Source organism: Lepidochelys kempii, chromosome 5 (genome assembly GCF_965140265.1).
Source record: "Lepidochelys kempii isolate rLepKem1 chromosome 5, rLepKem1.hap2, whole genome shotgun sequence".
Lineage (NCBI taxonomy): Eukaryota > Metazoa > Chordata > Testudines > Cheloniidae > Lepidochelys > Lepidochelys kempii.
Window position 1 is genome coordinate 25,957,485 of NC_133260.1, and position 288,358 is coordinate 26,245,842.

Here is a 288,358-nt window from a genome sequence, read left to right on the forward strand (position 1 = left end):
CTTGCCAGTGAGTTTGTCTGAAGTGCTTGGGGAATCTGCTCAGACTACAAAGGCTGGCACATGTGCATTTTCCTTTGACAAAATGGTGAATTAATTAATGAGCTTCCACGGTTCAAGAGAAGGTCTTGACCAGTGTTAGATGGAACATCACTGGAGTGCAAGGCTCAGGGCTGGGGAGATTTGCTGGTGTCTCTCTCTGTATGCTTCATGAGTGGCTTATAGAGCATTCATGCAACTTAGCTGGGTGTGTCTCTGCATGCTGTTGGCTGAGTGATCATAGCACCTGGAGGGGTTTGTTGCTTGTCACTAGCACAGCAGTGTAAGAGACAGCCCAGGGAGGAGAATCAAGGGGGCAAAGCATCCCATAGTTCCAGATGGTACCCTGGGGGTATGTCACACACATGCAATGGGGTAAAGTGAATTTGGTGAAAATGTTATATGTCACATAAGAAAGATGTTTGAATGGAAAAAAATTCCATTTTATCTTAGGGGACACTCTTACAGTTTCTTCTGTCACCACATGATGAACCCTTAAAAGTTCATCTAAGGAAACTCTAATGCAATGCACAGAATGACCAGAAGGGATTGGATACAATCTAGAGGATAGATCACTGAACAGGGATGTAGGAAATGTGTGTTTAATTCAGATTTCCTGTGTAACCTTAGGCAAGTCAGTTAATCTGCCCTCAATTCTCTGTCTGTAAAATGTGGCTAATACTTCCCTGTCTCACAGAGGTGTTGTGAAACATTAATGATTGTGAGATGCTTACATATTATATACTGATGGGGCCATATGAGTACCTAGCTAGATACATGAGACTGAGAAGACCCTTGGGCCCAACTAAGGTTCTGTAGTGCACACAAGAGTGGTGACTGTTTACTTCTGATACTGGTAAAAGCATGTCACCTTATAACACATGTATTTATGCTGCACAACACAGAACAAGGCAGAAATGTATCTGTACTTAAAAAGAAAGGTGAAACGCCTGAGAATAACCAGGTCCTTAATCCAAGCAAAAACATCTGGAAAAAGCTCTTGGCACATGGCTCATATAATCCAACCATTTTTAACTGATTGGCCTTTGGCCTGATATTTGCTCCATTCAACTATATATTCACTGCAATCATCCTAGTAAATGTCTTTATATTCACAAAGCTATTAGCAACAGCATGCAGTACATTGTCTGAAATCAGCTGTGTCTATCAAAAATAATTTAATGAGCATAACAAGTTTTGAAAGACAGGAGACTACTAATTGGAAACACTTTTTTCTTTTAAACTACTGTAAAAATTGTATATAGTCACACTGTGTATGGTTAACTGGTAGGTTTAGGAAGATATTCTGTATTGCAGAGGTAGCTTAATGGTCCATCCACTGAGTAGGATGTATGCAACTTCCCATTCTGTATAAATAATGGGCAATATCCAAAGGGTCTTGCAGTGGTGCAGAAGCCCCAGTCTTTGTTTGTCTTACATCACTGGTGTGAAACTTCTACCATTTATTTGAATAGTGCATTTGAATTGCTTCTATTGCTACCATTTGCTGCCTCCACAGGAGTCAACAGCTCAGTTCCCATGGTGCTGTGTACTTTCTTAAAAAGGTTGCATACATACAGTACCACATGTTTCTGTGGTTGCTAAGGTAATGAAAGTACTTGTTTTTTACAAAATGGTTGAGATTGAAAAATAGGGACATAAAACATAGAGAAAAAGCAGCAGAATAAGGACTGTTTGGTTTTTTAAATCTTTTTAAATAAGTAGGGGCATTTTGTAATTGATTTTTCATTTGATGTACTTCTTTTCTGTTCAAATATTATTGACTTCTATATAGGGTGACCAGATGTCCCGTTTTTAAAGGGACAGTCCCGTTTTTGGGGACTTTTTCTTATATAGGCGCCTATTGACCCCCCACCTCTGTCCTGTTTTTTCACAGTCGCTATCTAGTTACCCTATTTCTATACACACTGTTGCAATTAGATGGTATAGAGGCAATGTACTGCACACAACACCTTTGTTTAATACAGAGAAGTTTTATATGTTCAACTAGTGCCAGTTAAATACAAAACAAATGAGTAGCATATCAGAGCAAATGTAATATTGTATTTTTCACTATACTATTGTTATGCATCATATTGAATATTCACCCCATTCTCATTTATCCCTTTGCTACTGTTTTTATTGAACAACAACAATATGCTTCGGCCTGTACAAGAGAAAGACAGAAGTTCAGTCACTGCACCAAAGAGCTAACAATTTAAAGTCCAAATGCTTCTTCCACTCTCATGAGAGGTGGGGAGCATAAAGATTCTTATAACTGGAATGTCATTTACCGAGGGTAAAACCTATATAGAAGATGGAGAGAAGGACAAAGGGCTGGAAAGGTTGTGATATATTAACAGTTACAAGTGTTAACAATGGTGAGGAGCTATTGTCTGACAAGGAAAAAATGAGAAATTCTTTAGATAAGGTTACAAAGAATGAAAACCAAAGTAGAAACAATTATGGGCATCTCCTACTGACAACAAGGAAAAGAAGAGAATATGAATGACAGCTTACTGGACCAACTTCCAAGTGCTCTGAGCCACAAGATACTGAACTTATTGGTAATTTGAGCTATTTACATGTATATTTAGTAATAAATACAACTGAAAAAGCAATTTCTAAAAGTTACAGACATTCCCTATAAAGCAATTTATGTTCCAGAAAGCAGAGAAACCCCAACCAAAAAGAGAATTCATCTTGGATCAGCTTCTTACAGATAGGAAAGGACTTACTGAATATGTGAGAATAAAAGGGAAGCTTGGAACAAATGGTGACTACAAGCTATTGGTATTTAGCATACTCAGAAATGGCAATATAGAATGCTGCAGTGAAAGGATGTTATAATTCAGTAAAGCTAGTTTGGGGAGTAATTAAGCCTATTAGTGAGGGTCAATAGGAGAAGTATTAAAATCCATCAATGTAAAAGCAGGTTTGGGAGTTAGAAAAAAAACATTGGGACCTGTTCTAATTTTTTTCTCTGGCTACTTTGTGCCATTCAATCACGGAAAATTATTTTGGACAGGTCTATGACAAGTGAATATCTACTAGAAGACTGGAAGAAAGCAAAACTCATACTGATCTTCAGAAAAGAAAAGAAGAGTGATCCTGCCAATTATATCCCATAAAATAACGTTAACAGATGACCACAGTTGTTTCTCCTCTGGTTTTCATTCTTTGTAACCTCTCTGCCTCTCCAGCTCCTGGAGCTTTGCAGCAGGTTGGGAGTAGAGCACCAGGATCAGGGAGGATCAAATGATGGGAGGCAGTCTCCTTGCTCAAAATTCCAAGCCTACCTTTTCAGCCAGCATTCTGACCATAAAGTCCTCTCTCAGGGCCACACTACAAGTACTTCGCCTGCTTTCTGGTTCATTTTTTACCCACACAGAGACAGACAGATGCAACCAAATCTAGAAAATTATATTGACCTAATTTACATTGGCATAGAGCCACTGCAGTTATTAATTTGCTTGTGTGTGTGCACAGTTGGCTCCTTGTGTTAGCGGTGCATGTCCTCACTAGGAGCACTTGTATCGATTGTATTGTCAGTGTGCGCATAGTGAGATGGTTCTTGAAAACCAGTAACAGTCAATGTAATTCTATGCTGCTTGGAGAGGTGGTGTTACTAAACCAGCACAGAGAGGCACTTACGTTGACAGCAGCCAAATTTAAGTGAAGACACTTTCACAGCTAAGTCAACACAAGGCAGCTTACATCAACCTAGCCCTGTAGTGTAGACCAGGCCCACAATCCCCAGCTCCTGCACCTGCATTCAGACCACAGGTGCCGACTTTTCAAACTGCCAGGGGATGCTTGACACCAGCTCTGTCCCAGGCCCCGCGCCCACTCCAGCCCTTCCCCCAAGGCCCCACCCTGCCCCTCCTCTTTCCATCCCCGCCCCACCCCACCTCTTCCCATCCAGTTCCGCCCCATCCCCCGAGCACACCACATATTCACTCCTTCCCCTCCCTCCCAGCCTTCTGAACGCTGCAAAACAGCTGATTGCAGCAGGCGGGAGGATGGGGCAGGAGGCGCTGATCTGCAGGGCCCGCTGGCAGGGAGATGATAGGGAGCTGTTAGGGAAAGAGGGAGCTGATAGGGGGCTGCTGGTGGGTGCTCAGCACCCACCATTTTTTCCCCATGGATGCTCTAGCCCCAGAGCACCACGGAGTTGGCGCCTACGATTCAATCTATTCTGTGAGCAGAGGCTTCCATTGGTTCAGCTATCACTAAACAAACGACTGAATGGAAGGTGGCTAGCACACACATCCATCAGCTTTATCAAGGTCTCTGCGTGCCTATAGATCAAAGATAGCATCCAAATTTCAGCATAACAATACATTTTTAGAAGCTTAATCTCACTCATTAGCTACAGATGGCACTGATCTCCAAATGAGGGACTGTGCTTTGCTATGTTTGAACAGATGGAAGTAACATGGACACTGAAACAGTCATGTTTACCCAAACAATTACATTTCCTGGCCAGACATAAGAATCTGCTTTGGGGCAGGTTGCCTATTGAGAGGTATACAGAATATTTTGGCAGAAAAGTGCTATAACTCTTTAAATAAACCAGCAGTTCTCAAACTTTAGTAACCTGAGGACCCCCATTCTGATTTAAAATGGAGGACCCCCAAGCTCCCTGCTCAGTCCCAGGCCCTGCCCCCACTCCACCCCTTACCCCAAGGCCCCGCAACACTTCTTCCCACTCCCACTCCACCCATGCCTCTCCTCTTCCCCGCCTCTTTTTGCCCCCTTCCCCGAGTGCCCCCGTTCCCCCTTCTCCCCCTCCCTCCCAGCACCTCCTGCACACCAGGAAACAGCTTTAACATATCTCCCTTTAGTCATTTCTTTTCTAAACTAAACAGTCGTAGTCTTTTGAATCTCTCCTCATATAGAAGCTGTTTCCTATCCCTAATAATTTTTGTTGTCCATCTCTGTACTTTTTCCAATTCTAATACAACTTTTTGAGATGGAGTGACCAGAACTGCACACAGTATTCAAAGTTTGGGCACTCTATTAGTTTATATAGTGGAATAATGATATTTTCTGTCTGATTATCTACCCTTTTCCTAATGGTTCCTAACACTCTGCTTTTTTGAATGCTGCTGCATACTGAGCGGATATTTTCCGAGAGCTATCCACGATTCCACGATCTCTTTCTTGAGTGGTAACAGCTAATTTAGACCTCATGATTGTGTATGTATAGTTGGGATTATGTTTTCTCATATTCATTACTTTGCATTTATCAACACTAAATTTCATCTGCCATTTTGTTGTCCAGTCACCCAATTTTGAGAGATCCCTTTGTAACTCTTTGAAGTCAGCTTTGGACTTAATGATTTTGGGTAATTTTACATCATCTGCAAACTTTGCTACCTCACTGTTTACCCCTTTTTCTAGATCACTTATGAATATGTTGAACAGAACTGGTCTCCATAAAGATCCTGAAGGGACCCTGCTATTTACCTCTGTCCACTGTGAAAACTAATAATTTATTCTTACCCTTTGTTTCCTGTCTTTTAACTAGTTACTGATTCATGAGAGGACCTTCCCTCTTATCCCATGACTGCTTACTTTGCTTAAGAGCCTTTGACCATGTCAAAGGTTTTCTGCCTTATAACATTTTGTAATAATGGTCAGAGCTAATATTGACACTAAAAATGTTTTTCAAAGATCACTTGGACTGTGCTAAAGCCCAAGATGTTCCCTATATTAGTATAATAGTGTAATATTATGTACCATAAATGCTGGTATATATATAAGTGGCTTGGGACATGACTATTCCAAGAAGACTGCATCTCTTCCAACATGTTACTGGCACAGTTGTGATCAGCTAAGGAACTTGGGCTAACAAACACCCCACCCCCACCCCTGGTTTAAAAGGAAGGCAACAGATGGCATGGCATTTTCCATAAAGGGTCTAAGATTCTGGAAATGGCTCTCCATCTTGGTCCAACAGAACCTGTTTTATTAAGGATTAGGGCACCCGCCACAATTTCTCTGAAAGTGCATGTACTCATGTAATTACAAGTTGTCCTACCATGTGTAAGAAAGCAGAATTTAATGCTGTAAATGGAACCATAATTTTGGTGTTTCTTTACTTCTGAGTATTTAACCAGGCAACATTAATAATTTTCTTAAAGTAGTTAGTTTGGTATTAAACTATTTTTTGCACATGCAAAATACAAAATGTACATTTAGAGCTCTGTGAGTTTGTGTGTAGAATCTTCATTAACGAGTTATTATAGCATAGAATTCTAGATGAAAAAAACAGGTAGATTTACTTATTTTGAAAGTTTTTGTTTGAAATGTTTGATAATTTTTAAAATGCAGAAGATTCCAGCTGGCTTTTAAACTTTGAGGCGGAACCCTGGCCCCATCAGTTAAAATGTTTGTTTCCTTCTTATTTTCCTCTGGCTGGCTCTGAGTCTGGTGAAAGTGAAGAGAAACCACAAACAATTATATAGTTGTGTTGGCTTTGAGGGACCCTACACCATCCCTCGCACCTTTAATCCAAAATCACTCATACCCTTCATCAATCATCCTGATGTTCCTCCATCTAAGGTGAGCATTGTTGTGACAATTTTCCATTGTATCATAGTAATGGCTTAGGATCAGGCCCTATGGAATTCAAAGTGAATAAAACAATCTCTACAGAATTCGATGTGATGGCTACTGATGTTTTGAAAGGAATTTTTAGCAGTGAGCTCATTGTTTTGTAGATTTATGCCATGTTACTTCTTAAACTTTGAAGAAATATTTCATGGCCTTCTCTGACTCAGCACTATAAAATTCTATCCTATTCCCCATTACTATGTCCTTTCCATTTATTTCTTTTCTGCACTAAATGTGTTTAAATTACCATCTGTTTCTTTGAATTTTCTGTTTCCTTTGTTATTTTTGAGTGCCATCAATTAAAGCTTGCCAAGCCCATGTACATTGATAAAATACAAACAATGGGGGAAGAATGGTTATGTGGTTAAGGCACGGGACTGTGGGTCAGGAGACCTGACCTTGGGCAAGTCACTCAAGCTGAAATTTTCAAGTGTGCTTGCACAATACAAGTTTGTGATTTGTGTACGCACTTTGGAAATTGGCAACCTATTAAAGATGGCCCCTGCATATCACATTCCTGTATAATCAGCAGATGTTCAGCAGTAAGGATACATGCATATTATTTACTGATTAATTTACTAATGGTTTATCTTAACAATTGTGAAATTCCTTAATTCCAGCACACACACATCTTCATAATATTACTCCTGCTATCAACAGCAAATACATTAATTAATAAATAAACGTTGAATTTTCTGGTAATGTGCTATGAAACTAATAGTTCCATGCTTCTTATTTGACACATCTATATTAGTTGTTAATTAATATATAGATGTCAAAATATTAATATCACAATAAAATGTACTAAAGATGAGGCTGAGTTGGGGTGGCAGTTTTCAAATAGACCTGACTGAATAATAATTTTAAATACATCATTTGATTAATTACATTTTATTTTTGAAATTGATATTTCTTCACTGATTATTTTATATATATATATAAAATTCACCCTATTACCACATGTGGAAAAATATATTGTACTAAGCAAAAATGAATTATTTTCTTTTATCTTGTTAAGTTATTGTAAGGTGTACGAAAACCTTGTGTTGAAAGCCAAAAAATAGTTGGTAATAAATTGTGATTCTTGTCTCAGAAAGATTAACAGGGAAAACTCCAAAGACTAAAATTCAAAGGCAGACTCTGTACTTCCTGTCTTTTAGATCTTCTAACATGTAAATCGACCGTTACAAACAGGATTAACTATTAGAATTGTATGAGTGAACTCCAACATTCAGCCCTGTTCTTTATCCACAGCAAGAGAAGACCAGGTGTCCAGAATCCTAATGGCCTTCTTTTCAGTTTAGGTTTATATGATCCGCATACTAAGCGCAAGTCACCATTGTTTTCTAACTTTAATTTATCGGTGGCCTTAAGAACTGGCTATTTTACTGCTAATTGTACTTTAAATTGTTAGCACAAAGCCTAACAGCAATTGGGACTCTAAACACGCACTTTCATGAAGTACAGTTATTTAAAAAGACTTTAGTTACTTTAATTTTATTTTGCTTTTCAACAGTTTATTTTATCATTAGGGTCTTGGATTTATACTGAGATTTCATTTATGAAAAAAAGGAACAATTTTTTATTACACAATTATTTCACAGTGTTTTAATTATCTTAATGGTTTAAGCTCATCATTTTCTGAATAAAGCTTTAGAAGCTGAACTAGAATTGGGCTAGAGATGTGAGAAAGTAGATTCCAAAAGTAACAGTGTTTGTACCATAGGCATGAAATCATTTCTGTGCAATTAAATAAAGAATCCTCATATAAGGAAATATGCAAATAAAACCATCATGTGGTATTTTAGTATATCTCCCTATAAATAAAATGCACATTGATGTGATTGTTATATTAGGCAGCCATTCTGCCGTAAGCTCTGATCTCATCAGATATCATATGCTAAGGAACGACAAGGTTGGTCAGTACTTGGTATAGATTTGCCTACAGTGAAAACTCAGGTGCTGATGAAAGATATTTATGATTCAGTATGCAGCTCTCTTCTCTATGAGTGAATACTGAACCAGTACCCCCACCATGGTGCATTTGTAAATAGTCCACGTGTTTTTTGTAAGAGTAGGCCCAAACATTCTGGCCAAATTCCACTTTGTATAATTATATTTTACCTACCTAAAATTCCCCATATGGTTTCAGTTGGAAAAATGTGGAAAGTATTCTCACTCTCCATCCTGGAATGTTGTGTTCTGGACTGTTGATATCTGCTGAATTTCTCCCAAGGTGTATTTTAGTGGTTGGTGAAGTAATCTCAATGTATGTGGCTTACAAAGTGCTTTGGGATCTACCTAGTGGAAAGACCATATATAATAATAATAGTAGTTTGCACTTCTATCTCACTTTGGAACTCAAAGCATTTTACAAATGTGACTGAAGTGGAAAACAACTAGCATTAGTCCCGTTTTATGGGTGAGGAAACTGAAGCACAGAAAGGTAAAATGATTTATCCAAAGTCACACTGGAAGCCTGTGGCAAAGCTAGGAATGAAGTCCAAATCTTCTGCTTCCCAGACCATTCCCACAAGAGCATCCTTCTTCAAAAACATAAAGCATTGCCACTATCATCTTGTAATACAGAAATCAGCTTCAACTGCTTTGACATCAGAAGTGAATTCCTGTTATATATTTAATAGAGGAACAGATATTTAACAGTGAATTTGAAAATACAATAGTATCTTACATTTATGTTTTGTATATTTTGCTTTTCAACTCAAATGATCCCAAAGTATTTTGCAAACTACATAACCTACATGGGTCAACTCACCCACCATTGAAATGCAGTCACCTCTAAAGGGCAGCATAATAGCTGATCAACAACCTGCAGCAACACTGCACATATGTTGAGGACAGGCATTGAAGACAGTTGTTCAGATGAAACTGCATGAAAATTTAAGTGAGCAGAATGTAATTAAGTGAGTTTGACTTTGGCCAAGATACTCACAAAACACCCCTACTTTTTAGAATAGTGCTGTAAGGATCTTTAATGTTCAACTGTGGCCAGCAACTTGATTTTACATTTCATTCAAATAACTCCAGTAGCACAGTGGTCATCATAATGAATGACTGGTTCAGTACTGACTCAGAGGAGACTGCCTGAATCAGCAGTACCATTGACTGCAGCACAAAAGGTGCCTTCTTCCAAAGTCTGCCATTCAAATATTGACCACACTATGCTTATTTTGAGATACCTGTTGAGATCAAAGCCTAAGAGAGGATGTAGTTATATGATATACATCTGACATAATTTCCTTTCCTTTGGAAAGGTCTGAGAGGCTGGGGAGAGACTTTTTAAACTGTGTAGTTGAAAAATTAATGGTATTCATCTACGTTGTGGCATACTTAATTTTAATTTGTATTCTTTTCAAATGCATGAAGTAAAAGTGCTTATTCTTGTGTTCAGTTAATTTCTTCAAAACAGGAGCAGTTAAATGATACACAGTTATAAACTTTGAGAAAAATAAGCAGAGTACTGAAACTGTACAGAGCTCCTAATTTTCAAGACTCTTCGTAATCAGCCTTTAGAAATTTGACACTGTCATGTGATAGAGTTTTGGCATGGTCATAGAATGTGCACAGTAGTTCTTTTGTTGGTATCTAGGTCTGATATAAATTGTATTAGAATCACAAAGCTTCAGTTTCTTTCTCATGTGTTTAAAGTATGTAAACACTAATGTCCAGAACAGAGATACAATGATTCAGCCTGCTAGGATAATATGGCATTCGCATGGTGGTAGTGATTCATTTGAAAGATCAAACCCTCATATAGCATGTCAATAATAGTATCTTTTGTCAGTTTATTCTAGAGATGTGTGGGAATGGTGTACATTCCCAGTCTGGTTGCAAATATGCAGACTGATACAATGCTACTCACTTATTCTAGCTGTTACATAGCTCTTCTTTTCATTCTGCAAACTTGAGAGTTAACCATTGATCCAGCTCATGTTTGGTTAGCCTATTTGCTATTAATGCATGTATCTGAGTTATGCGGAATGGATTTCTGTGTCCGTATTAATCAGAGTGATCTACACTTGTATAGTACTTTCCATTAATGAGTTGAGGTAAGGAAGTATTTTCATCCTTATTTTGTAAATGGGAGACTGAGGCATAGAGTGGCGAAGGACTATATTTTCAAAAGTGTCCAAATTAGTTTTGAGAATCTCAGCACTTGAGTGGCCAACCTGAGACATCTGAGGCCTGATTTGCAGGAGTTTTGAACACCGATGATTCCTTTTGCCTTGAGTGGGAGGTATAGATGCTCCTCTCTTCTGAAAATCAAGCAATAGGTTTCCCAAGAAGCCCATAAATAATTAGTGGACACTTTAGAAAATTTAGTCCTAAGTGGCTTCTCAAAGTACACAGGAAATCTGTGAAAGATCCAGGATTAATACACTGATTTGCTGACTCCTACTCCTATGTTTTATCCACAAGACCATTCTCCATCCTCTGCACCGTTACTTTCAAACAGATTGCTACAGAGTCTAGGAAGGAATTTAAAAAAGCATTCAGCCCAATCAGGTGAGCAGAAGCAGTAGTTAGTTTCCAGTATGACTCACAGACACTTTGCTCAAAGAGAAGATGCATTTGAGGTTTCTCTTGGATGACTGCTTTGCTTAAGGAGTTATCCAATAGAACAGAAAGTCAAGAAACCTTCTTGATAGTGAGCATCTTAGATGTTATTAATCCATTTTTGTTGTTCTAGTTCTCATCAATAATTTAAGAGAAGAATCATATTTTACTCCTTTTTATTCATTGTCAGCAATAAAACCAAGCCCACCAATATAGGTTTACTAAATTTGAAAGAGGACAGACATTTTAATTTAGGCCCCATTTTGCCTTTGGATGTAGGTACATGAATCTTATTTACTTTAGAGGGGCCCATTCATGCAGCTAAAGTCAGAACTCGCCCCAAATGATCTATAATATTCAGGATTCATCCAAATCTCACTGAAGTCAATGGACAGATCATCACTGACTTCACTGGGTTTTCAATGTAGCTTTTAGGGAGGAAATCTATTCTCAGATTTACACACCCAACTCCCATTGACTTTAATAGGAGTTATGCACTCACCCAGACCAAAGAGGGTGAGGAAGGCGGAAGAAAGCCCCAAAAATGTATACATTGACCAAACATATTGATAGGTCAGGAGGGTCTTTTCTGAACTTTGTATAAAGAATTGCAACAGAAGCAAAAACAAAACGGTCCACTAAGAAAGAACTACTGGTTATATAGGCAAGGGAAATTGTTGTACAAATAAGAAATAAAACTAGGGATGCAGAGAACAATCTGAAATCTCTTATGTTAAAATGCCTTTTATTTTCATCTTGTATTTTTTTATCTGCCACTCAATGCTTATTAAGTTTTATTTTGTCTGAAGAGATAGGGATATTAAAATCACTAAACATAGTAGAGAGAGATTTCAATTCAGAGGTGGAAGCCAGAATTAGAACTGGGGTTATCCACATTTTTCTGTGTCCATACTATCAGATTTACAAATTCTTTGGCTCAGCATCTGTGGAAGATGGCCAGATTAATTTTAGGAGGCTGGGATTCTGTCAGGCACTTTTTGTTTGTATTTATGTCATTTATTTGTATATCTCTCTGACTTACAGCACAAAGTTTTAAAGTTAAAACCCATTAGAATTTTTTGTTTCAAAATGAATAATTTATCATACAAATGCATGAAGTATTCTTAAATGATGGAATTTAAAAGCTTTGCAACATTGGATTTTGTCCACCCATTTTAGTAATTTAAGGGTTTACCATATTTCACTACTTGTGAAATCTGTTAAATCTTGTTCGTGAAGCTGTTACTCATGGGAAATAACTAAAGAAGAATCTACCAAAAAAAGCCTACTTTAAAAAGTCTGTTGTGTTCTGACTGTATAGCAGCCCCATAACATAAATCCATTCTCTGTGCTCAGTTCTGTACTCCTGGCCCTAAATGGGCAGAATTTTTTTCCCTTACAATGTTATCGCCTGCTGTACTCAGGATAGGATCCTAGCTAGTACATTTCCTTATCTGGGAATCCTTGATTGGTGTCTGGTTGGTATGTTCTATGAGTGACACAATCTCTCTTGAAAGTTCCATAGAACCAGATTGTTCTGGTACCAGTAAACAACTGAGGGATGGCATGCTAATGTCAAAGTCCAACACTGTAGGCAGATAGGTGCCATCGTCCGTACATCCTTATTGTCAATGAACTGTCCCACAAACGGTTATGATATTTCAGAATGGGGAAAAGCTTCCCATAGAGGTACCGACAGAATTTTTTTTTAACTCCAAAACAATAACTAGTCATTCTTTCTCAAGTGGGATTAGCCCCTTTTAGCTTTAGTCAGTGACCTGGAGACATAACCAATTGGTCGTTGTCTGAGATCCCCCAAATTATGAGACAAAACTGCCCCTACCCCATATGCCCATAGGGCAAAGCATCACATGCCCAGATTAATCCTTTGCCCAGGTCAAAATAAACAAGGCACTCCAAGGTCTTGAGTGGTTTTTTAGACTCCTGGATAGCTCTCTCGTCTCTTTCCCCAATGCCAGTGGGTCTCACTTCTCAAGAGATGATACAAAGGATCTAAAAGGGCTGAAACATTTGGGAAAAACCTGTGATAATAATCTAACATACCTTGCAGCTCAGTTGTGTTCTGAGGGGCTGAGGCTTGTTCAGTAGCTGTGAATTTGTCTGCCACAGGGTAATAAATCCTCTCTTTGTCTTTCCATAGCAAAGGCACCACTTCTGGTCCAAAAAATATATATATATTTGCTTGTTTGAAATGAAGTTAATAGATTCTGAGAACAGAAGGGACCAGTGTGATCATTTAGTTTGACCTCCTTATAATACAGGCTAGAAAACTTCCCCCAAATAATTCCTACAGCACATCTTTTAGAAAAAGATCCAATCCTGATCTAAAAATTGTCGGTGATAGAGAATCCACCACAACCCTTAATAAATTGTTCCAATGGCTAATTACTCTAACTGTTAGAATAATTATTTCTTATTTCAAGTCTGAATTTGTTTAGCTTCAACTTCCAGCCACTGGATCATATTATATCTTTGTCTGCTAAATTGAAGCGCCCACAATTAAAGACTTGTTCTCCATGTAGATAGTTATAGACTGTATTCAAGTCATCCCTTAACCTTCTCTTTGTCAAACTAAATAGATGGAGCTCCTTGAGTCAATTACTATAAGCATGGGCAGCGTATATAAGAGGCTTGGGAAGGCTAAGCCTCCCCAGATTAAAAAAGTTTGGCCACATAGGGGGCAAATGCCGGATGCAGATCACCTCCCTTTGGAGGCCGGCCAGCCCCCCGCCTTTGCGCCCTGGTAGCACAAGCACTGGAAGCTCTCTAGAAGTGTGTGGGGGGTGGTCAAAGGCATTTGGACCATGGCCTTGCTCCCACTCTGTCCCCCACAAGGTCCCGCTCACAGTTTGCCCCTCCTCCCTGTTGCTCCTCCCCAAGGACTCGCCCCTGCTTGGCCTCTCCCACCGGGGCTCCGCCCTCTTCCTGCCCCAACTCCAACTCTTCTCCTGAGACCCTGCCCAACACTTGTTCCTCTTCACCCCCCCATAAGGGCAAGTGACAGGGAGTGGAGAGGACTGAGTGGTAGGCAGGGTCTCAGGGGGAAGAGGTGGAGTGGGGGCAGGAAGAAGTGGGGTTGCAGGAGAAGAGGCGGAGCAGGGACGGGGTTGTGGGGGGCAAGAGGCTAAGCAGGGTCGGGGCCTCAGTAAGAGGCGGAGTGCAGGTGGAGTCTTGGGGGGAGGGCAGATTGGGGTGGCAGGGCCACAGTCCAGGTGCCAGTGGCCCCCCCCACTTCTAGGAAGCTTCCAGCGCTACTGGGAATAGCCTCCCTAAAGAAAAGACTCACGCGCTGCCTATGACTATAAGGCATGTTTTCTAATCTTTTTATCATTCACGTGGCTCTTCTCTGAACCCTCTTCAATTTATCAACATCCTTTTTGAAGTGTGGGAACCAGAACTGGACACAATATTCCAGCAGTGGTCACATCAGTGTCAAATGCAGAGGTTAAATAACCTCTCTTTTCCTACTCTTGATTCTCCTTTTTCTGCATCCCAGGATTGCATTAGCCCTTTTGGCCACAGCATCACCCTGGGAGCTCATGTTCAGCTGATTGTCCACTGTGACCCCCAAATCTTTTTCAGCATCACTGCTTCCCTGGCTAGAGTCCTTCATCCTGTAAGTATGGCCTACATTCTTTGTTCCTAGATATATACATTTAACCAGATTAAAATGCATATTGGTTGCTTGCATCTAGTTTACCAGATTGCTCTGTATCAGTAACCTGCTCTCTTCATTATTTATCACTCCTCCAATTTTAGTGTCATCTGCAAACTTTATCAGTGATTATTTAGTTTTCTTCCAGGTCATTGATAAAAATGTTAAATAGCATAAGCCCAAGAACTGATCCCTGTGGGACCCCACTGGAAACATACCTGCTTGATGACAATTCCCATTTACAATGATATTTTATGACCTCTCTCTTAGACATTTTTTAATCCATATAACATGTGTCACACTAATTTTATATCATTTTGGTTTTTTAATCAAAATGTTGATCAGTACCAAATCAAACATCTTATAGAAGTGTAAACACATCAGCACAAGAGCATATGCTGCAGGATAGATTGGTTGGTGTAATTAATAATAATAGAATCATAGAAGATTAGGGTTGGAAGAGCCCTCAGGAGGTCATCTAGTCCAAACCCATGCTCAAAGCAGGACCAACACCAACTAAATCATCCCAGCCAGGGCTTTGTCAAGTCAGGCCTTCAAAACCTCTAAGGATGGAGATTCCACCACCTCCCTAGGTAGCCCATTCCAGTGCTTCACCATCCTCCTAGTGAAATAGTGTTTCCTCATATCCAACCTAGACCTCCCCCACTGCAACTTGAGACCATTGCTTCTTTAATTTTCCTGATATCTGCTGGGAGAGCAATACAGCGGTGCATAGACAATCCAGGAAGTTTTTGGAAAGCGTAGGGGACAATTTCCTGGCGCAAGTGCTAGAGGAGCCAACTAGGGGGGGTGCTTTTCTTGACCTGCTGCTCACAAACCGGGTAGAATTAGTGGGGGAAGCAAAAGTGGATGGGAATCTGGGAGGCAGTGACCATGAGTTGGTTGAGTTCAGGATCCTGACGCAGGGAACAAAGGTAAGCAGCAGGATACGGACCCTGGACTTCAGGAAAGCAGACTTCGACTCCCTCAGGGAACGGATGGCCAGGATCCCCTGGGGGACTAACTTGAAGGGGAAAGGAGTCCAGGAGAGCTGGCTGTATTTCAAGGAATCCCTGTTGAGGTTACAGGGACAAACCATCCCGATGAGTCGAAAGAATAGTAAATATGGCAGGCGACCAGCTTGGCTTAATGGTGAAATCCTAGCAGATCTTAAACATAAAAAAGAAGCTTACAAGAAGTGGAAGGTTGGACATATGACCAGGGAAGAGTATAAAAATATTGCTCGGGCATGTAGGAATGTTATCAGGAGGGCCAAATCGCACCTGGAGCTGCAGCTAGCCAGAGATGTCAAGAGTAACAAGAAGGGTTTCTTCAGGTATGTTGGCAAGAAGAAGAAAGCCAAGGAATGTGTGGGCCCCTTACTGAATGAGGGAGGCAACCTAGTGACAGAGGATGTGGAAAAAGCTAATGTACTCAATGCTTTTTTTGCCTCTGTTTTCACTAACAAGGTCAGCTCCCAGACTGCTGCGCTGGGCATCACAAAATGCGGAAGAGATGGCCAGCCCTCTGTGGAGATAGAGGCGGTTAGGGACTATTTAGAAAAGCTGGACGTGCACAAGTCCATGGGGCCGGACGAGTTGCATCCGAGAGTGCTGAAGGAATTGGCGGCTGTGATTGCAGAGCCACTGGCCATTATCTTTGAAAACTCGTGGCGAACCGGGGAAGTCCCGGATGACTGGAAAAAGGCTAATGTAGTGCCAATCTTTAAAAAAGGGAAGAAGGAAGATCCTGGGAACTACAGGCCAGTCAGCCTCACCTCAGTCCCTGGAAAAATCATGGAGCAGGTCCTCAAAGAATCAATCCTGAAGCACTTGCATGAGAGGAAAGTGATCAGGAACAGCCAGCATGGATTCACCAAGGGAAGGTCATGCCTGACTAATCTAATCGCCTTTTATGATGAGATTACTGGTTCTGTGGATGAAGGGAAAGCAGTGGATGTATTGTTTCTTGACTTTAGCAAAGCTTTTGACACGGTCTCCCATAGTATTCTTGTCAGCAAGTTAAGGAAGTATGGGCTGGATGAATGCACTATAAGGTGGGTAGAAAGCTGGCTAAATTGTCGGGCTCAACGGGTAGTGATCAATGGCTCCATGTCTAGTTGGCAGCCGGTATCAAGTGGAGTGCCCCAAGGGTCGGTCCTGGGGCCAGTTTTATTCAATATCTTCATAAATGATCTGGAGGATGGTGTGGATTGCACTCTCAGCAAATTTGCGGATGATACTAAACTGGGAGGAGTGGTAGATACGCTGGAGGGGAGGGATAGGATACAGAAGGACCTAGACCAATTGGAAGATTGGGCCAAAAGGAATCTGATGAGGTTCAATAAGGATAAGTGCAGGGTCCTGCACTTAGGACGGAAGAACCCAATGCACAGCTACAGACTAGGGACCGAATGGCTAGGCAGCAGTTCTGCAGAAAAGGACCTAGGGGTGACAGTGGACGAGAAGCTGGATATGAGTCAGCAGTGTGCCCTTGTTGCCAAGAAGGCCAATGGCATTTTGGGATGTATAAGTAGGGGCATAGCGAGCAGATCGAGGGACGTGATCGTTCCCCTCTATTCGACATTGGTGAGGCCTCATCTGGAGTACTGTGTCCAGTTTTGGGCCCCACACTTCAAGAAGGATGTGGATAAATTGGAGAGAGTCCAGCGAAGGGCAACAAAAATGATTAGGGGACTGGAACACATGAGTTATGAGGAGAGGCTGAGGGAGCTGGGATTGTTTAGCCTGCAGAAGAGAAGAATGAGGGGGGATTTGATAGCTGCTTTCAACTACCTGAAAGGGGGTTCCAAAGAGGATGGCTCTAGACTGTTCTCAATGGTAGCAGATGACAGAACGAGGAGTAATGGTCTCAAGTTGCAGTGGGGGAGGTTTAGATTGGATATTAGGAAAAACTTTTTCACTAAGAGGGTGGTGAAACACTGGAATGTGTTACCTAGGGAGGTGGTAGAATCTCCTTCCTTAGAGGTTTTTAAGGTCAGGCTTGACAAAGCCCTGGCTGGGATGATTTAACTGGAAATTGGTCCTGCTTTGAGCAGGGGGTTGGACTAGATGACCTTCTGGGGTCCCTTCCAACCCTGATATTCTATGATTCTATGATTCTATGATTCTTGTTCTGTCATCTGCCATCGCTGAGAACAGCTGAGCTCCATCCTCAGGTAGTTGAAGGCTGATATCAAATCCCTCCTCACTCTTCTCTCCTGCAGACTAAATAAGCCTCTCCTCATAAGTCATGTGTCCCAGCCCACTCATCGTTTTCATTGCCCTCCGGTGGACTCTCTCCAATTTGTCCACATCCTGGAGTATTGCATCCAGTGGGGGGCCCAAAACTGGATGCAATATTCCAGATGTGGCCTCACCCATGCCAAATAGAGGAGAATAATCACTTCCCTCGATCTGCTGGCAATGCTTCTACTAATGCAATCCAATATGCCATTAGCCTTCTTGGCAATAAGGGAACACTGCTGACTCATATCCAGCTTCTCAACCACTGTAATCTCCAGGTCCTTTTCTGCAGAACTGCAGCTTAGCCAGTGAGTCCCCAGCCTGTAGCAATGCCTGGGATTCTTCCATCCTAAGTGCAGGACTCTGCACTTGTCCTTGTTGAACCTCATCAGATTTCTTTTGGCCCAATCCTCCAATTTGTCTAGGTCACTTTGGACCCTATCCCTACCCTCCAGCATATCTACCTCTCCCCCCAGCAAGGTGTCATCTGCAAACTTTCGGAGGGGGCAATCCATCCCATCATCCAGATCAGGGGCAGGCAAACTTTTTGGCCGAAGGGCAGCATCGGGTTTCTGAAATTGTATGGAGGGCCGGTTAGGGGAGGCTGTGCCTCTCCAAACAGCCAGGCATGGCCCGGCCCCGCCCCCATCTGACACCCCCCTCGCTTCTCACACCCTGACAGCCTCCCTGGGACTCCTGCCCCAACCAACCCCCCCGTTCCCTGACAGCCCACCGGGGACCGCTGCCCCATCCACACACACCCTGCTCTCGGTCCCCTGACCCCCCTGACCCTCCGCCCCTAACTGCCCTCCGCCCGCCCCATCCAACCCCCCCCTCCTGACTGCCCCCCTCAGGACCCCTGCCCCATCCAACCACCCCTTCTCCCTGACCGCCCCCAGACCCCTTGCCCCTAACTGCCCCTCCACCCCATTCAACCCCCCCTCCTTCCTGACTGCCCCCCCAGGACCCTTGCCCCCATTCAACCCCCGTTCCCCGCCCTCTGACCATCCCGACCCCATCTATGCCCCTGACCACCCCCTGAAATCCCCTGCCCTCTATACAACCTGCCTCTCCCACCCCCTTACCACGCTGCCTGGAGCACTGGTGGCTGGCAGCACGGCTGCACCAGGACAGGCAGCCACGCCGCGCAGCACGGAGCACCAGGTCAGGCTGAGCTCTGTAGCCCTGCCGCCCAGAACGCTGCCCGCACAGTGGCGTGGATGCAGGGCTGGGAGGACAGTGGGGGGGGGGGGCCGGGACAAGCCTCCCGGGCCAGGAGCTGAGGGGCCGGGCAGGAGCTGAGGGGCCGGGCAGGACAGTCCCATGGGCTGGATGTGGCCCTCAGGACGTAGTTTGCCCACTTCTGATCCAGATCATAAATAAAGATGAACAAAACTGGCCCCAGAACCAACCGCTGGGGTACTCCGCTTGATACCGGCTGCCAACTAGATATTGAGCCGTTGATCACTACCCGTTGAGCCTGACAATCTAGCCAGTTTTCTATCCACCTTATAGTCCATTCATCCAATCCATACTTTAACTTGCTGGCAAGAATAATGTAGGAGACCATATGAAAAGCTTTGCTAAAGTCAAGATATATCACATCCACCGCTTTCCCCATATCCATAGAGCCAGTTATCTCATCATAGAAGGCAATCAGGTCAGACAGGCATGACTTGCCCTTGGTGAATCCCTGTTGACTGTTCCTGATCACCTTCCTCTCCTCCAAGTGCTTCAAAATGGTTTCCTTGAGGACCTGCTCCATGATTTTTCCAGGGACCGAGGTGAGGCTGACCAGTCTGTGGTTCCCTGCGTTCTTCTTCTTCCCTTTTTAAAAGATGGGCACTGTATTTGCCTTTTTCCAGTCGTCCGGGACCTTCCCCGATCACCACGAGTTTTCAAAGATAATGGCTCTGCAATCACATCAGCCAATTCCCTCAGCAATGTCGGATGCATTAAATCTGTACCCATGGACTTGTGCATGTCCAGCTATTCTAAATAGTCCTTAACCTGTTCTTTAACCACCGAAGGCTGCTCACCTCCTCCCCATATCATGTTTCTCAGGATAGCAGTGTGGGAGCTGACCTTGTCTGTGAAGGCAGAGGCAAAAAAGGCATTGATTACTTCAGCTTTTTCCACATCATGTGTCACTAGGTTGCCTCCCCGATTCAGTAAGGGTCCCACAATTTGCCTGACCATTTTCTTGTTGCTAACAAACCTATAGAAGCCCTTCTTGTTACCCTTCACATCCCTTGCTAGCTGCAACTCCAGTTGTGTTTTGGCCTTCCTGATTACACTCCTGCATGCTCAAACAATATATTTGTACTCCTTCCTAGTCATCTGTCCAAGTTTCCACTTCTTGTAAGCTTCCTTTTTGTGTTTAAGCTCACTGAAGATTTCACTGTTAAGCCAACCTGGTTGCCTGCTATATTTTCTATTCTTTCTGCACATCAGGATGGTTTGTTCCTGCACCCTCAATAAGGCTTCTTTAAAATACAGCCAGCTTTCCTGGACTCCTTTCCCCCTCATATTAGCCTCCCAGGGGATCCTGCCCATCAGTTCCCTAAGGAAGTCAAAATCTGCTTTTCTGAAGTCCAGGGTCCATATTTTGCTACTCTCCTTTCTTCCTTTTGTGAGGATCCTGAACTCAACCATCTCATGGTCACTGCTGCCTAGGTTGCCACCCACTTCTATGTCCCCTACCAATTGTTCCCTGTTTGTAAGCAGCAGGTCAAGAGGAGAATGGCCCCTGGTTGGTTCCTCCAGTAGTTGCACCAGGAAGTTGTCCCCAACACTCTCCAAAAACTGCCTGGATTGTCTGTGCACTGCTGTATTGCTTTCTCAGAAAATGTCAGGGTGACTGAAGTTCCCCATTAGAACCAGGGCCTGTGTTCTGAAAACTTCAGTTAATTGTCCGAAGAAAGCCTCATCTACCTGGTCCTGTGGTCTATAGCACATGCCCACCATGACAGCACCCTTGTTGCTCTCGCTTCTAAACTTAACCCAAAGACAGTAATGACAGTATTCATAGACCATTGCTGGCAGAGGGGAATGTAAATTGGTCCAAAGCAGTAGAATTGACATCAGCAAAAAGCAGCAGTGAAAAACTTACAAGATTTTCAATTAGAATGCAGGGACAGTCAAACTAATTCAATAAACAAAATGCAAAGTGATATGGAAGAGGCTCATGCTCCTGAGGGGTGTTTCATAAGAACATCAGAATGTCTGTACTGAGGAACCAATCAGGGGTCGTTCTCCTCTTGACCTGCTGCTTACAAACAGGGAAGAATTGGTAGGGGAAGTAGAAGTGGGTGGCAACTCCATGCTCTGTGTGTCCCTAGACCTCTGACTGCCAGATGCTGGGTGTGATGGTCTACGCCCCGAGGGTCCAAGCAGCATGGCCTAGCGGCCAGAGTCATTAGGACAGCCCTTAGGTGCAGGGCAGCATGGCCTAGTGGCCAGAGTCTATAGAGGCAGGATGCCCAACAAGGGGTGTGGTGGCCCCGGTAGACCTAACAGTGGAGTAGCAACTTGCCACTGACTCAGCGGGGAGGGGGGCAGTCCAACATGCTGAGGTTTCCCGGGTGGGAAGTACCACTCCGTTACCCTTCCTGGGACACTTCCTACCAGTGTCTGCATTGGGGTCAACCATGAGACGTCAGGTTCTCCGTGGTCAGCTGGGTCGGTCATCTCCGGTGGCTCCTCCAGTCACCAGGATTCAGGTGGGTCCAGCAAGGCTCTGATTCCTGGTGCAGTCATTGGCTGTGGCTGGCCCTCCACAGGAGCTTCCCAGACAGGTGCTTCCCCTACAGCCTTCCACCCAGAATGAGCTGGGCTTCCTCCCTTTATACTGCTAGAGCATTTGGAGCATGCCCAGTCCCACCAGGAAGGCAGGACTTCCGCGGTCAGTAATATGGGCTTAACCCTGTCTGGGCTAGTGCGGGGTAAGCAGACCCTGTCACACTGAGACTGGACAACAGGGAATGGATCGCTTGATGATTGCTCTGTTCTGTTCATTCCCTTTGAAACATCTGGCACTGGCTACTATCTCCCACTGTAGAACCTGTCTAGGTGGTAGGTTCTGTGCTTGTCCTGGTAAAGTAAAAAAGCCCGAAGAGAAGTTTACCAGTCCTGGTAATCCAAAGGCCAAAATCTGTTAGGCAGAGATTGATTTCAAGAACTAAAACTGAACTATGAGGAAATTTTCAAATTAGACCTTAGAAAAACACCACACAAGAAGTCACATAATATTGTTTCTATGTCCTGATTTGACTATCAATCCTACAAAACAGCTTTTTAAATGGTTGTTTCAACACTTTCAGTGCAAATATTTCAGCAAAAACAAATTCACATGTGAATTTGTAACACATTCTCTTTTCATGAATACTGTTGCAAACAAAAATTCTCTCATAGGAATGTCTAAATGAACAGCACTTAGATATTATGGTGATGGGCGTCACAGAAAATCTTTAATAGATTACCATTAAACCAAATTCATAGTTTATATTCAAATGAATGTTTGCAAATACCAGCTCGAGATCTCCTACATACAGTTTCACTAATCATCTAGTATTTTGTAATAACAAAGAATGGATGCAAACCCCATGAAATATAAAACATCTCAGCAATACACTTCTTCAGAGTTCCCTTGAGGCAAATCAGGATACCGTATATAAAATTATTAGAAGTATTCAGCCAATGAAGTTTAGTAGCCTGCAGCTCATAAACAGAAATGATAATGTCATAAGAGAAGAAGTATAAATAAAAGGAAAAATAACGAGACAAGAACATAACTTTCCTAGATATTCTCAGGTACAACATGTACTGGCAAAAGGGCGTGGATGTTCTCCAACAGACTTCACTATACTGAAATTTCAGCCAATTAATAGCAGCCACAAAATGGCTGATAACATTCCTACTCTCATGCAATGCACAGCAATTCCTCCACCACTTCACATCCAGCATTTCTTGGTTATCTGAGCAGGCATGGATGATAGTATATAGCAGTAATAACAAGCATAGCTCTCATGAATTATTCTTTGGGCCCTTCCCCTCTGGCAAAGTTTTATAGAATCTAATAGAAAATTATAAACTTTTCATAGTTGTTTTTAACTATCCTATAGAATTGCATTCAGAGCATATTCCTGCTACAGGATGGTTCAAAAAAACGATAGAACAAATACAATTCCCTACGAATTTGTATATGTTGTCAGAATAATTTCTACAAAACTGTACGGGTTTCATCCCTACTAAATGCCATATTGTTTTTCCATAAGTGTTTCTCCCAAGTACGTCCTGAGTTGCTCAGCTATTACAAGAATCTTTATTTCAGAACTTTAATTCATTGACTCCCCACCAGTCTCCTCAGACACAGTAAGACATTTGGATATTTTTACATCTCTACAATACTTCAGGTTTCCCACATAAATGGAAAATTCACTTTATAAAGCCACTGTTGTGAGCACGTTGGGGCATATCTCCCATTTGCATGCTTACTCCTCCAAGTCGGAGTTTCATTGCTTGTGTTCTCTTACGAATTTCATTGCACTGTCAGCCTTGAGATTTATTTATTTAATGGTTATGCTTATTAAGTTTAATTTCAATAGCAGGAAAATAACTGGGACAAAATGGTTGAAATAACCTACTTTGTACTATTGCACTTGATAGCAAGTGTTCAGATTAATGAGCAGGATAGGATGGATTTCCTAATTTTTGGTGGAGTTCATTCCACTCTGAGTAATACTAAATCATCCCTACCAAAGACAGCTCTTGTTCCTGGCTCATAAATATCATATTTTTATCTTTTAGAATGCACCCAAGTGCAGGAACCAGGCACAACTGTTGTTCCTCCTAGTGCCCCTATGGGCACAAACCTACCCAAAGGGGGAAAGAAGGTATCTGGGCTTTAAGAACTCATACTGCTCCTCCACAGCAGCCAACAAAGCTTTCAAGTACAGAAATAATATGCTCCCCTTGCAAGCCAGAGAATTCAATGATGTACTATGTCTCAGAGCTCCCAGGTTCATTTTTGAACCCTGTATCCAAGACTGTGTGTTTCAGGCACAACAGATTGCTAATTCTACATGTATCAGATAGATAGGATATTGTCCAATACTAATTTTGTGTCATACAAATATACTATTACAACAAAATCTGTACAATAAAAAAAATACACCTTTAAAGTTGATTTTTTAAATACATTTAACCTCTAGGTATCATAAAGTCAATGCAGCATAAGTACCTTCAACACAGATGCTAGAAAAAAAAATCTTTCTGGGTTGTTTTTCTATTGAAAAAATTACAACCTGAAAAATTTGGGTCTAAGATCCCCCAGCAAGATCTGCATATTCTGCCCTGTCACTCAGATGTAATGAAGGGCAAAACTTGGCTCATAGAGCATCTTCAAATAACTAGCTTTTCAGTGTGCACTGGTGCAATGAATAGCAATTCATTCCAGAGAATTACAATGACTGGAGGTATGACTGGCTTTACGATGTCTGGAAGTTTTCATATTTGCCTCTAAATGAGACCCATTGCACTTAGTACTAGATCCAGTACTACGACACTCTGAAAAGGAAGCCAAAGCACCTACTTCTTTCTATGTGCCCTTTGTGGAAGTCAGAGTGCTCATTTTTTAAAAAAAACTCCCTTCACTCTTCACTAATGTCAGGAACAGCCCACAGGGCTGCTGCCTGCATCTCTTACCCACCCTCCCCCAGCTTCAATCACATAACTCATTTGTTTACAATTACTATGGCAACAATGGATGCTATGGAAACTATTAATAAACTGTCACTGGGAAAAAAAATCAAGAAAGAGTAATGACATTTTACAATAAATTGCAGGAAGATAAAACGTTTTAGATTTTCAGCCTAATTAATTTAGGGCAGATTCTAATCTCCTTTCTCACATTCAATAGTACCTTACTCCTTGAGTACTCCCAGTGGGTATAGTACTACTAAGCTAGAATCAGAGTATCAGAATCTAGCTATAATTTGTTTTCAGTTTCCCATTCCTACGTAGTTCTTTTCGATTCTCTCTCTCTTTCTTTTTTGACTGAAAGAAACTTCTTTAGATGAGGCATGTTTTTAAATCCACTATTCCCTTTATTTACTATTAACTATCTAGTAATGTGGGCCTTATAGTAACTGAGCATTTCACAATCTTTAATATATTTATCCTTCCAACAATTCTGGGAGGTAGGGAAGTGCTATTATTCCCATTTTACAGATGGAGAAGTGAGGCACAGAGACACTAAGTGACTTTCTCAGGATCACAGGGAAAGTCTGCAGTGGAACTGGGAATTTAATCTGGGTCTCTAGGGGCCAGTTTAGTACCCCAGCCACTGGATCATCCTTCCTTACCATAGAAGTTTTGTTGTAATTTATTTCTACTATCGTATAATTTATTTTTTTCTCTAAAGTATAGAGACAAATAATCAAAACTTTTTAAAGGGTACAATATAGAGAAACAAGACTGCAGTGACATGGGCTATTCATAGGTGCCAGCCTCCAAGGAAGTTCTCACTGGATGTATTATCAGCAGTAGAGAACAGCTGGGGCACCACACCAAATTGTCCCTGGGTCTCATACCTAAGCATTCTAATCAAGGTTCTGAAAAGCCTGCATTTCTAACAGATTTCTGTTCCTCTTGACTTGTCTGAAGAGTCTAAAGAGGAAGATGGATCTGCAAAGATAATACCTTTGAAGAACCCAGTTATTGCTAAGTACCATTCCTTTCTCCTTCATAGATTTGCCTCTGTAGATTAAGAAGTAAAAACCCGAGAAGGAATGCTGGAGAGTGCTTTACTGACTAGATTCTGAAGGTACGCCTTCCTGGATTGAACACCTGATTCAGATACAGGCTTGAGAATGAAAGTGTGAATCAAATCCCAGGAGACAGTCGAATAAATCTAAAAGACAGAAATATTACTGAGGCAGCTAGACTTCCAAAGCTTTCTGACACTGTGATAACACAACAGTGCAAAGATTCAGACAATTTTTGAACCAAGATTGTTTCCTCTTAAGAATCCCCACATTCTATGAACAACCAGGATGATATGGTAAAGGATTTAGCTCTCCAAAGTAACTAAAGGTCCTTTTAATATCCAGTTTGACCTGGAGGACCTAAAAGGATGTGATCTACTATAGATTAAACTCTGACACCATCTTGGGCAGCAGGACGTTGGGTTACTTTGTACTTATGACAAATTCTAAAGGTCATAAACCAAGGCAATGATCACCCAAAAGAGCTGCCTATAGGAGTCCTAGCAGCCACATTGAAGCAGATTCTTATACAGGAAATTGAACTAAGAGCTGAAAGGCAGACTTCTGAGGGAAACAGGTCCCCAGCTCCATGAAACCCGGGGGGCGGGGGGCGGAATTTAGAACGAAATAACTATACAATCAGTATGGCCAGAATTGATGTTTATACTCCTTTCTATACTTATACAATTTACATCCTTAGCTAAGACACTTTGTCCTACAGTTTCTATTTCTGACAATCACTCAGTGTTATTGTGGATTCTGTTCCTGACTCTTTCACTAAATCACTCTATGATGTCAGGTTTCAGAGTAACAGCCGTGTTAGTCTGTATTCGCAAAAAGAAAAGGAGTACTTGTGGCACCTTAGAGACTAACCAATTTATTTGAGCATGAGTTTTCGTGAGCTACAGCTCACTTCATCGGATGTCAGCAAATCTTAACTCTTGTTCAGCTTGCTTTGTTCATTTGGAAAATGCAATGAATGCAAATGCATACAATAATGCATAGCTACTTCACAAGGTGGTTGTAAGGCTTAGTCCCTGATCATTGCTTGTAAAGTGTTTTAGAGCCTTGCATGACAAATCACCCTACTTTCACGAGTAATTTATTATGAGCAACAAGACTGCCGAGTTCAATGGCGTAGAAGGAATTAGAATCACTGGGGAAAATCATAAAGGCTGGCACATAGTGGTATAAATTACTGGCCTCCATACCTGAAGCTTATTTGTTAAAATGTTCCTTGAAAATGTCTTCTAATTGTTGTCAGCTCTGCGTAGATCCCAGCACAATAACCTACTCCCCACTTCTCCTGCAGTGGGAGAACAGTGATGGCACTCTGATTTCCAAGCCCTTTTTATATAAAACAAGGCAGCAAAGTTTCAAGATGCTCCCTAAAAAATCTCACCGAGCTTCCCTCAAATCCTCAAACACTCATTGCACAGACCAGGGTGGTCATGATGGACAGGAACTATTTACAGGACAGGAGAAGAAGAGCAGGGGTGTAAAAATTGTTTTACAGGCCCACACCAAATTTCTAAGCCTGGCTCTATAGCCCTCTAACTAACCTCAGGGGCATAAATAGGAAAATAAACAGTTCTATAGTATGAAAAATGTCTGAGAAACTGGATTTATTTTATTGATGTCTGAACTCACCTTTCTGTAAGGGGATGGAATAAGAAGCCACAAAGGCTGTGACTTTCGTATCTGGGTAACATGATTATGGCATTAATAAAAACTGTGAACTCTAATTTCACATAAACATATAAACTGGTCCAACTGTAATGAGGGAATTGTGTGAAAATGCAGGAAATACCATTGCTAGAACTGTCACGTTCACAATTAATTTTAAGGAACCTTGAACAAATATTTCTTTTTTTTCTCCTTTTCCTTTGGTTTGAAGTTTCCCTCTGGCTACATGTAAAGTAGGTTCTCTTATTTTGCATTTGTTTGCTGCTAAATTGTTAGTACTTGGATGTCTTTAAAGACTTTTAACAATAAGTAGGCAATGGACTGAATGCTTTAAAAAAAAAAGCCTGGAGAAACGTTTACAGGGCTAACTAATGTTGCATATTAAGTTGCAAAACTGAGGGAAGTAAAAAGAAGAGAAGCTATTTTGTACTCACCATTCAGGGTTTTGGGTATCCAAGCTAAAGTAATGGTCCAAAGAACAGGAAGATAAGGTCATAGCTGTACCACATGAAGTGGACAGAATCCAAAAAAATCTTTTTGAAGGTATCCATTCTTGTAACAGAACAGAATGTACTCTTAGTTTGAAACAGCCAGATTAAAATATGGCAGAAGACCTATGCAAAGTACATTAATAAAAAGACTATATACAGTTCTCATAGTTAAAAAAACCACCACGTTTAGATAAAAAAAAATCTCTTTCCTTATGCTGCCTAACATTATGAATAAGAACTTTGCATCAGGCTAAGAGAAACCCTCCATTTGAATTCTGTAATTCTTTGTTGTGATGAAGAGTGTCGAGTGGGATGCTGTTTGCAGCCTCACCAGATCAATATTTTCAAGATAAGGAGGTGATTCTTGTGCTCTTTCTTCTCATTCATCCTTGACAGGTGATATAAAGCCAAAATCCTGAACAAATGTGGTCATTGAACATCCCATGGCACTTTTTGATAAGAATAAAGGTGTTAATTATGACCAAATCCTTGTCAAATTCCAATCTGGGTACTTAAATTTTTCACACCTAAATGTCTCCCTGCAGTTTCAAGTGGATACAGTATTCTTCTTCATTTACTGTTCTAAATTGTTTTTTCCGAAGGCTAGTCTAGTTAAACTGCTAGGGCTCAGCTGATGCGCCAGTTCATAGCACACTAGCATTCTGTGCACCAACTGTCCATGTGGACCCTACAGCTGTGCCTTAAAATTTCCCTAGCGCGCATTGACCTACTCCTGTTTCAGAACTTTTAGTGTGGCGCTTGGTGCACACCCTGCTATTGTACTGCAGATTTACACCCTAGCTTGCTGCACGCTAAGTGTTGATCTTGCCAAGTCCATAGATATAATATTGCTGCCACATTTCACTCAAGCAGCGGCCACACTTCAGCAATAGGAAAAGTCAGAATTTTGTTAGACTTTTTAGAGGCTTCAGGATCAAAGGTGCTATCTCCTATTAATTAACTTTGTGACTGGATTTTTAGTGTGACAGTGAGAGAAAATTTTTACCAGGAACTTTCCACCAGTAATGCACTCAGTCCTTATTACTGATGTGCCTGTTTTCACTTTGTAATTTAACCTCTCTGACTGTACAAGTGTTCCTATGTCATCTTCAGTCAGGATGTCTCTGAAGAACTGTTTAATATTTTTAACATATTTTAAAACAATGTGGCTTATACTCACTGGACCATTAAGTCATCCTCTTCCTTCTTGTCATCTTTTGTAGGATGAAAACAAAAATGTGGTGCTTTCATACAAAGGCTGAAAGCTCCAACAGTCACTCTGTAGAGGGGAAAAAAATATGATTACACTGCCAGTCTGAATACCTACTACACTAGCATTTAGAACACACAGCAGTACACCAAGCCTATGTACTCCAAATAGCAATGATACTTTAACCAAATTCCAAATCCATTTATTATATGGATGAGATGTTGAGGATTAACAACACTCATGGGAGTCACAACTTTCTACAAACATGTAGTGTAAGATTTGTGAGAATTATCAATTATCCACCTCAAAGTATCTTCTCCCACAATATATCTGGTAGTTTTATATGCGTCCTCTTATAGAACATATCATGTTAATTGGTCATAAACGCTATCCTTTAAATATCAATACAAATTTATTTCAATAGTTATTTACTAATAAGAAGTTCTATCAATTATATGATCAATTCAGTATTATAGTTAGAATTAGTTGAATTATTTAGATTTTTTCATTAAATACATAATTGACAAATATTTTTCCTCTATCACTCAACCAGTTGTATAGATGGCTTAACAGTGTTTGGCAAATAATTTAGCCAACATTTTTTATTCTGTCAGTCATTGATTAATTTCATTCTGCTCCAAAAACAAGACTAGCTCCCTCTGCTGTACACATCTAAAATAAATAGCATATTATTATCATATGCTAACAGCTCAAGGGTAGATGGAAATTGTGGAGTTATGCTGGCATCAACCCAGGGGGAGAAGCCCAGTGGCACATCATCTACCAAGGGCTGTGGTTATAGTGACACGTTTCAGGAAGAGGATATCAAGGCTAGTACAGCATAAACAATGGACACTGTTCGCTGAAGAAGGAAAGTGGCCTGGGCAGCAGAGAATGCACAATTTCAGGTAGATGTTAAAGCCTCTCCCCTGCTGCAAAAATTAAGGGAAGGCAGGACCCTGCCCTCAACTTGGTGAAAGGGGTTTACGTGGCACAGGGAGTAGGTGACAATTTCCTAACTTTTTTCAGCTTGGCCCAGTGATTTGAATTCCTTCTAACCCAATTAATCAGGATGAGTTTTTTCCCTGTATTTTTATTCACAAGTCCGTATGGTTTCTTATGTGATTCCAAAATAAAAGATCTTATTTACAAAAACACTAACAAGAAATGGGACAAAATTATAGCTAGTTTTATGCAAAATGTGAATATGGATATATATCCTAATGACAGATTTCATCTTTGCAATCTTCTTCATGTACTTCAAGGGAAGCTCAATGGCAATAGACATCTAGCTGAATCCTGACATGTCTTGACTTTATCAAGGCATGAATATTAAGGCTGTGATGGTTTGGATAACCTGTCTGTGTATAATTCACAAATTTTGATGGATTTTATGAACTCTATGTATAATTCCAATCTTCAATATGTAGTAATCAACCATGGGGCAACAAGGACTCTGCCACATATCACACACCCTGTTTGGAAGAAGCTACAGAACAAACAGAAGAAGTCATTAATATGTAACAACTGTGCTCTGTCATGATAGTGGCTATGCTAAGGAGGGTGCCTGAGCTGGAAGAATCCATTTATTCAAGGTGGTCTGCAGGGAGAGGGGGTTGGAGGAGTGGAAACTCCCCAGAGGGGAATAAAGAAACCAGGTGTTAAAAGTGGCTTTCAAAAACTGAAAAGTTGAGAAACCAAGGGTCATGCTTCTCAGGCAAGGACATTTTGATTACTGCACCAACTGAAGCTGAAGAGATCTTGGCTGTAGGGGGTCACAGAAGAGATGCCATGATCCAGAGGACAAGCCTGAACTGGAAAAGTGAGGACCAGGAGAAGGGACCTGGAACCCTGAAAGGACTCTGACCAAATCCCAAAGAATGCTCAGGAGTAGTGAGGAAATTGTAGCAGGGAATGGCATATAGGTGTTCCTTTTTTTGCATGGCTCTGTATATCTCTTGTGCTGTCTAACATAAAGAGTGGTTGTTTACAAATCCTTCTACATCAGAGGTTCCCAATCTTGGTTCGCAGCTTCTTCAGGGTAAGCCCCTGGTGGGATACGAGAGGCTTTGTTTACCTGAGCGTCCACAGGTATGGCCGCTCGCAGCTCCCCTTGGCCAGGAACTGCAAACCTCAGCCACTGGGAGCAGCGAGGGGCCATACCTGTGGATGCTCAGGTAAACAAAGCATCTCTCAGCCCACCAGGGGCTTACCCTGAACAAGACGGGATCCAAGTTTGGGAACCCCTGCTCTACATAGTCTGTGTTATTTGCTTCAACTATCATATGAAACTATGAACCAGGGTAAACTATGAACCAGAGTACTGCATAAAGGTGGCGCTCTGGAGAGGTTGAGCTTAAGCTACTGAAGAGTCTTGGGACCAGGACAACTGGACTGTAGGGTCCCACTTCCAAAGTGGGGTGCCAGACAGAGAGTCTATGTCAAGGGAGTGAGCCTAGCAGCTGAAGAAAGAGATAGTGCCTAGAGCCTACGCAGATCCAGTGCTAGTTAAAAGCACATGGATAGAGTGCTGGGATCCAAACACAGCAGCCTGGTGAGTGTCCAACAAAAGGAAGCTTGACCATAGATGTGTCAATGGCACTGAAGATAGATGAAATGGGTAGTTTCCCTAAAGCTTGCTTTCTTACATTTTGGCAAAGAGATACTTTAGATTGAGGACATTTTATAGGGGTGTTTGGCCAAATCCCGACTCCTATCCATATGTGCATTCATAACATAGTAAACAAGGTTTTTACTATTCAGAGCTGAAAGTTAACTGTGAGACGTGTCAAATAGAAATGAACAAACATCTTGCATTTATTTGCAAGTGTCAATTACCTGCACTGCCCATTATAATGCATAAAAGGTGGCCTCTCCCGTGTAAGAAAGTAGCTTTTGCCCCTATACCACTATGAATCATTCTGCAGTACAGAGAGCCAGGAAAAACTGCAGTAACGATTGTAAGAATATTAGAAGCAGGATGAAAGAATACCAGGCACTTCCCTTCCCAACCCTGTAACAATCTTGCACACATAGCAAACAAAATCGGAAGAAGGAAGAGAAAGAGACAAAATCAAACAACTTCTGGAATGACTGCCAGTCAGGACTAGTACTGTCCACCTCCTTATCTACATTGAATCCTGAAGTGCCCAGTACAGGTTTTGTATCGCACTCAGATTTTTTAGCCTGATGTTATTCCTTTTTCAGAATTTAAGTCATTAAGCGTATACTCAAAATGTGTCTAAGAGAACTCCATGAGAGCATGATAATGGGTCACATATATGCTGTGGATACATAGATGTCACATTCTCAGTTATAAGGAGTGCCATAAATCTAGACATTGCAACTCAGAGGATAACTGAGCTATATTGATCATGTCGGCTTTGATCGAGTATTCACACATCAAATATTTATTCATGTTCAAACATGCAAAAGTAATAGTTTCTCTCTTGTTTCACAGCTCAGAATAAAAGACATTCTCCCAACGGCTTATTTCCCAGTGCCTGTGTCTTTCCTTTCCCCTAGAGGAACAATATAATACATACTGTACATGAATCTTATCAAAGGAGACAAGAAAAAATAGTTTGCAGGAAGAGAAGAAGACATGAGAAATATTGAGGAGGAATAACAGGAGTAAGAGTTTGTCATAAATATAAAGGGAAGGGTAAACCCCTTTAAAATCCCTCCTGGCCAGAGGAAAAATCCTCTCACCTGTAAAGGGTTAATAAGCTAAAGGTAACCTCGCTGGCACCTGACCAAAATGACCAATGAGGAGACAAGATACTTTCAAAAGCTGGGAGGAGGGAGAAAAACAAAGGGTCTGTGTCTGTCTGTATGATGCTTTTGCCACGGACAGAACAGGAATGGAGTCTTAGAACTTTTAGTAAGTAATCTAGCTAGGTATGTGTTAGATTATGATTTCTTTAAATGGCTGAGAAAAGAGCTGTGCTGAATAGAATGACTCTCGCTGTCTGTGTGTCTTTTTTGTAACTTAAGGTTTTGCCTAGAGGGATTCTCTGTGTTTTGAATCTAATTACCCTGTAAGGTATCTACCATCCTGATTTTACAGAGGTGATTCCTTTACTTCTTTTAAAAGTCTTCTTGTAAGAAAACTGAATGCTTTTTCATTGTTCTAAGATCCAAAGGTTTGGGTCTGTGGTCACCTATGCAAATTGGTGAGGATTTTTACCAAACCTTCCTCAGGAAGTGGGGTGCAAGGGTTCGGGGGATTTTGGGGGGAAAGACGTGTCCAAACTACGTTTTCCCAGTAAACCCAGTTAAAGTTTGGTGGTGGCAGTGGAAATTCCAAGGGCAAAGGGTAAAATTAATTTGTACCTTGGGGAAGTTTTAACCTAAGCTGGTAAAAGTAAGCTTAGGAGGTTTTCATGCAGGTCCACACATCTGTACCCCAGAGTTCAGAGTGGGGAAGGAACCTTGACAGATGTAAGGAAAAGAGACCGGAAAGAATGAGATGAGGCGAAAGCTTGGAAAAGTGGAAGTGAGCCACAATAGCGGTGGAGGGTAGGAGAAGCGAAGATCTTTGGTCTTTTAGTCAGCATATTGGAAAGGTGGCAACACTAGCAATGGCCTCTCTCAAGCCCTATTGCTTACTGCGAAAACAGACCTTTTTGATCTTCTCTTCCCCAAATTCCATTTATTCCTAAATGCTATCAAATATTCCCCAGTGTTTCAAATAAACTCAGCTGAGTGCTTGAAGTGAGCAAATCCTTGATCAGATCCTTGGTTCTGAATAATCAACTTTCCATAATATGTCAAGAATCTGGCATTGCTCATCAGCACTTTCTGCCAGCAGCAACCTGAATTTCAGCCATTTGAAATAGGGAATGGTCAAGAATTTAATTGTGAGTGCCAGTGACATGCTTGGCTTAAAAGGCAATATTATACATCAAATATTTTACAACAAAAAAAGCTTTTGACAATTTTACCATGGTCCCTAAATTGCCTGATCCCCTATTTAATTTTACATACAGCTCCCAACCAACATGTCCAAAATACCCCTCCTGTTCTTAAGCCATTTGCCCCCAATTAAGATCAGAAAGGGCATTTTTGTGTAACAAGCTCCTTTCTCCATGACCACAGCCTTCCCTCCAGACAGCAAGAACCTTGAAAATAGGGCCTGTATTTATTTATTCTAATTGTTATATAACACCCATCCCCATGTAACTGGCTGTGCTACAAAAGTTAGCAACAACAATAAATAAAATAAGTCTGGACCCAGTGGCCCAGAGAGAAGCAGCTGCTCTGCCAAGAGGAGAGCCAAGGAAAAAATAACCCAGAAAAAAAGAGCTGGTTAGAAATGGGAAGACAAAATGGTCAGAGATGCACTGGCCAGAAAGATCAGCACAGTTTGTATATCTAGGTAGTCATATGCTGTCATCACTGCTGTATGTGAGCACTTTAAACTCAGCCCCAAAGACAACTGCAGGCAGACATATTCAGGAAGTGTATCATGGAAACAAGAATGTTTTGTGCCTGTGCGGAAATCAATGAGGTGCAATGAAGACATCAACAGCAAGGACAGATCCACAAACTGCATCCACTTTGGAAGAACACTGCGGCAGCAACAATCACTTACTACCCTGATCTTAGATTTTCAAGGATTTTATGTATCATTAGCATAAGCAAGACCTTGAAAATCCAAATCTTTTCACCCCGGGGGATATGTTAATGTGCAGGGTACTTGCTAGAGGACACAGAGTCAGTGTCTAATTATAGCTCCCTCACATCCCCTGTTTGAATTCAAAGATGCCTTTGGATGTACATAGCACACCCTGTAGTACAACCAGCACTTTCTAACTCAACTTAGAAAAGGATAACTCCAGCTTCACTTTGCCCTTACACAGACATTTGGGTGAGAGCGATGAGAATAGCTGCTGGTGAGCATGTCAGAAGGCAGGTCTCCGTCTTATTTTTCTTATGGTAAGTAGTTTTGATTAATGTTGACAAAGATTTGCTCCTGCAGAACAATCCAGTTGTTTACTGATGTCCTGTTTCTGTTAAGTCCCGTCCCACCACCCCGTTGACAGGCATGCTGAAAAGCACCAGTCAGTGTTCTGCTGTGGTAGCCAGGCTGTGCTCACGGAAGCACTACTGCTGCTGCTTCTTTGCATCTCCTCCCGGAACATACAGGTGTGCACCACACAATCTGGGGCACTGAATGAGCGGAGATATATTTATTTTACTTTGATCTAACTTCCTCAGCCTTCTGAGTGAGACCCTGTCAGAGAGGCTCATATGGCCACTGCCTATTGCCTCACCAACATTCCTCTTGGTACTGTACCATCAACGAGGTTTAGAAGTTCACCTTTCAGTAGGGATAACTCTAATCTACCTTAATCCAACAGCTATTATCTTTGGATAAGCCTTTTAGTTTTCTAATGATGCAACCTGTATCTCTAATTATATCACTTAAAAACACATTTTCTGGTCTAAAATAAAGAAAACAAGATACAGAATACTGCGTGCAAATGTGGTCGGCCCATCTCTAAAAAGATATATTGGAATTGGAAAAGGTTCAGAAAAGGGCAACAAAAAGTATTAGGGCTATGGAACGGCTACCATATGAGGAGAGATGAATAAAACTGGGACTTTTCAGCTTGGAAAAGAGACTACTAAGGGGGGATATGATAGCGCTCTATAAAATCATGACTGGTGTGGAGAAAGTAAATAAGGAAATGTTATTTACTCCTTCTCATAACACAAGAACTCGGGATCACCAAATGAAATTAATAGGCAGCAGATTTAAAACAAGCAAAGGAAGTATTTTTTTCACACAACACACAATCAACCTGTGGAACTCCTTGCCAGATGATGTTATGAAGGCCAAGACTATAATGGAGTTCAAAAAAGAACTAAAGTTCGTGGAGGATAGGTCCATCGATTGCTATTAGCCAGCATGGAGAGGGATGGTGTCCCTAGTCTCTGTTTGCCAGAAACTGGGAAGGGGTGAGAGGGGATGGATCATTTGATGATTACCTGTTCTGTTCATGCCCTCTGCAGCATCTGGTATTGGTCACTGTTGGAAGACAGGATACTGGTCTGACCCAGTATGGGTGTTTTTATGTTCTTATGTACCCCCTAGCTATAGAAAGGATCCAATATTTATGGACAGCCTCCAGCCTAGAGACTGTTTCTGGATAAAAACCTCAGTGCTAAACCTGCTTTTAAAAGGCTTTTTTCCTTTTATTCCCCTCTCTCAGTCCATGGTGACTCATGATTATTCAGAATGGGGAAATTCCCTCATGACTTGATGCTTGGAGCCAGGATGTTCTTTTCAATATCTTGACATGGTTCACTACTCTGTTTCTGGGCTAGACAGTGGTAGTTCCTGAAGCCCATTTCATGTAAATAACTGGCTTAGGAGATGTCCCTCCCTGCCTGACTGCTCACTGCCCTGCTGTGAGGTAGAGCTGAAATTTATGAGCATTTTTTCTATATGCACAATTATATAAAATCATAGCCATGCTCTGTATACATGTCATAATGACTATTAAGTTCAAAACATTACAAGCTTTCATAAAAGACCTTACTCAATGTATTTTATTGTAGAATAACACAGTATGCAATCAATATTTTAATTCATTCAACAGCATTTCTTTTCACAGCTGCAATTGTTTAAAACAGTTTGAGAATCACAAAACTGATTCGCTAATCTAAAACACTTCATACACCCTTTTGCATTTTTGGAAAGTACATGAAAAAACTAGTTTACTAGAGCTATTGGGCTAACCAATTTGACCCACTTTCATGTTTTCGATGAACCTAAATCCAAGTTTCATATAAGCCTCCTCTCTTCCCACTTGTGCAGGGCAGGCGTTATGGCTATGGAAGAATACACCCCTGTATTCACACCCTACACACTATTGTAATAAATCTTTCTATAAAGTATGCCTTGTAAGGTATCATCTGAAAACTCATAATTTGCTGGTCAGTATTGTCTTGATAAAATGTGTGGCAAAATGGTATGCAAAGTTATGAGATTCCCCTGTATGGTGTTATTAGTGCACATTTCAAACCCCACAGCCCTGCCCAAACAGAAGTTGTCAAATAGGTCTGTCCTAAACAAAGGAATGTTTGCTCTGCTTAATTCACAAACACTCCAACCTCTTCCCCTCCCCGCCGCCTATTGCATTCACTGCACCTGAAGAGACAAAGGAAGCAGGTATTGGATTCTGGGGGAGGGGTGTGACCTGAGAATTTGGTCAGTAATCTAATGGAGCATGTGGTGAGAAACTTTGCTTGAATCTAATATAAGTTGTTAAGTTAGGCATTAGTAAACATTTTATTTTTATCTTTCTTGTAACCATTTCTGACTTTTATGCCTCATACTTGTACTCACTTAAAATCTCTCTCTTTGTAGTTAATAAACTTGTTTTACTGTTTTATCTAATCCAGTGTATTTTAATAGAAGTGACTGAATAACTATTTGAAATAATAAACTGGCATGTTATTCCTTTCCGGAATAATGGACATAAAATATTTGTACTGTTCAGGAGAGGGCTGGGCAGTATTGGACGTGTATTTCTGGAGGAAAATCTAAGACTGGAGTGTGTGTTGGGACATACCCTGCAGTATAACCAAAGCTGGTGAGAACCAGAGTGTAGCCCAAGTGTGGCTGGTAGGCTGCAGTTACACACAAACATTCAGAGTGTGGCTTGCATGCTGGGAGGCTGTTTGTGAGCAGCCCAGATGGGAGCTACTTCAGCAAGGCATTGTAAGGCACCCAAATTTGCAGGGGTAACATAACCCTTACATTGGTCTGGAGTGTACCTTGGTATGTTACAATGGCTTAGACTCTAAGCCATTCAAAATTCTGTAGTTTCTTCTCAATTTGCTTTGAGATTTCACATTTATTGAAAACCAAAACTTAGACCACAAGAACAAAACAAAAAGTTATTTGAACCTTATTTGAGCTGGAACCACCAAGTTTTGCATAAGCTCTGAGAGTCTATATTCACTTTTCATTCACAAGGAATCCATGTGTACCACTGTAACAAGTATTGAGCCAGGAGGAGGACAGCTTCAAGATCAAAGTACCGATTTTTCAGGAAAACAATACAGAAGACGACGACAACCTCGCATTTACTATATGAGGTCACTGTACATTCCTTTCAAGATGATTTTACTCATTACCATATTTGTGTACAGAGGGAAGTTGCAAGGCAGCAGGCTGAACACTCAGGCAGAGTGATGTCAACAAGGTAACACTAGTGTAATTCAGAGAATTTGACCCCAAGTTTGGGGTATATGTAATAATTAGCAAATGGGTGAACACTCCAAAGTTCAGAGGTTTAGATTCTCTTCTGAACCCATCAGAACCTCTTTGTTCTAAAAACTGAGCTGGAGATATCATCAGAATCATCTTCTCTGAAAGATTTCCTGGCAGTAGCTGATGTAAAAATACTGCAAAAATAAATCTTTCTAATTTCACTGTTTTTATTTCTGGTGCCAGTTGAAAGAAGGAATTGTAGAAGCATGTTTGGGAGGGAAATAGTTAATGTTTTCCAACATGATGAAATATTCAGTTCAAGTTCAGGTTAATCTATTTTTATCTGAACTGGTTAATTCATCCCTAGCTGTTAGACCCTTATTTTAAAAGTACTGCAGTATTTTATACCAGCGATTCTCAATCTTTCCAGACTACTGTGTCCCTTTAAGGAGTCTGATTTGTCTTGTGTATCTCCAAGTTTCACCTCCCTTAAAAACTACTTGCTTACAAAATCAGACATAAAAATACAAAAGTGTCACAGCACACTATTACTGAACAATTGCTTACTTTCTCATTTTTACCATATAACTATAAAATAAATCAATTGGAATATAAATATTGTACTTCCATATCCCTAATAATTTTTGTTTTATACTACTCTATATATTATGCACTGAAATGTAACGGCTTCTGTATGAGGAGAGAGTAATAAGACTGGGATTTTTCAGCTTGGAAAAGAGATGACTAAGGGGGGATATGATAGAGGTCTATAAAATCGTGACTCATTGGAGAAAGTAAATAAGGAAGTGTTACTTATTCCTTCTCATAACACAAGAAGTAGGGGCCACCAAATGAAATTATTAGGCAGTAGGTTTAAAACAAACAAAAGGAAGTATTTCTTCAGACAACACAGAGTCAACCTGTGGAACTCTTTGCCAGAGGATGTTGTGAAGGCCAAGACTATAACAGGGTTCAAAAAAGAACTAGATAAGTTCATGGAGGATAGATCCATCAAAGGCTGTTAGCCAGTATGGGCAAAGATGGTGTCCCTAGCCTCTGTTTGCCAGAAGCCAGGAATGTGTGAGAGGAGATGGATCACTTGACGATTACCTGTTCTATTCATTCTCTCTGGGACGCCTGGCATTGGCCACTGTTGGAAGACAGGATACTGGGCTAGATGGACCTTTGGTCTGACCCAATATGACCATTCTTATGCTCTTATAAACAAGTCATTGTTTGTATGAAGTTTTAGTTTGTACTGACTACACTGGTGCTTTTTATGTAGCCTGTTGTAAAACTAGGCAAATAGCTAGATGAGTTGATGTACCCGCTGGAAGACCCCTGCGTACTCCTAGGGCTAAGCATACCCCTGGTTGAGAACCACTGTTCTATACTAATGGCCCAAACACGATAGTAACTGTGTTTAAAGTTGTCATGACGTAGTCACTTCTACAGAATACAGCAGGTTCTCAACCTTTTTTTTCATGGACCACTTGAAAATTGCTGAGAGTCTTGGCGGACCACTTAATGATCTTTCCAGATGTTTGTACCATTAGCTAACTATTGTAAAGTGCTTTGGATAAAAGCACTATATAAAAAAACTCCTAATAATTAACTTTTTTGTTCTACAAATAAGAGCACACAACTCATATTTTAAGATCAGTAGTCTTACCTTTCTAATGCGATGGATGTGCCCTCTCTCCCACGCCGCAGCAGCCTCTGAACTGGGGCTGGGAAGGAGGGGGGGTCTCTCCCCAGCAGCCGCAACCCTGGAGCTAGGGAAAGTTGCCTTTTTTTCTGGATGCCGCAGCCCTGCAGGTCCCAAATTCCCCCCACCCACTCTTCTCACCCCACTGCCCCCTCCCACCTACCCCCTATTCCCCCCAAGGCCACCACCTCACCTTACATGTGCATCTTCTCCAGGCACCTAGTTAGTGGAGCCATGCCTGCAGGGCTCCACTAATTAAGTGGGTGGCCCTTCATTCTCTTGTGTGCGGCCGCCCAGGTGCGCACGTTAGAGGGAACTATCCGCGGACCACCTGAGTGGAGCTCACAGACCACTGATGGTCTGCAGACCACAGTTTGGGAACCTCTGGAATACAGTATACTTTAATTGTGTTTACAGCCATTGCTGGTACTCCCTTCTTTGGGTTTAAAATTGAAACTAGAGGCTGATGATTTGTAACCAGAGGGTTTCCCATACTGATATTGATTAATTTTTTTAACTCCCACACTAAATTTAGATAGCTTCATTATCATTTTGACCACAGGTATGTTCTACAGAGATCTAGAAGCAAAGGCAATATAGATTTTTCAATATGATCTTCCATCACATATGAAATTACTGCTGCTATTCCACAGGGGGAAGTGCCACATGCTAACTTTACAGGCAAAGGTGCATTATGGTGTGTAAGGACCCTTTCAGATGTTATCAGTTTCTTGGCATCATCAAAAGCTCTGGTCCACACAGTATATTAACACCATTCCAGTTCATTGTGTAACACTTTGTTTAGAGGCTATAACACTGTTGTCATGTTAGGCAGGAACCATGAAAATAACTGCCCATCAACAGAAAGGAACATAACTATGACACATTTTGTGGCTGTGATGAGGGGATAACTTCAGCTTTGTATTATGATTTATACAAACTAGATATATCAATGGGGTGGCCCTGCTCAGACAGCCTTGCTGATCCTTTCTGAAGGTTCTCAGGGTGCTTTTCATCTCTAGCTACCATGACCAGTACATGTCCAAGCAACAAGTGAGTTAAAGGAATAGCCAATAATACCTACTCCATGGCTCACTGCCAAATACTGGGTGAAGATACTACTCCACACACTAGTCTCTTACAGTGAAATAACCCCTGATGTGTGTTAATCATGAGGGTGTTCTCCACCTACTGAGAACCTTAAAAATATACTTTGAAACTTTTTCACTCCAGCAATATGTGCAAATTTTACTTTATAGTAGAAAAATCAGAGGCATATAGTCAAAGCAGCCTTACCTGAATATGCTATTTTCTACCATGCCTGCATTGCTATCCTAATAATATGCTTCCCCTCCCTAAACTCTACTAGTGGTGCTCTGTCTTCTATATTTAGAAACCTGCTAGAGCATCAGTGTGCAGAGTGCCTGCCAATAGTGGGCTCAGTTCTTGTGAGCATGGTCAGTACAAGCTAAGCCGCAAATCTGCAGGGGCACATGACCCCACATGGGCCCCCAACATCACCTCCAGCAGTATGTATATATGTAGCTAAGCTTTGCATGTTGTGTATAGTTAGTAAACAGTTATTTGAACCCCACTATGACTATCTAGGTTTTCCATATTACATTTGTTATGTAAAGAGCAAAACATGTATGAAATGTTCACATTCAATACTTGCAACAATTGAAGACTTCTTCTAATTACTTGACTCTAACATCCCATTTGGAAATGTTTCCCTAATTTTCCTTCTCAGCAATTAATGCAAAATTCACCATTTTGCTCAACTCATACAAATGTTTCAACTGGCTTCACCTGTAAAGTAAACAAGATTAAAAAGGAAAAACTTCAAGGAAAAGCCATAGGTAACTGAGACATTGAACAACTCTTCACAAGCAAGGATGGCATGGACTCTAGCATATCAACAAAAAAAATAGTATAAGGATGCTGCATTCCCATTCGGGCTGCAATTAAAAAGTTTATTTAAATATATTCTGAACTCTGAAAGCAATCTGATATCTTTTTTCAAACATATTCTATAAAGGACAATGTGTAGTTAACTCTCTCTTTTGATGATTTTACTGACAAAAAATTGTTTAGTAATATAAAGGGTACATAATGTCCTGTTAAAGAAAAAAAGACACCACAGTACCACAAACTGCAACTTCAGTTTTTATTTTAAAATAACTTTATCACGTATTATAACTGTCAAACAGTAGAAAATATTCTTATATGAAAGGATATACAAATAAAAGCAAGAGAAACTTATGAAGTTAACAATTATAGCTGATCAATTTTCTATACTCTGAATATTGTAATACATAATAAAGTTTACAGAGAATATGGTCTGGATCATCAGCTGGGATGAACTGGCATAGCTATATTGAAGTCAACAGCTGGTCTCATGTGTACACTATACATGAATTTTCACACACATGTCTTTATGTACCGGGAGCATGTGTGTGTCAAGAGAATCAAACAAACATAAAATGTCTTGAAAATATTTTTATTTGCACAGCTGAACTGCTGAGTTTGGACAGAAGTGTGCTATAAAAAACAGGTTTCAGAGGAACAGCCGTGTTAGTCTGTATTCGCAAAAAGAAAAGGAGTACTTGTGGCACCTTAGAGACTAACCAATTTATTTGAGCATGAGCTTTCGTGAGCTACAGCTCACTTCATCAGATGTTTACCGTGGAAACTGCAGCAGACTTTATATACACACAGAAATCATGAAACAATACCTCCTCCCACCCCACTGTCCTGCTGGTAATAGCTTATCTAAAGTGATCAACAGGTGGGCCATTTCCAGCACAAATCCAGGTTTTCTCACCCTCCACCCCCCCACACAAATTCACTCTCCTGCTGGTGCTAGCCCATCCAAAGTGACAACTCTTTACATAATCAAGTCGGGCTATTTCCTGCATAGATCAAGGTTTTCTCACATCCCCCCCACCCCCATACACACACAAACTCACTCTCCTGCTGGTAATAGCTCATCTAAACTGACCATTCTCCAGGTTTAAATCCAAGTTAAACCAGAACATCTGGGGGGGGGGGGTAGGAAAAAACAAGAGGAAACAGGCTACCTTGCATAATGACTTAGCCACTCCCAGTCTCTATTTAAGCCTAAATTAATAGTATCCAATTTGCAAATGAATTCCAATTCAGCAGTTTCTCGCTGGAGTCTGGATTTGAAGTTTTTTTGTTTTAAGATAGCGACCTTCATGTCTGTGATTGCGTGACCAGAGAGATTGAAGTGTTCTCCGACTGGTTTATGAATGTTATAATTCTTGACATCTGATTTGTGTCCATTTATTCTTTTACGTAGAGACTGTCCAGTTTGACCAATGTACATGGCAGAGGGGCATTGCTGGCACATGATGGCATAGATCACATTGGTGGATGTGCAGGTGAACGAGCCTCTGATAGTGTGGCTGATGTTATTAGGCCCTGTGATGGTGTCCCCTGAATAGATATGTGGGCACAATTGGCAACGGGCTTTGTTGCAAGGATAAGTTCCTGGGTTAGTGGTTCTGTTGTGTGGTATGTGGTTGTTGGTGAGTATTTGCTTCAGGTTGCGGGGCTGTCTGTAGGCAAGGACTGGCCTGTCTCCCAAGACTTGTGAGAGTGTTGGGTCATCCTTTAGGATAGGTTGTAGATCCTTAATAATGCGTTGGAGGGGTTTTAGTTGGGGGCTGAAGGTGACGGCTAGTGGCGTTCTGTTATTTTCTTTGTTAGGCCTGTCCTGTAGTAGGTAACTTCTGGGAACTCTTCTGGCTCTATCAATCTGTTTCTTTACTTCTGCAGGTGGGTATTGTAGTTGTAAGAAAGCTTGACAGAGATCTTGTAGGTGTTTGTCTCTGTCTGAGGGGTTGGAGCAAATGCGGTTGTATCGCAGAGCTTGGCTGTAGACGATGGATCGTGTGGTGTGGTCAGGGTGAAAGCTGGAGGCATGCAGGTAGGAATAGCGGTCAGTAGGTTTACGGTATAGGGTGGTGTTTATGTGGCCATTGTTTATTAGCACTGTAGTGTCCAGGAAGTGGATCTCTTGTGTGGACTGGACCAGGCTGAGGTTGGTGGTGGGATGGAAATTGTTGAAATCATGGTGGAATTCCTCAAGGGCTTCTTTTCCATGGGTCCAGATGATGAAGATGTCATCAATATAGCGCAAGTAGAGTAGGGGCTTTAGGGGACGAGAGCTGAGGAAGCGTTGTTCTAAATCAGCCATAAAAATGTTGGCATACTGTGGGGCCATGCGGGTACCCATAGCAGTGCCGACAGACAGACATCATCTTCCTTTCCAAATGCAAACAGATGGACATCGTACCAAAAGGACTGAAGGTCAAAAATCCATTACAATCTACATACCACACAGACTATGCTGACAGCTTATGCCTCACGCTCTCAAAGAAACTGCGGAATCACCTGATCAAGATCCTCTACAGCAAACAGGGAAAGATTAAGAATGAGCTCTCAAAAATGGATACTCTCATAAAGAACCAACCTTCCACACAAACTTCCTCGTGGCTGGATTTTACTAAAACTAGACAAGCCATTTACAACGCACACTTTGCTTCTCTACAAAAGAAAAAAGACACTAAACTTTCTAAACTACTACATGCTACAAGGGGCCACAGCAATGGTTCCCTCACCCCACCTAGCAATATTGTTAACCTATCCAACTATACTCTCAGCCCAGCAGAAGCAGCTGTTCTATCTCGGGGCCTCTCCTTCTGCCCCTCCACCCCCACGAACATGATACAGTTCTGTGGTGACCTAGAATCCTATTTTCGACGTCTCCGTCTCAAGGAATATTTCCAAAATACCTCTGAACAACATACTAATCCACAGAGGTCTCCCTGCCAACACTACAGAAAGAGGGATTCTAGATGGACTCCTCCTGAAGGTCGAAACAGCAGACTGGACTTCTACATAGAGTGCTTCCGCCGACGTGCACGGGCTGAAATTGTGGAAAAGCAGCATCACTTGCCCCATAACCTCAGCCATGCGGAACGCAATGCCATCCACAGCCTCAGAAACAACTCTGACATCATAATCAAAAAGGCTGACAAAAGAGGTGCTGTTGTCATCATGAATAGGTCGGAATATGAACAAGAGGCTGCTCGGCAGCTCTCCAACACGAGTTTCTACAAGCCATTACCCTATGATCCCACTGAGAGTTACCAAAAGCAACTACAGCATTTGCTCAAGAAACTTCCTGAAAAAGCACAAGATCAAATCCGCACAGACACACCCCTGGAACCCCGACCTGGGATATTCTATCTACTACCCAAGATCCATAAACCTGGAAATCCTGGGCGCCCCATCATCTCAGGCATTGGCACCCTGACAGCAGGATTGTCTGGCTATGTAGACTCCCTCCTCAGGCCCTACGCTACCAGCACTCCCAGCTACCTTTGAGACACCACTGACTTCCTGAGGAAACTTCAATCCATCGGTGATCTTCCTGATAACACCATCCTGGCTACTATGGATGTAGAAGCCCTCTACACCAACATTCCACACAAAGATGGACTACAAGCCGTCAAGAACACTATCCCCGATAATGTCACGGCTAACCTGGTGGCTGAACTTTGTGACTTTGTCCTTACCCATAACTATTTCACATTTGGGGACAATGTATACCTTCAGATCAGCGGCACTGCTATGGGTACCCGCATGGCCCCACAGCATGCCAACATTTTTATGGCTGATTTAGAACAACGCTTCCTCAGCTCTCGTCCCCTAAAGCCCCTACTCTACTTGCGCTATATTGATGACATCTTCATCATCTGGACCCATGGAAAAGAAGCCCTTGAGGAATTCCACCATGATTTCAACAATTTCCATCCCACCACCAACCTCAGCCTGGTCCAGTCCACACAAGAGATCCACTTCCTGGACACTACAGTGCTAATAAACAATGGCCACATAAACACCACCCTATACCGTAAACCTACTGACCGCTATTCCTACCTGCATGCCTCCAGCTTTCACCCTGACCACACCACACGATCCATCGTCTACAGCCAAGCTCTGCGATACAACCGCATTTGCTCCAACCCCTCAGACAGAGACAAACACCTACAAGATCTCTGTCAAGCTTTCTTACAACTACAATACCCACCTGCAGAAGTAAAGAAACAGATTGATAGAGCCAGAAGAGTTCCCAGAAGTTACCTACTACAGGACAGGCCTAACAAAGAAAATAACAGAACGCCACTAGCCGTCACCTTCAGCCCCCAACTAAAACCCCTCCAACGCATTATTAAGGATCTACAACCTATCCTAAAGGATGACCCAACACTCTCACAAGTCTTGGGAGACAGGCCAGTCCTTGCCTACAGACAGCCCCGCAACCTGAAGCAAATATTCACCAACAACCACATACCACACAACAGAACCACTAACCCAGGAACTTATCCTTGCAACAAAGCCCGTTGCCAATTGTGCCCACATATCTATTCAGGGGACACCATCACAGGGCCTAATAACATCAGCCACACTATCAGAGGCTCGTTCACCTGCACATCCACCAATGTGATCTATGCCATCATGTGCCAGCAATGCCCCTCTGCCATGTACATTGGTCAAACTGGACAGTCTCTACGTAAAAGAATAAATGGACACAAATCAGATGTCAAGAATTATAACATTCATAAACCAGTCGGAGAACACTTCAATCTCTCTGGTCACGCAATCACAGACATGAAGGTCGCTATCTTAAAACAAAAAAACTTCAAATCCAGACTCCAGCGAGAAACTGCTGAATTGGAATTCATTTGCAAATTGGATACTATTAATTTAGGCTTAAATAGAGACTGGGAGTGGCTAAGTCATTATGCAAGGTAGCCTGTTTCCTCTTGTTTTTTCCTACCCCCCCCCCCAGATGTTCTGGTTTAACTTGGATTTAAACCTGGAGAATGGTCAGTTTAGATGAGCTATTACCAGCAGGAGAGTGAGTTTGTGTGTGTATGGGGGTGGGGGGGATGTGAGAAAACCTTGATCTATGCAGGAAATAGCCCGACTTGATTATGTAAAGAGTTGTCACTTTGGATGGGCTAGCACCAGCAGGAGAGTGAATTTGTGTGGGGGGGTGGAGGGTGAGAAAACCTGGATTTGTGCTGGAAATGGCCCACCTGTTGATCACTTTAGATAAGCTATTACCAGCAGGACAGTGGGGTGGGAGGAGGTATTGTTTCATGATTTCTGTGTGTATATAAAGTCTGCTGCAGTTTCCACGGTAAACATCTGATGAAGTGAGCTGTAGCTCACGAAAGCTCATGCTCAAATAAATTGGTTAGTCTCTAAGGTGCCACAAGTACTCCTTTTCTTTTTATAAAAAACAGAAGATTATAATAGAATTGCTCTTACTTTTTGAAGACCGCTGCGCATCCTGAGCTCTGGGCTCTCAGTGGGAAGTAATGCATGGAGATTTTGAATGTCCCTTTATTGTACTGTGTTAAAGATGCCTGTATGAAGTGAATAGCGCCGAGATCTTGGAACTGTGGGAGAGGTTATTATAATGTTCCAATACCTTACTGCGGTAAGTGAATATCTTCCCTTCTCAGAGCTCTTATCTTGAGCACTCAGATAGAAACTGAATAGAACAGTGAATTGTTCTAACACTGCTTGGAAGACCAGAGTAGCAGACCTCCTCTGGGAAAATAGTTTAGTAATTAAAAAAAAATCAAGGGGAAGCTGAAAAGGTCTTCAAATAGCAAGGCTTTATTATTGTAAGCTTTGTAGCCACACTAAAACGGAAAATTTGAAGGTTGGAACCTACTCCATACTTCTGAAAAGTGCAATGGCAGAAACTGTTACTTACATCAAGTGTCAGTTCAGCAGGAAACGGTTCAGTAAATTTCACCTGTGCCGAGGAAAAAAACCTTCTTACTTGCTTCTACTAGAAAATATTTTATATTCATTTTGGCTTCGGTCCAGTTATATGGTCTCCATCACCACAAATTTAACTCTTTCAGCTTCCAGATGATTTCTATGCTTTAATCACCAAAGCCAGACAGCCACTCTCTGGTCAATCTGCCAAGGGGACAGACAGGCCTGGTCCATCAACTCATAGTTCTTTTCTGTTGTCTGAGGCTAGATACAATTTTCCAACCTCTTTTTTTTTTTTTTTTTGTTGGTGCATGATGTATCACAGGAAAAAAGTGGTTACACTCCAATCTCTTATCAGATTATATTTAATGACCAACTAATATCAAAGGCCCTGATCCAGCTCTCATTGAAATCAATGGAATGACTATAAAGTGGGAGTCTTTATTGATGCTTCTGGACACAGATTCTATAGTTCTTTCTGGTTTTACAGCTCCCATATGAGTTAAGCATGGCCTGTACTGTCTACTGTCACTCCATGGGGTCTCCTTCATGCCCATCCTCAACTAAGCAGTCATGGAATGGACTACTGATTACAACTCCACATGCTGGGCAATAAACAACCACAAACAAAAGGCTATTTCCCTTCCACTTTTCAATGATAGCTCATAGCCACAGAGTTTTACCCTATACCCCACAACGGTGTACTGATTTAGGTTAAAGCAACGCAAGACTTTTGGTGCCCTTCACTGGAATTGAATTCCACTTAACAGTACTGTGCCACAATAAAAGTGGCCATATATTTCTATTAATACACGTAAACTAAAATAAAATTGAATGATTCATAGTTGTTTGGTGGTTTGTTCTGTAGTGCACAGCATATGTGCGAGTACAAACGTAACTCCATTTACATGTAGAATATTCACTACCGTTATTCAGGATTATGGGCCCAATTCAGCATTGCTCTGTATCTTGTGTAGTCATTATACACCAGTGCAGAGTGGGTGTAAAACACTACCAGATTAGAATATCAGCATTCTACACTTTACACTAGTGCGAATGACTACAAAGGGTTCAGGGCAGGAAAAGATCAGGCCCTGTGTGTATGAATCAGCAAAAGACTGGGGAAGTGGAAAAGAACAGACTAACATTTTACCAGAAACTGAGCCATATTCTACCTTCATTCTGTACACAGATGCAGGCCTGCTGACGGGGGGAGCAAAGGGGGCAATTACCCAGGGGCCCGGGTGATTTAAAGGGCCCAGGCTCTTTTAAATCGCCCGAGTGGGCTGCAGGACTCCTAGGCGTGTGTGGGTTGGTAACAGTGGCTCTTTTAAATCACCCAGGTGGGCCGCAGGGCTCCTAGGCATGCGCGGGGTGGTACCACCGGTGGCAAAGGCAGCCAGGCAAGCATGTGGAAGCCCTGACCATGCCGGAAGAGCATGCCCAGCAGCGCAGCTGGCAGCTCACTGGGCGCCAGCCAGCACAGGCGTAGCACCGCACACACGCACAAATTCAGTGCATGCCATTGTCACTTCACATATTTGTATCTTAAAAAAATATCTAGCAATATTCAGGAAGGCATCTTTGTCTATGATGTTTTCAGGCAGTTCAGTATATCGCTATCAATAAGATTGGTCTCTGTCCAAAGATACAAAGCCTCACATTCAGCACATCCATACAAATGACTTTTCCTCTCAAGATCACATAAAGTCCAATATTTTTCCTAGCAATGAACATTTGTGTTGTATGTTTTATTTCAACTTCCTCTTCCATAGCATATGTAATGTATGTGATCCTTCATATCCTATAAAGAATTAGTTTCATACCAGGTAGCTGAAGGCTGCTATCAAATCCCACCTCATTCTTCTCTTCTGCAGACTAAATAAGCCCAGTTCCCTCAGCCTCTCCTCATAAGTCATGTGCCCCAGCCCCCTAATAATTTTCGTTGCCCTCTGCTGGACTCACTCCAATTTCATTCTATAATGTATTTATTTAATTTAAATATGCAATTCAAAATAACAAATTCTACATCTTATATGTAGGCTCACAATTTGTTTAATACTGGTGCTGTAACTGGAAAAAAAAATTAACTACATCAAGCAACGCCACAACTTCCGTATATTGGGTTCTAATGTGTTATCAACAGGATAAAAAGTAGTGTCACAAACCTCAGTCATCCCTTTCTAGGGGGCCCATTGCCTGTTCTGCCCTGGGGCCTGGAATTCCTGTCAGCGGGCCTGCACAGGTGGCATAATGACTGAAGATAGTTTAAATAAATGTACAGATAATAGTCTAACTTCAATTTTTCTAAATATGTTATTATAAATAGTAATTTTTTCAGTTTTTCATTAAAATTTTACATATTTTACAAATTTTACAACTTTAACAGCTCATAGTGATACGAAGCCCCAAGAATCTTTTTTAAAGCTGTTTGAAGGCAACATGAACAATGCTGATGATATTAATAAATTCATGGTATACAGCTCTCATTTTATTCTCCTACCATGAGTTTTGGAATTGTTGGAGTTCTATCTGTAATAATTTATTAGGGACCTGAGCCTGCAATGTGTTGAGTGGTCTCAGTTTGCACTGGAGTTACTGGGAGCTGAGAGCATCCAACACTTCTCAGGAAGAATCCAGCCACCTTATGGGATCATGTCTTAATCACATTACACACTAGATGATGTGTTTCAAGATTATGGAATGAATTGGAAGTGCGAGTTAACAGCACAAAAAGGGTTTTTATAGTGATTTTAGAGGCTAAATGAATCATCATCAGGAAATGGAAATCAAGACACAGCTGACTCAGGCCCGTATTCAGCACTTCTGACTCACTCCTTTTGCAAGTAAAGCTCCCAGTGAAGACAATGGGAGTTCTGCCTGAGTAAAGAGTGGGTCAGGAGTGTTGAACTCCCATTGTCTTCAGTGGGAGCTCTGCCTGCATGCAGAATGAGTCAGGAGCAATACTGAATGGGGCCCATTCACAGAGCAGCTAAGTAAGACACCTAATACATCACTGTTTTGAAGTTAACGGTAGGTGGTAGGCATAACTGGAAGAAATACAGGCAGTTTGTGGAGTTATGTGAAAGATTTTGTATAAAGTGGCATTTTAAATGAATTCACTTGTTTGGCCTTATATCAGCCTTTAAAGTTTAGTTTTGCAAGGTATCTGGTTGTTTGCTCTTGAGGTCATTTGAGTTAAACAAACTAATTAAAACAATGAGTTTTTTACACTCCATTTGTAGGTTAATGGGACATCCCTGCTTTGAGGGCCAGACCTTGTGTCCCTTGCTAGTTTACTGAAAATGGGAAATTGTTTCAGTTTCAATATATTCTAGGCATGTTTGATCATCCTAGGAGATTTCCACCTACCTCCACTATTCCCATTATGCTGCTCTATGTGCTTCACACAGAAGCATAACCAATGGCAGCTTCTCCGCTGGTCTGTGTGTCAGAGGGAGTCAGTCACATCTGTTGCTGGCTGCAGCTAAGTGATACAAGAGGCAGTAGGAATAGACCGGCAAGGACTCAATGCCCATAGCTCAGCATGAGTAGAACTTTCAACTTTATATCCAGATCCTGGGGAGAATGGGTGTTGTGGGATGGTTTGTTCTGTCAGCAGGCCTAGTGATCTGGGCCTCTGATTCCAGTCTATCAGTTTGTCGCAGGGTGGTTTAGTCAGCCAGCAGTCCTACTGTCTGGGGCTCTGACTCCAGTCCTATCAGTCTGTAGCGGGGTACTTTGGGTGCTCAGCAGACCTATTGGCCTACGCCTCCAACTCCAGCCTCTCTGTTAGTTCAAGGTGTCCCTGCCCTCTGGATGAGGCCTTAGCTACAGTGGCCTCTTTGATGGTAACCCTTCCTTGGGGCCAGAGGCATAACCCCAGGGTGGGCAGAGGGACCTGAGCTCTCCCTCTCCACCAGGTTCCAGCCCATGGCCCTGAAACTGAAGCAGTGTGCACTGGCCAAAATTTGGCCAGTCCACTTGGTCACCTTCCCCACGGCCACTTCCTACTATAACTGCATCTCAGCTTAGGGTATGGTCACAGCAGACTTAGGCCATGTCTACACTGCACTTATGTCAGCAAAACTTTTGTCGTTCGGGGTGTGAAAAAACTTTCCCCTGAGCAACAAGTTTTGCCAGCAAAAGTGTATCAGTACAGCTGTACCGCAGTAATCTTGTAAGTGTAGACATGACCTGAGAGTCTACTTCCAAAGCCCACAGTCTAGGGCCAACATCTGCAGCCTTGTCAAGCCCTTGCCCGTAGTTTTCCCTTCCTCTTGGAGAGCATCTGGTTTGTGGGGGGTGGAGGGGAGAGTCACAGTCAGATCCTCTCAGTGGAAGCATCCTCTTCTCTTGCTGCAGAGAAATTCTCCTCCAGGAAATGGCCTCTTTCTGCCTCTGGGGCTGCTGAAGCCCCCTTTACGCTAGTCTTCTCCCAGGAGCATGCTCAACACTGCCTGAGCGGCAGGGCCTCTCTGGCCCAGTACTGCTCCAGCCCTTCTCTTCTCCCTGCCTTAGTCTGGAATTTGTAGACACCAGTGTAGAGGGTAAAAGAGAGGACAGAGAAGAGAGAGAGAAAGGGGGAGGCTTTAAAGACAGAGAATAGAGGATGCCAGGGAAAGAGAAAGGAAAAGGGACAGAGCCATGGAGACATAGAGCAGGAGGGGAAAAATGAAGGAATAAAAACCAGAAGGACAAAGGCACAGGTGTTGTAACTGGGGATGCTGAGGGTGCTGCTGCACGCCGTGATTTGAAGTGGTTTCCATTATATACAGGGTTTACAGTTTGGTTCAGTGGCTCGCAGCACCCCCACTTGATAAATTGTTCCAGCATCTCTGGACAAAGGATACATCCAGAAGGAGCTCAAAATAAGGTATAACTGGGAGTCAGGGATCAAGGAGCAAGAATGAGAAAAGATCATTGGAGAACAGGTTAAAAACCCTGAAATCTCCTATTGAAGTCAATGGTAAAACTCTCATCGCATTTCAGTGAGAGTGAGGTCTGTCCCCCTAAAAATGGAGCTAAGAGAAAATAATGGGGAAACAAGGAGGTGGAGACAGAGCGATAGTCAATGGGTGCTGGAGATCACTGTACCAGGCTGACAGGAGGAAGTGAAGAGTTGTGGCTCCACCGAGGAAGGGAGCATAGGAGGAAGTGTGAGAGACCTACTTGCGAGAGGGAAAGCAACAGAAGTGAGAGCGGCAGCAAGAAGGACGGAATGGTTGAACGGGTGAGAGAGCAGATAAGTGTGTACACATATGAGTGACTGGACAACTGTGTGGGAGAGAGGGTGAGTGAAATGCAGAACAGATGTAAATGAGGGAACATGAGCAAGTGGAAAAATGAAAGCAATACAGTGGGCATTTAGATAAGGGAAAAGGGTGGCTAATTTAGGAGCAGGAAGGGGTTTTCCACATTGAAAATCTGATCACCCTACACAAATAGGGGAGGAGCAGCATTCGGCACTATAACCCCACCACATATTTTGAGTATCAGACACCACTCAATGTATTAAGGATCTTTTTGAAGTTTATAAATATTTTATATGGCTTTTTTTTTCAGCTTACAGAAAGATCAGATCAAAACTTTATTATTTATTTTTAAAGCCATTCTGTAGTTACCTACAGAAACTATTAGACTTGGACTTGGGATGTGCTTTAGAAGAAAATCATCCTTGCTGCTCACCAAGCAGATTATGCAAGTTTCTGATAGATTCAACTAGTACAATTTAAGGCCTACATGAGAAATGAGAATAAAAATGTGAGACAAACATCCAGGCCTTGATCCTTTAAGTTTTTGCTCTGTGCAAACTTGTATACAACTTCAGAGCAACTGTGATAAAGGTTGTATGTCAGCACAAATGCATATGGAAACCATTTATGAATTAAATAAAAATAATTTGATATTACTACATAGTAAATTTTTGGGTGGGACAGGGTACTGTTTGGGGTTTGATTTGGGGTTTGGGGTTTGAAGCAAAATCACAGTTGCTGATATGCTTGCCCTCTAAGCAAAAGTTTAAATATACAACACTTTAAAGATCTGTAATTTTTCTAAAATACATCTTGTCTGTTCCATGAATACTCACGTCACCTCTGACACTTGACATGAGTATTGAAAGAAAGAACCTAGTGCCACCCAACTGAGCAAGCTGAAACCACATTTCACGTAATGTCATGACATGTCAGCTCTCCACTGAAGAGTTGGCCATTGTGCTGTGTAGCTCTTCTACCAGCCTAATTTTCATATAGTGTCTGAAGGCTGGCTTCTGACCATCTTTTGAGATTGAGAAAGGGTAGTGGGCAGTAAAGGCTTGACCCAATGCCCTTTTAAATCAATGAACAGACTCTCACTGTCTTCCATGGGCACTGGATCAGGCCCCAGCAGAGGACAGGCTTTCAGAGAGAAAAAAAAAAGGATGACTACTACATAGCATGAATGGCAGATGCCAAGGATACTCTGAAGCAGAATGGCATTTTGAGTTCTCTCCTGTGTTATATGAAACAAAGACCAACGAGCAGAACATAATGACTTGAAATCATCTCAGTCGTTATGGATTGATTATATACAGAGACAGTAACACAAAAGACTTTTTGCCATTCTGTTTTCTAAACTCGAAACTGCATTTGCCCCTTGCTAAAAAATTTGCATATTTTCTCAAAGCTTGTTTCTTTTTCACAATAAACAATGCATAGCACTCCTGCCAAAAAAAAGTCCAAATGCTAAACAGTTGCTATAATAGTCGTTATTATAACAGCACTTTGAGCTGTGTGTTTTAAATTATAATTATTTTTTGAAAAGATTTCTATGTGGTCTTGATTGCTATAATTATGATTCTATAACAGTAAACATGTATAAAAAATTTCACATTAACATAATGCTCCACATAAATGAGTTTCCTTAATTGAGCTTCATTTAAATGAGTGGTGTTCTTTGTATTTGTATTTTATTTGCTAATGTAAAAACTACCCAGAATTCATTTAGTTTAGATACAGTAATTTCATTATAGGTAAAATGCAGATGCATAAATGAGAGTGTGGACACAATATGGGCTTCATACAGAGATGCTGTTGGAATGAATCCATTTTAGAAATAATAATTTCCTTTAATCATGCTTCTCGTTTGTCTGTACTGCTTTCATGGGGGCAGAATGTCTAGAAAACAGAGGGGAAGAGCAAGAGAGAAGGATCCAGAGTGACCATGATCATTGTATGAGCCAGATCATGCCCCGGTGATATTTCTGTTCCTGGAAGAGAGTCATCCACCATCTCCACAGCATCTGTATCCCATGGGTGGGAGGATACTCAAGGTGGGAGAGTGAGCAGCAGGATCCAGGAAATTCACATTGTCCCCTACTAATCCTGTGTGGAATCTGCAGAGAAGTTAGCACAGCCTCAAGCAGGTATTCTCACCCCCAGTAAAGGGAGTGAGAAGCCTTGGGCCTTTGCACTGAGGCCTGCTATGAGGTAGCAAAGGAACACATGTAGTGAGCACTGCTGGCTCCACCAATAGCACTGGTCTCTCTGGAAGGGGCAGGAGTGGAACCAGGGCTCTGTTCGCTTGCCACCTTGGCCAGCACTGACCTCGAAGGGTACAGCTGGCACTGCAGTTTCCCAGGCAGAACTTTTCTTGGGGACTCTCAGTAGTTCCGTTAATTCACAAACTGGTTAAAGTTAGAATTGATTGGTGAGAAGCTTAAAAAAAGAGGGAAGGGAAAACAGAATGGGGATTAAGTGACATGACAGAGAGGAGACTGCAGGATTCTGGCTGCAGTGCAGTCCCCCCACACCTCTTTCCATTATTAGTCCTGAAGTTGCTTTGGAACCCCACTAAGAGGCAGAATGTTGCCAGAAGCTGTGATGGAGACACTGCAAGGCATCTTGGAACCAAAATCTCCAAAAGCCATTGTAGAGTCCTCCAGTAGATCCCTGATACATGGAGGCCAAACCCCTAGCTTGTTCTATGGGGCAAACTACCTCATTGTACATTGTGTATACACACACACATACATACCCTTGATGTAATGCTTGGGGGTGGGGAATGCCCCAAGTTGCATTCTCTACTTGCATAAATCCACTACATTTTCCTCCCACATATCCTAGGGCAGGGGTGGGCAAACTTTTTGGCCTGAGGGCCGCATCGGGTTTCAGAAATTGTATGGAGGGCCGGTTAGGGGTGGCTGTGCCTCCCCAAACAGCCAGGCATGGCCTGGCCCCTGACCCCCTGCTTCTCACCCCCTGACGGCCCCCTCCGGGACTCCTGCCCCATCCAACCCCCCCATGTTCCCTGACAGCCACCCCACAGGAACCCTGCCCCATCCATCCCCCCGACTCTGCTCCCTGTCCCCTGACTGCCCCCCGAAACCCCCGCCCCTGACTGCCCCCCGCCGCTCCATCCAACTCCCCCCCCCTTCCTGACTGCCCCCCCAGGGCCCCTGCCCCATCTAACCACACCTTCTCCCTGACCGCCCCCAGAACCCCTGCCCCCATTCAACCCCCCTGTTTCCTGCCCCCTGACCCCATCCACACCCCCGCCCCCTGATCACCACCCCGAACTCCCCTGCCCTCTAAACAACCTCCCCCCCCCCGCCCCCTGCCCCCTTACCGCGCTGCCTGGAGCACTGGTGGCTGGCGACGCGGCTGTACCAGGAGAGGCAGCCGCACTGCACAGCACAGAGCACCGGGTCAGGCCGGGCTGTGCAGCTGCACTGCCCCAGGAGCTCGCAGCTTTGCAGCCCCGCCGCCCAGAGCACTGCGCCAGCGGTGCAATGAGCTGTGGCTGCGGAGAAGGGGGAAGAGCAGGGGAGAGGTCAGGGGCTAGCCTCCCTAGCCAGGAGCTCAGGGGCCGGGCAGGAGGGTCCTGTGGGTCAGATATGGCCCACAGGCCATAGTGTGCCCACCTCTGTCCTAGAGGGCGGTGATCTGTCTCCTTATATTTAAAGGAAACAAGGTTGCCTGTTCAGCTATAGTCATGCATACAATATATGTGAGGGTCCAGTCAATCTATGATGTTGAATGGCGATATCGGAGGTTCACATTTCTCTACTGAGAACTATTGCAGGGCAAAGCGGAACATTGCAGTTGTAGATCTAAAGCTGTCAGAAATCTCAGCATAAAGTTACAACTTATATTCATGGCAAAAAAACTTTTAAATGTTCTCTAATTAAAATGAAATGGCTTTTAGAGAAAAGAAGTAAAAACAAAATCAGAGGATTTGTCTGCTGGCTACAGTCAGCAGAAACACAGTAATGCAGGGGAACGGCCACCACTGTAATTTGAAAACCAATACAAATTTAGATATAAATCACTGAAAATATGAGTCCTGCAGATCAGATAGCAACTGTTTTGCCTAATCTCAGAGAAGATGTGCTTCCAAAACATCACACTTCTTGTGGCTCAGTAGGATTTTATAATAATCTTTTATACTCCATCATCAATAGAATGGCCCCTTGGCATTCTCTTCCACAACTTCCCCATCATAAATCACATTGGCTTACTGACTATTTGCAACAGATGAAGTGAAAATAGATGGCTGAAGTTGCCAGTAGAGGAGGTTTCACATTGATGACCAGTTATGACAAGAAGGTCTTTTGCCATGGCTGAGCAAAGAAGAGGTTCTTTGCCTCCTCACAGCATCTGCGAAATCTTGAGCACCAGAGTTATTCTATGTACTCCATAAACTGCTGAATCCATGCTATCTCTCACCGAAGCTCATTAGAGTACCTTCTATTGGAAGGAAACTGCCTTTTATTTTGCAAAGAAAATTGTTCAGATTAGAACTAAACGAGGGCCCTGTCCCCACATTTCACACTGGCTCATAGAACAGACTATAGCATAACAGGAACATGCTGCAGTATCTTAAAGGATCCTTGCTCCCTTACATTGACTAGCAGGGCACAATCTAGCCCTGCATGATAATTTGAATGAAAGAAGAAATGCTGGATTTCAAACACATCCATACATTTGGTGAAAGGAGACGCAGTTTGATAATGTAATTTTGCACTGGTGTTGATAAACATCCATCAAAATGCTACAAATTGTAATTTGTTATTTATAACTGTGCAGCATAGAGGAAAATATTGGATTTCCCTTTATCACATACAGCTAAGTAATAAGCACAGGACTGGGTTTGAAACCACTCCTGCAGGGAATGGCAATGGCCACACATTCTTTTTCCTGATGTGACAGCATACCTGTACAAACATGTACCTGGCACAAGCCACAGACAGATGCAGGCATGTCTACTGCATGTCAGAAGTGGAGCTCTAAAATAACCTGACATATGATTGCCATTAATCTTCATCTGTCTCTTAGTTCTGCCATTTACTCACTATGTCACCTTGGGCAGGTCATGTAAACTCTCTGCACCTCAGTTTCTCCACCAGCACAGTAGGGCATAATGATACTTACCCACATTTCTAAAGTTGTCTGAGGCCTAATATCTACAAGTAGTTAAATGAAGATATACTTGCAAATCACCAGTATATACTGGCCAATGTACATAGCAGAGGGGCATTGCTGGCACATGATGGCATATATCACATTGGACAGTCTCTACGCAAAAGAATAAATGGACACAAATCTGACATCAGGAATCATAACATTCAAAAACCGGTAGGAGAACACTTCAACCTCTCTCCCACTCAGTCAAAGATTTAAGGGTGGCAATTTTGCAACGGAAAAGCTTCAAAAACAGACTCCAAGGAGAAACTGCTGAGCTTGAATTAATATGCAAACTAGATACCATTAACTTGGGTTTGAATAGAGACTGGGAGTGGCTGGGTCATTACACATATTGACTCTATTTCCTTAAGTTAAGTATCCTCACACCTTCTTGTCAACTGTCTAAATGGGCCATCTTGATTATCACTACAAAAGTTTTTTTCTCCTGCTGATAATAGCTCATTAGCCTCTCACAGTTTGTATGGTAACTTCCAACTTATCTGTATGTGTATATATATATAAATATATATCTTACTATATGTTCCATTCTATGCATCCGATGAAGTGGGCTGTAGCCCACGAAAGCTTATGCTCTAATAAATTTGTTAGTCACTAAGGTGCCACAAGTACTCCTGTTCTTTTTATTAAAAACACAGAAAGGCTAGAATGACTGACAGTGATGTCCAAAAGAAATTAGAATTAGCCAGATTCGAAGCTGAAGAGAGACAAAAAGAACATGATAGACAGATGGCCTTAAGGCGCTTGGAGATGGAGGCAGAAAAAGCCAGGGTGGAGGCAGAAGAAGCTGTCCACAAGAGAGCCCTGGAGGATAAAGAAAGAGAGAGGAAGCATGAACTGGAGTTAGAGATGGCAAGGGCTAAGCAGAATATACTAGACAATCCTAGCAATCCTTCTCCAGGTACCGCTTCCCAACCCAGAAAGTTCCCCACCTACAAGGTAGGCAATGATACAGAGGCCTTCTTAGAAAATGTTGAAAGGGCCTGCCTTGGGTACAGCATCTCTACAGACCATATATATATATATATATATATATATATATATATATATATATAGTGGAGCTGAGGCCGCAGCTCAGTGGACCCTTAGCAGAGGTGGCGGCTGAAATGCCTAAGGAACACATGAATAGTTATGAACTCTTGAAAAAAAAGCCAGAATCAGAATGGGGCTAACACCTGAGCATTCCTGTCCGCGGTTCAGAGCCCTAAAGTGGAAACCGGATGTGGCACTTTCCCGACACGCCTACCACATTGTGAAAAATTGGGATGCCTGGATATCAGGAGCAAGCGTTAAATCTCCGGAAGATCTGCCTTTCCTAATGCAAATGGAGCCGTTCTTAGAGGGTGTTCCTGAGGAAATAGAAAGATACATCCTAGATGGGAAGCCCAAAATTGTAATCAAGATGGGGGAGATTGGAACCAAATGGGTGGAGGTGGAGGAAAAGAAAAAAATTAGTAGCAGTTGGAGCGGATATCAGAAGAGGCAACCCGAGACAACACCCTACCACCGGGGGCAGCCCAAGGCCCCACCTACATCCCAAGGAAAACCCCAAACACCTTATCCTCCCACCACACCCATCTCCAGCAACCCACCTCGCCCCAGTGACCAGTCAGCTTGGCGATGTTTTAAATGTAATGAGCTGGGGCATGTGAAGGCCAACTGCTGCAAGAACCCCAACAAACTGCAGTTCATTACACCAGAGTCACACCAAAGGTCCTCAGGCCTCCCACATACCCTCAGACCGAACGGAAACTGTGAGTGTGGGCGGGAAGAAAGTTATCGCATGGAGGGACACTGGAGCACAAGTGTTGGCTATCCACCAATCCTTAGTGGATCCCAGCTTAATCAACCCAGAGGTCCAAGTGACGATTCAACCCTTCAAGTCAAACTCTTTTGACTTGCCTACAGCCAAGTTGCTTGTCCAGTACAAGGGCTGGTCAGGAATGTGGACTTTTGCAGTCTATGATGATTATCCCATTCCCATGCTGCTGGGGGAAGACTTGGCCAACCATGTGAAGCTAGCCAAGGGGGTGGGAATGGTCACTTGCAGCCAGGCTAAGCAAACCTTCACACCTAGCTCCATTCCTGCGCCTTCTACAAGGGCCCAGTCGGTGTTACCAAAGACCCAGACTGAGGTGGTGGAACCGGACACCATGCCAATGTCTACGACAGCTGTAGTGGTTCCAGTCGCAGAGACCCAGGCAGAGCCAGTCCCAGAACCAGAACTGGTGGAGCAACCAGCACCAGAACCATTGCCAGCACTGAATCCAGCGCTTGCAACCCCGTCTACAACTCTAACACCAGAGGACACCACTGAGCCTGCCCTGCCAGCAGCAGCTAAACCTACGCAAGAGGCTCAGCAGGAGCCTGAACCACAACATAGTGCAACAGCGGAGAGCAGTTCACAGTCAACGGAAACAGCCCCATCACCTGCATCGCTTCCTGAGGGACCAAGCCCAAGTCCACAATTCAATGAGGAACTGATGTCTCCAGCATCAAGGGAACAGTTCCAGACCGAACAGGAAGCAGATGAAAGCCTCCAGAGAGCTTGGACGGCAGCATGGAGCAACCCACTGCCTCTCAGCTCTTCTAATCGATCCAGGTTTGTTGTAGAAAGAGGACTTTTATACAAGGAAACTCTTTCTGGTGGACACCAGGAAGACTGGCATCCTCAAAGACAGTTGGTAGTTCCAACTAAGTACCAGGTAAAGCTCTTGAGCTTAGCCCACGATCATCCTAGTGGCCATGCTGGGGTGAACAGGACCAAGGACCATTTGGGGAGGTCATTCCACTGGGAGGGAATGGGCAAAGACTTTTCTACCTATGTCCGGTCTTGTGAGGTGTACCAAAGAGTGGGAAAACCCCAAGACCAGGTCAAAGCCCCTCTCCAGCCACTCGCCATAATTGAGGTTCCCTTTCAGTGAGTAGCTGTGGATATTCTGGGTCCTTTCCAAAAAAGGCACCCAGAGGAAAGCAGTACATACGGACTTTCATGGATTTTGCCACCCGATGGCCGGAAGCAGTAGCTCTAAGCAATACCAGGGCTAAAAGTGTGTGCCAGGCATTAACAGATATTTTTGCCAGAGTAGGTTGGCCCTCCGACATCCTTACAGATTCTGGAACTAATTTCCTGGCAGGGACCATGAAAAGCCTTTGGGAAGCTCATGGAGTGAATCACTTGGTTGCCATCCCTTACCACCATCAAACAAATGGCCTGGTGGAGAAGTTTAATGGAACTTTGGGGGCTATGATACATAAATTTGTAAATGAGCACTCCACTGATTGGGACCTAGTGTTGCAGCAGTTGCTTTTTGCCTACAGGGCTGTACCACATCCCAGTTTAGGGTTTTCACCATTTGAACTTGTGTATGGCCACGAGGTTAAGGGGCCATTACAGTTGGTGAAGCAGCAATGGGAGGGGTTTACACCTTCTCCAGGAACTAACATTCTGAATTTTGTAAACAACCTACAAAACACCCTCCGAACCTCTTTAGCCCTTGCTAGAGAAAACCTAAAAGATGCTCAGGAAGAGCAAAAGGCCTGGTATGATAAACATGCCAGAGAGCGTTCCTTCAAAGTAGGGGACCAGGTCATGGTCTTGAAGGCGCTCCAGGCCCATAAAATGGAAGCGTCGTGGGAAGGGCCATTCACGGTCCAAGAGCGCCTGGAAGCTGTTAACTATCTCATAGCATTCCCCACCTCAAACCTAAAGCCTAAGGTATACCATGTTAATTCTCTAAAGCCCTTTTATTCCAGAGAATTAAAGGTTTTCTAGTTTACAGCCCAGGGAGGAGCTGACGCTGAGTGGCCTGAATGTGTCTACTGTGAAGGGAAAAGTGACGGTGGCATGGAAGAGGTGAACCTCTCTGTGACCCTTGGACGTATGCAGCGACAGCAGATCAAGGAGCTGTGCCCTAGCTTCGCGCCGATGTTCTCAGCCACCCCAGGACGGACCGAACGGGCATACCACTCCATTGACACAAGTAATGCTCACCCAATTAGAGCTCAACCTTACTGGGTATCTCCTCAAGCCAAAACTGCTATAGAACAGGAGATCCAGGACATGCTACAGATGGGTGTAATCCACCCCTCTAACAGTGCATGGGCATCTCCAGTAGTTCTAGTTCCTAAACCAGATGGGGAGATACGCTTTTTCATGGACCACCGTAAGCTAAATGCTGTAACTTGCCCAGACAACTATCCAATGCCATGCACAGATGAACTATTGGAAAAACTGGGATGTGCCCAGTTCATCTCTACCTTAGACTCAACCAAGGGGGTACTGGCAGGTACCGCTAGATGAACCCACCAAGGAAAGGTCAGCCTTCATCACCCATGTAGGGCTGTATGAAGTTAATGTGCTCCCTTTCGGGCTGCGGAATGCATCCGCCAGCTTCCAAAAACTTGTAGATGGTCTCCTAGCAGGATTGGGAGAATCTGCAGTCACCTACCTTGATGATGTGGCCATATTTTCTGATTCATGGGCAGAACACCTGGAGCATCTGCAAAAAGTCTTCGAGCGCATAAGGGAGGTAGGACTAACTGTTAAGGCTAAAAAGTGTCAAATAGGCCTAAACAGAGTGACTTACCTTGGACACCAGGTGGGTCAAGGAACTATCAACCCCCTACAGGCCAAGGTGACTGCTATCCAAAAGTGCCCTGTCCCAAAGTTAAAGAAACAGGTCCAATCCTTCTTAGGCTTGGCCAGATATTACAGGCGATTTGTACAGTACTGCAGCCAAATTGCCGCCCCACTGACAGACCTAACCAAAAAGAAACAGCCAAATGCTGTTCAGTGGACTGAAGAGTGTCAGAAGGCCTTCAACCAGCTTAAAGTGACACTCATGTCTGACACTGTGCTAAGGGCCCCAGACTTTGACAAACTGTTCCTAGTAACCACAGATGCGTGCGAGCGTGGTGTGGGAGCAGTTTAATGCAGGAAGGACCGGATCAAGAATTCCATCCTGTCGTGTTTCTCAGTAAAAAACTGTCTGAGAGGAAAAGCCACTGGTCAATCAGCAAAAAGGAATGTTATGCCATTGTGTACGCTTTGGAAAAGCTACGCCCATATGTTTGGGCACGGCGTTTCCACCTGCAAACCGACCGTGCTGCGCTGAAGTGGCTTCATACCGTCAAGGACAATAACAAAAAACTTCTTCGATGGAGTTTAGCTCTCCAAGATTTTGATTTTGAAATACAACACATTTCAGGAGCTTCTAACGAAGTGGCTGATGCAATCTCCTGTGAAAGTTTCCCAGAATCAACTGGTTAAAATCATCCTTGAAATGTGGAAAATACTGTTAGGTTTTCTATAATCAGTAGTGTATCTAGAGGTGCATGTGTCTTATCAATTCTGTTTTCTCCTAGAGCTCCAGAAAGAAATCACAGCCAGTGTGCAGCAGGCTGTCCAGCACCGTCTGTGATTTGAGGGGCATGTCATAAATATACAGCTAAGGGTAGCATAAAATCCCTCCTTACCTGTAAAGGGTTAAGAAGCTCAGATAACTTAGTTGGCACCTGACCAGAAGGATCAATGGGGAAAGAAGATACTTTCAAATCTGTGACGGTGGGGGGGAGGCTTTGTTTTGGTGCTCTGTGTGTGTTCTCCCTGGAGACAAAGGGAGAGACCAAGCAAGTAATCCAGCTCCCACTGAAATGATACATCTAATATTACAGAAATAGTAAGTAATAGCAAGAAAATGCGTTAAAGTATCTTTTGTTTTAACTTGTGAATTGTCCCTGTGCTAAGAGGGAGGTTTATCCCTGTTTTTGTAACTTTAAAGTTTTGCCTGGAGGGGAAATCCTATGTGTTTTGAATCTTTTTGTTACCCTGTAAAGTTATCTTCCATCCTGATTTTACAGAGGGGATTCTTTTATCTTTTTTTAAATAAATTCTTCTTTTAAGAACCTGATTGATTTTTCATTGTTCTTAAGATCCAAGGATGGGTCTGTGTTCACCTGTACCAATTGGTGAGGATATTATTCTCAAAACTTCCACAGGAAAGGGGGTGTAGGGCTTGGGGGAATATTTTGGGGGAATAAGACTCCAAGTGGTCCTTTCCCTGATTCTTTGTCTAAATCACTTGGTGGTGGCAGCATACTGTTCAAGGACAAGGTGGAATTTGTGCCTTGGGAAAGTTTTTAACCTAAGCCGGTAAAAATAAGCTTAGGGGGTCTTACATGCGGGTCCCCACATCTGTACCCCAGAGTTCAGAGTGGGGAAGGAGCCCTGACATATGCATTCATCCAATTTATTGGCAGTTAAAAATGAGTTCAATTTTGATGTTTGTTTTCTTTACTCAGCATTAAATATCTAAGTACCAGATTCTTCAGGCTTTACTCAGCATTTGGACCTAAATTAACTACAAATGTTGTTCTTTAATCCAATATTCTTTGTGTCTAAAAGCAACATTGTTAAGCAGAGTAGACAGTAATTATCCATTGACTCTGCCTGGTTTTGATAGAGATCTTTTTAGATACTCCTCATTTTATTTAGAAAACAGCTGAAATCAGGCACAGTACACATGGTGAATATAGACTTACTCCCTAAATAAGAAAGCAGAAACATTGGTGTGATTTTTGGCAAATAATTCTAATCCTATCAAATTTATTCTCCACGTTTATCCTTATTATGTCTAGTTTGTATGACGGTTGTGACATTTTATATTTTTTCTTTTTACAGAAAGCTTATTAACTGAAATTCCTGTCCTCCAAAATAGTAATAATAATATTAGCATCTAGTACATAGTATACTTAAAACTTTTCATCTATAATCTCAATCGGGAGTCACAGCTCAGGAATTTGATGAAAGATATGCTAAAAGGTAAGCCTCTAGTATTTAAACAACATGATTTATCATCCGGCATCTGTCAGTGAGTCAACCAGCATTTAAAATCTTTTCATATTCTGAAAAGGTAAAAGATGCTGCTTTTCTTCCAATGGTGCAAGCTTTTAAATGCAAAAAGGGCCACTTATTTTTTAGGAAAAGCTGGATTTTTTGTGCTTTTCCCTTTATTAGTCACACTGTGCTGTTGAGACAATCTTTTCTGAACTGGGTTGACTCTAAAAGAGTTTAAATTACTGAACTACAGACAAGTCTCATCTTGCTTTTTGAGTAACAAGAAAACTACAAAGAACTGTATCTCATCATATTTTGATCTATTCTTGATAGTGTTCCAGTTACTCCTGAGAGATGTAAAGCTGTTTCCTTAAATAACTGTCATTAAGGATTTGAAAACGCCTTGAAACCCCAAACTAAAACACTTTTTAAAGTAGACTAACATCCTCATATATTTCACCATTTTTTTGGAAAAGGTAGTGGAATAATGTTATATAATTATGTTTAATTTTTACTGACTCCTGGTTTCAAATCTCTAATCACAAAGACTTCCAGCCTTCTGTGTTGTGTGTCATTCTTCAGTTCTTCCTGAGTCCTGATTTTGCATTTCTAATGAAGCTGAACTGACAAAGCGTGAAAGTGGTCGAAAGGGAAAAAACAAAGAAAGCAACCCTGTTTTTACTGTGCCAAGACTAATCAATATTCCAGAAGCTCAGCTATTTTCCCCCCTTCAGTTGTGTTTTTTATGTTTTTCCAGAGTTGGATTAATAGACTCCTCCCCTTTTCTTAAGTTGCAGTGATAGTAAGTTGGTGTATCCAGAGCACATGCATATTGTCAGTCTTCTCCTTCTCTTGCTCACTGAATTTTTCATCTCTATTGTACCTACTGGGAAATTTACCTTGTTGCTTGTCTTTTGTGCTTGGAACATTGCAGAATTTAAAAAGGTGAGTTTGTTTACTTTGTTGGTGTTTTTCGCTTTTCATTCTCTTCCTTTGTAAAATACTTTTCTAGGTCATTTGATATAATGATGCTTTGGGGGTATACTGACTTTTCTTTCTTGATCTTAATCTTACTTATAAAGCGTAGATTGGGATGATATTGTGTTAAATGATCCTGGAGGGAAAAGGGGGCTGGGTGAATCTATAAGCTTGTTACAAAATACTGCAAACTAATTTTCTGAAGAAAACTCTTTCAGAGACACACACAGCAGTCACACCTCCAAGATCAAAAATACCATACACAATACATTTAGCTCAGCCTAAGAATTTTTTCCCCACTCTGCAGCCAATTAAGAAAAGACTAATTACCTATTATAGCTTTTTCCAATTTAAAATATACATTTGTTAAAAAAAGGAGAGAGGTGAGACAGGAAAGGGGGAATGGGAGATGTGTGTGTGTGCGTGTGTGTAGACAATCTTCTTTAAAAGACATATTACAATGTGTTAAAATGGAGGGGAAATAGTATATTAGCATACTAGTTTTAAACATATATTTAACTCCAAAAGCAAGACCAAATCCCATCAAAAACATTTTTTTACCTTTTTAAATAACATGATAGCCCCTTCAATCATCCCTCTTCTAAAACTTGAACTTTCTAAATGCTTTCTGCAAAGCTAATTAGGCAATAGATGTAGCAAGGCAGAAAGATATAAATGATCTATATAATTGAAAATGGATTTCAGTGCTGAAGCCAGCTATATCCATTCATAAATTTGTGACCCTACCAGAGAAATACTGGAGTAGGTAGCAGGCATAGTTGTGTTATCCAACATTGTGGAAAAGCAGATTCCCACTTTGCAAAATAGTTTTGTGCAGATTTAATTACAGAATAAATTAATTTCAAGCAGTCAAAAAAATTAGTGTGTTTGAAATAAAAAGTAGATTATCTTGCGAACATATCCCAACTATTTTAATGAAAGCTTTTAAAAAAAACCTTAAAGCCAAATCTGTAGTGTGATAATTATCAAATCATATCAATGCTTTGCCAGGCAATGCAAAGCATTATCTTGTAGTGTGAACTTGTAACAAACATGAAGTAACAAGCTAACTGGGTTACATCTTCTGATGTTTTACAGATGTGTCAGAGTAGCTTACACACTTCAAAGATGAATGTTACTATCAAAGGCATACCTCCTGAGTAGTAAGTAAAGAGATAAACTATTCCTGCTGTGTTTTGCCATATAACAGGAGAGAAATCAATGCAGGACAAAGCATTAAAATGATCTAAAAACATCTGAAATACATAGTATTCTGAATACTATGATTTAAAAAGGTATTATTTATCAGAAGTTTCATTTAGAAGGTGGGATAGGCAGATTCTGTTCAGATAAATGTGTGCCTGCTAAATAGATGAAAATGAGGCTTGATCAATAGTTATAGATATTCAGCATCTGATTCTCCTGTGAGATTCATTTTACATTATTGTAACTCCATTGACTGCAGTGAAGTTACTCCTCATTTATACCAGTGTGAAAGAAGAATCAGGCCCATTCCCTGCAGACCGAGAAATACAGATCTGAACAAAATCTGTACTTTAAACTCAGGTTTCCACCCAACATTGCAGTTATTTACCACATACTGCAATCAATTAATTAATCTAAATAATCCAAGTCTGATTGTTATATGATGAGTATTTGCCTGCATGTGCAGATATTGATTATTCCTCTGAAGTTTAACTTATTGTGACATTTGATATATCTTGTCTTCTAGCTTCCTCCTGCACTTCCCAAGGAAGAAGGTCTTCTGTCTTTCTGGGGAGATTTTAACAGCAGTAAATTATAAAAGAAGAAATCACTTTTCAAAATATAAATGACTAAAAGTAACGGAGAAGATCCAAGATCTGGAAATAGGATGGAGCGCTTTCAGCAAGGAGTCCGGAAACGTACATTACTGGCAAAAAAGAAGGTGCAGAGCATAACTAAGGATGATGTTAAAAGTTACCTAGTGAGGAATGCCTTTGTGCTCTTCACCATCATTGCTGTCATTGTTGGTGAGTAATTTGATCAATAGGGATATTCTGTTTCTCCATTGCATTTGACAGCCTTAGAAAATGTCACTTGGCCTCAGCAATTAGCATTCTGAAAGAGATCCCAAATTCTTCTCCACTGGCTTGCAGCATTTTTGGCTATGAAAGTTGTATGTTGAAGTTTTGGAGAAAGTATAATTTTAGTTATTCTAGTATTCAAAGAGGTGAATCATTTTGGTGAAGGACATTAAGTCAGCTGCTTTATTAACTCCTCTATTTAAGAATCAACCCTGCTATAACAGAATCAAAAGGAATGAATAATCAAACAAAATCTGTTTCTGCCAAAAAGCAGTTGCAATACAATGCCACAGAATACAATACAACTTTCCACTAACCCATGCAATTAACATGTTGAAATGAGAGAGAGAAGTCCCCAATATTAATTATAGGATCATTTACTTCTCAGACAAGCCAAATATCAGAGATCAGATCCCAGAGTCTAAAACTTTTGTGCTTTCCCTTGGTGAATATAAAATAGAACACAAACCTAAATCCAGAGTCGTGCTTTCTCAATAACTCTTATTCTTACACTTGCATCTTTCAGATACAATCTGGGAGACAATGAGAGTTCTATCTGCTCACGGACTGCAGGATGGTGCCTGATTAGACATTTTTTTATACATGGTGGAAATTCAGTAGATCAAACAGCATGCCCAAAATTTTCAGCTTCCATTGACTTCAATGGGAGTGGGTCTGGCCTGCAAAATGAGCATTGCTGGATTTAGAATGTGTCAAAATTTTAAAATATTCTTTTAAACTATTTTTAGCTACATAAAAGATTGGTTTGACAGAAAGACTTTTTATCTGAAGACAATGAATTTTCACCAAAAAGTGCTCTATAGAGAAATATTTTATTGTTATTCATAATGGGTATTTTTCTTAACTGAAACTTCGCTATCTAAACAATATAATTTTGCACTGAATAAAACAATTCCTTCTATTGTGGAGCAAGTAGATTTTGGTTCTGTAATAAAAAAAAATTGTGATCAGATTAATTTCAAGCCTAAACATATTAACCCGCTCACCCAAATGCCAAATCTTAGAGTTTACAAATGAGGCCAAATCATGCTTGGGTGAGCAGTCCCATTAACACTTTGTAGAAACTGCTGTAATGATGCTTTCTTATGTGGATTTGATTGCTTCATTTCCTAAGCTGCTTTAGGAATCAGACATCATTGTTGCTTTTAAAGGTCCTCATGTCTGTAGGATTATTTGTAAGAATTCCCATTTTACGGGTGGTAATTGGTTAACAGTGTTTTGATTTCTAAGTAAGAATTTGCCACAGTTGACAAAAAAATTAACTAGTATCAGTAACATAAAACATAAAGTGTTTTTAACTGGTTGTCCACTGAGAAAGGTGCATTACAGGATCTAAAGTTAAAAAATATGATCTAATTCTAAAGCAATCTAATTCTTAGACTGTAATCTGCTCACAGCAGGGAATCTGATTAAGTCTACACGGAGGCACTAGCAATTCTCCCAGGGCTGGTCTCGCGCTGGTGCAGCTCCTCCAGCACTACCAATGGTGGGAACGCTAGTGTAGGCTCTCATGTTCACTCGCGCATCCACCGCTGCTAGCACTGGTGGAGCAGCAGTGGTGCTAGAACTGCTGAAAGTTCCCCGTGTAGAAAAGGTCACTGTGACAAATTATGACTGCACATACACTGGTGTATCTGGAGTACCTCTCACTCCAGCACCTTCAGAAGAGTTACTTTGGATACACGAGTGCAATGGAAAGCAGAATTTGCCTCTGTTTGTAAAAATGATATGTAAACTTACAGTATATGCATGAATAAAGGGGAGGCATATCTATGGTTCTCAATAAAGGAGCAACTTCACTCTTTAGTGGTTATAAATAAGTAGACCTCCTGTTACTGGCATGCTGAGGTAGAAATATATATTAATAAGGGACTGGATGGCTTAAGAGTATGGACATCTCTAAATTGTCACTCTGAATCTGGCTCAGGTTGGTAACGACTAAATTTTGTTACCATCCATCAGTTGTTTGGCAATTACCATCCATCAGTTGTTTGGCAATCTACATAAAATCAGATGGTGGGCTTGGTTTAGTTCCTAGTGGACAATAGTCCACATCACAAAACTAATCACAGTTAGCACGAATTGACAACCTTGTTAGCTGTCTCAGTAAAAGGACCAAGGTTTGAATGAACATGAACTGCGTTTTTATGCCGTGGTAGGGTTGAAACATCACCAAGGGGTAGCAGGCAGGGCACATTTGAGGAAGCTTTCATTGCTGACAGCCCAGACTCTAACAATTAGATAAATAAACCAAGGGCTTTAGTTTCCAGGGCTGTCAGTACAGCAGCTTTCACAAGGACTAAATTCACTAATAGTAAAATCAAAGGTTAAAAAAGAAAGTATGAATGTTGGTGTACAAACACTTTCCTGCAGGCCTTTTTTGTCAAGGTGAGAAAGCATGTTTAATATGGCGCTTCCCAGTTAATTTGCTAAGCAGGACTGATTCTGGTAGAGGTTAAATTGGTAGGATCATAGGTCTTAGCACACAATTTCAGGACCATAGTTTCAAATGTCCTTCTGAGTTCGTGTAATAATTGTTATGAATGCATAGATATATATTTGCTCATACAAAGTGGATACATATTTATCTGATTTGTGCACATATATTTTGTTGACTTAACTGACATTACCTAGCACTCACCTATAAGCAAGAGCATAGTGTACAGGGAAACAGCATCATGATCCTCACAAGATAAGGGGAAGTGTATCTATTACCTCTAACTTCAGGTGCTACTGCAATGAAAATTGAAGAGAATGAACAGAACTGATTAAAAAGCATGGGTGTATACATGCTATTGCAAAGCATGAAACATGAGAGAAGGCAGTGCAAAGTGCCAACTCTCTTTGAGGGGGAAGCACAGAATCAATGGCTAGGGTACAGATAAAAGGCTTCCATAGCTGCTGAAATAAAAGCAAATTAAAGTAAAAAAATTTTGGCATCAAATTCTGCATGTATGGTCTGTGGCCAGGGGATCATTATTACTATTATATTTTTATAAAATTGGAGCTGATTTCAAACAAGCTATCTTTGAGAAATATGATGTGGAAAAAAATAGGTCATTCTAAAGTTTTGAAAACTCCTGGAAGTTTTTTTTTGTCTGCAAAATGAGTTGTCTAGAAACTTTAAATGAGCTTTTCAGTGGATCTTGGCAAGATCTAGGGTACAGGACCTATTCTGAGATGGAGAAAGGCATATTTGGGAAGTTGTTCACTAGTGAATTGAATATGACAAAATGACCAGTAACACTTCTAAGGTGTGCTGCAGGTCCTGATGGCTTTTGGAAAGTTTGCAGGAGGTGTTACAGATTTTGAAATGTTCACCAAAAACTCTGGCATAATCTCAATGGCTGTTCCATTCCCCATGCTTCCCTCCTTGTATAGTCTCTCCTGATTCCTGCTGTCCACCACCCAGTTTCCAAAAGTCCACAGGAGTCCAGATTTTTTCCAGAAGAACCCCGAAACCACACAGGAACTCCCGTAGAGTTTGGTGGCTACACAAGGGAAAAGCTCAAGTCACACAGAGGCTCTGAGTAGAACTCTTGTGAAGCTGGTCACAGGGGAGCACTATTAAAACTGAGAGGTCCAGTGGTGCTAAAGGAGAGTGGGGAGTACATAAGATCAGCAATAGTTCCTGCATATTTTGTGAGGTGATCATGACCCTAATGAATTCTCTAGCTAAAATCTTTTCACAGTGCTCAGCCTAACTAATCTGGCTGTGCATTGGGACACTCCATGGGGGAAAGGGAAGGAATCCACTCCTCAGTCCAGGGAGTGAAAGCGGTGCTGCTTTGTGACTGCTAATTGAGCCTAATGGCTGGAACAGGTGAAGGACCAGAGCATGTGCACAGCAGAAGATTCTCCTGCCTCACCCCACAAAAGAGTAGAACACAGGTGATGTGTACCTCAGCATGGTGTACCCAAATTTTACCTCCCTGGTGTGGTGAAGCTGCTCCTCAAGGGGCCTCTGTATCCCAAGAAGAGGGGTATAATTTTCCCCATGTAAGATGCACATGACCCAAATATACACTTTGTAAGTGCCTGAGATAGAGCGCTTAAAATTCACATGGGACCAAGACATCAGGCTACGATAGTAAGGAACCCAACAAGGTGTGGTTTTAGGTGAGCAGGCATGAGCACATCACATAGGGCACAAAGGGTTCACCTGGAAGCAAGCAAAAGGGACAGAGACACATAAGAAGATGGCAGTGGTCTATGAAGAACTGAGTTCCACTCACGCGGAATTCAGAAGCAATAGAGCAGTCTCTGTGCAGTTCCAGTGTTCTGCTGAAGAAACTGCACAGTTCACAAGCTCCTCACTGACTCCTCTCACTGAGTAATTCCAAACTTTTCAAAAACGCTTCAAGCATATTCCCAGGCAAACACTTAAATTGGAGTTAAGATTGAAAAAAAAATCACTATGGGAAAAAAATGTCAAAGATCACTTTAATTTTCTTACAACAGAACAAAACCTGAAAGTTCAAATGTACCAAGTTTGATTTATCAGTTACTTCTTTTTACAATACTACCATACCTTTAATTTTGCAGTTATTGCACACTCTCATCTTTTGAAAAAAAACAGCATCTAAAAATTCAAATGACTACTATTTTATTTAAAGCCACATGCAGTACAGAGAAATCACATACTTGGTCAATTTGGGAATCAAAAATGTACATATTGGGGACAGATCAACCAAGGTACAAGTGCTCTTAGATACATAACTATATGTACAAACTTCCTATGCTCCAAACCCTGGAACTATCATAGGGTAGAATAGTGCTGAAAAATAACATTTTGGAGCTGTCACAAAATCTGTGTGTGGAAGTACATATTTACTGCACTCTACATACAAATTATGCTAATATCATAACGTTTTCTAAATAGAAGATGTCAGAGAGCTGCTAAAAACTCAGTCTAAGTTGTTTTAAGCTGATTTAAGGCTACTTACAGACTAGATTTGAAGGCTGTGTTGCATGGAACGTGAGAGGTTGGCATGAGCACAGTTTTAAAGATGTAAGTGTGGCTTTAACTATGATTTCAATAAGAAATTCTCTATGTGAAAAGATAGCAGGACAGGGCAAAGGCTCTATGAAAAAAAATATGTTAATAGATGTTCCGGTCACCCATTCTTTTGTCTGAAGGTCATTTTATGGGCTGCATATTTGCATGACACCCAGCATATGCCTAAAGGGGATTAAAAACACTATTTTAGCAGGAGCTATTGTAAAAACTACTGTTAATGTTGCTTGACCCTTTCTAATCTATGATTCAGTTGCTTACAAATTTCTGAAACTTTCATTTTTCAGGCTGAAATTTTCACTATCATTTCTTTAACATAACCTGGAATCTAAAAGATTATATGAATATTTAAACCGTATTTCAGGGTAATTCCAAAGACACCATGATATGGCAGATTAAATAGTGTTTTATATGTAGCTATTATGTTTACAGATGAATTGGGGGAGAAAGTATTTTGGAAAGTAAATAAAGGGCTCCTGGTTTTAAGGATTTTAGTATGAATCATGAAAAAAAGGAAAAAGAAAATTGTTAGATTTCTGGGACTATCTAGTATATCCTTGGCTACATAAGATACACTGAGAGACAGCCAGTGATAGCGAACTAATAGTAAAAAGATGTCCAAAATAATTGCATTTTGAGGAAATTTTTGAAAGACGTGATTTGGGGCAAAGGATAGTTCTAGGTGAAAAGTACACCTGGAAAGAGTTGCAGGGTTGTAAGTAGGAGAAGAGATAAAGGAAATTGGAGGTAGTTCAAACAATTAACTTTAAATCTTCATGTATAGAAGAAGTAGGTGTGTTTTCTATGCATTTTCTTGTTTGATTTTTTTACAAATCTGGAGATTGGCTATTGGGATGGGTTCTAGGTCATAAATAGAAATCAGTAGCTGGTCTTATCCTTATTCTCAGTAGATATTGGCATGGTTTCCGCATTTCTTTGCAAAATGGCAGAACTGACACAATGTTTGTTCAAGAAAGGTATAAGATCGAATAAGAGATGTGTTGTGCATCCTGGTTGATATGCCTTAGGTGAAATACTGTATACAGAGAAAGTTAGGTGTCTACTTATACCTAACTGCATCTAGTTTATTATATCCGTTCCTCAATTTCATGAGGACCAACTTTACAAACAAAAAAAACCAAAAAATGCCATATACCTCTCTGGGTATCAAATCTATCAAGATGCTACTTAATCAGATATTATTGGAAGTACAGAAAAGGCAACTCACATATGACACTGTCTAGTGCACAGATTTTGGTGTTTCTTACAATTATTTTCACCTAACCTTTTTTGCCATTAGGGTAGCCTTTAGGATGAGTGAGTTGTAGCCCTTTCTGAAAAACGTTTAACAGATCAGAAGATTTATTTGCAGATGCCATATCTGCAGGTAATGTGAATATACATTCATTGATCCTGTATGCAACAGGATTATAGAATCATGATTCATGGACCACCCTTCCTAGAGGTGTGATCCTTCAAGAGGTTGAGCACCAAAGAGAATGTTGGGAAGATACAGATGAGAGACTCTGAGGTTGAAGTGTCAACAGAAGTGCTGTAACAAATAGATACATTAAACAGACTGTACTGTCAGTAATACTGGACAGTATTCATCCAAGAATTGTTAAGAAATTTAAGAATGAAGTGGCTTAGCAAAAATATGCAACTTATTAAACATCAGCTACTATACCAGAGGGCTAGAAGGTTGCAAGCGTTGTACAGGAACCTACCTATCTTTTAATAAGTTGCTAGAGGTGATCTTGTGAATTACAGATCAGAAAGTCTTACTGTACTTCAATACCAGGAGATATGATTGTAATGATCATTAAAAATTATAAAAACACTTAATAAGCATGATATAATAAGGACAAACCAGCCTGACGTTTGTGAAGGGAAATCCTTGCTCTAACCTACTCAGGTTATTTGTGTGTGTCAAGAAATATTGGATAAAAGAGAACTTGGAAATATAACTGAACTGGATTTTCAAAAATCCTTTGACAATGTCTCTCACAAAAGTCTATGTTGCATGAAATGAAACACCTTTACTCCCTAATATTTACAGGCATAAAATACTTTTGGCACAAGCAGAGTTGGATTCAACAAACATTTGTTTAGCACTGTGACAGACACCTCAATTACACAATTAGACTACCCAAGTACTAGATTTCATACATTAATGGGTAGTCATTGCAGGAATCAGGAGTTATGGTAGGTCTCTACAGAGATCATATATTCTGGATGTTAAAGTGCTATGCATATTGCAAGAGCAAACAGGAACTAATTAAAATAATGAGCATATTATTTATAAATGGGATTGTGACGTGGTGCCTATGACTCCCTCCCAATAGAGTTAGAGGGAGTGAGTGATAGGAATTAGAGTATGATATGAAGCTTGATGTCATATGAAGTATGATATGAAGCTAAAGCAATATTGGAACTACTAGCAATTATCTTTGAGATAATTGAGGATTGGAGAAGGGCAAACATAGTACTTATCTTTAAAAAGTGGAACAAAGAGGACCTAGGGACTGGTCTGCTAACTTTGATATCTAGAAAGATACTGGCATAAATTATTAAACAATAATTTTATAAGCACCTAGATGATAATAAGGTTATAAGTAATAGCCAACATGGATTTGTCAAGCACCAATCTAAATTTCCTTCTTTGACAGAGTAATGTTAACTGACATTGAAAACTGTCCCTCTACCTCAAAACAGATTTTAAAAATAGGACAGTATTATTCTGCACTTCTAAATAACTTCCATCTGAGGATCTCAATGCATATTAATGAACTATGTTTTATAGCAGCCCTGAGAGTTCTGACAGAATTATTCAGTTCATCAAAATTGAAACATCCTGTGAAGATTATTCTATTTCAACAAAATTCCAATGGCACTCTGCCTGCCAGGCAACTTTGGAAACGTCTGGTTTCCTGCCAGCTTGCTTCTCAGTCCCAGGGATTCCAGGGTACACAGCCTTGGAGCAGCCAGCCAGAAAACCTGCTCCAGAGTTGGGGTCCCAGGATCCATGGCTCAGAGGAAGCCAGACATGTGAACTGCCCCTGAGTCAGGGACCCCAAGTCTTCTACGGTCTGCAGTTCTGAGGAAGCGAGACAGGTGGACTGCTCTGGAGACAAAGACTCCAGGACTTTCCTTTACACAGATTTTCAAAATTTTTAGTTTTCATTCCTAATCGGAACAAAATCAAATTTCAAAATATTGAAAACCCCAGTGAAACGGAATTACCTTTCTCCACACAAGTCTATTGGCTAGGTACAGTAGTTACTGCATTATTATCCCTATTTTGCAGATGAGGAAACTAAGATACAAAGAAGTCGTGTGACTCACAAGAAATCTGTAACAGTCCCAGGAATGGAAGCCACATCTGTAGATTCCCAGTCCTATGCTTTAGCCACATGACCCTCTTTCCTTGCAGTTCATGTAAAGGAGAAATCATTGGTGAGGAACCAATGTAAGAAGGATTCATGGAAGAGAGGGTTTTAAGAAGAAACTTGAAGAATGATAGAGAAAGCATTTGGTGGCTAAGAAGCAAGAGAGTATACAAGTTCTAGGTATATAGGGTACCCTAAAAGAAGTACTGAAGCCAAAAAGTAAGGAGAGTGAGGTGGATGAGAGATCTGAGAATAAACAAATGTACAGCACAACTCAGCAGGTAAGGAACGTCTGAAGGTAGCAAAGGGTTGACTATAGTGATTGTTTTTAAAACGTTTATAGTTGCAGCTTGCAAGTAATTAGCCTTATCATGGCACTTGCAATATCACCCAATACAAATAGAATTGGCCAATACATGAGTTCAGGTTCACAGGAAATTTTGCTATTTTAAAATGTCCTGAAAACCAAAATTCCAAGAATATGTTGTTTCAGAAACACCAAGACATGGTGTTTCTGAAACTAAATTTGCTCCCAAGGACCCTGACAGCCGCTGAGTGAAATTGATGTTCTTGACAGTTTCACTCAGCAGCTGCCTGGAGCTCCCAGGGTCTGTGGCTCTGGGGAAACCTCGACATGTGGGCTGCCCCAGACCAAAGACACTAGGGCTTCCAGACTCCCAGGCCAGCTGGCAGCCTGAATCACCAGTAAGCCTGAGGGTCTTAGGTGGTCCACATGGCAGGTACCTGGGGACTCAGTAGCACATTTCTGGACTCCCAGGTTCCCAGCTCCATGCAGGGCAGTCCACGGAGTGAGGCTGCCTCAGAGCCACAGATCCTGGAATGGAAAGAATCAAATTTTGATAATTTGAGATCACCCATTTGATAGTAAGGAAGATTTCAAATATACCGATGTTATTAGAAAGCATCCAGGTGATTCTGGGAGCACAGAAATGCAGGAGGTCAAACAGTATTGAGAGTAGAAGTGTTTGGGGGTTTATTGTTTGTTTGCTTTGGTTTATTTACTGTGGGAAGAGTCTCTGATCAAATCAGCAATTAAAGGTCATATCTGTGACAGCTGATGTCCTGCCAGATAGTTTCATTTTTTGGAACCTGAACCTCTAGTGATTTTTACACCCTCATCATGGAGGAATCTGCAAAAGATGAGACATGCTCTTGATCTCAAATGAGACATACTCACATGTAGAGAGAAAAGGAGTACTTGTGGCACCTTAGAGACTAACAAATTTATTTGAGCATAAGCTTTCGTGAGCTACACCTCACTTCATCAGGAAAGGGGAAAGGAACAAGTAAAGGAAGTAAGGATGTCATATAAATGAGTAATCAACCAATCCCACAGCAATAAACACTAAATGTGCACAAACTAAGTAAAAATAACAAAAATGCCTCTATAGTCTCCCCATAGGCTATAGTTGGTTGATGGAGTTGGAGATCAATGAGAACTAAAAGGCTGCTGGTGTCCCTAGCTCTTCCTTCTGGCTGGAGAGGGTCCCTGGTGGCCACAAGCCTTGGCCATCCCTGGTTTCTAGTGCAGGGGAAACTTATCAGGCTTGGGGGGCAGGCAGTCCTCACAGGCACAGTGGAGTGAGAGGATTCATTCTCTTCCCTGGGGAGCTGTGGGCTTTGAGTCAGTCTCAGGTCCTCTGGCTGAAAGAAACAAAACAGCATCTTACCCTTGGGTTGCTTCCCCTCCGACTGCTGTAACTTGTCACTTTGCAGCCAGTTCTATCCCCACAAACTGTTCCTGTTTGTTCTCAGCTCACAGGTGGGGAAGTCCTAACCACGTGCAGGCTATCTGGGGCCTGCAATTCGGTGCCTGGCTTGTTCATAGGGTGGCTGGTCTGGCCCCCAAACTGTTTGTCTCTCAAGCAGAGGGGAAGCAAGCAGTCCCTGTTTCAATTCCCTCAGTTTCTGCTCTGTGCCGCTGTCTGTAAGAATTCAGAGTAACAGCCGTGTTAGTCTGTCTTTGCAAAAAGAAAAGGAGTACTTGTGGCACCTTAGAGACTAACCAATTTATTTGAGCATGAGCTTTCGTGAGCTACATCTGATGAAGTGAGCTGTAGCTCACGAAAGCTCATGCTCAAATAAATTGGTTAGTCTCTAAGGTGCCACAAGTACTCCTTTTCTTTTTGTCTGTAAGAAGTGCTGGGAGCTGCTTCTATCAAGCCCCCAACTAGTAAGGGACTACACCCAGATAAATTAGGAGGATTATACTACCAAGAAAATATATTGGGTGATATTCTGTTCTGCATCTTTAAAAGAAAATTCACAGATCTCTTAGCATAAGAGAACGGGAATTAAAGTGGCTTTAAACTATCTTAACACCCTCCCAATTCTGGGCTGCTCCAGGGGCTGACATAACCCCCACATACTTAGCCCTGGGGGCTTGTCTGAATTACTGCAGTAGGTCCCTGGCTGCCTATAGGCATCAGTGCAGCCCAGAAACACTATGTCCTACAGTCCTACCCCTGACAATCCCCTCCTGCTCCTAGCTAGTCCCTGGCATGCCTCATACTCCAGAGCTTCCAGCAGACAGCTTGTAGAAGGAAGACAGCATCCTCCTGCACTAAGGGAATTCTCCCCTGGCTAGAACAAGGACATTTAAAACCTATTTAGGCTATTTCACCCCTTTTACCTGAAATGAAGGGGCTGAAGATGGGGTTAGAATCTCCCGCACTGAGCACACACTATGAACGGAAATCAAAGAGGCATAATAAAGCAGTAATAATGGGTGATTTCATACCCACATATAAAGTGGTCATATGTCACAGTGAAACAAGGTTTAGAGAATCAATTTCTCCACAATTTAAATGATTGCATGTTGGAACAATTAGTTCTCATGCGCACAAGAGGCAAGACTATACTCAACCGAGTCCTAAGGAAAACTAGAGTTGGTTTAAGAAGTAACTATAGTCGAGCCACTGAGCAATACTGATAACAATATGATCAAGTTAATCTGGAGGTGAGAATCTAGTCAAAAAGTTCCTAAAGTAAAGAGTATATTAAAATCCTTAGGTTCATCATGGCATTTACTTAAGTATATCATAATGGAGTCACAGAAAGTATGCCGACCCCTAAATAACAAAGGAAACAAGAAGGCAAGAAAAACAGTAATGGGGTTAAATGGCAATGTACAGGAGGTCATTTCAGATGAAAAATCAAACCTATATGAAGCCAATAGAAAGAAACATAAACTAGGGCAGATAACATGTAAGATGGAAATAAAAAGGGTAAATAAATCAAAGTCTTTATATGCAGTGTTGTTGTAGCCATCTTGATCCCAGGGACAAGGTGAGTGAGGTAATATCTTTTATTGGACCAACTTCTGTTGGTGACAGACACAAGCTTTTGAGCTTACACAGAACTCTTCTTCAGGTCTGGGAAAGGGACTCAGAGAGTCACAACTAAATACAAGATGGAATAGATTGTTTAGCATAAGTAGTTAATACATATTTCAAGGAACCATTCAAGGTGAAGTAGCCTATTAACGCTTCTCCAGTCATAAGGGAGAAAAGGGGGAGGGAGCTGTGAGGAGGGTTTAATTGGGTCATAGATTGTTGTAATAAGCCATAAATCTATTCAGACCATGATTTTTAGTATCTAGCAAATTTATGAATTTAAGCTCCAAGACTCATCTTTTGAAGGGGTTGTACAGGTTTCCTTTGACGATGAGGACTGAGAGGTCAGACTGTGATCACTTTGTGAAACATGTTCACCCACAGGTGATATAATGATTTTCTCTTTTATCATTTTTCTGTGTGAGTTCATTTGAGAGCATAGCAACCATCTCATTTCACACACCTAGTTGTTATTGGGCCATTTAGTGGACAGGATGAGCTACACCACATGTGGTGATAGGCATGTGTAGGACCCATGGATCTCAAAAGGTGTGTTGTGGGGGGTGTTGATCATCATAACAGTGGAGCTAGGTCCACACATTTTATATTTGTTGTTCTGGCAGTGTCTGGTGCCATTTTGAATTGGTATGCCCTGGTCTGTGGGGACCTAGCTTCTGATGATGAGCTCAGCAAGGTTGGGGGGTTAGTTGAAGGTCTGAAGAGGGGGTCCAGGAAAGATTTCTTTCAGGATGTGGCCCCTATTGAGTATAAGTTGTAACTGTTTGATGATACACAGTATGGGTTCCAGTGTGGGGTGGTAGATGACATCCAGAAGTGTGCAGTTGAAGGAAGTTTTATTTCTGTATCAACACAGGTTCTATCAGGGCATTAGGGTGGCCCATTCCATGATGCAATCTACTTCTCTCATGGAGCGTTGTTTAGTGAAGTTGGTTTTAAGTGTGTTAAGGTGTATATCCTGGAATTTCTCCTCGGATCATATTCTGTGGTATCTGAGTGCCTGGCTGTAGATAACAGGTTTCCTGGCATGGTTGAAGTGGTTCCTGGATCTGTGAAAGTAAGGATGGTAATCTGTGGGTTTCTTGTATATAGTTGTCTGTAGGGTTCCATTGCTGAAGCTGATTGTGGTGTATGGGAAGTTGGTGGGAGTGTTCTAGAGAGGGATTAATGGATGGGTGGTGGCCACTGAAGTTGTGGTGGAAATCTACGAGGGAGCTTAGGTCATCTGTCTGGAAGATGAAAATACCATAGATGTTTCTCAGATATATCATTGGTTATGTGGTGCATTTGTCCAGAAATTCTTCTTCAAGGAGGCACATGAAGAGGTTGGCATATTGGGGAACCATCCTAGTATCCATGGCTATTCCCATGGTTTGTTCTTGAATGTAAAATTTGTATAGGTAAGGATGAAATGGATGAGTTTGGCAATGTGTTTGGGGCAGATGTCTGAAGGTTGTCCATTATCTTGTAAATATTTGAGGCAGGCAGCAATGTCGTCATAGTGAGGCATATTGGTATATAGGGAGGTGACTTCCGTGGTGGCAAGGATGGTGTTCTGAGAGAGGTTGTTAATGTTGCAGAGTTTCTGGAGGAAACTGGTTGTGTCCTGGAGGAAGCTGGGCCTTTCTGCTGTGAGTGGTTGGTGGATGGTTTCTAGGACTCCTGATATTCTTTCATTAAGAATACGGTGGCCAGTTGTGATGGGTCTGCCTGGCTCCTCTTGTTTGTGTATCTTGGGAAGCATGTAGGAGGTCCCTCAGATGGGTTCATGGGGATGAGGTTGTAGAGCTTTCATGAACATTGCATAGAAAGTAAAGTTAAGTGGGTGCATTGACCCAAAAGATGCCTACACATATGACATTGTGTATCACATTGAATCCTACACCAAGAATGTATGTAATGGGTTGTGTCAAATGGTAAAAAGCAACAGAAACAAATACCCATGTTTCTACTGCACCACAGCTGAAATCATTAATTGCCTTGAAAAGGCTCAAATGGATGGGGAAGTGGTGTCAATAGCTGATGCAGAAGCTAAGTACAGAGAAGAATGTGCTTTGAATGGCACTGAAGACAAACAAATGCTTACAAGAAAGGCTCTTAGAGCATTTATTGAAGATGAACTGTGGGAAAGGGACATACTTTTTAGCAATCCTATCTGCAGAAATGAATCACAATGCATATCCTTAAAAGCTGCAAAAGATGTGGCTCTATCAAAAGTGGCAGAACGCATGGATGTCAACAGTAATATGAAGACTGTTTGCAGCTGCTAAATTTTTGTAGAAAAGCTTTTTGTCCTGCAGTATGTGGGAGTTTCAGGGATCAAAACCTGATGCCAAACCTGAAAAATAATACCATATGACATGTACTACTTCCTGAAGTGGTGCATTGGTGATTGCAGTGACTTCAGCACCAATGAGAATGAAAGTAAGCAAGTGGAAAACAAGGCTGCCATTTTATCAGAAAGCCTCTGTCATAAATATAAAGGGAAGAGTAACGACCTTTCTGTATACAGAACTATAAAATCCCTCCTGGCCAGAGGCAAAACCCTTTCACCTGTAAAGGGTTAAGAAGCTAAGATAACCTCGCTGGCACCTGACCAAAATGACGAATGAGGAGACAAGATACTTTCAAAGCTGGAGGGGGGGGGTTGGGGAGGGGAACAAAGGGTCTGTCTGTCTGTGTGATGCTTTTGCCAGGACCAGATCAGGAATGCTCTTCAGAACTCCTGTAAAAAGTTAGTAAGCAATCTAGCTAGAAATGCGTTAGATTTCCTTTCGTTAAATGGCTGGTAAAATAGGTTGTGCTGAATGGAATGTATATTCCTGTTTTTGTGTCTTTTTGTAACTTAAGGTTTTGCCTAGAGGGATTCTCTATGTTTTGAATCTGATTACACTGTAAGGTATTTACCATTCTGATTTTACAGAGGTGATTCTTTTACTTTTTCTTTAATTAAAATTCTTCTTTTAAGATCCTGATTGCTTTTTCGTTGTTCTTAAGATCTAAAGGTTTGGGTCGGTGTTCACCTATGCAAATTGTTGAGGATTTTTATCAAGCCTTCCCCAGGAAAGGGAGTGTAGGGCTTGGGGGGATATTTTGGGGGGAAGACGTCTCCAAGTGGGCTCTTTCCCTGTTCTTTGTTTAACACACTTGGTGGTGGCAGCATAGGGTTCAAGGACAAGGCAAAGTTTGTACCTTGAGGAAGTTTTTAACCTACGCTGGTAAGAATGAGCTTAGGGGGTCTTTCATGCAGGTCCCCACATCTGTACCCTAGAGTTCAGAGTGGGGAAGGAACCTTGACAGCCTCATATACAAGTGCTTCAATGCAAGGCAGGTTTCCAACACATACATAACTGCGCATCATATGTATAGTCTACCATAACAAGTAGCTGTTGGTTTGAGAGAGAGAGAGAGATCTATCAGTGTTACATATGCAGAGCATTGGCTTCTCCATTGACTGTAACAAAGTATTCTACCTGGAGACTGCAATTGCAAACAAAGTTCTTTGCTGTGTGGAACTGAATGAAGGGTTGTCCATTCCCCCAGACCTCATCAAGGGTAAGTTTATATTTTGTGCTGCCGATAACTTAGACTTCCTTGAAGATACAACTGATGGCAATGGTACTCTTTATGCTACTGTCATGGTCAGGAGTATATTAATGGGAACCAGTCTCAACCTCAAGTGTTGTCTGGACTATCAAAGAACAATTCCTTGAAGGAGCTTCCTGACTTAATGACTCACTTTCCTACTAAGGTACAAAAAATCTGAAGCCAAGAAGTCCAGTTTTCAGTGAAGCAGCAGTTAAATTGACTGTAACAGAGTTTTCTATATTCACTATCTTTGATCTCACTTGGTTATTGTGCAAAACTGGGATGCACTCCAGAGGTTAAAAATCATTGAGTATGGCTTCAGATGAAGAGACAGAAGATGTACCATCAAATGATCTAGACACCCAGGACATATCATACCAAACCATTTAAGGAGAAAGGTACATTCCAACCTGGTCAGCCTTTAATTCAGCACCATACGAGGTACTGGAGCAAATGACCTGTGTATGCATCCTGCCAATCATACCTGTTAGCCCCATTGATCGCTCAGTTCACTCAGCAAAATTGCCACCAAGAAGGGATGCATTTATACCTGCTTCAAGGGGGCAAATTATCAAGCAATGGAATGGCTCCAGGATGATCGAGTTCATCCAAAACTACCCTCCCCTATCAGGCATGGATGGGTCTTGAAAGATGGACCAATGATACCAGTTATGTGTGAAATACCATGTGCTTCCAAATCAATCCTGCAGCTAATCAAATCCAAATGCTCACCACGCAGCAAATGTTTAGCCAGCAGCCTACCTTGTATGGACCTGTGTGAGTGTAGCGTAGACAAGGATTAGTGTGACAATTTGTCTAGCAGTGATGTCCTAGATGGAGATGACATTGAAGATGATGTTAATGAATAAATGTTTTCAGTCCTACTTGTCAAGGCTAACTTCTCTAGGATTCCCAAAGACCTTTTTTCAATGTAAGCAGTACAACCCTGTGTTAAAGTACAATTTATAAAAGTTGATGTTTAAATATTTTCTCAAATATATCTACATAATTCTTTTAGATTTGTCATGTTTGGTACTACTGTGTTCATGTGAGAAAAGACTTTCAAATGACACCAAATTCAACCCATTTCCAAAGACTCTATTATCAAAATGTCTATGAACTGGAGGACTTGGAGCTGGGAGCCGGGGGTGCAGGATAGGGGGAGGCAGCAAGCCCTCCCTGCCATGCCCTAGACAGTGACACCATTGAAATTATTATTACGTACCTGGTAGCAGCAGGAGAGTGGGTTTGTGGGGGGGGAGGGGTGAGAAAACCTGGATTTGTGCTGGAAATGGCCCTACTTGATTGTCATACACATTGTAAGGAGAGTGATCACTTTAGATAAGCTATTAGCAGCAGGAGAGTGGGGTGGGAGGAGGTATTTTTTCATGCTTTGTGTGTATATAAAAGGATCTTCTACACTTTCCACAGTATGCATCCGATGAAGTGAGCTGTAGCTCACGAAAGCTTATGCTCAAATAAATTGGTTAGTCTCTAAGGTGCCACAAGTACTCCTTTTCTCTTTGCGAATACAGACTAACACGGCTGTTACTCTGAAACTTTTTATGAAATACATAATCCACGTACAGAATTCACTGCTACAAGATATCATTAGATCCATGAGGTTAATGGAAGTCAAAAAAAGGATTACACATTTATATGGATTGTGGAAACATCCACAGTCATATAAAATATAGAAATTCTCACGCTTCAGGGCATAAACCAATCACTAACTTTTTAGAGTGAGAAAGAGGTTTATTGCATTCCATATATGTCTCTAATTAAGAACTGGCACCATCCTCAGCAACTGCTTCTGGTCATTGTGAGAAACAAAGTACTAGACAAGTGCTCAGATCTGACCTGGCAGGTTCCGTTACTACCCATGTAAATCAGTGGCATGCAGTTGTTCATTATGTCTTATTTGAAACAGAACATTATTCCCAGAATTGATGCTGAATCAGCATTAACAGCCACCCTCAGTTTGGTGCGTTATTTTTACCTAGTAGAAGAGTAAGAACGTCTGTCTCAGTTAGGTGTCAGGTTTTGGTGTCTTCTGTTTGCACCAGGAAGGAAAATTCAGATCTTGTACCTTGTAATGGAAGCACTGTCTAGTAATTTTCTTGTGGAATACATGTTGATGTTTTCAGTTTAAAACAGCTAGGTCTGGCTTTTGATCATGTCAAAAATAAAAATAATTTATTTTTATATTTTGTTCTGAAATATTCCACAAAGAAAGTTTATTTAAGAAATATGCACTGTAAATAAATCTACAGTCCTTTATGTCCACAACTGCATGCTTCTGAAATAGAGAAACAGGTTAGGGATTCACTATTACTTTTAAAAACTGGAAACTCAATGGTTTTACAAAACTGAGTTCCTGTTAATGTTCATTTCAAAATTGTTTGTCTTTTTATCTTTGAGAATTTCTGTGCTAGTTTCAATATTTCAATTATTTCAGGGGAAGAAATCTATTGAAGCTACAAAACTTAGTGAAGGACCCAGCCACAAAGTTCAGATATCAAGGTGATGAGCTCAGGAAAAAGCCCAGCATTAGAGAGAAGATTAGATTTAAATTTCCCTAGAATTCAGAAGTGCTTCGTAGTGGGTTAGGGTCGACCTCTAATTTTCTAACTGTGACCGGATGGTTCTACTGATGTAGAAACTAAATCCTGTTTGATGGTGTGTGGCCTGCCATCCATCCCATCTATACAACACTATGAGCCAGGTGCTGAAACAGTTTTCTACCATTTCAAGACCAAGCCCATACTGAAGTATAGACAGGACTATAAGAAGTTCTTTATCTGCTCGATAAGGGGATTTTTATGTTCCTTTTAAAATTCATTTTACAAAATGACGCATAAATTTTGTCTTTCAAAATAAACTGCTGGTGCTTAGATTCCTCTCGTAGAATCTCAGAAGACTCCTTTTGTTTTGCCCACATAGAAGAATATATCCGTTATATTCACTGTTACTCAAAGGAAAAAGAATAAGAATCATTTTAATAAATAAATTATTCTCAAAAATGCATTAGTTAAAATGTATTAATTTTAATTAATTAATTGGTCTCCCTTCTAGCAGAAAGTTTAGTTGTAGCACACTAAATTACTCTCCACCTGGTGTTTATACCTTTTGGATAATTATAGATAATTGTCATGTTTCCTAGCCACTAGAGAAACAGGTATAGTTTCTAAGATATGAATGTGGAAAATGGGCACTCTAAACTTGTTACATCTTCTTGGTGCGAAAGTGTCTAGAATTGAATGCAGTATTCCAGTTTTAGTTTCACCAGAGTCATGCTTCTCCCTGTCCTATGATATCATGGCTCTGTATAAGCAGCCCCAAAGCACGTTTGCCTTTTTTTGATGCCATTTGTATTGTGAGATCACATCTAACTATTTTACCCACTTTCATCCCTATGCCACTGTCAGCCTTATTAATTTTTTCTTTCTATGAATAATTTGTGTTTTGGACCATTTTGTCCATTGTGTTTAAACATGCTGAATCTCATTTGAATATAATCACTAAAAAAAACTGCAATAAAATATTCCCAAGGCTGGGTCTAGGATTTTGTAAGCCCCACGTTCTTCATGGCAGATTTACTCTCCTTCCTCCCCTCCCAACCACGTTTTCATCTTGTATCTCCTTTCTTCAAATTTACTCTTCCTCATGTGTCCCAGGGGAAATTGGGGCACAGCATCAAATTCCCTCCATCCCCACATTCTAGTCAAATAAAGGAAGAAGTTCTAGCAGCTGGGTGTTTTCTCACAGTTGGCCAACAGAGATCACACTGTCCTCCGCACTTTTAGCACTATCTATTGCTAGGCCATTAGTGAAATGTCAACTAATGCAGAAAGACAGCAAAAGACTCCATCATTGGGACTGTCCCACAAGCTGGGAGTTTTCCAGGAATTCAGTTGCATCTGTGATGGGTACATCCTAAAACCCGTCTCTGATTATTCCTAACCTCAGTTCTTTCTGTTTACAAGAATAACTGTACAATTCAACCAAGGGTCTGGTTTTGTTGTCGTACTATAGTTACCTTTTAAAATTCCACTCACTGACTTTAACAAACAGTATTGATTTTTGTCTTGGAGAAGCCAAAAGATTCTGTTACAAAATGGTTCTCCACTACAATGCAGAAGTGGTGCACCGTTTTACCATTCAGAAAGTTGGGCTTCTGATATCATAGATTGCTTGCTCTTTACTTATATAAAAGGTAGAGGAAAAACCTGTGCAACAGGTTGCGGGACGTTTTATGTGAGGCTTTGTTTCAGTCCAATGTTCAGACGGAATCAGAAACCTGAAACTCTTACTGAAAAAGGCCAGCTCCAGCATTCAGCCTCTTCAAGCCTGATCCTGCAGGGTACTAGAAACTGCTAAGAGGTGTTAAGCACCCTGCTTCACAGCAACACTGGATCAGGCCCTGCTTCCTGATTTGATTTTAATAGATAGCCTTATCACTATACTTTATCTTTAAAGGTCCACTACATCGATAAGCTGCTTTGTCTCATTGTTTAAGACTTTTAAAAGATAGCACTACAGATGAATTGAAACAAGTTAAGAAAATTTGCCATATCTTTTTCAGACTTATTAGTCACTTTAAAAAAACATTGTAAATATGTTCTATAGCAAGGATATAAAATGTGGTATTTAAATATTTAAAATCACTACTAAGTGCATGTTAAATATCTTTTTTATTTTTCATAGATTTTAAGGTCAGATGGGATTATTATGATCATCCTGGACTGACCTTCTACACAGCAGAGTCCATAAAATTTCACCCTAGTGACTCCTGCACTGGAGGGAATTATTCTTTTAAATCCTTTCCTGCACTGCTAATAACATTATCTGACCATAATTAATCCTCAAAACAAACCTTTCCAGCAGGTACATTATGTATCATTATACCAGTTTTACAAGAGGGGAAACTGAGATCCAGAGAGGTTAAATGACTTGCCTCAGCCATACATGATGTCATTGGCAAAGCAAAGATTAGAGCTCATCTCATAGCTCCCAAGCCTCTGCTCAGCCCTAGATCATTCTCTGCATCTCAGAAGTTCTGATTCCTTCTACTATGTAATGCTGGACAACCACTGTAATATTGCATACAGTGGTTTACAGAACAGCATATTAAATAACACAGAAAAATCAGCAGAAATTCTTGGCATCTCAAAAAGAAAAGGAGTACTTGTGGCACCTTAGAGACTAACAAATTTATTTGAGCATAAGCTTTCATGAGCTACAACTCACTTCATCGGATGCATGCAGTGGATGCATCCGATGAAGTGAGCTGTAGCTCATGAAAGCTTATGCTCAAATAAATTTGTTAGTCTCTAAGGTGCCACAAGTACTCCTTTTCTTTTTGCGGATACAGACTAACACGGCTGCCACTCTGAAAGTTGGCATCTCAAGTTTCAGGAGCTGCAGTAACTGCTTTCACATTCAGATAATATTCACAGAACTATTCACTGAAGCCCCAAGTCTCCACTATGTGCAAAAAATGGCCTTAGTGGACAGAAAATATAGCCCTTATAACACTGTATAAGGTTTGAATCCTGACATGCTCAAAGACCCTTCCTTACTGATTTCTGTGGGGCAAAAGGATGCCTCCATCTGAAGATAATTACAGGATCAGAGCCTAAGTAAGAAGCCCGTCTATTCTACTTGCTTATTATTCAGTACGGTGCTTATTAAGTGTAGAAATGAAGTGTCCACATACATTACTCCAATAGATTCTTTATGCACAAGAATTGTGTTTTCCATACAAAGAAGAGGACCACAGACAACTCATGCCTCTCCATACTGGGGGGTGGGGGAGCACAATCTAAAGGGGAGAATACATGACTGCTCCATGTGTCTCCTCTGCGCAGTGACACCCCCCGCACCCTAAGCCCAACCCAGGCCGCTGTGTTCTCCCTGCTCCACATTACCTGTGAGGGAGAGGGCTCTGTCCTCCTCTCCCCGCACTTCACCCTGGCACATTTGGCCGCTCTCCCTGGCAGCCGGGCGGGGAGCAGGATAGAGCTGCTTCTGCCTGAGAGAGCCTGGCTGGGAGGCAGCAGGGATCCCCCACCCCGCCCCAGCATGCTTGTCCCTTGTCCCTAGCAGACGAGCCTGGGTAGGGTGTGGGCCACCGCTGCCTCACAGCCAGGCTCTCTCGGGCAGAAGCAGCTCCATACCGCCCCCCACGCGGCTGCCAGAGAGAGTAGCCAAATGTGCCAGGGAGGGAGGCACAGAGAGAGAACGACAGAGCCCTTTTCCTCCCCACCCCCAGCAGGCTAATCTGAGGCGGCACTTGACTCACATATACCCCCCCCAGATACATCGCCTTTGAAGAGAACAACCACAATCATACTGCAGGAGAATTTAAGGACAGCTCCATCCACAGAGCAAGGTGCCAACTCTATAACATGCTTTGTGACCAGGTAACCTCATAGATTCCTTCTCTCCCCAGGCCATATGACCTAATATTCAGTGCATTACTGTTTTTTATTTGAAATTGTATATTTTAATATTGTAAAGGGACCTGGAGCATTAACTGGGCACCTAATGACTGAATAATATTTTCTATAAATTTAATAAATAAATAAAATTATAGTGCAAGCAATAAGCCACCTTCTGATATTCTTACTCATGTGCAGAAGCAATTCCATTGACCTCAATGGGACTACTCAATGTGAGTAAGGATATGAGAATCTGGTCCGTAATAAACTCTGTATGTTCTACTGAGACACCTAATGGCAATCACTGCACACATATTTATGTTCAGATTATGTTACTAGTGCTTAACCTAGAAAAGTAAGTCATGCTTTTTGTTTCCCTCAGGCATAATCCTTGGATTTTGTCTCCGACCATACAAAATGAGCTACCGGGAAGTCAAGTACTTTTCCTTTCCAGGAGAACTACTGATGAGAATGTTGCAGATGTTGGTCTTACCACTCATCATATCCAGTTTAGTTACAGGTACAAAAGCCTAATCAACTTTTTAAAAGTTTTCTCTCCTCTTCATGAATTTGTTAAAGATAAAAACATGAAGTCATAAAAAAATGTACACTCCATAATCTAGACAGACATGGCATTGCAAAGCTATATAATAAATTATACTAACCTGCAACATGAGGTATTGCTCACAAAAAAGTAGATCCACACTCAAAAAACAGCCAAATGATCCAAAAGCTGGATTTTTCAAATGCCAAAGTCATTGTAACTACACAAAACAACATATCTACTATCAAGTTGCAGTTGGCTGTACTCTTCTTCCTTGCCCTTACATCCTGTCCAGAAACTGTCTTCCACAATGTCCTACTGCCATTAAGGGCAAGAGAATAGTATATATTCCACTGTTGTTCCAAGACTGGGTGGAGATTTAAATTACTCTGTGCTGAGTTTGGGCAGGTACCTCTGCCACTCCTCTGTCACATACTTGTCTACCTCCAGTCTGTTCAGTGGCAGGATGGAGGCCAGGAAAATATGTATCTGTTGTGCAAGAGACTTCAGCCTCCATTCCATCACTTGTGGAACTTCCTCCTCAGTTCTGGTTTCCCTTTTCCACCCAATAGGCTCTTCTAAGCCTCAAGACCCCATTATCAACTTGCTCCTGGTATTAGTCAAGCTAGTGATGAAGTTGCAGATAAGGAGAATAATAAAAATAAATAATGCATTGTCCATTTCTAGTGACTTTCTTACAAGGTTGAATGTTAATTAATTAAGGCTCACAACATATATGTGAGGTAGGAAAGTATTATTATCCCTATTTAATAGAAGAAGAAACTGGGGAATAGAGAGGTTTACGATTTCTAATGTTACACCACAACTCAGTGACACAGCTAGGAATAGAATCCAGAACATATGACTCCATTTTATGATCTAAGCACAAGGCCACACTAGCTTTACTGGTATAAGATCCATAAATAGGGTGACCATATTTCCCTTTGCTGAATACAGGACACCTGGTAAAATTACTCATATTCAAGCGAATTCAATGGCAATCAATCAGAAGTATGCAGTACAAATGTTCAAATTAACATCAAGTTGATTGAGCCCTTGTTAAAAAGAAATACTGCGTAATTGGATTCTTTTTATTTACCTTCTTATCTTTAAGGTTCACACAGGGAGAGGTAACACACACACTCTCCCATACACCTCTCTCGCACAGGGTAGGTAACTGACCAACCTGACCCTCCCTGCCCTGCACTCTCTGCCCTCCATGCCTGGCTGAGCCCCTGGGACAGATCCGCCTCTCCTGGTACCTGGCCCCACATCTTCCTGAGGCAACTCATGGGGGGGAGGAGGGGACATGCAGGGTCACATGCCTCCATCCCCAGATTTCTGCCAGGGTTCACACCAGAATGTGGCCAGATGCTTTCAGATGCTTCCAGCCACAGGGGTGAGGAGTGGGGAAGGGATGACCTGGCCCATGTCTTTGCAGAGCTCATCTCTTCCCACCCCTCCCCTGTTTCCCTGTGACTGGAAGGAGCTTGTCCCTTCCTGCCCGCACAGTGTCGAAAGGCAGCTAACACCTCCAGGCTGCTGCTGGCTACCGACATAACCGAGCTGCCTCCTGTCCCCTGGCTACAGCACGGGCAGGAAGAGGTTAAGCCCTAAGGATGAATTGTGCACCTGGACCTAGGGAACCTGACTACTGGGGCTTCAGCGAACCCAGCCAGAGAGTTGGCTCAGCAGGGACAGGTGCCTAGGGGACCGAGCAGCCCATCATTCCCTGTGGGGCAGGACCCAGGACGGGGTGGAGGGGCGGGTGAAGAGGGTGCGAAGCCCCTGCCCAGGGCACTTCTGTGGAACCTGCAGGGTCGGGGCACGAACAGGCTGGAAATTGCTTCCCCCCGTCCCCACACCACTCCAGAGCTTAGCTGAGGGGTGGCGAGGTTTCCCTGTGCCAGCGCTGTGCAGGACTTTGTCACATCCAGGGTTCGGTTCTTCCTGGCCAGTGCCCTGGGCCGAAGGGTCTTGGGCTTTCCTGGGGTGCCGGCGCAGCCAGAGGCAGTGAAGGAAGGAAGAAGCCTGCCAGCGAGGCTGCTGGTGCGCTGAGCACTCCGACCAGGGGCTGGTTCTCCGCACAGCGCTGGGAGCGGGACGTGCCCCGCCGAGAGGGATATGGAGGGGCAGCGGGGTTGGGGGGTAAAGGGACAAAACAGGGAGAGGACAGCAAGAGGGAGAACATGTAAAGGGCTGATGGGTGGGAGCCAGAGGCAACACATAACCAGCTGCTGCCTGGCGCCTGCCCACACTCACCAGCCACCACAGCTCGCAGTGCAGTGCCAGCCAGAAACAGGATGGGGGACAGGACTCTGGTGATCAAGAGCCAGTCTGCAGATTGGGCTGCACGGACGGACCAACAGGGGGAGCGTCCCACCCCACACGCAGCAGCATTACTCTGCCACCAGCCTTGCAAACCCTCCCCCATTGTCGGCCACTGGACCTCCCCTCCCCCCCCACTCACCGCTGGTGGGCAGGCAGCTGGCAAGCAGGGATCCGGCCAGCAGCAGGACCTGCTAGTTCTGATGAGGGGGAGGCAGAAAATACGGGACAATTTGCCCGTTTTTAAGAAAAAGTCGGGACACCTCCAGGAGGGCTTAAATATGGGATTGTTCCTTTTAAAACTGGATGTCTGGTCAACCTATCCATACGCTGAGTACAGCAATCTTCTGTTCTAGTGGTTCTTAAACTTTTTACCATGAAGACCCACTTTTCTGAAAGCAAATGAGCACAGACTCCACCTTCACAAGTGCTAGAGAATTATGGGTTCTTTTTGCTATGGGGCAAAGGGGGAATTGCCCCCCTTCCTGACTTTGCATAGCTCCTCGCCAGCTGGCACTGTGGTATCTCCCCCCAGGCCCATGAGAGCTGCTGTGGGACAGGCCAGACCAGAGGCCAAATCTCTGCGATGTCAGTATCACCCCATGGTCCCCATTAGCCAGACAGGAAGCAGCAGCGATGGCCTGGGCTGGAACTGAGCAGAGAGTGACCCAGACCCCGATCCCTGCCATGGAACAGCCATCAATGAGACACCCTCCCAGCCCTTCACCCCCTGGGATAAGACAGGGACGCCACCTCCAGGTTGGGAATGGCCTGCTAACTCCCTACAATGAGCCAGAGCCTCAGTGGGGAGGTAGAAGTAGGGATGCTGACACAACTTTGCACTCCTTGAATTTTTCTGAAATAATGCCCAGGAGACAATATTCATATATATCAGCTATTAATGAAAAACTAGATTGCTAAAGTATGTAGTGTTATAATAGTATTTATTTTGACAAATGTTAGTGAGATAGAGGAGTTTGTTTCTATGTACATAGCTTATACAGATGTGGAAAGTCTGACCCAAAGTGAAACTAGAGACTCAGTTGTACATCTCCCTACGGGAATTGGGATCCTGTTTCCTTTGATTCCCGTTTCTCCCAACCTGCTCTCCATCCTTCTGTTGCCCCTCAAACTCTCTCCCTTTCACCTCCTCCCACCAGCATGGGAAGGCACTGAAAGCAGAAGAGGAGAGTCAATCTCCCTGCCCTCAGTGCTGAGACCACTGCCACCCCCAGTGACTTGGATGAATCACTGCAGGAATAAAACCCCTGCTCAGTCCCTGTATCCCTTCATCCCTGCTGGGTGAGTGAGAGAGACTCTAATTGGAGCTGGAACAGCAAAGCAAGACATTTGGAAGAAAGCCCATGTAGTGATTTGCATTGTCTTATTTTCAAAAGTGTAAATAAAAAAGAAAGAAGACAGATTGAGAGAGCCTGTTCTGCACAACGTCCATGGCCTCAGTAGAGGCTTTTGTGAAACAACAGTCTTTAAATGGGTTCTCAGCCCCATGTCTTCTGAAAGAACCTTACATCACCTGATATGAGCAACTCCTAGTTTTATAGATCTTCATGGCTGATATTTTTCCTGTTACACTCCTCTGAGCCTTGTACTTTTTTTAGTCTTCTCCTTTTCATGAGAGGCATTAATATTACCACATTTAAAGGTTTTGGCTAAAACTGACAAGCTATCCATCCATCTAAGGTACTTATATGGTCGACATCACTATAGGAGCTAAGTGCCTCAATGTATTTATCCTCACAGCACTCCTGCGAGGTAGGGCTAATCCATGCTCTATGCTTTGAACATAAACTAAATATATAATATAATATAATTAATATAATATATAATAAAACCCCACAGTACCTCAACCAGGGTCGGGAGAAGAGCAGAATACTCCATGCAGGCCACAAGGGACAGATTTGATTCTCCAAGGAAGTGCTTATATATTTTTATTTTTTAATAAATTCATTGGATAATATCAGTGTTTATTTTTACGCATTTTTTATCAATTTAAACCAGTGGTTCTCAACTATTTACCATTGTAGGCCACATATGCAGCTCTCTATGGTTATGTGGGCTGCATCCACACAATATATATACTCCCCGTATGGCTCTGAGAATGTCACATAGGCTGCAGCTGTGTGCTGACTGGGCCGCAAGCAGCCCCCGGATTGAGAACCATTGATTTAAACTTTCGCAGTGATACTACTTGGTGCTCTAGTGCTACAAATAACAATATACATAGATATTTGGTGCAACATTATCTAAACTGATAGTTCTGCAAATTGTTTGCATAGAGGTTTTATAAACATATACACATGGGGATTTGGTGCACAGTTACACTCAGGTAAGTATGCAGTAAGTATTTAATTTATAAATGACAGATTATCATCTTTCTAGATATAGTATGATGTAATTTTTAATTAAATTCATATTTTGTGTATTATAAGTAACTCACTAGCTAAAAGCCTAATGCTTCTCAAACCAGACTTGGTATCATATAATCCAAGCTGTTATTGTTAGTATTTTGAATATATACCTTTGTTCTTTGTAGATTTGGGAGAGAGTCTCACAGAACATAATGCTCTGGGTTTCTGCAAACTTTTATGTATGTGTGACCAAAATATTTGGATGTGTGGACAATCCCAGGAGGTGTATATGGTGACATATTTGCCCATACACTATAAAATAGATCGGGGCTGTTTAATTTTGTTGAGGATTACTGAGGTGTAGAAGAAGTTACAAGAGTGTAAAACTGAGTCATAATTACACAATAGTTTCTGGCTGTTACACAGGTAATAGATGAATTCAGAAATTGAAGGGTTCTAATCTTCCGTCAATACATCTACATAATTCTGAAAGTTATACACATAAATTCATGGGAGAATAAACTTCAAAGGCTGAAGACAACATATTGGCTGTACATTCACATCCCGAGACTATTTTGGTCTTTTTCCAAAAGAAACAATTCAGAACCTCCTTTCTTTGGCTATTGTAATATTTAACAGAAATAAGCATATATGGATTTATTAAAAGCAATTTTATTGACCATATACTTTGCAAGGGTCATTAGTCTTGCAATACTTTTTATGAGGATTATGTACCAACATTTTTGAGACATTACATCAGGATCACCATGCAATTAAGATGCCTACATTGAAATATAAAGCTTTAAACTTTGCCCTACAAGATTTGTCTGAGTATTTCAAACAGCGAGACAATTATTTAGTGTGCAATGGTATCATAGTGAGGTATGGTTTAATGTCTAAGCCACACATTTCTGAGCAAAAATTCACCCAAATTATTCATGAGCAGTCTTTTTAAAGAACATAGTCTCTATGCAGAGTCTGAGACAAAATTTGAAATCCAAGGAGTTTTGTGAAAATTTCATTGCAAACTTTTGCAAAGCTCTAAATGTATCCCAGACTGGTGGAGCCTTTGGAACTCTTTCCCTTATATTTTTGTAGTAGTTTGGGATTTAGTTATACAGACATCATTGATTTTTAAAAGTGTTTTTTGTGACTAAATCCTTGTAACAAAAAAGGCCTTTTCCCCTGCTCACTGCCATGCCCACAGTTTCTGTCCAGATTGTTTTACTGTCCAAACTTAGATCAAATCAACAAAAACACAGTTCCTCGGCCCACTCTGGGCTACATCTCCCAAGGGTGTTTCCCTCTTTAGTTCTCAGATTCCTTCTGCCCTGTTAAGTCCTGGGGACTTCAACAGATCGGCTGCTTCTGCTTCCCAGCCTTCCCTCCCAAGGGACTCTGACAGTCCTGCTGCTCTTCAAGACTCTCTATTCCCAAAGAGCAGGCAGTGAAGGCCATGTCTGCTCTCTGCACCCCTTTCTTGACTGTCTCTCAGGCTCCCCTTCATTAGGTTTTTCTCTCTCTCTCTCTCTAAGCCCAGGTGCTCTCTTTTAAAGCTCACCTGGGGGTCAGTTGGCCAGTCACAGGTGAGGAGCAGGGCCAAAGGGCCGTTGCCACCCTTGTGACAAATCTGTGCAGCTCCCTAAACTTATTTAGGGATTATCAAATGTGATATAAAATACTAAAAAAGCACTAAGAAAAAAATAAGTTTTTTTCTAAAGGTAACAATTCTAGATTCTGCAAAAGCTCCACAGGCCTACACACTTTGGATTTGCTCCAAATCCTACGGAGACTATTATTGACATCAGTGAGCTTTAGATCAGGCTTTTACGGTATTGTAGACCTTAATCTACAATCTAAATGGCCCACCTGATGATCACTTTAGATAAGCTATTACCAGCAGGACAGTGGGGTGGGAGGAGGTATTGTTTCATATTCTCTGTGTATATATAAAGTCTGCTGCAGTTTCCACGGTATGCATCCGATGAAGTGAGCTGTAGCTCACGAAAGCTCATGCTCAAATAAATTGGTTAGTCTCTAAGGTGCCACAAGTACTCCTTTTCTTTTTGCGAATACAGACTAACACGGCTGTTACTCTGAAACTTAATCTTGAAGATTCTAGAAAATGGAATCAGGAATCAAAATAATGTCCCTATCTGCTGCAGCACTTCAAAGAGTACTGTAGAACTGACAGGCTCAGCAAACATATGGGGAAGGTTATTAACACCAGATGACACAATTATTTCATTATCACAACACTGTGTTCAGCATTGTACAAACATACTGCGATTGAACTGAACGTGTACTTCTAAGAAAACCCAGGATGTCAACACCACTGCAGTCATTTGCCCTTAATGAGCCACATACAATTTCCTATAATTACATCTAAAGGCTCTGCTAACAAGCATTTCCAAATTCTGGACTGTGATGGTCAGAACTGTGTCCTTCCCTTCCTCACCCTCCCAAGACACTTTCAGTGTATCTTGACCTCTCTTCTATTTGCCCCACAAAATCACAGCATGAGGAAAGAATTAGACAGAATGCAACATGTACAAACTTTATTTTTCCTTTCTCCAACTGTGAAAGAACATCCAACAAAAAGCAATCAAGACAAATCAGGTTATGACTCTTTGGCTGTTTGGTAGCTTCAAAGCAAGTTCACAAATTTGGGAATTGGTCCTCTGCTACCATGGGCTTCCAAGCATCTTCTTCATAGATTTCCCTGTCCTCCCATGTTGAAATATCCTATCTTGGACACAAAGGTGGCAATGAGTGGGCCCAGTAAGGTGACCAGATGTCCCGATTTTATAGAGACAGTTCTGATATTCAGGGCTTTGTCTTATATAGGCACCTATTTCCCCATCTCCCTGCCCAATTTTTTACACTTTCTATCTGGTTACCCTAGTGTCCAGATACAAGGAGACATGCAATAGTAATATGGCTGTCTAAAGAAGGAATGACACTTGTAGATTTAAACAGCATGCCTAACTCTTCACAATCTTTCATTAACACTTAGTATTATTTATTATGTGTATTATAGTAGAGCTAAGGAGCCGCAATCAAAACTGGGGCCTCATTGTGCTAGGCATTGCACAAACAAGTACTGAAGGACAGTCCTGCCCCAAAGAACTTACCATCTAAATAAATAAGACAAACACACGTGGAGTTGTAACAGAGGTACAGAGAGATGAAGTGACTACCTGACATTACACAGCAGGTCAATGGCAAAACTGAAAATAGAACCAAATCTCCTGACTCCCAGTCCCACTGCCCTCTCCACAAGATCAAAATATTTCTCCAAATGCTATAGAATTCTCTTAACCCAAAGATACTTATGTAACAATGCAGTGTAGAAGATTGGGTATGGAAGGGTTATCCAAGCATACATAATCATCTTGATTGCTGTTAGCTGTACCCAAATTCCAAAACAAATGGACTATCTGAACAAATGTGATGAGCAAACAGGTAGAATGCTCTCAAATGGTTTGGCACATAAGATCATATATGTTTATATTATTCAAGTAAAAAAAAGGGAGCATTCACATTTCATTCTGTACAGTAGACAACAATTCATACATCAGTATGTGGTGTAGTTTTGGTTTTTCAGTTTACTGGTATAATTTTTAAGGCTGCTAGTTCTGTGTTCAGGAGCTGTCTCATTCCACATTTACTCAAATTATCTAGAGTTGATGGGCTATTTTCTATGCTGGTGTAAGCGAACAAAACTCCATGGACATCAATGGAGTTATACCTATTTATGACAGAGAATTTGTCCTGGTGTATCTTAGTACCAGGTCTGCTGCATCTCTGTCCAAATTGGTTTCTTTTACTAATTCCATTTGTCTAAGGACATTATTCTAAAAAGGAGCCATCAGACAATCATGCATCATATGTATTAATTTAGTTTTGATAACATTACCTTTGGCATCAGGCAATAAATATGCCTCTAAGGCTTAACTGGATGAAACTCCACTCCAGTAGGTTCTATGGATGACACCTGTGGGCACTATCAGCAGCACCCTGATCACTGACATTGCTTAAAGAAAGCTGCAGGCCCAGTTGGAGGCAATTATACACTTTCTGTTGGGGGATTGTGAGCACCTGGATGGCAATCACCAAAATAATTGGGAGAATATAAGTGGAAGAAACAGGAAGCAAGGGGCAGCTCAGAAGAAGACTCAGAGGGTTAGCCTGGGCTGAGGAGTGAGGGTTGTAGGGAAGCCTACCCTTGCTGTAAGCCTATTGAGGGGACCTGCACGAAGACAAGAGATCCAGGCACCATGAACAAGATACTGCACTGGCTAGTGGAACAATGAAAGGAGATGCAGCAGACCAGCAAGTGGAGAGGCAAGCACTTTTGAGTTGGCAGGCAGAGCAGCAGCGAACATTGCAAGAATTAATCAAGGAGCAGGCTGAGGTACAGCAACTGCTCCTGCAGGGGCTGGTTAGGGTGACCAGATGTCCTGATTTTTTACACTTGCTGTCTGGTCACCCTAGTTCCAGTGAAGGAACTGGAGATTGAATGGTGAGCCTGTGATTATGTAAGGTGAATGGGAAATGGCCCCAACACCTTTTTATTAACCTTTGAGTGGGTAGCTACTAGCGCCAGAATGGACAAGGGTTTATGGACACTTTGGCTAGCCTCTTATCTGGCCAGCGAGGCTCAGGAAACCTATGTGGCCCTGAGCAAACACCAGGCCAAAGACTATGATACACTGAAGGCTGCTATTTTGAACAGGATTGGCCTGTCAGCTGAGAAATATGACCAAAAATTCAGGACAGCCAGATGGAACAGCAGGATACATCCCAGGGCCTTTGTGCAGAAATTGTCAGCAGGGGCCACACAGTGGTTGCAGCCGGATAAACAGGGCGCTGAGGCCCTAATTGACTCCATTATTCTGGAGCAGTTTACACAGAGCCTACTCAAGATGAGTTCAGGCACCAGCCAGAATCATTAGAGGCAGTGGTGAAATTAACAGAAGAGTATGTGGAAGTGGACTTTTCATAAAAGAGCTGGGTACCCTGATGACCAAGGGCAGGGAAAAGAAGGCGGAAGAATCTCATACAGTGAAGCACAAGAAGGGAACGTGGGGAGCAAATGATGGTGCCTCAGATGCCCACGCAGTAGTCTGCTACCAGTGTGGAGGCAAAGGACACATAAAGAGTGACTGTCCCTACATGGACTACAGGTTCTGAGAGTGGACAGGTGTCAAAAGGGGACTTGGGATAAGAATGATTTCTATCAAAGTAGGCAGAAGAACAACAAGGGGTGTTGTGGATTCAGCGGCAGCATGTTCCCTTGTATGGAGTGCCCTGGTAAGGCAGCAGTGACGACAGGAGGGGGTGATATTCGTGATCTATTGTATACATGGGGAAAAGAGCATTTATCCTGTGGCCTTAATCCCCTTGCAAGTAGCGGGGAAGTTTAGATGGCAGGATGTAGGGATAGTAAAGTCATTGTCTTACACAGTAATGCTAGGAACTGACTAGACCCCATTCCTCTTATGTAGAAAGGGTAGAAAGTGGGAGAAGGGACCCTAACTGATGGGTCAGCATGAACAGCTCACGAGTGGACACCCTCCAGGGAGTCCTCCAGGTCCAGTGTGTGATAACTCTAGATGTAAGAAAACAGACTCAGGAAGATGTATTACACTGGAGGACTTGGGGGGAGGGAGAATGTGAGAGGACAGTGAAGCTGGGATGATAAAGCAGTGACACCTAGAGGACAAAGAGGGTGGAGGCTCAGCTAACCTGCCCCTCCTCACCCCCCCCCCCCCCCAAAGAACAAGCTGAATTGAAGGAAGGTGGATTCCTGACAAGGAAGCCTTGGTGGGCCAACCCACCCTTGCAGTCCCAAACCAGGGGAAAGATAAGGCAGGGGAAGAGAGGGATCCCAAAATTATGGCCCTAGAGGGACAGTTCATGTGGGTAGATATAAGCTCAGAGCCAAGTGAACTGGAGCAAACACTTGTGGGATGTGACTGGTGCAATAACCTATGGGCTGAGGTGGAGCTGTAGGGATAACCTCCATTGTCAAAATGTATTTTTTGTGAATGGAAGGCAGGAGACCCTCACTGGTAGTCCATGAAGGGCTATCCCCAAAGGGCACTGACACCCCCAGTACAATCCTAACCCCATAAAGATGGTAGTGCATGGGCAGCAAAGAGGACCTCTTTCAGAGGCAAGAAAAGGCCTCACGTGAAATAAGGGGGGAGGTGTGTGACAGGGCCCTATTGGCAGCACCCTGACACTGACATTGCTGCAGTCTGAAGAAGGCTGCAGGCCCAGCTGGAATTATAGGCTTTCTGTTGGGGGATTGAGAGTACTTGGGTGGCAATCACTGAGCTAACAAGGTAATTGGGAGAATGTAAGTGGATGAAACAGGAAGCAAGGGGCAGCTCAGAAGGAGGCTGAGAGAGTGAGCCAGGGCTGAGGCATGAGGGCTGCAGGGAAGCCTACCCTTGCTGTAAATCTGCATTGCAGTGTGTTACTATGTAAGAGAAAAAAAAAAACAATGTGTGTTTGTGACTGTGAAACTACCTGAACTGGCCAGGAAGTGTGGTTCACCAGCTAGCGATGGAGGTGCCCTGTGACAGTCCTCTAGTAATTTTTTTCAGAGGAACAGCCGTGTTAGTCTGTATTCGCAAAAAGAAAAGGAGTACTTGTGGCACCTTAGAGACTAACCAATTTATTTGAGCATGAGCTTTCGTGAGCTACAGCTCACTTCATCAGATGTTATTCTGACAGTCATAAATATCCTTTTCTAACACATGGACATGAGTATTAGTAGACAACGTAAAGGAACAGATTCCCCCCTCCTAAGCAGTAACATCCTTGAGTGCTAAAGAAGGCAAAAAACTCCAGGATGTTCACCTTGTGATGTTTTCTAGGAATCAATCCATCAAACAAGGAAGGCAGGGAATCTTCCTTCTACCCCCAGATCTGTAGAGACCGGAGCTATGCTGCATGAGTTTCAACCCTTTTATGTAGCTCTGATGGTTTTATCTCCATCTGGCAACAAGTCTCCTTGGAGAAATCATGCTACTATTTGCTAAGGCCCGCTGCATCTGCTTAGTCTCAGTCAAAACAGTTAATGCTGCTTCAAAACAGATTTTAACTCCCTCCTTGATTTCCATATATAAATCCACAGATTGAACAGAATAGAGCTTGTTTAGCCTAACCAAAAGGGATAAATACCAGGGCGGGGAGGAATTATTTAAGCTCAGTACCAATATAGACACAAGAATAAATGGATATAAACTGGCCATCAGGAAGTTAAGACTTGAAATTAGATGAAGGTTTCTAACCATCAGAGGAGTGAAGCTCTGGAACAGCCTTCCAAGGGGAGCAGTGGAGGCCAAAGACATATCTGGCTTCAAGACTAAACTTGATAACTTTATGGAGGGGATGATATGATGGGATAGCCTAATTTTGGCAATTAATTGATCTTTGACTATTAGTGTTAAATATGCCCAATGGCCTGTGATGGGACACTAGATAGGGTGGGATCTGAGTTACTACAGAGAATTCTTTCCTGGGTGTCCCGCTGGTGAGTCTTGCCCACATGCTCAGGGTTTAACTGATCACCATATTTGGGGTCGAGAAGAAATTTTCCTCCAGGGCAGATTGGCAGAGGCCCTGGGGTTTTTCACCTTCCTCTGCAGCGTGGGGCATGGGTCACTTGCTGGAGGATTCTCTGCACCTTGAAGTCTTTAAACCACGATTTGAGGACTTCAGTAGCTCAGACATAGGTCAGGGGTTTGTTACAGGAGTGGGTGGGTGAGATTCTGTGGCCTGCATTGTGCAGGTGGTCAGACTAGATGATCATAATGGCCCCTTCTGACCTTAAAGTTTATGGGTTCCTGCTCCAAAACTCCATAAACATCCAGTCCCAGGAGCACTAGTGGAATGGCATCCACAGGGTTTCAGGGAGGGAGATCCAGGGCCATGCAGCCAATATTCCTCCTCTTACATGAAGGAAGGAGGTGTTGCACTGCAATAAAGTTCCTTCCATGCATATTTTGGAGGAGACCATTGGCTCTGTATGCTGCATGTGTAACAGTTTGGGTACTGAGAACAGAGATGGAAGCTAAATATATTGGAGCACCACTCTGTCCTTGCTTTCCGTGTTTCAGGTTAAGAGAAGCTAACATTCCTACTCCAGCTCATATAGTACATATATGAAAACTGAGAAACACCTGGGTAATATTTTGCCCTGTACAGTAGGTCATAAGAGTGATATATGTTTCACAGACTTCTCACATATTTCTTTTATAGGCTCTAAAAAAACTCCCTAAAAAAAAATCTAAGTGCAGAGTCAACTGAGAAATAAAACACCTGGTAGAGAAATCCAATTGTTTACTTATCAGAATAATATAAGAGCTATTTATTTTGTTTTGCTTCAGCTTCAGCATGTGGAGTGTTTGCCAGTTCTACTGAAAAGAATTATCTATTTGAAATTAATATGGTTTTATGATCTACATACTGGTCCCATCTAGGAAGAGGAAAAACAAAATTCCATAATTTAGAGCCTTCTGGAATGTTATAGGTTTTAGAATTTAAAATATTGGGTCAGATTCTGACCTCAGTTAAAGACCTTTGTACTGTGCTGCTCATATAAAAAGTTGGCTTTATCAACCAGCTGAGAATTCCCAGGGTGTAGGAATACCTGAATTGTGTAGAATCTCCCCCAATATGTACACTTATCAACATCAAGATTCTGGACATCTGAATCTTGATGCTAATCTATACACTTATATGATTATTTGAATAATTTGATTTCTTATATTCAGAATCAGAGAATACAAAACATAATTTTCTCTATTTCAAAGCCCTTCAAAACTCTACCTCTGCCTGCATCTCTACTCTCAATCATCAGCAATCCCAGCTGCCAAACTGCTGCCTCAGAAGTCCCAGTTACAGTCATTCCACTATTGAATCCTGCCTCACTTCTCACTGTTTTGTTGTTTCACTCTTATCTTTGTTTTTTAGCATGCCATCCCCAGTGCTCTTCCAATCTTCTTTCAGAGTGGTAGCCGTGTTAGTCTGTATCAGCAAAAAAAGCAAGCCGTACTTGTGGCACTTTAGAGACTAACAAATTTATTTGGGCATAATCTTTCATGGGCTAAAACCCACTTCATCGGATGCATGCAGTGGAAAATACAGTAGGAAGATATATACACACACACAGAGAATATGAAAAAATGAGTGTTGCCATACCAACTGTAACGAGACTAATCTATTAAGGTGGGCTATATCAGCAGGAGAAAAAAACCTGTAGTGATAATCAGGATGGCCCATTTCAAACACCAACCGTAACAAGACTAATCAATTAAGGTGGGCTATTATCAGCAGGAGAAAAAAACCTTTTGTAGTGATAATCAGGATGGCCCATTTTTTTGCCAATCTTCTTTAACCTTCCACAACGCCCATTAATACTAATCTTGTGACCCGTTATAGGTAAGAAGGGAGTGAAAGCAGAAAAAAATTCCCTTTTTTGAGTCAAATTCTGATTTTAGTTAATGCCTTTACCAGATCTACTCCAGATTTACAGTAGTGTCTTAGGGCCTGAAACTCATGGGAGGCTTTCTGCTGGGTTTTTAACCCAGCTCTAAGAGCAGGATCTGCCCCTATAACTAACCCTTCCTTTGGGTCTCCCAATGTGTTTTGTGTTGTCTGCCTACTTTATAAAGTAAGCTTAATCAGCCCCCTGACAGCACAAGTAATCAGTGACATGATAAGGTCTGAGACTATAGCAGACACACAAGCCTACAGTCTATTCAACCACACTAGATGTCAGTATCCACAAAAATTGTCCAACTTAGAGTGTATTCATTTTTTAACACATTGTAAATTAATTAAAATACAACAAAGTGTTTTAAAATGTGTCTTAAGAAAACAAAAACATAAGGTATTTAATATACTTTTAACTTCCGCCTACCCCACCGCTACAATATCAGTATATTCCCAAGTATTCCATAGCTGTAGAAACCAAATTGTCAGGCAGCTTCTGTTTTGTGTCCTTGTACATTTTAGGGGCATATACATTTCTGTATGTGCACAAGCATTTACTCATGCAGTTTGTATAACTGGACAATTGTACTATTTGATCTGATTGTCCAAATGCTTGTTTGTGCACACACAGAAATGCCTGCATTTGCACAAAATTGAAGCCAGGTAAAAATCTGGCCATACAAATCTTTTTGTTTGTAAAGGACCCACTCCCAATCTTTATTTAAATGGGACTATTTGTGGGAATAAGAACATGTGAAGAAAGGTTGCTAGGACTGAGTCCATACTCTGTAGCAATTTCTTTGCAAACTAGCACTTTTATAGCAGCTTTGACTTGACAGTAAGCAGCTGAAATCTACCAACAAGACTTCTGATGCTCAGCTGCTAGGCTGACTGCCTGCTGGGTATAAGCAACCTTTTGGACCTCATTTCCATGGAAACAGAAGTCAGACGGATAAAACTCCATGGGCAAAATTACACAAGAACACAGGGTTTGCAATACCTGTTTAGACTAATAGTTGCATCAAGTCTGGTAGTCTCCACCAATGATTTGATGTTTCAGAAACAGGCAACAACCCCAACATTCTACAATGCACCTCTTGACGTGTGCAGTACTGTGCATGGTGTGGGAGTGCTGAACTCTAATAATGATGTAATGAAAATCCCAAGATGTACCCTAATTTGTCACAAGTGTTTCACTCAGTGTGCTGCTTGACAGTGGTAGAAAATGGCAAGATAAAAGCGTTGGGGAATTTAAAAAGGAGTCCAAGAAGCACTAGTACTAAAATATTTGGAAATTAACAAACAGCTCAAGATCTCAGTCAAAGCAAGCTGTCATGAGTGGGGGGCTGTCCCATCACTCAGTGGCCATATACTTCCAAAGCTTCTGACTTAAAATACAACAGAATTACAGGCAGATTGAAAGAAGTGCTGGAAAATTATTTGCTTATGGGCACTTTCTTGAATATGTTTAGGGGGCAAAATTGACCGAGGTGGAAAAAGTATATACCATTGAAAGCCATATTACAGAAAACATTATGTCCTGGTGTTGAGTGGAGAAGAAAGGAAGGAGAAAAGGAGATGATCAGGTCAGGGACACCTGAACTTCAAAAAAAAAAAAAAAAAAAGGGAGGAGATTTGATGGGATTTGAAATGTACTCAAGGGCCATCAGCATTTGGGATTTGAATTGCAGGGCCATCACTAGTGAAAGACTTCCAAAGGGCAGGGAAAAGTAGGATAGGGCATAACTTTAGCTATGGCTAGAATTCTGTGTCAAATGTCTACTGAGGAACATCAAACCCCAGAACGACCTGCCAAGCATGGGTGCTGCGTGACTCCTCCATTTGGGGAGGCTGCATGCTCCTGAACCCTGGCCCTGCCCATGCCCGGCCTCCTCCCACCGAAGCTGAGCCCATGCTCCACCCCCAGCCCTGTTTGGCCCCTTCCCTCAAGGCCCACCCCCAGCCCGCTGCTCATGCCTCTTCACCCCCTCCCTGAGGGCCCCCCACTCGTCAGCCAGCCACTCATTGTGCGCCTCTTCGCCCCCTCCCCCAAGCTCCTGCCAGCTGGCCGGCTGCTCATCACTCACATGCAACTCTTCGCCCCCTCCTATGAGGCTCCCATGTGGGTGGAGTGGGGATGGGAAGAGGCAAAGGGAGGGCAGGATCTCGGGGGGGAAAGAGGATGGGTGGGAGCAGGGCCTTGGGGCAGAGCCCAGGCAGGACCACAGTCAGAGTTCCCTTTCACCAGTGCGTTCCAAAGGTGGCGGGCCAGCTGTTTGGGGAGGCTTAGCTACTGACCAATCTCTCTGCTATCTTTCGTCTTTAAAGTCCTATAGTGGCTTATCCTCCAACTTATATCTCCAGAGGTGAGGACAATTCTCAGTGTCAATCAAGCTGGCTTCCAGAAGGGTCAAAGTGTATGCGACCAAGTCCTAGCCCTCACTACATATATAGAAAATGGGTTTCAATAGAACTCGAAGACAGGAGCTGTTTTCTTGGATCTGACAGTGGCCTACGATACAGTATGGCACACTGGTCTTCTGGTAAAAATGTCAAGAGCTCTCCCAGCATTGGTGGTGGTCATAGTTGAACTTCTACTTCATGACAGGCATTTTCATGTATCTATGGGTGATAGAACAGGTGCATGAAGAAGACAATCCAATTCCTTACCCCAAGACTCTGTGCTTGTGCCCATCTGTTCAATATGTACACAAATGGCCTGCTACTGACTCAGTCATGCAAGTTTATTTATGTAGATGACATCTGCTGCAATATCTAGTGGCACTCTTTCACCAAATTGGAGAACATCTTGAATGCTGACCTGACCAAGATGGGAGCCTACTCTAACAGTTAGCTCCTCCAACCAAGTGTGACCAAGACAGTTTCAGGCATCTTCCACCTCCACAATACAAGCATGAATTAGACATCTTCCTCAACAGAAAATGACTGAAACACGAGGCAAAACTGGTCTACCTTGGTGTCACACTGGACTGCTCTTTGACTTTCCATTACCATCTAAAAAAGACTGTTGCCAAAGTCAGGACCGGGAATAATCTAATCAGCAAATTAGCCAGTTCAACATGGGGTGCAAGCACATAGACACTTCACATATCAGCTCTAGCACAGTGCTATTCCTCAGTGGAAAACTGTGCCCCTGTGTGGCATCATTCACCTTACACTAAATTGGTAGACGTTGAATTGAACTCAATCATACATGTTATCAAAGGCACTCATGCCCCACTCCTATCCCATGGCTACCAATTCTGAGCAACAAAGCTTCTCCACACATTCATCACAGAGCGTCTACAGCCAGACTAGTAGAAAACTTGTGCCAGTCCAGGTCTTTCACTGTACATGGACATTTTCAGTCACTGCAGAGCATGACTTACATTGTGGTGTCCATTGTGGTCTCAACTGCCAAACCGGAATCTGTCAGCAGCAACCATATGGCATGATGAGTGGTTGGCTAAAGACCTTTGGAATGTTTCCTTGTCGCTGATCCAACCATTTGGCTGCCAGGATTTGACCTGCCACATCACCTTTGGACTCTGCTGAACAGGTTCTGAACTTGCCAAGGAATATGCACAGCTAATCTCAATGTATATGGTCTGTGCAACAACCCATTTAGTCAATGGTGCACACTATTGACGAGTGTTGACTGACTAGATTTCATGGTGGTCTTAGGGCTCTTCATACTGCTGATGAAGGTGCTGTCGGGTGACTCAGCAAGCATTGCAAATGCTGGAAGAAAAAGAATGCCAGTTTTGCACCACTGTTACCCCATTTACTTCAGTAGAGTTATTCTTCAGCTATATGGTTGTGACTGAGTGCAGGAAGAGGCTCAGTATGTTTCTTATTCTGCTTGAAATCAAGCAGAGTGAAAGAAGCCCAAACAAACATGGATTTGATAGAGCTGCTTGTGGTACATGAAAAAGTCACATACATGAGCCTCTAGGAGGACCACTGGTTAAAGAAACACTTAAAGAGTCACCAAACTAAATGCTAATTATCTGGAAAAAAATGTTCCAGTGATTTTTTTGGACACTTGAATTCAGCAATGGTAAAGAGTATTTTACAGGTCTGTTCTCATTGATATATGAAACAGGGTGTGTGATTATACTGTATATATGTTTGCAATATTTTTTAATGTTGTGGTCTATCCCAGGCCATGATCCTGAAAACACTTACAGGTATGTTAACTTGAAGCACATGAGTAAATGTTTGCAGATTAAGGGCCCTATCTTATCGTAATCCCACAGACAATTGTGGTTATGTGCTCAGATTTCTCCACAGTGGGAGGTAATAGTTGGTTATCCAATATCACCACTTTTCACTGGTGGTAGTTTAAAAAAGGCTGTGATGCCATCACTTTGGGCACCAATAATTATCTTTCCCCTATTGAAACACCACAATTAATAAAGCAAAATTCAATAATTACATTATAAAAGCCATTTCACCCACCTACTCCTAGTGTACATGCAAATATTTTGATAGTATCAGGGATTCTCCAATGAAAAGAGACTCTTTTCAGAGCTAGAATAAAGTAGGTTTTGGTCAAAAGTTCACTTAATGAATGGCCATTTTATTAACAAAATGTTCTTACTCCAGTAGTCTACTTTATTTCATATTCACAACTGCAGTGAGTTTAACCCTTAAATCACTCAAAACAACTGATTTGGAGAATTCTCAGCTGACTAAATGTAGCCCATATCTGCCCTTTTGCACTGTACAAGTGACGCAAAGGGAGTGGATTTGGGGAGAGAATCAGGCCCTCAGAATCAAGATAGGATGTTTAAATATTGCTTTTTAATGTTCAATATCTTGAAATATGCAAAGAGTCTTCCTATCTGCTCTGCATAACTTCAGAAGTCTAATAATAATATTGTTCTAAAAATATCTTCTCTTTCATCTGTTTTCCTCAAAAATCACCAACTTTTGGGGGGACCTCAGACCCCCTAGAACTTCTGATCCTTTACGCTGGCCTTAACTGGGTCCTGCATACATGGCAACATGAACTGTGTAAGCCAAAACATATTTTTCAGCCCTATTTAGCAACATCAGGACCTGGAAAGAAGCTGAATAATACCATTAAAAAGCACTGAATGCTACTGTCATGCATTCTGGAGGAAATCTCATTTCTTCCCATTGCCTCCTACAAGCATGTGTAGAAAGATAAAGCAAAAATGTAGGTCTTTGATCATGTAAGGCTTTGACTGCATTAGTGACCTGAAGTTCAAGGGTCACTAAAACAAAGAATAGGGCAAAATGAAAACAAAAGCCCATTCACAGAAATGTCAAGCTTGCACTTTTGTAATGAGTTCTGCTAACAGTATAAACAACATTACTGAGTTACAAAATAACTGAAGTATAAGTGCTGTTAGAAAAGTAATGAGCTAAAACAATGTGACACCTTAGTATTACTGTGGCACATTGTCAGACGATCTTAACCACAGAAATAAGAAACAATTTTCTTCTAAATCCCATTTGATCATTATCAGTTGAAAATACAGTGGGGTTGTATTTGTAATTTACTTATGTGGGCTGACGGGCGTGGGGGGGGAGAGGAAAAAAGAAAAAATGAGTTAGGTGCAGGACATCTTGGTTATTTACTACTAAGAACAGCCACTCGGGAATCTGAACTAGTGTTTTGTTATCCGACTGTCTTTGGTAATAAACTTTAAAGTACGTAAGTCTTCTCTACAGTACATTTTTTTTCTTCAAATTTCACACCATTTCACTGAGGACTAGGGGAGCTTGAAGCTTAGAGTTTTATAACTTGACAAGTGGATTTTAACCAATGCACCAGGCAAATGAAGCAAAAGAAAAGTAACACCCTTAAAGATAGGGCGCTGGACAATGTTCCCTCTAATTTTTGACAGGCTGTGTGCACAAAAAATTTCTTCTGTGCAAATTTTTGACAGGCCATGTGCACAAAAAATTTCTTCTATGCAAATTGTTGTGCTTCTGTGCAAATTTTTGTGTGCATGGTGTTTCACCGTGTGCACAGGGTTTAGGATCTGTGTGCATGCGCACATGCGCACAGCCTAGAGGGAACAGTGGCGCTGGAATGTTTTCATCATGACAACCAGATTATCTGAGGACCTCCAACAAATCATGATGCACATAAAACTGCCGTGATCAATGATGAGCTGAAATGACACAATGTGGATATTTTTCAGAGTAACAGCCGTGTTAGTCTGTATTCGCAAAAAGAAAAGTGTGGCACCTTAGAGACTAACCAATTTATTAGAGCATAAGCTTTCGTGAGCTACAGCTCACTTCAAGAAACATGGCTAGCATCAAGTGGATCTCTCAGGCAAAAAGACTACACATTTTTCTGGCAGGAGAAAATTGCTGAAAAAACACAAGAGCATGGAGTGGGATTTGCCATCAAGAACTCACTTCTGGGGATGACTGAGCCACCTACAAATGGATCAGAGAGAATTATGGCACTCTGCTTGTTCACATCTGAGGGCTCAGTCAACCTTGTGAGTGTGTATGCCCCAACACTCTCCTCGTCTTCTGAAATCAAAGACCAGTTCTGCGACCAGTTGAACACCACTATAAGCATGATTCCAAAACATAAATATGTTTTCCTGCTAGAGGACTTCAATGCAAGGGTGGGAGCTGATCATGAAGCATGGACTGTCTTGGTCAACATGGAACTGATAAGATGAATGTAAACAGTCAGAGACTGCTAGAATGTTGTTCTTATTATGACCTCTGTGTAACAAACTCATTCTTCCAGACAAAGCCACAACACAAAGTGTGTTGGAAACATCCCAGATCTGGCCACTGGCACCAACTGGATCTTATCATCACAAGGCATAACAACCTTAACAGCATCCTCATTACCCACAGATATCAAAGTGCTGATTGTGACACAGACCACTCTCTGGTATGCAGCAAAGTTAGACTTAAACCAAAGAAAATACAGAGATCTAAAGCAAAAGGATGTCCTCATATTAATATCAGTAACATAGTGGACCAAGAAAAGTCACAGCAGTATAAGAACATACTACAACAAACCCTTGATTCCAGATTGTGCCACAAGCGCCCAGCAGAAATGGGAGCAACTAAAAAACACAATCTAATATGCAGCTCTGTCAGTCTTTGGGAAGAAGGAAAACAAGACTAATGATTGGTTTGATGCATATTCCAGTGAGATGACAACAGGCATAGAGGCCAAACACACTGCCCAAACCAACTACAAGAGAGACCCAAATGAAAAAACCTTACAACCATTGAGAGTGGCAAGAACCAAGGTAAAACAAACTGCTCAATGTTGCACAAATGACTATTGGCTGCACTTATGCAAAAGAATCCAAGTAGCAACCCGTACAGGCAACATCAGAGACAAATATGCTGGGATCAAGAAAACCTTGGGTCAACTTCAAAGAAGACAGCCCCATTGAAATCAACAACAGGGGAAACAATCAATGACCCCACCAAGCAGATGGATCACTGGGTAGAACACTACTGTGAGCTTTACTCTCGTGAAAATATCGTTACAGATGCAGACATCATCACCATCGAAAGCCTGCCTGTTATGAACCAACTCGATGATGAACAGTCAAGGAGCTTAGCCTTGCCATAGATCGTCCCCCCAATGGAAAGAACCCCAGAAAAGACTGCATACTGTCAGAGGTCATAAAATGCAGAAAACCTATCCTACTGCAACACCTTCATGAGTTGTTCTGCCTGTGCTGGAAAGAAGGTGAAGTACCACAAGAAATGGGAAACACTCTGTATAAAAACAAGGGTGACAGGAACAATTGTAACAACTATCATGGCATTTCCCTTCTTAGTATCATGGGAAAAACCTTTGCCCGAGCCATCCTGAACAGACTTCAGACCCTTGCAGACAGAATCTATCCTAAATCACAGCACAGCTTCAGAGCCGAAAGGTCTACTATCAGCATGATCTTCTTGCTGAGACAACTACAAGAGAAATGCAGAGATAAAAAAAAAGCCCCTTTACGTAGCCTTCATCCCTCTCTCAAAAGCTTTTCACCTTCTAAGGGTATGTCTACACTACGGAATAAGGTCGAATTTATAGAAGTCGGTTTTTTAGAAATCGGTTTTATATATTAGAGTGTGTGTGAACTCACAGAAAATGCTCTAAGTGCATTAAGTGCATTAACTCGGCAGAGTGCTTCCACAGTACTGAGGCAAGCGTCGACTTCCGGAGCGTTGCACTGTGGGTAGCTATCCCACAGTTCCCGCAGTCTCCGCTGCCCATTGGAATTCTGGGTTGAGATCCCAATGCCTGATGGGGCTAAAACATTGTCGCGGGTGGTTCCGGGTACATATCGTCAGGCCCACATTCCCTCCCTCCCTCCGTGAAAGCTAGGGCAGACAATCGTTTCGCACCTTTTTTCCTGAGTTACCTGTGCAGACGCCATACCACGGCAAGCATGGAGTCCGCTCAGATAACCGTCACCCTATGTCTCCTGGGTGCTGGCAGAGGCGGTACGGCTTTGCTACACAGTAGCAGCAACCCATTGCCTTCTGGCAGCAGACGGTGCAGTACGACTGATAGCCGTCCTCGTCGTGTCCGAGGTGCTCCTGGCCACGTCGGCTGGGAGCGCCTGGCCAGACATGGGCGCAGGGACTAAATTTGGAGTGACTTGACCAGGTCATTCTCTTTAGTCCTGCAGTCAGTCCTATTGAACCGTCTTATGGTGAGCAGGCAGGCGATACGGATTGGTAGCAGTCGTACTGTACCATCTTCTGCCAGGCAGGCAAGAGATGAGGATGGCTAGCAGTCGTACTGTACCATCTTCTGCCGAGCAGCCATGAGATGTGGATGGCATGCAGTCCTTCTGCACCGTCTGCTGCCAGCCAAAGATGTAAAAGATAGATGGAGTGGATCAAAACAAGAAATAGACCAGATTTGTTTTGTACTCATTTGCCTCCTCCCCTGTCTAGGGGACTCATTCCTCTAGGTTACACTGCAGTCACTCACAGAGAAGGTGCAGCGAGGTAAATCTAGCCATGTATCAATCAGAGGCCAGGCTAACCTCCTTGTTCCAATAAGAACAATAACTTAGGTGCACCATTTCTTATTGGAACCCTCCTTGAAGTCCTGCCTGAAATACTCCTTGATGTAAAGACACCCCCTTTGTTGATTTTAGCTCCCTGAAGCCAACCCTGTAAGCCATGTCGTCAGTCGCCCCTCCCTCCGTCAGAGCAACGGCAGACAATCGTTCCGCGCCTTTTTTCTGTGCGGACGCCATATCAAGGCAAGCATGGAGGCCGCTCAGCTCACTTTGGCAATTAGGAGCACATTAAACACCACACGCATTATCCAGCAGTATATGCAGCACCAGAACCTGGCAAAGCGATACCGGGCGAGGAGGCGATGTCAGCGCGGTCACGTGAGTGATCAGAACATGGACACAGATTTCTCTGAAAGCATGGGCCCTGCCAATGCATGCGTCATGGTGCTAATGGGGCAGGTTCATGCTTTGGAACGCCGATTCTGGGCTCGGGAAACAAGCACAGACTGGTGGGACCGCATAACGTTGCAGGTCTGGGACGATTCCCAGTGGCTGCGAAACTTTCGCATGCGTAAGGGCACTTTCATGGAACTTTGTGACTTGCTTTCCCCTGCCCTCTGGCACATGAATACCAAGATGAGAGCAGCCCTCACAGTTGAGAAGCGAGTGGCGATAGCCCTGTGGAAGCTTGCAACGCCAGACAGCTACCGATCAGTTGGGAATCAATTTGGAGTGGGCAAATCTACTGTTGGGGCTGCTGAGATGCAAGTAGCCCACGCAATCAAAGATCTGCTGATATCAAGGGTAGTGACCCTGGGAAATGTGCAGGTCATAGTGGATTGCTTTGCTGCAATTGGATTCCCTAACTGTGGTGGGGCCATAGACGGAACCCATATCCCTATCTTGGCACCGGAGCACCAAGCCGCCGAGTACATAAACCACAAGGGGTACTTTTCAATAGTGCTGCAAGCTCTGGTGGATCATAAGGGACATTTCACCAACATCAACGTGGGATGGCCGGGAAAGGTACATGACGCTCGCATCTTCAGGAACTCTGGTCTGTTTCAAAAGCTGCAGGAAGGGACTTTATTCCCAGACTAGAAAATAACTGTTGGGGATGTTGAAATGCCTATATGTATCCTTGGGGACCCAGCCTACCCCTTAATGCCATGGCTCATGAAGCCGTACACAGGCAGCCTGGACAGTAGTCAGGAGCTGTTCAACTACAGGCTGAGCAAGTGCAGAATGGTGGTAGAATGTGCATTTGGACGTTTAAAGGCGCGCTGGCGCAGTTTACTGACTCGCTTAGACCTCAGCGAAACCAATATTCCCACTGTTATTACTGCTTGCTGTGTGCTCCACAATATCTGTGAGAGTAAGGGGGAGACGTTTATGGCGGGGTGGGAGGTTGAGGCAAATCGCCTGGCTGCTGGTTACGCGCAGCCAGACACCAGGGCGGTTAGAAGAGAACAGGAGGGCGCGGTACGCATCAGGGAAGCTTTGAAAACCAGTTTCATGACTGGCCAGGCTACGGTGTGAAAGTTCTGTTTGTTTCTCCATGATGAAACCCCCCGCCCCTTGGTTCACTCTGCTTCCCTGTAAGCTAACCACCCGCCCCTCCTTCCTTCAGTCACCGCTTGCAGAGGCAATAAAGTCATTGTTGCTTCACATTCATGCATTCTTTATTCATTCATCACACAAATAGGGGGATGACTACCAAGGTAGCCCAGGAGGGGTGGTGGAGGAGGGAAGGAAAATGCCACACAGCACTTTAAGCACAGCACTTTAAAAATTTACAACTTTAAAATTTATTGAATGACAGCCTTCTTTTTTTTGGGCAATCCTCTGTGGTGGAGTGGCTGGTTGGCCGGAGGCCCCCCCACCGCGTTCTTGGGCGTCTGGGTGTGGAGGCTATGGAACTTGGGGAGGAGGGCGGTTGGTTACAGAGGGGCTGCAGTGGCAGTCTGTGCTCCAGCTGCCTTTGCTGCAGCTCAACCATACACTGGAGCATACTGGTTTGGTCCTCCAGCAGCCTCAGCATTGAATCCTGCCTCCTCTCATCACGCTGCCGCCACATTTGAGCTTCAGCCCTGTCTTCAGCCCGCCACTTACTCTCTTCAGCCTGCCACCTCTCCTCCCGGTCATTTTGTGCTTTCCTGCACTCTGACATTATTTGCCTCCACGCATTCGTCTGTGCTCTGTCAGTGTGGGAGGACAGCATGAGCTCGGAGAACATTTCATCGCGAGTGCGTTTTTTTTTTCTTTCTAAGCTTCACTAGCCTCTGGGAAGGAGAAGATCCTGTGATCATTGAAACACATGCAGCTGGTGTAGAAAAAAAAAGGGACAGCGGTATTTAAAAAGACACATTTTATAAAACAGTGGCTACACTCTTTCTACCTTGCTGTTAACATTATATACATAGCACATGTGCTTTCGTTACAAGGTCGCATTTTGCCTCCCCCCACCACATGACTACCCCCTCAACCTTCCCCCCTCCCTGTGGCTAACAGCGGGGAACATTTCTGTTTAGCCACAGGCAAACAGCCCAGCAGGAATGGGCTCCTCTGAGTGTCCCCTGAAGAAAAGCACTCTATTTCAACCAGGTGACCATGAATTATATCTCACTCTCCTGAGGATAACACAGAGAGATAAAGAACGGATGTTGTTTGAATGCCAGCAAACATACACTGCAATGCTTTGTTCTACAATGATTCCCGAGTACGTGTTACTGGCCTGGAGTGGTAAAGTGTCCTACCATGAAAGACGTAATAAGGCTGCCCTCCCCAGAAACCTTTTGCAAAGGCTTTGGGAGTACATCCAGGAGAACCGCGAATGCCAGGGCAAAGTAATCCTTTCACATGCTTGCTTTTAAACCATGTATAGTATTTTAAAAGGTACACTCACCAGAGGTCCCTTCTCTGCCTGCTGGGTCCAGGAGGCAGCCTTGGGTGGGTTCGGGGGGTACTGGCTCCAGGTCCAGGGTGAGAAACAGTTCCTGGCTGTCGGGAAAACCGGTTTCTCCGCTTGCTTGCTGTGAGCTATCTACAACCTCCTCATCATCATCTTCTTCTTCGTCCCCAAAACCTGCTTCCGTATTGCCTCCATCTCCATTGAAGGAGTCAAACAACACGGCTCATCATAGAAGCGGCATGTTTGGGGCTCTGACCCGGAGTGGCCATTTGCCTCTCTGGTTTTCTGGTAGGTTTGCCTCAGCTCCTTCAGTTTCACGCGGCACTGCTTCGGGTCCCTGTTATGGTCTCTGTCCTTGATGCCCTGGAAGATTTTGACAAAGGTTTTGGCATTTCGAAAACTGGAACAGAGTTCTGATAGCACGGATTCCTCTCCCCAAACAGCGATCAGATCCCGTACCTCCCGTTCGGTCCATGCTGGAGCTCTTTTGCGATTCTGGGACTCCATCATGGTCACCTCTGCTGATGAGCTCTGCATGGTCACCTGCAGCTTGCCACGCTGGCCAAACAGGAAATGAGATTCAAAAGTTCACGGTTCTTTTCCTGTCTACCTGGCCAGTGCATCTGAGTTGAGAGTGCTGTCCAGAGCGGTCACAATGGAGCACTCTGGGATAGCTCCCGGAGGTCAATACCATCGAATTGTGTCCACAGTACCCTAAATTCGAGCCGGCAAGGCCGATTTAAGCGCTTATCCACTTGTCAGGGGTGGAGTAAGGAAATCGATTTTAAGAGCCCTTTAAGTCGAAATAAAGGGCTTCATCGTGTGGACGGGTGCAGGTTTACATCGATTTAATGCTGCTAAATTCGACCTAAAGTCCTAGTGTAGACCAGGGCTAAGGCAATAGAAGTGAACTATTTGTGCTTCTAGTAAAGACTGGATGTCTCACCAAGCTCTTAAGCATGATTTAGTTCTTCCATGAAAACATGTACGGCACAATCCAATATGATGGCTCAGTTTCCAAGGCTTTCCAGATTCGTAGCGGGGTCAAGCAAGGGGGTGTACTTGCCCCAACTCTATTGGGGATCTTCTTCTCCTTGCTACTGAAACAAGCTTTTGGTGTCTCAACTGTGGGAACCTACTTGCACACAAGATCTGATGGAAAGCTGTTCAATCTGAAGACTCAGATCTAAAATCAAGACTCGGGAGGCCCTCATCCAACACCACCTCTTCACTGACGATGCAGCAGTGACAACCCACACAGAAGCCAATCTCCAAAACCTCATGGACAGTTTTTCCAAAGCCTGCCAAGACTTCAGGCTTATCATAACCCTAAAAAAGATAAACATAATGTGCCAAGGAGCTGAAGAACCACCCTCCATCAGAATCAACATTTATGAACCTGAAGTGATGAACAAATTCACATACCTATGGTCCACTATCGCAGGCAACCTCTCACTTAAAATGGAACTCAACATCCGCATCGGAAAAGCTGCCACAACAACATCTAAACTGAGCAAGAGGGTATGGCCAAACAAACAACTGACAGAGCACACAAAGATCTGTGTGTATCATGCATGTTATCAGCACACTTTTGTATGGGAGTGAGTCATGGACTGTATACTCTCATCAGGAAAACAGGCTCAACAGCTTTCATACATGTTGCCTTCATCAAATCTTTGGAATCTCCTGGAGGGACAGAGTCACCAACACTGAGGTGCTCAAGCCGGTCAGTATATCCAGCATGCAAACACTCCTCAAACAGAGATGCCTCTGCTGGTATGGGCATGTGTGCCAAATGAATGATGGGCGCATCCCAAAGGACATCCTCTATAGCGAACTGGCATCTGAAAAAAGATCCAAAGGATGTCCAAAATTGCATTTCAAAGATGTGTGCAAGTGAGACCTCAAAGAAATGGACATGGATGTGGATAACTGGCAAGATCACACTCAGGTCCGCAGCCTTTGGAAACAAAGCTTAACAAAGGTCTCTGGATTTACAAGAGGAAGCTGTCCAGCTTAGCAGAGGAGAAAAGAGCTTGCAGAAGGCAGAGCCCAAAGGGTCAAAACACCACCTTTAAATGTGACAGATGCAGCAGAAATTGTCTCTCTCGAGTGGATCTCTTCAGCCACAGCTATGGTTGCCATAAAAACAACTGAGTAAATTCTTGACCTCTCAGGGGCAGATATCCATGGTCTCTTGAGACTAAAGGATGCCTACTACTACTATTGCTACTACTAGAGTAGCTCAACTGGTGGCAACAATGTATCCTAGTGCAGACAAGGCAGCAGCAGCCACTGTCATTTTAACAATTGTGTCATCTAGAACAACTGTAAATGTGTATTTATATTCCCCTTTTTCAGTACGGACCTGTTCCAAAGCTTACTGAAGTCAACGGAAAGACTCCGTTAAGGCTGCCTCCTGAGGTGCCCAGTGCAAGTGCCAGGATGGGAGGGGCATGTTGACACAGGGCTGCAGCATGCAGCCCACAGAACAGTGCAGGGAGACTGCTGTAACTCAGGACCCCAGAGCTGTCGAAGTTATGCTAGTGGCCTCTCCAGCCTCCGGAGCAGCCCTGGATTGAGAGGACACAAAGGGTTAAGGCATAAACCCACTTTAGCCCCTCCTCCTCAAGAGCTGCAAGTTCTGTGCTGCGCCCCTTAAGATAGAAAGATTTGAAGGTGCAAATGGGAGGAGGAAACAAAGGGAACAACAAGATATAAGGAGTGGGCAGAGTACAGGAGGTAACATGGGGAGAAGCAGCATATAAGAGATGATGTACTCAGATGCTGAGCTGTGCATAGACCTAAAATGAGGATAAGGAATTTGTATAGAATTTAGAAAATCACAGAAAGTCAGTGCAGGGACTTGAGGTGGGCAGGATGACATGCTGAGAACAGTAAAAGAGGAACTTTATTCTGGCTGCTGAATGTTGAAGAGGAGAGAGCTAGCCAGGTCAAAGTTATAAATGTCTAGGAGAGAGAGAACCAGGTCGTAAACCAGGGTTTCAAAAGAGGGATGAGGAAGAGATGGATTTTTAAAGTTATAGAGAGGGAGAAGCAACAAGACTTCATGAGAGCCTAGGCCTGAGGACAGAATGAAAGAGAAGACACAAATATAACCCTAAGAATTTACATAACATAACATGAGATCAAGTTAACAAAACCCAAGGAATGGGATAGCATACGTTCATGTATTAACAAATCCTGTACTGATGAGAAACTACAATTACACCATTAAAAATCTTTATCTTATATTTGATTCCCCACTGAGTGGTAATTACTAAATCCAAGACTCAAGTCTGTTGGATTTAATAAAGACATTTTCACAAGAAAACATGGGTTAGGGATTCACTATACATAATTAAACACCACCCTTGGGAGAAAATGTAGTTGGGAGAATACGTGTACAATTCTCAGCACCACACTTTTTTCAGGTCATCTTAATATTGTTAAATTACAGAAGAAAGGTGACATCTCAGAGCTTTATCAGTTGCGTCAAGAATTAAACTCTGGAAGTAGAAATCCTATGGCCAAATTGTAATCACAGTTACACCAGCTTTACACCAACACATATTAGATCATTTCAGTGGATTTATTCCTGGTTTACAGCAGGATAAGTGACATCAGAATCTGACCCAATATAGAAGATTCAGAATTACTTTGCTTCTGGGTGAAGAGTCTACTTTTTGGACGGTAAAATTGTCCTTTGTGTAAACTCAGAACCAATGTCATGGTTGACATTAATTAGCTTAAAAGGGGAAAATGGCTCTGCATTTGATAATGAGATACAGAACCTTCCTGCTCTAGTTGTTCAAATCCTGATTAAGTCACTTGTGACTGAGCAAAAGATCCAATCTATGGCTGTTCCGTGAACTATGTAAAATGAGTTTTAGTGGTGTCAGTCCAGTTCCCAGTGGACAAGCAGCCTCGCCAAGGAAACTGTCACTACAACTGGAAGATGCAGCAAAGGAGACTTGACAACGAGACTGAACTAGCTTCTCAACCCTAAAGTGGTCCCTCAGGTCAGAGCTGAGGCGAATTAGGATACAGTATAGGAAATCTTGTATGCCTGTACCCCATATACATATCTTTTCTTTAGAAAGAGAATCTCAGTTTCCTTTCAATCAGCACCTTTCTGAGAAGCACTGAATTCATTTCATTTTTAAAGTAATTTAACATAAATGTATGCTAATATATGTATCACAAAATAAAGATCTAAAAGCAAATATACTTTTATATTATAAACATACAGTAGGTACTATTAATTTAGGAATACATTAAGCTCACAATTGTATTAGAAATGTCACATTTTGTGATTTCATCATGAGTTATCCAGTCAGATAACTTTTGCACTGTCTGTTCCTAGAATGTCATGCTTCATATGTTCAAAATGTATTGTGTATCGTAAGTGTTTAATTTGCCTTGCAAAATAAGTTTTTTCTTCACACTTTCAGGTTCAGCTGTTGAAACCCAAATTCAATGGGAATACATGCATACTTAAAGTTAAGCTCATGCATATGTCTTTGAAGGATCAGGGCCTTAATTTGCCAGAATCCAGATCAAAGTCTTAATAGATTAAATCCAATACCTTGAACTGCATTTAGAAGCCAGTGGAGCCTGTGGAACACAGGTGGAATATGCTTAACACAGCTGGGAAAACAAGTTGCCTACATCTTCTTGAACTGTAGTATCTTGCCAGAATATAAACGCGTTATTTTTGGCAATGATTTACGGAATAAATGGAAGGCAACATTTTTCATTTGGTTATTTTTCATACTTTAGATGTTTCTTACATTACTGGGATATTTATTTTTGTCTTATAACTACAAACTTTGTGGGTTTCAAATTATGTTAATGTGCTTCGCCTTGCCAATTACTACTATGAACTTACTTCTAATTAAACTGAAGTAATTTACCATGTTACATCACGCTTATTTAACATTAGTAGAGCCAAACAAATCATCAACTGGCAATCCTTTTTCTGAAGCAAATGTTCTCTGGTTGATTTTTTGCCACTGTTCTAGTGAAAGGGAAGCTTTAAACCTAAACAGAAAAATCACATTTCTAGGAGAACATACTAGTCTCGTCTTTAATGCTTTTTAGAACTGCACTACGCAGGTAGCAGCAGTGTTTTGTTACCAACAAACATTTTGAGCAGCTATTTTCTGTGTTCCTGGGTTTCTGATTCTTGGCACTGGGACAGTCAGTCCTTTGTACTCTGTTATTACAATGAAGTAACCAAAGTAAAAAAGAGTCTTGGTCTGAGATTGTCAGCTGTTACTAATCACTGCTTCATGGCTTGCTGTGAATCCCCACTTGCTTCTCCCTCCTGCTCTGCTTAGCACACATAAAGAAGATAAATTACTCCCTAGTTTGCCTTCAAAAACCATATTGTTTGGCACATTCCAATACTGTGAGCAAAGGATGGAATAATGCAAAGAGTTAAATGGGTATCTAAACAGCCCCACAGCAGGGCCCTGTTCTGGCAGATGTGGGTTTCAGGAAATGTACTTCAGCATTTGGTTATCCAAAAGTTTCCTGTTACCTTGCAGCACTTCGAAGTAAATCATTTCTGGTCTGCAAAACACTACAATATATTCCTGCAACAGTTGCACTGCAGTTTCCTGCAGTAACAGGAACATCAATTACATACAATGAGATGCAGCATTTGAGAGCACTGTATATACAGTATACCCTTCATTTAATTGAGAGGTAGAGTACTCTAGTTTCAGATTAATTACTTCATAATACCGGTCATTCCCTGGATAGGTTTATTTAACTTTCCCCTGCCTTCATTAATAGATTCTGTCCTGATGAACATATAACAAAGAACTTAAAAAAATAGTTCCTTATTTATTTTATGTACAGCATGCACAACTCATGCAGGAAAAATAGAAAGAATATTTAATTAAGAAGCTGCAATATTCAAACTGAAACCATTTCCAAGCAAATCATGCACTATTGTTCTTGTAAATTACTATATTAAATGAACAGGAGGACTTGTGGCACCTTAGAGACTAACAAATTTATTTGAGCATAAGCTTTCGTGGGCTAAAACCCACTTCATCGGATGCATGCAGTAGAAAATACAATAGGAAGATATATATATATACACAGAGAACATGAAACCATGGGTGTTCTCACACACACTATAACGAGAGTGATCAGTTAAGGTGAGCTATTACCAGCAGGAGAGAAAAAAAACCCTTTTGTAGTGATAATCAAGATGGGCCATTTCCAGCAGTTGACAAATTGGTTGTTTTCTTGCGTTGACACCAAACATGGTTTTATAAGATTTACAGTCCAAAAAGAAAGCAATAACGATGTTAAATGTTAATGGTCAATAACAACAACAACAAATACTTTTATAGCATTTAATTTTGGTGTGGTATAAAGTATCAAAAGGCAAAAAGCAGCATAAAACCACTTGAGTTTTGTTTAGTGCCTAGAGTGTACATTCAGTCACTCATGTCTTGCCAATATTTTAAGAAGAGGCTACCACACAAGTGTTCCTTCCTGTGATAAAATTCTGTGTAGCCAGGAGTGCATGTGTTTGCAGACAGGAGGGATGGAGGACTGGGAAATCTGTTCAGATGTTTAGCCATTTAAACATTTTCTCATAGCAATAACCAACGAGGGATGGATGAAACGCCACTTGGCAAACCACCCTATATTAGGCATACTTGCTACTGTAGCAGTACTTTTATTGTCTGACAAAAAATACTGAACCTATTAATAGCAGAGCAAATGTTCTTCCTACTTGTGTCATGTGAGATGGTGTGTGTGTGCGCGTGCGCACATGCGTACACTTTGCAGAAATATCCAGAGGTATCCATTGCTGGCAAAAATATCTGGCATTTAGTGCAATCTGGTGCATTTAAAAGGAGTTATTCAAAAGTACTTGTACAATCATCAGGGATTAGTCATCTCTGTGAGGGATGATTTAGCAGCCTCCAGAGAGGGGGTCACTCCATCATATGCAGGGAATCATCCCAATGATCCCTTTAGTCTGGTGGTGGAAGGGACTGAGAGAGTCACTTAGAGCACATCACTCTACTTGGCTGCTCATCTGGGCTTTTCCATACCCTGTCAATTCCCATGGTTTTCTTACGGTCTTTTCTTTCTTTGTCTCATGGAATGGGACTTCTTCTTACATGCCGTGGGATTTTCACTGGCAACACCTGCACACAGTTATTAGGTGAGCAGCTGAATTAGTCACAACCATGTTGTGTGGATTGAATTTACTTACATTACTTTAATACTATTTTTTCGTGAGGCTTTTTCTTGTGCAGTGTTTGAATAAAGCTGGCAAAACCTATTGAAATGTGTAATCTGATTATTAAAACTTCTAGCTACGTAAAGATAAGGGAAATTGAGAAATTCAAGGGTCCTGTCAACATCTCTCATCATGAAGCAGATCCACACAGCAAAAATCACACAGTGCTGCATTTTAGACACATCTTTTATGTGAAATTCAGGTTGTCATCAACTGTATTAATTTTCACACTGCTGAGTTAATGTGAAGCTACAGTATTAAGTATCTGCAAACATTAACAATGTTGTACTTCTTTGCTATTTCATTATTTCCTTCTATGTTGATTAATTAGTTTTCTTAAGTCTGGAGTGTAGTTGTGTCTAACTCTGTATTAATTTAGGGCCTGATCCTGCAAGGTGCTCAGCACCCTCCACTCCCATTGTCTTCAGTGGGAGTGAGGGGTGGTCAGTACCGCCCAGGAGACACTCAATGCCACTGAGGATCAGGCTTTCTGAGCCCAAGCATGTTGATTACAGTCAGACAAAAATTCCCACTGGTTTCAACTAACTAATGACTTTGCTTTAGAACTTTTCCAGGCAGATACTTGCTCTGATCTTGTTATTCATTCCGCATATCGTCATCATCACCCACAGTGAGAATCATTCTTATAGTGTGAAGATGTCAGCTTACTCATCCTGCAGTGCTCAGAAGGATGTGAGGGTTAGAGAGTGGTTTACATGTAAAATTTAGGCTAACATAGCTATGGTGGCACTTAGGAGTGCAAAAAATCCACACCCCTCAGTGCTAAATTAACCCCCAAGCGTAGAGGCAACTAGGTCAACACAAGAAATGTTTCTGTCAACCTATCTTCCAGTACTCAAGAGGTTGTGTTCCTACAACAACAGAAAAACCATATGACAGACTGACAATATCCTGTAATAACCTGAACAAACCTTACAGAATTAAGATAAACTTTACTGAACTCATTTAAACCTTATTGAATTAGGGTTAATACCTTTGGGGTACATTGTATTAAACATGTAGTTGTGTGCGTGTTATTGTCGGATTGTATGTATGCACCTTCTGTAAGAGACTGACTAACGCTATTTCTGGAAGGTATTAGGAATTTCAGAAGACTTTGGAACAATACGTGTGAAATGGATTTCCTAGGAAGTACCTGGGGAATGCAAATGACCCACTTTGAATCCACCCTTTTGAAGCTAAGCTCTGGGGAGGAAAATGAATTATCTTCTAATGACCTGCTCCTGACAACTTCAGATCAACCCCCCCTGAACTGTATAAAGGGAAAACTAAACCTATTATGAGGGTGCTGTGATGAACTTGTAACCACAAGGAATCCTCTGGGGTGGGGATTTGAAGGACTGCTCCTCCCAGAATCCATCTTAGAATGGGGGTTGGGGGGGGGGGGAAAGAATTCCTCTGATAAGAGCATTAGCATGTGTGTAGGTTCTTTCATTGCTTTGGTATGTTTTCTCTGTTAATATTTATTATGTGTTCTCTTTTTACCTCAGGCTAAAGTAGGCTTGCTCAGAAAGACCTGTGTGGTAACTATAATTGTGGGCGTCACACTGTTACCCATTTCTGAAGACGAAGCAAACAGGTGCCCTTCAGCAACCTGTCTGTGCTGTGAATAACATAGTGAGGGCAGGGAATTGTGCAGCCCGGAAATACCCCAGTCACAAGGGAGAGAGATGCATGTGTCCATTCTGGGAAGCTGGAAGCCTGTGAGTGGGTGCCCTTGCTAGCCCACTGAGGGGAAATATAGGAGCAGTTGCCTTGAAGTGTGACAAACCCCTTCTGTCACTGTCTACTGTGTCTACATTAAGGGGTTAAGCCAGCATAGCTATCATGCCACAGCTTTACTGATACAGTCCCTGCATGGTAGATGAGGCCTAAGACTGCTTTTTAGGGAAAGACAACTTAAAAAAAAACAAAATTAGGGCCACATTCATGAACCATCACTTGGCTTTACCACTGTTTTACCATCAAACAGTTTACCTAGAAACTACAGCCTCATAATGAAGAGTCTGTAAAAGGATAAACAGGAAAATAAATAGCAACAAAAAGATTCCGTTTTCCATGTCATGTTTTGAAAAACTGAGACTGTGGAGACAGTATTAATTTAAAATAGCCCCTAGACATCATTAATTTAAAATAGCCCCTAGACTTTCTATTTATCTACCATATTAAATATTCATGAAAAATATAAATGACTTTGCTCTATTACCAGTCATCAGTTGGATATTAGTTTGTAATTTTAAAAATTAAACACGGATCCTGTCAAGTGCTTTATAATTATACATCAAAACTATGTTATTACAACAGCTTTACTTTTTTTTTAAAGCAAAAAGTTTTAAAAGGTTTGGGGCAAAATCTTTGCTGTGTTTTGTCTCAGATGATATTTATTTATTGTAGAAGAGCAAAGAAGTAAGTCTCTTATTTTCACCAATAGGTTCTGTTAGAGAGAGGCAGAAAAACTCTGAAAGTGTGATTTAACAGGTGACATTAGGAGCTGGGGATTACCCCAAATTCCCAAATTAAAGAAGAAAAGTAATTATACCAAGGGCACAATGCTTCTTAGAATCATAGAATCATAGAATATCAGAGTTGGAAGGGACCCCAGAAGGTCATCTAGTCCAACCCCCTGCTCGAAGCAGGACCAATTCCCAGTTAAATCATCCCAGCCAGGGCTTTGTCAAGCCTGACCTTAAAAACCTCTAAGGAAGGAGATTCTACCACCTCCCTAGGTAACACATTCCAGTGTTTCACCACCCTCTTAGTGAAAAAGTTTTTCCTAATATCCAATCTAAACCTCCCCCCCCTGCAACTTGAGACCATTACTCCTCGTTCTGTCATCTGCTACCATTGAGAACAGTCTAGAGCCATCCTCTTTGGAACCCCCTTTCAGGTAGTTGAAAGCAGCTATCAAATCCCCCCTCATTCTTCTCTTCTGCAGACTAAACAATCCCAGCTCCCTCAGCCTCTCCTCATAAGTCATGTGTTCTAGACCCCTAATCATTTTTGTTGCCCTTCGCTGGACTCTCTCCAATTTATCCACATCCTTCTTGTAGTATGGGGCCCAAAACTGGACACAGTACTCCAGATGAGGCCTCACCAATGTCGAATAGAGGGGAACGATCACTTCCCTCGATCTGCTCGCTATACCCCTACTTATACATCCTAAAATGCCATTGGCCTTCTTGGCAACAAGGGCACACTGCTGACTCATATCCAGCTTATCATCCACTGTCACCCCTAGGTCCTTTTCCGCAGAACTGCTGCCTAGCCATTCGGCCCCTAGTCTGTAGCGGTGCATTGGATTCTTCCGTCCTAAGTGCAGGACCCTGCACTTATCCTTATTGAACCTCATCAGATTTCTTTTGGCCCAATCCTCTAATTTGTCTAGGTCCTTCTGTATCCTATCCCTACCCTCCAGCGTATCTACCACTCCTGCTAGTTTAGTATCATCTGCAAATTTGCTGAGAGTGCAATCTACACCATCCTCCAGATCATTTATGAAGATATTGAACAAAACCGGACCCAGGACCGACCCCTGGGGCACTCCACTTGACACCGGCAGCCAACTAGACATGGAGCCATTGATCACTACCCGTTGAGCCCGACAATCTAGCCAGCTTTCTACCCACCTTATAGTGCATTCATCCAGCCCATACTTCCTTAACTTGCTGACAAGAATACTATGGGAGACCGTGTCAAAAGCTTTGCTAAAGTCAAGAAACAATACATCCACTGCTTTCCCTTCATCCACAGAACCAGTAATCTCATCATAAAAGGCGATTAGATTAGTCAGGCATGACCTTCCCTTGGTGAATCCATGCTGGCTGTTCCTGATCACTTTCCTCTCATGCAAGTGCTTCAGGATTGATTCTTTGAGGACCTGCTCCATGATTTTTCCAGGGACTGAGGTGAGGCTGACTGGCCTGTAGTTCCCAGGATCCTCCTTCTTCCCTTTTTTAAAGATTGGCACTACATTAGCCTTTTTCCAGTCATCCGGGACTTCCCCCGTTTGCCACGAGTTTTCAAAGATAATGGCCAATGGCTCTGCAATCACAGCTGCCAATTCCTTCAGCACTCTCGGATGCAACTCGTCCGGCCCCATGGACTTGTGCACGTCCAGCTTTTCTAAATAGTCCCTAACCACCTCTATCTCCACAGAGGGCTGGCCATCTCTTCCCCATTTTGTGATGCCCAGCGCAGCAGTCTGGGAGCTGACCTTGTTAGTGAAGACAGAGGCAAAAAAAGCATTGAGTACATTAGCTTTTTCCACATCCTCTGTCACTAGGTTGCCTCCCTCATTCAGTAAGGGGCCCACACTTTCCACTGACATCATATGGCAAACCCCAAATAAGGAAGCTACTTACATAAGAACAAGAATGGTCGCCCTGGGCCAGACCAATGGTCCATCTAGCCCAGTATCCTGTATTCTGACAGTGGCCAATGCCAGAGCATCAAAGGGAATGAACAGAACAGGACAATTATCCAGCGATCCATCCCCTGTTGTCCAATCACAACATCTGGCAGTCAGAGGCCTAGGGACACCCAGAGCATGGGCTTGCATCTCTGACCATCTTGGCTAAGAGCCATTGATGAACCAATCCTCCATGAACTTATCTAATTCTTTTTTTGAATCTAGTTATAGTTTTGGTCTTCACAACATCCCCTGGCAATGACTTCCACAGGTTGACTGTGCATTGTGTGAAAAAGTACTTCCTTTTGTTTGTTTTAAACCTGATGCCTATTAATTTCATCAGATGACCCCTGGTTCTTGTATTACATGAAAGGGTAAATAACACTTCTTTGTTCACTTTCTCCACACCATTCATGATTTTCTAGACCTCTATCCTATTCCCCCTTACTCATCTCTTTTCCAAGTTTAATAGTCCCAGTCTTTTTAATCTTTCCTCATACAGAAGCTGTTCCATAACCTTAATCATTTTTGTTGCCCTTCTCTGTACCTTTTCCATTTCTAATATATATTTTTAAGATGGGGTGACCAGAATTGCATGCAGTATTCAGGTGTGGGCATATCAAGGATTTATATAGTGGCATTACAATATTTTCTGTCTTACGATCTTTTCCTTTCCTAAGGGTTCCTAACATTCTGATAGCTTTTTGACTGCTGCTGCACATTGACTGGATGTTTTCAGAGAACTATTCACAATGACTCCAGGATCTCTTTCTAAAGTGATAACTGCTAATTTAGACCCCATCATTTTGTACGTATAGTTGGGATTATGTTTTCCAATGTGCATTACTTAGTATTTATCAACACTGAATTTTATCTGCCATTTTGTTTCCCAGCCACCTAGTTTTGTGAGATCCCCAACTCTCTGTAGTCTGCTTTGGAGTTAACTATTCTGAGTAATTTAGTAACATCTGCAAACTTTGCCACCATACTATTTACCCTTTTTTTCCAGATCATTTATGAATATGTTGAACAGCACTTGTCCAAATACAGATCCCTGGGGGACACCACTATTTACCTCTCTCCGTTTTCAAATCTGACCATTTATTCCTACCCTTTGTTTCCTGTCTTTTAAGCAATTACTAATCCACAAGGGGACCTTCCCTCTTATCCCATGACTGCTTACTTTGCTTAAGAGCCTTTGGACTGCTTTGAGCCTTAAGAGGGACCTTATCAAAGGCTTTCCACAATTCCAGATACACTACATCTATAGGATCACCCTTCTCCACATGCTTGTTGACTACCTCAGAAAATTCTAATGGATTGCTGGGGCATGATTTCCCTTTATAAAAGTTGTGTTGACTCTTCCCCAACAAATCGTGTGCATCTACGTGTCTAATATGTCTGTTCTTTAGTATAGTTTTAACCAATTTGCCTGGTACTGAAGTTAGGCTTATCAGCCATAATTGACAGGATTGCCTCTGGAGTCTTTTTTTTTAAATTGGCGTCACATTAGCTATCGTCCAGTCATCTGGTACAGAAGCTGATTTTAGTGATAGGTTATATACTACACTTAGTATTGATTGGTTAAGGTATAGCTAAGAATATTACTATATAAATTAGGGGCAAACAGGAAGTAAGTTGGGATTCGAAAATAAGGAAAAAAGGAACTTGTATTTAAGCTTGCTGGAAGTTCACCCCAATAAACATCGAATTGTTTGCACCTTCGGACTTCGGGTATTGTTGCTCTCTGTTCATGCGAGAAGGACCAGGGAAGTAAGTGGGTGAAGGAATAAGCCCCCTAACATTCTGCAATTTCATATTTGAGTTCCTTAACACCTCAGTCTGGGATTGTTCCTCAGGTTTGTCACCTAAAAAGAATGGCTGAAGTGTGGCTATCTCCCTCACATCCTCTGCAGTGAAGACCACAGCAAAGAATTTGTTTAACTTCTCTTTAATAGCCTTACCTTCTTTCAGTGCTCCTTGAGCACCTCAGTCGTCCTTTGTTTGAAAGGCTTCCTGCTTCTCATGTACTTAAAAAAAATTCTGTTAGTTTTTGAGTCCTTTGCTAATTGCTCTTCAGATTCTTTTTTGGTCTGCCTACTTATACTTTTACGTTTGACTTGGCACATTTTATGCTCCTTTCTACTTTCCACAGTAGGATCTGACTTCCAGTTTTTAAACGATGATTTTTTGCATCTGACCAATTCTTTTACTCTGTTGTTTAGCAGAGGTGGTTTTATTTATTTATTTATTTGTTCATTTATTTATTTTTGGTCCTTTTACTATTCTTTTTAATTTGGGGTCTACATTTAATTTTATCCTCTATTAGGGTCTTTTTAAAAAGTTTCCATGCAGCTTGCAGGCATTTCATTCTTGTGGCTGTTCCTATTCATTTCCATTTAACTAGCTTTCCCTTTTTTGTGTAGTTCATCTTTCTGAAGTTAAATGCTACTGTGGTGGGTTTCTTTGGCATTTTACCACCCAGAAGAATGTTAATTTAATTACATTATGGTCACTATTACTGATATTCACCTCTTGGACCAGATCCCTTGCTTCACTTAGGACTAAATCAAGAATTCCCTCTCCCCCTGTGCATTCCAGGACAAGCTTCTCCAAAAAGCAATCATTAATGGTGTCTAGAAACTTTATTTCTGCATCCTGTTCTGAGGTGACATGTACCCAGTCAATATGGAGATAGTTGAAATCCACCATTATTATTGAGTTTTCTATAACAGAGTTCAAAAAAGAGCTAGATAAATTCATGGAGGATAGGTCCATCGATAGCTATTAGCTAGGATGGGCAGGGATGGTGTCCCTAGCCTCTGTTTGCCAAAAGCTGGGAATGGGTGACAGCGAATGGATCACTTCATGATTACCTGTTCTGTTCATTCCCTCTGAAGCACCTGGCACTGGCCACTGTTGAAAGACAGGATACTGGGCTAGATAGACCTTTGATCTGACCCAGTATGACTATTCTTATATATATAGCCTATATATATATAGCCTCTCTAATCTCCCTGAGCATTTCACAATCACCATCACCATCCTGGTCAGGTGGTCAGTAACATATTCTTACTGTTATGTTCTTATTAGTCAAATATGGAATTTCTATCCATAGTGATTCTATGGTACAGTTTGACTCATTTAAGATTATTACTATATTTGATACTATGCTTTCTTTCACATATAGTGCCACACCCTCACCAGAACGACCTATTCTGTCGTTCCTATGTATCTTGTACCCTAGTATTCCAAGATACTAGTACCTATATATCTTGTACCCTAGTATTCCAAGATTCCAAGTCATTGATTTCCACCAAGTTTCTGTGATGCCTATTATATCAATAACCTCACTTAGTACCAGGCACTCAAATTCACCCATTTTATTCTTTAGACTTCTAGCATAAGTATACAAATATTTTTAATTTTCACTTTTTAGTTTTCTGCTTTCATGTGATGTAACTGAATTGGACTCTTTCATTTGACTGTTTCTCTTCAGTTCCTAAGTGTACTTTATCAACTTCTATCCTCTCCTCTTTACTAGAATATAGAGAGTCCCCAGTAGTAGATCCTCCCTATGTGTTGTCTCTTTCTGAACTCCTCTGCAGCTGTCAGCTTTCCTCTAGCTCTTGGTTTAAAAACTCCTTTAAGACCTTTTTAATTTTCCATGCCAGCAATCTCGTTTCATTTTGGTTTCGGTGGAGCCCATCCTTCCTTATAGGCTCCTCCTTTCCCAAATAATAAACCTAAGACCCTCCTCCTTACATCATTGTCTCATCCACACACTGAGACCCTGCAGTTCTGCATGTCTAATTGGCCCTGTGCATGGAACTGGAGGCATTTCAGAGAATGGTATCCTGGAGGTCCTGGACCTTAATCTCTTATCTAACAGCATGAATTTGGTCTCCAGAACCTCTCTCCTACCTTTTCCCATGTCATTGTTACCATGACCACCTCCTCCCCAGCACTGCACATAAGTCTGTCAAGATGTCTCGAGAGATCTGCAACCTTTGCACCTTGCAGGCAATTCACCATGCAGATCTCCCAGTTATCACAAACCCGGCTATCTATATTTTTAATAGTCAAATCCCCCATTACTATTACCTGTTGCTTCCTAATAACTGGGTTCCCTCCCCTTGAGAAGTATCCTCACTCTGAGATGATACCATGACATCATCTGAAAAGAGGGTCCCAACTATGGGATCATTTCCCTCTATTCCAGTTTGATGTTTTCCTTGCCCGAGACTTTCATCCTCCTCAACGGCACTGTCAGAGGCTGTCAGACTGGGGTGGGACCGGTCTACTGTGTCCCAGAAAGTCTCATCTGTGTATCTCTCTGTCTCCTTAGCTCCTCCAATTCAGCCACTCTGTTCTCAAGAGCCCATACTCGGTCTCTGAGAGCTTTTTTTCCTTGGACTGAATGCAACACATATGCCACCTGCTTACAAGGCTTACAAGGCAGGTAATCATACCTGCTGTATTCAGTGCAGTCTCTGGTTAGTTCTTTACCTTATCACAACACAAAACTACAAATTAGCTTACACCCATCTCAGAACAACTTTACTGAGTCCTGTTTGCAATGATTAAGAAAAGAAAATAATAATAATCCAACTGGGTTCAAGAAAATCACCAAAGCACAGCCCTAGGCTAATTTGTATGGCTGTGATCTGGATGGGAAGGAATAAAATAGTGGCTGGTAGTCAACCATTTTTGGTAAGGTGCAGTCTGTAATTATTGTATGCCAATAATTAACTGCAACTCTTTGCACTCCCTCTCAATTACCATACTTGTTGCTACCTTTCCTAGTTCTCAAAACATTTTGTTCAATTTCCTCTCTAGCACCTTTGTTAGGGAGTGATGTACTGCTTTGCCCTTTGTTCCAAGCACTCTGGAGAACTGCGTGTTATGTCTTTATTTCAGCCACAGTATGACTGATTCACACTCATTTCAGGAGAAAAGGGGCAGAGAGTATGTGAAGTGGGGGGCAGGAATTTGGGTTTGTTTTGAATCTTAGAAACCTCTTTTCCCCTAAACATGATTCCCATTCAGCCTGTGTGTGCGTGGATACAAAAATTACCAGCACTCTGCTCACGGTTGCCTTGACAACTTCAAGGCATTCTTGTTTATGGTGACCAGTGGGCCTGCAAGTTTCCCAGGCCCATGGGGAAGGGGAGGGCATACGAAGAAGAAGAAGATGGAGCAGAGATGAATGAGATGGCAAAGTAGTTGAGAGCCAGCAGCCATGTGGGAGAGCGAGCTGCGAGCAGGATTAAAGGGGCACATACATCTCCACAGAACAATGGGAGCTTTTGCTGGCTTTCTATGGAAGAAAAGAATATGTACACAATGGCCTGTGACACATAAAAGCCTCAGAGCTAACTTTATTGCTTCTCCATTAAGGACTTTGCCAGAGACCCATTCAGCCCTAAGAAGCTTCGTCAACCCTTAAAAATAATTAAGAAAATAAAAGCTTTCATTCTTTCTTGCTTTAAAAAATCTGAATTATTTTGGATAATTTTTTTAGTGTTGACACGATGAAAGCTATTGAAAGCTTTGGGCTCAATCCTGCAAAGTGCCAGCAGCTTCTCATGAGGTGCTGAGTGCCCTTTGCTCTCAATGACTTCAGTAAGAGGTGAGGATACTCAGTACCGCCCAGGAGGTGCTGTGAGGTGGAAATTTGCCTTCTCCTCATATAGCGAAACATGATCGTTTGTTAATATTTGTCTCTCAACACTCTATCTTGAACATTTATTTTAGTACTCTTAAAGGTCAAGAACAGGGGGCAGAGCAGTCAGTCCCTCCTTGCCTCAAACTCGAAAATCCTTTGTCTGAAGAAGAAGAGCAGGAATAAGACCAGAACAATTTAAATACAAGGCAACATCACAGCATGAATGCGGAAGAGGAAGCCAAGTTGGAATGCAGCTTAGTCAGAAAAGAGTATGACTCCTGGTACCTACTCAGGGTCTCATCCAAAACCCACTGAAGCCATTGACTTCACTGAGCTCTGGATCAGCCCCTCAGGGTATGTCCATTCTAATAAAAGACACAGGCCTGACCTAGGTCAGCAGACTCAGGTTCACAGAGCTTGGACTACAGGGCTATAAAATTGCAGTGTAGACATTCACAAAAAGAAAAGGAGTACTTGTGGCACCTTTTCTTTTTGTGAATACAGACTAACACGGCTGTTACTCTGAAACCTGTCAGTGTAGACATTCAGGCTTGAGTTGGAACCTGGGCTCTGAGTACCTGCAAGGGGAGCATTTCAAAACTCAGGCTCCAGCCCAAGCCCAAACATCTACACTGCGATTTTATAGCCCAGCAGCCCAAACTCCATGAGCCAGAGTCGGCTGACCTGGTCCAGCTGCAGCTGAGCCACAGGTCTTTTATTGTAGTGTAGACGTACTGTAAGACAACAAATCCAGCTCATCACACTCCCCCCATGCCAGTCCAACAATGAAATATGATCATAGGGTCTGATTCTGCAAAAGTGCTGATCACCTCCAGAAAGGTGTTGAGCAGCCCCAATTCCCACAGACTTTGGGAGCTGAGGCCACTCAGTCCCGGGGTATCTGGCCAGTGGTACAAGGAGATGGTAAAACCTATAAAAGCATCAAGAGGCCAAACCTACAAAATCTCCGGGAGTAAATGCACTCAGCATTAGCCCCCAGTCACCTGGCAAGAGCAGGACAGTATCTCCTGACAGAGGATATAACAGAGACTATACCTGATCTTAGCTAAAATGCAGAGGAAAAAAATACACAGCATACTGTTACTTGTTTTGTAATATAGTACAAGGGGAATAAGAACATATGATCATTTAAACTCAAAATACATAAGCAAAGTTTTGAACAAATTGACTTAAAAAGTGAATATAAATTTATTCTTGATTTTGTTAATCTCACATTTTCTTTCTATCTTTGTTAATTATACATTTTTTTATCACATTGAAGAACTAAAAATAACATAATCCTAACAAATCCCATCTGGTATAAAAATTGTACATGTGCATTATGGAACCAGAAAGGGCCAACAATTACTAAGTTTGTGTTTAGACATATTAGTAAAGTAGGGTGAATATTTGAATTCTTTTGTGGAATTTTGCGGGGGGGGGGGGAGAAAGCAATGCCCATTCCTAGATAAAAGGGCTTTTATGATTTACTTCCTGTTTAAAACAACAATACTAATACTTTGAACTCACTAGTATATAACATACAAGGATCTCAAAGCACATAACAAATATGGAATTAGATTTCACAACATCACAGTGAGGTACCATAGGCAAGTATTATTACCCCATTTTACCCCATTATTACCCCAAATTATCTGAGGCACAGAGGAGTGACAGGCCATATATTCCAAAGGTTGGATTCCCATTTGACAATGCAATTTGTGCCTGTAAAATTTTGTCCTTGCATTAGAAGTATAATGCAGGCAGTTAAAGATGTCAGTATAGCAATCTTCTTCTGCAACATTTTGTGGGTGCAATTTTTACATAAAAAAGGTAGTGCAAATGAAAGGTTAGGCCTAAGTGACATGATCAAATTTACACCAGAAGTCTATGGCAGAGCCTGGAATGGAACCCAGATATCTCTTTTGATCTTAGTTACATCAGTGTACATCTAGGGTAATTCCCTTGTAACTCCAAACAGTGCATATTTACAGCAATTACAATGTATAATAAATTTTACAAAAACTAATCAGTTTAACTAGGTTATGGTTCTTGTTTTAGGTTTGCATATTATTTATGTTCAGATTCTTTATATTCATGGCAGTCCCTTTTTTATATGTTGCATGTTTTACCTATGAGATAGGTTCTCTGAGCACAAAATGGGTGCCTTTCACTGTACTTCATAAATTCAAAGACAGATATAAATGAAGAGACAATGCTCAGATACTATGGTGATTGGTATCAATGTAAGAATCTAGAAAGGCAGACAGACAGAAACAGTAGATACCCTAGGCTAGATAGTGCCCAACACTATATGAGTCCATAAGGAGGAGATGGAGAGGGTATAGAGATCCTTGCCCATCCCTTGCATCATTCCACAGGTGGTAGGTACAAATTCAATGGAAGCATAATTACTGATTTTAAATAGCTGCGTTAGCATTCCAAATGCAGACTGGGAAGGCGTTTCACCCCTTAAAGTGGTTACAGGAGGAGCAGTAACCATATCTGTTGAAAGAGTGATGGATCAACCACCCCAACTGTGCACTTCCTAGGATCCTTGGGAAATTCTTACTTAGGGAGCCACAGTTCCTCTTGGGCCTCCTACTACAGAAAGGCTCCTCCACTTGAAAACCACAATCTGACCCTGTTTGTGCAACCCAGTCAACAGATGATTAAGTAGATGCCACATTGGGCACCCTGGTATCCACATTAAATCAGAATTGCACTAAGATCAGCCAAGTGTTAGGATTAATATCTCAAACTTTTGGGATGCCTACAAAAGACTCCAAATGTTTAATTCATACAATCACAAGGATTTTCTGAATTAAACTAATGTCACTTAATCTATTTGAATCTCCCATGGCTTGGGCCAGAGGTAAACCCAGGTCATTGTACTAAACATTTAAGAACGGCACTCCATGCACACACACTTCTATAAACACATCAGGTAGCCAATATTGTCTGAAGATACTCTGTGATTTCTTCCCTGCCATTCCAGATTAAGTGCATCAGATTTCTATGAAGCATTTTTGGATTACACTTAATCTGATAACCAAAACTCAATGTATTATCTCTGTGGTACAAAGGAATTGCCACATCGGATCAGACCAATGGTCACTCTAGTTCCCTATCCTGATTCCAACAGTTGCTAAAACCAGATAATTCAGAGGAGAGTTAAGCTCTCCTAACAGATAATTATGTAATAACAAGCATGGGGGGCGGGGGATGTAACAATAGCAGCACTACCTGTGAAGAGGAACAGAGTAGTTTTACTAGGCCAGTATAACTTCGGTTGCTTTAAATGTACTTGTTATTAGAACTCCTCTCACAAAGCCTCAGGTTGCTGAGTTTACAATCTTCACGCACAGTTTTATGAGGTGAATGTCCTTGTGCTTAAATTTATTAGGAACGGCTGCCCTGGATAGTAAAGCATCAGGGAAGATGGGAATGCGAGCAATTGTCTACTACATGAGTACTACGATCATTGCTGTAATAATTGGCATAATCATTGTGGTTATCATCCACCCTGGGAAAGGTACAAAGGAAAATATGCACAGAGAAGGCAAAATTATGCAAGTGACAGCAGCAGATGCCTTTCTTGACTTAATCAGGTACGGCTATTATATTGTACATCTTCTGTAGCAATGGCAACAACAGCAATATTTAGATGTACATCACAAGGAAAATTAACACAGAAAATCTGGGACAGTGACTAGCTAAACTAGCCAAACTTCATTTGAAGCTGGTGATGCCAACAGTGTCGTTACAAAATACAGAACTAGCACAGTAAGTACTTTCAAATAAGCAGCCGAACAAAGTGGCAAGGAAAGAAACTGCTTTTAAAATTCAAAGCAATGTTGTGCTCAGAAACCTGCTTTACTGCCTCCACAAGTTCCTCTCCTTGCCCGCATACTACATCTTCTAACACCAAGTTCCTCTCCTCTCCTTTGCCCCCGTCTCCAACAAGAATCTCATTCCACCTGAATCTATTCATTTAGTCATTCATCTTCCTTTACATGGCGGCCCCTGCTTTGGGGCCATATGGTTACCTCTGCTCAATTTGCATTGAGAAGAGAGAGAAACTAGGGGAAAGTAGATAAAATGCATGGAAGAATGGAGCAGAAGCAATGTAGCCTGTTTTCTCCAAGCTAAAAGAAACTCTGCAGTGCCATTTCTGTCCAACCGATGTTCCACAGGTGTGCCAGGAAGTGGGGAAGCAGATAATGAATGTGAACCCAGTGGCTTTACCACCAAGAAATTCAGAAGAAGTTCATGCTTTGTTAACTCCAGCAGAGAGGGTCACAGAGCACAGACATGGATGGAGGCCTCCGAGAGCCAGGCTGCCAGGAAGGGGGTCTCCAGAATGGAGCAAGAAGAGGCTTTCACTCACCAAGATAATTAAATTTCAGCATTGTGGAAAAAACACTTGTAATACGTATAAAATATTACTCTAAAATACTGTATGCCACGTCAAATGTACTTTAAACATTAGAAAGAGAGCTATATGAACGGATTTTTCAGTTTGCTGGCAATTTCAAAAAATAATTAAAAAATTGTTTTGGATCAAATGAAAAATAAAATTTTTCAAAATTTTAGGCAAACTGAAAACTGAAAAAAAAATTGCTTTGGGTCAAACAAAATGAAACATTTTTGTTCATTTTTGTACATTAATGTTTTTTAATTTAAAAAAGTAAAATAAAAGGAACTTTCAAAACAAAAAGTCATTACAGATCAAAAAATTGAAACACTTTGTTTGGAAAGTGTCAAAACAAAATGTTTCAGTATTTTGGGGGGAATTTTGTTAGGTTTTTTTTTTTTTTACTGAAACAATTTGGCAAAATTGACGTGAATATGTGAAATGTTTAAGTGTCACTGAATCTGCATCATTTGCTGAAAAAAATGTTTTGGTCAAAAAATTTCATCCAGCTCTAATTAGGAAAACATATTGACTATTCCCTTTTAGTAATCACAATACCCTAGATTGTGTGACTGTCAAAATGTCAGCAGTTTTCATTTGAAAAGAAGCGGAGTTGCATTTCATATTGAGCAAAGTTAATCTGTATCCAGATCATTTTAATAAATACCTATACCAAAAAAGAGTCAGTACAGACCCTCTAATCGTGTTCATTTGGCAAACCCACCAACATTCTGTTATGTAGGATTTGAAACACAGTTCTTTACTCGCTTGCCCAAACCATCCAAAATTTTGTCCTGAAAAGGTAATAAGGTAATACTATAAATGAGGCCCTATTCACTATAACATATACACATGTATTTTTTCATCTTAGTGATCCTTCAGTAATCAGTTTATCCCCATCAGCTGAGCTACTGGTTAATATGTTGCTAGAATGTGATTAATATTTCTGACATTTTTTCTCCTTTTCACAGAAACATGTTCCCTCCAAACTTGGTGGAAGCCTGCTTTAAACAGGTAAAAATGTGCTGTTATTTCTAATTGAAACTCCAGTGTGGTATCTTTCATGTAGTAAATTAAAGACTGATATGTTATTCATGTATTTTTAAGGAACAGCCAATGATTTTGCTTGTCCTTACAGCAGTCATGGACGTGTACTATTATTTTTCAGCTAAAGAAAATGAACTAAAATGGGTGTTTGTTTTTGTTCATTTGTACAGTGGTACTTGTTGTGAGAACTGGGAAAACCCACCTGGGCCAGCAAGCTCAAAAATTAAAACTTCTCCAGATTTGCGTGATTCATGAGCCAAAGGCAAGCTTAATGAAAATCAATGGAGAATTTTCTTTTCAAAGACAATATTGGGCTCAGGGGGATGAAGAGATGGTGAATAATCAATGTACTATTGGTACAAAGGCTGGAACACATCCAGGAATATCACATGGGAAGTCTGCAAAGAACATAGGTTGGAAGTAGAGGAGCTAACTCTGCATACTTCAAAAGCAAAGCATATAGGTCAAATTAATATAAAGCATTGCTTGTACTTCTCACTTACTGCCTGATGATAAGGCAGGAATGCCACTTAATTGTTACTTATTGTGTTCCTCCACCTGTAATCTAGCCCTAACCAACATTCCTGTTAAAAGGGAAAAATAAAAGAGACTAGTGAGATTTTTAAATTCCCTTAAAAAACTTTGGAGGGCAATACATGAATACAGTGAGCTTTCTACATATACATATATATTGCCATGAATATGATTATTTCTTTCTGATACTGTAGTTTCTCATCTTTAGCTGATGCTATACACCATTCATTAGTGCAGTGGTTCTCAAACTTTTGTACTGGTGACCCCTTCACATAACAAGCCTCTGAGTGCAACCCCCCTTATAAATTAAAAACACTTTTAAATATATCGAATACCATTAGAAATGCTGGATGCAAAGCGGGGTTTGGGGTGGAGGCTGACAGCTCGTGACCCCCCCCCCCCCCCCGTTGAATAACCTCACAATCCCCTGAGGAGTCCCAACCCCCAGTCTGAGAACCCCTCATTATGTATCAGAAACTTTGCCTGGAGCCATAGCTGTATCTTGAGGCTTCTCTATGCCTTACAATATCTTTAAAATGTCTCATCTTCATGTGTTCAGCACTCAAGGGGTCTAGTCTTATTAAATAGTCTCAGTAACACTCCAAGCTACCGTGGAAAAGAGTTCTGAACAAACACCTCAATGAGGCCAGTTTAAATGACTGATAGCAGTGAACAGCAAAATAGTTCATATTAGTTGTTTTAAACCCAATATATGCAAGGAGATTTTACCTTAAGTATGAGAGTTAAATTTTTATTTAAATGCACAATTTCCACTCTATACAATGCAAGAACTGTTATGCAAATAAAAATGTTCTGTAGGTTTTGTTGACAAACATACCATGCTTCACAATTTACTCACAGTATAGAAGAGTTGCCAGAAATAGCTGAATAAATAGGAGATATTTAAGGACAATTGTTTCTGGCTGGTCCCTTTCATCATTAGACTGTGCTTACTGAGAAAGCATCTCTTTAAATCTGTCCATATCGGCGTTATTAATGTTTAAATCATACCCTTGAACTTCAAATCAAGTAAGATAGATACAATACAGTGCAACTTTTAGAAACTAGAAATTATTTTATCATCAAATCTGTAATATAAAATATCAATCCATTTCACAGCAGAAGTAATTATGGACCAGATTTACAAAGGTATTTAGACATCAAAATACAATGGCCCTATAGACTTCTTTTCAAAAACTTACCTTAAGGGTTTTTGGTGTGTTTCTCAGAAGACTTGTGAAGAAGGTATTATTTAACTTGCATAGTCCGGTTCACTAACATTCTAAATATTGGCATAAAGACTGAAAATTCTGATACATATATTTCATAATCCTTTGCTCCCAAGAGATTACAATGATGTGTGGCTGCAGAAATATGGAAACCATAATTGCCAACAACTCAATATCCAAATTGGCATCAAATCTGCATCAAAATCAAGCAGTTGTGATAATCTTTTGAAAAATAAGATTATGTGGTGAATTCTGTGGTCACACGGTTCTCAGCTCTGTTGTCTCCTTCAAAAATGAATGTATTTGCTTGAAGAGATTTGCCGAATATGCACTAGAGCCTTTTCTTTCTTTATCCTTCTAGCCCACACAGGAAATAATGTAATGAAATATACTGAGGTTTTATCCCCCTGCCTTACATAGAAGTACTGTATAATGATTCTGTTTGAATCATTGGGGTTTGAATCTATGACCTTCAGCACTGGAAACATGAGCCTTTACCTTTGAATTAAAAGAGTAGCTCTATTAAGCAGCAGTGGAGCAGACCAGTTATTTCCAAATGTTGTACTCCGTCCTCTCATGGGCTACAGCCCATGCTCACATATATATCAACTATTAATGGTATGCTACAATACTGTGATATACGACATTATATTGTCCTTACTGTGACTCATTTCCTTGAGGTGGACGCTTGTTTTCCATTTGCATGACTGAGGAAAGCAGGAGAAAGGGGAACGTAATCCGGGAACATAATCCCCATTCTGCTCTTGCTTCCGCTTTCCTTTCCACCCTTCAGCCCTTTGACCACCCCCACCTCCTACTCTGTCCCCCTCCCTGCTCTATCAGCAAAACCCCGAGGCAACAAGCTGCTGCCTCCTCTCCCTGCACTCCCCCTCTCTGCCAGCAGGTATCTCCACAAGAGCTGCACCAGCAAGAGGAGTGGTGGAGCAGACAGTCTCTCTGCACTCAGCGCCAGCACCATAGCAGCCACTGGTGGGCAGGGGGAGTCACTACAGGGCAAAAAAGCCCTCCTCAGTTCCTGTTGGGTGCATGCGTGGGATGTTCGTCAGAGCTGGGAAAACCCTGCCAACAAATTCCCAGCAAAAATGTAGCACAAGGTTGTCAGGCCCCCACCACTGGGCTCTAGCCCCACAGGCTGAGGGAGCCTATAGTGGACTTTTATGTGGTCCAGGCACTAGAGAGGGACAAAGACCCACACTGCCCTGGTGTGTCACGCTGGAAAGAAAGGTGCTGACACATAGATTTTGTCAGGAAATATAAAGTGCTCTCCCCCTCCCCAATAAATCAGTTTTACCAGCTCTGGCCCCCTGCTTTTCCTCAGGCAGTTCATCATCACTACCAACCTCCCATTCTAATCTAGGCAATACACTTCCCTAGATGTTTGGGAATTGCCTAGGTCACTGTTTTTTGTGTTACTCTCTTCTCCCACTGTGGAAGAACACATATACTACTACCTCCCTGTCTCTCTCAGCATCTCTTCCAGTGCATCAATAAAAGGTTCAGATCACTGCTAGCCCCATAGGGTTAAACCAAATTGTGTGAGTCTTTACACCAGTTGTGTACATCCATGTGATAAGTGTCAGTCTTCATTCCACTGTACATTGACAACTTGTTTTTGCGGTTTCAACTAGCAGTGGATGAATCTCAAAAGATTCAGTTCCAGTCAGTATCCAGATAGCTCGGGTGCTTATCTGAAGCTTAGATGAATTTATTCAAACTCTTCTCCATTCATAATCCCCATATTCTCTCTCACTCGTGACATTCTAATAGATCCCTGGCACTGCCTTCTGTCTCTGACCCTGATCCCTTCATTTCTTTTCCTCCCCTAAATTTGAAGAGCCTATGGTATGACCCAGAAGAATTAGCAACCTGCAGCTGGGGTTCACATTCTGAGGCTATGTCACAGGGGCGAGGGAGACCAAGATGAACTGGATGGTCATGGGGAAGGAAAGGAAGCACAAGAGCTTGTGGGATGGTCAGCATTTTAGCGGTTTTCACTTGAAAATAAGTGGAACCTGAAGCCTATTGAAGTATCACAAAGAAAAATTTGTGGCACCTAATGTTGGAAATCAAGAAAGTCTGACATAAGAGAATGGCAAGGTTCATCCTGCTAACTGTATTTTTTCTGAACCTGTTCATCCATTTATTATTATTCTTTCCTGCAAGTCCCTGCACAATGGAACAGAAGTGTTTCTCATTTTTGCTCTTATAGTGTATTTCACATTGGTAGTGGCAGGTTAGGAGGTTTGAGCTGGTACAATGGTCACCATTAAAAAATATTTCACCAAAAGTTATACCACGTATCCGAGTCACCAAATTTACATTATATTCTAATTGCATTATCTCACATACCATGGTGTTACCTCTGTTGTTAAAAACTGAATTTTAATAGTAACCATTTTATGTCACTATCTTTTTTGCAAGTTGATTACTGAAGTGTTCGACTACACTAGTACGAGTTTGCTAATTTAAATGTTATGCAGTAAATACAAATCAAATTGCTTTCAATGGTTTGTATCACCAAATACAGTGATGATTCATTTTAGTATGTAAGGCAATCAATACTGTTTGTTTTCATACTAGGATAATTTAATTAAAATTCATCTTGAAATATATTATTTATTACTGAAAGAACACCATAGTTTGCAAAAGTCCAATAATGCCATTATTTTAATCTCTATAATGCTATCAAGGGAAAAAAGGCTCTACCTTGAAACGAAGGGGCCATATCCGCCACTGGTATAAATTAGCATAGCTCCATCGGCTTGTGAGGATCTCTGGCCCATCATGTATTGGTAACTTGGACATGGTGTATTACTGCCAAAAATATAACAACCTTGTTTTCCTGATACCCCAGTCCTGCAATGCTTTTCTTACATGAATAGCCTTAACTCTCATGAGTAGTTCCATTGAAGAAATAGTCAAAAGAATAAAGACGCGCAGTATCAGTAAGTAAGACATTAAAATGTCACTTTGATCGAACTCTACCAGAGTTCAGTTTAACACTGTAATTTATAGAAATATCCTCACCCAGCCCCCAATATATAGCTTGTGCCTTTCCCTTCACATAAGGGCCCACACAGATAACCTAGTCATCCTCCCACTGAGATGCAGTAGCTGTCTACTTAAAAGTGACCATCTTCTGGTTCCCAGCTTGGACTGAAAAGGGCTGGGATTTATTAGCAGTTCAGGCACTGCATCTCAGTTAAGGAGACTGTGATTTGTTGTATAAACCCCACACTGGAACGAAAGGGGTTAAGGAGAAACTCAGGGCCCAGGTGACTCTATCCAGCCCCACCTGCAAAGCATGTGCCAGCTGGAGGTGGAGCAGAAGGGACCTGATAGGGCAGGGAGAAAAAGCTATCTTGAGAGCTCCTGAAGAAGGGCTCTGCAGAAACCTTTTCCCTGAGGGAAAGAGCCTGCCTGCTGAGCCCAGAGGGGCTGAAGGTTCAATTATTCTCTTCTTCTTTCACTACTTTGAGGCAAACTGCAAGGCTTTGGTGAGAGAGTGGGTGGTAGGAAGTGGTCTGGGGAGACAGCTTAAAGGCAGTCCTGGGTGCTGGACATTGGCCTCTTACAAGACTCTGGGCCACAGACTAATGGAGTAGGGGGCCTGGGTTCCCTTCCGAATCCCGCTTGTTAAGAAGGGCATGAAAATCCTCACTTCCAGACTCTCCCTCGGGGAAGGAAGCAGAGGATATAGACCTTTAGAATCCTGCAGCAGGGATTGGACACCCACAGGGATCAATAGATAGACTAAAGGTTCCCTCAACCCCAATCCTGAGGGTGGGGGACACCGTGACTTCCTTAGGACTCTATCAACCTGCAAATAAATAAGACTGATGGGTGACTTGACTGAAGGATCATGACTGTAGCCAAGGGGAAATATTGGAGGTGGGGCAAGCAGAGGCCTAGCCCCCTAACCACTAGGTGATGCCACCAATGAACACAGTCCATCACAGAGACTTCAAAGCAGTTGCTCCTGGAAATGTTGCTGCCGTTGGTACTCCTACATAAATGGCAGCAAGACTTGTTGAACAGCAGCCTGCGGTTGATGCTGATGACTCAGCAATTCCATCATCGATTTCAAGACCTCCTACATTTACTCCCTTTGTGAAGAAGCTGTTTCATCTTGCCCTGACACTATCTGTATGCAGGTGGAGTTCCCACCCTGCTCCTAACACAATACACTCATTGGCTTCAGGCCAAACTTACCCTCTTCTTGGGGTTTCCTTGATTGTAACCTAAAAGGCAACAATAAAATATATATAGCCTATATTTTCAGCCTATATTTTCTCCTGAGACCAACTAGAATTCTTCCCTGCACTAATACTGTGTCTTACACCCTAGTTTTCTGTGCCTCAGAATGACACCCATTATGCACTCAGACCCTTTCATATCCTGGTCTGGCATTAAAAGGATGACATAATCTGGCTGACAGGGTGAGTCAGAAGAAAAGCTCTACATCTGTGCAGGGTTCTAGCACCTGACATCAGGATGAATCAGCAGAAGAGTTCTGAATCTCTCTGTACGGTCCTTGAACTTGATACCCTATTTCATGCCCTTAAAGATAATATTATCTAATAAACGATCAAGTGTTTCCCTCTATTGAAATGGAATTTGAGAACTGGTGCAAGATGGAAGACATTAACTCAGTGTCTCCTAAGTCTAATTTAAAAAAAAATGATTGTGTAATTTACATACCCACCACTCCTGCACATTCACCGCTTGCAGACCCGTTGCATTCATAAAGCCTCCTGGGCACTTTTTTCCCCCTAAAAGCAAGAATACAAATATATAAGTCACAATTACCATTGCTAGGTGCATGGAAAAAGAGTTGGAAATGTTTGAAGTACCACATCAGATGGTACCTGGAGAGATATTACTGAGTCAAATAAATAATATTCCTTTAATTATAAATTCTAGGTAATTTCCATTTCTCAGATTGCATGATTAGTGATTAGTGGTTTCTTTACAAATTTTATTTAAAACCCTTGAATATCTGACTATTTTGACAAATGTGTCCTTGTATAAAAGGTTTCCACTAAATCTTCAGAAAGGTACTTCCACTGGGAGTTAAGGACTGAATCCACCTTCCTGACTGCAATGGTTAAGCAAATATTCTTGAGCAGTGCATCAAGAGTGTGTGTCTGATGTATGGAATCTAACCATACCTCAGACCAGTTGAACTCTTTTCTTCCCGTACACTCAGGTTCCTGTTCTTAGTCACAAGAATGCCAACTGTGCATTCATTTCACTTAAAAACTTCCAAAGTCTTGCAATAGTTTTGAACTATTAATAATATTAAAATACTGAATTCCTTGGGTCTGATCCTCATTATCAGTGGGTAGGTGTAATGGGGTAAAATTATCAATATTGCCTAAGTGACTTAGATGCCTAAATACCATTGGGTGCAATGAGATAAAAGTTCCTGAGTCACTTAGGTGCTTTTAAAAAATGTTACCCAGGGAGGTGTAAAGATGCCTTTATGTAAATGAGAATTAGGTTCCTTGTGTTTAGACAGGATAGGGCTGTGATTTGTTTTCTGGTACAGATATAAATATGCAGGATATGAAATTATCCTGGGAAAAATAGAAATGAATACATTGTGGAATATTATTTTCAAAGCAAAGATTTGGAGAATGCTGAGAACTTGAATCTCATTTGTCCACCTGATGTCAGTGGTCACACGAAACAAAATTATTTTGTAAAAAAGAGGTAAATCAATAACAAATGGTTAAAAAGAGAGAGAAAAATTCATGGCTTTGTTAGGGAAAAAATATGTAAAAGTCCTAATTTCAGTATTTAAAAAAGGAAAAGTCATGATACTTATATTATCCTTACATTTATTTTTCCAGTAGAAAAGTATGAAATATCTGTAATCAATAGTTTAAAAGCATATAAAGAGCCAAAAAAGGCCAATTCATGGAAGTCTTGCTGAGTAGTAGGCAAACTCAGTGAAAAAATCATGACTCATTATAAAAACAAAAACTAAAAGACACAGTTTTGTCACAAAAATCATATCTCTGACAAACATAGAGCTTTGATCAAGCATACAGCTTTCATCAAAGCTGTATGTTTGAAATATTAATCTGAGCACATGAATTCTTGAAAATAAGGGTGAAATGCTGGCTCCACTGAAGCCAATGTGAGGTTTTCCATTTACTTCAGGAGATCCAGAATTTCACCCTAAAACTTTATTTTACCCCTAAATATGACACAAACTAATAACTCAAAAGACATTTTAAAATTGGGAAGTAATACTGCTAGTTTCACATGAGAGTGATAAATGACAAGTGTACTCATCTGTTTTTGCAGTAAGTCACTCTGTTTTCTGTCTTTTCTTCTTTTTTTTTAAGTTCAAAACAAACTATGACAAGAGAATATTTAGAGTAGCAATTCCACCCAATGAAACATCCGTGGTGGCTTCCGTAATAAACAATGTATCAGAAGCAATGGAAACCCTAACTCGAATGAAAGAGGAGGTGATCCCTGTTCCAGGTGCCGTAAATGGAGTGAATGCACTGGGACTGGTGGTCTTCTCAATAAGCTTCGGATTGGTGATTGGGAACATGAAGGAGCAAGGGCAGCCATTAAGACACTTCTTTGATAGCCTTAATGAAGCTATCATGAGATTGGTAGCTCTAATCATGTGGTAAGTGCCTCTGTTAAGTGCTATGTTAAATTATTATGTCAAAATGTTTTGAACATTCAGCACCAGCATGTGCTGGATACTGAGTACCTGTGTTTCATAGGAGATCAGATTAGAAATTCATTGTTCAGCTTTGCTGGAAGGAGGACAGGAGAGACTGGCTGTGATTTAATTAGGCCACACGTTTATTCCTAAATGTCAGTGAGTACCTGGCAGATAAAAGTGTACAATGCAGGTAATTCCATAATCGTTTACATATATCTGCTATCAGCCCTCCCCCTTTACCCATCCTGGTCCCCAGCCAACCAACTGCTGGAATCTCACCACCTCTGCCGCTCAAATGTAGATTAAGAGGGGCTATAAAAGAGGTGGGGTTGGCTCCTTGTTGTGCCAGTCATAGGAGCCCTGAAGCCCCCCTTCTCTTCATTTAAAGAATATCTCCTTTAAATCCTTTACCAATCCATTTTATACGATCACTGTATCCCTTCCCTATTGAGTACCTGCACTAGATATCCACCCACATTTACATAATGAGTCGAGACATTGTAGCCTAACCGTCATTTCATGTTTGCCCCAACTAAGCCCCCAACCCACTGTAGGGAAGGTGAAAAAACCCACCTTGCCTTGGCCAATCTGGTGGTATGGGAAAAATGCCTTCCCAGACCCCTGAGAAAGGAGCAACTGGCGTCATCTGCACAGCGGATCATGAAAAACCTGGTATTTAACTATTTCTTGGGGGTGGGAGGATTGGTGCTGCTCTACCTGATCCAGGTAAAAAGAGGGCTTTTCCTGCATCAGCACGGACCTAAATAGTCTTCCCTCTCTTTCCAGTCACTGGGGGCAGGGGATGGGTCAGCACACTGACCTGGTCTGAAGCTACTGCAGCAAGTCACTCTCACACTCAGCAGTCTTTCCAGGGGGGCAGCCTTTCCAGCCTAAAAAGGGCCACACATCTTTTCCTTCAAGCCAGACAATGCCCCCACAGCTTAATGTACAGTGAGGTCATCATGGTCTCTTCTGGCCTTAAAAATCTATGAATCTAAGAATCTTCTGCTGCTGAAAATTGGTATAGCTCCATTGACTTCACTAGACCTACCCCAACTGACAGCTGCTGAGGATCCAGTCCTGAAGGATAATACCTGTTTAGCTATTTATAACTAAACATAATGTTTTAAAATTGAGTTCTGCACACTGATCATCTGAAAAGGATCTAAATATTTTAATGTATATTCATCTCTTGATGCATGTAAGTAATTCCTATTGTCATTACCATTAAGAGGTAAATATACTCTTTAGAGTCCATGACAGAGTTTGCTTGGCATATAAAGATTCTCTTACCGTACCTAACTCTTATCACTCCTTCCCTCTAACTCTATAGGGAGGAAGAGATAGGCACCTTGTCACAATCCCATTCATCAACAATATGCCCATTATTTTCATTAGTTCAGAACACTATTTGCGTTTGCAATGTGCATAGCATAGTAATATGTCACTACTATTCACAAATGTTCATTCTCCTGTGAATTGTTGTTAGTTTTTATATGGTATTCCACAGACAAATAAAAATTAAATCCCTGTTCAGAAGGGTTACCATAAAATCTTTACAAAGTCTAACATTTCTCAGTCAGAGGCCAAATACAACAATTCATTTATGAAATGACATCTTCCCTCATTTGCTACAGCAGATCATCTTACACACCTATACATCTCCAGTGTCATGGAAACTCCTTAAGTAATGGATGCAAAGCTATAAAGTTTATTTTTTATAAAAATTTCTAATATTTTTTTCATACATTTTGTCCTTTACAATCACATCTCTAAACATTATTAATTATTATTATTATACTGGAAATGTTTGAGAATTTAAAATATGGGGAGAGAATTATTACATTGGGAAAACTTCAAGGTGGGTTTGATGGCTGCTGAGAGTAATGTTATAATCAATGTCATAATCAAGTTACGTTATTTTACATGAGTGTAGTAAAATGACAGGTAACAACTTTGTAAATAAGACCCTGTGAAAAGTCCAGCTGCAGTTAAGATTATCTTTTATATACCTTAACTAGCAGGTTGCCATATTGAGCATTAGAGCCTGACCTCAGCTCTGGCTGAGTAGTATTTGGCACAGCAGAGGAAAGTGGTTTAAGCTACTTTTGCAAAGCCCCAGCCATGTGCACAGTCTCCATCATAAAATCAGCCTCCAGGTGGCTCTACCTATCCCATGCCCAGCTGCCTATGGACTGAAGCAGCCTGGCATGAGCCAAACCTAATAGCTTTCTGGCTGTACCTCTTTCCCCAACCACATTCAGCACTGGGAACCAGGAGGCAGGTAGCAAAGGAGCCACTACGCCAGCCCTACACAACCCAGGCATTCCCCCACAGGGGGAATCCTCAGGGAATTGTTTAAAGTGGCTTTTAAATGGCAGTCAGGACTCCACAGGAGTCCATCAGCTGTCGATGGCTGGGAGATGGACTGACTGCATTCTGTTCCTGACCTCCTCTTTGCTGTCCCTGACCCCAGCAGAGCCATGCAAGTGTTGCAGCCACTTTCACTGCTGTAGCCTCCACCAGGTTGACTTGCCACTGCCCAGGATCTTGAATTGGGTCCAGGATGGTTTATGGTCATTATATCAGTATAACTTTGTACACAAACAAACATCTATTTGTTCACACATATTGATTTGCTTACTTATTTGTAGGTATGCCCCAGTTGGTATCATGTTCTTGATTGCTGGGAAAATTGTTGAGATGGAAGATATGGGTGTGATTGGTGGACAACTTGCCATGTACACTGTAACAGTTATCATTGGTTTGCTCATTCATGCTATTATTGTTCTACCACTACTCTACTTCCTGGTTGTTCGTAAGAACCCTTGGGTATTTATTGGAGGACTTCTGCAGGCATTGATCACAGCTTTGGGAACATCTTCAAGGTACGCTATGAAATTTTAAATCCCAATTATAAATAAAATCTTACCAAAATGTTTCCGATCCTGCAGTCCATATGCAAATCTCCAACAGATGTCAATGAGAGGGCCTTAGTCTACACAAATACCATGCAGCATTAGAAAAGATGGTTTTCTGCCATGAAGAAATTTACAAATATCACTGGAGGTACTGCTGTAATTACTAGGCCCACAAAGTTAAAACAATATCTACGTCTGAGAAATCTACGCTATAATATTATTGGTATGATGAACAACATAGGCTGATATAACTGAATAAATTCATTGTCATAGACTAATTTTTTATGCTTTTGGACACTATTTCAGGCCTACTCCTCTCTAGTATAGAAGATTATTATATAAATGAGTATGTATATTGTCTTTTTTTCTTGTTTTAGTTCTGCCACCCTACCCATAACATTTAAATGTCTAGAAGAGAATAATGGAGTGGACAAGCGTATTACAAGATTTGTGCTCCCAGTGGGTGCTACAATTAACATGGATGGGACTGCTTTATATGAGGCTTTGGCTGCAATTTTCATCGCACAGGTTAACAACTTTGAACTGAACTTTGGGCAGATTATCACAATCAGGTACAGAAACCATTATCGATATACTTTGATTCAACGTGCCTTTAAATAACAATGGTGTGAACAACTGATCATTATATTTAAGAGGGTCAGCAACAGCCATCATTTTAAAAGTATTTTACTTTAGATAGCTTAAGTATCTGTGCAGCGCTTAAGAGCTGTAGGTTTATATTCTGCACAGTGCTGTCCAGTGGGTGCATACTCCAGTTGCAATTTGTGTTAGAGTAAGTTGTTACTATGAAGAATGCTAGGAGCAGAAAAGGTGTTACTGAGACATAGCAAAGTACTATAGTTGGTGTTGTCTAATTGTCTCTTTCTATTTGTGATTCAGCTGCATGTGAAGTATGCACCATAAGCAATCAACACAGTAACATGCTACAATACTAATGCTAAGGGAATACAAATGAATTGGAGAAATCTCAGATTTTGTTAATTATGAACTTTGTGCTGTAAGAAGCATTTCTAGTTTTAAAAACGGTCATCCTAGTTCAATATTCAATCAAGACAAGGGAAAATTCTGCTTTCAGACCCTCATGACTCATTTTGGTTTTGGATGTCTGCTCTCCAGTACATATATGAAACTTGCTATGGATTATATGCATACTGTCTTTTAGATTAAGTTCTCTAGTATTACATAGGGATGATAAATGATGTGTTATCATTAGATCTGTGCTTTAAATCTTGATTCCTCCATAAGATAAAGAAGATTATTTATCAAACAAGGATGAGATGAGACCAAGAAAATTCAGATCGAGATCCACATTTCTCTAAAGCCCAAAAGTGCTTAGATCCAGGGTTTCAGCCATTATTAAGATAAGGGCTAACTATGAAGTTTGGATCCAGATCCACACTTTCATAAAGTTTGCATGTGTTCAGACTGGGGATTTAGTTCAGACCCGTCTCTAAAATAAGCATTTCTACTTAAAGACCCCTTAGGTCTCTGCACCATGTGTTTCTCCAACAATGTGAAATTGTATGAAAAATCAGAAAGAAAACCATCCACTCGAACGCCTGCCTTGATTCAGATTTTTCTCTAGAGCCCTTTATACAATTGGGAAAATTGTCTTTTCCTTTTTTGTTTGTACAGTGCCTAGTACAATGGTGTGCTGCTCCATCCCTGGGGCTGCTAGTTGCTATCATAATTATAACATGTATTCATCCTAAAATCAGTAATTTTCTTCATAACTTTTAAAATGTTTACTAAATAGTAAGGAGGATTCTTTTTGGAAACTGACTTATTTCTTCACTGTCATCTCTCTACACAGCATCACAGCTACAGCTGCCAGTATTGGGGCTGCAGGAATTCCTCAAGCCGGACTGGTCACCATGGTCATTGTGTTGACATCTGTTGGTTTGCCTACAGAGGACATCACTCTTATCATTGCAGTAGACTGGTTCTTGTGAGTATTTCTTACAGAGTCCTTAAAGGGCTATAGCATATTATAAAATACATTGGACAGGGACATTCTGATAATTTCTGATTTGTGATCATGTGATTAGTTGGCTTATTCCTTTACTGAAAATAGTTGAAAAATGTGGTTATTTTGAAGAATAAAATTTTATCCTACCATGAAGGAGGCTCAAAGTCTGAAAATTCAGTGGATCAGTTTAGAGTTGATTTATCCCAACCCTTCTGGCTGTCCAGACCAGTGAAGGTTTGTGTGCTTTCCCTAAGGATGGATGAATTGAATAGTTAGTCTTCTGAATAATATGAATATTAGCCTTATCAGCCATCTGAATATGGCCAGACATTTGGCTAATGTGGCTGACTCATTTGTTTCCCCACCTCTGTGCCTGCTAGAGAAGGGGTTCTCGACATTTTCTTTCTGAGGTCTCCCCAAAATGCTATAAAAACTCCAGGGCCAGAGAAAGGGAGTTGGGGGCTGGCTCAGGGCTCCAGGCTTCAGCTGCCATGGACCCTCAGTTGAGAACCACTGTGCTAAAGGAGGAGAACACTGAGCAACCTTCCTACATCTGTAAGTACCTGTGGAATCCCCTTAGGCCCAGCTGCATTTCTCTGTGCATGGTTATAGGGATAGAACAGCATCACTGTCAGCAGCAGAAGCCAAGAACCTTTCCATGTCTGCCAGTGCAAATAAGGGTGACAGACAGGCTGATCCACTTACCAGGAGATGCCTTTGTGGGGCTAGGGTAATTGAAGAGGTAGGTGTTCCTCCACTCCATGTCAATGTCTGTCAGGGAAGGATAGCAGCCATTTTTCCCCTTTTCTCCATCCCAGCTCTTCAGAGAGTATTTGTTTGGATCAATTGATAATTACCTTTTCTGTTCATTCCCTCTGAGGCACTGGGCATTGGCCACTGTTGGAAGACAGGATACTGGGCTAGACGGACCTTTGGTCTGACCCAGTATGGCCCTTCTTATGTTATGTCCTTTTCACAGTCCTACTTCTTATCTAGATAGAGTAAAGGGGAATGCTGCTAAAAGTGAGAAGGCAGGGGAGAGATGAAATGGCTGTTGTTCTCCCATGGAAGACATCCAGAGGGGGATGAGAGTTCACCTAACTGTTCATTCCTATTACCACCCCCACTTCCTGACAGCAGCTCAAAGTAAGTGTAGAGAAGCGTTTGAGCCCATTGAGAGGGAGTACAGGGAAATTCAGATGAAATATATGCGAGGTTAAACAGTTTCCCAATACTAGGGTCATTTGCCCATCCCTACGCTTTACGCTATTCCTCACAGGATTGCCTATGGATGGTGCTATTCTAGGACTGAAAATATAGCAGCACCGTGGCTCATGTTGTGATTCAGTGAGTACCAGAAAGAAAACTGAACTTTACCCCAACAGTAGTGTTACTTATGACAACAATGTTCAGTTTTTAAGGGTATCACTAACTCTGTGAAATTCTCACCATGTGTATAGATCCCAAACATTTAAGGTCTAGACAGGTGGATGTGATGAGAAGGTGAAATCCAGCCCCAGCCTGCCTCCAGGATTGCTGTGTATTCTTCCTCCCCTCCAGCTGTTATTCCAGCCTATGGGCTGTGTTATGAGTTTAACATGTCTCAGTAGCTCCTCTGTGGACCTTCCTCCAGCCCTTTACCATTGGGGCCTTCTGTGCAACCCTTTCACAGCACGTAGGGGTTATATTTACACCCCTGAAGAGCTGGGTAAGATGCTGGGCTGTCCACTAGCCCAAGAAGAACTAACGTCACAACAGAGTATTGGCTGAACCAAACCTTAAGCAAAAATGTCAAAAATTATTTCCTGTGACCACTATGGACTATAACTCCCAGATGCTTTTCCTTCACATCTCAGCCACTCCAGATCTTTCTCCTAACACAGGAACTCATACAGGAGCATTCCTGCCATCCTACAGCTCAACTGATTTTTGCTGGCCTTTATATGGACCAGCACCCAGCTCCTCAAAAGTATTTAAGTGCCTAACTCCCTTTGAAATTACTCAAAACCTCAACTGGGATGCAGCTGATCAGTCACAGGCAGGGCTGGGCCCATCTGCCCTTAAAGGGGCTAGTCATACAGTGACAGGCTGCTTGCCTGCAGTCTCCATGTGCAATCATTGGGGAGTCTTAAGAGATACAAAGGCCCTTGCTCTGGACCTTTGCAGCACGCATGAATCTCAGCCTAGATTATTTACAATAGTTTATTTTCATTCTGGGAATGACAGCTAAGAAGGCAACATTCAGTCAATTCAGATATCAGGAGGTCATTACACCTGACTTATTGTAACATACTCACAAGCCCCCAAACATGAGCCCCCACAGGCCCACTCATAACATAGCAATCATATCATCCTGTGAAATGGCTAGTAACATTATGTTTCAGGTCACTGCATTAGGCTTAGAATTCTGGTACAATTGTTAGTTTCCGCAAAGATGGAGTAATGCTATTAACATTTCTGATAGATGAATACACATAGAAGTATTGGATCATCTCATGGTTATTTTCAAAAGCTATTTTACACCGAGACTCTGAATGTTTCACTTAAACAAGTGGGGAAAACAAGACTAACGCAACTATTTTCCACAGGGACCGTCTTCGTACCACTACAAATGTCTTGGGTGACTCCATTGGTGCAGGGATTGTTGAACATTTGTCACGGAATGAGCTGAAGAACAGGGATGCTGAGATGGGTAATTCTGTGATAGAGGAGAATGAAATGAAAAAACCATACCAACTGATCTCACAGGAAAATGAGAGCGAAAAACCATTAGACAGTGAAACCAAGATGTAGGATAGACCAGGCATGATTCCAACACTAGGAGTGTGGGAAACATACTTTCTACAACCATTTATATCTTGTTTTCAAGAAGTCCATTTATATCTTGCTTTCCCCCATATGATAGCATTGGAACAGAGCTGATCAAAAACATTCTGAATTAGCAGTGCCCAAGGTATGTGTTTGCATCCCACTTAAAAAAAAATTGGCGAGTTATCATACTGGTCCTGCTAGACATGTGCTAACTGGGGGCGGGGGAGAGGGGGAAGAGGGAGAGTGTCTATTAAATCATTAAAAAACATACCAGTGTATATGTTACTCAATCCTGTAAATGTGATCTCGTTTTTATAAGCTGGAAAGTCACAATAGATAATACAGCCTGAAAAGGGTTTTATTTTTTTAAATACCTATTGCCCATTTCTTAACATCAGTAAGCACACAAATCAACATTTTTAACTTGACAACTGCACCCAAACAAGGAAATTAACAGGATTTCTTTTTTTTCCCTTCTGGTGACATGTTATTTCTTTATCCTATTACTAGCAGGACAATAAAAAGGAGGACTTTTAAATTTAAAAAAAAGTAGAGATGTTCAGGTAAAAAAAATACCCACAATCAGCACTTTTATCAGCTGAGCTGAAATGTCATTTCTGAGGAGGTGATTTCATCTTAATCGGACACTTTAGGGTCAGTGAGGGCCAGTTCTTGACAAGTGCTTAGCACTTTCAGCTCCCAGTGACCAGCAGACACTTATGCATATGGGTATTTTCACTCACCTGAGTAGTCCCCTTAACTTCAATGCCACTACTCACATGAGCAATGTTACACATATGCAGAGAAGTGCTTGAAGGATTGTATGCTTTTTGGGGTGGGAGGTGTACTTCATCTGTGCTCAGAAGGCACATAGCACACTGTGGGTGCATTCACAATCTAAATAATATGTAATAAAAATAGCAGAGAGGGCCAGCACTTTGCAAGAGGTACTTCATACCTGGCAAGAGATGCTCCGAACCTAATTGGATGGGGCTGTAAACCTGCTGTGTTGCTGAAATTGCATTGCTGGAAGACCTGTGACCAAGAGGTCACTTTCAAAAAATGGAAATATTGTCATCAATTAGCCTGGTGTCATTCCATGAATAAGTAGTAAAACTATTAGCCAAATATTCCTTGTTTTACATAGGGGAGAGAACTCCCCATCTCACTGGGAGGTTCCCATATCTTTTTGGGTTTACCAGCAGCAACTCAAATATAAAAAATAAATTTTTAGAAAGCAAAACTAATGGGTGCTCTATTACTTACTAGGAAAAATATATATAAACTGAAGAATAGTAAATACATTTAATAAATGTTAAAAATATAATAAGAAAAGATTTTAAGAGTAATATTGTAGATCTCCTTCAAGACACAGAGAAGGAAACAAAAAAAAGGGGGGGGGGAGAAATATACTCCGAATCCTATGGCTTTTTTTTGTTCATTTCAAGATTATTCCCTGAAAAAACCCTTTTATGAAAAATATTAATTGTATATATTTTCCTTTTCCACTCCTTCTATTACTGTAGGAGTCAAACTGGAAAGATTTATGGTGCAGTTAGAGATAGGTAACTGAGGAATACAAATCCACAAGCACAAAACTAGTTGAGTGGTCTATTTTATGTTTGATTTGTTCTGAACTAAATGTTTGGATTTGGTCTGAACTAAGAGAGAGAGAGACAGAACTGAGACATTCCCATGTCATACCACAACTGCCACTTGCCAAACATTCAAAAACATCTGTAGCTTTTGTCTCCAGAAGACCATAAGAATTGATATGTAAATGTCAATGTAACTGTGGTGAAAATATGAGTGTGATGATTGAAGGCAGTCTTTTCCCATTTTTAAAGCAACAAGGCAGGCTTCTTTTTCCAAGAGTGACAAATCCTACTCATTTTTAGAAAAAAGAAAAGGCGTACTTGTGGCACCTTAGAGACTAACCAATTTATTTGAGCATGAGCTCATGCTCAAATAAATTGGTTAGTCTCTAAGGTGCCACAAGTACGCCTTTTCTTTTTGCGAATACAGACTAACACGGCTGTTACTCTGAAACCACTCATTTTTAGCAGGCCAGCCAATGGTAGCAGGAACAACTCATGAGTGAAGTGAGCAGAATTTAGCCGAGAGTATTCAGCTGTCAGTGCTTTAATCACCTCAAAGCTCTAGATGAATCTCTGTCTGAAAGTGATAAAATGTGAACTTTTTTTGCTAACAGAATGAAAACCTAGAATGCAGACAGGCATCTTCGGATATGTAATTAGAGATATTTTTATATAGATCCTGTATTCAGTGTGTGTTTATAAAAGTTAACTTTAGAATGTCTGGAGTAACAGTTTAATTTTTGTTGAGACTCTATTTGGAAATACCCTGCAAAGACATAATGTAACTGGTTGTCTTTCTATGACATAAGTTGAGAAAAATGAATTGTGTCACAAAGTTTGTGATTTTTTTTTTACTAACTTTGTTTCTTATGGAAATCAATTACTATAGAAAGATTCCATTCCCCATCTCTCATTGGCTCTGCATTTAGATGCACCCAATGTGGATTGAGAAACATTACTTTGTAGATGTATTTTCAATAAAAATAGTTTTACATTATTCTGGTATTGTGTGATTTCTTTCAAATTCTCTGTAGTGGGGAAATCTTCAAACACACTCCAAAGATTTGAACTTTCATATTGTACGGTTTCAGGAAATCCTGTACTTTTTACCCAGCAGAAGCTTATTAATGCATCAGTACTTCTCAAGAATTCAAATGCCCATTTCTTAAACTCTCACATGAATAAAACGGTTAGCCTCCACAGAATGCAAAAGGCGATTAAAGGAAGAAAAATGTGACAAAGGGAAAAAAAGATGTAAAAAAAACCAGAAAGAAATGTTAATTCAAGTTAAGTTTATTTTGGTTCAAATTCAAATTCATATAGATGTGTGAATCTGAAGATACAGTATAATGAGAGCTTTCATATGACTTGTAAATTGCATAGATCAATGCAGGGAAATCATTTAGAAAATATAATTCTAACACCGATTCCACCACAGCCTACAGATTTAATTAGGGTATCACCACAATGAAGCAAAGAAAAATAAAATCTGGGGGGGAAAAGAGTATGCTGTGATGGTTAGAACTCAGTTCTGCCTTACAATCCCATCGAATTACAACATAATTGAGAAGTAGTTTAATTACACTTTCACTGATGGGTGTATTAGTTTTTTTTCAACAATTCTACTGTCTAGTGATTTAGTTTAGTTTTCATGACCTAAAATACAAAAATAGTTACTTCCTTTGGTGGGTCAAAGTAGGGAGTTTTTCTAGATGTAACGCCACATGATTGGTCATTCGAACTATAACTAGAATTGTGTATGGAAAGTGTTTCCCTAAGTAGATTACCTCTAGTTTGCAGGTTTCAAAGACATCTTCTTAACTGGAGAATTCATCCACAGCCAAGGAGCTTCCATCATCCACTTTTTTAACTTATAACTGTTCAGAGCAGAATGGAAACTCCCTAGTCTCTCATGTATTGGTTGAAACATGACCAGATGTCAAGGGTAGATCAAATTTCGGCTACTTATTTGCAGAACTGAACAAGCAACAACCCATTAACAAGAAAAAAATGAAACTAATATTTAATACAAAAAATTACAAATGTATCCCTAACACAGTCTAAAGGACTACAAGAGGCAGAAGTAAAAGAAAAAGGGTCCATAACAAAGCTCCCATTGACTTTAATAATGCAGGATCAGGATCTTCGACACCACTGAGTGGGCTTTGGGATGCTCTCATACTTCCACCCAGATTTCAAATTTTAGATAATTCCTCCTTGATGTCTCTTTAGGAGTGATGAGTGGCTTAAAATCACTCCTCTTTCATGAAGTTTGTTCGGATGTGGTGTTCTCCCACCCCATCTTGCCTCTAGGTCCTAAAACAAATATTCCACAATGACCTCTTAAGCTGTAGGCCATAATAAAAGGTCCTCAAAATTGTTTTCCTTCAACTGACTTTTCTTTGGTAATTTAAATCCAACAGAACCCAGAAGAATATTATTGTAGGTTACCTTTCCAGTCCCACAATTGTCAGAATTTCCTTTTACAATGATGTCTGTGCTCATTTTTTTAGTATGCTATCCTGAATGTTAACATGGTGAGATGCACTTGTCATTACGATAAGCTGTAAAATGGGTTTGAAATGTTAATTAAAATTTTAACTTCTGTGTTTGCTTCTGGAGAAGACAGTCTTGATGAAAAGTAACATAGCATCTGACATTATTCGCTGTACAGTATCTAATAGAAAAGACTGCAAACCAACAATCACACTTCTCTCATGCTGTTTAACAGACTTAAGGTGAATTCTTGCATGTGAACTTGAAAAACTGCTTCAGACATTTCAAACACTGATGACTAGTTTGTAGTGGCAATAAATGCAGTGGCTCAGATCATCTCCTGTGCAGAGATCCACTGGGTACAGGTGAGGAGGTGGGGGCATTAAGGAGCTGGTTACAGCTTTCTGATTCTCCTGGTGCACATGAGCTGGCCTCACCACAGGTTAGAGCAGCACCAAGGCTGATCCAACTACACCAGCTCAAAACAGTCCCCAATGGACAGAAGTAAACTGCACCAATGCAAGCCATTTTTTATACCATTGCAGCAAGTCTACACTAGAAATTTGCACCAGTGCAGCTGTATAATTTCCTACTGTAGTGGAAAAAGACACAGTAGTCAAACTCTCCCAACTTCCACACTCTGCTGCAAACTTTTCCCTAGATCCCATTGACATTAGCATATTACTGTCTAACAATGTAGCCCTGCCTATGCCCCTAATAGATTGGTATAAGAGTTGCTGTGCCACATAGGTACTCCCTTATGTAGGGTGAATTCTCAGCGAGCTCTCTAACTTAAGTTTGAGGCTGTTTGTAGCTCTGGAACATCACAAAGAAGCTGTAGCAGAGCCAGAGATCTGACCCAATGATGCTGACCAAAGCACATGCAGTGGGGCTAGAAAACAAAGTTTCTCAAGCTATGTTAGAGCAGGATTCCTCAAAATTGGGTCGCCAGAATGTTTCAAAGGGTCGTGTGGCAGCTTCTGTGGTTCCGTCCCACGGGGCTGGCTGGGCTCAGCTCCCTGCTCCAGGCACTGCAGCCTCTGGGGTCCCAGCGCCACTCAGGTTTGGCCCGGCCGTCATGATGACAGGAGTCTGAGGAGGCCAAATTTGAGTGAGTGGCACTGAAACCTCATGAGCCAGGTCAGAACTCCACTCACACAAATTTGGTCCCGTCAGAGGGGCAGGGCCAAACCTGAGTGGCTCTGCAACCCCAGTGGTTGCAACGCCTGGAGCGGAGAGCCAAGCCCAGCCAGCCCCACAGCACAGGAGCTGCAGGAGTCGTCACTGTGGGGTGAGTGCCAGGCAGGATCCAATCCCCTCTGGGGGGCAGGAACTGACCAAAACCACTGCTGGGCCCTCACCCCCAGACTATTTACTGGGGCGCAATAGGTCATAAACATTTACAAATAGTCCTGAGCCCAAAAAAGTTCAGAACCGCTGTGGTAGAGCACACTGGATTCATCCTAAATGTAGCTTACCCCTCCAGAAGACCCCTTGAGGATTGCGTGCCTGAATTCCAACAGAGGGGGGAACCAGAGGATTTTCTACCTAAAACTATAATTGTGCCTCTTCCCTTTTTTGCTAAGAATTTTTTCTGTTAATGAAGGAACCATATGCACATAGATATTCTGGATACATTACTCATGGGAATGCCTTTGCTTTTGGAATGCTATTAGAAGAGGGACTGAGAGTCTGGGATAATCCAGTTTCTATTCCCAGCCCTGCCACTGACTCATTGTGTGACACTGGCCAAGCCACTTACTTGCTCTGTACTTACTGAAGTTTATCCATTGGTAAAATGGGTAGTGTTAATAGTAATAAATAATAATTACCTCGGGGGGGGGGGCGAGTAGAACTTAATTTGACTGTGAAATACATTCACTTTGGCTGAAAGGTATTAGAAAGTGCAAAATGTTTTGTATGAAATTTTGCAGAGCAATCATGTACATAAACTGAACCAGTGAGATTTCTCCAACTTTATGTAATAAACCATTATATTCCTGCTTACAGATTGATTAAAAGGCCTGTTATTTCTGGAGTTACTACCATCATTGGCACAGCTAAAGACAAGGGTTTAGTTTATCACTTGGCAGTCTTACCCACACAATTGCTCTACCTGTTAAACAGTGCCCCCTTCACCGGATAAAGGGCCTTGACATTCTACAGTTTTTCAATAGCGCTTTTATTTGGGAGTTGGGGTACATAATGAACACCCTATTCAGAGTTTATGTCTGTGAAGCAGCATGTGGGCAGCATAAAGGAAAATGATCATTCATGTAGAAAATCAATTATGGGCAGAGCAAAGTGCTTCTGTCTCCCGGTTTGAAGTACTGTACTCGCACAAATTCCACAGTGACATTTGTACTCCATTATGAGAAATGCCATTTTGTTCAACTAACACCATACCACATCCTTCATAAAATAGCAAGTTACACTGTGCCTGGTGCCAACCATCTATTCAGCAGCACACTTTACTTCCAGTGTGATCGAACTGCACTGTTTCCCAGTGTAGAATAAATGAGAGCTGGGTGGCTAAGCCCCTTGCAGCTCCTAATGGCATCACTCTATTGAAAGATCAGCATAAAGTGCAACTATGGATTAACAAATGGAGAGAAAGAGAAAGCAGGACACATGGTGTGTAGCATCATGTAACACCAGAAACACAGACTTGCAACAAAAAATAGGACATCAGCAAAAGCAGCAAGATTCACAGCCGTAACAGAGGAAACATTAGTCCCAATACACACAATTGGTGGACTGAGCCCTTACAAATAAATTTCCCAAATGCATCCATCAGAAGTGTGTGAAACTCCCAAAATCACTGCAGGAACATTTGCCTCTGAAAACAGGCAATATGGCTCATTCATAGATATCATAGACTTTAAGGTCAGAAGGGACCATTATGATTGTCTAGTCTGACCTCCTGTACAACGCAGGCCACAGAATCTCACCCACCAACTCCTGTAACAAACCCCTAACTTATGTCTGAGCTATTGAAGTCCTCAAATCGTGGTTTAAAGACTTCAAGGAGCAGAGAATCCTCCAGCAAGTGATCCGTGCCCAACGCTGAAGAGGAAGGCAAAAAAAACCCGGGCCTCTGCCAATATGCCCTGGAGGAAAATTCCTTCCCGACCCCAAATATGGCAATCAGCTAAACCCTGAGCATGTGGGAAAGACTCACCAGCCAGACACCAAGGAAAGAATTCCCTGTAGTAACTCAGATTCCACCCCATCTAACATCCCATCACAGGCCATTGGGCATATCTACCGCTAGTAGTCGAAGATCAATTAATTGCCAAAATTAGGTTATCCCATCATATCATCTCCTCCATAAACATATCAAGCATTGTCTTGAAGCCAGATATGTCATTTGCCCCCACTGCTTCCCTTGGAAGGCTGTTCCAGAACTTCACTCCTCTGATGGTTAGAAACCTTCGTCTAATTTCAAGTCTAAACTTCCTTTGATGGCCAGTTTAGATCCATTTGTTCTTGTGTCTATATTGGTACTGAGCTTAAATCATTCTTCTCCCTCTGTAGTATTTATCCCTCTGATATATTTATAGATCGCAATCATATCTCCTCTCAGCCTTCTTTTAGTTAGGCTAAACAAGCCAAGCTCATTGAATCTCCTTTCATAAAAGAGGTTTTCCATTCCTCGGATCATCCTAGTAGCCCTTCTCTGTACCTGTTCCAGTTTGAATTCATCCTTCTTAAACATGGGAGACCAGAACTGCACAGAGTATTCCAGATGAGGTCTCACCAGTGCCTTGTATAACGGTACTAACACCTCCTTATCTCTACTGGAAATATCTCGCCTGATGCATCCAAGACCGCATTAGCTTTTTTGACGGCCATATCACATTGGCGGCTCAGTCATCCTGCGATTGACCAATACTACGAGGTCCTTCTCCTCCTCTGTTACTTCCAAGTAATGCGTCCCCAGTTTATAACAGAAATTCTTGTTATTAATCCCCCCTAAATGCATGACCTTGCACTTTTCACTATTCAATTTCATCCTATTACTATTACTCCAGTTTACAAGGTCATCCAGATCTTCCTGTATGATATCCTGGTCCTTCTCTGTATTGGCAATGTGAAGGAGTACTTGTGGCACCTTAGAGACTAACCAATTTATTTGAGCATAAGCTTTCGTAGCTCACGAAAGCTTATGCTCAAATAAATTGGTTAGTCTCTAAGGTGCCACAAGTACTCCTTTTCTTTTTGTATTGGCAATATCTCCCAGCTTTGTGTCATCCGCAAACTTTATTAGCACATTCCCGCTTTTTGTGCCAAGGTCAATAATAAAAAGGTTAAATAAGATTGGTCCCAAAACCGATCCCTGAGGAACTCCACTAGTAACCTCCTTCCAGTCTGACAGTTCACCTTTCAGTGTGACCCGCTGTAGTCTCCCCTTTAACCAGTTCCTTATCCACCTTTCAGTTTTCATATTGACCCCCGTCTTTTCCAATTTAGCTAATAATTCTCTATGTGGAACCGTATCAAATGCCTTACTGAAATCAAGGTAAATTAGATCTACTGTGTTCCCTTTGTCTAAAAAGATCTGTTACCTTCTCAAAGAAGGGGATCAGGTTGGTTTGACACGATCTACCTTTTGTAAAGCCATGTTGTGTTTTGTCCCAATTACCATTGACCTCAATTGTCCTTAACTACATTCTCCTTCAAAATTTTTTTCCAAGACCTTGCATACTACAGATGTCAAAATAACAGGCCTGTAGTTACCTGGATCACTTTTTTTACCATTCTTAAAAATAGGAAATATGTTAGCCATACGGTACAACCCCTGAGTTTACAGATTCATTAAAAATTCTTGCTAACAGGCTTGCAATTTCATGTGCCAGTTCCTTTAATATTCTTGGATGAAGATTATCCGGGCCCCTCGATTTAGTCCCATTAAGCTGTTAGAATTTGGCTTCTACCTTGGAAGTGGTAATATCTACCTCCATATCCTCATTCCCATTTGTCATCCTACTATTATCCCTAAACTCCTCATTAGCCTCATTAAAGACTGAGGCAAAGTATTTGTTTAGATATTGAGCCATGCCTAGATTATCCTTAACCTCCACTCCATCCTCAATGTTAAGTGGTCCCGCTTCTTCTTTCTTTGTTTTCTTCTTATTTATACGGCTATAAAACCTTTTACAATTGTTTTTAATTCCCTTTGCAAGGTCCAACTCTACATGGCTTTTGGCCTTTCTCACTTTATCCCTACATGTTCTGACCTCAGTTAGGTAGCTTTCCTTGCTAACCCCTTCCATCTTCCACTCCTTATAGGCTTTCTGCTTTTTCTTAATCACCTCTCTGATGCATCCGATGAAGTGAGCTGTAGCTCATGAGAGCTTATGCTCAAATAAATTTGTTAGTCTCTAAGGTGCCACAAGTACTCCTTTTCTTTTTGCGAATACAGTCTAACACGGCTGCTACTCTGAAACCTCTCTGAGATGCTTGCTCATCCAGCTTGGTCTACAGCTCTTGACTATGAATTTTTTCCCTTTCTTGGGATGCAGGCTTCTGATAGTTTCTGCAACTTTGACTTGAAGTCATTACACAACCTCTTTTCTCCAGGCACCTTGTATTTCTAATTTCCCCACAGCTACTATTTCTTATTTCCTTTCTCTGTGTTGTCATTTGGTTTTTCAGTAGTTTCGCAAGACTCCTTTAAGAAATGGCAATAAATAACTTCCTGTTTCGCTAATATTCTCCCTGTTGTTAGCTAACTATTATTTATATGGCTACAAAAACTTATGTCCATTCCTCCATCATTTCCTTCTTCTCAATCCCTCTTTCATTTTCCTTGCCTCTCCATTACTCATATTCCCCTTTCCTTTTCCTGTTTTTTCTCTCTCCTCTTCTCTTCATTTCTCCAATTTCCCTCTCTTGCAAACTCCCTCACTATTGCCTCTCTTCTCTCATCAGAATAGCTCTAAGTCTTTGTTTCCCAAAGGGAAAAATCTCATCTCAATATAGTTTCTCCTTTAATTCTCCTAATTCCTCTGATATCCAAAACAAATGGAGTTACTCTGGATCTACATGCATGATACCAGAAACTATTTCTGATTTTAAAAAGTTTGGCTATGTTTTGTTTCTTTGTGAAATTGGAGAAAGATACAAAATACAATTCTCCCTTCTTTAAAAATATGAACTTTCAAATGTACAGAGAACCTGTAAAGCATGCAGGGAACATCTCCAGCAAAGGATGTTTGTCCTCTTACACTGGAAACACAAATCCTCTTCAGGAATGAGAAATTGTTCTGCGGAGTTATGGCTGTTTGGAGAGAGACATAGCAGTCCAAGAAGAAGATGAAGTAAGATGGAGAAAGGAAGAAGCATATTGTTGCTTGAGAGCATTCATTTTTTCTGTGCCAAATACTGGATTACATATGTAACTCTTCTTTGAACATACCATACAAGATAGAGTGTGACTTACAACTTTTTAAGACATAGAAGTTATTGTAATTAATGTCCTGCATTGAGAAGCCAACGGTTGACTTGGACATGGAGGCAAGATGATCCACTGGGTATGGCACTCGAGTGTGACATGGCAAACTCATGTTCAATTCTTTTCACCACAAATTGCCTGTGTGACCTTGGGCAAGTCACTTAGCCTCTCTGTGCCTCAGTTTCCCATCTGTAAAATGAGGATAGTAGTACTTCTTTGGCTCATAGGGATGTTGTGAGGATAAATACACTAAAGATTGTGTGGTATGCAGCTACTATGGTAATGAAGGAGATATAAATACCTACTTTGAGACTTGACTACCCTCTAAACCCTCCAGAGAGGTGGTGCCTCCAGTGCAGATGCTCAGGGGGCCTGACCTGCCATTGACTGTGCTATTGGTGCTCTGTGTATGAACAGCTAAACTAAGTTCACTTTAAAATAAATTTTAAATTAATTTGTTCCTTGCTGCTATGCATGAAAACAGAGCCAAATCCTACATTCCTTACTCAGATAAAACTTGCATTAATGTCAACTGGAGCGACAACAAAGCCAAGACCATTGGACTTGGCTCATAGAAGATAAACCAAACTGAAATAGTTTTTAAAATTGAGAATGAACTTAGTACCACTGACGAAGAGTGCCTATCATTAGCTCAGTATAAACAGGTGCTGTACAAGTTTCCCCATGCAGTTGTGCCAGTTCACCTTGCTCTTGACCTGTGGCACCCCGGCTATTCTAATCCTATTCCTCTCCCAAGCAGAGACTGCCAGCAGTGCCAAATTGTGTGGCAGATTTTGTGATGTGCACACATGGGAACTAGGATGAGACCACCCAACTTGCCTTCATTTATGAGCTAAGCCAGGATGTAAACCCAGGTCTCCAGAAGAAAAAGACTATGGCATGAACCCACTGTGCCACTTAGCCCCCACAATGAGAAAAAGCTATTCAAATGCTGCCAGTGCTTCATTTTTTGATGTACTGTGGCTCTTTAACAATCAGCTTGCTAAAAGCTGTAAATGTTTCCCAGCAATGATAGCCAAATTTGGTCAGGGTGGATTCTGCTGCCATCATGTGGCAAAGATAATTTTTACAGTAAAAGTTCCTTTTTCCAAAAAGAAAAGGAGTACTTGTGGCACCTTAGAGACTAACCAATTTATTTGAGCATAAGCTTTCGTGAGCTATAGCTCACTTCATCGAATGCATACTGTGGAAAGTATAGAAGATCTTTTTATACACACAAAGCATGAAAAAATGGGTGTTTACCACTACAAAAGATTTTCTCTCCCCCAACCCCACTCTCCTGCTGCTAATAGCTTATCTAAAATGATCACTCTCCTTACAATGTGTATGATAATCAAGGTGGGCCATTTCCAGCACAATCCAGGGTTTAACAAGAACATCTGAGGGGGGGCGGGGTTAGGAAAAAACAAGGGGAAATAGGTTACCTTGCATAATGACTTAGCCACTCCCAGTCTCTATTCAAGCCTAAGTTAATTGTATCCAATTTGCAAATGAATTCCAATTCAACAGTCTCTCGCTGGAGTCTGGTTTTGAAGTTTTTTTGTTGTAATATCGCAACTTTCATGTCTGTAATCGCGTGACCAGAGAGATTGAAGTGTTCTCCAACTGGTTTACGAATGTTATTGACATCTGATTTGTGTCCATTTATTCTTTTACGTAGAGACTGTCCAGTTTGACCAATGTACATGGCAGAGGGGCATTGCTGGCACATGATGGCATATATCACATTGGTGGATGTGCAGGTGAACGAGCCTCTGATAGTGTGGCTGATGTTATTAGGCCCTGTGATGGTGTCCCCTGAATAGATATGTGGGCACAGTTGGCAACGGGCTTTGTTGCAAGGATAGGTTCCTGGGTTAGTGGTTCTGTTGTGTGGTATGTGGTTGCTGGTGAGTATTTGCTTCAGGTTGGGGGGCTGTCTGTAGGCAAGGACTGGCCTGTCTCCCAAGATTTTGAGAGTGTTGGGTCATCCTTTAGGATAGGTTGTAGATCCTTAATAATGCGTTGGAGGGGTTTTAGTTGGGGGCTGAAGGTGACGGCTAGTGGCATTCTGTTATTTTCTTTGTTAGGCCTGTCCTGTAGTAGGTGACTTCTCGGAACTCTTCTGGCTCTATCAAACTGTTTCTTCACTTCTGCAGGTGGGTATTGTAGTTGTAAGAATGGTTGATATAGATCTTGTAGGTGTTTGTCTCTGTCTGAGGGGTTGGAGCAAATGCGGTTGTATCGCAGAGCTTGGCTGTAGACAATGGATCGTGTGGTGTGGTCAGGGTGAAAGCTGGAGGCATGTAGGTAGGAATAGCGGTCAGTAGGTTTCCGGTATAGGGTGGTGTTTATGTGACCATTGTTTATTAGCACTGTAGTGTCCAGGAAGTGGATCTCTTGTGTGGACTGGACCAGGCTGAGGTTGATGGTGGGATGGAAATTGTTGAAATCATGGTGGAATTCCTCAAGGGCTTCTTTTCCATGGGTCCAGATGATGAAGATGTCATCAATATAGCGCAAGTAGAGTAGGGGCATTAGGGGACGAGAGCTGAGGAAGCATTGTTCTAAGTTAGCCATAAAAATGTTGGCATACTGTGGGGCTATGCGGGTACCCACATCAGTGCCACTGATTTGAAGGTATACATTGTCCCCAAATGTAAAATAGTTATGGGTAAGGACAAAGTCACAAAGTTCAGCCACCAGGTTAGCCGTGACATTATCGGGGATAGTGTTCTTGACGGCTTGTAGTCCATCTTTGTGTGGAATGTTGGTGTAGAGGGCTTCTACATCCATAGTGGCCAGGATGGTGTTTTCAGGAAGATCACCGATGGATTGTAGTTTCCTCAGGAAGTCAGTGGTGTCTCAAAGGTAGCTGGGAGTGCTGGTAGTGTAGGGCCTGAGGAGGGAGTCTACATAGCCAGACAATCCTGCTGTCAGGGTGCCAATGCCTGAGATGATGGGGCGCCCAGGATTTCTAGGTTTATGGATCTTGGGTAGTAGATAGAATATCCCAGGTCAGAGTTCCAGGGGTGTGTCTGTGCGGATCTGATCTTGTGCTTTTTCAGGGAGCTTTTTGAGCAAATGCCATTTACAACACAAGCCATTTACAACACACACTTTGCTTCTCTACAAAAGAAAAAGGACACTAAACTTTCTAAACTACTACATGCCACAAGGGGCCACAGCAATAGTTCCCTCAACCCACCCAGCAATATTGTTAACCTATCCAACTATACTCTTAGCCCAGCAGAAGCAGCTGTCCTATCTCGAGGCCTCTCCTTCTGCCCCTCCACCCCCACGAACATGATACAGTTCTGTGGTGACCTAGAATCCTATTTTCGACATCTCCGACTCAAGGAATATTTCCAACATACCTCTGAACAACATACTAATCCACAGAGACCTCCCTACCAACACTACAAAAAGAAGGATTCTAGGTGGACTCCTCCTGAAGGTCGAGACAGCAGACTGGACTTCTACGTAGAGTGCTTCCGCCGATGTGCTACCTTTGAGACACCACTGACTTCCTGAGGAAACTACAATCCATCGGTGATCTTCCTGAAAACACCATCCTGGCCACTATGGATGTAGAAGCCCTCTACACCAACATTCCACACAAAGATGGACTACAAGCCGTCAAGAACCCATCCTTGCAACAAAGCCCATTGCCAACTGTGCCCACATATCTATTCAGGGGACACCATCACAGGGCCTAATAACATCAGCCACACTATCAGAGGCTCGTTCACCTGCACATCCACCAGTGTGATATATGCCATCATGTGCCAGCAATGCCCCTCTGCCATGTACATTGGTCAAACTGGACAGTCTCTACGTAAAAGAATAAATGGACACAAATCAGATGTCAAGAATTATAACATTCGTAAACCAGTCGGAGAACACTTCAATCTCTCTGGTCACGCGATTACAGACATGAAAGTTGCGATATTACAACAAAAAAACTTCAAAACCAGACTCCAGCGAGAGACTGTTGAATTGGAATTCATTTGCAAATTGGATACAATTAACTTAGGCTTGAATAGAGACTGGGAGAGGCTAAGTCATTATGCAAGGTAACCTATTTCCCCTTGTTTTTTCCTAACCCCACCCCCGTCAGACGTTCTTGTTAAACCCTGGATTTGTGCTGGAAATGGCCCACCTTGATTATCATACACATTGTAAGGAGAGTGATCACTTTAGATAAGCTATTAGCAGCAGGAGAGTGGGGTTGGGGGAGAGAAAATCTTTTGTAGTGGTAAACACCCATTTTTTCATGCTTTGTGTGTATAAAAAGATCTTCTATACTTTCCACAGTATGCATCCGATGAAGTGAGCTGTAGCTCACGAAAGCTTATGCTCAAGTAAATTGGTTAGTCAATTTGTATAGGTGGGGGTGCGGAGAGCCATTGAACCAAACTGTAAGCCCTGTATGTGATGGAAACCACTTCAAGCTAGGAGATGCAACAACACTTATGTAAGCATCATTCAAAGCCTCCATTTTACTTTATAATGATCAAACAAGATTGCTTTTGTCACTCAATTGTTACTGAACAGGCTAAATGAAAATTTTAGCACTGGAAACTTTCTGCATTTGGAATCCTGGTGTTTTAGAGACAGGGCTCGAACCTATAGAAGGGGGAAAGCACCATTTGCTTTTCCATATACTTTTAGACAGAACAAACTTTATTTATATTAAGAGAACAAGAGAAGACTGAACAAGGATGATGTCTCCATTAGCAAGCATACAGTGTGTCTTGCTTCTGGAACAGGTTGAAATCCACAAAGCAGAAGTTTGCAGCAGGCAGCACAGTCCTTACAGATGGAACGGGGCAGAACACTGAAATAAGGTGTAACAATTACACCCTGCCTCCACAAGGAGCAGGAGCAAAGAAGCAGGAGGCTTGTGCTTGACCACTGTAAAGATTTTTCAGAGAAATCCTCACATTAGGAATGAATCAATAGACTAAGATTCAGGTCTTTAGCTGTGGCCAAGGAACACTTAGTGCATCTGAAGAAGAGAAGCACAAAGGCCTTTTTCATTCCCCCAGTGCCTAAAGTAGTCTGAAAAAAATGGTGGTTTGTTTTTTTAAACACAGAAATGAAAACATCACCACATCTGTTTCGCCCTCCCCCCACCCCCCAGTCCTGCCCTCTCTGCTCAACTCTGTTCTTCCTGAAGCTATAGGAGCTCTTCACCTCCCTTCCCAGGCCTGGGGAGGGGAGGGCTGCAGTTGGGGGCTCTTCTCCCCCTTCCCAGGCTGAGTGTTGCAGGAAGGAGGAGCAGTCCCTTGCTTACAGGAGGGGAGGGAAGAGGGAGCAGTACTGATCTGCACTGTTGGGCTCTTTAGCTCTCACAGCCCTCCTCCCCTCTTCTGAGAGTAGTTCTCCTGAGGGGAGGGAAGCAGGAGAGAGCACTGCCTGCTTGGCTGCTTATAACCCCAACAGGCGGGAAAAGGGGAAGCAGCCAATCAGAGGGGCTGAAACCTGCTCCCCTCACCTACCTGGCTTCAACTGAAGATTTGCTTAGTCTTCAACTCCTTTCAACCAGCTTTAACTCTGCCAGAGGCTGGTCTGTGCCAGGCCAGTCCCCAAACACAGCTGCTCAAGCCTCCACCAGCTGCCAAGGGCCCCTGAAGGCTGCCAGGTATCCCCAGACCATACGGAAGGCCCTGGTCACCACGCCTTCTCTCCATCTGCAGCCCTCATGCTGGCAGCCAGGAGAGAAGTGACAAAGAAACTGAGGCCCACGTGAGAATTCTCCTGGGCAGGGGAGCTATTCTAGGGCTAGATCCATTGGCTATACCTTTGTGCTGGTGCAAAGTGGCCACTGCATAGTACAGGATCAAGGCCTGTGTTGCCTCCTCTTTCAGTGCTGCCAACTCTTATGGAAATAGGTGTTTGTACTTCAAACTCCCTGAGTCAAGTGACTGCAGGAGAATCTGTTTTTATTTTTTTAAATGTTAGTTTCTAGCCCTCATGGTTGCAGAGAAGAGCCTGAAAATATAACTCAAGTGTAACCTAAAGGCTCAGAAATCACAAGGCAAAGAAGCAATAGCTCAAATTTACTATTTTTAAGCAAGTCTCAGGATTCTCGGAGGCCTGACTTACGAGTTTTGAACACCTGTGGTTGGTGATACTGAACCACAATACATGGCCCATCAAAACCTGCTCAAGCAAATGGCACAATGTTTCTGAGGAAATAACACTGCATTAGGAGTTCGCCAGTTCTGCAGAGACCCCTCCAGCTGTGAAAGAGGGATGTGCTCCCAACAGTTCTTCAGACTCCAGCGAGAAACTGCTGAGGTTGAATTAATATGCAAACTAGATACCATTAATTTGGGTTTGAATAGGGACTGGGAGTGGCTGGGTCATTACACGTATTGAAAAGGAGTACTTGTGGCACCTTAAAGACTAACAAATTTATTTGACCATAAGCTTTCGTGAGCTACAGCTCAAATAAATTTGTTAGTCTCTGGGGTGCCACAAGTACTCCTTTTCTTTTTGCGGATACAGACTAACACAGCTGATACTCTGAAACTACACATATTGAATCTATTTCCTTAAGTTAAGTATCCTCACACCTTCTTGTCAACTGTCTAAATGGGCCATCTTGATTATCACTACAAAAGTTTTTTGTTTTTTTCTCCAGCTGATAATAGCTCATCTTAACTAATTAGCCTCTCACAGTTTGTATGGCAACTTCCAACTTTTCTGTATGTATATATATATAGCTTCTTACTATATGTTCCATTCTATGCATCCAATGAAGTGGGCTGTAGCCCACGAAAGCTTATGCTCTAATACATTTGTTAGTCTCTAAGGTCCCACAAGTACTCCTGCTCTTTTAACAGTTCTTCAGTGACCCCTTCTGTCAAGCCAGAGATGTACACTTAAAGTGTGGTGAGTGCTCTTTTAAAACCATCAAACTATATTAATTTTAAGAAAACTGTTAAAAATAATTGAGATGTTTGCACAAAATCTGTGTTTATGGAAATTTTTAAACTGATTTTACCACCTTTGGTTATTAACGCAGCCAAATTAAAGGAAACATTATTCCAAAGCTAGTTACTTAGAAAACTAAGTGGTGGGTCATATAAAGTGCTACACTAAGATCTCTAAATATCCTCTGACCAAAACAATCTCCTGCAAGGTGCTGAGTGCTCTGCACTACCATCAACTTCTGTGGAAGCTGAAAGCTAAATTGCAAATCAGGCCTATAAGTTTGATTTGAATCTATGTGTATTTTGGGGGAATACATGATGGCAAGAAAGATCTTGAGCAGTAAAGCTCTGGATACTATAGATAAGATATATCCCTGTCACAGGGTGCTCTATTCACCATTAGGCAGTACCACCTCCTGATTGTTCTGGGAATTAGCCAGGCCAACACCCCTTCCTGCAGTTGTACTCTCTGATATGTCTACACTACGAAATTCGGTCGAATTTATAGAAGTCGGTTTTTTAGAAATCATTTTTATATAGTCGATAGTGTGTGTCCCCACACAAAATGCTCTAAGTGCATTAAGTGCATTTACTCGGCTGAGTGCTTACATAGTACCGAGGCTACCGTCGACTTCCGGAGTGGTGCACTATGGGTAGCTATCCAACAGTTCCTGCAGTCTCTGCCGCCCATTGGAATTCTAGGTTGAGATCCCAATGCCTGATGGGGCAAAAATATTGTCGCGGGTGGTTCTGGGTACATGTCATCAGGCCCTCCCTCCCTCTGTGAAAGCAATGGCAGACAATCGTTTCACGCCTTTTTTCCTGAGTTACCTGTGCAGACGCCATACGACTGCAGGCATGGAGCCCGCTCAGCTCACTGTCACCCTACGTCTCCTGGGTGCTGGCAGACGCAGTACTGCATTGCTACACAGCAGCAGCTCATTGCCTTGTGGCAGCAGATGGTGCAATAGGCCTGATAACCATCATCATCATGTCTGAGGTGCTCCTGGCTGCCTCGGTAAGGTCGGTCAGGAGCGCCTGGGCAGACATGGGCGCAGGGACTGAAATAGGAGTGACTCGACCAGGTCGTTCTCTTTAGTCCTGCTGGCAGTCCTATTGCACTGACTTCTGGTGAGCAGCCAGGAGATGAGGATGGCTAGTAGTCCTACTGCACTGTCTTCTGCCGAGCAGACAGGAGATTAGGATGGCTAACAGTCCTTCTGCACCGTCTGCTGCCAGCCAAAGATGTAAAAGATAGATGGAGTGGATCAAAACAAGAAATAGACCAGATTTGTTTTGTATTCATTTGCTCCCCCCTCCTTCCCTCCCTCTGTGAAATCAATGGCTGACAATTGTTTCAGTGAGGTCTGTCAGGAGCACCTTGAAAAGTTTAATAGAGATTCAGTCCTGCCTGAAATACTTGGGGGAGAGATAGCTCAGTGGGTTGAGCATTGGGTTGAGCATTAGCCTGCTTTTCCCATGGCTTTGAGTTCAATCCTTGAGGGGGCCATTCTGTGTGACAGTTGTTGTTTTTTTTCTCGTTGATGTAAAGCCACCCCCTTTGTTGATTTTAATTCCCTGTAAGCCAACCCTGTCAGCCATGTCATCAGTCGCCCCTCCCTCCGTCAGAGCAATGGCAGACAATCGTTCCGCGCTTTTTTTTGTGCGGACACCATACCATGGCAAGCATGGAGCCCGCTCAGATCACTTTGGCAATCAGGAGCACATTAAACACCATGCGCATTATCCAGCAGTATATGCAGCACCAGGACCTGGCAAAGCAAAGCGGGCGAGTAGGCGACATCTGCGCGGTGACGAGAGTGATGAGGACATGGACACACACTTCTCGCAAAGCACAGGCACTGGCAATGTGGGCATCATGATGCTAACGGGGCAGGTTCATGCCGTGGAACGCCGATTCTGGGCTCGGGAAACAAGCACAGACTGGTGGGACCACATAGTGTTGCAGATCTGGGACGATTCCCAGTGGCTGCGAACCTTTCGCATGCGTAAGGGCACTTTCATGGAACTTTGTGACTTGCTTTCCCCTGCCCTCAGGCGCATGAATACCAAAATGAGAGCAGCCCTCACAGTTGAGAAGCGAGTAGCGATAGCCCTGTGGAAGCTTGCAATGCCAGACAGCTACCCGTCAGTTGGGAATCAATTTGGAGTGGGCAAATCTACTGTGGGGGCTGCTGTGATGCAAGTAGCCACCGCAATCAAACATCTGCTGATATCAAGGGCAGTGACCCTGGGAAATGTGCAGGTCACAGTGGATGGCTTTGCTGCAATGGGATTCCCTAACTGTGGTGGGGCCATAGACAGAACTCATATCCCTATCTTAGCACTGGAGCACCAAGCTGGTGAGTACATAAACTGCAAGGGGTACTTTTCGATAGTTCTGCAAGCACTGGTGGATCACAAGGGACGTTTCACCAATATCAACGTGGGATGGCTAGGAAAGGTACATGATGCTCGCATCTTCAGGAACTCTGTTCTGTTTCAAAAGCTCCAGGAAGGGACTTTCTTCCCAGACCGGAAAATAACCGTTGGGGCTGTTGAAATGCCTATAGTTATCCTTGGGGACCCAGCCTACCCCTTAATGCCATGGCTCATGAAGCCATACACAGGCAGCCTGGACAGTAGTCAGGAGCTGTTCAACTACAGGCTGAGCAAGTGCAGAATGGTGGTAGAATGTGCATTTGGATGTTTAAAAGTGCACTGGCGCAGTTTACTGACTCGGTTAGACCTCAGCGAAACCAATATTTCTATTGTTATTACTGCTTGCTGTGCGCGCCACAATATCTGTGAGAGTAAGGAGGAGTGGTGGTAGGTTGAGGCAAATCACCTGGCCACTGGTTATGCGCAGCCAGACTCCAGGGCAGTTAGAAGAGCACAGGAGGGCGTGGTGCGCATCAGAGAAGCTTTGAAAACCAGTTTCATGACTGGCCAGGCTATGGTGTGAAAGTTCTGTTTGTTTCTCCTTGATGAACCCGCTCCCCTTGGTTCACTCTACTTCCCTGTAAGCTAAGCACCCTCCCCTCCTCCCTTCGATCACTGCTTGCAGAGGCAATAAAGTCATTGTTGCTTCACTTTCATGCATTCTTTATTAATTCATCACACAAATAGGGGGATAACTGCCAAGGTAGCCCGGGAGGGTGGTGGAGGAGGGAAGGACAAGGCTACACAACACTTTAAAAGTTTAAAACTTTAAAACTTATTGAATGCCAGCCTTCTGTTGCTTGGGCAATCCTCTGGGATGGAGTTGCTGGGTGGTCAGAGGCTATGGAACTTGGGGAGGAGGGCGGTTGGTTACCCAGGGGCTGTAGCGGCAGTCTGTGCTCCTGCTGCCTTTCCTGCAGCTCAACCATATGCTGGAGCATATTAGTTTGATCCTCCAGCAGCCTCAGCATTGAATCCTGACTCCTCTCATCACACTGCTGCCACCTATCAGCTTCAGCCCTCTCTTCAGCCCGCCACCTCTCCTCCCAGTCATTTTGTGCTTTCCTGCACTCTGACATTGTCTGCCTCCATGCATTTGTCTGTGCTCTGTCAGTGTGGGAGGACAGCATGAGGTCAGAGAACATTTAATCACGAGTGCGTTTTTTTCGCCTTCTAATCTTCGCTAGCCTCTGGGAAGGAGAAAATCCTGTGACCCTTGAAACACATGCAGCTGGTGGAGAAAAAAAAAGGGAGAGTGGTATTTAAAAAGACACATCTTATAGAACAATGGGTACACACTTTCATGGTAAACCTTGCTGTTAACAATATATACATAGCACATGTGCTTTCGTTACAAGGTCGCATTTTGCCTCCCCCCACCACGTGGCTAGCCCCTCACCCCTTCCCACTCCCCGTGGCTAACAGCGGGGAACATTTCTGTTCAGCCACAGGCAAACAGCCCAGCAGGAACGAGCACCTCTGAATGTCCCCTTAAGAAAAGCACCCTATTTCAACCAGGTGACCATGAATGATATCACTCTGCTGAGGATAACACTGAGAGATAAACAATGGATGTTGTTTGAATGCCAGCAAACATACGCTGCAATGCTTTATTCTACAATGATTCCTGACTACGTGCTACTGGCCTGGCGTGGTAAAGTGTCCTACCATGGTGGACGGAATAAGGCTGCCCTCCCCAGAAACCTTCTGTGGAGATGTCCCTGGAGGATTTCCACTCCATCCCCAGACACATTAACAGACTTTTCCAGTAGCTGTACTGGCCACGAATGCCAGGGCAAATTAATCATTAAACACGCTTGCTTTTAAACCATGAATACTATTTTAAAAGGTACACTCACCAGAGGTCCCTTCTCCACCTGGCGGGTCTGGGAGGCAGCCTTGGGTGGGTTCGGGGGGTACTGGCTCCAGGTCCAGGGTTAGAAACAGTTCCTGGCTGTCGGAAAAACCGGTTTCTCCGCTTGCTTGCTATGAGCTATCTACAACCTCATCACCATCATCACCTTCCTCGTTCCCCAAACCTGCTTCAGTGTTGCCTCCCTCTCCACTGAAGGAGTCAAAGCACACGGTTGGGATAATGGTGGCTGAACCCCCTAAAACGGCATGCAGCTCATCATAGAAGCAGCATGTTTGGGGCTCTGACCTGGAGCGGCCGTTTGCCTCTCTGGTTTTCTGGTAGGCTTGCCTCAGCTCCTTAAGTTTCACGCAGCACTACTTCAGGTCCCTGTTATGGCCTCTGTCCTTCATGCCCTGGGAGATTTTGACAAATGTTTTGGCATTTCAAAAACTGGAACAGAGTTCTGATAGCACGGATTCCTCTCCCCATACAGCGATCAGATCCCGTACCTCCCGTTTGGTCCATGCTGGAGCTCTTTTGTGATTCTGGGACTCCATCATGATCACCTCTGCTGATGAGTTCTGCATGGTCACCTCTGCTGATGAGCTCTGCACTCACCTGCAGCTTGCCACTCTGGCCAAACAGGAAATGAAATTCAAAAGTTCGCAGGCCTTTTCCTGTCTACCTGGCCAGTGCATCTGAGTTGAGAGTGCTGTCCAGAGCGGTCACAATGGAGTACTCTGGGATAGCTCCCAGAGGCCAATACCGTCTAATTGCATCCACAGTACCCCAAATTCGACCCGGAAAGGCCGATTTAAGCGCTAATCCACTTGTCAGGAGTGGAGTAAAGAAATCAATTTTAAGACTCCTTTAAGTCGAAAAAAGGGCTTCGTCGTGTGGACGGGTGCAGGGTTAAATCGATTTAATGCTGCTAAATTCAATCTCAACTCCTAGTGTAGACCAGTGCTCACTCTCTCTCACTCACTCTGCAGCCATTCTCTCACTCTGGGAGCTGCAGCTTCTTCTTCATGACTCAGCCCTCTGGCCAGGTCACTAGGTGGTTTCCCCTTCCAGTCTCACTGGAGCTAATGTCCGGGCAATGCCACTCCATCAGTGGCTGGTAGGGGAACCCAGACCCACGCACTATCCTGGGTTCCAACCCAGGGACCCTACAGCATGCAGCCAAGGTCTGCTCAGTCCCCAGCCTTGCTGCTCTCTCCCTGGCCTGCTTCCTACTCGCCTCCCCACAAGCTCCCTTCCCCACCCTTGTCTCGTCAGGGTACTTCCTTTCCTCAGGGCCAGGTTCCTGGGGTCCTATTCTTTTCCTAGACTCCCTCCTTCCCTCTCTAGTACACAGAGGACGGCTGCAGACTTCTTCAATCCAGCCACTTCTGTTGCCAGCTCCCTAGCTTTAGACTAGCCTGCCAAAACCTGCTCAGCTGAGCTCCATCTTCCAAACAGGGGTTGCTTCCCCAGCCTAATCCCCTCATGTGTAGCTGTCTCACTAACTAGCCCTTTCTCAGCTTCCTTAACCCTTTCAGGGCTAGTGTGGGGTGCTCACCCCATCACAATCAAAATCAAATAAGGCCATGACACACACGAGCACCCATTCACCTTATGTGGGTCAGGATTACAAAAGGCTAATAGTCTGGTTACAAGGCAGAGATCAACATGCAGTGACTCCAGTGCCTATTATTTCACCCACAAGCATTCTTTTGGCTGGCCAAATAGAATAATGCCATGTATATATTGCAAATTGTAAAGGGTAGTAACCCAAGTGTGCTTAAGGCTAAGGAATTAATTAATTAATTCCATCACTCACAAGTTGTGGTGACAGTTATTGTCTTGGTGGGCAGAACATTTATGTAGAGAACTCCCTTTTACATTAACAGAAGTTATATATATAAATCCTTCAAGTATCAAGTTGATAATAGACCCTCTGTTCCCTTCAGTGAATTCCTAGAAGAAATTTGATTAGAAACGTAGCATTTCATAGAATCATAGAATATCAGGGTTGGAAGGGACCTCAGGAGGTCATCTAGTCCAACCCCCTGCTCAAAGCAGGACCAATCCCCAATTAAATCAACCCAGCGAGGGCTTTGTCAAGCCTGACCTTAAAAACTTCTAAGGAAGGAGATTCCACCACCTCCCTAGGTAACGCATTCCAGTGTTTCACCACCCTCCTAGTGAAAAAGGTTTTCCTAATATCCAACCTAAACCTCCCCCACTGCAACTTGAGACCATTACTCCTTGTCCTGTCCTCTTCTACCACTGAGAATAGTCTAGAACCATCCTCTCTGGAACCACCTCTCAGGTAGTTGAAAGCAGCTATCAAATCCCCCCTCATTCTTCTCTTCCGCAGACTAAACAATTCCAGTTCCCTCAGCCTCTCCTCATAAGTCATGTGTTCCAGACCCCTAATCATTTTTGTTGCCCTTCGCTGGACTCTTTCCAATTTATCCACATCCTTCTTGTAGTGTGGGGCCCAAAACTGGACACAGTACTCCAGATGAGGCCTCACCAATGTCGAATAGAGGGGGACGATCACGTCCCTCGATCTGCTCGCTATGCCCCTACTTATACATCCCAAAATGACATTGGAACAATGCCATTTCCCACACCACATCAGACCATTAGTCCCTCACCAATATCACACCTGTGGCCCATTTCCTAGTCCCTACACCAAACCTGAGTAAAGAGGTTGGTACAGGAAGGTTCTGTGTTGGACAGGGGGATTGGAATCCTTCCTCTAGGCCTCTTTGAGGACAATAGTACAGCCTCAGGGTTGTAATAGCCTCCATGATAGACTGTTGCTTCCATGAGTGGGATTGATTGATGAAACTATATAGAAACAGATCCCTAAGTGATCATGCCTGCCTTAGCCCCATGCTATCCTGACCAGCCTGCTCTAACCCATCCTAAAATGGTGCTAAGTAATATAGATGAACTCCTGTAAATCAAAACTTTGACATATAGAGGGATTTTGGACCTGCTGCATGGGCTCCACTCATCTCCTTCTTGCCCCTGCACAGTGAATGCACATTGATTCTGCCGCCTGTCAGGCCTTCTGTGCTCTTGGAGGGATGACGTGTCTGTCCTGATGGTTGAGCAGAAAATGAAACATTTTCATGCTGCACCTAGCCAATACTGTATGTGGGGGGAAGGAGGAGATTCCTTCCCAGCTCCTGCTGTGACCAGTCTCAGTGACTTGTTTATACCCTGAAGCATGGGGTTTTTTTGTTGTTAATTTAGCATTGTTACAGTGATGTCATTCTGAAATACATTTGAACTGTTTGTAATAAATGTGACAGGATGTGAAAAGTTCCGAGGGTGTTCTTTATGACATGTAAATTATGGCACCAATGTAAGTCAAGGAATAGTTGAACCTGCTGTTTTCTATGATCACAAAATAATTCTGCCCTCTAGGGTGACCAGATGTCCCAATTTTATGGGGACAGTCCTGATATTTAGGGCCTTTTCTTATATAGGCTCCTATTTCCCCCCACCCCCGTCCCAATTTTTCACACTTGCTGTCTGGTCACCCTACTGCCCTCTGATGAAGATTTTACACAATCAATTTTAGTGTTATCAACTCTTGTGATCTAGCCCAAGTCTCTCAATATTTAGTGATTTTCTGAAAGCCTCAGCTCCTGGAAAGAAAGAAAGAAAGAAAGAAAGAAAGAAAGAAAGAAAGAAAGAAAGAAAGAAAGAAAGAAAGAAAGAAAGAAAGAAAGAAAGAAAGAAAGAAAGAAAGAAAGAAAGAAAAATCTTCCTCCAGACACCCCCACCCCCCCGAACCAGTCTCATGATTTTTTGAGACTCAGACTTGCCAATATTGCATTTTACAATGGAATCATTTGCTAGGGTGCAGATTAGAAAGTCTTACTACCTGGCACAATGAGGCTCTGATCTTTTATTGATGTTCCTAAGAATACCTTTTGTAAAACAAATATAATAATTATTACTATTATCATTGATAGTAAAGTGGAACTCCATATCGACCACTGAAATATTGGATGTGTTTGGGAGAGATGTGGCACTTATTCCTTATGAGTGAATTGGATCCCTGTGCAGAAGGCCAATCAAATGATTTAAGGTCTACACTGTGGGTGCTACAGCTCTATAGCTATGCCACTGTCGTGGTATAGTACAGATAATTCCTACAGTGATAGAAAGGGGTTCTCCATCACTGAAGGAACTGCATCTCCCCGAGCAATGGGAGCTAACTCAACAGAAACATTCTTCCATCTATCTAGCTGTGTCTACACTGGGAATTAGGTCAGCACACCCCTGAGCACTAGAGCTACGTAGACCTACTGTGTAGACCATGCTCTTATCTCCCTCTTTATGTTTAAGAGGGTTCACAGGCCTTGCACCAACCCAGTAGATAGGGATTAAGTCCACCCTAACTCATGAAGTGCTAATTCTTTGTTTACATTGACATCTAGTGGACATGAGTAGAAAGCTGTTTTAAACAAATCAAATTATTTTTGTTTCAAGTTTTACCCATGTTTAAAGTACAAGTTCAGAGGAAAGTTTCCTACAGATTTCATTAAATTGTACATAGGGAATAAGGATTGATCAAGTGAGGAAATTCAGTGATGTGGTGATTCAGATCTGTGCAAAGCCTTCATAATTAAACCTAGAAATCAGGAGACATTGGGCTTGCACTGAGTTTCACATGAACCTGTGTTGAGTTATAGTTTTAGTCTGAAACCACTTGAAACTTGGTGGTTTTTCATATTTTTGCCCCAGCTCAGGCAAAACAGCATTTTGGTTTGAATCTCACTTAGAATTCAAAGGAAGCCAAAAACTTAGACTAAAACTCAGGGGAATGCAAATCCATGCAAAACAGAAACAAGGTATACATGCACATAAATGGAAACCAAAGCAGCTCTGGATACATGAAAAGTGAAATAATATCTATCCATACTGTATTGTGACAAAGTCAGACCTGACAGTTCTGGAAGAGTGGTTGAAACCGGTATATCAGCCTTAGAATGGTTAAAGGTCTTTTTCCTATAAACTGAAAGAGGTTACTTCAAGTTAATTATGGACACCTGCGTCAAATCAAGGGCAGCCTGTAACCTTTAAAAACCTCTTCAATGAGACAGAAAAGAGAGGAGGGATGGGAAGCAAGTGTAGAAGGGTCGTGTGAAGTGAGAGAAAAGGCTGCTTCTTAGGTAAAGAGCTGTTTTCTCCTGTAAAGAGAAATATTGTGTTTATTTCTCTTTGGGGAGAGGCCAGGCATAGGTTAGAGCAAATGGCTGGGGACTGGTAGCCAGCATAAGAAGAGGCAGTACTCCAGTGGGAGTTAGGAAATGTAATGTTTTGGGTTTTGTTTAAAGAAGCCCTCGGGCCACCCCTAAGGCTTACCCTGTAAAACACTGTAAATAAACCAATGTGAAATACTAAGCCTCTGGAGTGGGACTGATTTGCCCCAGGCCTCCTCAACACCCATGGGAGAAAAGCTGAGTCTTGACATGATGAAAGAGACGCATTGTCACAATATCCGTATTTGAAAACAAGTCAGGATACAGATTTTCTTGTATAACAATACTGCCTTATGCCATTTTAACACACATAAGATGTACAACCTTTTATCTTGGCATTTCCAGGCTTTCATGTGTCTAACCTTGCAACTTTAATTTTCTTAATGACATTTTAGTGTCCACCTCAAAAAAGAGACAGAGGCGTCATTGTGGATGCTGAAAACGGTTGCTGAATGTGCCAAATCAGGCTAAAAAGCGAACAGGTCAAGATACATAAGTAATAGATGGGATGATACCAGAGAAAATAGTGAAAAACTGTTAAATAGTAAATGGTATCCCATCACCTGCAATACTGTGTTTGTATCTGGTCACCCATAAAGGCCATAAGGGCATTCAAAGAGAGACAATAAAAGTGACTAGAGGCATGAAAAGAGATTGAAAAGACTGTTTAGAAAGCAGATAAAGAAGAAATGTGATAGAGGTATGCAAAATAGACAGTAAATGGTAAGGAGAAGGCAAATTGGGCACTCCTATTTACCCCCCTCACAATAGGAACACAAGGGTGCATTGGATGAAACAGAAAGGCATCAGATTTCCATAATGCATAATTAGCCCGTGGAAAACATTGCCACAGTATCATTGAGTTCAGCAGATTTAAAAACAAAGACTGGATGTTTATACGGACAATAAAAACATCCATAGGTACATTAGATAGGCTTATTTACAAAAAAGGTTTGGAAAAAGGTATAAATCCTCGGGTCTCAGAGCATAAGCCAACCTCTAACTCAGGAGTTGCCAACCTGTGGCTCCTGAGCCACATGAGGCTCTTCAGAGCTTAATAGGCGGCTCCTTACCTAGGCACAGATTCCGGGGCTGGAGCTATAGATGCTAACATTCCAATGTGCTGGGGGGTGCTCACTGCTCAACCCCCTGCTCTGCCCCAAGCCCTGTCCCCACTCCACCCCTTCCACCAAGACCCCTGCCCCTTCCCCTGAGCCTGCTGTGCCCTCACTCCTCCCCTCCCCCATAGCCTCCTGTGCACGTGAAACAGCTGATTGCGGTGGGCTGGGGGAGGGGGGAAGTAGGCACTGATTGGTGGGGGCTGTCAGCAGGTGGGAGGCTCTGGGGGCTGGGGAGCGGATGGGGGGCTGCTGACATATTACTGTGGCTCTTTGGCAATGTACATTGGTAAATTCTGGCTCCTTCTCAGGCTCAGGTTGGCCACTCCTGATCTAACTGAAGCAGGTTGGAAGAAATTTTTCTTTTGGGTGTGTTCTTCCCTGACTACCTACTTCAGGATTCTTGTATCTTCCTCTAAAGCAGCTGGTACTGGCCAGAGACAGGATGCAGAACTAAATGGATCACTGATCTGATCTGATCCAGTCTGGTAATTCCTATGTTCCTAAGTTTGCCAGCTGCATATAAAAGAGTGCTAAGGAACAGAAAATATGAATGCACACTACATTCATCTCAAATGCACCTGTGCAATTATGTATTAAGTTACATTTTAATGGCAACTTTTAAAATATTTAAGCTGTTTGTCCTAACCTATTATTATTATTTACAGTATACTCTTGACAGACCTGTTATTCCTGTTCCACTTATGAATAATTCCATGATACCCCATATAGCCATTGTTTCCTTAAGCAATACACACACACACTCTGCCTATTTGAGATATTTATAATGTTCATATCACCTTTGTATCTAAAACTCTGATCCTACTGAGCACATGAGCTACTTTATTCACATAAGTAGAATGTTTGAATTCGCTGGGACGACTCAGATGAATAAAGTTACCCACATGCATAAATCTATACTAGAAAAAGGAATATATGGAGCTGTCCAAATCATTTATTAAGTACATTTAGCATTTTATCCTCTTCTACATTTGTCCATGAATGGACTGACATTTTTACCAATATATTCGCTGTTTAGAATTGTTCAGTGAATGTTTATGTGAAAAAATTCCAGCCAATAGACTGTGCATAACTGTTCATTGCAAGGTTTGAGTTTTGTTATGGTTGGGTTTTTTTGAGAATTCAAAATTCATCATTTATAGACGTCTGCAATATCCCCTTAGTTATCTCTTTTCCAAACTGAACAGTCCCAGTTTTTTTAATCCCTCTTCATATGGAAACTGTTCCATACTCCTAATCATTTTTGTTGCCCTTGTGTGTACCTTTTCCAATTCTAATAGATCTTTCTTGAGATGGGGTGATCAGAACTGCACATAGTAGTCAAGGTGGGTGCGTACCGTGGATTTATATAGTGGCATTATGATATTTACTCTCTTATTATTTATCCCTTTCATAACAGCTTCTAACATTGTGAGGTTTTTTTGAACATGACATTAGCTTTTTTTTCTTTTCTTTTTTAATACAGTCCCAGCTCCTGGTATCTAGTGAGAATCTCAGCTTTTGTTTTAAAAAAGTAAGTTTCTAGACCTCAGGGATGCAAATAAAAAATTGAAAATGTGACCAGAGTGCACCCTAAAGATGCAGAAAGCCAATAAAAAGAACCTCACATTTATAATTTATTTTTTTTAAAAAACCCTCATGATTTTTAAGCAAATATCATGATTTTTTGAGACTGGACCCATGATTTTTAAGTCCTTGGGAGTTGGCCATATTGTCTTTTGCATGATTAATATTTGAAAATATTAAGAGATATTAAATCAAATGAAAGTATAACTGCCAATTGGGAACTGGTTCCTATACAATAGGCACCAAATGTCCCTTAAAATACAGCAAAGATGGTCACTCTACACACACTGGAGCAACTCCCTTTTCTTCGGGAAAGGAAGATAATTTCTGAGGAGTTGCACAGGTGTCAGCAAAAGCAGAGTGTGAGCACTTCTGGGCTCAAGACCAACCACCGCCAGGCCCCCGGCTGGGTTTAAGGAAAAGATATTTTAGCTAGCTGTTGCCCCCTTCTGGCAGAGTACCACCTGCATGCAGCAGACTTACTCAGTGTGAGTGGGTAGGTCACTGGTAACAAATCAAGCTGTAATCCCACTCGGGCCTATTTTTCCTCAGGGAGGCTCTGGCAGTCAGCAGTCTCTCAAGTTGTTCCTAGCCACAGTCAGGCCTCCCTCACAAGTAAGAGTTAGAAATATGGCCCCCTTCCCAGTCAGACCCAATGAAGCTGGGCTCTCCCTTTATAAGCCATCCCTCTAAGCCTGATACCAACTGCAGGTTTAGCAAAGCGGGGCTGATTGAGCCCACATCAACTCATTAACACTTTCCTTTCCAGTGTGGGGTTTGAATACCCCATCATACACCCTCCCGCTCAAGACAGTACCCAGGGTACTGTCAGCAGGTGTCAACTTCCCCCTCTTCCCCAAGAAAAGAAATCTTCATTTTGGTGTGATTTTCCCACACTGTGTTGTGCTTTGAGTATGGTTGGAGGGATAAGGTAAGATATGAGATTCCATGTATGGATAGTCTCAGCAAAGATGATTAGGGTGCCCCTGAAAAGCAGATGATGGACGAGAACAGAGTCTGGCCCAATGCTTTTGGCTGATCTTTCCCCATAAGGCAAACCCCACTCTCTGTCCTGAGATCTTCTGGGGTATTTTGAGGGTGGCAGATTCATGCCTTGGGTCCTGAGATGCCAGTCTCCCTGCTGGTCTTCCCTTTCGCTTGAGCTGGCCTCTTGGCCTCAAGCAGGCTCTCCCTACCCTTGGTGGCTGTGACACTTCCCAGGAGTATCCAGGGTTGTGAGGCACATTGCTACCTACCACCTGCCCTTACTGTGAGAAAGTCTTGTCTGCACAGGCACCAACTTCTGCTGGTGCTGGTGCCGGTGGGTGCTCAACCCCCGTCTGCCCCCAGCCCCACCCCGACTCCACCCCTGCCCTGCCCCCTCTCACCCCTGCCCCGCCCCCATTCCAATCCCTTCCCCAAAGTCCCTGCCCCAACTCTGCCCCCTCCCTGCCCCTATTCTAACCCCTTCCCCAAATCCACGCCCTGGCCCCGCCTGTTCCGCACATCCTCCCCTGAGTGCGCCGCGTTCCTACTCCTTCCCCCTCCCTCCCAGAGCTTGTCACACTGCAAAACTGCTGTTTTGCAGCAGCAAGCGCTGGGAGGTAGGCGGAGAAGTGGGGACAGGGCATGCTCAGGGGAGGAGGTGGAGGCAAAGGTGAGGTGAGATGTGGTGGGGAGGGGAGCTTGGCTGCCGGTGGGTACAGGGCACCTACCAGTTTTTCCCCATGGGTGCTCCAGCCCTGGAGCACCCATGGAGTCAGCACCTATGCTTGTCTGTGCCTGCTATGGATTAGCTCCCTGATTACACCAGCCTCTGGCAACACAAGCACTGCCTTCCAGGCCTCTGCAGGCCTTGCTCTCTCTGTACAGGTTAGGGATAGGCATGCACCAACCTCCAAGTCCTCCGAGCATCCCTCTGGAGTGCCCAGCCCCTGCTCCCCTGAACACTCACAGACCTTTCAGATTCACTACTCCTAAAGGAATCTTACACGCCAGTTTATCAGAGTCATCTCAGAAACACCACTCTACTTAACACAAGTACTTAGATATCTATCAAGTGAAAACAAGAATAAGTTTATTGTCAAAGAACAGAGATTCAAGTAATAGAAAGTAAGAATATTGGAAACAAATGGTTAAATATAACACAAAATGATGACATAGACTCACAGACCTTAAGGTTAGAAGGGACCATTATGATCATCTAGTCTGACCTCCTGCACAACGCAGGCCACAGAATCTCACCCACCAACTCCTGCAATAAACCTCTCACCCATGTCTGAGCTATTAAGTCCTCAAATCATGGTTTAAAGACTTCAAGGTGCAGAGAATCCTCCAGCAAGTGACCCATACTCCATGCTGCAGAGGAAGGTGAAAAACCCCCCAGGGCCTCTGCCAATCTGCCGTGGAGGAAAATTCCTTCCCAATCCCAAATATGGCAATCAGCTAAACCCTGAGCATGTGGGCAAGACTCACCAGCCAGATACCCAGGAAAGAATTCTTTGTAGTAACTCAGATTCCACCCCATCTAACATTCCATCACAGGCCATTGGGCCTATTTACCACTAATAGTCCAAGATCAATTAATTGCCAAAATCATGTTATCCCATCATACCATCTCCTCCATAAACTTATCGAGCTTAATCTTGAAGCCAGATAGCCTTTTGCCCCCACGGGTTCCATGTTTCTAGAGCCCGAACTTAACTCACAAGGCATTCCCCTATCGCCTACAAGATAGCTTACCCCAAGTCCTTTCCCCAGCATTTTCAACTAGATTCAGAGCATAGAAATACACATAGATATTTCTAAGACTACAGACCCATTAAAACTTTTCATGGGAACTTGTGCTCTATTCCAATATCTCACTTGTTGTTTAACTAGAGATCCAAGTGTAAGCTTTTCCCGTGCCGATGCTTTATTAAAGTAGCCAGACTTTCTAGATGTTATTGTACTCATTTTGAAGATCAATTAGTGTATCATTTTGACAGAAGACATTTTCACAATTCTGTCACTTTATCTCACATTTACTTTAAAGTATTAGCTGATTTACATCAGGAGATCTGCTTCTTCATTTTTTATTTCAGAGCCTAAAGGATATTTTGTTTATAAATTTTCCTTTCAGTCCTTTCTGTCACAGGGGTAACTAACTAACTCCCTTGCTACCAGCTCCATAAGTGCTATTGCATCAGTCTGCAAGCTTGGATTCCAATCTTATTGTCAGCACAGTGTGATGAAAGAGTCTAACTATCTGATGCAAGAACGTAGTCCTCGAGTGACTGATCAAGTTGATTCACCATGTCTTAGTGCAAACCTGTTTGTACCAGATTATGCTGCAAACTCTTTGGGATATACATTATTCTGAGCTTGGCACTAGTATTTTCAGTGACCGGTTATAATCTTACCTTCCTTCTGCTGCATGGTACAGCAAAATAACAAGCTGGGAAAGCACAAGTACTACATCCACAGGTCTGCGTCCAGTGGTTATCACAGATTACATAGTGTGGACGCATTCAGTCCCAGACACCTTTCTGAATTTCTGGCTCCTTGCTATATGGTGCTTTATTCTAACCTGCTATATGATGTCTCGAGGGAATGAGATTGCAGGAGTCTGGATGTGCAAGGGCGTGAGGGAGGGATACTTTCTCTATCTTTGCCTCTGTAGCTAAAGGGCTGTGAAATCCCCTCCTTTCTGTCATGAGACGAGCCCTGTTTGAAAATGCCTTTTTTTCAGCTCAGCACCCAGTTCTGGCCTGGCTTTATTCATTCATGATTTTATTGAATTTAATTGCTATTTTAATCATGTTTGATTAATGTCAATAGTGCCAAATTCTACTCTCAGTTACACCTGTGTGACCACATTGACTTTAATAGGATTGTACAGGTATAATGGGGAGCCCAGTTTGCACTTTAATCCATGTTTGTTTTCCAAGCAAGTATTTCTTTTATGGATAGATCTGCACTGCTCATAGGGAACTAAGTAGGTGGAACTGGAGAGGAGGTTGCAGAATGGAAACAGTTGTCAAGTGCCTGCCCAGCCCTGAACAAGCCCCTGTGTGTGCTGTGTATGAGGGAGCCATACTAAGGTGGTGACGGAGCCATGCTAAAGGAGTGAGACTTATTCTCTGCTGTACAGATCCCATATCCATGGGATTTTAGCACATTTTCTTCATGGAACCTAAGGCTGTGATGGAGTCCTAGCTCACCTCTCCCCAGGGCCAGGTTATGCATCCTTCCCTCATGCAAGGACGACAGGAAAGAAATTCCAAGAGGTGAGCCTCACACAATGCTCTATGGGTCTTTCCCCCACAGGAAGGGAAGATCCTCCTCCAGATAAACAACATTACATTAGTAGAGATTAACTGATCTTATTAATCATTTCAAACATGGATTTTGCTACCCAAATATATTGTCTTAAAAACTATTATTCCACACAAACTCTACCTGCACCACCTCCCCTGTAACATCTCCCTTAACCTCCTTCTTTATTCCTTGTTTCTGCTTCATTCAAACAGTACATTTTAGGTTTTTCCTACTGGGAAGCAAACAGTTACAATTCAATTTGAAATAACAGTTCCCAGAAGTTTAATTTACCTCCAGTAATTACTGCTCAGGGGGAAAAAAGCAATTCTTAAATCCCCCATAGTTTGCCTGGTAGTTCCTCTTTGAAGCTGACATCATATTTACTGATATATTTTAAGCCAAGCATGGACAATTAGTCAAATACCAATAACTTTGTTATCCAGAGTGCTAACAAAGGAAATAATGCAGCAATTAAACACCATATTGGGTTCATTAAACAAATATAGCTGCCATTCTACTGGTAGCAGCGTATTTATGAAAGCTGGGTTCAGTATCAAGCGGAGAAGGGTGGTAGAAGAGAGATGGGGTATACAAATATTTTCAGGACACTCTGCAGCCTGGGAAAAGCACAAAATATTGAAATACTTTTTATTTGGGCTTTTACAGTAAGGCCATCTCCAAAAATGGACTACATGGAATTCCCTTCACGTAATCAATGCTTGGTCACAATTCAAAAAGTGAGTAGTATTTACAGGGAACAAATAAACTTGATTCTGCAATGAGCTAAGCACCTCATCCAAAGGTGCCCAGTGTCCTTATCTCCTTTTGACATTCATAGTGGTTGAAGGTGCTCAGCCCCTCACAGGATTGGCCTGTTAGTCCCCACTGAAGTTAGTGGGACAACTCACCTGTTTAAAGTTAGACATGATCTTAAGTATCTTACTAAAATGGAGTATAAATGTCAACATACCCTCATAATTCCTCATATTTATGCTGGAGATCAGAAATGCCCGTTTCTGTCAGTGAGTGTTATGTAGCATTACAACAGTTATTTATTTTTCTAAGCAGATTTCTGAGGTCCTCAGTGAAGCATTTGTTGGCTTACCCAGAAAAAACTGTCTGGCTGTTTGAACAGGTTGTTTGCTCATTTCAGAGCTCTTCCCTTTTTTCCTCTTGAAGTAAGTGGCATCCATTACAGAAGATATCAAGTGAAGAATATCCTCTGTCTGAATCCACAAACAGATGTCTAACAATGACTGGATACTTCTGGGTAATCTATTTTTGCAAACAATGGAAAACCTCTTTGAGTCTGAGCCAACAGACCTCACACAAGTAAATATCTAATTGGCTTTAAAGGAAATTGTACCTAAGGACAGCAGGAGTGAGCCCTTTCCATGGCTGTTTTTAAGCCAGCTGCTTCCATTGCTGGCCTGGGAAATCCTGCCAAGAATCCAACTCCTGACACCAAGAAGTTTATTATTGTCGTACCATGTGATGTGGGGATCACATGACACAAAGTAACCTCCCTCTGCCCACCCTTCCCTGAACACTCACAGCATCCGATGCTAATTTAAAGAAAGAAAACTCTGCCACACACGGTTTGGCACAATTTTAATATCAACGGAACTGGGATAAATATTCAACTAGTATAAAAATGAATGAGTCAGAATTTAAAAAGCAATGTTTCAATAAGCAGGCCCAACAGGGCAGCAGCAGCTCTGTGCACTGTGATTCAGGAGGGACAGGCTCTGGTGAGGGGTTGGGATTTCTACTCCTAAACAGGTGGATGCTGAACATGTCATGCCTGGGATGGGGCAGTTAAAGTTAGATACATATAATAGCAATAATACTTACTGGTGTTCATCTTTGAAAAGCTTTACAAACATTGATTAAGACTGTTCTGCTCCCTTTTGCTGTGAGATGTGGATGGGAGTAAATAAAAATCAAATAGGGCAGAAAAGACCTGGAATCAGCAGGAAGGAAGAGTAGAGACAATGCAGCATGCTTCCAGACTGAAATTACTTTGGCATGTTCAGGGCCAAGGGAGCAGCTGGGAGTGAGAGGGGCCTTTGGGTAGAGGGAACAGCCACATTCCTCAGCATGCTTCCCCGGCACCCAAGGGAAACAAATGATCCTAGCACCATTAACTTCTATTCCCCAGGGACAAGGAGCCAGTTATTTGCTAGAAAATTAAATGTTAAGAAACTGTAAATGAACGTGTCTCTGGAAACAGCACGGTTCATATTATTCAGTTGTCCTGCATCCTACTGATCTCCAGCTGTGAGATCCTAGTTATCCCCTAGGATAAATCTCTACTTCATAAATATACACAGAACCAAATTCATCCCTGTGAGAAATCCATTGATTTCAATAAACCCCAGGGTATAGCACACAGTTTCCCCAGTGCACAAGGAATTCCCAGGTAGTGTAGACCTAACATAGTTACCCTGGACAACCACGTTTTGGACCCTCCAGATTAACGGGTGAGTCCTGGGAGAAAGGAGGATTGGCCAGAGTTCAGAGGGGTTGTGACTATGTCTGATTGTCAGAACATCCCTTGGGACCGTAAGCCAAGCAATGTGATGGGCCATGAAAAAGGCTAATGTGATGCTAGAATTTATCAGGCAAGGTATTTGCACTAGAGATAGGAAAGTATGGTTATCAGAGAGGCACAGACGTCTTCAAGGCATCAGCAGATTGGAGGAGAAGGGGTGACACAATAAGAGACAATAGCAAGTAATTAGAGATGTGATGAATTGCAAAGGGTATTGAATATGACATCCGGAAGCTTAAAGTCTTCGTGGAGGAAAATAAGAAACAAGGATAGATTCACAGGGAGGGGAGGGTGTGATGTGACCTGAAACCCAGGCAAGAAAGGTGACCCTCAATGGACTGCAGATGGCCAACAATGATGTAGGGGAGGCCACATGCAAGGCGACTGCAGTAATCAAGACAGGAGATGATGAGGGCCTGTGTGAGAGTTTTAGCTATTTGGACTTAAAGAAAAGGACAGCACTTTGAGACACTATGGAGGAAGAAACGGCAAGATTTGGATACAGCATGGATGTATGGGGTAAGGGAAAGAAAGGAGTCAGAGATGACTCAGGTGGGAGAATGGTGGAGTTGTTAATGACAGAAAATATGGAGAGTTGAGAGGGCCTGGGAGGAAAGATAAAGAGTTCAGGGTTGGCCACGTTACATTTAAGTTCATGGCAAAACGTAAAAGAAATAAACTGATATGGGATTGCATGGAGGCATATGGATCGGGAGTTGGCAGGTAGATTTGTGAGCCATGGGAATAAAAGCCCTGTCAGCAAACGAGGCACCCAAGGATGAAATTATGGAGTCTAAAGTTAAAAGAGCTCCTTGCAATATTCTAATCATTCAATTACAAGTATAGAATGTTAAATTCATTGGGAGGGTATAGTACTCTAAATCAGCATTTATGGCCAGTAGTAATTTCAGTGGGATTGCAGTATATATTCTGCCTGTTGAGAGGAGTTTGAAGCACCTCTCTGGTTTAAATAATGAGATAAGTGCCTTTCTGCACCCTGCAGTCAAACCAGTGAACAGGACTCTGGAAGCAGGTGGAGTTCCCAATGTGCTCCTAAAAGAATGGACACAGTATATGTCACCCAAATATACACTCTACCTGGGGTTTGGCTTTACTGGGTTGCTCAGATAATAATAATCAAATATAAACCTCCAACTTTCCTGTTCCCAGTATGCATCTGCCATAATTACTCTACATTTTTATGTCTATCTATCTAGTTATCTATGGGCCCCCATACACAAAAAATATATCTTGCCTAAAGGCCTTTACTTTGGCATTGTGCAGGGGAACAGAGTTCACCCCTTTATACCTAAATGAGTGCTATAATAGTGTAAGCAGAGTCAGAATGAGCTCTACCCTGACATCTGGTGGTGAGCTATGGAAAAGGACTTCAGGGGCTGATCTCGTTTGCATGGGCACACCCACCCTGCCTAACATGATGGACTGCCTGCCCAAATGGTCACTTTGGCTGCTGTGGAATCCCCACTCTTTTGTTATTGGGGAAGGAGTAATAAAGGGTTGTTATGCTGGTTATGTGAATCAAGGACAATAGAACTGTACTTGGCATTTTATGATGGAGGGACTCGCCCTAATCTAAGCAGCACTCGCTAGGCAAGGGACATGAGTTCCAAAACCCAGTGAATTGTGGGGGTGGTAGGTATGTGTATCTGATAGTGTAGGTCTCTTTCTGAGGGTTTGTAGTGCTACTTTGACTTCTTTACTGTGTAATAACAGAACTAATTTTGACTCTCTTAGGAGTCTTGTTACCTGCTGCTGAGCTGAAATCACTGATACCCAAGTCTAAGCATCCTACTTTGGGCTAGTGGTGCACCAGCACTCAGGCTCCCCTACTACCAGCTAAACTCACTGAGAGCTGAAGTCACTAAAGAGCTAAAGTTACCGAGAGCTGTGTTAAGTAGCGGTGGGGCATGAAGACAAGCTGGTTAGTGGCTAGCAGGACGGCTAGCGGAGAGGTGCGAAGCAGACAGCAGGACGGCTAGCGGAGAGGTGCGGAGAGTGGAGCGTAGCAGAGCAGATAGCACAGGAGTTGGTGGAGAGGAGCGGACAGTGGGACGGCTGGCAGAGAGGCGCAGCTGGCGGTAAAGATTGCAGCAGAACCCCATGGAGAGGTGTGGCACTTGGCCATTGACCTGAGTCATGGGGCATGTAAGATGCCGCCTGTACCTCCCTCCACTTCCACCCAGGCTGGGAGGTAAAGTCTGCAGATGAACTTCTGAACTCTGGGGGCTGCACTGACCAAGGTCAGAAACTGTGGGTGGGGTGACTCTTGGGTTGCTGGACTTAAGACCCTGAGGGGAAAAGGACACTGCCAAACTTACTTGGGTCTTTTGCTCATGTTTTGTGTTATGAATCCTGTTCATGGTGTTTCCCCAACATAATGCTGCATTGTTTACCTCCTTTATTAAAAGGCTTTTGCTACACTCAGACTCTGTGCTTGCAAGAGGGGAAGTATTGCCTCTTAGAGGCGCCCAGGGGGGTGGTATGTAATTGTCCCAGGTCACTGGGTGGCGGCTCGAGCCAGTTTTGCATTGTGTTAGTGAAATGGAACCCCTAGATACTGAACCCGGCCCTTGTTGCTGCCAACTCTGACAGGCAGAAGGGTTACAATAAAATGGTCTTTAAGTAGGTGACAACTACTAGATGCAATAGAGTTCAAACACACTAGAAAAGATAGATTACAAGGTCTGCAAATTACTGAACCTGAGCTGACATAAAATAGGATGAATAAATCCTGTCACCCTAAAGCATCCCCAGTTCAGCTCCAAAGGAGATTTTAATGGTTTTGTATTGTTGCTACTTGTATATATTGTCCCCCTACTCTCCAAAGCAGTGCCAAAGAAGTGGTTTATGGTGCGTGCAACTTCCAGAAGGTCTGGTTTAGCACAGCAAGGTGCAAGTTGCCTGGCAGCAGCAGGAGTGACAATGCTGAGACTGCTCTTCCTCAAAGAGACAAACTCATAGTGCTCTCCACTGGTCACTACATTGCTTCTTCCAAAAATAAGCATTTTGAGGAGATCAAAACTTAAATTCTTGTTTTCACAGTAGCAAGTTACTTGAAAATTACTTGTTCACTTTAAAAGGTTGCACCTGGGACTAAAACAGTAATGTGTAGCTGTCATATTCTCTTTGCTTCACGGATTGTATGTTCTCACTTCACCCCTCTCTTCACCCACTTTTGTTTTTCTATTTTCAAGAAAATACAAAACAGAGCAGTAGGAACCTCAGTCTGATCATGTACAAGCAACACTACAAGCAGAGCAGATTGTAAGCTCTTTGGGGAGTTAGAGTTGACTGGGGTTCCTCGGCATTTCCATAAATACTAATAGCAGTACAACATAGAAAGAGAAAAGAGAGCTACATAAATTACATATGCAAAGGGCCTGATTCTCATTTATAACAACTCTAGCAATGTAAAAGGAGAATAAGTTCCCAGGTGTACTTTAAATCAGAATAAAGGATTTATGTGTGTCATATCTCATTCTTTTTGTTGTTGTGTCATTCTGATTAAATTCCAGGAACAATAGCTGCAAAGAATAAACACTGTTTTTTCTTGATTTTGTTTACAGTGTGCTCTATGTCAACTTGTTCAGTTATGTCTGGGATTCTCTGTTTCCAGTATAAAGCCAGACCCTGATGCTGCAAGGTGCTGAGAACTCCCAGCTGAAACTAAAGTCAGCAGGAGTTGTAAGCAGTCAGCATTCACAAGATCCAGAATCCATTCCATCACTGATCTCTTTCATGGAGAAGGTCTGAATACTCCTTTATCTGTGCATCTAGAGAAAGAAATCAATGTGCTCTCCAGTGACACTGACTCCATCATCCCTTACTTTGACATAGAATAGTTGGGGATTGTGGGGTGAAGGCCTGTTTATCTGAATCTTGTGTGAGTACCTACTCCAAAAGCCCCAATAATTTAGAAAATCGCCCGTTTGGTTTATTGATCCTTCCAGTTCCAGGTAGTTAGCCAAATAACTATTACAATGATTTTGGACATACTGCTTATCACAGAACATTCAACTGCCTAAAATCCTTCCTCTCATTAACAAAATCAGTTTTATGCTGTAGTAAATCATGGTTCTCTCCAGTGCTGTCTAGACACAGGGTTATTTTAACTGTTAATATTAAAGGGTCAGAATCAGGCCAGCTTGTACTAGGAGTGCTTTAGGAACTATTGTCTTGCAGGCCAGGCCTGGGTCAGCCTCTGCTGCTCTGTAGTCAGTGAAGCTTAGAGTGTTCAGTAAGCAAAGCAAAACTCATTAAAAATAAGGGGGAGGCAAGTTGGAAGAATGTAGCTGATTCCAGTACAACAGAATTTTCATCCTGGCTTCAAGCCCAATACCAGTCAGGGTGGTGAGGTTACAGAGTGGAGGGGACAGAGATGGGATAGGGAAGGGAGAGGCTTGTTAGACAAAATGTAACAAACGGCATGAACAGAAACATTTATTTTGGTCTATATTGTGCCCTTATTTCCTTTTAAAAATACTCTTATTTGCAAACTACATCATTCTGCTGTTTGGCACGTTCTGCTTTTCCAGTAGAAGGAATCAGATATCTTGACTGAGGGGCTGACCCTACAAGGTTCTGAGTGAGAGCCAATATTCTTGTTACAGAGCTTCTCCTCCAAAACAATCAGCTTCATGGTAAATATGGCACCAAATTCTAGTCCAGTTGCACCTGTGGCAACCCCACTGTATTTCTCATCCTGTCTCAAGCCCTTAAATCTGCAATGTAATTTCACACCAACCTCCATAGGTGAAACCCCTAAGGGGGAGAAGGGAGACAAGTCCAGGTCTCATATTTTCACTCCTGGCTGCACCACTGTCATATTCAACTCCACAGTTATGCCTATCAACTGTACAGCAACAGATAGAAGGAAATGGATTTGCAGACATGAAACAATTACAAGAGATGTAAATATATGTCCTCACCAAATACCTGGATAATATTTTGTGGTTATTTTAAATATCTTCATTGTTTTAGTATTTTGCTAGCTATTTTTTAAGAATGCTGGAAATACTTAGTACTAGATCCTTGCCCCTGGTCCAGCTTCTTTTCAAAGCTATAAAACCAGCAGATCCAGCATCCTGAGGATTCTTCCTGTGTGGGAAAATTCTTGGTCCATGAGGAGCTTCTGTAACAGCAACTATGTCCTCCACTTGCCCCCAGCATAGAATGTATGACTAGGAGCAAAGTAGCACAATTAGGGCAATTCCATAAAACCCTGGAAGGGCCATCAGGGCCTGCTGACAGCCAGCACACTGTAAAGCAACCAGAGGCAGCTCTGCTTTACACCAGCAGCTAGCTGGCCCCACGATCAGGGGGAGGAGTGCGAGTGTGGCTGAAAGTCATCTTTGCCCACTTTCCTGAGCTGTGTTGAGCCCAGCTCGGAGACACACTATGAAGTAGGCTTTGGATTTTTTTTTGTTAAGTGCCACATACTAAAAGGCCTTATGTATATGATCATAAAAGAAGAAATGACTAAAAGATATTCTGTTACAATTTACCAAATTAAAAAAAAAAAAAAAAAAAAAAAAAACCTTTGTTACCAGAGCAGATGTTTTCACCTTCTGTGATAACACAGAAAATGTTTTTATTTCTTTTTTTTTGGGGGGGGTGGGGGGTGGGAATAGCTTGCTGGGTTCTGTAATACAACATTCTGAATACATACAACTTATATAAAGTTTGATCAGAGATAGATCAATGTCAGCTCTGTCTGGTTCCTTTGAGGGTTTCACTTTCACTCCTACCTAACCAGAGGTTTTTTGGTTGAGTTTTTTGTTTTATTTATTCTTTAAATTCTAGATGTCTTGAAACAGTTTCACATTCGTTATACAGTTCATGGATCATCTTGCTGAAGAAAAAGATTAAACCATTGCCAAAAGCAACAAAAGTCTCAAAATGCCCTACAAATGTTTGTTTTAAGTTCCATAAAGGTTCAAGGTATTATAACAGTGTTAAGATTCAATAAAATTGGCTGAATATTGTTATATATTTTAGAAGATTGAATATTTTTTAAATGTAGACCAGATCATCCATGACACCAGTTACAGCTACATCTGGTGTAACTGGAAGAGGAAGGGTAAGGGCAGGGGAAGAACAAAGATGGCTGTAATGCCATCTTTATGTTCTCAGTGATACTTGGGGCTAGCTGGGTGTCAGTTCAGACCCATGCCCAACTTAGAGCAGCCTTATGTGGCTACAACAGCTCTCAACAGGCCATTTTAAGTGTCAGGGATAGCTAGATTGCATCAGTGGTCAAGCCATGCATCCTTTCTCATGGCCACACTCTCAATACACCTCTTATAGCAGGGCCAGCTGGGGATTTTCCTATACTGGGGAAATCACCATACAGCTGGCTAAGGTGACTTTCTGGAGCACCACAAAGGAGGAATGGGGGCCAAAATCTGGCCTACTGTTTATATACTCTATATATCCATCTGCACAGAAAAATATGTATATTTATCTTTATGTGTAATACATAAACCTATATTATAGACAGACCAGTAGTGACTCCTATATTTGAGTCTGCCTAACACTCTCCTAGGTATCATATTAAGCATGTGTATAAAGTTAAGTACTTGCATAAGGGATTGAAAGTTCAGGGCTTATATTGGCTATCCACTTGTTTTCATTCCAGCAATGTAATTCCACTGTATAGAATGAGAAGACAGTATGACTGATTCTTTTCTCCCATATGCTGGTGTATATTACAAGTAACTGCACGGAAGTCAGTTCATGAACACTGATAGAAAAGCAGTGTAAGTGAGAGAATCATTGAAAATATATTTGTACAATAAAATCATGTTTAATTTTGAACAATATCAAATGTTAGCAAATAATTCCCTTTCAATTTGATCATCAGATAAGGAATTTGTTGATAGTTTATACAAACTTCTTAATTATAAACTCTTTGAGGCAGGGATTGAGTCTTCCTATATACATCTGTGCACCAGCTAACACATTTTGGGCACTAATGCAATATAATTAATAAAATAATCTTTCATACTTCCCCGAATACTATCATTGGTTATTTATTATTTCTTGTATGTACATGATATTTTTCCACATGTACATTTTTAAAACTACTTATAATACTGGCCCTGTAATCATAATGATGATTAACAATATAGTCTTGCAACCTAGTCCCACAATCAGTTCTGCCTTGGTGGAGATATTTGCCTGCATAAGATTCACTGCAGAATCAGGGCCTTTATACTAACTGTTTAAATCTCTTCTAGTTAAGTTTAATAACATTTCCTGACAAGGATGCATTTTGTAATATTCTGCCCTGGAGCATAAGAACTCTTCTGAAACAATTACTTTGGCCTTTTAAATAAAGTCATGCCCTTAAAATCTTCATCATATTACAAAAGCAAAATTTAGGGCATTACCAAAATGGTAAACAACTTATCACAATTTTTTAAAATTATTTTTATAATGGAGTTCAGTTGAACAGAATCTTGATTTAGCTGCGTGGTTATTTCCTTCAGAGAAAGAGCAGCAAATCCTGATTAGCTAATCCCATGCTGAAGGGGAACTGTAATATCCTTGACTGATTAACTGAATTTTCTCCTATGAATTCCTTACTCTGCTTTACAAGCAAGTATTTTCCAGTTACATTGAAACTATTTCAAATTACCAAGAAACACCACCAGAGGGCAATGAAATAAGGTTGATTTACAAAACTTTGCTACAACATGATCGAGTTTACTCCAGGAGAAAAAAATTGTGCATATTTAAAAATACTTTTTCCTCAAGTCTATCCAACATGCTCTGCATTCTAACTATGACCAAAGAGAACAAGAAATGGGCTTGACAGGGCATTTTAGAAGGTGAATATACTATATACAAAAGTAAAAAGACAAAGGACTGAGAGGAGTATTTTAAAGATGACATTCAAGGCTCTCAAGGATATGACAAAAACAGGGCATCTGCAACAATTCCTGCTGATGACCAATTGCTGATTTTGTATCCTGAAGAGATAATCAGGGGATGAAAGTAGTAAGTAACTGAGTCTGGGAGGCATAGGAGTCCCATTGAGGAGAGTTGTGACACCTGCATCCATAGGGAGAGGTGGTTATTTGCAGTGAGATTTCTTGGGAAACATTTTCCCCTCCCAAACACTTCTAGAATATCCTGTCTCTTTCTGTCACCTTTCCTTCTGCTTCTTTTAATCTGACTCTGTAATTGCCCCATCTCCTCTTATTTTTTCGATTTGCCTCTTCTTCCAGTATCTCCCTTTTCCTGTTTTTCTTACCCCTTTTGCTTTCAGATAAATTTCTTCCTGTTTATATATTTCTTTTATAGCTGTTATGGCTCTTTTACATATGCACTCCCTTCAGTGTGCTTAACTTTCCAGAGAGTCTATGAAGATATTTAGAGAGATCAATTACTGCCTACTCCCAAGGCTATGCTCCCACTAGACATAAGATATTCTTCTTCAGGACCAAATTTGCCCTCAATTATAAATCAAGAGTAACTCTATTGATCTCACAAATTCATAGGTATTAAGGTCAGAAGGGACCATTATGATCATCTAGTCTGACCTGCACAATGCAGGCCACAGAATCTCACCCACCCACTCCTGCAATAAACCTTTCACCCATGTCTGAGCTATTGAAGTCCTCAAATCATGGTTTAAAGACTTCAAGGTGCAGAGAATCCTCCAGCAAGTGACCCATACCCCATGCTGCAGAGGAAGGCAAAATAACCCCAGGGCCTCTACCAATCTGCCCTGGAGGAAAATTCCTTCCCGACCCCAAATATGGCGATCAGCTGAACCCTGAGCACGTGAGCAAGATTCACCAGCCAGATACCCAGGAAAGAATTCTCAGTGGTGTTACTCGGAGACACCAGTGTAACTGATGGCAAAATGTAATCTTTAATTTCTAACTTTTATTGATCTGCAAAAATCAAATACAGAAGCATGTGATGCCTTTGCTGCCTCTGTAAAGATACTTCTATCCAGAGATAATCTCAACCAGTGTGCACCCAAACACTATCTTGCAGAACAAATCTTGGAGCAATATGTTTAGTGCAGAGATGACTGTTCAGATGTGAGCAGGGAAATTGATGCTGTGTAAGGAAAGAACGAGATGGACTAGAATTGGGAAACTTGGGGCCTAAAAAAGTGCAGTGAATTTTTTGGGTTTTATTTTTACAAAAAATAGAAAAATATGCATTGGCCATTGCTGCTGATTTAAATCATCACTTTATTTCTCTTGTATGCAGTGACTAGTTTGATTTCCATTTTAGGCCCTAGAAAGACTGAGGGCTTGTCTACACAGTGGGGTAATGTGTTCTACTGGGGTGTCATTCTAAAGCACACTAATATGTGCATTAATTGGTCTGTGTAGACCCTGCTGGTGTGCACTAAACATTCTCTAGTGTGCTTTAATGATGTACTGTTTCAAACAGCTCTATGTTAAAGGACATCAGCAAGGTCTACATGGACCAATTACTGCACAACACGTTAGTGCACTTTAGAAATCGCTCCCCAGTAGAGCACATTACCTTACTGTGAAGATAGACCCTGAGATTGCATTATCAAGAAATGCCATTTAGAGAGGGCTGAAGAGATGGCACTCAGATTCTTCCCAGAAAAGAATGCTGGGGTTAGAGGAAGGTGTGAGTCACCATAACCAGGAAAGCAGGATGGGCTACAGAACCAGTATTTACATAGATTTGATATTCATTTTACATCATGCAGCTCAACTGGGGCCAGAAATTCACTTAAGACTAATCACTGTGACAGGTTCTAGGCTTCTTGGGTTGAAACTACAGATAGGCCCAGGCTACAGTATCAAGTTTTAGATCCACACTTCAAAATCTCCAAAATTTGGGAGTGTTTGGATCCCAGGGGATCTGATTCAGCTCTTGCTTACACCAATTTAATATAAGTGTAATTTATCATCTTCAGTAGAGTTACTCCTGATTTATACCAGTGTAAATGAGGAGAATTAGCCCCAAGGATTTAGTTGAAGTCCATGTGAGACATGAGAGTTGTATTAAGGGAATAACGTTGGAGGGGAACAATATGAGACATAGGAATATATCTTATCTGTCAGAATGGAAGACACTCTCTATTGATGGGTATGCAGGGTTCCCAATGCCTGATTAAATCAACTACATTTTATAAACATCAGGTATAACTGCTTATTTTGTGCAGATATGTAATATCTGTAGGAGTATTATAAAATGGCTTGTTGAGAAAGAGAGAGAAATAATGAATATCATTGCAGGCTTTGCACAGTGGAAGTAACACAGACTGAGGTCATCAGTGAGAATCAGAAGAGAAATATCTCAGAATCCATTAGAACTGCAGTAATGTAGGAATTAGGGCTATCAATTAATCGCAGTTAACACAAAAAATTAATCACGGTTAAAAAAACTGTGATTAATCGCACTGTTAAACAATAGAATACCAACTGAAATTTATTAAATATTTTGGGGTGTTTTTCTACATTTTCAAATATATGGATTTCACTTACAACACATAATACAAAGTGTACAGTGCTCACTTTATACTATTTTTGATTACAAATATTTGCACTGTAAAAATGATAAAATGTAAAAATGATTTTTCAATTCACCTCATACAAGTACTGTAGTGCAATCTCTTTATCATGAAAGTTGAACTTACAAATGTAGAACTATGTACCAAAAAACCCTGCATTCAAAAATAAAAGAATGTAAAACTCTAGAGCCTAAGTCCAATCAGTCCTACTTCTCGTTCAGCCAATCACTCAGAGAAACAAGATTTTTTACGTTTGCAGAAGATAATGCTGCCTGCTTCTTGTTTACATCATCATCTGAAAGTGAGAACAGGCATTTACATGGCACTGTTGTAGCCAGCGTTGCAAAATATTTACATGTCAGATGCACTGAAAATTCATATGCCCCTTCATGCTTCAACCACCATTCCAGAGAACATGTGTCTACGCTGATGACAGGTTCTGCTCGATAACAATCCAAAGCAGTGCAGACCGATGCATGTTCATTTTCATCATCTGAGTCAGATGCCACCGGCAGAAGGTTGATTTTCTTTTTTGGTGGTTTGGGTTCTGTAGTTTACGCAGCAGAGTGTTGCTCTTTTAAGGGCATCTCTACACTACCCACCAGATCGGCATGCAGCGATCGATCCAGCCGGGGGTCGATTTATCACGTCAGTCTAGACGTGATAAATCGACCCCCGAGCGCTCTCCCATCAACTCCTGTACTCCACTGCCACAAGAGGTGCAGGCGGAGTCAATGGGGGAGCAGCAGCAGTCAACTCACTGCGGTGAAGACACCACGGTAAGTTGATCTAAGTACGTCGACTTCAGTTATGTTATTCACGTAGCTGAAGTTGCATAACTTAGATCGATCCGCCCCCCACTCCTCCCAAGTGTAGACCAGGGCTAAGACTTCTGAAAGCATGCGCCCTCTCAGATTTTGGAAGGCACTTCAGCTTCTTAAATCTTGGGTCAAGTGCTGTAGCTATCTTTAGAAATTTCACATGATTATCTTCTTTGCATTTTGTCAAATTTGCAGCAAAAGTGTTTTTAAAATGAACAACATGTGCTGGGTCATCATCTGAGACTGCTATAACATGAAATATATGGCAGAATGCAGGCAAAACAGAGCAGGAGACACGCAATTCTCCCCCAAGGAGTTCAGTCACAAATTTAATTTATGAAGTATTTTTTCAATGAGAATTATCAGTATGGAAGCATGTCCTCTGGAACAATGACCGAAGCATGAAGAGGCATATGAATCTTTAGCGCATCTGGCACATAAATATCTTGCAATGCCAGCTACAACAGTGCCATGCAAACACCTGTTCTCACTTTCAGGTGACATTGTAAATAAGAAGCTGGCAGCATTATCTCCCAAAAATGTAAACAAACTTGTTTCTCTTAGCGATTGGCTGAACAAGAAGTAGGACTGAGTGGACTTGTAGACACTAAAGTTTTACACTGTTTTGTTTTCCAGTGCAGTTCTGTAACAAAAAAACCCCCTACATTTGTAAGTTGCAATTTCATGATAAAGACATTACCTCATACAAGTACTCTAGTGCAAATTCAAAAATACTATTTCTTATTTTTTACAGTGCAAATATTTGTAATAAAAATAAAGTGAGCACTGTACACTTTGTATTCTGAGTTGTAATTGAAATCAACATATTTGAAAATGTAGAAAACATCCACAAATATTTAAATAAATGGTATTCTATTATTAACAGAGCAATTAATCATGATTAATGTTTTAATCGCTTGACAGCCCTAGTGGTAATCATAGAAATGTAGGGTTGGAAGGGACCTCAAGAGGTCATCAATTCCAGCCCCTGCGCTGAAGCATGGGCAAGTAAACCTAGACCATCTCTGAGAGGTGTTTGTCCAACCTGTTCTTAAAAACCTTCAGTGATGTGGATTCCACAACCTCCCTTGGAAGCCTCCTCCAGAACTTAACTACCACAAAGTTAGAAAGTTTTTCCCTAATACAGTAGATGCTCGTTAGTAGCAACATATCAGTGTCCTTTTGCTATGTTGCTCTTAAGTGGCTGTTGCTGTTATGGGAAGTGTTATCTCACTGAAGGCAGCCTGCTTTTTCTGATTCATAAAACAGCTACAGTACATGCTAACAATCTATAATTGTAAAAATGCAATGTGTGTTTATTATTGCTAAGGTATTACATTAGTATGTACTGTATATTTTACACATGTGCTCGGTTCTGCATGTGTAGCCTACTACTATCAAGAAAGCAGTATTTATTGAGTTAACCTTATAAAAGTATCAAGTTTTATTTTTATGTTTTAAGAACAAACATCAACCATGACAACACACACAACCTTTTGCTCTTACAGTTAAATGTGAGTACAAAAAAAGTTTACAAATAATACTTTGTACACACTGTAAGTCACCCTGGATAAAGGCATCTAAGCAAATAAATAATACTATAATGACAAAGTATTATTCCACATTAAAGTGTATTATATTTATACAGTATCAATTTGTAAATTAAGAATAGATAAATTCACTGATTTCAGGTGAAATAACTGTTAATTTGCTCTGCTTCTTCTCAAATCATAATTTCAAGATGGCATACAATGTCCCAAAAGAGACCTGTGGACCCTGTCACCAAGTCCCTCTAGCTGTGAAAAGTGCCAAAAAAAGTGTGCTCAAAGTCTTCAACAGCTCAGAGTTTGTCAGAGATGGAACTTCATCAAAATCATCCTCACTCTCGATTATGTTATGTTTCATCAACACAAGTTCATTTCTCTGCCCTTGCAACAGCTGCAGCACTTAGTAATTTCTCATCAGTGAGCTCTCCGAATGTGAGCAAATCTTCATGTACAGCAGCTACTAAGTCCTCTTTTTCAATGTTGACTGGAAGTGGAACATCGTTCAGGGGGTCGTCAAACTCTTCAATATCCTTCTCTTGCACACCTTTCACTGGCACAACAAATTTGCCTTTTCTGAAACAGTTGGAAATTGTTGCCAGCTTTACATCTTGCCATGCCTCAGCAACAAGATAAATGCACTCGAGTAAATTTACAGTTTTCAGGACTGTTTGAACATCAGCACTGGAGTCCACATCAAGAGCAACAATACTGATCAAAAATTGCAAACTGGATTAATGTCCCTTGAGGTTCTTAATCACACATTTATCCATAGATCACATCAAAGATATAGTGTTAGGGGGGTAAGAATTCAAGCTGAATGTTCATGAGAACCACTCCTTGGAGTGGAGCAGTTATCCAATCAGAGGTATATCTTATGGCTCTGCAAGTGAAGCTGATGTTCCCACTTTAGCCAGTTGATGAAAATCTCACCTGTCACCCAGGCAGTCGCTAGACTGACATAACTGAGGAGAAGTTTGCTGAAATCCTTCAGAAAGCATCTAGGTCATTTTAACTTCCCAATCGTGAACAGTGGGCATTTGTCACTCCCATCCATGTTGGCACAGACAAGCACAGTTACCCTGTCCTTAGAAGCTTTCCCTCCTTCTTGCTTTTCATTTTTTTCTACATGTGCTCTGTCACAGATCCTTTCAGATAAAGTCCTGTTTCCTCAGCACTGTAGATGTCAGTGGGAAAAACCTTTCAAGAATGTGAGGAATTTTTTGCACTGCTGCTGCTAAGCTGATGGTTTGTCCCCTGACTGGTTTTGCCGTACTCTTTTTTGAAAGTGACATTGAAACATTTCTTCCATCTGGTAAACCAACCTGTCATTTGCCTTAAAATTGTTCAATGCAAGTGAAGCGACAAGCTGAAGGGTTTTTTCCTTGATTTTAGGTCCAGCAAGCAGCGTTCCCCGTGCCCTCTTCTCCTTGAGCTATATAAAGAGAGCCTGGTGGACATGAGGGGCTTTTTCTTCATGCCCACTCTTACAGCAGCTGTCTTCGTAACGTCAACTGTCTTCGTATTTAGCCAAAAGCTTATCCTTCTGCTTCCACATACTGCACACAACCACCCTGTGCAACTCCCACTTGACTGGATCTTGGTTTTGATTAGGCCCCAGAGTTTGACAGTCTCAGATAACCTGTACTTTTTCTTTCAGGAGAGACTTCTTGGCATTTTGTCTGGGTTTTTTGAGGGGGGGTTGGGGGAAGGAGGCAAAAAGATGCAAGTAAGCATACGGTGTGATGTTACAATGTCACAAATATTGCTCTAATGCAGCTCTACTGATGTTACCGAGTGGACAATTCAAGGTAGGGAAAGTTTTCCCAGGGAAATATTGCTCGTAAGCGGCAGTTGATCTTACAAGGTGTGGCTGCAAACAAGTATCTTCTGTACCTAAACTAAATCTCCCTTGCTGCAGATTAAGTCCATTACTTCTTTTCCTACCATCAATGGACAAGGAGGACAATTGATCACTGCTCTCTTTATAAACAGCCATTAACATATTTGAAGATTTATCAGATCTGTGATGGAATGTACCAACCCTGCACTGGGCCAAACAGGGACGGACCAATTACTGTGGTCCCAGGAGGCCATGCCCCCTTTCCCTTGCTGTGCATGCTGCAGATGGAAGAGCCAGATAAAAGGAGACAGCCCAGCTCAGTCGAGGCTGGTTGTGGAGGAGAAAGGACGTGTACTGCAGGGTCCTCCAAAGGTGCTGGTGATGCTCCAGGCAGCAGAACCCATGTACCCAGACTATGCTGTGGATCACTCACCAAGAGTGGAGACTGACGGGGACACCAAGCTGCTGCCAGTCGAGGAGATGCCTGGGACGCAATTTGTGGCAGGAAGTGACCCTGCGGATGCAGCAGAAGCTGATGCTTAAACACTTAATGGGGAAGTCCCTGGCTTCATAGGGCCCTGGGTTGGAACCCAGTGGAGCGGGAAGGGCTGGGTTCCTCTACCATAACCCACGGGCCACTAGCCATGGCTGCTGTTTGCTCACAGTCCCAGCCAGGAGGCTTAGGGGGCTATAGACTGCTCATTTGTTCCGCCCCACCCAGGGGCTACAGACTAATTGCTGTTCTGCTCTGCCCAAGGGGCCGATTCCCCGATTGCTACTGTCTGCACCAGCCTGGAGGCTTACGGGCCATAGACTGTTTGCCCAGCCCAGCGCAGGGGCTACAGGCTGATCATTGTCCTGCCCTGCCCAGAGGGCCAGAACTCCAATTGTTGTCGTGGGTCCTCGCCCGGAGGCTCAGGGACTACAGACTGATTGTTTACGTGGCCCCACCAGGGGTCCAGAGCGCACCTTGCTGCAATCACCTGATCTAACAGGGAATCCTGACAACTGGGTGGTGGAGCGTACCAACCCCGCACTGGGGCAACCCGGCTCAACAAACAGGGCCCCTGCCACAAGGTCTCCTCTCTTATCTTTTCCTCAAGATTAAACATGCTCGGGTTTTTTAACCTTTCCTCATAGGACAGTTTTCTAAACTTTTTATCATTTTATTGTTCACCGTTCTTGCTCTCTCCAATTTATCCACATCTTTCCTAAAGTGTGGTGCCCAGAATTGGACACAATAATCCAGCTGAGGCCTCACCAGTGCCCAGTAGAGCAGAGGAATTGCCTTCTGGGTCTTACATAAAACACTCTTGTTAATAGATCCCAGAATATTAGTCTTTTCCACAAGTGCATCACACTGATCCACTATAAACCCCAGATCCTTTTTCTGTGGTATCATATGATTTTTCCTGCCTACATGAAGTACTTTGCACTTGTCTTTATTAAATTTCATCTTGTTGATTTCAGTCCAATTCTCTAATTTGTCTTAGTCATTTGAATGTTAATCCTGTCCTCCAAACTGCTTGCAATTCCTCCCATCGTGGTGTCACCCACAAATTACATATACATGTTCTCTACTCCATTATCCAAGCCATTAACGAAAATATTGAGTAAGTCTCGATCCAAGGATAATACTTGCAAGGCCCTATTCAATAAGCCCTACCAATTAATAACAAATCATTGCTAACTACTCTTTGAGAATGATCTTTCAACCAGTTGTGCACCCATTTTATAGTAATTTAATCTAGACCCCATTTCCCTAGTTCTCTTATGAAAGTGTCATGTGGGACTGTGTCAAAAGCCCTACTAAAATCAAGATATATCACATCTGTTGCTTCCCCACCATGCGGTAGGCCAGTAACCCTGTCAAAGAAGGAAATTCGATGGGTATGTCATGATTTGTTCTTTACTATCCATGTGGGCTAATCCTTATACCCTATTGTCCTCTCGGTGTTTACAAACTGATTGTTTAATAATTTGCTCCAGTAGCTTTCCAGGTATTGAAGTTAGGCTGTCTTGTCTGTAATTCCCTGAGTCCTCTTTGTTCCCCTTTGTAAAAACAGGTGTACTATCCCCTTCTCTAGTCCGCTGCCACCTCACTCATCCTCCATGAATTTTCAAAGATAATTGCTATAATAATGAAAATATTTTGCATTTAGATAGCATCTGCATCCCATGATCTGAAAGCACTTTCCAAAAAATAGTAAATACTTTTAGCCTTATTTCATATATGAGAAAATGGAGGCATGCAAATTGTTTTAACCAGAGTCACATAGTGAATCCATCACAAGATTAGGAACAGAAACACAAATCTACTACCTACTTGCTCTGACCACTAGACAATGCTTCTTTTACAACTTATTTTATCAAGCACAATAATGTTTTCATGTGACACTTTCATTTTGCTATCAATAATGGAGGTTACATTGTACTCAAATCATATGGGGGCACAATTTGCTCTCATTTACACTGGCTTAAACAAAAGTAGAATTTAGCCTTGTGTTCAGCACAGTTCAGTGTTCTGCAAACCCTAGTGCGGTTATCATTTACAGTAATTACATGCTTGCAATTCTTCATTTATAAAGTTCTGTTTAGAGAACTTCATTTGTATGGTGTGTGCGCAATATATGCTCCATTCATATATGGGACAGCTGCATTCAGGAGCATTAATCACCTGGGAAGGACACTACACTAAACTTCAAACATCTATAGAAGCCCAAAAGCAGACACACTCTGAGATGTACGGAGTTGACTCAGCACAAGTGTGAGCCCAAAACCTCACCTCCTTACCCCAGCCATCACTGTAGGTTGTACCGGCAGGCCCTGTACCTCCGGTAAAGCAAGGATTGCAAGTGGATTGTGGCACTGCATCCTCGCTCTGGTGGATTTTCCATCATTGGAGGTCAAAGCCTGGGTACCACTAGCAAAACTTGCTGTGACTCAAGGACGAATCTGGTCTACATTCTTTGCCACCTTTCTCTTGCATCTGGTCTCAGTTCAGAAGAATAAAATGCAATGAAAGTGGACATATAGAGACACCCACTGAAGACAGAACTTGCCTAAACATTAAAACAAATAATGCCAACAGTCAAACAGAGCTGAGAGGCACCCTAAGGTAGAGAAGTTAGTGAGTGGCCTTTCACACCTTCAAAGCATTTCCTTACTTTTAGTTAGCTAGTACTAGCTGATGATGGTCTTCTTGCTGGTGGAATGGAATTGTCTCTTCAATGTTAAAACAGAAGTTCTTCAAATAAATATCCTATCCATAATAGCTATGCAAAATGCTTCATTATAATACAAGGACTGTAAGGTGAAAAATTTCTTATGCTGTTATTAAACTTTAGTGAATACTGAAGGCCCAAAATGCATCTGTTACGCTTTTAGTTTCTTTTAAAATAGAAAGCTGACAATACTGTCTAACCTCTTGGGTGCTGTGTTGGTCAGTTTAAACAGAGTTTAAACAGTCCTCTCATGGTACATACACATACACACACACTTCAAATGTTGTTGATTTAGGGTTCACCAAATCTGACAGAGACCCAGTTTTTAAAGTCTCCTTTGGAAGAACAAGTAATAATAGTTTTTAGAAACATTCCCTTCATGGAAAGCTATGGATGAATAAAGATATACATTGTAGGCAATTCATTACCAGAAATAATCTGGATATTTAGAACAGATGACGACTTCAGTCCCAATTTTGCCACCCTTAATCATGCTGAGTAGTGTGTGACTATGCTTCTCTTGAATAGACAACTTGCTGAGCAAGGTATTAAATGTAAGAAGGGTGACAGACTTGATTCCCCTTAATTACAATTATTTATAAAAATGATACATACAGGAATCAAAATTTAAACATTTTTACCAGTTTGAGCAAATTTTTTAAATACTTTTTATGCTGCTAGAACTGGTAACATCTTACATCAGAGCAAAAAGATAGAAGAAAAAATGTAACCGTGTCCATTGTAAAAATCATAATTTTACACAGCACTTTACAAGTTTATAGTTTATATTTCCTGCCCCAAGAAGCTTATGACATATGTACCTGTGATGAAAAACCTCCAGCAAATTAAGCAACTGATGTCCACAAGGGATTGAGATATTTGTATTAGTCCATTGGACACACATGCCTAACTGTAAGACCAAGTATTCCCATTGCAGTCAATATGAGAACTCAGGTGCTTTAGAGTTAGGTTTTTGTTTAAGCATCTTGTGGAACCGAGGCTTAAAATCACAATAAAAATCCAGAAACACAAAAGGAAAGACCTAAACAACACACACAAAATCTCAGGTTGTTTTTCACCCAGAATCCTACTCCTCAGAAAGAAATTGAGTCCCCTTTTCCTATGAACTACCTTGTTTCTGAATTACTTGCCATCATTAAATTCCTAATTTTGTGTTTATTCTTTCAGAGGAGCCTTTCCCATCATGTTTTCTTAGTAAATGGCCCTTTAAATGTGGGAGCGTCAACCACCTGCAACCCTAAGGGGGTCAGTTTTCCCTTGAGCTTGTGCAGGTGGTTGTCTCTCCCAGTTTTAAAGAGCCATTTACCAGGAGGGTCTACACAAGTCAGTTAGTGCACGACTCATGAGTGAGGACTAAAATTTACATCGCTCTGGTGCTTAGTCCTCACTCATGAGTTGTGCACTAACTGACCTGTGTGGACCCTGCTGGTGCACACTAAAAGTTCCCTAGTATGCATTTCCATAGTACTGTTTTAAATGGGACTACATTAATGCACACTATGAAACTTTTAGTTGTGCACAAACATGGGCCATTCAGTGCAAACACACTAGTACAGACTAAAATGTACACCCTTGTGGTGTAGATTAATGAATCATGTAGACAAGTCCTTTGACTCAGGTTGCAAATCCTTCATTTGCAGAAACAATAATTATTTGGCTCCTTTAACATTGCTTTCTCCTAGCATTCCCTTTTTCTAAATCCTGCAGGAGTAGCCCCTCCTCACAGAGGACTGATCCTTAAGAGTATTTGAGTAATAATATGCTAGATTGAAAGCGTAGGTCAGCCCTTGAGGAGCAATATAGTTTAATTAGGCACTGAAAATCTCACCAGAAATATTCTCTTCTTCACAAAATTCCTCCCAATGCAGATTATTCCTGTTGAGAGCCTGAGTCATCTGCCGGGGCTAATGGGTATATAATTCGAATTGGAGATTGCACACCTTGATCCTTAGGCCCTGAATCAAAGTGTCCCTCCGTGGATCCTGAGATAACTGGGCCTCCCTATGCCAGTCATCTATTTTAGGAAGAGCAAAAATTGGAGAAGAAACATCCATCTATCCTGTGCTCCCCTTCAACCCATATTATTTTCCATCAGATCCTTATCTTCCCCACTAGCTAGAATTTGGCCTTCAATGTGTGATAAGATGCTTATTACTTTCAATTAGCTATTAGAGTACATTGAGACCCTGAAGTTCTGCCTGTCTAACTGGCCCTGCATGTGGAACTGGAAGCATTTCAGAGAATGCTAACATGGACCTCCTGAACTTTAAACTCTTTCCTAAGCCTAAATTTGGCCTCCAAAACCTCTCTCCACTTACACTGTATCACTGGTACCTACATGTGCCACCATCACTGACTCCTCTCCAGCACTACACATAAGTCTGTCTAGCTGCCTCAGGAGAGCCACAACCTTCACACCTGGCAGGCAATTCACCATCCAGTTCTCCTGGTCATCACAAATCCAACTACCTATATTTTTTAATAATCAAATCCCCCATTTCTATTACCTGCCTTTTCCAAATAACAAGGGTCTGCTCCCTCAGAGGAATATCCTCAGTGCAAAAGGATACCATGACATCATCTAGAACAGTGGCTCTCAACCTTTCCAGACTACTGAACCCCTTTCAGGAATCTGATTTGTCTTGTACCTCCAAGTTTCTCCTCACTTAAAAATAACCTGCTTACAAAATCAGACATAAAAATGCAAGTGTCACAGCACACTATTACTGAAAAATTGCTTACTTTCTCATTTTTGCCATATAATTATAAAATCAATTGGCATAAATATTGTACTTACATTTCAGTATAATATATAGAGCAGTATAAATAAGTCATTGTCTGTATGAAATTTTAGTTTGTACTGATTTTGCTAGTGTTTTTTATGTAGCCTGTTGAAAAACTAGGCAAATATCTACATGAACTAATGTACCCCAGGGAACACCTCTGCATATCCCCAGGGTTAAGCAAACCCCTGGCTGAATTTCACTGATCTAGGAGGGTCCCAGTTGTGAAATTATTTCTCTCCACTCCAGCTTAATGTTTGCATTCTCTGAGACTTTCATCCTCCTCAACAGCACAAAGGCTATCAGACTCGGGGTGGGACCTCTCTACTATGTCCAGGAAAAATCTTATTAATGTCCCTTCTCTGTATCCCTTAGCTCCTCTAGTTCAGCCATTCTACTCTCAAGAGCACATACTCAGTCTGAGAGCCATGAGCTTCTTGCATCAAATGTACATATGCCATCTGCCAGCAAGGCAGATAATTGCACGCACTGCATTCAGTATATGAAAATGCATAGCCTCCACTCTGCTACTGGACTTCCTCTGCAAGAGTCAAAATAATGCAGGCAGAGTTTCTGTTTATTTTTTTGGGGGGTGGAGTAAAGTCAGCCTACATTTAGAGTATGTTTATTAGGTGCATCTGCCTCACTCCCTTGGTCAATTAGGAGCTGACTTTTTAAACCTTTGTCCTCCCTGAGCTAGCCCGTACCCCATCAAGGAATTCTTAAGGGTGCTAGGGATCAAAGTATGGCAGGCTAAAGCCTCATTAGTAAGTTCTCAGCCTAGGTGGCTGCTTGGTTCAGCACACCGCCCAAAAGAGACCAAAACAAACAAGTTGGCAACAAGCAAGTTGACAAACTCCTTCCAAGGGACACAGCAAAGCGGTCCACTCACTGCAGTAGCACCTTTGTGATGAGGTCTGGGAATTAGCTCTTGCTCTGTCTTGTACCCCCTTCCATCAGTTGCTCACATTATGGCCCCTCTCTCTCTATGACTCAGAGTGCTACCTCTTTGTGACTCAGCCCTCCAACCAGGTCACTATACAGGCCTCCTCTCCTAGAGGAACACAGTCCCAACAGACAAGCTGTCCCGATACCACCTCAGACAGACAGTCTTCTGTTCTACTTCTACAAGTCCTATACCACTCTCCTAGTGGCTGGTAGGGGGAACCCATGTCCTCCCTCTATACTAGGTTCCAGCCCAGGAACCCTATTACTGGTAGCCACTCCCTCCTATTATTTCCCTGGGCTTTTTCCTACTCACCTCTCTATCTATGGGTTTGCCACTAGAGCTTCCTCCACTCCTCAGTTACTTCACTCCTCTTAGCTAGTCAAATTTCCAGCTCTCAACTGCTCCTCTCTAGCCAACTCCCTTTGTTTCTAGGGAGTGACTACTGACCTCCTCCCTGCTACCCTTTCCTGACTTCATACTCCAAGCCCCCACTCCTCCCTCAGCTGCCCTTCATCTGCAACTAGGCTTCATCAAGCCCTAGCTTCCCTCCAGCTGCAGCATATAAGGTTAATTAGCCCCTTCTGGACCACATTAACCCACTCAGGACTTGCATGTATGGACACCCCATCACTGTCACATAATCTCCTCTTTTTCACTTGGAGAACTTCCTTGCAAAGCTCCTGTTCACAGCTCCTGTTTGCTGGGTATATCAGTTGTAACTCCAAGTGGTAGTGAAGGGAGGCATTATGCCTGAGTACAGCACACTATCTCCAGATGCTTTGGTCAAAGCACATTCCATGGCATGTACTGTGTATCTTCTGCTGTCCTCTTGGTGCTAGTTTGTATAGAGTAGCAGTGGGATCCTAGCCACTTTCTCAGCCTGCCTGAACACATTTCTCATAGGTCATGCAGTGTTGCCTGTACTACCGAATGTTAGCTTTTTATATAGCACATGTCCTGGTGCAGTATCTTTCCCTGATGAGGGAATCTTGTTTCTCTGACCAAGGGGAGCCTGTAGTCTGCTTCTAGGGAAGAAAACCTAGCAGGTACAAGTGACTTCCTGCTCCTTAATGCCCTTTGATCCCACACAGATGGCCACCTGACCTCTCCTGTGTAGCTCACTTGTAGACTGGACCCCTCCCACTAATCAGCATAAAACTCCCTGTTGTGCCTTCTCTCCCACACCCACTGGGTTTTTAGAAGAGAAGGCAAAAGTTAGGATGACAACACTAATCTGTGTCAGTGTCCTAGAACATTGCTCAATCTATTTCTACCATAGATTTCATCAATGGCTCCAGTCCTTGTCTCCAGCCAACAAAGAAGTGGAGGCAGAGGCTGGGGAAATCAAGACCTTGTTATAAAATAAACTATTAAAAAGAAAGTACAAAAAGAAATCAATTGCTGTTTTAGCGGAAAGAGATCTGTACTTCTGTCACGTGTGGCTGGGGATGAAGATAGTGAGATATTTTAAACAAAGTATCAAGTTACTTAGAAAAATTAAAGAAACAGAAGAGACCATTAGAGAGAGAGCTGTGAATTAAAAATAAATAAATCTCAGTTAAAATTCTGAGTGGAACACATCTCTCCTTTCCTGTAAGAGAGCACCTATGGAACTGCTGGATCAATTTATCCACACACTTGACCCTCAAGCATATTTTCATTGGTCATGGGTCTATTATGCACATAATAGCTTGCTTATATTTGCATGGGTAATTATCATAGCTGCACACACAGTTACGGCTAATATACATTTTCATGATTATAATCTGACTAATCACTGGTTTGCACAATTGTAGTAGTTGCACAGCCAGTTGTGATATCTGCATGTGCTAACAAAGACATGCTATAACAAACATTTTTGAACACAATCCCTGGGATTCATTTTTCAGAACTTGTCTACATAACAGTATGAGTTTTCCCATATTCCTAGCAGCATGCTCACACCCTGCGTAGGGTCTAAGCTTCCTTCCTTCATAGGGTTTGCCTTACTTGTTAAGTGAAATAATAGTCACAAACCTTGGTCTGACCTTCACTGTTTCTAAAGTTTCTCTTGACAGGATTGATCTAACCCTGTCCTTAATTCCTCTTCACCTTCGGGAGACTCTCAGTCCTTCTGTACTCCTGAGTTGGAGTCTGACTGGTAGGATGAGATGCAGAATAGCTAAACTATCAATCTGCTGTCCCCTAAGAGTTCTCTCCCTATGTGTCATCCTTGTAAGCCATCTGACCTTGGTATTGTTAAGGTTCTTTCCGCACTCTGAACTCTAGGGTACAGATGTGGGGACCTGCATGAAAGACCCCCAAAGCTTATTCTTACCAACTTAGGTTAAAAACTTCCCCAAGACACAAACTTTGCCTTGTCCTTGAACAGTATGCTGCCACCACCAAGCGATTTAAACAAAGAACAGGGAAAGAGACCACTTGGAGAGGTCTTCCCCCAAAATATCCCCCCCCAAGCCCTACACCCCCTTTCCTGGGGAGGGCTTGATAATAATATCCTCACCAATTGGTACAGGTGAGCACAGATCCAAACCCTTGGATCTTAAGAACAATGAAAAATCAATCAGGTTCTTAAAAGAAGAATTTTATTTAAAGAAAAGGTAAAAGAATCACCTCTGTAAAATCAGGATAGTAAATACTTTACAGGGTAATCAGATTCAAAACACAGAGAATCCCTCTAGGCAAAACCTTACGTTACAAAAAGACCCCAAAACAGGAATACACATTCCCTCCAGCACAGCGAATTTTACAAGCCATTAAAAAGAAAATCTAACACATTTTCTAGCTAGGTTACTTACTAACTTTACGGGATTTGGAAGGCTTGCATCCTTGATCTGTTCCCAGCAAAGATATCACACAGACAGACAAAACCCTTTGTCGCCCCCTGCAGATTTGAAATAATCTTGTCCCCTCACTGGCCATTTTGTGTCAGGTGCCAGCGGGGTTACCTTAGCTTCTTAACCCTTTACAGGTGAAAGGATTTTGCCTCTGGCCAGGAGGGATTTTATAGCACTGTATACAGAAAGGTGGTTACCCTTCCCTTTATATTTATGACAGGTATGCAGATGGCCTGTGCCATATTAAACATTTGAATGGCAAAAGCCTCCAGGCTGGATTCTCAGATATAATACAGCCCCTTCATACTTCTCAGGCAGCACAGATTCTGGCTGTAGCTGGCCAACTGGGTATTTCCCCTGACTGTGGTGGTGGGACATGGGGATGAGTGAGGTACAAGATAGCTGAAGCACGTTCCAAACAAGATAGCAGTGGTGACATTCATTTGGGGAACCAGGGTCTTAGGCTGACAGGAGTGGTTTCTGCTCCAATTACTGTTGAAGAGGCTTGTGGTTTGGAAGTGCTCCTTGATTCTCACTTTGCTTCTGGAACTGCAAATGGCACTTTCTACCCCCAACCCCACATCTACTGATTTGTTTGCAAGCTTTTCTTCTGAATCCAAAACATCACAGTAATCTGTACCTCTGCAATCCTCAAATTGAATTACTGCAATGAAGGCAACTCAGAAAATGCATCAGTGGTAGAACATGGCTAACTATCCACTAAGTGATGTTACCAAGGGGAAGACATTACACCAATTCTTCAGCTGATTGTAACTGTTTCGGTGATTTCATATTTGCTTCCACATGCAGACTTCAGCCTACGGAGTCTTATATGGCTTCAGTCCTGGTTGAATAAGAGATCATCTCTCTGCCACCGACCCACCGCAGCAGTTGAGATCAGCTAGATCTTAAGCTAAGTCTCCCTATTTAAACATCTAGAGATGGTATCAGTTGTTCTGAGTAGAAGACCTTAAATTCTGGAATTTGCTCCCTTAACTGGTGTGATAGAACCTAAGGTTTTGTTGAACTTTGGGACTCTGTGCTAGAACTCTCTCTTTTCTCAGGAGACTGCATGGGAGGGTGTTGGTTTCTTTTGGAAGGATTACATTTTTCTGCATTAGAAAAGGCACTGTGGATGTGATTTATAAATTTGTCCACAAGCCCCTGAGGCAAACAGATGAAATACATTTTATAAATCTTTAAACAAAATAAATTGTACCCTTGTTTTTAAATTAGGGACTAATAACATCCTATAATGTATTGAAAACCATTTAAATTATATATCCCTTATGATCTTTTAAAACAAAGCTTCAGTGTGCAGTGTACTTAATATGCCTTTTTTATTATTAAACTATTGATTTTATGTCTATGTATTACATACTCTTTAAGACTGCCAGCTTCTGTTCTAGGTAACTGCTGTTTAATTTAAAAAATTAAACTAATTAGGAAAAAGGCTCCTGTGTGTGTTTTCAGTACCAGGCAGAAAGAGAAAGAGAGACATCTGTACACATAAAGCCACCTGTTATACTGACAGTACCTGACAATCTGAAATTAGGTACCTCAATTCTCAAGCAAGGAATCCCTGGTAGTGCTGCAAAAATCCTGAAGTGAAGAACATCTTGAATCACTTTTGAGTAATGCCTACCAGCTGTCGTATGGAGCAGCATTCCCATCCTCAGCCAGAAGCAAGGAGGTAAGGATCAGAGAGGTAGTTGGGGATCCCTAAGGAACTGAACTCACACATGCACAACTTAATGACATCCTGTGCTCTATGAAGTAAGGGTATGGCTACACTGCAAATAAACACCAGTGGCTGGTCTGAGTCAGCTGACTCAGGCTTGCAGGGCTCAGGTTATTGGGTTGTTTAATTGAAGTGTGGACATTCAGGCTCAGGCTGGAGCCCAGGCTCTGGGACCCTATATGGGGGAAGGGTCCCAGAGCCTGAGCCCAGACATCTACACTACAATTAAACAGCTCCATAGCCCAAGCCCAAGCCAGTTGACACAGGCCAGCTGCAAATGTTTAATTGCTATGTAGATATACCCTTAGTCTTATTTTTGAAAAAGTGCAAGTATTTTTAGGATACATAAAATATTTGTGCATATTCTATATTATTGCTAATATGTAACATCCCTACTGACTGGATAGCTAACATCTCAATGAAATATATAAAGTCAATAATCTGCAGTCGAAGAATTCTCCTAAATCATCTTTACCACAACAGATGAAAATGTCTCCTACCTACCCATTATAGTCTGTCAGTAGACAGCCCTGCTATTGATCCATAGATTGTAATGGCTTCTGAGTCATTACGGTCTGCTGAGTTATTATTGATCTGGAAACCACACATTCTCACAGTGGGCCTTTACATAATTGACTGTGGCAAATACAATTTATCAAGTCAGAAATTATTAATTTCCTAAGTACGGGGACAGATTCTGATCTCAGTTACATTGGTGTGAGGCCCTGATCCTGCATCAGAATGCACTAGAGCAGAGTTGACTCTCCCAGTGCTGGACTGAACTCTAAATTCAGTGAGGTCTGTGGTGGCACTCTAGATTTACATAGTGAATGGGGCACTAGTTTGAGAATACGGAGACCTGGGTTCTAGTTCAGGTCTCTACCACTGACCTGCTGTGTATCCCTGTGCTGTAAGCCGCTTCAACTGTCATAATCTGTTTCTTCAGCAACTTCCTCCACTCTTTTTTCATTCCCATTGATTGCTACAATAAGAGTAAGAGAGGAGAACAACAGTGAACTCTAACAAAACATAGAACAAAATTGTGCATATCCTGTCCCTTCCCATTTCTTTCATTTTGAGTGAATAAACAAGCTTACATTTTGGCAGAATTTAAAGCACTTCTTTCCCGCCCTGCCTCTTTGTGCCTGTTTTGCAATATTCTACATTTATTTCAGAAGTGTGCCCTCAGACATCATCATTTTCTTTTTATTCTTCATAACCAACAGTTTAATATATGCTAGTGAAGTCATGATGATTTAACAACTTCTAGTTTCTGGAAATTAAGTCCTGCTAAACCTTTATATTAAAAAGTCTTTCAGTTATTTCCAAACAATACTTTACTAACTTGACATTTACTGGTCTTGGCAACTTTTAGTGTGGCTTAGGGAATGTAAAGAAGCTGAAAACAAGGAAAACTATTGAAATATGAACGATAAAAGTAGGTAGTCTTAATCCACTCTTCAGAATCTCCTTAATCACTTACTCAGATTGAGACTGATGAAACAGAACCCAAGAAATTCCTAGAAGTAATTCAAGCAGTAAATACTGTGGAAGACTTTGTAAATGATTCAGACAATCACTTTGTCAGGCCCTGACTCTGCTGTAAGCTCTGTAGTATAGCCATAGCCTGGCCAGTCTCTCACTGCCTGGGGCTGGATGTGACTTAGAGGCTGGCTGCTTAACATCTAGGGGTAGGAAATTCCATATATCATTCATCAAAAGCAAACATGCCAAACAACTGATTGGCACTGACCGACTCTAAGGCCCTACTCATATCCTGGGGCCAAGCCCTTCACACAGCCCTTTTGACTTCAGCAGAACTAAACGTCAGTTGAGGAGCTGGTCCACAGTGGTTTTGACAGTACTAGAAAGAACTGCAAAGTTCTGCTAGACAGTTCCAGCATATTTTCCCTACCCATTGTGGAAGGAAAGGGGATTTTTTTCCTGTGACCTATATTATAACTGTGTCATCGAACCATCTGTAAAGGAGGGGACTGATGTCACAGTCACCATACTCTGATAACATAGCATCATTCCAGTTGCCATTTGCAGAGACAGTACTCTTAGAAATAACAGAAAATAATGTGGCAGCTCCAATAGGGTTTGGGGGCAGGGCCGGCTCCAGCTCCGGCTCCAGCTCCCAATAGAGCTGCCGCCGAAGAAGAAGAGAGGGAATGGAGGACTTGCCGCTGAATTGCCGCCAAAGACCCGGACGTGCCTCCCCAATAATGCATGGAGTGCCGCCTCCTTCTATTGGCCGCCCCAGGCACCTAGTTCCTTCGCTGGTGCCTGGAGCCGGCCCTGTTTGGGGGTGTTCAGTTTGCTATCTCTTTGACTCTGGTATGGTAACTGTCTGATTTTTAGATACCATTAGAAACTGATTATACAGTCCTTGTGCCCTGCTTTGAACATCTGGTAGGACTTTGACACAGCATTGTCTTAGCTTACATTCACATCTTACATACTATTTTTTTTCACTAATCAGTGTGTTTCAGTAAATAATTATCAAATCCTGTGCTTATCCCCCCACATCCATGCCCCAGTTTCCCCCGAAGGTGTGATATCTCTAACTCAGTAGAGCCATACACTCTGAGAAATGAAATAATCCATTAATATGTTTTAAGCATGCCAGCTTGGTTTATTGTTGTTGTTTTTTTTCTGCATTTATTTTTGGGCGTGAGTCATTCTATATTGGGTATATAAAATGTTTACTTATCTTTTTAACCATATTGCTTTCATTTATGCTATGAATGCTTCTTTGTCTTGTTCCTTGTTGCTATAGCTGTATAATTCAGAACGAATAAATAAATGTTATCTTCTGACCTCAAGATATGAATTAAAAATAAATGGTTGAAGTAGCTGAAGTCTCTTTTGTGGTAGGAGGCCAAAATATTTTAGACTTGATTTATTTGTATGCATTTTTTCAGTATTACCAATGCTTTCCCAATCCTCTTTTTAGCACTTCTTTTGTCTCTTTCCAAATTCAGTGACAGTTCTCCGATTGCTTCAGATGTTTGGAACAATTTCTCACTTCCCATGCAGGAAGCAGCTTCCTCCTGCCTCTTTCAAAATCCTCCTTAAAACTCATTTCTCCCTTTCTGCACAGAAGTAGGTGTAGAACCAACTACCTGCTCTCGGCTTCAATGATCTAGAAAAAAATAGACTTTGCAATTTTTAAGCATCAACAGAGGGCTCTTAAGGATTGTATTGCTCTTATCGTCAGTTTCATACTGCACAATGGAAGGGATTCATGATGATGATTAGCAATTGCCAAACTTTTTCCTTACTGGGGTGTATATTGCTGGGTAACTTATGACTGTTTCAATGTGCCAAACCATTAAATGCATTGAGTTGAAGATCACTGCTGTCAGTGTGAATGACATTTTATAGTAGCCATGTCAGTCCCAGGATCTTAGAAAGACACTGTACTCTCTAATAGAGGCTTTCCATTTTCTGTTTATCATCCTTTAAACAAAATAAATGTCCTTTTTGACAAAGTAAAGATTTTACTTTTTTCTGTGGAAAACATTCCCACAAAGTGATTCTACACTGTACCTCCTTTCTCTATATGGATGACTATTGTTGATATTCAGTTTAAAAATCTAGGAATCAGTCTTTCCATGAAACTGGGCAGATTCACAGTGTTCTTTCCCTTGGGGAGTCCAAATATTTCTAAATCTCACATCAGTTCCAAGATCTCAATCCGCTTATTACTACAGATGCTTTTTTGTTGTTATTTTGAGTTGTTGTTTTCTAAGTAAAAATGCATATAAAGGTTCAGTAAGTATATTAACAACACAGTAAAGGGAATAATGCCAAATGCCAAAGAGGTGTAAATGTATAGTAGAATTATTAGGAATTAAACTATATAGTGAATATGAAGAAGAAGAAAAGCAGAAAGGACAGCAAAAAGAACATAAAGAGCTCAAGATAAAATGAGTGGTGGTGGAGGAGTAAATTCTTCACTTACTAATTCAAGACAAGAGCAGTCCCCATATATAATCAAATTGTTCTTCCTTTAATTTGTCATTTATTCAATATTTTCTTATCGAAAGCTATTACATTTAATACTTCTAGTTATCCATATTAGATATCTAAATGATGTCAGTTGCACCTATTTTGCACTTGAAACAGCCTCCTGCTTTTCTTGCAGAAAGAGCTCTCATTTCAGTCTTCAAATTCCTGCTGTGAGAATCTCCTACTCCCACATCTTACTACCTGAGTACCTCCAGAGTCCCCCTTCTTATTTCCCCCTTTGCAGCCTATGATCTAGATCCTGCAAAGATTTATACAAGTGCTTAGCGTTACACACTGTGAATAATCCTATTGAAGTGAATGAGATTACTCACAGTGCATAAGCTTTTGTGGGACCGGTCTATCTGACTGAGTACTTGCACTTCTAACTACCTGATTCATGCCCACAGTCAGGCATGCCCATAGTGAGGCCATAGATACTCAGACTTTTGTCTGTAATACAGTTGCATAAATTACATCTGCAAAAAGGGAGAGCCACCTTTCTAAAATGTTCGTCTTAATCACTCTCAGGAGCACTGATTCAGAGTGTGTATTTCAAAGTTCAAGTTGATGTTATCAGATGTCCACTAAAGAATGTGGTAATTTGAAATACTTATCTGCAGTTTAATTCTGTAGATGCTTTTCTTCTGGTATATGTCTACCTATTAACCTTGCACTGAGATAAGTTATACAGAAAGACTTAAGGAGGGACCACTAGGACTACAACAACAGTGCATGCAGAAAGGCTTTAGTTATACACCTAGCTGAGTTTATAATAACATTGAGGGCTAAACTGTGTGTGTTAAACATAGCCCGTAGTAAGAGTCACTGCAGAGTTATAACACTCCATTGGAAGGAACAAGAGGGGTTTTCTTCCAGCAGTACCCCATCCACAAAGGCAATGCAACCTCCACTATGTCCCACAAAACTAGCCCTCTCCATAGGCTAGTGCCCTAGACTTGCCTCCCGCCTACCTCTTTCGGGACACCAAGTATATCCAAAGGAGTCAGTGCAAAGAAGTCCTTATGCTCCTGAGAGCGCAAGGGCTGCAGTTCTGTCTAGCCCTTACGTGTGTACCATGCAAGGGAGGGAGGCTCCCTGAGCCCGCCTTCACTGCACAAGTGGGTAAGAGCCAATGAGAATCAAGCTCTGAGTAGAGAGCTTACAATTTTGCTCTGTGACAAGAGTGCTTTTCAGTCAATACAACTGATAGAAATGCCACAAGACTCAGACCTCCTTTAGCATTCTAAGGAGTTAACTTGATCAGCTTTTAAAAGAAAGTCAATTGTGTTTTTCAAATGGCTGCCAAAGCCCACATAATGCAAACATTCTCAAGCTAAGGTAACAAACTGTTATATTCTCTGTGTATATATAAAGTCTGCTGCAGTTTCCACGATATGCATCTGATGAAGTGAGCTGTAGCTCACGAAAGCTTATGCTCTAATAAATTGGTTAGTCTCTAAGGTGCCACAAGTCCTCCTTTTCTTTTTGCGAATACAGACTAACACAGCTGTTACTCTGAAAACTGTTAGGCTTTCCTGAAAAATCTATGCTGTTCAAACAAATACATAACAACAGATGTGGGTTTATTCTGCTATCACTCAGTCTTTGTAATCTTTAAAAAAACCCAAACAAACTAAGAAAAAAAACAACACCCATGATTCAGGAAGTGCTTGTGACTTCACTGAGGAAGTTATGTCTCTGAATGCTGAGTATTAACCTTAGCTCTAATCCTCTAGAATAGCCTCTTAGTATCAGGCAGGATGTTTAAATAGTTTCCAATTTCCCTCTTAACAGGATTATCTATCAAGATTACATTTTATCACTTTTATTATTCACTCTGGTGATGAACCTGCCTTCCTCTCCTATTATAAATTACTTGCAAATATCCGGCCTGGTCAGCAATGATCGGCAATATGTCATTTCATTGGGAGCAGATGGCAATAATGTCTGCAATCAGAAATTCCTTTGTAAAAGCTCCTGACAGTAACATGTTGTCTTAGTCAAGGGCTGATGTGGATATGGTAGGCCACTTACCATTTAAATAAATATAAAGGTTTTATATATGTCAACGTTCAATTTTACACAACTATAGGGGAGTGCATGATATGTATATGCTTGTACCACACCATACCAGTGAAAATAAAAACCATTGATGTAATATGTGTGGAAAAACATGTTATTTCTGCGGTTACTATGGCAGTTCATAGCTGCTACTTCTGCACCCTGTTATTTTTCACAGCTTATATGTCACCCTAACCATATCTCCAGAGCAATAGAAATGTCCAGGAGGCACTTAGTACATGCAAAACATTAAATGACATCCCCAACACAATGCCATGGTACTCACAGGGAAGGCATCAAGCAAACAACAAGTCAAGTGTTAGTGTTTTATAAAATAAAACAATGTGTGGAAAAATAGGCTTGCATTGCCAAAGTGCAAACAAACACAAAGGGCAGATGTCTTACTCCAAAAATATTTGCAGGCTCAAAAATTTGGGTGCAATTATTTAATGTGTAAACCAGACTGGATTTAGGCATGGATGAAAACTTCCATATTCTTGCACTGAATTTCCTTCATTAGAATGTTAAACCCCAACTAAATGAATTAAATGAATGGTAAAATAGAGGATTAATTTTTAAAAAGTACAGAGACATAATAATGTTAATAGTCCCTTCAGGCACCTGCTGAGCCATTAGGCTGAATTGTGCCTTTGGGTGCAACTACTTCTGAAGTTTGTTGCACCTGTGGAAGTGAAAACAGAATTGAGCACTGAAGACATGAGTCTCATGTACATGAAGTCCCCTTTACAACACTCTCTGGCAATGAAATGGCTTTTACCTACATGAGAATCTGGCTCACGGTGTAGTTCTAATGATAGTATATCTTTAGCACAGAACAGTGCATGTTGGACTACGCTACCCAGAATCCTTAACAGGAAGTTGGGTGCGTCTATGTTAGGATAGTAGGAAAATAAAGCATGGTAAATAATAAGCAACGTCTCTAGGGAAATTTAGTGTTTTTCCAGCCCCTTTGCTCAGTCACACAAGAGCACAAACCAGACAACCTGATGAAAAAAGCTAAAGCATTAATTACTGCAGGGTGCTTACAATCAGAAGGAAAATGAAATTGTTTGTGACTATATTGTGTCCTTACAACAATATTCTGTTAATTGCAAAATTTGAAATTGTACTTTGTACAGTGTCCCATCAGATGCAATGAGGAGTCCGGTGGCACCTTAAAGACTAACAGATATATTTGTGCATAAGCTTTAACACCATTAATTTGGGCTTGAATAGGGACTGGGAGTGGCTGGCTCACTAAAAAAGCAATTTTCCCTCTCTTGGTATTGACACCTCCTCATCAATTATTGGGAGTGGACTACAACCACCTGATTGAATTGGCCAAGTCAACACTGGTTCTCCTCTTGTAAGGTAACTCCCTTCTCTTCATGTGCCAGTATATTTATGCCTGCATCTGTAATTTTCACTCCATGTATCTGAAGAAGTGAGGTTTTTTAACCACAAAAGCTTATGCCTAAATAATCTGTTAGTCTTTAAGGTGCCTCATTATTTTTGTGGATACAGACTAACATGGCTACCCCTCTGATACTTGACACCATCATATGCAGCAATTTCATCTCAGTAGTCGTAATGAGTTTCTTGCTTGCCGGGCTGCTAGAACAATTTACATAGTGGGGGTGCTGAGAGTCTTTGAACCAAACTGTAAATCCTGTATATAATGGAAACCACTTCAAGCCAGGGGGTGTAGCAGCACCCCTAGTTCCAGCACCTATGGGTGCTTGGGCTTTTTCTGTTGGGTATCTATATAGAATTATTCTCACAAGCAGTTGTAATGTTGGGTCATTATATGTTTCTCATTTGAGCCTTGGAAATTTTGCTTTGGAAACTGATAGGACTTGAGTCATATTCATTTCAAATTCTTCTTCCTACAACTCTTTGCTTTCACTATTTATAGGTACTCTTGAAAGCATGTCTGGTCATAGAAGTCCCTTACTGTGCCTATATTTCACATTGAACAAGTACTTTTGCAATTTCATCATCATTTTCTAAACTATAGGTGCTGTTTTACACTGGTTTCTGTAATGGGTCTTCCAATGGCCACAGGTCAATCAAAACAACTGCCAGCATTTTTTTTTTAATCTGAGCATGGTTCTGCTTTATTTTATTCAGTGCTTTACAAACATATACCACTGGGTGATCATTTTGCAGGACTTCTTCCATCCCTGTGAGCTTGCATTGACTGAGATTTTAGTATCTTTGTTCATTTCCAAATATTTCCAAATCGGTGCTACTGAGACAATTTTTTTTAATTTCCCGAGGGTTTTCTCTTAATTGTCACTCTAGTACCTTTCCCAGACCTTTCCTCTCTGCACCTGAGCTTGTGTAGCTCAAAAGTTTGTCTCTTTCACCAACAGAAGCTAGTCCAATAAAAAAAAATTACCTCACCCAGCTTGTCTCTTTAGTCACCCTCACATCAGTCTGTACTGACATCACACAGTATTCTGAGTGGAGCTCTCTATTGTAGCAAATTATGAATGAATTTGCTGAGATGTATTCATATATCCTATGAAGCTCTGGAGGGCTTCCTTCTTTTCAGGTCTTTCCAGTTGTACAATTGCCTTCACCTTTCTTAAGTTTGTGTGTTACTGAGTATGTGTCCCACACAACTAAACTGGTTCACTCCTATCTTTTATTTGTACCTTTTCAATTTACAGTTCTTTTCTTTCATACTTTGCAGGACATTACACAGTCTCTCATTGTTGATTTGGGATTTGCAACTTGGCACTTATTTTCATTCTAAAAGATCCAGGTCATGATCATTTAATGCCAAGGCAATCCTGAAGGAAATGCATTTAAACATACATTCAGGGGAGTTGAGAGTACAGAGTTTTGCACTTTTTTTTATAAAGTTGATCCTCCCAAAATCATTAGCTTGCATCCAGAGGTGAAAATATTTTTGCATTTTGAAATCTGTACATGACCATTCAATTGCTTTCATGGGATAGCATTCATGTTTGATGGTCTTATTCAAATCTTTTTGATCTATATAATTCATTAACTTCTTTGCTTTTATCGTGGTGGCTGTATTTGCTTAATAATTTTACCATCTAGTCAAGTTCAGCTTTTGTTTTATTTCTCAGTGCTACTGGGAAGTTCTGTGGTACTTCTATAGTTCTGTGACAAGATATACAAACCCTGTACCAGCATGGAAGGGGCTGCTTTGGGCTAGAGGGGTTGTGACACTGTATGGAATCTGTGGGGCACTTTAGGATACTATAAACACCAATATTGTAAAATTACAATGAGTTATGCCAGATGTGCCATGTATGGTATCTGTAGAAATATTGTAATTTGTTAAATATGACCATCTTGTTTATATGTTTGTATCACCTTTGTATTATGGGTTAAGATATGCATGTGTATGTCTGTATTTCAAAACTTGTGCTATGTTTCTGGGTCAGCACTGCCTAGCCTGCTTGGTGGCCCATTAAGGACCGTCAGCTATACAATTGACCCACTGAGAAAAGGCAAGGGATACACTTTATGACTCAGCCAGGCATGCAAATGCATGCCCATGGACAGAACTCTAAGGCTTCCAAGCCATGTGCTGGGAAGCTTGTGTTTGAAACAAAGGAAGCACAAGCTGCATGGCAAAAGACTATAAAAGGCAGCTGCATCTTCTCCATTTTGTCTTCATTCCTGCTTCTTACCTCTGGAGTAACCTTTCTACAAATGAAGCTCCGAACAAAGGACTGAATGACCCATCCAAGCTGTGGATGTATTCTAGAGGGACTTGCATGCCAGCAAACTCACCAATACTGTTAGGAACCTGATATATGGACTTTGAATTCTTTGTGTGTATGTGATGGTTTTAGCCATTCAACATCTCTCTTCTTGTTCGTTCTTTTTTCTTTACAAAAAGCCTTTAGTTTTAGACACTAAAGGATTGGCTGGCAGCATGGTATTTTGGGTAAGATCCAAACCTATACTGACGTGGTAATGTGGCTGATCCTTTGGGGGTCAGAAGAACATTTTGTATATGTGAGCAGAGTTGTTTAAATAACTTCTTACTGTACTGGACCTATGTGCTGACTGGGAGCCAAAGAACTGGAATGCAATAAAGATTTCTTTTTTGCTTCTTGATAACCAGTGTGGGGGATCAGAAGCACAGTTGGTGACTGGTTGAGGAGTTTAACTTCAGTGTTACCTGCCAGTCTTGGGAGTAATCTGCTCTCTCTTTTGCAACCTCACTGACGTTGGCATTTCCAGTGAGGGCTGCCCCGGGCACCACCAAGTCACATGGGGCCTACCCCTCCGCATTTGAAAACCATGCTAGGACTGAAGTAGGAGTTCAAAGGCGAAAACTCCACTCAGCTGGGGGCAAGCTGGGAGGTGAATAGGTTGTTGGACTACTTTCTGGGAGCACAACAGCCAATAGAGCCTCTGCCCTTGTAGAAAGGAGAACATGGATCCTCTGGCCTAAGAAGGGGAAAGGCATTGAAACTTCTACTAGAGAGCCAAGGGACTCTGATGTGGACTGTGATACTTCCAAGGCCGGCTGAAGTAAGAAGCCCACTATCCTGACAGATGCTACCTACAGGTTTTCTTTCTTTCTTTCCCTGATGCTTTTATTTAACCTTGTTTGCTGACTGTGGACTGTTTTGTTTGTTTGTTTCATCTGGGACCCCGAGAAGGGAAGAAACATCCAGGAGGCTTTGGCTGGAGGGCTGAGTGCCTGTTCCTCTAGACTGACACACCCTGCAGTGCCTGTGGGGGCAGTGGCAATGAGACCTACACACTTGTGTTTGCCTGTAGCTCCTGATGGGGGTGCTGTCCCAAGGACAGATTTGTGACAGTATCCTGAAAGAGCACTGGTTGGGAATTCTTCAGCAAAACGTTTTTTGCAGGAAATTTTGACTTGAAAGGATCTACAAAAAATTCTCATTTGTCAAAATGTACCTGGCATTTTTAAAATGAAAATGTCTGTTTTTTTCTGTTCAAAATGACTTTAGATATTTAAGCTAATTATATTTTAAAAAAAAATTAAAAATGGTTGAAATCAAAACAAATCTTTGATTGCCCTGAGTCAATTTTATTTTTTTCAGATTTTTGTTCACAATTTCAGATTTAATTTATTTATTTATTTACTTACTTTTTGTCTCAGTTTCAAGTGTGTGTGTTTTGGTTTGGGTTCGGGGTTGTTTGTTTGTTTTTTGTTTTGGTGGGGTTTTTTTCAATATCTCAAGTTTTCAGAGAACAGGAAAACCATTTCCTTCCCAGTTCAAGTGTCCTAATGGGATCTTTAACAATTTGAGATATTTATATGTAGTGCAAGCTCCAGATTCCATTTTTCATATTGGCCGGTCACTAATCTTCATGTAGCTACTTGTTGTTGCGTTCCAAAATCAATCTAGAAAATCTCTTTTGTTCATTTATTTCTGACACTAGAAATGAGACTCTTACAGAACCTCCCTCTGTAAACTTAAGAGCCTCAACCAAGAATTCTGTTTTGCATAATCGTAAGAGCTTTTTCTTCATGCTATATTCACAATTTTTCTTTTGTATTTCTTTGCATTTTGTGCTGACAGTTCTCCAAAATGGTTAATTTATTGCTTGCATCACACATCATTCCTTTAGTTTGACACCTTATTGTTAAATTGTGTTTACTGCCATGTTTACTGCAAATACATCTCTACTATTTATTTATCCTTGTATTCTGTCTTCATACTTTGACATGCATTTTTAATTAGATGCACTTTTGTTCTCTTTGGTTTGCTCACACTGTTTGTGATGCATAATTTTCACTAGCTCTGCAAATAACTACTATTCTTTGCAAATTCATGTCCATTTCTTCCAATAAACTTGCTTTGACCTGGTTATCAGTAATACCACAAATTATTTCGTCTCTCATTAGTCCATCTATTATCTGTTCAAATTCTCAGAACTTTTCATTATTACACAATCCTGTAACTCAATGGTCTCACCTACAGATGGTTCCTAGCTTAGTGAGGTTTTGTATATATAACCGTATGGATGATTTCATCCTCTGCACTTTCTGTGCAATCCCACTTTTTTCAGGAAACTGACTGAGAGATTCAGGTAGCTTCATTTGCTTAATTATTGACAAAATAGTCTTCTTAGGAGCTGTAATAAGGAAGAGACAAATCCTGATAAGAGTGACTTTTTGTTTCTTAGTCACAGTCAACTCTCATGATTTGACCATGAGTTGTAATATTTGGTGTTTTTTCTTAAAGACCTGGACTCATGTGAAGACCTCAGAATCTCAGGGGCGGGGTTGTTTTTAAACAAAAAAAATGTTTCTAGCCCTCATGGTGGTTGGAGGAAAAGTTTGCAATTGTGAACTCAAGTTGTAAAAGCCAGCGGTTAAATAAAACACCCTACCTGTATTTTTAGAATCATGATTTTTAAGCCAATCTTATGATTCTTCGGGCATCCATCATGGCTGCTGAACATTTTGGGGTTGGCAAACGGCATGGGTCAAGATTACAAAAGAAATGACGTAATTCGTTAATATCTACTTTTACTACACTAATGACAGGTTTCAGAGTAACAGCCGTGTTAGTCTGTATTCGTAAAAAGAAAAGGAGTACTTGTGGCACCTTAGAGACTAACCAATTCAGATGTCAAGAATTATAACATTCATAAACCAGTCAGAGAACACTTCAATCTCTCTGGTCACGCGATTACAGACATGAAAGTTGTGATATTACAACAAAAATCTTCAAATCCAGACTCCAGCGAGAAACTGTTGAATTGGAATTCATTTGCAAATTTGATACAATTAACTTAGGCTTGAATAGAGACTGGGAGTGGCTAAGTCATTATGCAAGGTAACCTATTTCCCCTTGTTTTTTCCTACCCCCTCCCCCCCAGACGTTCTTGTTAAACCCTGGATTTGTGCTGGAAATGGCCCACCTTGATTATCATACACATTGTAAGGAGAGTGATCACTTTAGATAAGCTATTACCAGCAGGAGAGGGGGTGGGAGGAGGTATTTTTTCATGCTTTGTGTGTATATAAAAAGATCTTCTACACTTTCCACAGTATGCATCCGATGAAGTGAGCTATAGCTCACGAAAGCTTATGCTCAAATAAATTGGTTAGTCTCTAAAGTGCCACAAGTACTCCTTTTTCTTTTTACTACACTGACTATTGTTATACTTGCTTGCCAGCACTGCTGCATAGGAGACAGCAATAAAGCCGCAGCTAATGCTCCCTGAGTGCAAGAGGGAAGCATTAACACTTCTGGTACCTATTTTAATGCTCGCTCTCTCAGATACACATGCGGTCTCTATGGAAAAGCAAGCAGTGGGAGTCAGCACTAGGAGAAGCACAAGGTGCATCTTTTCTAAAGGGATAGTGTGGGCCATTAGTTAGCCCATAGCCTTAGCACTCCTCTATGTGCTATGCATACTCCCTCACCATCCCAGGGTAATGTTTCCAGTCACTGCCATTCAGGCAACTTACCTCTTTCTAACATAGTTCTGGCTCTAGGACGCTTACTTGATCCCATCATTTTATAGACAAATGACCTCTGATTGCATTCCTGAACCAATGCTGCATATGTATAATTATTCTAACTGTAATAATCAATCAATACAATTTACAAGGCTTATTCTAGCCATTATTACTCAACTGAAATGTTCAGTTATACAATTGTTGTTTCTGCAATGAATGTAGTTTATTTTCTCAGTATTAATTTTAGAATTGGAGATGTAACATCTATAATGATTATTGCTTTCTCTGATAGTGGAATTAATATTTCATTAAAATAAGGGTTATTTCTTATACAGTTTCAATTACTGTAATATAAATTAAACATTTTGAATAGTTTACTTTAGTTTATGATTATATTACAAAAATGTCTTTTACAAGTGTCTGCTTTCCTTCTCTCTTCACATATTCACTTTCTCTTTTGATTATTTTAGCAAGTAGGAAAACTAGGTGAGTTATGTCACCAGCATCCTCTAATGAACAATGAAAAGTACAATCCCTTGCATATTAACAGCATATTTTCCCTGAAGTTTTCAAAACTTTACAACTTTACATATGTGAATGAGTTTATCTGTGTGGGAGATAAATATTGTTATTCCTGATTCACAGATGAGGAAAATGACACACACACACCTGGCCAAAGCCCACTGAAATCAATTGAAAACTCCCGTTGACTTCACTGTGTTTAGGATCAGGCTCACTGGAAGGGTCAAATCCTGCTCTCTCTTTTAAGTCAATGGGACTATTTAAAATGTACTGTGAGATCAGCATTTGGTCCTAAATGACTTGTCTAATGATCACCAAACTTAATAGATCCAGTAACCACTCCAAATGCCAAGAAATTCATAAATTTGCTAGACACTCAAAGTGATGGTCTGACTAGAGACACTGGATTTATGGCTTATTACAACAATCTGTTACCCACTAACACTAGCTGTCCCCCAGCAGTCCCCACATACACACTTTCTTTCCTCCATATGGTGGAGGGGTGTTAACTGGCCACTTTACCTTGAATGGTGCCTTGATATACATTTATTACTTATGCTAAACAATCTGTTCCACCTTGTATTTAGCAGTGACACTCTGAGTTAGTTTTCCAGACCTGAAGAAGAGTTGTGTAAACTTGAAAGCTTGTCTCTCTCAACAGAAATGGTCCAGTAAAAGATATTACTCACCCACTTTGTTTCTCTAATATCCTGGGCCCAACACTGCTACAACACAGCAAACAACAATAGAAGATATCAAATTTTGCCATCTGAAATGGTAACTTCACAACATGGAAAAAAAGCTAGCAAACTTAACAGTGACATCTACTTCCTGGGCAAATGCAAGAACAAAGCTTCTCTAGAGGTCTCACCATCTATAACCATTTGATCACTACATCCAACTCCAAATATGCTGAATAACTGTACATGGACTTCAGAAAAACAGGAACCACTTACTGCACCTCACACATTCCAGAAGGGACTCCTCAAACAAGAAATCTTCACATGCTCCCACACACTGGAAGAAAAAAAAAATCAGGAAAGTTCCCTGGAAATCATGCAAGAAATCCAAAATACTTATCAAACAAGCCTGATGACAGCCATCCAACACAAAAAGAAAAAGTGGCACCAGCTACAACTGCTCCACAACCCACAGACCACCACCTCTAAGAGAAATGATGGTACCAGTACCCACCACATCGACGCTATACAATACCCAAACAACATCTATTTATCAAGACAGCCTCTAACTGGAGCTGAATTATGTATCTCACTAAGGCAGAGGCTCTCAACATTTCCAGACAACTGTACTTCTTTCAGGAGTCTGATTTGTCTTGTGTACCCCCAAGTTTCACCTCACTTAAAACCTACTTGCTTACAAAATCAGACATGAAAATACAAAAGTATTACAGCACACTATTACTGAAAATGTGCTTACTTTCTCATTTACCGCATAACTGTAAAATAAATATTATATAGAGCAGTATAAACAACACATTGTATGAAATTTTAGTTTGTACTGACTTCGCTAGGGAACTGGAACCCACATGGGGTATCATCAAACAACTATAACCGATACTTGATGAGGACCCAACTGAAATAAATATTTTTGGAACCCTCTCTTTTGGCCTTCAAACAATCCCCCAACCTCCCCAAGCTCTTCACCAGAAGCAAGTTCCCCACAGACAAGGACAAACCATCTCAAAGCGGCACCAGACCCTGCCAGAACAACAGATGCAAAATCTGCAGACCTAGCTCTACTTCTACAATGATCAACACTCCCCACAACACACATTTCATGGGTCCTACACATGCCTATCACAATATGTGATATACCTCATCCAGTGCACTAAATTTCTGCAACTATGTGGGTGGAAGTGGATTAACTATGCAGACGGGAGAAGCTCTCTCTCGTCAGCTTAGAGCATCTTCATTAGATCTGCACTGTTGCAGCTGGTCCGATGAAGCATTTAAAGTGTATGCTGTCCTGAGTTAGTTTCCCAGACCTGAAGGAGAGCTTTGTGTAAGCTCGAAAGCTTGTCTCTCACCAACAGAAGTCAGTCCAATGCAAGATATTACCTCACCCACCTTGTCCAATATCAGACAGGTACATGGCAGAGCAAGGGACAGAACTTGAGCTGGCTGAAACATTTCTGACTAAATGAAATTTGACTTTAATATGCTGTTTCATCAAAGTCCTAATGTTTTAAAGAGAGGTACTCATTTCCACAAAGTTTTCATCAGGCTGGGGATGGGAGAAAAGGAGAGAGTTTCTCACACTCTATAGCCTGATTATAGGTTAGGTGTCCTGGCCAGCTTCAAGTCCCTACTCTGCCTGATTCAAATGGAAAAACTCCCACACATGCACTTCCTGAATAGCTCAGGTTTTGAACTGAAAAAGGACACTTCAACACATTTCTGTTTTTACAAAAAATTTAAAGGGTTTTGTTTTCATTTCAGTGGGGAACAAAAACAAAGTTTGAAACCTTGAAAGTTGCCACAAAACAGAATTGTCATCCTCTACTCAGCTCTAGATAGAACCTTTCCTCAGGCCACAATAAGATAAGAGAGGGCATGTATTTTTGGCATGCCTCAGATTCATAGTTTTTGTGTTTTTTTTAAGCTAACGGGATCATTATGCTCATCTAGTCTGACTTCCTGTATAACACAGGCCATTGAATTTCAGCCACTCGTTTCTGCATCAAGTATATAACTTCTGGTTGCACTAAGCATATGACTTCCATATTAATAAATGTATAGCACCCACAGAAAACAAATAAAAGATAGGCCCCCTGCTCTAAAGAATGTATAGTCTAATTGATGGATTTAACAGGCTAGGAAGGACATTGTATTTACAGGAAGAGGAGAGGGAAGGACAGAAACAGATTATAGGTCTATGATTACAAATGTAGGCAACCATTTATGCACATATTTAATTTTACACATTGTAACTAATCCTGTTCTCAACGGGATTAGTCATACCATGCAAAGTTAAGCAAGTGTACATAAGTCTTTAAAATTAGTCGGTCTCTGACTCTTTAAACATATATATGTCAGTGTAGCCCATGAATCTGCTTGTTTTGTTTTTTAAAGCGCAAAACATTCATATTCTGTTGGTGATTCTACAGCAAGACCAAATAGACCAATGCGGGAGGGAAGGGAGTAGAAATGCAACAGCAGACCAGATCAAAGTTGAAGACAGTTGCTGTGTGATGTAAGACCTTGAAAGCAAGTTTGAGTTTAATGCACAAACCAAAAAGGAGCTAGTAAAGTGACTCAAATGTTGTTTGTGTGTGTGTGTGTGAGAGAGAGAGAGAGAACAGGTCAAAGCAATGTTCAAGAGAGATGTCTGTGATAACATTAATGCCTCCCTCTTTCAATTAACCTAGTGCATGTGATGAAATCTAAAAAACTAGAACTGGTCAGAAATTCTGACAGAACAGTTTTCTGTCGGAGAATGCAGATTTGTCAAAATTGAAAAGTTTTGTGGAAACTGTTTGATTTCAACAAAGATCTGACACAACCCTGGCGGAGCTCTGACAATCTGTCTGCTAGGCACATATCAGAGTCTGCCTGCCAGCTTACCCACTGGCCTGATGAGCTGACGGATGAAGATAGCTATTAGGTTCTTAACTTTTGTCATTTAACTTGGCATTTATATTCCTCGTTGTAGCTGCATCTCACTTTTAGTGTCTCTCCCACACATTTCACTTGTTGCTTCAGTGGATTTGTGCTTAATTTTAGGCATTGTTACTCAAAAATCAACTTGATCATGGGTCCAAAGTAGACATATTGAGTGCATCTACACTAGCCTTTTTGACTAAAACGTCCCGCCATCGCTACCCTTAGTTCAGCTATATCAGTGTTTCTCATATGCAGCCACCATGGCCACTTGCGGCCACCAGGAGATTTTCTTGCAGCCACAGTCTCCTGGGTGGGGAGAAGGGGTGTGCAGGGAAGAAGCAGTTTGTCCCTGCCCCGCTCTGGAGTCACAAATGCCAGAGAAGCAGGCAGCTGGGTAAGTTTCCCACTTTCCCAGGAGATGCGGGGTGCGAGCTTCCAGCTTCAGCCCTGGGTGGCGAGCTGCAGGCTCTAGCTGTATGGTGTCAGGCTCCGTTGCCCATCTGCAGAGCTTCAGGCTCTGACCTGCACTCACCGCCCCATTGCTCCTGGTCCCCACTGTGTCCTTCAGCTCTGGTCCCTGGTCCCAGGGCTTTGGGCCCCATGGCTCTGCTCCTGCCCCCACTGCCTCTCTACCACCTCTCCATCCAGGGCTTAATTTGTCCCACAGCTTGCCAGGGCTGAGTAAGTCTGCTGTGAAAAGTGGTATTTCTATGTTGTTTGTTAATATTACTTTTCACTGCCTCGCAGCTGGCTAGCAAGTCTGCTGCTGTGAAAAGTTATATTAACTGTAGCCATCTGATTAAGGAACTGGACTGGGACCCCTAGGGCTTTGAGTTCTATTCCTGTCTCTACCACAGGCTTCCTGTGTGGCCTTGAACAAGCCGTTTAATCTCTCTGCATCTTTGAACTGGGGATAATGATACTCCCTACCTCATCAGGATGTTATGAGGAAAAATTCATCAAAATGTGTGAGATACCAAGCTGTTTATAGGTCCTGATTTAGTTAAGGATGTAGTTCAGTCTATCCCTATTCAGGAAAGTACTTAAGCAGGTGCTTAACATTAAACATTGAAACAAATGTGCTTAAGTTTCATTGAAGTCATGAATATGGATGCTTCCCTGAATCGGGGTCATAATGATGAATAGCCAATAAATAAAGTCAGTTGGCTGGTGCACAGTAACAGCTCAATGTTGCAAGGTTGCCTAAAGTTAAGCACTTTAAGTGTTTTGTTGGATCCAGGCCAGAGTGCTCTCTATTTCACAGCCTGGTGGTTTCAATCCAGTACTCATTGATGTAAATGGAACAAATCCCATTGATTTCAGTGGGCATTGGATGGGGCCTTAAATGATGCATGGTGCCATGCAATGAATGATGAGGATAAAATGAAATATTGAACTGCCTTGTTAATTGAAAGCTGCAAATCTTCTGCTGAATGAGGCAGAGGTCCTGTGAAACTATAGCAAGATTGTATCATAAAAGACTGTGCACACAGGTTGGCAAAGTTAAGGTTGTGAAGGCCATCTTAATTTTGTCATTTCCTGACTTTGGGCAGGTCTATACTGGCAAAGTTACACGTCCGCAGTTTCAGCGCTGCTCAGAGAGCGCAGAAGGAAAATCGCTGTTTTGTGTTCACACTGACAGTTGCCTGCGCAATAGCATGTTCACACTTGCAGCACTTGCTGTGCTATTTGGAAAGATGCACTCTGGGCAGCTATCCCACAGAGCACCTCTTCCTCTTTTGCCACTAAGACTTGTGGGAAGGTGGAGGGGATCGTGGGGCATCCTGGGTCCAGTCCCAATGCCCCATGATGCATTGCTTTGCATCCCAGCAATCCCTGTGCTTCTGTCGGCATTTGACACCATCTTTCAGCGGTTTGTGTACTGTGTGCCCTGCCTCTTTCAGGATGCAGGAATGGATCCCGAACTGCTGACCTATATGCTGCTCGCTCTGACCAATACGTCATGAGTGGCAGTGGAGTTATTCCTGAAACTACAAAATCATGAAGAGTGCAATGCTGATCTCGCCACGCATAGTAGCTATGAAATGAGATTGCTTGTGGCATTCGTGGAGGTGCTGACCACCATGGAACACCACTTTTGGGCTCGGGAAACAAGCAATGAGTGGTGGGATCACATCATGATGCAGGTCTGGGATGATGAACGGGGGCTGCAGAACTTTCGCATGAGGAAAGCCACATTCATGGAACTGTGTGATAAGTTCAACCCAGCCCTGAGGCGCAAGGACATGAGAATGAGAGCTTCCCTGTCATTGGAAAAGCGCGTGGCGATTGCACGGTGGAAGCTGGCTACTCCAGACTGCTACCGATTGCTTGCTAACCAGTTCGGAGTGAGAAAGTCTACCATTGGAGCAATGGTGTCCCGTCACATACCCCCACCCCCATCCACGACAGCGCAGTGTCATGGGAAAGTTACTGTTAATGGGGCAAGAAACAAAGCAGCTCTGCCAAGGAACCTGCGGCAGTGGATTGCCCAGTATCTCTGAGACTCCCTCACTTCACGGAAATCTCCCTAACAACAGCCTGTTCCGCCACTCAGAATAGGCATGTGGTGGGAGACAAGCCAGCTTCCTGCAACCCTCCTGCCCCCAACAAATCGCTTCAGCAATTTCCCAAATCAGATCCACTTACCAGGGGCCTCCTCTCTTGTTTGCGCTTCACCAAGATCTGACTGCTGTGACTGGTTAGGTTCCTCTGGGGTAGAAAAGAGCTCCTGACTGCATGCATCTCTGTCCTCTGAGTCATCCTCTGCCTCTGGGTCCCCTCCCCCTCTTCGTCCAAGATTTCCTCCTCCTGGCTTGTCCACTCTTGAGTGGCACGTGAGCCAACGAACTATCCACGGGGTCCTTCGCAGTAGTGGTGGGGTCGCCACCGAGTATTGCGTCCAGCTCTTCGTAGAACCGGCAGCTCGTGGGCTCAGCACCAGAGCGGCAGTTTGCCTCCCATGCCTTGTGGTAGGCATTCCGCAGCTCCTTCACTTTTACCCTACACTTCAATGTGTCTCGGTCATGGGCCCTTTCTATCATGCATCATTAAATCTGTCCACAGGTATCATAATTCCTATGGCTGGAGCACAGCTGGGACTGCACATCTTCCTCTCCCCAAATGCTGATGAGGTCCAGCAACTCGGCGTTGCTCCAAGTGGGGGATCGCCTGGTGCGTGGAACAGGCATGACCATCTGGAAGGATGTGCTGAGACCACTGCATACATCACCGAGCAAACAAAAAGGGGACTTTCAAATTTGCAAAGGAATGTAAGGGGTGGGGATGACGGTTGTTTACCTGACGGCAGGGCAGTGGAGTTCAAACCAATGGCCAGAGAGGTGAGAACAGGCACTGTGTGACACCTCCCGGAGGCCAATCACAGCGCTGTAATCACCACGGTGTCTACACTGGCATCGCAGCGCTGTAGCCCCAGTGCAGAAAGCTCTACGCCTCTCGTCGGGGTGTTTGGTTTTTCTTGAAAGCGTTACAACTGTGCAGTTTCTGAGCACTAAGTGGCTTGCCAGTGTGTACACCTCGGGAGTTACACTGCAGAAAGCTGCTTTACTGCGCAGAAACTTGCCCAAGTAGACGGGGCCTTTGAGTACTTCACTTTACAGCCTTTCAGTTCATTCAGTCTAGGTTTTTTTTGTAAGGAATAACATCATACTTTGAAAAATGTGGAGGCATAAATTGTTGATGAACAGTGATGAGGCTGAAAAAAAAACCTAAATGCATAACTGGTAGGGAAAAGCATAATGCCTTTTTTTTCCCTATTTCCCCACTCCTCTCTTTCAACTATAAACTTTTCTATATGTCCAAAAACAAAGGTAAATTATGTTTTAAATTATTTAAAGAATTAATTTGAAGTGCTGGCCTTATTAGAAAAATAAGACCCTGCAGGGTGGGTTTTTAGTAGAGCTGTGCAGAGAGCAGTAGTTCCGTTTGATAGAGGATTTTCAAATTTTGAAATTTGATTTCATTCTGATTTGGAACAAAAATCAAAATTTTCTGAACAAAGTTGGAAACTTTTGTTTAAAAAAAAAAAATTTCTAAACCAGCAGTTCTCAAACTGTCAGGACCCCAAAGTGGATCGTGACACTGTTTTAATGGGGTCGCCAGGACTGGTATTAGACTTTCTGTGGCCTGGAGCTGAAGCCCAAGCCCCACCGTTCAGGGGGTCCCAGTGCAATGAAGTTTCAGAACTCCTGTTCAAAATGAAACTCTGCCTGGTGGGCTGAAGGGGAGCCAGGAGCCTGGAAGCCCTAGAAGCACTGGCTGAGACAGGAACCTTGGAACTTAGAAGCCAGCATTCCCAGGACTTCCAGGATCTCAGCTTCTTGTCAGCCACCAGACGGACTGTCAAACATTTATGAAATGGTTCTCAACACAGAAAAACGAGTAATTCATAAGTATATACTTATCTATGCAAGCCTGCAAGAATTTTTTTTTTTTTTAATTTCTGTGTTTCTAAAAGTAAGCTGTGTTTGCTGGGAGAATTACAATAAAGGTTTATCTTGTAAGCATTTTTACAAGTTTTTCAGTAACTATGGAATACTATTTATATGCATATTGCCTTTTTTACAGTGTGATTTCTGAACATAGACTTATTGGCCTTTTGATGGCACAGGAATTAACTAAATGGCTGTTACTATTAAAAGCAGGTTGTCATTTTATGAGCTTCTCTCATTCAGCATAAATGTTGAGTTTTAAAAGAAACTCCGGTATAACCACTACATCTAATTACAAAGAGTAAATTACATAAACAAATATAAAGTGTCTTCAGTATTCCCCAACAAAAAAGAGTAAAAGTCAAATAAGAAACTGCCATTTTGACAGTCTAATGATGTAGAGTAGGACTCAAGGAACACTACTGCCACTGAAATGTATGACAAACGCAGAATCTTTCCAAGTTATTATAAATTCTAAGTTAATTTGGTTAATTTATCAGTAGTTTGAATCTACCCTATAACATCTTTGAAACTTTGCCTAGAGATGAATTCAAATGTTAGATACATTTCCTGAACCTGATTGTCCTTCACTTACAATAGTTTTACAGTGGCGCATAAATTTGCTGGTTTCTGTACAGTTTCTGATCTACGCCAATGTAAGTGAGATTGGAAGTCTATTCCCATGAGGACATCCAGTGTGCCACTGGAGACAGGGGGTATGGTAGGGCCATGGCCCACAGAGCAGAGCCAGCACCCACACAGGAGCAGAATGTATCACATAAAGAGACATTGTAATGGGCATGCTCCTTGAGTAAAATTTACTGCAGTGCAGAGAGCTAGCACAAGTCCTGTGTATCACACAAGAGCTATTTTAACTCCTGTTTGAGGCTTTGTGCTGACTCTCTGCACAGGATACTCTCTCTCTCTCAGAATGTTTCAGAGTTCAGGGAGGCATTTCCCCTGCAATGATGCAGCTGCATACCACCGTATCTTTCTGCTACACCTAGCACGATCTGGCCCAGAAGTATTATGGAGTCATGGTACTTACTCTGTAGTGAAGCTTGTAACTAGCTTATAAACCCACTTTTGGCCTCCTTCTCTAATTCCTACAAACAAAACGATCTGTTCTGCCTAAAATTCCCCGTAAGTGTTGTGTTGTTAAAGAATATTTTTTTTAATTTAAAGTTTCAAATTAATTGACCAAGGCATTTGAGAGATGGTAGAGTTTAAAAAATGAGATCTTTCACTTTTGAATAAACCTGACTTATGTAGAAATCTCATCTCCATTTATTAACTTTAATTTTACTTTATTAATATGTGCTGTAGGAGAACTAATTCCTTGTGGGTAGCTTATATGGTTAATGTTTGAGTTATTCTCTACAGATCTTTGAACTTCTCAGAAGTCTGTGAATTGCAACACTCAGCTTGAAGGACTAGTAGCTTATTGACTTCTTAAAATTTGGAGATGAACAAGCCAACCTGATGTAATTCAAGAAGCCTGCAATAACAGACCCCAAACCAGCCTGTTTGATTGCATTTAAGAATACCACAAACATAACTTCAAAGAAACTTTGCAGTTTTGGGAAATTGGAAACTAAAATATACCAATGAACACAGCTTTCTTCTACAGTATAGTCTTACTTCCACTTAGCAAAAGTATCAGTACTTTTTCTTAACAACTTTAATCACAAAACTAAGGAAGTTCCTAGACAAAAAACTTGATTTTTATACATCTAATGTTATTAATATGCATTGGCTAATTAAGAAAAAGCCTTATTAGAATGTTGCAGTTATCAAAAAGGTAGAGAGTCAGAAGTTAAAAATGGAAACATATGAAAGTTTGGAAAGTCATAGTTAAAGATGCCATAAACAGCCTTAATCTTGAGCACGCTTCTGCACCTATCCTCTCTCCCACAGGCTCTCAAACTGGTGTCAGGTGATTCATGAGGTCCCACAGCCTTCCTGACATCCAGTTTGTTCTCCCAAGGTTTAAATGTATGTTTGCATGCGATATCCCTCATTTTCTGGAATCCAACACTTCCTCCAGATACTTCTAAATTATCCCTGCTGAAGCTGACATTTGATATTTCTTAAAGATATTTCTAAAGACCTTTTTTCCTTATTTTTTGAAAATTGCCCAGAACAGCAGGTTTTTAAAAATAATATTCAGAGAAAGAGGCTCCAAGGTGCCTTTACAATGGATTCATTCTCCCATCTGCAAATTAGTCAGTATCTTGCAGGCAGATTTAAAGATATCACCTAGCCCACCTTACTGATGCAAAACATACCTTGAAAAAAAACAGTTTGAACTATCATGAGACTGAATACATGTGTGTAAGCACACTTTTAATGGCATTCATAATTGTATTAGCTAGATCAGTGTTGAATTTTAGGAACAAATGGTAAAGGGTCTTAGGCTCCAAAAGTCTGAGAACCACTGCTGTGTATATTCACCTGTAACCATCCCTATCCTGCCATACCACAATACATCAGTCACATTTCCAGTACAGACCACAAACCCTCAACTGCCACTCTGTAAATACAATTAGAATATGGCTGCAGACACGGACTGTGCAAAGCCACATTCTGATTGCCAGGTTGGACTTTTTGATGTCACAGCTGTGCACCAGCTCCCAACAATGCACAGCTGGGACCTAATCATTGACTCCAACACCCCAAACCCTTATGTCCATAGAGGAGGGAGGTTTTGAAAATCAACAAGGGAAGACAGAGATAATACTGCACCATGCCAGGCTTGAGCGTTCAGGAAAAAGTGAGTGTATAAAGCAGGAAAGTGATAGTTTAAACTCCCTCCCTCAAAGTGCTAAGCAGCCCTTGCAGCAGCAGTTTGTAGCCCTTGCAAACACTTTACACCTCACTGAATTGAAGGGAAAAAATAACTAGGAACTGCTCAATAGTCCAAATTTAGCTTATGAAAGAAAATGTTTAAATTGACAGCTGGGCCACACACAGCTGCTGAAAGAGGATTTCTTTGGACAACATTAGAGGAAGGTCCAAACAGTCCAAGGAACCATAAAAAAAAGAGAGGAATGGTTTAAAAATAACAAATAATATATATATTAACAATAGAAGAGAAGAGGTATTTAAATCTTTACCTTTTCATTTTGCTTCTGCCATTGGAAGGATACTTTCTAAACATCCCCACAAAATTCTTTGCTCTAACAGCAATAATGTTGCACTCCTTTGGTGGTTGAAATTTATTGCTATAATCCTGCAAATCAAATTCTGCCCATCACATATGGACCACCAGCCAAAACACAAACCCTGAAGTTATTCCAGATAAACACTATTAAGGCATATAGTGCTTTAATACTCTACTACACCTCCCTTATTCAGGTTGTGATATGACTTGGATGCTACACCATAAAAGACTTACCATAGTCCGTCCTGAAAGCCTCCCTATTACAGTTATCCCTCTCCCATACTGCCAGAGTTATGATCAGCATTGGTGCTCAAGATGGAGCACCCTCAGTTAGAACTGGGCACAGTTTTTCAACAAACTTTTTCAGCAAAAATTGCAGATTCAGCAACATGGAAACACTTTGCTAATTTTTGTATGACACTAATTTTTTTTTTTTTTGGTCAAGATAAAACCTTAAACAATTCTGAAAAAATGTAAAGAAAATGTTTTGACATTTTAAAAACTATATGTTGTATTTTCTTGATTCAAAGTAACTTTTCATTTCTAAATTTCCTTTTTAAATTAAATGTTAAAAATGGTAAAAATCAAAACCAAATGTTTCATTTGGGGTCAATACATTTTTTTACTTCTTGATTTGTCAAAATTTTTGGTTTGAGTCAAAACAATTTTTTCTTACTTTTCAGAATTGCCAACAAACTTAAAAATCCATACTCACTCAACTCTACCCTAACTATGAAAGAGAGAAGATACCAGCAGGCTGTTCTCCATGGGTGCCCTGATCTTTGGAATCTACTCTCATTCTTAATCTGAAACAAGTGAAGTTTGCTGACCTTGAGGATGCTCCAAAACTTAGTTCTTTATGTGAGCTGATGGAAAGGAAGGGGACACGAGTAGGCTGATGTTTATGGGAAGGTGTGTTAAAGGGTAGAGCCCACCCAAGGCCAGTGCACCACTTAACAGGGCTTAAATAGGACTGCAGTTGCGCATGGGCCTTGTGCTGGCCCTTTGTATAGGAGAGAAGTTCACCCAGAAAGTATAGGAGGAGTTTTATGGTTAATATAAATCGGAAGAAAATAAATAAATATATTCACATCCTCAGGTAAATAGGACATGGTGGGCAGCTATTTGATTTACTCTGAGTCTCCTTTTGCTTGACAGCACATTTGTCCATGTGCTTTGTGTTTGTAAGGCACCTGGGAGTGCCCTAACCTTTCACTGCTTCTGTTTTCAAAACATTGCACTTGTCATCTTTTATGACATATGATTGTTATGTGGTGATCGACTTACTTTTTAAATAACAAAACTAGTTAGAAATGTTAATTTGCCAATGTCAATAATCATTAAGGATCACTATATAAATATATGTTTTATTTTTCTTAGCTATCTTGACTGCAAATTGGTATAATTGCCCATATTGTACTAAATGGATCTCCTTTACAATGAGAAATGTAAATATAATGTGCCATATCTTATTACACAAGCAAAGCATTTCAGCCAACCAACACAAAACACTGAGTATTATCCCCTCAGAAAGATGACACTTTATCACCATATTTCTCTTAATGCATAATAACTTACATCGGGGGTACGCAATTATTTTTTGTCAAGGTCCAAATTTCTCAGTCAAGGTACAGTCAAGGTCCAGATTCCAAAGAAAACAATAATAAAATAAAATGATAATAAGTAAATAAAATTTTCAGGTCTCTTAAAAAGTGTCTGGCAGTCTGGATTTGGCCCACAGTCCACCTGTTGACTACCCTGACTTACATTATGGAGATATAGAAGTCTCTCCATAGCTAGCTTCAACTGCACAGCTCAGGTTTAGTGTTCTTGAGTTAGAGCCACAAAGGGAGTTAAGCATTGCACCACCTAACTCCTAGGTACCCTGCCACCTAGGCAATCCTGAGCCTCAATTTAGGGGCCCCAGCTCCCCATAGAATGCATGGGGAGAATGAGGCACCTGAGAAAGTGATCCTCAGAACCCAGTAAGATGAGCACAGAGCCACGTAAGCCAAGCAGGAGTGAAATGAAAAGAAAACTCCCCTTGATCTGGGCCTTAGGCATCTGACTGACAGGGCAGAGGCAGGTGGCTATCTCCTCTCAAGATTCTAAATTTTAAAACCTCTCCTGGAATTAAGCACCTAAGTCAGGTCAGCCTTTTTTCATGAAAAAACAGAAAAGAAGAAAGAGAAGCCTACTGCATTATAACCAATAGGCCAGTGGTTAGGGCAATTACCTAGGGCATGGAAGACCCTGATTCAAATGTCTACACTGCCTGATTTGGAATAGGGACTGGAACCCATATGAGTGGTGTCAGCCAACCAGGCAGTCTAGTGCAGTGGGCAGAGCCGGCATCAGACCTAGTAGTCAGAGCCAGAGTCAGTAGTCAGAAGCTGGAACCAAGGGCCAAGCCAGAGGTCAGGAGCTAGATAACAAAGCTGTAGGTCAAGCCAGAGGTCAGGAACTGAAACACACCAGGTAATAGGCAAGGAGGGGTGCAAGCAGGAACAAGGTAATACAGGGACAATCACAACATTAAGCAGCCATCTTAAGAGCCAGCCTGCTGGCCTCTCCAGCCAATCAGATGGCGTGGCCAATACGGCAGCCTGCTGCAGGCCACTTGTATCAATGAGGCTGCCTGGAGACTAGTTCTGCTGCAGACCCTGATTCCTGACAAGTGGTGGTTTTGAGAATGTCAGTGGCACCTCAGAATTAAGTAACTAAGTATCATTGATATGTCTGCACTTTGAGCTGGGGATGGGATTCCCAGCTCGAGGAGGCATACTGTGGCTGCTCTGATTGAGCTAGCATGCAAAAAATAGCATAGCTCTGGCAGCACAAGAGGGGTGGCTAGCTGCCCCAAGAACTTACCGTGAGTCTTTGATGTTCACATGCTTGGGGCAGCTAGCCTGTGCTGCCAGGGCTATGTTCTATTTTTCAGTGAGTTTGGTGTAGTGAGTTTGTTGGATCTGATGTAAAAGTTCTTTGTGAAGAACTGGACCCTTTGCCGAGGAGTCTCTGTTTCCCAGTAGTTTGTCTGAATATCAGGCAGCTACTTGATTTTCTCCATTGTAGTCGTAAGGTTTATGAGTCCATTCTACATAATATTGTCCTGTTAGAAAACTCTTGTTCATTGTTAGTGATAGGTTTTATCTTGTTCCAGACTTCAGCATGTTAGTAACTTAAGGTATTTCTTCTCTTTACACTAATATTTGTCAAGGTGAAGATCTTCATATTACATGTACATCATTAAATAGAAGAACAAATAGAAACAAACCTCCTACTGAATTTTAAATGGACCCGTTAGAAGTAGTCCTTAAATATGATTATTTTCTTTTTGATAATGATTTTTTTCTTCAAACTAAAGGCTCAGTGATAATATAGTCAGACTGCTGAAACACCATCATTTGCTAATTTGTATGAAGGGGATTTTGATAATACTTCCCTATATAAATTGAAAGTTAATCCATTTCTCAACAAAATATTCAATGGCTAAGATTATGGATGATCTATTATTAATTCCTTTTGGCATACACTGTGAATAACGTTTTCCTGAAAGACTGAATAGATGCCATGAGCACTGACAATTTGTAATGCATTATATAACAGGGAACAATTTTCTATTTTAAAATTATACCCAGTTCAGAGTCTCTTATACCACCCTACTTAGAAAAATTATTAATATAAATACTCTATTACATTGGACCAGCCATCACACAAAATATTTGAAGAACACCCAATCATTAAATATTCCACTTGAACAATTATCCAGTTAAGATGGTACATCTACAGTACAGCTAAACATCAAGCCATAATCATAACCAACAAATATATTTTTATTCCAAATGTCTTCTGCATAACGGGTCCTAATCTACATAATTGAATTTTATGAAAGTTTTGCTGTAATTGTCACGGAGAGCAGGACCAGAGCCAAAGAAATGATACAGGGATTATGTTGTCACAGAGATACTGCATAGAAAGGCAAAGGTCCACCCAATAGTTCTCTGAAGTTCATAAATACTTTTAACACACTTTACTTTTGTTATGTCACAAATGCCCTATTCTACTGTGACAGAGTGCTGAGGTGTAACAGATGGGTCTGCATTCTGATCACTGTGACTTCAATGAGTTTCCCACATTGTTTCCAATGTGAGTTTCAATTCTGGGACTTTCCAAGGCGGGATAAAAAGGAAAACACCTACCATCAATATAAAGGTGGGAAGGAGATGCCAAACGGTGATCATGGACATGGCCTCAGGATGTTCATTGATCAGGGGGTTTTTAGTGAAGCCCCACTGGAGGCTCCCCAGGGGAGACTATAGAGTTAGAATGCATTCTGGGGAGCGGAAACTGCACAGTGGCAGAGGTATCCCTAGAAGTAAAGGAGAAATTTTAGATGGAAGCAGGTGGGAGTAGTGAAGAGGCTATCCCACCCAATCATAGTGGAGACAGATTGGAGTCCCTCCCCTACAGAAAGAAAGCAGGTGGCCGGGGCCCCATATAGGCAATGAAGGGGAAAATGAGGAAGAAGGACCCAAGTTAAAAGAATCAGACCACCCTAGACAGAATGATACAAGCCAAAAGGAAAATAGAACTGCTCCAGGAGAGAGGGGGGAGAAAAAAGAAAAGGTAGAACTAAGCTTGAGGTGTGGAAAAACAGCCCAAACTCAGTCCTAGGAGGTGGACAGGCCTGGGAACCTGTGTCGAAGGAAGGGGAGGAATCTAGAGGCTACTTTATGGAACTGGGAGAACCAGAGGCCTTAGGGCAGGAGGAGAACAGGAGACAAAAACAGGCCCTACCCCAAGACAAGGGGGAAGAAGATAAGGACAGTTGGCCTACTGGTTGTCCATGGCGTGAAGATCTATGCGGGGAGACCGAATTATGGGTATGTCCCCCAGTCTTAAAACATGATTTCTGAGGATGGAGGATGGAAGGACCCCAGAAAGGGGATCCTACAAGATCACCCTGGGGACAAAAGGGAATGTAACCAAGCAAGCACCTCCTACAAGGAGGGGAGGGCATGAGAGGGAAAAAACACTTTTAGGTAACTGGGGGAAGTATGTGAGAGAATGCTGAGGTCTAACAGATGGATCAGCACTCTGATCATTGTGGCCTCAATTAGTTTGAGGAAATAGGGAGGAATTAGCCAATCAGACAGGGAGGCTGGCTGAGTTAAAGAATTAATTGGTCCATCAGTGACTAGCTTGATAAAAGGCAAGAAGGACATGTTAGAGGTGGAAGGGGTAGCTGTGTCCAGGCTAAAGAAGATCCCAAGGAAGGGAGATTCCTTTTCCTTCTAGGGCCCTGACAAACAGGGGTTGAAAGCAATAGGGTCATAGGTATTAGAATTGTTGTAGTGCTCTAGACAGGTATTGTGGAGGAGACTTGAATACATTTTACAGAGTAGACACTAAAAGAATGGAGTCTGAGTGGTTGCTGCAGTGACCCAGGATGGGTGGAACTTATGCCCTGTTACACCTGCACTGAAATCAGTTTGAGTTTGGGGTAAGCAAGGAATGTAGGGTTGAAGTCTACATTTGTAGATTTATTATTTAGTCTCTAAGGTGCCACAAGTACTCCTTTCCTTTTTGTGAATACAGACTAACACGGCTGTTACTCTGAAACCTGAGATTTATTATTGTTTCTTACAGGGCAAAAGAAGAATTTTGTTTGGATATACTTTCTGAGGGTATTACATTTTCTGTTTTGGGGGGGCAATATTTTATTTTCTTGGACATGAACTGAAAATGCCCCTTTCATGTACATTTGTTCTTAGTTACCCCACTGACTTAGTTATCCCACTACTTAGATTGTAAGCTCTTTTGAGCAGAACCATCTTTTTGTTATGCATGGGTCCCATGCCTTGCATGATGTGGGTTTCTAGACAATACTGTAACACAAACAATAAATAACCATTTAAAGGACAATTCCAAACTGTTGTGTGGAGATACAACATTGCAGAAGATGATGGTACTCAATCTTCCCCTGCAGATCCTTCCCATAATGAGAGTTAATAATGGAAATGGGGGTTTTGCTTTCATTGTATAAATGAAAAATCATGCTTCCTTGGATACAAATTTCATTGGTTTTGAAAATCAAATGGCATGCTTCCTAATAGACGTTAGAACAGAAGAATTCCATTTCTAAAGAAATAACAGTACAAAAAAAAATTTTTTTCTTTTCAAAGAGTAGTTAGGAGCTTGTGCATAAGACACCTGAGTGTCAATATTATTCTTACTGCAGTTTGTAGACATTCTCTTTTTATTAACATAAAAGGACTTCCAAAGGGTTCTTGTGGTAATCTCATTATAAACTAAACACAAATAACATGAAATTACACGTAAGAGAGAAACATATAAAAAAAGGGGAAATCTGAGTTTAATTTGTCAAAACGTCCTTAATCATCTGCACCAGACATTCCCACTAAATTCATTGTAGGGAAGGGACAACCAGCAGTGAAATTCTGATCCGTACACAAATTTAATGTAGCCCCTCCATTAACCTATATACTGACTGCAGCTCTGCTGGTCCTCCATTAGTGAAAAATGTTACAATACACAATACATTTTCATACAGCTTCCTTCATCCAAAACATTATGAAAGAAAAGGAAGAGACAATCATAAGCTCTAGAAGAACAGAAGGATTTAAAGTGAGCTCTAAAGAGATGTATTTCTATATCTAGACTTACAGCAGCGTATAGAGTACAGACACTGCACGCTCAGCTACCACGTGTATAAATAGAAGCAAAGATGGTGAGGCACTACTTAGGTGACTGGAGTACAGACATTCCAGAACCTTAGAGTATGTATCCTACATGGCTCTCTACACTGTGCCTCCCACATCTACACTGAAATTTTAAGCAGTGTAGCATCCCACTACTGGAGCCCTGATCCACTGCCTCTCCTTCCCCCAGCCAGATCCCTTCACTGCCACGTGTAGCTACACACCACAGTGTGGTTGCAGCCTGCTTTTCAATGTGGCATGTAACTACACATACCCTACACAATGCAGCAAATGTAGACAAGACCTTGTCCTGGGAGGGAATGAGGCAGCACAAGGGGAAAGGCTAGTACCTCACTGATGTGAGTCACAGGAGGAATAGGGTCAGACTTGCTCAATGCTCAGATGAGAGACCTCCCAGGAACACCTATGTGCTGCATGAAATGTTAATATTTCATTTGGTATTTTTCTTTGAGTCCATATTAAAGCAGTAGGACAGCTATTGGAATATGGTGTGTCTTTCAGATGAGATGTAAAACTGAGGTCTTGGCCTCTGGTGATCATTAAGGATTCCATGGCACTTTTTTGTAAGACTAGGGTGGTATGTAGCACCTGTGGCCTGAGCAAATTCTATTTTTGGTAATTAAATTCTAAAATTCCTTCTACAGTTTCAGTTAGATATTATATTCTTCTTTACTCTTGCATTAAATCGATGTATAGCATTGCGGCATTTGGTTAAACTATCAGACTTCATCCCAGAGGTGGCTATGTAAGATGTTATTAACTTAATTCTCAACTCCATGGATTGACAGCTTTAAATGATTGGGAAGAGAATCACAGAGCAAATTGTTACTGTAATAATGCAGGTAGTGCTCCTGTAATTAAGGTTGAGTTGACTTTCCATGCAGACTGTAATATTCCAACAATTTCAAATAGCCTGAGGTTCTATGAATAATAAGCTGTTAGTACAGATGGAATTTGACCTAGTTTCCACTTTCTGTATGACTCTTTTTGAGTTCCAGATTGTTGAAGATATCTTGGTTAAGCCAGGGTGGTCTCCTACCAGACTTCTTATCTTTCCTATGCATTGAGAAACTTTGCTTTTGTGCCTTTAATAATATCTCTCTAAAATAACTGCCAACTCTCCTGAAAACACTTTTCCCTTAGACTTGCTTCCCACAGGATATTACCTACCAATTCTCTGAGTTTGCTAAAGTCTGCATTCTTATAGTCCCATTTTCTATATTCTGCTGTTTTCCTTCCTATCATTTCTTAAAATGATTAACTCCATAATTTCATGAGTATTTTCACCCAAGTTGCCTTCCACCTTCAAATTCTCAACCAGTTCCTCCCTATTTGTCAGAATAAAATCTAGAAAAGCCTCTCTCCTAGTGGTATCTCCACCTTCTCTAATAAAAATGTGTATCTAATGCATTCCAAGCAGGGCCAGATTTCCAGTTAGGCACAGAAGGCACGTACCTAGGGGCTCCTAAAAGTTAAAAGTGCATTAACAGTTTTTTACAGAAAAAATGAAGGTCAGCTGTCGGAAGAGTGGGGTGCTGAAAATGCTGTGCCTAGGGGTGCATAAGGTGTAAATCCAGCCCTGATTCCAAGAATTTTTGGATAATCTGTGCCTGCTGTATTATTTTCTCAAGATATGTCTGGGTAGTTGAATATTCCTCATAAAATTAAAAATAACATTTAACTAAATACTTTACTTGAGCCTACAAATGTAAACAAGAGTCAAAGTTAATTGTGCTGACCTCTTGACAGACAGTGAAATTTCATGAGAAGGAGCATCACTTTGCTAAGAGAGGTTAACAATATTGACAGAGATAAAATCCAGACAATTCCTGAGGCAAATTAACACAGATATAAATTTTTCAAGGTTTATTTTCTGAAAGTTTTTCCATAGCAAAATAACCTAATTTGTCAGAGGAAAATTCCTTTTATTTTAAAGTACATGATTTTATCACAGTGTTATAGAATACTCTGAAGCAGGATTAACTAGGAATCCACCCTGGCTAGCTACCTTTATTCTGGAACAATAATAAAGGCACCACAAAAAAGTAGGAAGTTAGCCAAAGTCTTTGGGTTAGATGCTCAGCTCATGCAGACCAGAGTAGCTCTGTTGAAACTAATGGATCTACACTGACTTACAGCAGCAAAGGATCGTCCTTTCAGGTTTATTATTATTTTATTTTTTGGATTACGTTACCCCCTAGAGGCCTCGTGGTTCTATTGTGCTTGGGGCTGTACAGACACTAAGCCAAAAGAGAGAAAGAGAGAGAGAGTTTTAGCCCCATAGAGCTTACAGTCTCATGTCAAGACACAACCAGAGGATGAAACAGATAAGAAGAGGAGGAAGAAAGAGGATGACAAGATAACAGTGACACAAGCAAGTATTGTACAGTAAAGATCAATCATTGCTAACAATGAGGCTAGGTGTGTTCAGTTGGCAGGATATTATAGGAGCATGACAGAGGCGAGTCTTGAGAAGGGGTTTCAAGGAGGATAAACAAATGGCCTTATGGATTTTTAGGGGGAGATTTTGCCATTCACAATGGACCACAAGTGAGAAAACATGAAGGAAACTGCCTGAGGAAGCAGCTGATTGGTGGGCAGTAAAGGTTGTGCATGTTAGCAGAGTTAAGACTGAGATCAACTTCCTGATAGGTTGGTAGCGCAGCTAAGTAAGCGCAGGGCCAAATTATGGATAGCTTGTTCCACAGGAGAAAAAGAGGGTACACAATGTTTGATTTTGCTGTAATAAGTAGACCTATAAAAATGCCATATGCTTGTTGTCCATTTTTTTCTTCTCAGTCAATGCTTGTGATGGAATTGACTTGTCATATACTTCACTAGAAAATTTTCTTCTGCACTTCTCCTGAAGGTATATTCTCTACTCTTCTGTAAATAAAATACAAAAATAGACATTCAGTTATTTACTTCAGTCAGCCACTGAAACAGCAAAAGAGTCTGTTCCCTGAATATTTGAAGGGGAAAAAAAGTAAATCTGGATTTAATTCATATAATAACTATTCTTTATGAAAGGTAAAAATAAAAAATTGAGGAATGGGAGAGACCTGAGACTCAGCTCTGGAGAACATTCCAGTGCTCATTTGAGTGATCCCCAATTTAAAAGGGTCCATGGACTTGAAGTGGATGTGATTTTGCAACATAAGATCAAAGCTAGAGTAGCTGCTCATGGAAACCAGACTGTGATTAAGAGCCAAAACCTAAACCAGCTGAAGTAAATGGGAGATTTCCTATTGATTGCAGTGGGTTTTGGATCAGGCCACGAACCATCACAATATGACCCACTGAGTGAACATATCAAATGTAGCGGATAAAGAATAAAAAAAAGTATTATTATGGTGAAGTCCACCTGAATCAGAACAATTAATCAAATGCATAATCCCATCAATTTCAAACTTCTCATCAATTTCAAATTGAGAAGGCCCTAAATCATCACAAATTTGATTTACTGTAATTTCTACAATATGAAAAAAGCTAAAGATGGAATAGGCATATGACTAGTGCCCAAAAGCCTTTTGATTACAGTTCTATCACTTTTCTAAACCTGGGTCATCAATACTTGCATTAGAAATTGGACAAATATATCTATGGATAAAATTTTCAAAGTATCTTAGTGAATTAGGAACCTAAGTCCCATTTTCAGAAATGAAAGTGTTCTATGCAAGATGGGTCATTTGAGGTATCTTTGGAAAGGTTATGATTTACTGAATATGATTATCCTATTTGTATGCCTGTATCATTTCTATATCTGAAGTTAGGAATATGGACTGTGTATCAATTACAAAAGTGTTTGCACCTGGGGAACGCGCTCCAGACAAAATGCAATCGGTCTGGTTTGTCAATGGGCCATTAGGAAGGACAATAGGACTTTGAAAGATGCTAATCTTCCACCTTCCTGAAAAACTTCCTGGGATGCTACTTTGACACTGCAGGGTCATGTGATCATGTCACCTGGTACTGGACCCCATTTTGGCCTGCTAGTATTTTTCCACAAACTGGGAAACAAAGGATTCCCGCCATATGTAAACCCTATTTAAGGAAGGGAAGTGAGTTAATCAGGGCTCTTCACTTCACTGAATCTCCACCCAGGATGACTGCTGAGAAGATCTAAGAAACAAGGACTGAGCAGTGGGAGAAGAGCTGAGCCTGGGCCGGAAAAGGTATCTGGCCTGTGAAAGAAATGCCTAAAACAACATTTAGGGTGAGAAACTACCACTTGTAAGCAGTTTCTTTAATGTATTTAGTTTGCATGTTTGTTTTATTTGCTCAGTAATCTGCTGTGATCTGTTTGCTATCCTTTATAATCACTTATGTATCCTTTGAAGTTAATAAACTTGTCTCGTCTATTCTAAAACCCAGTTGTGTAATTCATAAGCGGGGAGGGATGGGCAAAAAGCTGTGCATAAATTCTTCCACATTGAGGGAGGGGGTGATTTTCATGAGCTTACACTACACAGATTTATGTGCTGCACAAGACAAGACAATTTTGCACCCCAGAGGGGCTGTGCATTTGAGTGCTTGGCAACTCCTGAGCTGAGTCTTCCCATGCAGAGATGATTTCAGTGTCTGTGTTCTTCTGCAGCTGGGTGTGTCCCCACCTGTGTGTGTGCGTGTGTGTGCTGGAGGAGACTTGAGGGCCTGGCTCAGCAGGACAGGGTGAGTGAGCCCAGCCTGGTGGAACAGGCAGGCTCAGTGGTACCCCAGTATATCAGATGGCACCCCTGGGGGATGGAGGGGAGGGGGGCAACCCATCACAGAGACTATCTGAAATCAAAATACCCTGGAGGTATCTTGGCCATACTCATACCCCAACCAACACTGTCCGTTTTCGGGGGCAATACAAATTGCTTATAATCCCTTTAGTGGACCAGGGGCCACAATCACCTTTGAATTGTTTCAACCTTTTTCTGACAGATTTTCTACCTTCAAAAGCCCTGTGGCCTTGCATTATGTAGAAAGAGTTGGCATAACACTGGTTGGCATAATCCAAAAACTACAAGTTTCTCTGAACAAAAGAAATCTTCTACTTAATAATAAGAGAATATTTTAATTCTTCCAAAGTTAGAGGATATGGAGGCTTCCTAGAAATGCAGAGATCTGGTGGCATATTATTTCTAATATCAATAGGGTTAATGCCTACAGCTATGATCTCACGGTTTACTAGGCAACACTTGCTTTTTATGTTATAGAAATCTATGTAACTTCCCAATGAGACAATGTCAAAGCAACTTTATTTTCCTTCTGGTTCCATTCTTAAAATAGCATTTATTTGAAAAGGCCTATAAAAGTCTCCTTCACAGAGACTTGTTCACAAAATCCTACTGAAAAGCAAAATACTTGGTAGATTTTTTTTAACTTCTGAAGAAAAAATGTGCAACTAACAAGATGAGAATTAAATTTTACTGCTCAGTCAATTTATTTTGATTTATTTCTCATTTCCTGTCTTTCTTCTCTGGGTTGTCTATCTAGATTGTAAACTCTTTTGGGTTGGGATCTGGGTTTTTTTTGTCTTCATTATTTGTCTGTAAAGTGCCTTGCACATTGTTGGCATTGTATCATAATGAGAAACAAATAAGAACAATAATGTGTATACTAGCTTCAGAGGGGTAGCCGTGTTAGTCTGGATCTGTAAAAGCGGCAAAGAGTCCTGTGGCACCTTATAGACTAACAGACATATTGGAGCATGAGCTTTCATGGGTGAATACCTACTTCATTGGATGCATGTAGTGGAAATTTCCAGAGACAGGTATAAATATGCAAGCAAGAATCAGGCTAGGGATAAAGAGGTTAGTTCAATCAGGGAGGATGTGTATACTGTCTATCATATAAACTAAGACAAAATGTTTTACCATATAACATTGAGTAATTATAAGGGATAGAGGAATTAAAAGACAGAGGCAATGTTTCAGATTAGAAAGATGGAAAGTAGCTGAAGATGAAGGAATGTGGCAAGCATCATATAATAGAATCATAGAAATTGTAGGGTTGGAAGCTCGTCAAGTCAAGTCTTCTGCATTGAAGCAGGACCAAGTAAACTTAGACTATACTTTACAGGTGTTTGTCCAACCTGTTCTTACAAACCTCCAATGATGGAGATTCTACACCTCCCTTGGAAGCCTATTCCAATAAATGAATGAAGGCATGTGCAGCAGGGTGCAGCTTCCCCTTGGGGAAGCTAGCCCCCTGGTCTATCTCTTCTAGAGGGGGCCCCACCCACAGCCCCAACCCTGTTCCACCCCCACTCTGCCTCTTCCCCCAAGGCTCCATCCCTACTTGCTCCTTTCTACCCTCTCCCCACTGCAGCCCCAAAACTGGAAAAGCTCTATGCTTCCGTCTCAGCCCCCAACCTGGGGCCATGGCAGGTGGAGATTTTTCTAGGGTCCCCAAATTGGCCGGGGTCCCTGGGCATAGGCCTCATGGGCCCGTGTGGTAATCCGCCAATGCTCCCACCCTGGCAGTGCAAGGTTTGGGGAGGGTTAGCTTCCCCAAGCTTCCATTGCATGCCACCCTTGAATGAAGGAACTAAGAGGAGACTGATGTTAGAGGAGTGGAGACTATATAAAGAAGAGAAGAATGGCGATGAGTGAATCAAATAATTTTTCTGATTAGCATGAATATTTATCCTACTCAGGAAGCTCCATGTTTCCCAACAACAATCTGAAATGTTACAGCTGCCAGATATTGAAATGGCATGTACCAACAGGGAGTTAGAGGAAGACTTGCAAATCTCATAGAAATACTTAAATCCAGACAACAGTGGTTGGATCTGAAATGAGCAATGTTCTTCCTAATGGAGGAGAGTTGAACAATATGCATGTGGCCTATGTGACACAGTCATTTTGCAGAAATCCTTGCTTGTAGCCCAATCCTTTTCCCTATTTTTCAATGCAAAAAAGAATCAAGAAACCAGTGGTATGGCTCAAAATAGAAAAAAAGGATGTTTGTGTGTTTAGTACTTAACAAGGCATTGCACTCTAGTAATAAATAAATTATCATCAACATCCAGGGCATGATTTTCAAAGATTGGTATTGTATAAAATTGTATGTGCTTACTCTATTCATGCAAATACCATACGACTGTGCATTCAAATCAGGTATTTGGGCAAATAGCTAGATGCATAATAGAACATTTGATTGTGCAAACTGTCAGTTTGTATGTGCATATATGGCATTTGCAAGCACAAATTAGGCATGAACAATGTAAACTTGCCCATCTTTGAAATCAGGACTTGAATGTCAAGTAAAAGTGGGAATGGATAAACTTTCTCTGATTTTTAGAATGTCAGTATTTTTAACTGTGTCAAGGTTCCTTCCCCACTCTGAACGCTAGAGTACAGGTGTGGGGACCTGCATGAAAACCTCCTAAGCTTACTTTTACCAGCTTAGGTTAAAACTTCCAAGGTACAAACTATTTTACCTTTTGCCCTTGGATTTTCTCTGCCACCACCAAACGTCTAACCGGTTTTATTTTATTAGGAAAGAGCCTGTTTGGAAACGTCTTTCCCCACAAAATCCTCACCAAAACCTTGCACCCCCCTTCCTGGGGAAGGTTTGATAAAAATCCTCACCAATTTGCATAGGTGACCACAGACCCAAACCCTTGGATCTTAAGAACAATGAAGAAGCATTCAGTTTCTTAAAAGAAAAATTTTAATAGAAGAAAAAGTAAAAAGAATCACCTCTGTAAAATCAGGATGGTAAATACCTTACATGGTAATTAGATTCAAAACAGAGAATCCCTCTAGGCAAAACCTTAAGTTACAAAAAGACACAAAAACAGGAATATCCATTCCATTCAGCACAGCTTATTTCCTCAGCCATTTAAAGAAAACAGAATCTAACGCATATCTAGCTAGATTACTAAGTTCTAAGACTCCATTCCTGCTCTGTCCCCAGCCAAAGCATCACACAGACAGACACAGACCCTTTGTTTCTCCCCCCCTCCAGCTTTGAAAGTATCTTGTCTCCTCATTGGTCATTGTGGTCAGGTGCCAGTGAGGTTATCCTAGCTTCTTAACCCTTTACAGGTGAAAGGGTTTTTCCTCTGGCCAGGAGGGATTTTAAAGGTGTTTACCCTTCCCTTTATATTTATGACAAGCTGTGAGGATAAGTAGCAATAATACTTAATCATAGCAGTGATTAGCAACTTTGCCTGGTCAATTTGACCAGAGTTTGGTTCACGGTGCATGTATTTCTTTTTCTAAAGTTCTCAGTGTGTTGCTACAGTTTGTACTGCCTAAATGAAAACTTCATCACATGCTTCAGTGCAAGCCAAAACTCTAAATCAGCTTTCCTTCCCCATCTCATCAGCCAAAATACATAGTATCCACTATGGTAAGACCATGTGTTTTATACATGTGAGTCTATACATATGTTATATGTATGTCATATATGTGAAAATTATATGAAAAAGGACTTTTTCATATAGCTCATGAATCTTGAAACTTCCATATGTAAAGTAGAGAGCACTTTTATGGTATTTGTATGTTACATCTGTGGAACAAAAAAATGTTTTCCTGAGATTGTATGTGTTTCAGCTCACAGGAAATGGATACACTGGTACAAGCAACCTTCCCCTGAGACATTGCACTAGAGAATGGACAATATTTGCCTACTGATCCTGTTCTAGACTATGTGTGGATCAGTACAAGCAATCATACTTGTACAAGAGGAGGTGGAGCTATTACACATTAAATACAGTTATGTCCAGATACTGGTGGGTGATAGAGATTTCAATGGGAATAGTGTTGCCGACATCATTTTGGGAGGGGCTGGAAGTAGTTTGTTCTAATTTCACTGTTGTCAAATTTCCATACTAAAAAAGTATTCAAAAGACCCCCATTTTTTCTTCTTTGCTGTTTTGCCACAAAGGAGGAGTGGGTCAGAAAAACAGAGGCAGAACCAAGCCATGTCACCCCATGTCTGACTGCAATATTAGGAGAAGGAAATCTCTTCTCATTTTGATATATATTCCCAGGGTGGTAAGTCTATGGGATCAGTGGGGCATGTAATGCTTGGATCATCCTGTCTGACATTCATAATAAAAAGACAGAAAGTCCTTTGCTCCATTTAGACTAGTTTTGTAATGCTGCTGCTGCTGCCCCACACTCCTGCCTATCATAGTCCACAATGTACATTTGCTATATTTTCCTGTTTCAAATTTGAAAATCTGAAGCTAAAATTTTGACTCCAAACATTATTAATTTAAGTGATAGAACATTGGAATATTAAATACCTGGGGTTCAAAAATTGGGATATCCATCCATTCTCTGAAAGTCCAAGTACAGGGAAGATTTTAAAAGTGAAGAGGGCAAGTTTGGACTAGAGCCAGAAAAAAAAATGTGGGAGATAAGTGATCCATTTGAGAATGTGTTTAGAATGTATGTGCTCTTAGAACGTATCACTATCATGGGAACAGAGGCATTCTGTGTTTACTGAAGTCAGGAGAGATGACATGGAGAAGCCACTTGCAGTAGTCAAAGTAAGAGGAGACTGAAATCATGGATGGAGATTCTAGCAGAGGCCCCACTAGGAACATTTGTAAACATTTTTTTGCACTGATACAGCTCCAATGGTACTACTAAAGGTGGAAGCTGCCATGTAGGCAACATGCAGTTGTTTTTTCCGCCATGCCATCAAGCCCTGCTTAGAGCTGCACTGGCACAGAAAAACACACATTTTCCTAGTGAAGATGTACACCTGTAGAGTGCAGATAGTAGTTGTGACACTCTGTATCTTAGGGGAACACCCTGCACTCCCATGTTCATCCTTATACCACACAATCCTTATGATATGCAAAGTTTGAATGAAAAGTTTGTCATGTCGGGTGTCTTCAGAAGGCTCATAATGCACTGAGCATTGTTGTTAGTTATAGTAATGTTATAGGTTGTAATTTCATGTATATAATTATGAGGTTGAAAATGTGTCCTCATGGCTTAAAACAAGCCCATGCAAAACCATGCCATAAGGGCATGTATGGGACAAACCCAGCCCAGCCTCACAGGAACAAAGGATACTAGCCTACGCAGCCACAAAGGATCTGTTGGACTCTCGAGTGAGTCACCCCCCTTCCCTTGGTCAGTTTGAGACTACAATGAGGTAATGTTCACCTGACCCTGAAGTGGGGGACAAAGCCAAGAGGGAAGAAAGAACATGATAAAAGGGAGAGACGTTTGCCATGCTCCACCTCTTTTCCACCTCCATCTACAGACATCACCATCAAGAAACTGAAGCACTGATCCAAAGGGAGAGCCTGGTTGAAGGGCAACCAGCCAGCCTGTGGTGAGAAGCATCTAAGTTTGTAAGGGCACTGAAAGTGTTAAGATCAGCTCAGAATGTGTTTTGCTTTTATTTCATTTGACCAAATTTGACTTCTTGTTCTTTGACTTATAATCACTTAAAATCTATCTTTTGTAGTTAATAAATTTGTTTGTTTACCCTACCTGAAGCAGCGTGTTTGGTTTGAAGCAGGTGAGAGATTCCTCTTGGAATAACAAGCCTGGTGCGTATCAATTTCTTTGTTAAATTGATGAACTCATATAAGCTTGCAGTGTCCAGCAGGCATAACTGGACACTACAAGACAGAGATTCCAAGGGCTGTGTCTGGGACCGGAGATATTGGCTAGCGTCATTCGGTTGCACAATCCAAGCAGCGACTGGCCAAAAGTGCTCACTCATGTAGCTGGGAGCAGCTTACATGCTAGAGGCTGTGCATGAACTTCCTGGGAGTGGGGGTTCTCACAGGAGAGCAGGGTAAGGCTGGCTCGCAGAGTCAAGGATTAGAGTGACCTAGCAGATCACTGGTCCAGATAACACCAGAGGAACGTCACAGTAGTTATCAGTGTTGCCTGAGATGGCAATAGGCATATTTACAAATAGGAGAGATGTGATGGTAGGCAAGCTCAGGGTGAAGAATAAAACCAAGGTAACTGTCAGTGCTTTTAAAAGGTAAGGTATGAGCTGATGAGCAAAATAGAAAAAATGGGTTGGTATTTGAGCATAACAACAATAATATAACATCTGAAAGAGGAAATATCTTCTTCCCCTTACACTTATCTCATTTCCTGTCTATTTCTTACACCATCAACTGTACCAAGGTACTCTTAAAAATTACTAATGTTCCAGGGTACAAATCTGTACGCTGAAAAGTAAAACCGAAAAGCTCAGTATCCAATTTCTAGTGTGGGCAGTGTCTGAGCTGTGAGTTTTCTGCAGTACAACAGCTGGTAGCATGAGCCATGGAACTCAGTATGAAACCCCTGGATACCTGGATTTTGCAGACACAAACCTAGCCCAGCGAAGATCTGGTGGAAGGAAGAATTCGAGCTGTACACAGACCTGGTCATGCAGAAGAATGACAACAGCAGGAAAGTAAAACTGTATTTAGCTTATTGTGGAACAAGGCAGAGAGATCTGCACCACTCTGAATTTTACCACTGCCTCAAGCTTCACAGCAGTCCTAAGAGTCTTGGAGACCTAGGAGGGAGGCGAGCCCAGGACTATTGAACCTGTAGGTGCTCAAGACTGCAGTATCTGTGTTTGCTACCAGAGAAGCCCCAATATGTCCTGGTGCATCTCCCTCTCTGACTCCAGGGTCTTTCTGCAGCCCACTCTTTCTTTTGTCATATTTTCCCCTCGTGGTATCATTAGAGGGTAGATTTAAGGTTGTTCTGTACTTTGTGTAATGCTATACCTTAATATGTTTGGATTTCTTTTAAGTGTAACCTTAACTGTGAATTCCCAGAAAAGGAAACTTTTTAGAGGCCAAGGAATGTCATGAGGACCTTTGAACCTAGGGCAAAATACACACAACTAGAGATGGTGTGGACAACCACTGCATCAACAAAGATTTCAGGATGCCCCTGCTGAGGGGTGACTATTAGAGCCCAAATAAGCTGAAGATTCAGCATAGGAAAGGAGCAAAGGTTTTATGTTGTACAGCTGTTTATTTCAGAAGGAGAAAGGATAGACTATGACTTTTCACTAGAGTTAAAAGCACAACAGTGGCCTGTAACCCACCAGAGAGAGAAACTGAGGGTCTGTACTGTTGGTTAATGGTGGAAAAGACAGATGTAAGAGAGACTCCATTACAAGCACTCTAGTTTCATTAAAGTATTTTGTGATTTGTTCATTTGTTTTCTTTCTCTCAAACATGATCGTGCTGGGGGGTTTTAGCTGCTAAGTTTCCATCACATCAGTAAGTTGTTCTGATGGTGAGCCAAGTGCATTCTGGGTGTATCTTAAGGGGGCTCTCTAGAAAAGGTCATGTAGCCTAAGAATATCACCTTTTTAGCAGATTCCCTACAGGCAGGAAATTATTAGTTTAGATAAAGAGTGAACACAGTAGTCTTGTTTACACTTCATTGTTGTACAAGTTCTCCAAGTAAATCAGCAGACATTTCTCTTGTAGGATGAACTGAACAAAATCTGCAATTGTTATTCAAAATGATTTCCTTCTCATTTCACTTTTGATGGCTGTGGTTGCACTTATAGAGTTTACTTTGTGTAAATGAAGCCCTTTCTGAGTAAGAAAACTGAGTCCACTTCTGTCATATACAACATATGTGCATAAGAACATCAGAACGGCCATACTGGGTCAGACCAAAGGTCCATCTAGCCCAAATCCTGTCTTCCGACAGTGGCCAATGCCAGGTGCCCAAGAGGAAATGAATAGAACAGGTAATCAATCATCAAGTGATCCATTCCTTTGCCCATTCCCAGCTTCTAGCAAACAGAGGCTAGGGTTACCATCCCTGTCCATCTTGGCTAATAGCGAACATAGTCTTGGAACATTATTTACTATAGCAAATATGATATAAGGATTTGTGAGTTGTAAAACTTCTGTCCAGCTAGCTTTACTTGTGGCACACTTGTTCCTTACAGACTAAGAACTACAATTTACATTCATTCATGTAATCATATCAAACTTTTGGAAAGATTGCCACATGCCTGGGAGCTCCAGGGGGTACAGTTTCTCCCAGTACAATGCTTATCATTGCTAGAATGTGCCTAATATGCATAATTAATTCTTTGATTTTATTTCTTCTTGTGCCCTGAACTTTATCCCTCTCTTTTCCCCCTAAAACAAACTTAGATGATTCTTGGTATATAGCTTGGAATATCATTCCAAGGTTGCTTACAGGTTGTTATGGGAGGAGGAAAAAAATAAGACTGGTATGGAGTAAAGGATGCACAGAAAGAAGAGGCGTGGTACAACGATGGAGTCTTATGATATGTCAGAGATGTAAAGGAGACATTGAAAGAGAAGCAAGAGGAGCATTCAGTAAGGTAGGTAAAGACCCAAAGGAGGCCAGTGTTAACACAAGAGGGGAGATGATTTGAGAAAGGAAAGTATGGTTTATAATGTTTACACTGTTCAGCCGAGAAACTGAAGGGGGATAAGACCAGGAAAAAAAGCAATTGGATTTAGCTTATGCTAGGTCACTGGAGTCTTTGAGAGCAATGTCAGGCTACTGGAAGTGGACAAAGAGGAAGTGGACAGAGGATTTTGAAAGAATGGGAGTAAAACTGTTCATCTGAAGGTAAGTGGAACAGGAACAGAGAAATTAAATGGGCTGGTAGTTGAAGAGGCTGAGGGAATTGAAACAGGGTTTTTAGCTGAGTGATAGTTCAAAATTCTGTTTTAATAAAAACATACTTACTACAGATCATTTGACACTTTTTACAGAGTTTGTTATGAACAGAATAAATCTGATATCATAATGCAGTTCAAGGTTTGCAAAATCTAAAGTGAAACTTAAAAAATCATTATCTGCAGTGCTTTAAAAATAACTAGGTGCTACAGTAATACACATAATAAAAACTAAAATATGGTAATAGAATTTATGGAAAACAAAAAACGCACAATGGATGAATATAGTTAGCATTATTCCATTTCTCATCTTTAAAGATTATTGTCATTTAATCTGTTCCTTTTAATATGTTCACAGTATAAATGTTGGAGGGGTTTTTTTTAATAATGTACGTTGTATTTTTGTGTTGAAAAAGACAAAATGTATATAGGGATTTAATAAACACTTAAAAGATGTAGTTCTGACTTGGCAGAAAGGGAGTTAAAAGTTGAACCATCTGAGGAAGCAATCGGAACATTCCATTACCCATATGAGAAAGGGGGAGGCGGGATTTTTTTTTGCAGTCAGTTAGTTATTTGATAATTTTTTTTAAACAAAATTTGAAATGACTTAGTGAAGTTATAGTTATAAATCGTAAGAGATAAATCTGTGAAGTAAAATAAGCAAACCTGAGGTAAAATTCTAAAATTCTCCTCTTTTTATAGACAAGCTCCGAGGAACAGATGGGTCAATCTGGCTGTGGTGGTTCTAGGCACAAGACATCATTGACCCTGGTTAGTTCTGGGCTTACAGAGTATTTCAAGGTCCTTTTGACCTGCTTAAGTATTTCCTTTCAGCACAATCACAATTCACTTAATAATCACAGCAATGGCTTACAGTGATCGTCAGGCCTCATTTACCTGAATGAGGCTGGGGAGAAAGAAGAGAAGAACATGATAGTAATTAAGATAAATGTACCACTGAGAGGTCTTAATATATCTTAGGACCTCAATTATCTAGACATCTCAGGGGACACCCCAAAACTTTGTTTAATCAGGAATTCAGTTACTGGGGGAACCATTTTAAAGTGTAAATAATAACTTCACCTGATGTGCTGAAGTAAAATGTCATTAGGCCATTTCAAACCTCCAGGTAACAGAGTTTTAATGAGTTTGGCTAATCAAGATCTTTCTGTGAATAATATTGAGGGACATGTCCAGGTTTCAAATAAATAAAGTAGTTTTTTGGAGAACTGAGGTTAGGCTAATTTAGACACTGAGTAGCTAGTTTACAAAACTAAGTGCCCAAATACAGATTTAGATGCCTAAATACTTCTTATAGGCATCTGAATGCACTTTAAGAAAGCAAAGTGTTTTAAACTTCCAATTATGTTCTTTGTGATATTTTTAACAGTTCAGCATAATTGGTTTTCTATTATGAAGTGAGATAGCATGGTCTCTTTGATTTACAAGGCAATAATAAGAGTCCCAAGAAAGTGAGGAGTCATGTCCTTCAATCTGTATCTGCAGTGTTTGGCCAACTGTAGCCATTCAAAATGTTTGGGAAGTTGTTGGTGTAACAGCAGCCACTTTGTTGATGGTAAACAAGAGCAGAGTTATTTTATCATAGGGAAAAAAACTGCAGCACAATAGATACGTATGATGCTTTACTGGCAACTATAAACAAGACAAGATCCGTACTCTGTGGAGCTTTAAAATCTAAAGTTAAACCAAAATCACAACAAAGAGCACAGACAGTGTGTGGGGAGGTAAATGGTAAACAAATGGAGAGGGATAGCCCTTTGTAGTCCCAATTTCCTGCTGCTATATCTTCTAAGTAAATAAAATCTATGTAGAATATAAAACTGCTTCTATCTGCCAGCTTCTCTTCTAAATACCTGCTGTTTAATAAAATTAATAATTATGAGGCTAGTATTAAATGCAGAGAGACCAAGTACTGAATGGAGGTAAAGACTGAACTATCCTCTCAACCTGAGGCCTGGTCTACACTGGGGTGGTGGGAGGGAGAAATCGATCTAAGTTACGCAACTTCCGCTACACGAATAATGTAGCTGAAGTCAACGTACTTAGATCTACTTACCAGGATGTCTTCATTGCGGTAAGTCGACGGCTGACACTCTCCTGTCGATGCTGCCTGCGCCTCTCACCCTGGTGGAGTACTGGAGTCGACAGGAGAGCGCTCAGCAGTTGATTTATCGCATCTAGACTAGATGCAATAAATCAACCCTCGCTGGATCGATCTCTGACCATCGATCCAGCTGGTAACGTAGACAAGCCCTTTGAGGTGGCCTCTTCAGGGCTGAGGCATAATAGCAGAGCAGTGCAAGGAAGCTTGAGTTATTGCTGCCCTATTTGATGGCTAAATGAGGACTTCAGTTCTCATCAATTCAGGAACTTTCATGAGCTCTACATTCACACACGCACAAAAATAACACTTAAGAAAAAGACTCCAGTATGATTTTGCAAACGTGTATACAGACACACATCTGTTAGATTATTAATACTGTAACTTGTTTGATTATAATACTGTAACTTGTTGCTTAGCACAGATACTGTTGCTAAAACTTTTCTCTTTTTGTTTTACGATTTGTGAAGAAATAAGATACTGTATTTCTTTTTTCCCTATTAAACTTTTTTGTAAAAAGTAGAGAGAGAGAGAAAAAAACTATACATAAACTTCTCATAGTATATTAGGCATTTGCTACCTAACCTTAATTATACTTGAAATAGGAAAGATATTTCAAAACCTAAAAGTTAACTACAATATCACAACTACGAAGGACAGTTTTATATATATATATATATATTTATTATTACAGATATACTGAAGTGAGGAATTCTTTTTTTCCAGAAATTGCAAATGAAGATTTCTCTATTTCATTTCAGGCATTTTGGCAACTCCCATATATAGGGTTTTTGTGTGTGAAATTTTGGGGTGTTGGAGAAATTATATCGAGTCTTACGAAGAGCAACATTCTCAAGGAAGTCTGATAGATATCTCTGAAATTATTTTTTGGAAGAGGACAAAGGTGAGAGAGATGGTAAGAAAAATATTCAGCATTGAAGGAAGTTTGCATTATTGCTGTCCTGTTTAGCGGATAAAAAAGCACCACAAACATGTCTGCCAAACTGAAATAATTAACTTTTCTCCTTTAAATAAGCCTGGCCAGATTCCTAGGATTACAAAGGCAACATAATAAAATAAAAACATGCAAACTCCATCTTTAATATAGCAACATGACACATGAAAGCACACAGTAAGCCAGCCTCATAATTGGAAATATACATATGATAGAGGAACATCTAAAAGTTCGGACTTCAATTTACATAAGCATCCAAAGCTACAGAGACTTCTATCACTGGGTGTGGGCCCTACAACCCTTGTCTCCATACAATCCTCCTCCCATCTTCATCAAGTCTTATGACAGACACTCACTACCATCAAAAACCTCCCAACAATCCTCCTCCTCCTTTACTTGGTGTTCACTTGTTCATGAGGATGATTTGTGGCCTGCTCCGCCATTTAATATCTTTGGCAATTAGGTGCATGTCCCTTCCACGATCTTTTGGAGCAATCCCTTCCCCACGCCCCTCCTATCTTTTACATGGGCATAAGCAAACAAATTAAATTATGCTGTTGTGGTACTGCTGAGAATGAGGAGTAGGGTTTAGTTAAACAGGGAACCTTAAGTCATTGGCTCTCAACCTTTCTAGACTACTGTAACCCTTTCAGGAGTCTGATTTGTCTTCTGTACCCCCAAGTTTCACCTCATTTTAAAACTTCTTGCTGACAAAATCAGACATAAAAATATAAAAGTGTGACAGCTCACTATTACTGAAAAATTGCTTACTTTCCTATTTTACCATATAATTATAAAATAAATCAATTTGAATATAAATACTGTACTTACATTTCAGTATATAGTTTAGAACAGTGTAAAACAAGTAATTGTCTGTATGATATTTTAGTTTTTACTGATTTTGTTTGTGCTTTTTATGTAGCCTGTTGTAAAACTAGGCAAATAACTAGTTGAGTTGATGTACACCCCTGCAAGACTTCTGCATACCACCCAGGGGTGCACGTACCCCTGGTTGAGAACCTCTGCCTTAAGAAATACCATGCTAACTATGTGATGAAACCAAGCTATTCCAGTTCAAAACTCAAATGAACTATAAAAAGCTGCCCTTAAATGGTTGTTGAGATCCAGATAGTGAAAAAAAATCATAAACAAATATTTTAAGTTGTGTATGTGACAGACTTTGAACAAAACACTTGTAGAATGCTAAATAAATTCAAAGGGACAAATACTGAGTATTTTCATTTGCATCATGTGTAGTCTACACAATTCTAGTTGTGATGTTCCTTAGTCCAAAAATTAACTGCAGTTGCTCTGAGAATTGTCTAGTACTCTATTTTAAGCTATTATAATACTAATAGAATGCTAGGTACTTTTACAGACAAGCTAAAAACAAAGTTGCCACACAGAACTTGCAACCTCAATACAACCCTTTGAAGCTAGGTGAGAAAAAATTCTCATAAAGGAATGATTGTGTTAAAATATTTTCAACTGCAATTCAGTCTATAGATGATTAACATTTTTCCCTGAATCAGCTCATATATCATAATTTCATATGACTGCTTTTTTGTAAAGAAAACAGATGCAACTATGATGAAATATAAGTTTTGACTAAACATGCTCTCCAGTTGATCTTTTTACTAATATAGTATCTCTTAGCTGATTTACTTTATAAAGTGTTATTCAAACACAGATATCCTTTACTGTATTGTTTTTGCCATCATTGACATGGCACATAAATTCAATTCAAGCACTTTATACCAGGGTGGGCTAACTTTTTGGCCCGAGGGCCACATCTGGGTAATGAAATTGTATGGCGGGCCATGAATGCTCACAAAATTGGGGTTGGGGTGCAGGAGGGGGTGAGGGCTCTCGCTGGGGGTGTGGCTTCAGGGTGAGGTCAGAAATGAGGAGTTCAGGGTGCGGGATGGGACTCTGGGCTGGGGGCTCTGGGGTGGGGCTAGGGATGCAGGGGTTTGGGGTGTAAGAGTGTGCTCCAGGCTGGGATCGAGGGGTTCAGAGGGCAGGAGAGGGATCAGGGCTGGTGCAGGCTTCAGGCAGTGCTTACCTCAAAGGGCTCCCAGAAGCAGCGGCCTGTTCTCCCTCCGGCTCCTATGTGGAGGTGCGGCCAGGCTGCTCTGCTGTGCACTGCCTTATCTGCAGGCACCACTCTTGCAGTTCCCATTAGCCACGGTTCCTGGCCAATGGGAGCTGTGGGGGCGGTACTTGAGCCCCCTGGCTGCCCCTATGCATAGGAGCCAGAAGGGGGGACATACCGCTGCTTCTGGGAGCCACACAGAGCAGCCCCCAACCCTGATCCCGCTCCCCAGTGGGAGCTCAAGGGCCGGATTGAAACGGCTGATGGGTCACGTCCGGCCCGTGGGCTGTAGTTTGCCCACGCGTTTTATACCCTTCACTCCCCACTAAGGGGATACAACATGTCCTCCCCCTCCATAAACAAGTCTTTTCTGTAGCCAAATTGTCCAGAATAATAATAAAATAGTTGGTTTTAAGGAGAACCTCTTTAGGTTGATAGGTCCTTGAAGAGAGACTGGTAGAACTTTGGATTCTGAAGGATCTTTGTCAGTAATAAGGGACAGTAAAAGGGAAAAGAGGGCAACTAGGGGCTTTTTGTGCCTCAGCGTCTATCTTCGGGAGCAGCCGAGGAGGAAACACTCAAAAAATGCTTGGGAAAATACAGTCTAAAGAGAAAAGACAAATAATGCCTGAGGAAATGCAGGAAAAAAACAAGGGCTTTGAACAGAAGAGAGACAGCATTAACTAGCCTAATGGAAACTGGAACTTGAGCCTGGAGCAAAGCACAAGATGGTGAGATATAACTCTGGAAATGAAGGGGAATGTGAATGAAGTACAGAAAAACACTGAAAAACTTGAAGGAATCCGTGAACGGCTGTTATATGGGATATAATACAGAATCGATGATTGTCAGGATAAAGTATCTCAGGACCCATAGAGCATATATTTGATCAATTCAATCACTTAAATGCCTCACAGATGAGTAGGAGTTACAGGTCATGCCATGGTGCTATTTAAGAAAATTATTTCCCCTAAAATTACAGTAATATATGTAACCAGTTATTTTGATTATCTTTGCGCAGGTAATGTACAGGCCTCAGAGATACATGTATACTGGAGTCTCCTCAGGCCAGGGACTGTGTCTTCTTATGTTTGTACACTGCCTAACAAAATGGATCCAATTCTGGTTAGGGCTCCTAAGCATTACTGTAATATAACTGAAACAGTAACAAACATGAGTTTGTAGATTAATACACTTCTAGAAAATATACAAAGATAAACTCCATTAAAATTAAATTCTTAAAATTAACATGGCAACTGTCACTGACAATGGTTATTATACTTAAGATTTCAAAACAATTTCCATTATAACTTCATATTTTCACTCACATATGACTTAAAAACAATACACAATCTTCCCCTATTAGCCTCCAACATACATGTTTTGGGCTGAAGCTTTCCATGCTTTGTCTCTGTCCAAAATGAAATTACTTTTGGAAAATCTGAGGGGAAAACCATTTAGACAATTTTAAAATATGGGAGAGTAAGAACAAATAAAGAAACTTTAAAAGTTGGAAAACAAACCACTAAAAGGAAAATGGACTTTTCTAAGTTTGAATAATTGTTTTTTTAAAGTTATGATTGTTTGAAAATTACATATGATGCATCTGTAATTGAGATATTCTTCTATCTTTAGTTTTTTTTGCAAATCTAGCCCATCATCTTCTTGCAGGGGACAGAGGTAAAATGTTCATGCTGACTTTAACAACCTTTGTTTCCCTTGATCATGAAGGTGTACTGATTCACTTGCACATCCTGACAGAAAAGACGGAATTACTTTAGCGCTTCTCAGAAAGATCTCAGAAGGTGTGTTAGGAATTTACTTATTAATCCTCATAGCTCTCATGTGGGGTTCCACAGGACTTAAAATTTGCTTTCCCTGTATGGGTATATAACTAACATGCAATTCTGTGTTTCTTTAATCATAAAACCTAGACAGTGAGTTTGCTTTCCAGTGTCTAGCCAATACAATATCTTTGATGGAAAAGATCCATCTGAAACTCAGTCCAGAAAAGACAGAGGTTAGTAAGTGGGGAGGAAGTATCAGGAAGGGACGCTGGGGACAGTGCCCTTAAAATGGGCCCTTAAAATTCAGTCCTTAACTTGAGTTTCCAAACAAGCCTTGTCCCCTTTTAGGGGTTTATAGCACTTCACCATTGGTCAGTGGGAGAACCTGGGCCTGCCCACTACTTCGGGTTCCAACCAAGAAGCCCTATAAACACTTAAATTTTTTACTGCTCTTTACCTGGGCCTCTTTCCACCTGGCCCCTTTATCTTCACCTCTTACCTCATGGTTAAAGTTCTCAGGTCCTCTCTGTCCAAACTCTGGTTGTCCCTCAAGTTCCTTTGGCCAGAGAGGAGCACTTTTCCTTACCCTTTGGTCCCATTTTATCTGAGCCTGATGGACTCGGGTTTACTGCTTTCATGCAGCGTCTCTAGGCACAGCTGAAGGACCCAGCTTTGCTACTCCTTTCCTGGAGTGAGATGTAGTAGGACCACAAGACCTCCAGGAAGGGGCTATAAAGGGCCTGGTACTCCCCATCACAGCATGCTTTTGGATGCTCATATTCTTCTTCTGGATTTCAAAGTTCTGTCACTTGACAAAACTCTTTTTGCATCTGTATCTTGTAAGGTGACTGATCATTTCTCTCTCATGTGGATCTCCTTACCACTGTCTATTCCCTTCAGACCTTGATATTGGATTACTGCTATGTGCTCTACATGGTCTATCCTTGAAGCTCACTCAGAAATTGCATTTGGTGCAGAAGGCAGATGCTTGCTTGGCTGGAGGTATGAGCCACAGGGAGCTCTTTGTGGATGCTCCCAAAGAATAGTTGTATAAACACTGATCTTGTGACATCTGGATAACTAAAGGTTAGAATCCACGCCTAATAGGATTATTTGGAAATAACACTAAACTGAAACTCTGCGAGTTTCATAGCTTTCTGTGTTTTTCCCCTACAGGAGGGCACAATTTGGTTTCTATAATTATACATGGCTTGAACATTTCACACAAAAAGAAAAATTCTTAATACAGTCGTATTAATGCAAGTTACTAAAATGAGTCTTAGAGTTTCTGGACTGAAGGAAAAAAAAGGTTTTGTAGTTACCTTACAAGAAAAAGAAAATGAATCATTTTGTGCTATGTTATCCAAATTTCCTGTTGCTTGATTATACTAAAGAACTAGTATAAGGAAACTTGCAATGGGATAGAATTTTATACTCAATTCCTATATCGTAGAAAATAAATGGTCACTGCAAGATTGTAAACCTGAAAATCATAACATAGATATCTGTACACATATCTTATTCCCCACACTGCAGGCCATTTTGGCTGGGTTTTTTTTTTTTTTTTAAATCTGTATCAGTGAAAGCTTCACCTGACCTTAAGGTTATTTACTTCTCAAGATGAATATTCCCCAATGAATTAATTATCTGGTGCAATTATTTGTGCCTGTGGATAACAGTCAATGCAATAAGCATTACTTTATATTTACATTCTTGGCAGATAGCATTCATCATTGCCTTCCTCCTACTCACTATTGTAACACAGCCTTAATACCAAAATCCTCAATTACTTGATAAATTTAGAATGCTAGTTGAGCTACACTGCATTCTACCCATAGAACGTATATACAATGAATTCCCAAAATTGTGCACAAAAGTTTTTTAAATTGCTAGCAAGTTTTATTTATTTATTTAAAAATATAACTATCTTGTTCGGGCTTTTTATTTATGCAGATACACCAAAGACCTTCCAAAAATTCTGTGCAGAAATAAATACATATTACATATGGACTGACTAACAAACAGAAATAATGGTAATAATAAAAAGCTCTTATATATCACTTTTTATTTGGAGGTCTCAAAGCATTTTACAAAGGAGGTCAATATCATTATCCTCCTTTTACAGATGGGGAAGCTGAGATGAAGTGAGTTGCCCAAGGTCACCCAGCAGCCCAGTGGTAGAGCCAGGAATAGAATCCAAGTCTCCTGAGTCCCACTCCAGCTACTACTAGAGTACACCATGCAGAACTTAAAATGAGGGAAAACTTGGATATGTTACACCAGACCCTGTAAAAAACAAATGGAAAAATTACAGTGCATACTTATTTTATTCATTCTAACAAGTAATCAAAAAATTAAAAAGTGTGCACATTTAGAGTGATAATTATCTTAGATTTACAGTGATGATAGCCATGCATTTGTCATTTAGAGGAAAAGATGTAGTCTTAACCACCACCCAGTGACTTCAAAGGAAGCAGGATGAGGCCTAAAACTTTTGAAGACTTATCTGCAATTCACTTTTGTTGTAACATTTTGTTTCTATAATTTTCATGACACCATAATCCCTCTTCCTCATGGACATTATATAACATGATGAATTATGTATAATAAATTGTTCTGTAAACATATATGACCCGATACTTATGGTTTGACATGGAGTCCAATAAAGACAATGGACTATAGAGATCTACTTGTATGGATCTGAATGCAGAATCAGGACCTTACTTTATTACTGTAATAACCTTTATATCTAATTGCTTCCAGATAAGTAAAATATATTTAGTTTTTACGTAAGGAGCTTAATTTTACAAGTAATTCTGAATCTATCATGTCATAACAATAGTTTCCAAAACAACCATTGCTTCCAATCCTTTAATTACTTTTCTGATGCATATCTAATGTAATAAAATGACAATTTTCCCAAGTATTACTGCCTAATTTAATTAAATAGGGTTGAAAAGACATCAGAAGAGGGTCACTCATATTATTAATCAAAGATTCAGAGTGAAATTCAGTAGATTAATGTATGTTATTACCATGACATTTGCATTGAATAGCCACATTTTACAGAGAAGCACTTTGCTATTCCATCCTACAAATGATGGTTAGACTAGATGATTACAATGGTCCCTTCTGGCCTTATAATCTATTAATTGATTTTAAGATATTTCATTGTATTGATAATTTATTACAATTACTTAGAGGACTCAAAAACTTAAATCTAGTCAATTAATAATAATAAGTTACCATAGTTTCAGGTAGGTAATACGCCTGGCTCTGCCAAGTTTTGTGGTTTTATAATCAAATTTTCCTGTCTTTTCCACCCATTACTCTCTGAACAGTCCACAAAAAGAAGTGGAATAACTAATGAAAGCCCTAATTCTGCAGATACATCTGTGCTTAAAATTACATGTGATGCATAAGCATTTGCAAGATCAGGGCCTAAATGGTTATTTGGAACAAGTGTAGGTAACAAATTTCAGACAAAAGTTGTCCCTTTAAACTTATATATAGAAATTTATCCATATGAAATTAGTATAATCAATACAGTACTGAAGTAAGATATCGCTCCTACTGCCTTCACCCAAAAATATGTAGTTTTAAAAATTATATTCCACTCTGACACTATGAACTAGTTTTCAATTTGAGAGGGACAGCCACGTTTTTAAAACGGTGGTGGAGACGTACCTAGTAATTATTCAAGCAGTGATCACATAGAGGTCAGAGAGGATCCAGTTGCGTCGCATGTAAAAGCAATGGCATGATTTGGAAGGCATTTCTCCCATGTGTAAACTACGTCCATCCATAGCCGAAAGGATGCATTCCATGACATTTACATGTACTTACTGTCCAATTGTATGGTCCAATCCTGCAGTCCTTACTTAAACAAGGCTCCTATTGACATCAACTGGAGTCTCGTCTAAGTGAGAACTGCAGGATCGGAATCTCAATAGTGAGTAAAAAGGAGGCGGCTAACCCAGCATAAATGAAAGACACACACTTCGTACTATCCTGTGGTATGATCACACACAATGCCAGAACAGAAAATAGAAAAGCCTTCTGACTAGGGCTGTTGTCTTCGCCAAAGATTCCTTCACAACACATAATTAGCCTAGTAAAGTCTTTTCTAGGAAAATCTGGCAACAAACATTTCAGGTTCCAGCAAACGAGCCTTCACTTCAACAGCAGTCTCTCCCCTCCTCTGCACTTGCTTTTAAAAATCAATTATTCGGTTACCATACTCGTCTGGAAATCACTCGACACAGCAACATTTTCAGCATCGGATGTTTCAAATCCGGCTACAACAGCATCTTAACACACACATGGACAAGAACAATAATAAAATAAGATCCAGCAAGTTTCCAAGGTCTGCTAAATCGCAGTCATTCGGACGAGGGAAGATTTCCTTCTTTTGGGATCCATTTTAATGCACCCTTTCAAGTGTCTCATGCGAGGAAAGATTTTGCAGTCATTTAAAGTCTTCCTTCTCATCAACATTAAAAGAAAATCTTCTTTCAAATGGTCCCCTCTTCACAGATCGATCGCAGGTTCCCTTCTGCTTAGCGCAGGCCTAAATCCAAACTCCAGTCGCATTCATCTAGATGAGAAAGGGAAAAGAAAGAAAAACTCGGAGGCAGAGGAAGGGTGGAGAAAGGGAGAGACACAGGCGGAGAGCTACATCAGCGGCGGCAGCCGGGAGGCGAGACGAGGCAGACGGAGAAGCTCCAGCTGCTGTGTGTTGCGGAGAGGGGAGGAGAGCAGTGGCGGTGGCGGAAACAGGGCTGGCTGAGTGAACAAGGAGGAGGCAGCCGCGGCAGCGGGAAGGGGGAGGCTGTTGGTGTTTGGCGCCGGTGGAGGGAGTCATTCCTGCAGCTGCACTTCCGGTCGGCATTTTGTTCTGAGAGGGAGAGAGACACACACAGGATCCTTCCCCTCCTCCTCCTCCTCCTCCCCCCCCCCGCTCGGTACCGACTCACCGTGCCCAAGCTACCCCCCCCTCCCCCGCCCGCACACACTCACACGCACAGAGGGAGAGGCGGTGGCGGCGGGCGGGCCAGTGGCAGCGGCCCCCCCCCCGGGTCGGTGTGTGTCTCGGAACCGGTTCTGCCCGGCCCGTGTTGATGTTGTGAAGCAGGCTCAGGGGGAAGGGATTTGTCTCGGCCGCTCACCCTCCGGCTCTACATGTTCGCTGCACTGAGGAGGAGACGGAAGAGGAGCCAGCCCCCCTCCCGGTCCGGATTATTGTTGTTATATTATCTCCCCTCCTCCTCCTGCTCCGCGGCGGCGGCGGCCCAGCAGCGGCGGCGGCGGCTCCTCTGAGGAGGGAGGGGGGCGGATTCCTCTCCCCCTCTCTCGGATTCTCGTTGGATTCAGACGCCGATTTGCTCAGGTAATTCCCCCTCCTTGTCTCCCCTTCCCCTCCCTGCCCTCTCCAGCAGCGGGCCGGGCCTCCAGCGCAGGCGGCCCAGCTCTGCCGGGGGCAGAGGGGATTAGCTGTTACCCGGGTAGAGAGGGAGTGAGGGGCAGCCGGAGGTGTTCCTTGCACAACCCCTTTCCTTCTGTGTAGGGTTTGGCGGAGGAGATTGGCTCTTCCCGGGCTGCCGGGAGGCTCAGGCCCGGCGGAGGGCGCAGGCCGCCGGCCAGCGCCTTCACTCCAGCTCGGGGATTAGAGAGGCGAAGCGGCTTCTCAGTGACAGGCCTCAACCCGGAGAGCAGCAGCAGGAAACAATACAATTAACAGCAAATGTGCAATGATCCCTTGCCATATTTACAACTTCAGTAGGGCAGGGGGGAAAGGTCCCAGCGCAACCAGCCCAGAGAGTCTTCTGGACCGGGAGAGAGCAGTATGAGGAGCAGGGAGAAACAAATATTTCCATTATACCCATTATCCTCACCATTATTTCTCCTTAAACAAACTCCAGTTTGAACACTCAAAAGTTAATACACATGGATTTGTACAGTTTAAAAGATTGAACCTCCCAATATATAGTAATTGACTCGCGCTGTAATCACTACTTTTATTTATAGAATACAACTAGTCCTTGTTGAATGATTGACACACCATGAACACCTGGAGACCCCAGGAAATATACATGGAGTATCATGTCGGTTATCAATATAATATATAACGTAGAGATTATATATATTCCATGAATAAGTAATACACAAAAATATTGTTTTATGCTTTCTAATAACTTGTGAACAAATGGGCAGGGGTTGTGCACAGAGTGATAAATATATGACATTTCAGGGATCAAGGTAAAACTGGGATTTTACCCTAAGAATATGGGATTTAAATTGAATTAAAATAAGAGCTATCTTTTCTTGTCAGGTCAGATCATTTTGAGGTCCCGGAATTGTTATTGGCTGTTTGTGTCCATGATGTTTGACAGGGTAACTAGGTGTCATCTTAACAGAAAGTGTCTGTAAATGGTGTAAGTCATTTATAGTAAAGTAAACCTTGGACTAATATGTAGTGGAGTTGAGAATGCTGTTGAAAAAACTGGTAAATTTAAAGTACCCGCTGGTAACCAGTAAAATACTTCCACTAAAGCTGCATCATTGGTGAAAATTTGCTCTGATCAGGCTGTTTTGATACTAAGTTTCATATTTAATATTGAAAGGAAATGTTCAAGTAGTTAAAATGTAGCAATATTGCACAATAAACTTTCACTATATTGTAGTATGTTTTCTTGTTCAGGGAGATCTCTTGTAACATTAAGTGGTTAATGTGTCTTTAAAAGTAACTTTTTGTATTGTGTTCAGAATCTTTCTGCTCAGCCTTGCTAACTTGCCTCTGTGTCCTAATACATGTTTAAAAGATTGAAGTTAATATAGCTGTCACATAGAAGGCGTGTTTTTAATGCTGTAAATCCATGTAGTAGTCAGTAGCGTGTCCGTGATTTGTATTGGTCAGGGAGCAGTTTGAATTTTAAAAAGCCTGAAGATCCTGCTGAGCCCCAATCCCGGCCTCCCTCCCTCCCACTAATCTCCCATTCCTGTCTTTGTGCTGCCTGGTCCTGTGAGAGACACTGTTTGCAACAGGGCCTCAGGCCTACATGCGTGGAGAGGAACCATTTACACTTTGATAAAGCAATTTTTATTTTTAAACTTTATGAATTGTAGAGAGAGCTGCAAGTTGTCTCGAATTGTCCTATCTCTGTGTGTAACTGAATTGCTGTTTTCTTTTGGGCCATAGAGGGTGTGGAGGCCGACGTAGCTCTAGTTTACAGGAAAGAAAGGACTGTACAAAAACTGTTGTACTTGGGTAATTTTCATCATCAGGAAGCGACATTGGCCCTAGGGTTTCTCTCGTCATTTTTAAAGAACGAGTCTCTGGAACAAGGGAAAATTAGTTTCGGTTAGATGATTGCTAATGGACTTGTTTGATTTATACACTTTAATTTCAGTAATTTAAATTAAATAAGGCAATTGACTTGAAACATGCAAGATATGAGTAGGAATTGAGCTGCTATATAGTTCCTGTCAAGTTTTTCTTCTGACACGGTTTACTGCTTGTTTTTAAAATCCCAAAACATACATGTTTCTGGATAAAATTCATATATATGGAAAATGAAAAACATGTTTATAAACAAACCTGTAAATTGCAGACACTGTATTTGTGATTTTTTAAAAAAAAATCATCTTCTAGTGATATGCAATGTGTTTAATTTTGAATTATTAAGGTCATCATGGGCTACTTGGTGATATATTTTCTCACTCAAAAATATTTTATCTGGAAATTAAAAGTACTTACTGTACACTTTACTGGGAGACGTTAATTTTTAGTTAACATTTTGAAAATCAAATTTTAAAAATAGTGGAAAACCAGAAGTATTTAATTTTCATGCCTATTTTCCCCCAAGCATCAGAAACTGTACTTCCATTTGTCAGAACAGCTATGTGTCCAAGAAGAAAATTTCTTAAAAAATGGGAACAGTAATTTACTTAAATAACTATGTTAAGAGCATAACTTTTAAAAGTCAGACAAGTGATTTTTATTTATTAGTGTTAAAGAAATCTTAGGTGTGTTAGTTGTAACTGAAAGAGAACAGAGAGCAAAACATTTTTCAGTTTATTTTGTACATTTGACAGCACTTTGTGTATGTTGTTGTTTGTTTTCCATGTATAGTCACTTTGTTCCTCCTCCTATTTATGTGGTTTTTTTTTACACAATTTGAGTCCCACAAAAATTGGCAAGAGGACTCAGGCAAAGATGTATTTCCTGAAGTTGCCTTTACATTTTTTTTAAAATAACCTGGGTTTCAGGATGAAGGTATATCTTTAACTTCAAACATTTTAAACATTTTTAAAAGGTAACAACAATATGCTTCTCTTATTTGTGAAAGTAAAACAAAACTCAGAATCATAAATCTGCCAGTACAATCAATTTTAAGCCCTAATCCTGCAGTTGGACACATGGAGTGACTCCTGCACTATGAGGAACCCTATTGACTTCATTGGCACTCTGTGATCTAACTGAAGAATCAAGGCCTTAGACTGTAATTTCTTTGGGTCAGGGATTGTATTGTTTGTTTTTGTTGTATGATAATTAGGACAAGGCAGCTTGACGCTGATTGAGCACTCTGGATACTCTTGCACTTGTATATAAAATACTTTGAAGAGTAATAGGTGAAAGAGATGCCAGTTAAACCAGGAAATGGTTTCAGCTAGGGATTGAAATAAGATGTTCTATTGCAGTTTTCAGTGTCTTAAGCTGTTAAATGTGATGCTTTTATGTGTGCCAAACATATGTAGTAATACAGAAGTCATAATATTGATTTTATATTAAAATTTAGTTCATGAAAGCCATTCCAGAAACCAAAACATTTTAGTGAAAAATCAGTAATTCTTTCAAAAAGAGAAACTAAATTGTGCAGCCTCAGTATCTAGAAGTAGAGAAGAAATTTCTTAAATCTTGAAATTAAGAATTCAGCTAAATAGTCTGTTGCTAGAAACTATTGTTGGACTATATGCTCTGTGTGTGTACATGTATTCAGTACTTATGGATAGTCTCTGGTGTGATGACTTCCAATTTAGGTTGGGGGAGGGGAAAGACTAGCCTATATTAGAATAGCTATTTTGTTTCTCAGAATACGGTACCACAAAAAACAAAAAAATCCTGTTGCATTTAATGGGGGATAGAACTGGCCATTTTAATTTGGTGCTGCTTCTTTTGAATCTTGCTTTTTCCATTTCTTAGAAAATTTGCTATTCAGGTTAGTTTCTGATTTGAATGATCATATAATCATAAAAGTCCAATTATGTGGAGACATCTTCAAGGCTATTGTTGATATGGATTCTCTGTGGAGACACTCTGTGTAAAAGATGACCTTTTTTTAATTAGAGAGAAACCCTTTTAAAAAGATAATTATTAAAGGACTGTACTGAGGACTTACTGCTCCATTTATTTAAATTTGCATCTTTTTATTTCCTTTACACTTATAGGCAGAATCTGCTTTAAGGGGCAAATCCAGACCCTCACCCTAAGTGGGTGCAAAGGGCCCTCTTATGTTGGAAGTGGTGCAGGTCTACTTCACAAAGGTGAGAGAGTTAGGGGTGTAGAACTTGAGGGAGTTTGGCAGAGGCTATGGAGAGAACCTACAGTTCTCTTGCTTCCTGCCCCATTATCCACCACAGAAAACCCTGGTAGTAGTGGAGAGGATTTTGGCCTAAATGTACATATAAAATTAACAGGAATTTCAGTTGAATTAAATATAATCATTGATAGTGCACAGAGAGAGAACGTGAAGATTACAATTCACCTGAAACAAACTATAAAGAAAAGAACAGTTCTTCAATATTCATTTCTTCCACGTTAAACTTGAAAGATTTTAATACAAAGTATTTTTTGCCTTCAATTAAAAAAAATCTAGAAATGTTTCATCATATTGCTATTAGTATTTGAGATAAATCAGTGTTACCTGTTATTTCTCAGTGATAGAATTTTCCCCCTTTTCATCCATTGGTCTCAAAGTGCTTTACAAATATGGGTAAGTCTCTATAGTTTTTGCAAAATAGTATTGCTAAGCATTGATGTGAAACATTTTATTCAAACTCTAGTCCATATATATACACATCATGTACAAAAGCTGTTAAAAGAATAGTAAGAGTGCAAAGTAAAGGACTCAAAAATTAGGAAATGCCAGAATTAAAGTTGCAGTGCAACCTTAATTCAGCCCCTTTGTGTGTATGCTGTTCTCTTTAGTTACATAATCACATACTGCTATTTTTCACAGCACTCATTCAGTGCTCAGGATGGACAGTGCTCACTGACTTGCTACTTATTCATAATTTATTTTTATCATGATCATTCAATGTGTGGCCCTATGGCTTATTTACCACACACCATCCAAATTCTGCACTGAATACAGAATTATTAATTTCCTCATGGGCTTTCTGTAGTGCTTACCATTGAAGTATCTGGGTGGTTCACAAATCTGAAATAATTTATCCTCATTACGTTCCAGTGAGGTAATATGATATGATTACTTGTCTTGCCTCGCCTCAGTGCAGTCATATGGACTAGATGACCTGTTGAGGTCCCTTCAGCCCAACTTTTCTATGCTTCTATGATTACCCCCATTTTACAGATGGGGATTAAGGTCAAAATTGTAGAAAGTGTCCATAAATCTTGGATGTCCAATTTATGATGCATAGGGTCTGATTTTTCTGAGTACTTAGTATTTCTGTACTACTTAATATTTTCAAAGCACAGCTCCCTTTGACTTTACTTGTACCTGTGAGTGCTTAGCACTTCTGCAAATCAGGTTTAGGGTGTCCCAATGTTGGGCACCCAAAAAGTGATGAACACTCAGTTAGTGGCCACCTATGAAAACTTTGGTTTAAGTGACTTGCCCAGCATCAAATAGGAACTCTATAGCAGAAAGAAGGATGGAATCCAGTTCTTCAGGGTGGCATACTACCGCCTTAATGCTGAGACTGTCCTTTCAGTTTCTACAGTTCTCTTCCTCATTAACTAGAAACCTTCAACTTCTGCAGCAAGTGAGGCTAAGATCCTATTCAGACAACAGCGTAATTCATTCCCTGAGCACCATTTACCATGTGCACTGAATGAGGCATGATCTTGTGGAGGAAAAATGTATGTGATCATGTAATTACTTTGTCATACTGCACAAAAAAGGGGGCCAAATTACAATTGCATGGACAACCTTAATTCTGGCATTTCCTAACATTTGACTGCTTGGCTTTGTACCCTCAATTTTCCTCTAACATGGTTTTCATATGTAGGTTTAGGTTTTTAAAATAGCAAATTGAAAAAACAAATTCCATCATGTGGAACTGTATTAACCCTCCTCATGTGGGTCCCTGGTAAGGTTGGTATTTTTAGATCTACAGCACAGACTTCTACCACTTGAGTTTACAGAGTAATAGGTAGCAGTAGGAGGCTGTTGCCGTATGTTCACCAGTGTACATATTTGCTAGACAGCAGAGGAATGCTGGGTCTCAGAAATTCTGGGTTACATTCTAAGATTCAAAGTTGAGTGTCGTCTAATGGTTACAAACTCTTGTAACCCTCCCCCTGCCTGTATTCCTCACCCCCACTGCATTTGAGGTGCGTGGCTTCTCCTGTACTGCCTGTATGCCACCAGGGAAACTTGAGAGCACAGTAAAGTGCTGAGTGCCACAGCAGGCCTGACAGGTAGGAGGAGCAACTGAAGAAAAGACTTGTTTAGTCCCTGCACTGCTAAGCTGGAGCATGTCCAGCACAAACTGAATGTTTAGAGAATTTTGATGCCAGACTCTTAACAAAATTCTAGTGAGCACATGTAAAGTAATTTTCAGAGACTTAGAACTCAGCCAAATTTGGGAGGCTTTTTATAGGGACAGCAAAGAAGTACCTCTCTAACCCCAGGATGATCCCCGCCAAATGTCAAGACCCTGTTTCAAAGGATGGAGGTGCTATAGCATCTCAGTAATATGGTTATAAGGATTCCTTTTTAAAAAAAAAAAATATTGAGAACACCTATTTTTCTCTCGCCTAATTTTCAAAAACAGAGACTTCAAAAAATTAGCATGAGGCATGCACCTGGTATGACACATTTCAGCCCAAATGATTAAAGTTTGACAAAGTTATACGTGAGCTGAAAACATGGTGTTTAAAGTGTTAGCTAACCTTAACAGTAGGTTTTTCTGTTACCTCTGCCTCTAATATGTGCAGACATCCTGAATTCTGGCATTTCCTACCTTTTTGAGTGCTTGACTTTGCAACCTTTAAGAATTTGTAATGTAGTTTTGTGTATAATAAATATAAAATAATTATGATTTAATACACAAGTGGTTGAATATGTTGACTACTATATTTTGGTGACTTGTTTGGATGTCAATGCTTTGAAAACATTATTAACAGTATATATATAAAATATACATTTGTGTGAATATAACATGTTCTCAAGTACTGCCACTTAAACAAGCTATCATAAAGTAGCAAGCTAAACAAAATTTTAGTCATGACCTCCACATAATACTAAGAGTCTGTTCCTGCCAACTTTCTCATGTGCGAAGCCTGTTGAAGTCAGTGGGGATACTTTTGAATAAAGACTAGTTGTATAAGGGTTTGAGCAGTGGGCCCTTAATCTGTACTCTGAGTATCCAGTTAAAAAGGTATCTGGAGCCTGGTTGGAAGTACAGTGCTATGTGCTGAAATTAGAAATTTTAAATTTAACAATAAAGAAATTGTATTACTGTTATAATTAATTTGTTTATAATGCTTTCAAACTGCTGCTTAAACAAGCCACCATAATATAACAAGATAAACAGCTCAATTTTCACACAATTAATCTTCAGACTGCAACTTGGAAAATATTCTACTTCATCTATTGCCATTGTGTAGGTAGTAACATTTAATACAAAAATGTAAAAACATGAATGTTCTATATTCATATATATTTAACATGTTTATTTTACACCTGCCATAAATACTTTTTCCAGACTTAAACTAAGCATACAGTGTCATGGGAATAAACAGGTTTTAAACCATACTTGGCAAGTGATTAGCCATAACGTCTATGTAGATGGACCTTTTATGTCTTCCTGGAGATCCACTGAAGTTGAAGGTCATCAGCTTGGCTTCATTGTTGGGTCTGGGGCCTAAATTTGAAGAGAGTGTTGGAGAGGAGAACAAATGGCTTTGCATTAAATTTTAAAATATGCTGATTTCACATGTGGAATCATTAGGTTTCAGAAGTGTTAAGTATATGTTTCATTAAAATACCTATTTGTATAACACAATTAAATCCAAAATAATTCTTTTAATATTAATGTCTTAAAGCAGCCTAACTATGTCAGTTTAAGTAAAAATAATGAAAAGTGTAGTTCCTATACTGTTGTTTTGTGATTAGTAAAAATTAAAAGTATAAATGTGCTTTCATTCTGAAAAGTCACTCTGTAAAAAATGATATGGGGTATTCATGTTTGTGTCAGTGATTTCCAGATCAGACATGCTCAGTTTTCAAATTTAAAAAAAAAGGCATTCTGATTTCAAATGCTGCAAGAATGCTATCAGAATCCAGGCTATTTGGATTCTTTCTCTTGTGTATCATTGTGACTGATAAAAATTCTGAAGGGCATATTAAGTTCTCAGTTTCACCCTTGTGGCTTCATTCTCAGATTATGCACCCAGGGATGCTTGTGAAAACTCATTGTTTTCAGTAGGTTCACACAGGTGTAACTGACTAGAACATATACATCAACAAAATTGTTTACTAAAATGGAATAAAATCCTCTACACAGTTATAGCTGTATTTGCTTAGCAAGGCCAATGTGATTAAAATACAGTAAAATATTTAGTCACCACATTCAGCCGTCATAACTTTGAATACACAAGGGAACAGATCTGTTAAGTAAGAAGGTGTTTTTTGTTTGTTTGTTTTTTTATGTTGTCACTTTACAGTCTGGACCTACACCATTGAGGCCAATATGATCTTTAACTTGTCTGTGCTATTTATACAATATTGTTACTAATGGGGTATCATGGTTAACTTTCTTGGAATTTGCCATAATCATTGCATTAATTTTTTTTATACTTTAGGGAAGTATGTTTTTCTCAGATTTAAATCTTTCTATATGTCATTGTAGAGTGATAAGAGGTAGAGGTAGCTTCCTGAAGGTTGGAATTTCTTCAGTATAATTTTCTGAGTATAAGTAGCTCATTAAGTTTACTAACTTTAATGCTGAAGTATTAAAGCTGAAAGAAAGTATAGTGGTACATTATTGTTACTGTATTTCTTTAGCAAATCAGTCAAATAATAGATTATTATAGTTGCAAGAAATCTTACGTTCGCGCTGGGAAAGGTTCAAAATATAGGGGAGATACATACTCCCATTACGTGTGCACTGAAAAGAATAGTAACTTACTGCAAAACTTGCCTCAAAATCTTGCCAAAAATTCAAAACCACCCGCTTAATGTTATGCCATACCAATTCACAGCACAAAAATGGCCCTGTACAGAAATTGCATGCTGTAAAGAAGGAGGTGTGTTTTGAAGAAACAAGAGTAGTCAGGGGAAAAATTAAAGTACTTAGCAATGAGATCCAAAAAAATATAAACGAATATAAGGAAACCGTAAGATAATGGTGTTCTGTGTAGTATTAACTTGCTATTATCAGAAATTTCTGTGGCAAAACCTAAATATCATAGTGGTTGCCAAAGCATATTGGCAGTAATGTGTACAACCTGTTGCCTAGGGGCCCACTTGTGGTCCTGTAGGCTCTAAATTGTGGCCCTCAGTGGCAACTATGTTAAAAGAAAAAAAATATGTTCAATTGAAATGAGATCCTTGGATCATGCCCTGTTATTTTTATAATCACTAGAAGGAGATAGTGGGCACTACCTCCCACTGTTGTGCCAAGAACAGCTCTGATGTGACCCTCTCACCTGTTGCAACACAGGAGTGGGAAGTAGTAGAGAGCAGGATGGAAGCCTCAGCCTAGGTAAGTACTTAGCAAAGGATGGCTTCCCTTCTCACGTAGCCACCCATGGCAGTCTTCCAAAGGGGAATAAGAGGACACACTAAGAACCAGCAATCACTCAGTGCAGCTTGAGTCTCTGTCCAAGCCCTGGTGCAGGTTAAAGCAGTCTGGGGCTGCTCCAGCTTGTGCTGTGTCAGCTGGCTGTAGTCCCCAAAGGACTATGTGCCAAATGCCCATACCGTTCTTTCTTACAGCCTCCAGCATTCCCCTGTGACGTGGTCTGCTGGGAGAGAGGTGTAGGAGCAGGCTATAACAACTCTATGCATATTGGGGTTCTTGCATACTAGAGGAATTCCAGCAGGGAACTAGCAGGTGGCTTCTTCTCGCTTTTGCTTTGCCTGAGCAGCACAGGACTGACAGTCTGCCCCAAAATAGCCCCGTGACCTTTGTGAAATAACATTAGGTCCTCCAGGTGAAAAGATTGAACACCACTGATACATGCATTATATGTAAAAGGTGGGTGTGCATGGCTTTCATCTCAAACCAAGAGGGATGCAAAAAAGTTTTTTTGCATGTTTGTGTCCTGTAGCTCTCTCTTACAGATTCAGTAGTGCAGTGCTCTGTGTCTTTTCCCACATGGTATGCATTTTTTTTGTTTGTTCTTCAGTGGATGTTTGTAGTCATGGTCACTGTCAATTATTTCAAAGCTTATTTTTTCTCCCAACTGGATGGGATGGTACATCTGAGGTCCACCTTTTGGGCACATTTTTCTAACATCTCGCTTTTACACTTTTTAAACCACAAAATAGAGAATGTCCCCTAGTTAAGAACAAAGAAGTAGAATTGTTGTAGAATACCTATGTTCCCAAATTGCTTAAATCATATAATACTGAATACTATATCTTTCACAATCTGATTATGTTGCAACACTAGATGAGAGAGTTCCTCCTTTTTTCCTACAAAGAATTCAGACTTTAAATGTAAATATTATGTTTTAAGCTATTAAATTAGTTCTACATACATGTTGAAACACATAATACAACATTATTGAACCAGGATTAATCATCACTACACTTCCTTTGGAAGGGATAAATTACTGTTACACCATTTGTGTAGCTGTGATTTTCAGCCTTTCTCTTATAAACTTTTGCTTGTTTGTAAACGTTTACTCTTAATTAAAACTTGGCATACACATCTTTAGAAATTTTACATTTGCAGAAGTTCAGTCAAAAAAGTTTGATACATTCGCACACTTGCATAATTAAACATTTCTGAAAGCTCTAAAGTGGCTCTTGGTCCTTGATGTAGGATAACTGTTTTGCCTTAAACATGTATGTGCAGTACATTTATATCATGTTAAAAGTTGCTGTGCATGTGGGGTAATTTTCATTTCCTCTAAGTAGAATAGAACTTGTAAAATCCGATGGAGTCACTTTTTCTTTTACAGAGTAACAAAGAGTATCATGAAAAAGAAACAAAAAAGAAATCTAAATTAGTTATAGTTCATTCAAATTAGTGCCTCCTGAAAATGTGAGTCTCTTGGGCTTGATTTCTGGATTTTTTTTTTCTCGGCTTAATTAAGATATATAATATCTTGTAATTTAGTCTGCAATATATTTGGTGCCTTTTTTTTTTTTAATTTGCATGAGGACTTTTGGCTGTTCCTAATGCTTTTGTAGCAGAAGGACCTGGCTCATGTTCACAATGGCCACACATAGAACAGTGGTACTGCCTAGATCCTGTGGTAAAAAAGTGTGTTATAAATGTCTGATTGCAATAAGGGCCAAGACTATGAGTATAAGGTATGGGATGATGTGAATCACTCTGCACAAGCTGTCTGCATAGCAACACACATGTGAGATAGGTGGAGCATCTCTGGATTGGGTTGGGGCAGGGCTGGGCCATTTCGATGTGGATCTTTCTAGACTCACCCTGTAGGCTGAAGTAGCCTTCAA

The 288,358-nt window shown here is 41.4% G+C and overlaps 2 protein-coding genes and 1 long non-coding RNA gene across 9 annotated transcripts in view; 2 read left to right on the forward strand and 1 right to left on the reverse strand.

The window, feature by feature from the left end:
- Window positions 1-64,154: 64,154 nt before the first annotated feature.
- On the forward strand, window positions 64,155-158,552 carry SLC1A3 (solute carrier family 1 member 3). 3 transcript variants are annotated; one of them, XM_073343771.1, is made up of 11 exons: window positions 64,155-64,220; window positions 65,222-65,362; window positions 68,088-68,367; window positions 90,636-90,773; window positions 137,700-137,904; window positions 139,682-139,724; window positions 147,898-148,193; window positions 150,890-151,123; window positions 151,534-151,728; window positions 152,991-153,125; window positions 155,735-158,552. In XM_073343771.1, the coding sequence occupies exons 3-11, from the start codon at window positions 68,187-68,189 to the stop codon at window positions 155,937-155,939; spliced, it is 1,632 nt and encodes a 543-aa protein (XP_073199872.1). In that variant the 5' UTR covers window positions 64,155-64,220; window positions 65,222-65,362; window positions 68,088-68,186; the 3' UTR covers window positions 155,940-158,552. The 3 variants fall into 3 exon arrangements, with proteins under 3 accessions (XP_073199872.1, XP_073199871.1, XP_073199873.1); XM_073343770.1 differs by lacking the exons at window positions 64,155-64,220; window positions 65,222-65,362 and adding an exon at window positions 66,179-66,322; XM_073343772.1 differs by lacking the exons at window positions 64,155-64,220; window positions 65,222-65,362; window positions 68,088-68,367 and adding an exon at window positions 90,147-90,235.
- A 114,968-nt stretch (window positions 158,553-273,520) lies between these two features.
- On the reverse strand, window positions 273,521-277,121 carry LOC140911217 (uncharacterized). Its single transcript, XR_012158868.1, has 3 exons — window positions 276,641-277,121; window positions 275,160-276,369; window positions 273,521-273,758 (listed from the first exon to the last, which is right to left on the reverse strand). It is a non-coding gene; the product is annotated as an uncharacterized lncRNA (long non-coding RNA).
- NIPBL (NIPBL cohesin loading factor) overlaps window positions 276,398-288,358 on the forward strand; it is a 295,049-nt gene continuing 283,088 nt past the window's right edge. For 4 of the 5 annotated variants that reach the window (XM_073343792.1, XM_073343793.1, XM_073343795.1 and 1 more), the window contains exon 1: window positions 276,404-276,861. The gene's annotated coding sequence lies outside the window, so the exon portion shown is untranslated. Of the gene's footprint in view, window positions 276,862-288,358 lie in introns of all 5 variants that reach the window. The other variant, XM_073343794.1, reaches the window with a different exon arrangement.

Excerpts from the sequence above, each read along its gene's own strand:
- SLC1A3 (XM_073343771.1), top strand. The coding sequence starts at position 68,187 with ATGACTAAAAGTAACGGAGAAGATCCAAGATCTGGAAATAGGATGGAG. Across the intron at positions 90,774-137,699 it reads CATATCCAGTTTAGTTACAG|GAACGGCTGCCCTGGATAGT; the intron begins GTACAAAAGCCT and ends TAAATTTATTAG. Across the intron at positions 139,725-147,897 it reads TGGAAGCCTGCTTTAAACAG|TTCAAAACAAACTATGACAA; the intron begins GTAAAAATGTGC and ends TTTTTTTTTAAG.